General features: G+C 33.4%; 42 protein-coding genes, 1 non-coding gene and 2 pseudogenes across 84 annotated transcripts; 25 read left to right on the top strand and 20 right to left on the bottom strand.

The window, feature by feature from the left end:
* The first annotated feature begins 856 nt into the window (after positions 1-856).
* Positions 857-6,471, top strand: LOC8273072 (potassium transporter 4). Of its 2 annotated transcripts, XM_002512761.4 has the most exons (9): positions 860-1,102; positions 2,278-2,518; positions 2,604-2,849; positions 3,381-3,431; positions 3,573-3,833; positions 4,085-4,137; positions 4,231-4,345; positions 4,426-4,680; positions 5,077-6,471. In XM_002512761.4, the coding sequence occupies exons 1-9, from the start codon at positions 1,058-1,060 to the stop codon at positions 6,159-6,161; spliced, it is 2,352 nt and encodes a 783-aa protein (XP_002512807.1). In that variant the 5' UTR covers positions 860-1,057; the 3' UTR covers positions 6,162-6,471. The 2 variants fall into 2 exon arrangements, with proteins under 2 accessions (XP_048233876.1, XP_002512807.1); XM_048377919.1 differs by lacking the exons at positions 4,085-4,137; positions 4,231-4,345; positions 4,426-4,680 and having other exon boundaries at positions 857-1,102.
* Positions 6,472-7,249: 778 nt separating this feature from the next.
* Positions 7,250-10,886, bottom strand: LOC8273071 (retinoblastoma-related protein-like). The gene is made up of 11 exons (XM_015715319.3): positions 10,549-10,886; positions 10,224-10,315; positions 9,307-10,126; positions 8,995-9,169; positions 8,854-8,896; positions 8,400-8,576; positions 8,217-8,318; positions 8,008-8,137; positions 7,823-7,911; positions 7,626-7,738; positions 7,250-7,497 (listed from the first exon to the last, which is right to left on the bottom strand). Exons 2-11 carry the CDS (start codon positions 10,281-10,283, stop codon positions 7,383-7,385), a joined length of 1,824 nt encoding a protein of 607 aa, XP_015570805.2. The 5' UTR covers positions 10,284-10,315; positions 10,549-10,886; the 3' UTR covers positions 7,250-7,382.
* Positions 10,887-12,046: 1,160 nt separating this feature from the next.
* On the top strand, positions 12,047-16,063 carry LOC8273070 (non-specific lipid transfer protein GPI-anchored 30). Of its 4 annotated transcripts, XM_048377547.1 has the most exons (5): positions 12,065-12,280; positions 13,791-13,990; positions 14,172-14,229; positions 14,328-15,644; positions 15,764-16,063. In XM_048377547.1, exons 4-5 carry the CDS (start codon positions 15,320-15,322, stop codon positions 15,883-15,885), a joined length of 447 nt encoding a protein of 148 aa, XP_048233504.1. In that variant the 5' UTR covers positions 12,065-12,280; positions 13,791-13,990; positions 14,172-14,229; positions 14,328-15,319; the 3' UTR covers positions 15,886-16,063. The 4 variants fall into 4 exon arrangements, with proteins under 4 accessions (XP_025011979.2, XP_048233504.1, XP_015570921.2 ...); XM_025156211.2 differs by lacking the exon at positions 15,764-16,063 and having other exon boundaries at positions 12,047-12,186; positions 14,328-14,895; XM_015715435.3 differs by lacking the exon at positions 15,764-16,063 and having other exon boundaries at positions 12,085-12,261; positions 14,328-14,895.
* Positions 16,064-16,743: 680 nt separating this feature from the next.
* Positions 16,744-25,524, top strand: LOC8273068 (ATP-dependent DNA helicase At3g02060, chloroplastic). Of its 3 annotated transcripts, XM_015715433.3 has the most exons (15): positions 16,744-17,544; positions 18,035-18,260; positions 18,587-18,832; positions 19,339-19,473; positions 19,981-20,105; positions 20,633-20,772; positions 21,096-21,166; positions 21,643-21,804; positions 22,278-22,364; positions 22,458-22,631; positions 22,923-22,967; positions 23,502-23,858; positions 24,315-24,660; positions 24,733-24,965; positions 25,320-25,524. In XM_015715433.3, exons 1-13 carry the CDS (start codon positions 16,937-16,939, stop codon positions 24,414-24,416), a joined length of 2,478 nt encoding a protein of 825 aa, XP_015570919.1. In that variant the 5' UTR covers positions 16,744-16,936; the 3' UTR covers positions 24,417-24,660; positions 24,733-24,965; positions 25,320-25,524. The 3 variants fall into 3 exon arrangements, with proteins under 3 accessions (XP_015570919.1, XP_015570918.1, XP_048233873.1); XM_015715432.3 differs by lacking the exon at positions 25,320-25,524 and having other exon boundaries at positions 24,733-25,164; XM_048377916.1 differs by lacking the exon at positions 25,320-25,524 and having other exon boundaries at positions 24,725-25,164.
* Positions 25,525-25,667: 143 nt separating this feature from the next.
* Positions 25,668-29,426, top strand: LOC8273067 (syntaxin-22). 4 transcript variants are annotated; one of them, XR_007216969.1, is made up of 8 exons: positions 25,668-26,140; positions 26,243-26,336; positions 26,518-26,657; positions 26,764-26,835; positions 27,213-27,370; positions 27,485-27,585; positions 27,702-27,820; positions 29,068-29,426. XR_007216969.1 is itself a non-coding variant. In XM_048377917.1 (7 exons), the coding sequence occupies exons 1-7, from the start codon at positions 25,953-25,955 to the stop codon at positions 28,418-28,420; spliced, it is 762 nt and encodes a 253-aa protein (XP_048233874.1). In that variant the 5' UTR covers positions 25,674-25,952; the 3' UTR covers positions 28,421-28,666. The 4 variants fall into 4 exon arrangements, 2 of the variants coding, with proteins under 2 accessions (XP_048233874.1, XP_015570993.1); XR_007216970.1 differs by having other exon boundaries at positions 25,672-26,140; positions 27,694-27,820; XM_048377917.1 differs by lacking the exons at positions 27,702-27,820; positions 29,068-29,426 and adding an exon at positions 28,412-28,666 and having other exon boundaries at positions 25,674-26,140.
* A 1,513-nt stretch (positions 29,427-30,939) lies between these two features.
* On the top strand, positions 30,940-33,516 carry LOC8273066. Its single transcript, XM_002512755.4, is given in 3 exon segments — positions 30,940-31,723; positions 31,726-32,021; positions 33,174-33,516. Coding segments are annotated over 2 exon segments (909 nt in total). The 5' UTR covers positions 30,940-31,107; the 3' UTR covers positions 32,019-32,021; positions 33,174-33,516.
* A 2,195-nt stretch (positions 33,517-35,711) lies between these two features.
* LOC8273065 (DNA cross-link repair protein SNM1) lies at positions 35,712-38,915 on the bottom strand. The gene is made up of 9 exons (XM_002512754.4): positions 38,301-38,915; positions 38,014-38,194; positions 37,699-37,938; positions 37,448-37,592; positions 36,886-37,020; positions 36,723-36,789; positions 36,532-36,609; positions 36,284-36,336; positions 35,712-36,137 (listed from the first exon to the last, which is right to left on the bottom strand). Exons 1-9 carry the CDS (start codon positions 38,782-38,784, stop codon positions 36,039-36,041), a joined length of 1,482 nt encoding a protein of 493 aa, XP_002512800.1. The 5' UTR covers positions 38,785-38,915; the 3' UTR covers positions 35,712-36,038.
* A 1,791-nt stretch (positions 38,916-40,706) lies between these two features.
* On the top strand, positions 40,707-46,245 carry LOC8273064 (probable magnesium transporter NIPA8). Its single transcript, XM_015715380.3, has 14 exons — positions 40,707-41,097; positions 41,450-41,729; positions 42,022-42,109; positions 42,218-42,279; positions 42,473-42,558; positions 42,674-42,747; positions 43,359-43,461; positions 43,608-43,736; positions 43,829-43,928; positions 44,051-44,170; positions 44,750-44,840; positions 44,911-44,980; positions 45,636-45,732; positions 45,829-46,245. The coding sequence occupies exons 2-14, from the start codon at positions 41,637-41,639 to the stop codon at positions 46,048-46,050; spliced, it is 1,335 nt and encodes a 444-aa protein (XP_015570866.2). The 5' UTR covers positions 40,707-41,097; positions 41,450-41,636; the 3' UTR covers positions 46,051-46,245.
* Positions 46,246-46,380: 135 nt separating this feature from the next.
* LOC107260793 (pentatricopeptide repeat-containing protein At3g26782, mitochondrial-like) lies at positions 46,381-48,761 on the top strand. The gene has a single exon (XM_015715379.3). It carries the CDS (start codon positions 46,398-46,400, stop codon positions 48,540-48,542), a length of 2,145 nt encoding a protein of 714 aa, XP_015570865.2. The 5' UTR covers positions 46,381-46,397; the 3' UTR covers positions 48,543-48,761.
* Positions 48,762-48,962: 201 nt separating this feature from the next.
* On the top strand, positions 48,963-50,370 carry LOC107260794 (protein SRC2 homolog). The gene has a single exon (XM_015715381.3). It carries the CDS (start codon positions 49,114-49,116, stop codon positions 50,038-50,040), a length of 927 nt encoding a protein of 308 aa, XP_015570867.1. The 5' UTR covers positions 48,963-49,113; the 3' UTR covers positions 50,041-50,370.
* A 1,264-nt stretch (positions 50,371-51,634) lies between these two features.
* Positions 51,635-54,220, top strand: LOC8273063 (receptor-like protein EIX2). Its single transcript, XM_048378364.1, has 5 exons — positions 51,635-52,007; positions 52,396-53,114; positions 53,410-53,477; positions 53,561-53,685; positions 53,769-54,220. Exons 1-5 carry the CDS (start codon positions 51,635-51,637, stop codon positions 54,218-54,220), a joined length of 1,737 nt encoding a protein of 578 aa, XP_048234321.1.
* Positions 54,221-56,593: 2,373 nt separating this feature from the next.
* LOC8273062 lies at positions 56,594-57,714 on the bottom strand. The gene has a single exon (XM_002512751.4). The coding sequence runs from the start codon at positions 57,524-57,526 to the stop codon at positions 56,918-56,920; it is 609 nt and encodes a 202-aa protein (XP_002512797.2). The 5' UTR covers positions 57,527-57,714; the 3' UTR covers positions 56,594-56,917.
* Positions 57,715-66,052: 8,338 nt separating this feature from the next.
* On the top strand, positions 66,053-67,399 carry LOC8273061. The gene has a single exon (XM_002512750.4). The coding sequence runs from the start codon at positions 66,268-66,270 to the stop codon at positions 66,901-66,903; it is 636 nt and encodes a 211-aa protein (XP_002512796.1). The 5' UTR covers positions 66,053-66,267; the 3' UTR covers positions 66,904-67,399.
* Positions 67,400-67,796: 397 nt separating this feature from the next.
* Positions 67,797-68,683, bottom strand: LOC8273060 (histone H2A-beta, sperm). Its single transcript, XM_002512749.4, has one exon. The coding sequence runs from the start codon at positions 68,398-68,400 to the stop codon at positions 67,933-67,935; it is 468 nt and encodes a 155-aa protein (XP_002512795.2). The 5' UTR covers positions 68,401-68,683; the 3' UTR covers positions 67,797-67,932.
* A 953-nt stretch (positions 68,684-69,636) lies between these two features.
* On the top strand, positions 69,637-72,573 carry LOC8273059 (DEAD-box ATP-dependent RNA helicase 41). Its single transcript, XM_048377558.1, has 2 exons — positions 69,637-69,888; positions 70,190-72,573. The coding sequence occupies exons 1-2, from the start codon at positions 69,870-69,872 to the stop codon at positions 71,713-71,715; spliced, it is 1,545 nt and encodes a 514-aa protein (XP_048233515.1). The 5' UTR covers positions 69,637-69,869; the 3' UTR covers positions 71,716-72,573.
* A 1,368-nt stretch (positions 72,574-73,941) lies between these two features.
* LOC8273058 (OVARIAN TUMOR DOMAIN-containing deubiquitinating enzyme 12) lies at positions 73,942-80,234 on the top strand. 2 transcript variants are annotated; one of them, XM_048377561.1, is made up of 10 exons: positions 73,942-74,542; positions 75,303-75,482; positions 75,738-75,811; positions 76,210-76,264; positions 76,338-76,412; positions 77,493-77,566; positions 77,697-77,745; positions 79,236-79,320; positions 79,773-79,829; positions 79,931-80,234. In XM_048377561.1, the coding sequence occupies exons 2-10, from the start codon at positions 75,399-75,401 to the stop codon at positions 79,975-79,977; spliced, it is 600 nt and encodes a 199-aa protein (XP_048233518.1). In that variant the 5' UTR covers positions 73,942-74,542; positions 75,303-75,398; the 3' UTR covers positions 79,978-80,234. The 2 variants fall into 2 exon arrangements, with proteins under 2 accessions (XP_048233518.1, XP_015570857.1); XM_015715371.3 differs by having other exon boundaries at positions 73,944-74,542; positions 75,235-75,482.
* A 1,707-nt stretch (positions 80,235-81,941) lies between these two features.
* On the top strand, positions 81,942-84,054 carry LOC8273057 (xyloglucan endotransglucosylase protein 2). Of its 3 annotated transcripts, none has more exons than XM_048377559.1 (5): positions 81,942-82,040; positions 82,618-82,864; positions 82,956-83,056; positions 83,169-83,362; positions 83,487-84,054. In XM_048377559.1, the coding sequence occupies exons 1-5, from the start codon at positions 81,957-81,959 to the stop codon at positions 83,884-83,886; spliced, it is 1,026 nt and encodes a 341-aa protein (XP_048233516.1). In that variant the 5' UTR covers positions 81,942-81,956; the 3' UTR covers positions 83,887-84,054. The 3 variants fall into 3 exon arrangements, with proteins under 3 accessions (XP_048233516.1, XP_002512792.3, XP_048233517.1); XM_002512746.4 differs by having other exon boundaries at positions 81,942-82,058; XM_048377560.1 differs by lacking the exon at positions 81,942-82,040 and adding an exon at positions 82,238-82,273.
* Positions 84,055-86,828: 2,774 nt separating this feature from the next.
* Positions 86,829-89,241, bottom strand: LOC8273056 (tyrosine--tRNA ligase, chloroplastic/mitochondrial). Of its 2 annotated transcripts, XM_048378585.1 has the most exons (3): positions 89,131-89,241; positions 88,176-88,510; positions 86,829-88,064 (listed from the first exon to the last, which is right to left on the bottom strand). In XM_048378585.1, the coding sequence occupies exons 1-3, from the start codon at positions 89,152-89,154 to the stop codon at positions 86,954-86,956; spliced, it is 1,470 nt and encodes a 489-aa protein (XP_048234542.1). In that variant the 5' UTR covers positions 89,155-89,241; the 3' UTR covers positions 86,829-86,953. The 2 variants fall into 2 exon arrangements, with proteins under 2 accessions (XP_048234542.1, XP_048234541.1); XM_048378584.1 differs by having other exon boundaries at positions 86,829-88,510; positions 89,131-89,239.
* Positions 89,242-90,301: 1,060 nt separating this feature from the next.
* Positions 90,302-92,768, bottom strand: LOC8273055 (glyceraldehyde-3-phosphate dehydrogenase A, chloroplastic). Its single transcript, XM_002512744.3, has 5 exons — positions 92,515-92,768; positions 92,302-92,418; positions 91,544-91,851; positions 91,184-91,428; positions 90,302-90,999 (listed from the first exon to the last, which is right to left on the bottom strand). Exons 1-5 carry the CDS (start codon positions 92,554-92,556, stop codon positions 90,497-90,499), a joined length of 1,215 nt encoding a protein of 404 aa, XP_002512790.1. The 5' UTR covers positions 92,557-92,768; the 3' UTR covers positions 90,302-90,496.
* Positions 92,769-97,005: 4,237 nt separating this feature from the next.
* Positions 97,006-98,465, top strand: LOC8273054 (heavy metal-associated isoprenylated plant protein 35). The gene is made up of 3 exons (XM_002512743.4): positions 97,006-97,263; positions 97,378-97,456; positions 97,548-98,465. Exons 1-3 carry the CDS (start codon positions 97,240-97,242, stop codon positions 98,207-98,209), a joined length of 765 nt encoding a protein of 254 aa, XP_002512789.1. The 5' UTR covers positions 97,006-97,239; the 3' UTR covers positions 98,210-98,465.
* Positions 98,466-100,902: 2,437 nt separating this feature from the next.
* On the bottom strand, positions 100,903-102,202 carry LOC8273053 (WD repeat-containing protein LWD1). The gene has a single exon (XM_002512742.4). The coding sequence runs from the start codon at positions 102,044-102,046 to the stop codon at positions 101,006-101,008; it is 1,041 nt and encodes a 346-aa protein (XP_002512788.1). The 5' UTR covers positions 102,047-102,202; the 3' UTR covers positions 100,903-101,005.
* Positions 102,203-106,348: 4,146 nt separating this feature from the next.
* LOC8273052 (pentatricopeptide repeat-containing protein At3g26630, chloroplastic) lies at positions 106,349-110,651 on the top strand. Of its 7 annotated transcripts, none has more exons than XM_048378609.1 (3): positions 106,349-107,764; positions 109,142-109,306; positions 109,548-110,651. In XM_048378609.1, the coding sequence occupies exons 1-2, from the start codon at positions 106,614-106,616 to the stop codon at positions 109,254-109,256; spliced, it is 1,266 nt and encodes a 421-aa protein (XP_048234566.1). In that variant the 5' UTR covers positions 106,349-106,613; the 3' UTR covers positions 109,257-109,306; positions 109,548-110,651. The 7 variants fall into 7 exon arrangements, with proteins under 7 accessions (XP_048234566.1, XP_048234565.1, XP_048234568.1 ...); XM_048378611.1 differs by lacking the exon at positions 109,142-109,306 and adding an exon at positions 108,771-108,917 and having other exon boundaries at positions 106,352-107,764; XM_048378610.1 differs by adding an exon at positions 108,771-108,917 and having other exon boundaries at positions 106,352-107,764; positions 109,142-110,651.
* A 514-nt stretch (positions 110,652-111,165) lies between these two features.
* LOC8273050 (acetyl-coenzyme A synthetase, chloroplastic/glyoxysomal) lies at positions 111,166-117,743 on the top strand. 2 transcript variants are annotated; one of them, XM_048378605.1, is made up of 19 exons: positions 111,166-111,385; positions 111,791-112,074; positions 112,177-112,326; positions 112,431-112,586; positions 112,671-112,793; positions 112,876-113,044; positions 113,130-113,212; positions 113,647-113,748; positions 113,886-113,974; positions 114,076-114,166; positions 114,516-114,629; positions 115,167-115,243; positions 115,328-115,406; positions 115,587-115,655; positions 115,759-115,934; positions 116,106-116,162; positions 116,339-116,429; positions 116,516-116,614; positions 117,042-117,743. In XM_048378605.1, exons 1-19 carry the CDS (start codon positions 111,352-111,354, stop codon positions 117,225-117,227), a joined length of 2,229 nt encoding a protein of 742 aa, XP_048234562.1. In that variant the 5' UTR covers positions 111,166-111,351; the 3' UTR covers positions 117,228-117,743. The 2 variants fall into 2 exon arrangements, with proteins under 2 accessions (XP_048234562.1, XP_025012023.2); XM_025156255.2 differs by lacking the exon at positions 111,166-111,385 and having other exon boundaries at positions 111,604-112,074.
* A 1,441-nt stretch (positions 117,744-119,184) lies between these two features.
* Positions 119,185-121,954, bottom strand: LOC8273049 (eukaryotic peptide chain release factor subunit 1-3). Its single transcript, XM_048378135.1, has 2 exons — positions 121,712-121,954; positions 119,185-120,840 (listed from the first exon to the last, which is right to left on the bottom strand). Exon 2 carries the CDS (start codon positions 120,800-120,802, stop codon positions 119,492-119,494), a length of 1,311 nt encoding a protein of 436 aa, XP_048234092.1. The 5' UTR covers positions 120,803-120,840; positions 121,712-121,954; the 3' UTR covers positions 119,185-119,491.
* Positions 121,955-122,614: 660 nt separating this feature from the next.
* Positions 122,615-141,333, bottom strand: LOC8285354 (transportin MOS14). 3 transcript variants are annotated; one of them, XM_025156229.2, is made up of 24 exons: positions 140,794-141,333; positions 139,308-139,406; positions 138,902-139,126; positions 138,667-138,786; positions 138,356-138,439; positions 138,212-138,271; positions 136,212-136,340; positions 136,043-136,104; positions 135,785-135,841; positions 133,835-133,958; positions 133,121-133,255; positions 131,523-131,603; positions 128,595-128,708; positions 128,361-128,440; positions 127,998-128,133; positions 127,754-127,903; positions 126,625-126,710; positions 126,079-126,266; positions 125,881-125,973; positions 125,174-125,361; positions 124,915-125,026; positions 124,373-124,530; positions 123,378-123,494; positions 122,615-123,184 (listed from the first exon to the last, which is right to left on the bottom strand). In XM_025156229.2, the coding sequence occupies exons 1-24, from the start codon at positions 141,019-141,021 to the stop codon at positions 122,966-122,968; spliced, it is 3,045 nt and encodes a 1,014-aa protein (XP_025011997.2). In that variant the 5' UTR covers positions 141,022-141,333; the 3' UTR covers positions 122,615-122,965. The 3 variants fall into 3 exon arrangements, with proteins under 3 accessions (XP_025011997.2, XP_025011998.2, XP_015570915.2); XM_025156230.2 differs by having other exon boundaries at positions 122,615-123,190; positions 136,212-136,328; positions 140,794-141,331; XM_015715429.3 differs by having other exon boundaries at positions 122,615-123,190; positions 140,794-141,330.
* Positions 141,334-148,691: 7,358 nt separating this feature from the next.
* On the top strand, positions 148,692-155,586 carry LOC8280302 (uncharacterized monothiol glutaredoxin ycf64-like). Its single transcript, XM_015715479.3, has 3 exons — positions 148,692-148,982; positions 149,067-149,336; positions 155,157-155,586. Exons 1-3 carry the CDS (start codon positions 148,805-148,807, stop codon positions 155,210-155,212), a joined length of 504 nt encoding a protein of 167 aa, XP_015570965.2. The 5' UTR covers positions 148,692-148,804; the 3' UTR covers positions 155,213-155,586.
* Positions 155,587-156,557: 971 nt separating this feature from the next.
* LOC8280301 (4-coumarate--CoA ligase 1) lies at positions 156,558-160,057 on the bottom strand. The gene is made up of 5 exons (XM_002512735.4): positions 158,953-160,057; positions 157,992-158,190; positions 157,277-157,490; positions 157,067-157,169; positions 156,558-156,922 (listed from the first exon to the last, which is right to left on the bottom strand). The coding sequence occupies exons 1-5, from the start codon at positions 159,949-159,951 to the stop codon at positions 156,803-156,805; spliced, it is 1,635 nt and encodes a 544-aa protein (XP_002512781.2). The 5' UTR covers positions 159,952-160,057; the 3' UTR covers positions 156,558-156,802.
* Positions 160,058-163,753: 3,696 nt separating this feature from the next.
* LOC8280300 (protein SUPPRESSOR OF GENE SILENCING 3 homolog) lies at positions 163,754-167,473 on the bottom strand. 2 transcript variants are annotated; one of them, XR_007217164.1, is made up of 7 exons: positions 166,801-167,473; positions 165,744-166,593; positions 165,232-165,526; positions 164,892-165,136; positions 164,523-164,671; positions 164,173-164,438; positions 163,754-164,094 (listed from the first exon to the last, which is right to left on the bottom strand). XR_007217164.1 is itself a non-coding variant. In XM_015715395.3 (7 exons), exons 1-7 carry the CDS (start codon positions 167,295-167,297, stop codon positions 163,995-163,997), a joined length of 2,385 nt encoding a protein of 794 aa, XP_015570881.2. In that variant the 5' UTR covers positions 167,298-167,458; the 3' UTR covers positions 163,754-163,994. The 2 variants fall into 2 exon arrangements, 1 of the variants encoding a protein (XP_015570881.2); XM_015715395.3 differs by having other exon boundaries at positions 164,173-164,421; positions 166,801-167,458.
* A 1,134-nt stretch (positions 167,474-168,607) lies between these two features.
* Positions 168,608-170,138, top strand: LOC8280299 (E3 ubiquitin-protein ligase RSL1). The gene is made up of 2 exons (XM_002512733.4): positions 168,608-169,548; positions 169,942-170,138. Exons 1-2 carry the CDS (start codon positions 168,695-168,697, stop codon positions 170,012-170,014), a joined length of 927 nt encoding a protein of 308 aa, XP_002512779.1. The 5' UTR covers positions 168,608-168,694; the 3' UTR covers positions 170,015-170,138.
* A 2,246-nt stretch (positions 170,139-172,384) lies between these two features.
* Positions 172,385-181,818, top strand: LOC8280298 (ribulose bisphosphate carboxylase/oxygenase activase, chloroplastic). 5 transcript variants are annotated; one of them, XR_001534806.2, is made up of 13 exons: positions 172,385-172,807; positions 172,891-172,976; positions 173,298-173,307; positions 173,821-173,883; positions 174,184-174,297; positions 174,406-174,467; positions 175,300-175,354; positions 175,548-175,749; positions 176,505-176,611; positions 176,759-177,535; positions 177,723-177,778; positions 178,098-178,190; positions 178,718-178,845. XR_001534806.2 is itself a non-coding variant. In XM_025156270.2 (13 exons), the coding sequence occupies exons 1-12, from the start codon at positions 172,474-172,476 to the stop codon at positions 178,823-178,825; spliced, it is 1,290 nt and encodes a 429-aa protein (XP_025012038.1). In that variant the 5' UTR covers positions 172,388-172,473; the 3' UTR covers positions 178,826-178,844; positions 181,476-181,818. The 5 variants fall into 5 exon arrangements, 4 of the variants coding, with proteins under 4 accessions (XP_025012038.1, XP_015570972.1, XP_025012037.1 ...); XM_025156270.2 differs by lacking the exon at positions 176,759-177,535 and adding an exon at positions 181,476-181,818 and having other exon boundaries at positions 172,388-172,807; positions 178,718-178,844; XM_015715486.3 differs by lacking the exon at positions 176,759-177,535 and adding an exon at positions 179,412-179,691 and having other exon boundaries at positions 172,389-172,807; positions 178,718-178,844.
* A 4,138-nt stretch (positions 181,819-185,956) lies between these two features.
* LOC8280297 lies at positions 185,957-188,859 on the top strand. The gene is made up of 2 exons (XM_002512731.4): positions 185,957-186,459; positions 188,382-188,859. The coding sequence occupies exons 1-2, from the start codon at positions 186,378-186,380 to the stop codon at positions 188,576-188,578; spliced, it is 279 nt and encodes a 92-aa protein (XP_002512777.1). The 5' UTR covers positions 185,957-186,377; the 3' UTR covers positions 188,579-188,859.
* A 4,069-nt stretch (positions 188,860-192,928) lies between these two features.
* Positions 192,929-195,647, bottom strand: LOC8280296. The gene has a single exon (XM_002512730.4). It carries the CDS (start codon positions 194,501-194,503, stop codon positions 193,430-193,432), a length of 1,074 nt encoding a protein of 357 aa, XP_002512776.2. The 5' UTR covers positions 194,504-195,647; the 3' UTR covers positions 192,929-193,429.
* Positions 195,648-196,554: 907 nt separating this feature from the next.
* LOC8280295 (putative glucose-6-phosphate 1-epimerase) lies at positions 196,555-202,440 on the bottom strand. 4 transcript variants are annotated; one of them, XM_015715488.3, is made up of 9 exons: positions 202,028-202,432; positions 201,063-201,137; positions 200,575-200,631; positions 200,337-200,494; positions 199,947-200,087; positions 198,685-198,787; positions 198,489-198,588; positions 197,232-197,477; positions 196,555-196,956 (listed from the first exon to the last, which is right to left on the bottom strand). In XM_015715488.3, the coding sequence occupies exons 1-8, from the start codon at positions 202,133-202,135 to the stop codon at positions 197,266-197,268; spliced, it is 954 nt and encodes a 317-aa protein (XP_015570974.1). In that variant the 5' UTR covers positions 202,136-202,432; the 3' UTR covers positions 196,555-196,956; positions 197,232-197,265. The 4 variants fall into 4 exon arrangements, with proteins under 4 accessions (XP_015570974.1, XP_048233714.1, XP_048233715.1 ...); XM_048377757.1 differs by having other exon boundaries at positions 200,598-200,631; XM_048377758.1 differs by lacking the exon at positions 196,555-196,956 and having other exon boundaries at positions 197,260-197,493; positions 202,028-202,438.
* Positions 202,441-205,227: 2,787 nt separating this feature from the next.
* LOC8280294 (fasciclin-like arabinogalactan protein 14) lies at positions 205,228-206,556 on the bottom strand. Its single transcript, XM_002512728.4, has one exon. The coding sequence runs from the start codon at positions 206,470-206,472 to the stop codon at positions 205,453-205,455; it is 1,020 nt and encodes a 339-aa protein (XP_002512774.1). The 5' UTR covers positions 206,473-206,556; the 3' UTR covers positions 205,228-205,452.
* A 2,127-nt stretch (positions 206,557-208,683) lies between these two features.
* On the top strand, positions 208,684-213,285 carry LOC8280293 (DEAD-box ATP-dependent RNA helicase 20). 6 transcript variants are annotated; one of them, XR_001534801.3, is made up of 10 exons: positions 208,684-208,955; positions 209,079-209,722; positions 209,815-209,994; positions 210,101-210,262; positions 210,360-210,514; positions 211,088-211,180; positions 211,290-211,375; positions 211,455-212,072; positions 212,160-212,311; positions 212,703-212,907. XR_001534801.3 is itself a non-coding variant. In XM_015715463.2 (10 exons), exons 1-10 carry the CDS (start codon positions 208,900-208,902, stop codon positions 213,110-213,112), a joined length of 1,938 nt encoding a protein of 645 aa, XP_015570949.1. In that variant the 5' UTR covers positions 208,688-208,899; the 3' UTR covers positions 213,113-213,285. The 6 variants fall into 6 exon arrangements, 1 of the variants encoding a protein (XP_015570949.1); XR_001534802.3 differs by having other exon boundaries at positions 211,455-212,084; XM_015715463.2 differs by lacking the exon at positions 212,160-212,311 and adding an exon at positions 213,009-213,285 and having other exon boundaries at positions 208,688-208,955; positions 211,455-211,681; positions 212,703-212,933.
* A 1,228-nt stretch (positions 213,286-214,513) lies between these two features.
* Positions 214,514-224,563, bottom strand: LOC8280292 (serine/threonine-protein kinase OSR1). Of its 5 annotated transcripts, none has more exons than XM_048378716.1 (21): positions 223,548-224,562; positions 222,280-222,534; positions 221,673-221,797; positions 221,070-221,114; positions 220,898-220,979; positions 220,731-220,799; positions 220,473-220,643; positions 220,317-220,382; positions 219,514-219,582; positions 219,296-219,421; positions 219,115-219,185; positions 218,716-218,955; positions 217,868-217,959; positions 217,627-217,724; positions 217,496-217,552; positions 216,274-216,396; positions 216,109-216,157; positions 215,958-216,019; positions 215,102-215,163; positions 214,958-215,009; positions 214,514-214,877 (listed from the first exon to the last, which is right to left on the bottom strand). In XM_048378716.1, exons 1-21 carry the CDS (start codon positions 223,704-223,706, stop codon positions 214,872-214,874), a joined length of 2,079 nt encoding a protein of 692 aa, XP_048234673.1. In that variant the 5' UTR covers positions 223,707-224,562; the 3' UTR covers positions 214,514-214,871. The 5 variants fall into 5 exon arrangements, 4 of the variants coding, with proteins under 4 accessions (XP_048234673.1, XP_048234672.1, XP_048234674.1 ...); XM_048378715.1 differs by having other exon boundaries at positions 214,514-214,865; positions 223,548-224,560; XM_048378717.1 differs by having other exon boundaries at positions 214,514-214,865; positions 222,280-222,390; positions 223,548-224,560.
* A 9,554-nt stretch (positions 224,564-234,117) lies between these two features.
* Positions 234,118-239,209, top strand: LOC8280290 (ubiquitin receptor RAD23b). Its single transcript, XM_002512724.4, has 12 exons — positions 234,118-234,348; positions 234,596-234,757; positions 235,274-235,312; positions 235,398-235,468; positions 235,549-235,593; positions 237,047-237,224; positions 237,298-237,432; positions 237,513-237,587; positions 238,009-238,056; positions 238,142-238,251; positions 238,659-238,737; positions 238,910-239,209. Exons 1-12 carry the CDS (start codon positions 234,283-234,285, stop codon positions 239,024-239,026), a joined length of 1,125 nt encoding a protein of 374 aa, XP_002512770.2. The 5' UTR covers positions 234,118-234,282; the 3' UTR covers positions 239,027-239,209.
* Positions 239,210-240,089: 880 nt separating this feature from the next.
* Positions 240,090-242,759, top strand: LOC8280289 (pentatricopeptide repeat-containing protein At1g20230). The gene has a single exon (XM_002512723.4). It carries the CDS (start codon positions 240,602-240,604, stop codon positions 242,654-242,656), a length of 2,055 nt encoding a protein of 684 aa, XP_002512769.1. The 5' UTR covers positions 240,090-240,601; the 3' UTR covers positions 242,657-242,759.
* Positions 242,760-242,919: 160 nt separating this feature from the next.
* LOC8280288 (probable serine incorporator) lies at positions 242,920-246,369 on the bottom strand. Of its 2 annotated transcripts, none has more exons than XM_015715408.3 (7): positions 246,189-246,369; positions 245,606-245,811; positions 245,263-245,502; positions 245,025-245,136; positions 244,745-244,919; positions 243,639-243,879; positions 242,920-243,407 (listed from the first exon to the last, which is right to left on the bottom strand). In XM_015715408.3, exons 2-7 carry the CDS (start codon positions 245,787-245,789, stop codon positions 243,112-243,114), a joined length of 1,248 nt encoding a protein of 415 aa, XP_015570894.1. In that variant the 5' UTR covers positions 245,790-245,811; positions 246,189-246,369; the 3' UTR covers positions 242,920-243,111. The 2 variants fall into 2 exon arrangements, with proteins under 2 accessions (XP_015570894.1, XP_015570895.1); XM_015715409.3 differs by having other exon boundaries at positions 243,645-243,879.
* Positions 246,370-248,099: 1,730 nt separating this feature from the next.
* Positions 248,100-250,135, top strand: LOC8280287. Of its 2 annotated transcripts, XM_025156283.2 has the most exons (3): positions 248,100-248,414; positions 249,025-249,347; positions 249,587-250,135. In XM_025156283.2, the coding sequence occupies exons 2-3, from the start codon at positions 249,295-249,297 to the stop codon at positions 249,894-249,896; spliced, it is 363 nt and encodes a 120-aa protein (XP_025012051.1). In that variant the 5' UTR covers positions 248,100-248,414; positions 249,025-249,294; the 3' UTR covers positions 249,897-250,135. The 2 variants fall into 2 exon arrangements, with proteins under 2 accessions (XP_025012051.1, XP_015570687.1); XM_015715201.3 differs by lacking the exon at positions 249,025-249,347 and having other exon boundaries at positions 248,102-248,414.
* Positions 250,136-250,658: 523 nt separating this feature from the next.
* On the bottom strand, positions 250,659-251,417 carry LOC125370913 (annotated as a pseudogene).
* A 6,901-nt stretch (positions 251,418-258,318) lies between these two features.
* On the bottom strand, positions 258,319-258,425 carry LOC112533810. Its single transcript, XR_003078169.2, has one exon. It is a non-coding gene; the product is annotated as a small nucleolar RNA R71 (small nucleolar RNA).
* Positions 258,426-260,652: 2,227 nt separating this feature from the next.
* Positions 260,653-265,263, top strand: LOC8280284 (annotated as a pseudogene).
* A 5,682-nt stretch (positions 265,264-270,945) lies between these two features.
* On the bottom strand, positions 270,946-272,677 carry LOC112533795 (putative wall-associated receptor kinase-like 11). The gene has a single exon (XM_025156235.2). The coding sequence runs from the start codon at positions 272,248-272,250 to the stop codon at positions 271,147-271,149; it is 1,104 nt and encodes a 367-aa protein (XP_025012003.1). The 5' UTR covers positions 272,251-272,677; the 3' UTR covers positions 270,946-271,146.
* Positions 272,678-272,786: 109 nt separating this feature from the next.
* On the bottom strand, positions 272,787-274,664 carry LOC8280282 (wall-associated receptor kinase-like 2). Its single transcript, XM_025156271.2, has 2 exons — positions 273,705-274,664; positions 272,787-273,061 (listed from the first exon to the last, which is right to left on the bottom strand). The coding sequence occupies exons 1-2, from the start codon at positions 274,549-274,551 to the stop codon at positions 272,946-272,948; spliced, it is 963 nt and encodes a 320-aa protein (XP_025012039.1). The 5' UTR covers positions 274,552-274,664; the 3' UTR covers positions 272,787-272,945.
* Between the last annotated feature and the right edge of the window lie 2,618 nt (positions 274,665-277,282).

Genomic DNA, 277,282 nt, shown 5'->3' with positions numbered 1-277,282 from the left:
CATATGCCTCCTTTCCTTTATTTGCAGAAAAAAAAAATAATAATAATAATAAAGAAAAATTGACTCTTCACTTAGAATAGCAAAAATGATCTCTTGCACTTAGTTGGAATAACAAAATAATCTAAATATCATAATGCAGGGGCCACTGTATCTATGTGAATTTAATTCTTTATAATTGTTTTATCAATTCTTGCACTATTTATTTTTCACTAAATTTCTTTTGAGTATTCTTTATTTAATTAATATAATTTTATGTTATTTTAGTATCAAATTCTATTTCATAAAATTTCTTTTTTTTTTCCAATTTCTTTTAGTCAAGCTAATAAAAAGAGATAAATAATTTTTGTAGCTTCATTCATGAATTACATTACTTGTAATTAATAAAAGTATTGCTTCAAATTTTAATTCATAAATTTTATCTTAAAAATGTTATAATAATTAAAATTTACTTATAACGCTTTCTTGGTAAATTATTTAGTTTGATAAAATTCTGATGTTCGATTTTATTTATATAATTATTAAATTTTACAAAAAATAATATTTGGTGTCATTAAAAAGAAAAATGTCATATGAACATTAGGACAATTACACCTTAAATACTAATTATAGCTAATATGAATATTGCATAGAAGGAAAAAAAAAAAAGTGAAGACCAGGTTGAAACTCACTGAGTTGAAACAAAAAAAAAAAAAAAACACAATCGTGAGACAAACGCGTCTCTCTCGCGTGAGCCCCTATAGATTCATTTTGATGTAATTACAAAATACAATGCAAAAGAAAACTGTATATATAAAAAGTAATTAGAATGGTGTCTGTCTGTAGTCTGTAGGAGATAACTCTATAATTGAAGGTTAAATTAAATGATCTCAGATTATTAGTATTATTATTATTATTTCTGTAATTAAGTATGTTTATCGTTTATATTATTCTTTTTTTCTCCTTAAAATTTAAAAAATAAGGTTGATTTGATTGTTTTATTAGAGAGAGCTCTTATTAAGAGCTCGAAAACAAGAGAAACGCAGAGACAGAGAGAGCGAGCTTGGCTTTTGCCATAATAATGGAGCCCGAATCTGGACTTCGCTCTCCTTCTAATCCTTCTCAGGTTCTTTTATCTTTTTCCTTTTTTCTTTGTTCAATTCCTTTCTCTTCTTTCTTTTTTGTTTCATTCAATTCGTTTCTTTCTCCTATTTGTCTTTCTTTCTCATTCTTGGTTTTTGTTTCTCTCTTCTCCATCAATAGAAATTGTTTCAAATCTTTTTGGGGTTGTTATAAGTGAGTTGGGTTATGGAAAAGTCATTGCTTTTGCTTTCGTTGTCTGAGTTACTGATTTATGATTTTGAGATCTTAAGTTGGTTTCATTTTGTTAATTTTTGATGCTTTTCACTCTGGTGAATCCATTTTGAGATGGGTTTTAATATTTTTGTTGGTAGGTGGCCTGTTAGTCAACTTCCTGTGAGCGTATCTTGCCTTTTTTTTTTCTTTGGAGTTATTTTGTTGTTTAGAATAAATGTGTATATATGTTCTAGAAATGATAAGTGTATATGTTATGATAGAAAAGTGATGGCTTTTAATGTTTCTGGAATACTGAGGTTGCTAAGCTACGTGAGGGGTTTGAATTTTGGCTTTTATTCTGAACCAGAATCTCAATAGTTTCATAGGACTCAATTTGTTTTTTGTTGCAATCTCAAAACCAAAGCTTTACGTTTGCTGGGTTTGTAGTTCATCTGAAGAACAGTTCTTAGTGTATCTTGTTATTATCATATAGCTATTGCAGAACAGATTACTTTTGAGTTTTGACCAAGGCTAGATATTAAGGTTACATCCATGGTCATGACTTGGTCAGAATATGGAAAAATTAGGTGCCTACATGCTATAAGTTGGAATACGAAAGTGAAGAATTCCTCACCAGAAAGATAAGGTTCCAGTGGAATTTTTGTGTATTTTCTGCCTGATCATTAGCATGTCACTGAAGCTGTACATCAAGGGCTAAGATATACTGATAGCTATGGTATCTCATCTCTTTTTTGTGTGTATAGATTTCCTTGTCAAAGTTCTTTAGTGCTTTTCAGGTTAATATTTGTTCTTAAGAAAAGATGCGGTACTTACTGGCTTAAACTAGGGTGTGATGACTGATGTGTTTTGGTTTACCCATATTTTCATTTCATTCTTAAATTATTAAGGGGATCTGCAACGAACTTGATAGGAATAATGTTTTTTGTGGAACTAAGTTTAGTTGATGCCTTCTGTGAACCTAAATTAATTTGTGTGGCTATGCAGCTTTCATGGGTTAATCTTTCCAGGAATCTAATATTAGCATACCAAAGCTTCGGTGTAGTATATGGAGATCTTAGTACTTCACCTCTCTACGTTTTTACAAGCACATTTGCTGGGAAGTTACGTAATCATCACAATGAAGAAGTAATATTCGGTGCATTTTCTTTGATTTTCTGGACTCTTACTCTGATACCCTTGACTAAGTATGTCTTTATCCTACTCAGCGCAGATGATAACGGTGAAGGTAAGACAGCTTACTTAAATAGGATTTTCCCTTCTGTGAAGGCCAGTTTTATACACTTTTTACCAATACCTTTGATTCTTGTCAGGTGGCACATTTGCTCTTTATTCATTGCTTTGTAGGCATGCAAAGTTTAGCTTACTTCCCAATCAACAAGCAGCTGATGAAGAACTCTCAACTTACAAGTATGGCCCCTCAGGACAGAGTTCTGGCTCTCATGCACTGAAAAGATTTTTGGAAAAGCACAAAAGGCTACGGATTGCCCTGCTTGTTGTGGTATTATTTGGTGCTTGCATGGTTATAGGAGATGGTGTGCTTACTCCAGCAATATCAGGTATTGGATTCTATGGGGTTGCCGATAACATTGTGGTACTCAATCGTTATGAATACATCATGCCCAAATCTTTTTGTCAAAAGGTCACTTTTGATCAATGGGAGTACTGTAAGAAAAATGCTCTACTCCACTTTAGGTTTGAGTTTATTCTGTATGAGTCACGATATGAACACGGGCATTGCAATTTCAAAATTTAGAAGTTAATGTAGCTTGTTAAGCTCTCTGCTTCACAATATGGTGTAAGATGATTTTGATCATCTTATTATGAGAACTGGTGACTTGCATAATTTTATTATCAGAACCTTAGTGATGATATCTACAGCTGCTGATGCCATATGAATTTTCAGTTTCTGCGGTGATTAGTTCCATGGATTGCTTTATCATATTTATGCTGATAAATTATTCTTCAGCAGCCTCTTCTGCTTGGTTTGTTGCAGAAATTGGCAATGTCAATGGTTTTTTTCCCTCTGTTCAATAAATGTTGTTCATGGACTAATATGTTATCTTAGAGAAATTTCTTTTCCATTGCAGTTTTATCATCAGTGTCGGGATTAGAAGTTACTGAAACTAAATTAACAAAAGGTAACCTTTTGTTCTTTTAACTGATTTCTCCATTTCAAGTTGGTGACTTATAACCCATATTGATTCTTACATGTTTTCTTAGGATACCATGATACTTTGTTTGTTTTCTTTTTTCACTTATTGTTGTTACTCTTGCTTTAGGTGAACTTGTGTTGCTTGCCTGTGTCATTCTGGTGGGCTTGTTCGCACTCCAGCATTGTGGCACTCACAGGGTAGCTTTTATGTTTGCACCTATTGTAATCATCTGGTTGTTGTCCATATTTTCCATTGGGTTGTACAACATTTTATACTGGAACCCAAAGATTATTCGTGCAATTTCTCCCTATTACATTATCAAGTTCTTTGGTGTGACTGGTAAAGATGGTTGGATCTCTCTCGGAGGAATCCTCCTTTCAATAACTGGTACGTAAAGCAGGGTATTGTTGTAATTTGACTAGACTTGCATCAGTTACTGCACTGAATTTGTTTTTTATATAGCTGGAATTTTACCATGTGCACTAATTTGTTGCATGTGATTGTGTGGCCACTTAATGAATTTGCTTTTGTTAAAGTTGTAATTTGGCTCATTAAGAGTTGCATGAAGTTATTGATTCAGTTTTACGTGTTGACAACCTTAAGACATTGACTGCTAAGAACTTTCTGGATATCAACAGGGACTGAAGCTATGTTTGCTGACCTTGGTCATTTTACGGCTTTATCTATTAGGGTGAGAACAAAACTAGGCCTACCTTTTCTGTAACGCATTATTTCTTAAAAAATTTCCTTCAAATGATAATTTGAATAATTCTTACATGTGCAGCTGGCATTTGCATTTGTTATATACCCTTGTCTGGTGGTACAGTATATGGGTCAAGCTGCATTTCTATCTAGAAACCCCACCTCCATCAAAAACAGTTTCTATGACTCAATTCCTGGTATGCATTTAGATTATGTTGCTTCTAGATCTGTTTCTACATCAGATTTGGTTTAATTAACATTCATTTGGATGTTGCAGAACCTGTATTTTGGCCTGTCTTTATTATTGCAACGCTTGCGGCTATTGTTGGGAGTCAGGCTGTCATTACTGCCACTTTCTCTATTGTTAAACAATGCCATGCCCTTGGTTGTTTTCCGCGAGTTAAAGTTGTCCATACCTCAAAACATATATATGGGCAAATCTACATCCCTGAAATAAATTGGATCCTCATGATCCTTACTCTAGCAATAACTCTTGGATTTCAAGACACAACTCTCATTGGAAATGCTTACGGTAATTCATCCCTCTGGGCATGTATATATACAATTGTAAGGCATTTGTGTGCATCAGTTGTGCAATCATGACATGCGTGGATATCTGTATAGCATGTGAGAGAAGTTTATGGTTAATATCTCCGGACAAAGGTTTTTGCTCATCTCTGCATTTTCTGCCTCTCAACTTGGTAGTGTGGTCTTTTAGACTCTAAACTCTTACTTATATGTATGTTCCATAGCAAGGCCAATCAAGTTGCTGCAGAAGTCTCACTGCAGCTGCTTCCCTGCCTTTCAAAAGGGAGAGAAAATGGGGTGGGGTGTTGTGGGGGGTTGGTGGGGTTACATTTCATATTCTTTCTCTGTATTTCTATTGTTCTCATAGGCAAGTTACTTGACCATGGGTCTTTGTTTTCAGGACTTGCGTGTATGACAGTTATGTTCATCACAACATTTCTCACGTCGCTTGTCATAATCTTCGTTTGGCAGAAAACTATCCTACTGTCTGCTTCCTTCTTGCTATTTTTCTGGTTCATTGAGGGTGTCTACCTTTCAGCAGCTCTCATGAAAGTGCCTCAAGGAGGGTGGGCACCACTCGTGCTCTCAGTCATTTTTATGCTCATCATGTACATCTGGCATTATGGGACTCGTAAGAAGTACAACTTTGATCTGCACAACAAAGTATCATTGAAATGGCTTCTGGGCTTGGGACCCAGCCTTGGCATTGTCCGTGTGCCTGGTATAGGCCTCATATACTCAGAATTGGCGACTGGAGTACCTGCAATCTTCTCCCATTTTGTAACAAACCTTCCTGCATTTCACAAGGTTCTAGTGTTTGTTTGTGTAAAATCAGTCCCTGTTCCATATGTTTCTCCTGAAGAACGCTTTCTCATTGGTCGAGTATGCCCAAGACCATATCGCATGTATAGGTGCATAGTGAGATATGGGTACAAGGACATCCAGAAGGATGATGGAGATTTTGAGAACAAGCTCATACAAAGCATAGCTGAGTTCATCCAGATGGAAGCAGTAGAACCACAATTTTCTAGTTCTGAGAGTCCGTCACTCGATGGCAGGATGGCTGTTATGAGTACCAGATCTGTTCAATCAAGCTTGAGTTTAATAGTAACTGAAGCAGACATTATTAGCATCGACTCTATTCAAAGCAGCAAATCTTTAACCCTCCAGAGTCTGCGATCTGCTTATGATGATGATAATCCGCAAATTAGGAGGCGCCAAGTGAGATTTCAGTTGCCGCCAAATCCTGCTATGGATCCTTCAGTTAGAGAAGAGCTGATGGATTTGATCGAGGCAAAGGAAGCAGGTGTTGCTTATATAATGGGACACTCATATGTGAAGGCTAGGAGAACGTCCTCATTTTTGAAGAAGCTTGCTATTGATATGGGATATTCATTTCTTCGGAAGAACTGCAGGGGCCCTGCTGTGGCACTCAACATTCCTCACATCAGCCTTATTGAAGTTGGCATGATTTACTATGTCTAGTCTTTTGGAGGACTCCATCATCCATTGACCTTACGCATTTGCCATTTTGAGCAGGCAGGGAATACTGAGGCAGCTCATGACATTGGAGTGTCTATGGAAGGATAACAGTTATGGGTTGGTTATGTTTTGCGAAGTAGATTCCCTCTTTTTGTTGCTCTATTTTCCCATCTGTAGATAACATTCTGCAATCTGCAGCCATTACATGAATTATTTATTTAGGCTTTTCACATGAATAGTTATCAAAAGGTAAAGAAGAATAAAGAGAAGGATAGCATATGAAATTGCAGTCCTGAATTAGTCATTCTTTACACATTTCCATTTCCTTTACCTCTTCCCTGCCCAACTTACAATTTCCCCTAAAATGATAATTTTTATGAAAATTGGCAGCATTTTTTATGAATAAATTTTTAATCAACAGTCTCTATTCATATGAATACTTGTTAAAACTGAATTGTCTATCTAATGTATCATTGGATTTAGATAGCAATAGTTGCTTTCTTGGGGGCTTATATTGGCTTTATTGGGATAATAATTGTATGGCTAGGCGTGAAGAAGAGATTAGCAAGAGAAAAGAAAAAGTAATTTAATTTGTGTGGCTAAAACATGACAAGCTAGAGCAAGTTGGATTAGATACACATCAGAATATGATGTTATTCCATCAAGGTACTGAAAGGATATGGAAGTGCTTAGTGACACAATAATACAACACTTTGCATCAGACAAACAGGTATCCATGAAATCGACAGAAACCGAGAAACAGGCATGTCAACGTCTATATTCACAGGATTTGCAAAGGGGTAAGTGGGGCTTTACAATTCCCATCTCTGACTCTCATTCAGTAAGAATTGTTGGAGATGGAGCAGGCAGAAGATATTCTGTGTGGGTCTTCCTCTTTCTTTCTTTTTCTTCTTTTCCTAATGCTAATTATTATTATTATTATTATTATTATTTGAAAACTTTATTTTACTTGTCATCATAATATATTGTAAGCACTTAATTTCAATTTTATATGTTATTAGTCAAAATCAGTTGGAATAGTAGAACCACAACTGCTCGGAAATTCAAGCTAAGAAATGTATGTAGCTTGCTTGACCATAATCAATACTTCATTATTTTAATATAATTATTATTTACACATATAATTAAGCTTATTTGAACAGAGTAAAAGTTAAATAGATAGAGGAGCTAGTACCAACAAATATAAGGCAAAACACCCTATAATTAGGAGGTACCACATTTATTGTTCTGTGGAAATAAACTGTTGAGGACAACATCATCACTAATCACAGCTACACCTTCATTGTCAAAGTTGAGCCTGCGCTTAACCTTCTTGGTCCTGAGAGAAAGCCACAACATGTACATAAGCATTAGCCTCATCAACTTGTACAAGGGAGTCCAAAGGTGTCTTGGGATGTCAAAGTGAACAGTGGACTATCGCTTGGTGCATTAGTATACTATACATACCTATTCAAGCGCTCGTTGATATCTGAAAGTTGTTTTGAAGGAGTTTCATAAGGGTAAATGCTCTCTCCAACAAATGCGTAATAGCTCTTGGTCATATTTGAGTTCAAATCATCCTGCTATATCTACCAGTACATTAATCAGAAAATAGCAAGAATGGGATATAAAGTGGTTTTGAGTGGAGACGGAGAAGTGCTTGCCTTTGACAGTCGTACTGGAGAGAGATAGACATTATGTGATGGGGAGACTTTCTTTGGAGAAATGTCAGGAAGGCTTGGAAATGCAGAATCTATTAGGCAGCAAAAGCAAAATAAGTTTTTTCTTGACATGATCAAAACATGGACAATTGAAGAGGAAAAGAATTAGGGGGAAAATTCAGGTGTACCTATATTTTTAATGTCAGGAACTTGTGTTGGTGGTTCTCTATGGTGAATCTCCTCCAAGAAAGATTTGACACTAGGAAGGAAAATTCTATTGTAAAATGTAATCATTTCAGCATATTGTCCCCCATTTCTCTGTTTCAACAGAGCTGAATGCTTAGAATTCCTGAATGTGATGGTTGAGACAAAATGTGGATAAGGAATTGATATCTACCTCATGATTGCCTGATACGGACCAAAAAATTTGAGATCTGCATTGTGGTTGCTTCATATAGTTGTCATAAATTTGTTTAAAAGTCAGATTTACTCCAGACATCTGCAAGCCAAAACAAGAGCACAGTATCATTAGAGAATGAACAAAGAACATATGGATGATTTGAGTAAGATTAACGCAAACCTTTGCAAGGCCATAAAAGCAACAGAGGACAATTTGATCCATATGTCGATTAAAGAAAAGGGTAGTCCTCTGATTGAGGATCTGCTGGAAAAGAAAATAGACTTTCTCCCTGAACTGTTTAGAGAGTTTTAACCTTTCAGCTATACTTTGAGTTCTGATAGCACCTAACTTTGCCATCTGTGAAGCAAAAAATGCTGTAAGTAAAAAGAATGAAGCCATAAAATATGGAGCGAATTAACGAATTCGAAGCATTATTATTTAGTCTGGATAATTTCACTTTATGATCATCCTCCTTGTCTGTTTACTATCAGCCGTCAGGTTACCCTTAGAGAAAAGATGTGAATAATTTCTTGATAATTGGTTGAAACTCAATGCAATTTATGTCATGTATACGATAAATTTGTAACTGTGAGAAGGATTATTAAACTGAATGATGTGATTAATGATATCATACCTTACTGAAAAGAACATTGATTGCTGTATCCGAGCATGTTGGGCTGCAGAGAGATACATAACCAAGATTTAGTTCAGATAATGGATGGCAATCACATAATCAACCGTAATGAAAGTATTATGGTTTCGGAAAGGCACATGCCTTGTAAACATATTTTGCAAAGATGATGATGGGGATGCTGATGTTTGCTTGGTCTGGGGAGTGCTAAAAGCTGTCGGACAATCTGTTTTTGGACAATAAGTGGAATTGTGCTTTAGCACCACATCAGCATGTTCTGTACAAGGTCTCTTTGGTGAGATAGTGCCTCTATCCTGGGCTTCAAAACAATAAAAACAAAATAAAAAGAGGTTGGAATCAAACAAGATTGGACACATGATAACAATTCAAGCAGAGCATTCAGAAAAGGTATATAATACAGTGTTTTTGAGCTGACAAGCAAATTATCAAAATTACCTTGTGAAAGTTTGTGCTTTTGCAGGATAGTTGAGCAAAGTAAGCCTCCAAAATAAGTAGGGCTGACAGTTTCAAGTGACGGCATAGGTTGGGCCAATAGCTGAAGTGAGTTTATTTCATCAGAAAGAGCTGGTCTTGCAACAACTAAAGAATTATACAAAGATGAACCTTTTTCCCACACTCTCCTCTCTAACAGCTGCTCTTCCATTGAATTAAGATGCCGTCTCAATTCCCTGGGAAGCGTTGGCTCATGGATGATAAAACTCTCGATCACTTTACTCAGGTCAAAAGCTGTTACTCCTGTTCTCTCAAAAATCACAGACAGCAGCATCCCGGTCCCTGTCTGCGCTGCTGAAACTAGTTCAGCAGAACAAGCAAGCAGGCATCTATGAAACCTCTCATTGCTCAGTAAACCACTCAAATGATCGCTAGTGTTCGACTTTCCAGCCTCTGATTGACACACAGATTCCAGAACTCTATAATATAGTTTGAGAGCTTCGCTGCGCCTCTGCTCTGACCACATGCTTTCCATCAAGTTGACGTCTTGCAGACTCGACACAGTTTGCCGCTTTGGAAATAAGGCCGACAACACAACATTGGCTCTTGTCATCACTTCATCAAGTATACTCTTATCATCATGAATACCTAGCATTCGCTCCAGCTCTGCAGATGGTTTTGAAGGAAGCGGAGAAATAACAGTTTCAAGCCATTTTCTTGTAACCTGAGCACCAACAAGAACGCTTCTACCAGTTGCATGCGATGCAGGAGAGTGTAACACAGGGAATGCAGCTTCTGTAAATTCAGTTTCACCGATCTTTCTCTGTTCAATTCCATAGTATAAAGCAGAAAGTTAAAAATTTCCTACTAATGAAAAAGGTTAATTATCTTGGTATATGACTAATAATTGGATGTATTACCTTCACTGCCTTGATATCTGTGGTGCCTTGAGATGAACTACTGTCCTTGCTTTTCAACATTCTTGACTGATACCAATATAAAAGGGATTGTTCTGTGGAGTTAATTTGTTAAACATATGAATCAACAAAAGAATGAAAATAAAACCAATGAAGCATCAGGATAAAGACTGCTAAAAACCCAATACAGAAAACCAATGAGTTGAATATAACAAATACTATCATCTTTAACAAGATAACTTATACGATGATCGTCAACATAATCTAGAAATTATGGAACCCATGATTAAAACAAACAAAACAGAACACAAGAAGAGAAGTTATATACCTGGGAAAGTAAGTTCCACTCTAAAAGAAGAAACTTTAATATTGTTTGTATAACAGAAGAAGGGAAGAATTAAGAAGAAGAAGAAGAAGAAGAAGAAGAGGTGTTCAGAGGAATGAGTTATCGATGCGATAAATTTGGCAGGGAAAATTGTAAAGAGGTTATTGGGCGCGTCTCCTGCAAGCTATGGGCTACTAAAATTCGGTAATATCACGACTGTTCTGCTATCATTCCCGCCAAATTCTTCCTTCCGTAACTTACTATTCCTTGATATATTCTTTTTGGCAAGATTTTAAGGGAAAAAAGAATTGGACCTTCGAATTTCATAAAAGATTACAGATTCTGCAAAGCCTAGTACAAGTTCATGGGAAAAGTTATGTACCTAACCTTCCTGAAGCCCATTTACAAGCTTATATGCATTTCCCCTTTGTCTTCGCAATAACATTTTAAGTCCTTTGTTAAAATATATATTATTAGTTTAATCCCAAAGTTTTCTCTTTAATTAGCATTTGCATTTCTGAATTTCATAAATATGATATGAGAATTAAATTATATTTTTTTTTGTTAATTATCTAAACTATTTTAAAACAAAGGATGTCAATACAAGTTTTGTTAAAGTTGGTGGAATTATAATAATTTATTATGCATCAAATGAATTTTTACTTACTACTGTAGTTTACTGTATTTTGATTTTTTATTCTCGGGGTATTGCCTTTCTTGATATCAAATAAAATAAGAATAACTTATCTTAAGCAAACCGTTTATACATATTTAAATTAGCTATCTGTTCTTTTTTTATAATTATGTATTTAAGAATATAAATCGCATCCAATTTATTTTTAAGAAATCAATCACGTCCAATTTGATACATATTGTAGGTTTTATGTATAGAATGTTGTTTTTACAATAAAATAATTTAAATATCTTTAATTACGTAGCTCACCTTTTCTTTTTATATATTTTCTTTCATCTTTTCTTATCTTTTATTTTGTGATTTCTTTTATTTATTTTCGAAGATAGTGAAAATAAAAAAAAAAGAAAAAAGAAAAGAATTAAACATTTTCTTTATTCATCAAACCAAACTACAAGTGGGAAAAAAAGGATTTTTTTTTAATTCCCTTTTCCTCAAACTCCAAAAGCTAAAATAAAAATTGGACCATTATAATTAACTCATCCAGTATTCACATTTGATCAATTTCTTCATTTATAGTAAAACACAAAATCCAAGTATTTTGCATTGTTATTTGCCACTAATGGGAATTAAAAAAAGAGTAGAAAAGAAAAAAAAAAAAACAAAGAGCAGGTGTAGGCGGAAAGGAAGAAGGAGGAAGTTAAAAAGAGAAGATGGATATTTAAATATTTTTATTATTTTTTATTCATAAATATTTTTACTATTTAAAATAAATTAAATAATCGAAAGAAATTAGTAAAATATATTAAATTGAAGGGATGGTGATTTATAGATTTAAATACCTAATTGTAAGAAAAAAATATTAAGACACCAGAATGTAAGATTTTAAAAATTACAGATGCCAAAGATGTAATTATCCTTTTCATGCTAATTAAAAAGCCGCGCAACGCAAAGCCTCTTTTGGCGGATAGACCGAAGAGGCTACGACGACGACGACGACAGTGCAGAATGTAAGAAACGGCAGCGTTCAGCGACGTCCTTACTCTTCTCCGCCTTGCGCAATTTTGAATCTACATATCTTCAAAGTGATTTCTCATTATTACAGTTAATGATTCATAATCCATATCTGTCCCTCCCCACCCCGCCCCCCCGCGCGCGCCAAATGCCATATCATAATGCTATAAGATTTTTTCGTTTGATCTGTTCTTTTATGGTTTTTTGGTTTCGATGATTTGTTGATTCAATCAATTAAATAATGTGAAGATGATTTCTTTTGCAGCATCTGAGAAAATAGATAGTAATAGTGTTTGCCTGGAATGTGCAAGAAGTTTGCAAACTCATGTCACTTTTTGATATGATTTTATTTCATTCCTTTTTTCTTTATTTTTCTTATAAAAAAATTTAGAGTTTAGAAAAGTGAAAGAATTGAATTGACTACATAGAATTCAGTTAAATTTAAGTCTAGCATTTTTTTTTTGAATTGAATTGTGGCCAAATTATGGATTTATGGCATGATTTTCATTTCTTTCAAAATGCCTTCAAATATGATCTTTCCAAACATGAGAATTGACAAAATTGGATTGAAATTTAGTATTTTCAATTTCCAAACGGCACTTGATAGGATTTTGGAATTTAAGAAATGTCTTTGGATGAGTCACTGCTTGTTAGATAGATGAAATAAGTAGTTATAGGGTTTATCAGAAATTGATACTTACAATTAAATACTAGCAGGGTTTGTTGCAAATTATATATTATTGGGAAAATTTTTGGTGTGGTCTTAGGCAATTTGCAGGAGTGAAAGTGAAGACATGAATGACTCACTAGTCATTTTGATAAAATAAAGTGCGTTGTAGGATTCCTTTTTTCTTTTGCCATTTATTCCGTATGCAAAAATTACTCTTCAGTTTTGAGCTAGTTGCTTTAGCTGTGCAGGTGTCTTTAAGGTAAAGATAATTCATTTGTCTGCAGTAACTGGCTAGCAACTGCATGTATTGCTAGTTACTCAGAAGTGTTCTATGTTTGATAATGTGGGCCTGTAGGATCACCATTATGGTGTTGAAACTGCACCATAATAGTCCATGTCCTCCTTTAAAATCATGTTGCATAAATGGTTTCAGGAGTTTCTATCATGGAGTTTGATTATCATGTCATAACGGCTGACAAAATCTTGGCTATTTACACTGAATGTGCTTTCCTTTCAACAAATTATCAGATGACATTAATAAATCATTCAATGTCAGCATGAGAGGAAGATTTGTCATCCAAGAAGGGTCAGTCTTATAGCTGGTCTTTTACTTGGGTCTAAAAGTAAATTGAAGTTTATCAGTTGCTCACTCTGAAGTCTGCATATAATTTGTTTCAATGTTCAGCTTGGGCTGCCAATTTATTTACTGATTCAGTGACTTGAGTTCTAAATGTCAAATTTGGTTTTGAGAATTTGCTGCATTAATGCTAAATTTGCAATCTGGTTCTTCTTTCTTCCTTTGTTTTATGTTGATCTGTTGCTGAACAATTTTAGAATATTTTTTTATGCCATGTTACTTTCGTTCACGACAATTGCGTCTTATTTCTTATTGCTTGTCTACTCATACACAGTTGCTCCTTTTATTTTCAGCTGTCAGTTGCAATGAAAGCTAACTCAGGAATCTTTCAATTAGAGCAAATTTCATTGGAAAAAGTCTTGAGTGGTGCCTCCAGTTATAAATGTAACGAGCAGGAGCCTGCACATCTACCGGAAGTTAGGGTAAAGGAATTCACTTGCCTAGAACCTCATCTTGTAGATGTCTGCAACAGATCTTGCTGTAGGCCTATAAGGTTGATTTTCTTTACTTGAGTCCTTTTTTTTCTCTCTTTTTCTGGATATTTGTGTATGTTAACAAATATTATTCCGGCTCATAATAATGTATATGCCGGTTTGGTTCCGAGCTCAATACGGAATTTGTATTTGCTTCAAAATTGGGCTTTGATTAACTTACTCTAACACTCTCAACAACAGGAACTTGCCTCCCCCTAAAGACAACCTGCATAACATTTTAAACTCATTTTTGATGAAGGTAGACCTTTTCCTTGATTCTTCTAAAGTTGTAGTTCTGTCAATGTCTCTGTTCTGTCATGTGTGTTATCATTTTTCTTTTCTCTTGTACAATTTCAGGATGATTTGGAATACCGATTGGATGATAACAGCAGCTACATGGGTTTACTCAGCTGTTCGCCCCCAGTGCGTACAAGTAATCCACTAGTCTATGATGTAAAGTTTATTCACCAAAACCTAGTTAAAAAGCCCACATTTGGAAACTCCATGACTGATCATCATTCGGGGGTGAAAGTTTCTTGTCATGGGACTTCTGAAGAGAAACAAACCATAAGGATTGAAGATTTTGATTCTGGCGGTTCCAAGTCTTGGTGTGGGTGCCAAATTGGGACTTCTCAATAATGCTAGCACCTGCAAATTCTTGGTAGTTTAGGTGTTCTCAAATTCTGTCCCCAATTCAATTCTATTTCATGATGTGGGTGCCAAATTGCAGTCTTGTAGATCTTATTTTTGGACTTCCTGGTTTCTGTAGACAGAAGTAGGATTTGGTATGAGAGCAAAAATTAGGAAATGTACATACAGAGGGTTGACATTTGTATATAAAAATTGTGAGTAGACTTTCTTGGTCTAGATCAGTGCTGATCGTTTGCAATCAAATTTTCATGATTCTCACCAATTTGGAGGGGCAGATTTCTAGATTGAATCTGTTTATTTATGCAAAATTCATGGAAACTTGGACACTGTTCAGTTGGTAGCCTAGCCACAACCAGAATCCACCCAATCTACAGGCCGTATCAGCAATAGACGGTGCAGCGTAAGTTTGCATAATCTCCAACATGGAATATGGTCATAGGGTTTGGGTATTTCTCATTTCTTAATACAGTCATCACATAATAAGCATCAATTTTCTTAAAGAAGTAGCTTCACCTATCCAACAGCCATTACTGCCCTCAAAACATATTGGTCAACCAAGAAGTTAGCAGGTGGATTACCAACTCCCAGAAAGCAACATTTCATATTCAAACATCCCTCTCCTTTTCACTTACAGTATATATATACATACATATATGCATACATAAATGTATCTCTAGTAACATAAACAAAACAAAGATATGGCAAAGTTTTCCGCAAGCAGATGTGGGATTGTTGCATTAGTACTAGTGGTGGCCATTTTGGTGCAGAAGGGAAATGGTCAGGACACTTCATGCATAAACCAGCTTGTTCCTTGCCTGAATTACCTAAATGGAACAAAAGATGTGCCTGATACTTGCTGTGAGCCTCTAGAAAATGTGATAAAATCAGACCCAGAATGCCTGTGTTCTATGATAAGCAATGAAGGCAGTGATCAAGCTGAGCAGGCTGGTATTAACGTTACTGAAGCTCAACAATTGCCTGGTAGATGTGGACTCCATGTTAATCCTATCTCTTGCATTACTGGTAAGAAATTGTCTCCTTAATTGCTCATTTTTGTTTTTATTTTTTATTTTATTTTTTATTTTTAAATTAAAGATTTAAATTAACCCCTTGTAAATATACTTATTGGTGATTTGTAACAGGTTCTCCTAATACCAAGACCTCTGTTGATAATTCTTCAGGATTGTTGCTGTTCCCTTCTTGGAGCATGATGATGGTGGCTGCTGCAGCTTTTTCCATTGTTGTTCAGATTTTTTGTGTGTAAAACAGCATGATAATGGACAGATAGTTTTGATTTTGTGATGGAGATCTTGCTTACTCTTTCATTTATTAATTTCCCAAGTATTCTGATAATATACAAACATTTTTCTTCAATCGAATCAAAGATGTGCATCTGTAGTTGTTTGATCATAAATAAAAAGTACTGTCTGATTTTTGTTGCCTATAGGTTTAACAGTAAATACGAATTCCAAAGTTGCATGTTATTTTGGACAAATATATATTTATGTTTTTAAATTTATATGATTAATTTTAATTTAATTTAATACATATTTGAATTTTATTTTTTTAATATTTAAATATTTAACTTTTAATTTAATTTAATATATAATTTAAATTTTTTATTATATACATATTAAATAAAAGTATATATATCAAAAAATATTAAAATATAAAAAATTTTAGATATTAATAAATTATGTAAAAAAATTAGAGTGTTGAACTAATTAAATAATTAAAATTAAAGAATATAAAGATGCATTTGAGAATATAAATATGTATTTGTCCATTTCATAGGATACTGTATAAGAGATGCATATTCTTCTATATAAATCTCTAATGATTAAACTAGTAGTTTAACAATGGATTATTTATTGGCAACAACGAAGCGATCTGGTTGTAAAAATTGAAAGGTTTATTGTATATTATTATCAGTGAAAGTTTATCATTCTTTCTTTCTTTCTTTCTTTTTGTTGTTAATGAGAGAGATGAAAGAAAGAAAACATTTTAGTAGTGAGAAAAGTGAAATTGTAATTTGTAAACAAATTGAGAATGAAAAAAGACTGGTATGTCTCATATCTGTGTGACGTATATCTTCATTCTTCCACACGTTTTATTGCCCTTTTCCGCGAAATATCAAACTTTCCTCTCTCTCTCTCTAAAACCCTTCTAAAACCTTCAGTTATTACAGATTATCCATTTCTCCACCACCACCACCGCCACGGCCACGGCCACGGCCACCGTAGCAAAATGTCTTGAATTCAGCTGAAAACTCAGTCCTCCATCATATTATCTCCTCTTTGTCTTGTTGAAAATTAATGGCATCTCTCGACATTTCTACCCCTCTTATCTTCAAACTCAACTCCACCACTCCTGACCTCTCTAATCTCTTCAACATCAAACGACGCTCTTTTCTTTACAAGCACAAATACATTCACAATCACAGTCTCTCAATCTTCGCGCGAGCCACTTCAGTTTCTACTCCTATTACCACCACCACCACCCGATTCAGGCCTCGAAAAGACAATGTCGACACTGAACAAGACTCCATTTCAGTCCTCAACGAGAGGATTTTTCGCGATTACAGCAAAAGAGAAGCCTCCTCTACGCCTATACTTGACTCAAAAGAGGCTGATAAGTATATAAAAATGGTCAAAGAGCAGCAGCAGAGAGGATTGCAGAAGTTGAAAGGAGAGAAACAAGGGAAAGGAAAGGGTGGTTTTAGTTATAGGGTTGACCCGTATTTGCTTAATTCTGGGGACTATGTTGTGCATAAGAAAGTTGGAGTTGGGAGGTTTGTTGGGATTAAGTTTGATGTTTCTAAGAGTTCTACTGAGCCAATTGAGTATGTTTTTATTGAGTATGCTGATGGTATGGCTAAACTTCCTGTTAAGCAGGCTTCAAAAATGCTTTATCGATATAGTTTGTAAGTTTTCTTGCTTATTGGTTATCGAATTTCAACGTTAGCTTCCTTTTTGATATCAAAGCTTATCGCTTTGCCACTCCTTCTATGCCTTTGTTGGTTCTCAATTGATTAAAAGTGGGGGCTTTAACTAGGGAGGAGGAAGATGAAAAAATGTTCTGCTTGTACATATTCTTGTTTGTTAGTTATGATAGTAGCGTGTTAACTTCTTGTTCATGTCAAAGTTTAAAGCTTTAGCTTTCCTTCTCAAGCACATCCATTTGACTGTATGTACGTCTTCTTTGAATATTTAGCTATGGAGGAGGAGGAAGGAAAATCATCAATGCATTTTCTAGTAAAAAAAACGGGAAGGTTATTGATTGGACAATCACAGGAATTCTAAAAAAAAAAAAAAATTATTGTTTTGCGTCTTTATATAATGCTGCAACCCTACAAAATTCTTGTGATAATTTTGAAATATGGTTCATTATTTCATAATTCATTGTTGTTCCAGGCCAAATGAAAAGAAAAGGCCTCGGACATTGAACAAATTGAATGATACTAGTACATGGGAGAAAAGAAAGACGAAAGGAAAGATTGCAATTCAGAAAATGGTTGTCGACTTAATGGAGTTGTATTTACATAGGCTAAAACAAAGAAGACCTCCCTACCCAAAAAGTCCTGTCATGGCTGAATTTACTGCTCAATTTCCTTATGAGCCCACACCAGACCAATTTCAGGTATCAATAGAGTTTTGGAATTTTTATTCTATTTATAGTTAAAATTACCAATGGATTCTACTGTCTTTTTCTTGTTTAAGTTATCTAGGTGCTTATGGTTGGATTGTTGAAATATTTACTTTTATGTTTATTCTGTATTTGTTAAAGGGATGGGAGGCCTTAGCTGTAGCTTTAACAAAATTCAGGGAATTTTTTCTTTTTCAGATGACATTAGGGGACATAATTCAATAATAAGATGCTGGAGTTATTGATGTTTGTTTTCAATTTCATTTCCTTTGTCTTTTTTCGTATTTAATCTCCTCTCCTAAATTAGTCATTTGTTCCAGGCTTTCAATGATGTTGAGAAGGATTTGACTGAGAGAGAAACTCCAATGGATCGATTAATCTGTGGGGATGTTGGATTTGGTAAAACAGAAGTTGCTTTACGTGCCATCTTTTGTGTGGTCTCAGCAGGAAAGCAAGCTATGGTTTTAGCACCAACAATTGTTTTAGCCAAACAACATTTTGAAGTTATCTCAGAGAGGTTTTCCAAGTATTCCAATATCAAGGTTGGACTTCTGAGTCGGTTTCAGGTATCTTTTCTTTATTTCTTGTTCTATTTTAATGTAGTGCCTATTAGGAGTTCTTTTCTATGCATATTTGTAATTAAGAAAAATGAATGGTAAAATTTGCCATTACATAAATAATGCTGTAATGACTAATTAAATATTCATAAAATAGAAACATAAGTGATTGAAGTGATGGCAAATCCCGCAAAAAAAAAATAAAAATTTATTAATCACTTCATAACTATTCATCCAGTGAGTCATTAATTCTATCATTACCCTTGTAATTATATACTGATGGCAAACAGTTAGCTTGAAGGTGAATTCAAAAAAAAAAAAAATTATCTTCATATTCTATTGATTAGTTCATTGAAGAGGTCGGCCCTGCGGCATAGTCTTAATATGAAAGAAGTGATAGAATAACTTATGAGTTTGAAAAACAGTGATAGAATATCTTATGAGTTTAAAAAACAGTGATAGAAGAACTTATGAGTTTTGTGGTTTTAACATTTTAAACCTGTTACTATATGCAGACCCAATCAGTAAAAGAGATGTACTACGAGATGATTAAGCAGGGCGATTTGAACATTGTTGTGGGGACACACTCACTTCTTGGAAGTCGTGTTGTTTATAATAATCTTGGCCTTCTTGTCGTTGATGAAGAACAGGTTAGCCACCAATCTGATATTTCTGTTATCTGCAATAAACATTCACCTCATGGTCTGCATGTTCTTCATTTAAACTGTTTGCACTGTGCACGGAAATATAAAATTAATGTTTATTCTGAAATTGATGGATATCTTTCTTTCTTTTTTCTCTTGATAAAACTAAAAGAGAAATTATATTAAAAGGTACGGACGGGTAGTATCCTGTATGCAATAGGACAAGAAATCCGTGAGAGCTTGTGCATATACAAATTGGTGCCTTCTATGTATAAATTCATCTGATTTGGCCACGTATCTTTAGGGAAGCAATAATACTCTTAGAACTGAAAAAATGTTATGCAGCTTTGATATTTTGAGAAGGCTGAAGGGAATTACTGTAAAGAAAGCGCGATTTTAAAAGCTCTCTAAAAATCTCTTCTCCTTATTCTTAAACCATACTGAAATAGCTATTGGGTATCATGCCTGCCACTATGCTCTGACTTGCTTGTGTTATGTTTCTTTCTTTTATAGAGGTTTGGTGTTAAACAAAAGGAGAAGATTGCTTCTTTCAAGACTTCAGTTGATGTCCTTACTCTTTCTGCAACACCTATACCTCGGACACTTTATTTAGCATTGACCGGATTTCGTGATGCGAGGTAAGATGCATGGGATAAATGTGTATATGAATGGTAATTTACTTGGCCTTACTACTGCAGTGGATCCTGGATCCAGATGCCGATGTTATGATTAGTGAGTATGCATCGTAAAATTCAAGGCCAGTATTCGAAAGACAGTTTTCTTTCATATGCAAAGCATATTCTTCGAAAAATATGACCAATTTTCTTTAGTTTTGGATGATGAGTGTGGTTTTCTTTTGGCAATTCACAAGGAATCGTGGAAATTGTGAAATATAATGGACTGTAAAAAATTAGTACATATATTGAATTGCATGTGCGTGATTATTCTTTAATTAATACCTTGACTCTTGAGTTAGAAATGTACATTGTTGAAAGGTTGATCATATAGATGACATAAAATCAACAGTATGCTGGGTTATATTGTGAAAGGCATTATCATGTTGATTTCCTATGAAGAGATTGTCAGCATGTGATTAAGGAGTGTATTCAAACCAATGATGCATCAATCCTATTTTGTAACATAAAAATGAACTTATTCTTTTCAGTTTAATTTCAACTGCACCTCCAGAAAGAGTTCCTGTAAAGACCTTTCTTTCTGCATACAGCAAAGAAAAAGTAATATCAGCAATTAAATATGAGCTCGACCGTGATGGCCAAGTATTTTATGTCTTGCCTCTCATAAAAGGTACCATATGCCATTTTTTATTTGTAACACTTAAGCATGGGCAATATCCATAGCATTCTAGTTTTTTTCCGCCTCCCTTTTGATGCATAAATGATTTAATATCAGGCTGTAGAAGTCTTCTTTTTTCCTGAATATTCACAAATTAAATTCAGCTAATTTATCTGGTAAACTAGAGAAAGAGATTTTATTGAAGTTACAAACGAACCTCATATGACAACCAATTAAGTGGTTTATTTTATGTTATTTTGTCCTATTAGACATCTAAAAAGTTGGTTTATTCTCATTTATATGATATGAGTTTTACTTTCTTTCTTGGCTGTCAGGGCTTGAAGAAGTTATGGATTTTCTTGAACAGTCATTTCCAAAGGTTGAAAAAGCTATTGCGCATGGAAAGGTATAATTACCCAAATGCTGTGCTGGTAACAGGCTACTGTTTGCATGTGGACTTCTAAAGTATGCCCTCTGACATAAAAGTTTCCATTTCAACGTTTAGTTTCAAGACTGATGTAACTGGAAGTTTTGTGAAATTAAGTTTAAGTATTCATGTAATTTTTCTTCATTGGGTTTGCATTGGTTTTAATTTGTCTTCAATCATATGTTTTTCACTTGATTTTTCCTCTTTTATATGTTTACATTCGTTAGAAAATATTAACTTCATGAATTCGAGGAATCATTTTCATATAAGCCAGCAACAAAACATTTAAGAATCATGCCTTAGGACCTCTACAATTCTACATCTATATCTATATTAATGCTATTTTATGAACTTTCATTTGTTCTCAGCTTCTCATATTGCTTATCTAGTGTAGTTACTTTTCATTGTACTTCCTTTTTTGGTTTCTGACATTCTGCATGCTTTTCTTTGTGCAGCAATATTCAAAGCAGCTTGAGGAGACCATGGAGAAATTTGTACAAGGTGAAATTAAGATTCTCATATGCACAAACATAGTGGAAAGTGGACTTGACATCCAAAATGCAAACACCATTATAATTCAGGATATTCAACACTTTGGCCTAGCACAGTTGTATCAGGTTATACTATCTCCATTTTCTTCCTTTTTTTTCTTCAACTTTCCTGTGAATACATGATAAAAGAATACTATTGGAAACTTCTCTGAAATTTTTTTCTTCACATCTCAAATATGTTTATGCAACTCATCTTACATGAGGTATTCTTTTGGTGTTTTGCTGCTTCTATTTACCTTTTGAAGATTTCCCTGAAGTTTATTTTGACAAGTCTTCTGCTTTTCTATGGAAGAAAAACTTGGTTATTGGATTTTTATGTTGCATGTCTCAGACCCTTCACTTTCACTCTTCTCTCTGTTAGCCATTTATCTTTGTATCTATGCAAGGAAGACACATATATGTGAAATTAAATAATTTTCTGCATTACCTACTGTATCTATTTGATTATGTGATTTGCGTGATTTTGATTGAGGAGACAAGAAACTGGATGCTTTGCAGTATTCTTATCTTATTTTCTCTCTTCAATGTTGTCACAATAGTTACGCGGAAGAGTAGGCCGGGCAGATAAGGAAGCTTATGCACACTTATTTTACCCTGATAAGTCACTGCTGTCTGATCAAGCATTGGTATGTTGTACATTTGAGAACCTTTTACAAAGTTGGTCTTCCGACCATACTGTTCAATTTATAAAATAAAGCTCGTATCTTTCAACTCTTCAGGAGAGGCTCAAAGCTCTTGAGGAGTGCAAAGAACTTGGCCAAGGTTTCCAACTTGCAGAGAGAGACATGGGTATAAGAGGCTTTGGAACCATCTTTGGCGAGCAACAGACTGGGGATGTTGGGAATGTAGGCATTGATCTCTTCTTTGAAATGCTTTTTGAGAGTTTATCTAAGGTAATACTTATGATCAACTTTATTACATTTTGACAAGTTCATGAGCAAGAAGCTTGTGGAATTTTATATTTTGGATTTCTTTTACTCATTGAATCCTTAGTTGTTTCCAGTCTTTGTTATGTGCTAATAGTAAATGGACAGATAAGGCAGGTTAATATTGGATACTTTTTCTGAACCTAGAAAGATGGCTAGCGAAATCAGCGACCGAGCTTCTAGTCTCATCAGTTTCAGTTATCATGCTTCTATGTTTTGACTGTTACTTCCCATAATCATCTTATATTTTGGTTTCAGGTTGAAGAACATCGTGTAGTCGCTGTTTCTTATCAGTCTGTACAGGTTTGTTACTTGTGGGAATATGTACAATCAGAATTCTCTCCGTTTCAAAAGATAGTTTACTTTTAATTTACACACGAATTAAGAAATTCAGATTCTTTTAGTTAATGTCATTAAATTTTATCACTCTAAAATACCCTTATTAAACTTTCTATAAAAACTACAATTTCAAAATATAAAGTGTGAAAATTAATTGCATGTAATAATATCTATGTTAATTAATGAAGGTATATTTGTCAATTACTTACTAAACTAACAATTAAAGAAAAGGAAAGTGGACTATAATTTGGGACGGACCAAAAAGGAAAACATGACTAACCTTTTTAGACGTAGGGAGTATATTTTATAAATATTATATGATTTACATCATACATCTATATTAGTGTTAGGATCTTTGATTGGGAACTACCAAAAGATTATCTTGATTTCACATGAACCATCAACTTCCATTGTTGATGAATGTGCAAAATCCAACCTAGTAGTTATGATAAGTTTGGCATTGATTTTTTAGTAATCATGGTTTCCTCTCAATGTCAGATTGATTTAAATGTGAACCCTCATCTTCCTTCTGATTACATAAATTACCTAGAGAACCCTATGGAAATTATTAGTCAAGCTGAGAAGGCTGCGGAGAAAGATATTTGGAGCTTGATGCAATTTACAGAGAGTCTGCGCCGCCAATATGGAAAGGAGCCATACTCCATGGAAATTCTGTTGAAGAAGCTTTATGTAAGGAGAATGGCAGCAGATCTTGGGATAAGAAGAATTTATGCTTCAGGAAAGATGGTTGGCATGAAAACAAATTTAAGTAAAAAGGTTTTTAAGCTGATGATAGATTCAATGACATCAGATGTTCATCGAAACTCTCTGGAATTTGATGGAGACCAAATAAAGGTAATTCTGTATGATTTCTTTGCATGACTGATAGGCAATGCTAATTTTTTTGATTGATTTCTCCTTCATGTAAGGAGGTGATAATTACTAATGGACTTGGATCCATTGCATTGCATAAGACATGCCATGAGAAGTTGAGAAATGGAAACTGCAACCTCAAAGTTACAATTCAGGACAATGGTTCCAAGAAGTATACAAGTTAAATTATCAAGCCCAAAGCCCCACATTCAAACCACCAATATCAATAGAGCTTCTTTTTTTTTTTTTTTTTTTCTTGTGCTTTGGATCATATGTTTGTTACGGTGAAATGGAGGGATCATTTCTCTGATTGGCTTTCTTGACATCTACTGATTGAAGATCACTGATGTCAACACACCTGACCTTATTGATGTTCTTTGGCGTGTAAAGGTTGTTTTCTAATATCTTATACTTCTCTTTTGTTAATTATCTAAACAGGCCGAACTTCTTCTAGAGCTACCAAGAGAACAACTACTAAACTGGATCTTTCAGTGCTTGGCGGAACTTCATGCTAGCCTCCCTGCCCTAATAAAATATTAGTTTACTGTACAGAATCAGCTGTTTGTTTCTGATATTCCATTTCTAAGCTAATCAAAGACTGCACAGAGTGATCATAAAGAAGGAAACTATGCATCTCCAATTGCAATGCTTTGCATTCATTCACCTTCCTGGTCTCAAGTGCCCTTTTAAAGTCCATGCAATGTCATCGACGATCAAAACCAAGCTCCAAACAAACACGTATCGGTGGTAGCTGATTAGGACTATGCAGGTGTAATATTTGAAGGTAAGAAACAGAAGTTGTTTGTTTTATCCCAGTCATCAGCACTTACTGACCAAGGGAGCTCTAGCTTTGCAGGTTACATAAGACTGCAATGGTGCAAAGGTGGCGGCTGTTTAAGTCGTATTTCTACTTCGGAGAGGAAGTATCCTCTCGTAGAAGACTGCATAGATGAATGACAAGTCATGCACATTTTCACAGTATAACCAAGATCAAATCTAATAATATTTTTCTTTTTGTACCATCATTATCGATAACAAGCTTAGCGACGATGATTTGCAGAATCCAGCTGGAATATACTTGCTTTACATGTATGTAGATTACAGAAATGCCAAAAAATTAAATAGTGAAAAAGAATGTACTGTATGCTGCAAATAGTTGATGCTGATTACTGATTAGAATGTCTTTATTTTCCTTCACAAATGGAAATGTTGAGGAGGAAAGAACTACTGACTGTAATCATTACCACTTTAGCATCTGTTTGATATGTATGTCATTTTTTTTTTCTTCCTTTTGGTGTTTGGAGAATTTTCTTGTGCATTAGACATTTTAGACAATTTCCAAGAAGTTGGCTGATTGGTGTGGGCATGATAAGGGATGCAGTAGAGTTATGATGGCCACCACCTTCTACTTTTTTTAAGGTATTGTTTTGTTTGCTGGCTCAGGTATGAATGGGAGACACGACTGATGCGAAGGCCATGTTTTTTCTATAGCCGGCTTGTTTGGAAGTTTCTTTTCTTTTTCACTTGTATTATAATTATTTATTTATTTATTTGTATCGAGATTATTAAATATGTAAAAAATTGTACCAACGGGCCATGGTTTGCTCTTGATTTTCCATTTAAATTAAATTTTAAAATCACCAGTAGACATTGGACATTTTGAAAGAAATAATTTGCTTTATATATATTAAAAAGAGAATTAAAAAGTTATGTATGCGGCTGCTGATTAATATTATTATTAGAAGTCCCTTTCCCTTGGTTTCCCGCCGCGTCCTCGCCTCTCTCATTAGTCTTGAAAGGGTCCCGCAACCAACTTTATATAATTCCTTTACAACCGTTGCACCCCGTACGAATACAATATGTTGGTAATTAATTACTTCTTAAATCAATTACTTTAAACTGAGATCAATTCCTTAATCAATCAACAGAAAAAAAAAAAAAAAAAAGCTTTTTCTTGTTTTAATGAGTGATAGCTTCAACTACCACTCTTACTTTCTCTCTGATCCTTAGGTTTTTAGTTTTATTCCTCTTGTCATCGGTATCTTTTCCCGGCGGATCAAGATCAGCGGCTGAAAAATGAGCTTCCAGGATCTTCAAAGCGGGAAGAGACCCTCCTCCTCTTCCTCTGCTTCTGCAATGTCCAGAAGCCCATCGCAAGCGGTTGCTGCCGGTATTTTCCAAATCAACACCGCTGTCGCCGGCTTCCGCCGTCTCGTCGACAGCATCGGCACCGCTAAAGACACTCCCGAGCATCGCCAGAAGCTGTTCGTCTTTTTTTTAAGAAAAAAAAATTATTTTGAACTTGTATTAGTCGCTTAATTAGAGTGAAGTTAATTGAGAGGTGTTCATTATTCAATTAATATCAGGCATAATACGAGACAGAGAATTTTGCAGTTAGTTAAGGACACGTCAGCTAAGCTTAAAGCTGTTAGTGAATCTGATCATCAAGCTAACGTTAATGTAAGTAAACTTTATTTTTTGCTGTGAAATTAGAAATGTAATTTTAACGCTGTTAGTGATTATGATCATCAAGCTAATGTTGATGTAAGTAAGCTTAATTGATTAATTAATTTACTTATTTTTTGTTGTTGTGAATAGAAATGCTGTTTTTGAGAAATTGTAATTCTCTTTGTTGTGATAGGCAAGTAAGAAAATCGAAGATGCAAAGTTAGCTAGGGACTTCCAAACTACATTACAAGAATTTCAGAAAGTTCAACAGCTTGCCTCTGAGCGTGAATCCACTTATTCACCTTCTCTTCCTTCTTTGCCTCCTGCTGCTGCGTATTTTCCTGATTTACGCTTTTATTTATATATCCTCTTCTTCTCCTTGAAGCATTTGGCTGTTTTGTTGATTGTAAATTCCTTATTTTGTTGTTTCTGGATACAGGTCTGGCTCTGGTGAATATGACGCACCTAGCTTGGTTCAGGATGCACATCCTTTTCTTATGGAACAGAAAAGGCATGTGTATTATTTATTTTGATTACTTGACTCGATGTCTACAATGTCAATTAAGTTATGGGATGAGTTAAGTTGTGCATGGTTTGTGTTGTCAACAACCGTCCATTTCTGTTATTTGTGGTTCTATGTTTTCTTTGATGTTTCCCTCTTCGCAGCAAGGCAATGCTGTCTTGTACCTCTTTCAATTGTTTTGTGAATCTTATATTCTTAAACACATTCTGGTCCCCTGAATCCCCCCAAAAAAAAAGAGAAACAAATTTCATATGATAACAGTCTGATCATCGCTTTTGTTGGAAGCTTGTGGTCATGTGGTATATCACCTTAGTCACATCCATTTCTGTTCATTTATGATTGGTTTCATTGTCCGAAACATACAGGCAGGAGGTATTGCTGTTGGATAATGAAATTGCATTCAATGAGGCTGTAATTGATGAAAGGGATCAGGGTATTAGAGAAATACAAGAACAAATTGGACAAGTAAATGACATATTTAAGGATCTTGCTGTTCTAGTTCATGAGCAGGGGGTTGTTATTGGTAAGTTGTTCAATACCTTCAAGATAAATTGTTTTCTTTTATAAGCAAAACTATGCTTGAGACTTATGTGGACCTTTTCATATCTCTCATGCATTTGTGATGAATATGTTGCAGATGATATCCAATCCAACATCGATTCTTCTGCTGCTGCAACATCCCAAGCAAAAGTTCAGCTAGCTAAGGCTTCGAAAAGTGTGAAATCCAGAACCTCGTGGGTACGTAGCCAATCTTTAAAAACAAATATTTGTCTTAAAGGATACTAGACAAGCTGATTTTTCACATAAATGATCAGTGCTTATAGTTGTCTCTTGCTATATTTTAAGGAGTTCAGAGCAATCATCTAAGATTGTGTGCAGTTTACCATGCCCTTAATTTCCGCAAGCAACCATGATGATCTCTTGATGCTTTTAAATAGCTTTATCGGGGATAAAAGAATTGCGATAAATCAAGGTATTGCAAAGAAAACATATTATCTACCATCTTGGTCAAGATGCATAGGCTATCCCTTTTGTGCAATAGTACTTGTGCAAAAATATAAAGTGGAAAATACTTACGAAGGCAGGGTAAAAATTTGAACATTTTAGAGAAACCATCACAAAATAAATCTTCTTGTTAATAACTTATTTCAGAGGAGCTTCAAAACGATATGAATGATGGCAGTTCATCATACTTCGTTAGATTTTGTTGAATCTTGATCTTTTGTTTGAAGTGGGATTGGTTAAACTGTGCAAGTGGATAAGATTGAACTGAAGGAAAGCTATAGACTACACTAACTTTGAGATCAAAGAGGAATAATCTTCTTACGTTGTTAGCTGGGAGACAGTCTGCAAGGACTCAATCACTTGCCAATAGTTGTATGCATTGTTGATGATGAATGGCATATCAATAAGGGTAGCAATATGGTTATAGATTGTATCATTACAATACCTTATGGTTACTAGGATCGTGGTCATCTAGTTTCAATTAGTAGCTCAGTGACTACAATGTTTTAATTATATGTTTCGCATCAGAATGTTATTTAATCTGTTTGTTTTTATGTAGCTGCATTGATGCCCATAAAAGGAGTGCCCTGTGTTGTCATTCATCAAAGTCCAATGAAATTGAACAATAATCTATCTATTAAATATTTCCCTTCTCAGATTTTTCTTCAATACCCTTGTTTCCATTTGATATTGCCTTATTTAGATTGGTCTATCCCTATCTTCTTCAAATTCTCTCTTCTTCCTTTTTGCCTTGTAACATTTATAAGGTTTCTAAGATGAATATCAAATTATAAACTTCATGGTTTTGTGCCTCTTTTATGATTGATTCTCGTGTGGCTTCACCACACTGGGGCAACTAGCACGGATGCAATAATACCATTCAAAGAAGGAAAACTGAATTAGCATTTCAAGATGAACATGGCAAATGATGAATGAAGCAACGTAGCAAGGCTTCCCATACACTTAAACAACCTTCTTTCATTAAGAGAGGAAAAAAGAGGGAAAAAATGGAATGGAGTTTAAAAGAAAGGAGGTAGAAAGGAAAATTAATGGATGAGAGATGAGGAGAAAGGTTGACAATTTTAGAAAATAAGCATACTTGAATTTTATACATCATGAAAGCCATATGGATACTATCTGTGGCTTTGTTGTAATGCTATTTCCTTTCTGTTAAGAATTGAAACTTGCCTTAGTAATGCTGTCTATTCTTTGCAGTGTTGGTGGCTACTAGGAATTTTTGTATTGGCGGTGGTTATCTTTCTTCTCATCCTCATTATATAGCGAGCAAGTATATATACGGAGCTCTGGTGTGCTTTTCCAGTACAATTTTTTTGTCTGTCCTGTGATCTCTATCTTATTGTAATTCTGATAGTCCTTATTCTTTTAGTTTTAATTTATTTCATCTAATTCACAAGTAGCAGAGTGGATTGCTGGTCTCTTTTTTCTTATTCCTTTTTTCTCCATTTTTGGCCTTTTTTGGTTTGGTTCTATGAGTAACTGTCCCTCTATACATGTATTTGATTGTTTGTATTTTATCTTTGGAGAGAAAATAAATCTGATTGGACCAGAATGCATTTTCTTGTGTGCTAACGATGTCTTTATTAAGAGAAGGCAACATCAACTTCTTCACTCTTTTGGGGACAATTTTAGGTCTTGAGACTGTATTGACCGTTTGGGTTGTTTGAATCTCCAATTTTAGTGCAACACAAATATGTTGCGTCTTGCCATCAGAGGCTCTCAGTTGGGCAGTTGTGGTTAGGGGTGTAAATTAGTCAAGCCTACACACGGGAGCTAGTTGAGTTCAGCTCACAAGTCAAGGTAGAACTCGAGTACTCATTACTGAGTTGCATCGAGTTCAAGTATTATACTCGATTATAGCAGCTTGCTAGCCCATTAAGCTTAGTGGAATATTGAATACACTATTATATTTATATGAAAGAAAAAAAGTTTGACTAAGTTGAGCATTTGAATATGGTATTGACTTGGTTTGGCTCGATTAAACTTGCAGTTTCGATCATTAAAATGAAGAAGTCACAATTGGCCTTGATTAGATCTGTCCATATACTAGGTAATTCATCCAAAATTTGTAGGTTTGGACACCTAATTTGTACTTTAACACCATCTGAATTTGAATTAAAAAAAAATTAATTATTTTTTGACATATTTGAAAATATTATTCCTTTGAAGCCTGCTTAATAAATGCGGTTTGTATTTTAATTAGATCTACTGCTAACAATAATTGTATTACTATATATGCATTTTTTTTCTTTAAGAATTTCTCTTTTTTAAGATTAATGAGATTTGATAATCTCATTCTTAAGTTTATTCTTGAAACTTATCATTTTTGGTATGTACATATATCAATATACCCGATTGAAAGATATTCTTGCTTTTTATATTTTGAATCCCAAGCTAGTTACATTATCAGTGAAGCTACCGGGTCGATTATAATAAATTATCATATTTACTTTTTCTATTATAATAAATTATAAATATTTTAAATCTCATTTAAAATAAATATTTTTAATATAGTATTTATATATATAATTTTAAAAAATATATATATTATCTTATTATAATATCATTTTATCTCATTAATTTTATTTGTATAGTATAAATAAAATATTTACATATATTATTTCTAATTTTTATTGTTTGATCAGTAAAATTAAAAATTAAATTATAATTTTTATAATGATAGATTTTATTTAATTTCAAATATATAACTGCAAATAAATTTTTTAGTGCAGCTCAATTTGTAAACTGTTGCAGTGCAACTTTCTCATCATCAAATATAAAAGAATGATGCCATATCGACATTTTAACATAATCAATCAATTTGATTGGAGACTCACCTAATTCAATTAGCCATGTTTGGTACATGGATTTGATATTTTTCTTTTCTTTTCTTTTAAAAAAAAAGAAAAAAACTAGAGGGATCATTTTCCGTGTCACCCCTATGTCTTTCCACGTTAAAATTTCAATTTGGATACTATTAAGAAAAAAGAATAAATAAATAATAGTGAGGACAAAATGGTAAAAATGAATTAGAGTAAATAAAATAATAGCAGGGGTTATTTTTGGGTGAGAAGCGGATATCGTATGATTCGTATCCATCATGGAAGTAAAAGTCCACGGATCAAACTTGTCATAATCGTCGTCACTTCTGCTTACTGGAAAAAACTACCTCTCTCTGACTCAAATGAAATGTCCCCAAAAAACTCATAACGACCGCCGCAGCCACCGCCATAAAAGATGACATCCTTAACTTACCAACTATTCTCATCAGCATCCCTAATCTCACTGGGACTTTACCGTCTAATCTTCGCAACTCGTAACTACCTCAAATCTCCCCAATCTTACATCGCCAAACCCTACCATCCTCTCCCTTTTTCCTCCTCCTCTCGCTTCAAACACCTCCAGCTCTACCTCCTAATCCTTTGCCTCCTCATTTCCTTCACTCACCAAACCATTATCTCCTCCGACTCTGACCCTCTCTTAAAAGGCCGCACGCCCGTGCACCGCTTCACTTCTCTCCAATCGGCGTCACTCATCTTCCTCTTTCTCATTCTCTCGCTCGCTCTTCTTTTATCGGAAACTACCTCTCTCCTCCCTCTGCCGCCGGATCTCTTCTTCGCTATTGGCTCCGCTCTTCTCTTTTTACAGTACTCTGTAGCTTCTTCCGCCTCTGCAGTCCAGACTTCTGATATAGAAGCAAAATGCGATACGATTTTCGCGCGAATTTCGTTTGTTCTCGGTTTCTTATGTTTGATTTTGGCGTTTAAACCTAGGGTTTTTATTGCTGATGTTGGATTAGGCGGTGCGTTTTGTTTGTTAGGTCTTTGGGCTCTTCAGACCGGGCTTTCGCTTTATGTTTTATTCCGGAAGGTTGTCATAGGTTATTGGATGTGGTGAATGGTATTGAGGGGTCTACTAAGTGTGATCTAGAAGAGTCTAAGTTACGCGCCGTCGCGATTTTGGATCTGATGTTTGTGATTCATGTTATGTTTGTCATTGTTATTGTTATGGTTATTTATGGTGTTGTAGCTAAGAGTGTTGGTGGGGTTAGAAGATTGGGGTCTTATGAAGCTCTACCTACTACTACTAGTACTGCTGCTGATTCTAATCATATTCAGATGAAGGCTTTGACCGGCACTCAGGCTTGATCGGTGTGCTTTTCTTTGCTTTCCCGTTGTTCTCTTTTTTTTTTTTTAATTCTTTTTTGTTATGATTAATCATATGAGGAGTTAATGTATCACTTGGTTTTTTAGAGATTTATATTATCACTGAAATCTTGTTTAACTTAATCGATTAGGATTTTTTTTCATGTTGATCTTTTAGCATCACTTGTGCCTTTTTTCTTTTTTAGCTTAAAAATGACAGAAAATATGCCGGAAGGGCACATCTTGTTTGAGTTTTGATTTGTATTTGTTAAATGCAATTTTTGCTCTGTGTTCCGCGATGATGATGAATGGGCGTATTGCTTCACTTGCTTCACCGTACAACCATCCAATTTGTGTATAATGACATTGCCTGGTCTACCCTTGATACACTTTTGTATATGACTTAAATTTAGTGGAATTTATATCTCAATGTACTTTGAATGCCTCTGTTCTATGCCATTTGTATGGAATCTCAACCTGATGGTGTATCACAAATGAATAAATGAGCAGCTTTTCTTTTTGGTTCTCAAACAGACTGCTCATCTTTTTAGTCATTGGTCATTGCAAAGGGAAATATTTTGCTTTTTCGTGTTGCTAATTACTTGAGGCAATTGAAACCACATCAAATTGGGGTTCCATTGGTAATCTGCCATTTATGATATCCAAATGCCTTCACACCAACACAGGCGATGGAGGGTGCATACATTATTTATTTATCTGCTCTACGTTATGTAGTTCACTCTGTTAAAGTCCAGGTGTGCAAGTTTGTTTTTCTTTGTTTCACAATTATCTATGGGTCTGTTAAAGGCATTGTGAAGGTCCTGTTGCCCTATGTCCGACTTCCTTTGTGTCTCACATATCTATGGCCACACGATTTGTTAACATTTTACTACCTTATCTAATGCATTGTACGGTGTTGTGTTGTGCTGTGCTGTGCTGCTCTTTTCTTTTATTATTCCTTTATATATTCTGAGGGTTCGGGATGGAGTATGTGTTCTTTCTTATGATATTTGGTTGATTCTCCCTCTTACTTCAAACTTTTTGATGTGATGCATTTCTTCTGCTCGTGTTTTAAGCAATTATTAACTTTGATTGCGAGATTGCTATTCTCCATTACTTCAAACTTTTTCTTTTAGCAATTTATTTTTTATTTTTCAGTTTTAACTGTCCATAACCAGAAGAAATCCAGAATTACTTGTTAATCAGGTCTTTGGGTCATGAGTCCATTTGAGCGTGTGGGAGATTGGGAGACTGTATGATCTTTGTGGTTGTAGCAGCAACTGATGAGGGAAGAAAGAATATAGTATGGCATTTTGTAGATGAATATATCTATCCACCTAGGCATTCGAATCATATTTTTTTGCATGAACACCCCTGTATGTAAACTTTGAAGTCAGTGTTGCTTGGGTGATGTAATACGAACATTAACAATAAGAGGCCGGTGGAGGATATTTAATCAAATATGATGTAGTATCCAGAGTATGTCATCATTATTTTTATTTGTTGCTGTAGCAGTTTACTTAATGATCATTACCTGCTCCCCACATTGTATAGAGTTGTCAAATGGGTAGTTATAGTTGTTTGGGAAGAAATGATTTATTCTTGCTGATTTTGACCGATTCCAAAGACGAAGCCTCCAGCAGAATAGTACCAAGGCTGTTCTTGTCATTTGGGGGTAAGAAGAAGAGGCTGTTCTTGCTATATTTTCCTATTTTCTTTATTGCGAACATTTGTGAAACAGCAGGCAGGCAGGCAGGATTTCCGTACTAAAAAATCTCTCTGATTCAGGCCTACTACTACCAAACAGGAAGTTTTTTTTGCATCGAATGCAGGGATTTTGAAGCAGAAGATAATACAATAGTTAGCAAGTTATTTAAGATTTTGTTTTGTTTCATTTGGAACTATTAAATTAGCCAAGGGGCATGATTATAGCAAGGCTAAAGGACTGACTTTACCACCGGTCTCCCGCGTCACATAGACGAATGGCCCTTCCTAGTTCTCGTGGGTTTAACCCCCACCCAACCAGCTGGCTTTTGGATTTTCTAAGGATAATGATCAAACAATGGTTATGCAATTTCACTGATTTTAACTGCTGCTGAGACCTCAACTTCGCATAAAACTCCAATTTTCATACTATTATCTATCAATCAATCATTTCAGTATGTATTTATAGTTGTAGCTGAATCATCTAATTTTAAGAATCTTGTATCTACTACCTCTTGGATTTATAATTTGATTTAATTACGTTTGAATTGAAATTATTTAATTAAACAACCAAATATATTGCTAAATTATTTTATTTTTTGCTCGGTTTATATTTGGTTAGTTATTTTAGTTCTAATAACAAGGGAAGTGCATGATCATGTTACGGTACGTTAAACCTAGTTATGCATAACATTGAAATGTGCTTTGAAGTTCAAATTTCTCTTCTTAAACAAGAAAAGGTCACAAAATTTCGTTTTCACATTGAAATTAGTTAATGGGAATCTAACTTCACCTGCAGGCAGGCTTTACACCCTGATAATTCGATGCAATTGCAGGGACTTTTCTCTTCTACTTCTACTCTATTTCAAGAAATGATGCGAAATTTGATGGAGTTTTTGTACTATACTTTTTTGTTTTTGGCTTCATTACCACCTCCAATATTTATCGACTTATTTTAGGTAATATCCCCCTTTTGACTGCTGTGGAAATTTCTACTTTTGGCTTCATTTCAACCACAACACTATATCAACTCGTTCACCTGTATTCCCTCATCTTCTCTCTATTCAAAACCTTGCAAAATGAGAAGAAATACAGCAGACACACAATTTTATAAAGACAAACATACACATTCTCTAGCAATACAAAATGGTAAGAGTTGCTTCTGGAGACAGCTATTTTTGAACTCTCTCCCTCATAGGCTTCTCCATAAATACCTTAATTGAACCCAATATAGATGTATAAGATGGAGAGAAGCCTATAGGGATAGAGTCCAAGAAAAGCTTGGTCCTCTGTAATCAACTGAAGTTGAGCAATGGTCTTACTGATTCTGCCCGAATTCAACATTTTAACTTCTTCTGTTTCTTTAAGAGCACATGCCACATGCAGCCATGCTGACTGGATTCGAACTAGACAGAACAAGAAAATTCAGTCTATTATTCCGTCAGGACCAACCCAGGAAAAAGAGCTTTACAGTATCATGAAGCTTCATTATAAACAGGATTTGCTTTTCTAACCTCTTTCTGTCGTTTTTGCTAGGTGATACATAAACATTCATATTCAGTCAGAGTGCTCAGAACCTTCCTTCGATGCAAAAGCTTCCCTGCCCAACAGGACAAGTCAGCCACAACTCCCCTGCCCAGCAGGACAAGTCAGGTACAGCAGTCTAAGATAACCACACACTCTGGTGCTCTTAAATCTTTGCTAATTAACAGCTGCAGATCCTAAGGTAAGCAATTGATGACATCTAACTGAACAATGTTGAGTTTTCACCAGGGTTTTGGTTATTTTTAATGAAAAGCTATTTACATGTACTGTTGTCTAACCACTCTGCTCTTGCTCCAAAAATGGTTTGTAAATTACCAAGTGGCTAGAGCTGGTTCAGTTATACATCAATGGCAAATCTTCTCTCGTTCTCTTGTCTGCTATGAGAGTTGTTCAGCAGGGGGAGAAATATTTTTTTGGAACAAAGGCACACAACTGTATCTGTTATACTTCAATAAAATAAGTGTGGACTATATGTGGAATAATACGTTTCTACAATGCCCGGAAGGTAAAAACAAATGAACCCTTTTGTCACCGGTGGACTAAATCCAAGTTGCTTGGTAAAATTCCCACTGAACAATATTAGTGATTTTGATGGCCATACAGTTCTGGGCCTAGTAGCCTGTTTAGAGTATAGAAAACGCCAGAATGCGTATATAATTGGATGTTTGCAGTGACAGCAAAGGACAAATTTCTTCCTTACTCTGTCAGATAATTTTGTTTTTCTGTTCCAATCTGAGAGAGAGGTCTACAGATGCAAATGTGAATTTTTGATCGTCACCCTTCTAGCCATTCCCGGAAATGGGATTGCATCTTCTCTCGATTTGTAGGATTCCCAACATTGACGGTAGGTATTATTTTGTCAGGCTTCAAAAACTGCAAATGGGAGATTAAGATGACAGAATAAATTTCTTGTGCACAAGTCAAGAATCATTTATGAGCGAACAATATGTATATGGATGATAAAATGGATGTTTTCTGAATACACTAAGATGGATATACAATCAGGTTTTGAAATGGACCTCCACGAACTCCTTTAGTTCTGTGAAGCTGGAGTGCTCACTGTATGGAACCCCTGTGAAAAAAGGCAACTTCAGAATCATCCCTTGCCAACAGACTTTTTGAAAAGAAATCATCAAGTTGTTTTTCTCAAGTTATTAAGACATTCCAGCTACCAAAATTCCAATCCCAAACAAGCGCATGTAAGGTTTAGTCATAAAATCCCACTACTATAATGCCGTTTAAGAAACTGCAAAACAAGCTATCTCACCATAAATTGTGACGTTGCCTTTGGAAATAGGTCTAATTAGATCAAGCTTTTTGCCTACATTCTCAGAGTAAGTCCAACCTGTAGAAATTAAGATAAAAGAATGTAACACTTCCAGAAATGTATAGTTTCTTTAAAAGAAGGAATAAAGAGAAGTACAAACATAAAAATGAGACAAAACTTGTATGATTCACCTGTTGGTCGAAATGCTAAAACTGCTCTGTATTGATTTATATACTTCTTCAAGTAATCCTTTAAGGTCTAAAAGGAATTTAAAAAAAAAATAAGAATTTGATAGATAGACACAATAAAAATTTAACTTTTAGAGATGAGAAAATTGAAGGTTCAGACTCAGACCTCAACTCGCAATGAAGATATGGGCAGCACATGAAGAGGTGTATCCTTTGGTTGTGTACAGAGACTCCTTGAAAGATCAGACCAACCAAAAGATTCCAGAATCTGTCTCCTTGAAGCGCTTGCATAGATTTTAACCTAGTGAATATAAAAAAAATTGATATTAAGCTGATTTCATCAAATTTTCTTGCTTAGTTCCTGTGCCTTTAAAATGTTGAGAGCAGAATCAAAAGTTATTTTGTCACATTTATTTCATAGCTTTTCAGCCTAGTGCTTATGAATTATATTCTATTATGCTATATTCTTACATAGGTTTGAGCATTTAATCTGAAATCAAAATGACCTACCAAACAATAAAACATGTCAAGCCAACTACATTTCAGGTGCAAAAGAAAGAGAATACACAGATAAAATCATTCATGATCTGTCAACTATCATATATTGGAATAATAGGTGCAGCACATTGTGAAGCAGTAAGCTTTGGGGTTGAATCATTCTCAAAATGTCCACCAAATTGAAAAAAGAAGCTCTGACAGCTACTTCAGATTAAAAGCAAAAAACAAACCCCTAATGCTTTGGAAATGGAAAGATAAACACATTCTTTTCCAATGCTGTAAGCCCCAACAACAATAAGGGTTTCCGGCTGCTGTTTGAGAAAGTCCTTAGTAACTCTAACAACATAATTTAACACATCTTCTTTGGAAGGGAACCTGAAATCAAAATGGTTTTGCAAATAACAATGAATTAAACAACATAAACTGCTAGATTAGACAGAGGATGCTTTATGAATAGGTTGAGATAGAACAAATTTCATACTTGTACTTTGGGTTGCAATACGTTGTGTCCAGGTAAAGCGCATTAACTTTCTGGTTTACAAGGAGGTGATAGGATTGCATAACCTTGGACGCCCTGAAATCTCCAGTGTGCAAGTAGCAAAGTCCATTTGACAGACGAAAATGAAGCAAAGCAGCACCTGGGCAGTGATTAGCTTCTAATAAAGTTACTCTAACTCCTTCAATGGCATACTCAGTATTCAAATCCAAAGGGTGAATAAATCTGAAAACAAAAATCCTCAATCACCAACTACCCAAATGCACAAAAAATGTAAACAACAAAATTGACCATCCTCACGATGAATTGACATAGAGGCAGAGCTTGAGAAGACGAGCAGTGAGCTGGGTGCAATAGATAGGACCATGTGACCATCCCTTGGTAAGACCACCATAGTGATCAGCATGGAAATGGGTCAGGAAATACGCAGAGCAATTCTGAATTGGACCATAACGAAACGCATCAACAGTGAAAGGAGTTCCTATATATTTACACGGCAAGCAACAACATTTAACATTAATAAATAACAACAAATCAAGAACTAATCAAAAAACAAGAATTAAACAAAGAGGACAGAAGAAAATTACCAGGGATTTTTTTATAGAAAGGGCAAACACGAGGCTTTATCGATTTGGGAATTAAATTTTTATAATTAGGTTTAATAGAAGACGAAGAAGAAGACCCAATCTTTAATTTCTTGAATGGAGACGGAGATGATGATGTTAAAGGTAAAGCCTTTGGTTTTGGATTATTATTCTTTAATCCCCAAACGTCTAAGAGATTGGCTTGTTTGAGCTTCTTTTCGATATTATTATTATTAGTATCTCCACGGTCCAATAACAAGCTTGACCAATCGCTTCCACATCGATAGAAATCGGCGGCGAAACTTTCTTCTTCTTCTTCTTCATCATCCGTTTCTTTATCTTTGGTTTCAATTTCATAATTTTCTTTCTCGTCGTCGTCTTCTATAAGCTGTTCGTCGTCAAACATAAACAACGACCATTCGTTGTCATTGCTATCGCCATTTCCATAATTAGCTTCATCATCTTCTCCTGTAACTACGTTGTGCATAATCCTTCCCCGACGTCGTCTGGATTAAAAACAATTTCTTCTGATTTCGACGGTCGCCTTATCCACTTGTTCTTCTTCTGGTTTCTTGGTCTTGTTTATTTTAATTTTGGTTGAGATTTTGAAATTTTCCCGGTCTTTTTTTTATGATTAAAAATAAAATATAATTTCACAAATATTTTTTAACAATTAATTTCATAAATATTTACTTGCATGAAGCAAGTTATAATTAATATGTAAAATTTGTACATCCATTGTGAATAAAATGAATTGTATCAGATTTTATGAAAAACACAATTTTAGTTACATCTTAATTTATAAATCTAATGTTGTACGAACTCTTTAGTATGTCATAATTATAATTATTTATAAATTCAAAAATATGTTCATAAACTAAAGTGTCTAATTCAAATATAAATACTTACTATACATCACTTATTAATTCAAATTAAATATATAAATTAGTTAAAATTAAATACTTATAAAAAAAACTCAAAATTAATTCTTTTTTTTATTAACATAATTCGAATATAAATACATATTTTAATTTGAATAAAATTTTATTTTTGTCATTTTAACAATAACAGGCTATAAATGTGCTAATATTGAAACAAAAGGGGAGAACGGCTTGATTTCAATATAAGGTAGGAGGGCTTGCCAAAGATTGAGCGCATGTGATTACAAGTGGAAAAGTAATAATTAATTGAAAAATAAAGGCATGGTCAATCAAAATGGAAAAGGAAAAACAAAGCCACCATTGGCGCCATGCTATCTGAATGTGATGGTGACCCACAAATAATATAAAAGTGTGAAAAAGGATAATGGTTTTTACAGAATTATTACAACACATGCACTATAGAAAAATAGTCCCAAGCCCTAAATCGTCTCCTATAATTTGGGAGGAAAAGAAAAAAAGGAAGCACCCAAACCCAAAGCTGCAAATTGCTATGATGAAGCAGAATGAGTGGCTGCCTGCTACCAGTTCAAGCACAAGCAGCAGCAGCAACACATCCAAATATGAACATGCCAATGAGATTCCTACTTGCAATTTTCATAAAACCATTCACAACCATACAAACCCTTCTTTTTTTTTTTTTTTTGTTTCTTGTGCATTGTTTCAACTTTGAATATCACAACCATACAAACCCATTATTCTCCTTTCTAGTAACTAATGGAAAAGTCTTTGAAGCAAAGTCCTACTTTGCCTTCAGAAAATTCTCCACAAGTAACATATTCTAGATACTTATATCCATTTCTATTTATGTTCATTACTTATTTATTTATTCATTTATTATTCATTACAAGCTTAATATCTTACTACATGCTACATATGTAATAAGAAGATATATGTTATTTCTTTTAATACCAAAGATAAAAGATGTTTTCAACTACTAAAGGCATCAACCAATAGATTCTAGTCAACCCAACACCCATAATGGAAAAGATTCACTACACTCCTTCTCACAAACTTTTTTTATGGGATCCATCCTTACCACGTACTTAAAACATCAACTAATTCTAATCCAAGTATTCACATTATATATCACAAAAGCCCTTATGAAGATTTCTGATTTTTCAGTTTTAACATAGACGTAATTATTATATTCAATATAATATATAAATAGAGTAGATAGCAAATTCAGCTACCACCGAAACCAACTCTATGGCATCATCATATGGTTAACAATGTTGAATCAACCGTTACTTTACTGAGTATTAAGTAACAAAAGAAGTACAGTACTACAATTTGTGTGGAGAATAATTGAAGGCTTAAAAGCAGGCTTTAATAGCATTTATGATAGTACATACTGTAAGAAAAATGGAGTGAGGCGTAGAAGATTGGAGCGCCGACAGTTGATGAGTACGGACGCAATAGTGGTCCATAAGCAGAAGGTAAAGCATCGACATTTATAAGTTTTTGCCAATTGACCCAACACCTTCTCCTTCTCCTTCTCCGCACGCCTAAGACCCGTCAAAAATTCTCTCTTTCTTCCCTCTTTCTTTCTCTTCTTTATTTCCCTTTTCCTTGCCAAAATGGCAATGCACTTGCAAATTCTATAAAACCTGATTGACTATTTTATTTTTTTGGATTATTTTTTCCTTTTATCTTGCCTAACAAACACGTCCTACTCGAATTTATTTTATTTTTGTAAGCATAAGAAATTAAGAAATAATTCAACAAATAAAAAAAAAAAAATAACTGACCTTGTTCCCCTTTGGATCCGCTGCATTCATATCCATTGTTATAGAGATAATAGAGAGGAAACAAAGTTGTGGTTTGCAGCATTATCCTTCTTCTTTGTAGATCATTTCCAGGTAAAATACAAAATATTTTTAAAAAACTTCTCCTTTGTTTCTTGTCTGTTGCTCTTGATATTTCCAACTTTCTTTTTTCTTTTCGTAATCTTCTTTTCATCATCTGGGTACCCTTTGATTGATCTGCATTCTACTTTATCGGATCAGGAATTAAGTTTTTCAGTTTTTCTCCATCCAATTTTTATTTTTCTTTGGGTGGTGGTTTAATTTCTAGCCTTTTTTTTTTTTTTTTTATGATCTCAATCTCAAATACCCTTTTAACTTAATTTTGCTGCTTCTTGAGATCTATTCATTGAAATCTGATAGCAGTTAAGGTAGAATTGAATCTCACATAATCAATAAACTATTGCAGGTAAAGTCCAGAAATTTGAATTCAATTTCTATCAGGGAGTTGTAATTTCCTGGAAGCTGTTCGTGTTTCTGTGCATCATCTGTGTTGGTTGTTAGAATCAATAAAACAAACCCCATATATAGCTTTTTGGATTTCCACTGCTGCATGTGGGCTGTGAGCTCTTTTCGAGCTTCACAAGCTGTAATCTATGGGGGAGTGGGTCATTGGAGCTTTTATCAATCTCTTTGGCAGCATTGCCATCAATTTTGGGACTAACCTTCTTAAATTGGGTCATACTGAGGTATGCTTTTTTTTTTTTTTTCTTTCCTTTCTTGGTGGATATATTTATCTAAATTGAAGTATTAGTTTAGTCATGCTAAACATTCTTAACATGTTCTCAAATTATATAGTTCTGACGTTGTTTATGAAAATTTGTGCTCGAGTTGATGATGTGGCACTTTCATGCTATGAGTATACTGGATAAGACCTGTATGAGTTTCAGTGCTAGCGAGTCATTAACTTTTGAATTTAGTATGGATATGAACAGACCTCACCTTTAATTGCTTTAAGGAACCTGGCTAAACTATTTGCAGAGAGAAAGGCATTCTACATTAGACAATGATGGAGCAAGTGGGAAGAGTCATTTGAAGCCCATTATACACTTCCAAACTTGGAGAATTGGTAAGTTCTTTTCTCATTGGGGCTTAATTATTCTCAATGTTCTTATATTATAATACAAGTGATATATCTTGTAATCTTCATCCTTTAGTATGTGCTATTTTTTTGCAGGTATTATATTTTTCTTTCTTGGAAATTGTCTTAATTTCATTTCCTTTGGATATGCTGCGCAGGTCAGTACGGATATTACATTGCTACTTTGATAGGCTTTGTCATCTTCTAAAATTGGAGTTCTAGTAGGGGCTGCATATGCATATAATTTTTTTATTTTATTTTCCTTTCTTGATGACCACTACTCGTCCTGCAGTATTGGACACCATTTTTTTCCTTTTTCCCTTACTGATTCTTTTTAAATTTTGTGTGCAGTCACTTCTTGCAGCCTTGGGATCGGTTCAGTTTGTATCCAACATTGCGTTTGCTTACTTCGTCTTGCACAAAATGGTGACTGTTAAGTATGTTAAATCCTGAAGTGAGCTAATTCTGAGAATTGCAACAGTGTGAAATTTCAGTTTGCACATTGTAATTACCAAGGTGTCTCAAGTAATTAGTTTCTTTTCTTTTTGACAGAGTCCTTGTTGCTACGGCCTTTATTGTGCTGGGGAATGTTTTTCTTGTTGCCTTTGGCAACCATCAGTCTCCTGGTACATGACTTGCTCTTGAAAAAGCATTGTGTGATTTATTTCTGTCATGCTCACATATATATAATCTGACATTCAGAACTATAATTGCTGGTTTTTAAACAAACACTATATCCTAAACTTAGTTTTGTGAAGTATGTCATGCCTAAGATACAGTATTTCTGGTAAGGCGACCTATCTTTCTAAAATGTAGAGTTACGAAATCAATGTGAAACTTTAGTGTGAAAATTGCATTAACCATTTTAACTAGAATTACAAACTTTACTACCAAATTTTACCTGTTTACCATAAAAGAATTACAATTGATTACTGTATTTATAAGAATGGATGACTAGGTCGCAGTTCTTCCCATTGTTTAATAGTATGATACTGAAAATGTAAAGCATGACGGTCCATCTGCTTCTAGATGTTGTAGAGTGTGCAGATATGCATACATTGAAATTTTTGGTCTTGCCTTTCTGTAGGTTTTTGTGAGAGGAATTTCATCCAAAATTGAATTTTTATTTCTGAATGAGTTTTGACATTGTAATTCCTACCTGTTGTGACAATAAAATGCTTTGTCTATTTTTGTGTATGATTAGAAAAGCTTACTAATTTTTATTTTCATCTATCAGTATATACACCAGAGCAATTGGCGGAGAAATACAGCAACATGACATTCCTTCTTTACTGTATGATTTTGATCTTAGTTGTTGCCTTGCATCATTATCTTTACAGGTAAGGTTTGGTAATTGGCTTTTTCATTATGTCTACATTCCTTCTCTTTTTTTTTTTTCTTTTTAACTCTCCATTTATTCTTCCTTTGTCTAGGAATAAATTTCATAATCTCTATCTCTCTCTTATACATCATTTGTTATATGCAGGAGAGGAGAAATTTTGGCTGCTATTTCTGGACAAGACCTTAGACCTTATTGGCAGATGCTTCTTCCTTTTTCATATGCTGTAGTTTCTGGTGCTGTAGGATCATGTTCAGTGCTCTTCGCAAAATCTTTGTATGTTAGTCGCCTTGGATATTGCTGTGCTTCTAAACATGAAGAAAAATGTGAATTCATGTTTATTCTAATGCCAAGTCTCTTCATTCCAGATCTAATCTGTTAAGGTTGGCCATGTCTAATGGCTATCAGTTGCACAGCTGGTTCACATACTCCATGCTTCTTTTATTTCTTAGTACAGCTGGATTTTGGGTAAGATTGTAGCAGAAGTGACATTTGATGTTAGTGTCTTTCAACATATCAATATGGCCCTTAATCATGGAGATAATTATTTACCAAACTTTTAACCAAATTCGCACTATACACTTGTGCAGATGACGAGGTTGAACGAAGGATTATCGCTGTTTGATGCAATTGTTATTGTTCCTATGTTTCAGATAGTTTGGACTTTCTTCTCCATTTGTACAGGATTTGTATACTTTCAGGAATATCAGGTTCGCCCTCTCTCCAGTTTGTTGTGTTGCTTATTGTTTTTCTGTTGTTGGGCCTACAAGTTTTATCAAGTTTGAAAAACTTTGAGAAACAACTTTGATCAGTGATGTTTTGCTCTGGGATGGACTGCAAAAAGTTATAAGTACAAAATTTTATTCTTTATGTGCTGAAAAGTTTAGCTGTTGATGCTGTGAATTCTAGCAGTGAGCTGTATCTATGAATTCTGCTCACTTTTGCTCTCTCGATTAGAAAAGTGTAAAGCACAACGACACAAATCCCATAGTTATTTCCTTTTGTTTTTTTTACAGTACTTGTAGTGAAATTGGGAAATTGAATGACATAATTCTCATCTATTACCTTACAGTATATGGCACTAAGCTGATGCAGACACTGGCTCGCTATGCTTTAGTCTAGACTCTAGAAGTGATGATATACAAGCTGATGAAATTATTGGCATGTTTGCCCATGTTGGATGGATTCAGGATCTAGACAACTCAGTCTTGTATTATTTAAGTGGATTGATGTATCATCTGAAGTAGGGATTTAGAGAATTTGTTAAGCTAAGTGTTTCTCTGTGACAGGTATTTGATGCACTTAGGACTACAATGTTCATACTAGGAATGATGTGTGTCTTCATTGGCATTTCTTTGCTGGCACCTGATGAACCAAGAGGTATTTTTGATAGGGTTTGTACAAAATGTTATTGTAAGGATGAAACTAAAATCTATTTTTACATTTTCAGGTGGCGAGGGCAAAGATAATGCATCTTTAGTCTCAGTTGTCTCTTCAAGTGTTTCAAGCGAATCAGACAGGTACTATTCTATTCATTTGTAGAAATAAATTATTTTACAAAATTAGTGGAAACTTTGAAGTGTCAGACCACCTATTTTTTGTTCAGCTTTGTGATAGATCCTCTTAGGCAAGGTTCTTGTGAACATGATATGTATTTTCACTTAGCCGTTGATCTGAAATTGGTCAGAATTGTCATAGTCACTCCTTTGAGGTCGGGCAATAAATTACCCTTGTAAAACTACCTTCTTGAGATTAAATTTAAATCCTTCATTTTCAAATCAAGGCATAAGATTAAATGAATATAACACCAGCTCATGTTTATGATGAATAGTTGAATCTGTAAAGAATTGGAGAGGAATTGTCTTGGGTATTTAAAAGGGGGAAGAAAAGAAAGGAAGCCAGGGAAATTTTAGCCTTATATCTATGCTTCATATTTCAACAAACAAAAGCTACGTAATAATGATATAATAGTTAATATGAATTTTAAGAATCCGTTTAGTTTCTTCCCTTGTTGATGAGACATCCAAAAAATACAAGGGAATTCTGTTTCTTTATACTCCGTGGGAGATGCCATTTTATAATTTATATGGAACCAGTTCTGTTGTGTAAGGTGCGTTTCATGCTTATGACATAGTAGACTGGTATTTATCTGTGGATCTCATGCAAATGGTATAGGCTAATTAAACCTGCTGAAGATGCACAAAATAAAGACCCAAGAACACTTGTGCAAGGAACAATGGCGAAAGTCATGGAGTTGATAGCCAAAGCAAAGGTTAATACCAATTGAATTAAATCTTTCAATTTTCTTATTGCCAAATATGAGTTCGGAGTTGACAAAAACTAATTCTCTGTTCTTGTTTTTTGGCAGGCTGCTTGTTCTATATCACTAGGTTTCGGAGAGGACTCTATCAATGCATCTGCAGTTCTTGTGATGCCAATGGTTTCGTCAAAGATGACAGGCTTCAGAGGAAGTGTGTTCGACCGGCCTAAGATTTTCTCCCTTAAAAATTCTGGTTGGAGCAAGATCTCAATGGATGAAGATGGTGTAAAAGTGCTAGACTCAAACCCAGTGCTTCCTCAAAGCCTTTGATAGTAGTAGTAGCCAGCAATGAATGTCACAAAATGTTCCCTTATTCAAATTGGCTTTTGTTTATAGCATTAAAATTGATTAGGATTTGACTGATTTGTTATGCTACCATTCTTGTAGTTTTTTGAAACACCACCCACCATATTGTATATTCTTAGCTCACTTGATTGATTCAAAGGAATGGAAATACTTATTTTACTCTCTTCTTCAGTAATAAAAGACAGGTTGAATTGCCATTTTATTTTCCCAAACCACTTCTGGTCCTCTCCAGAAGTAGAAAATACCATGGAATCTTAAAACAACCTCAGGTTTTATTTTAATATGCACGTGTATCCTGAATTGTGAATATCATGCTGAAGCTGAAGCCAAAGCTAAAGCACTACTTCCCTCGCATATGCTCTTACTCGTGTGGTTCGTTATCTGCAGAAGCACAGATACTAGAAGCAGAAACACAATCTCCACAACAAGTTGTCCTTTCACCAGACACATGCATTTCACTCATCAAGAACACCTCTGGCCTCCATTCTCTAAAGGCCCTCCACGCTTCAATGCTAAGATCATACCTTCACTTGAACCTCTACTTCTTCACCAATCTTGTCGCTCAATACACCTCTCTTGGCTTCATTTCTCACGCCTATTCCCTCTTCTCTACCTCCAACCCCACTGATGCTTTTCTCTGGAATGTAATGATTCGCGGCTTTGTCGATCATGCCCAGTACTATGACGCCATTCTTTTATATCGACAAATGGTGCAACTGAGTATTAAACCCACTAATTTCACACTCACTTTTGTTTTCAAGGCTTGTGGATGTCTTCGTGACATTGAATTTGGTAAACAGGTTCATGATGATGCTGTGAAAGATGGGTATAAGTTGGATTTGTTTGTTTTGAATTCGCTTATTACTATGTATGCAAGATGTGGAAGCTATGAACTTTCTAGACAAGTGTTTGATAAAATGTCTGATAGAAATGGTATTTGTTGGAATTCAATGATTGGTGCTTGTTTGATTACTGAACGTTATGATGAAGGGGTCAAATTGTTTTGGCAGATGTCGGGTGAGGGAATTAGACTTGATAGGGCTGCACTTTTGAACGTGATGCGTTGTGTTCGTACAGAGAATGATGGTAACGGGGTTTCTAGAGTTGCTAGGGATGCTGGATTTAATTTAGATCAATATGTTCAGAATGCAGCAATAGGAATGTATGCCAAATGTGGAAGACTGGATTTGGCGAGAAGTATATTTGATGGGATTTTGAATAAGGATATAGTGACTTGGGCAAACATGATTGAAGCATATACACAGGTTGATTTGCCTCTTCAATCTCTCGTCCTTTTTAAACAGATGATGTTGCAAAATGCATGTCCTGATTCTGTTACCCTTCTTAGCGTGGTCCGAGCTTGTACCATTCTAGCATCTTTGCAACATGCACATGCAGTTCATGGGATTGTTATTGTAACTGGTGGGTTCTTCAATAGTGAACTAGCCGTGGAAACTGCTGTAACTGATCTATACGCGAAATGTGGAAGCTTAACTTATGCTAGAAAAGTTTTTGATAGGATGCAGAACAGAAATATAATCTCATGGAGCGCCATCATTTCAGGATATGGCATGCACGGCCATGGAAGAGAAGCACTTGACCTCTTTAATGAAATGAAAGCTTCAATAAAGCCAGATCATATAGCATTTGTATCAGTATTGTCAGCTTGCAGTCATGCAGGATTAATTGCTGAAGGATGGGAGTGTTTCAATTCTATGACTAAAATATATGGGATCATACCAAGAACCGAACACTATGCATGTATGGTTGATCTATTAGGCAGAGGTGGCAAGCTAGATGAAGCTATTAATTTTATTGAGAGCATGCCGATAAAGCCAGATGCAGGTGTTTGGGGGGCACTGCTTGGAGCTTGTAGAATACATTCAAACGTCGACATGGCTGAGATGGTGGCAAAAGAATTATTAGAATTGGACAAAAAGAACCCCGGAAGATATGTTCTCTTGTCTAACGTTTATGCATCATGTGGCAATACAAAAGATGCTGATAGGATCAGAACTCTAATGAAGAATAGGGGGTTGAGAAAAATTTCTGGCCACACAACTATAGAGATAAGAAACAAGGTTTATACATTTGTGGCTGGGGATAGATCACACCCACAAACAGATCTAATTTATTCAGAGTTGGAGAGAGTAATGGACAGGATTCGACAAGAGGGGTACACCCCAGATATAAACTTTGTACTGCATGATATTGAGGAAGAGACAAAGGAGAAAATGCTGTATGCACACAGTGAGAAGTTGGCCATTGTTTTTGGGCTCCTGAATTCAGAGCCGAAGAGTGTGATCAGAATAAGAAAAAATCTCAGAGTTTGTGGGGATTGCCACACTGCTACTAAGTTCATCTCTAAGGTTACAAGAAGGGAAATTGTAGTGAGCGATGCACGCAGATTCCACCATTTCAAAGATGGTACATGCTCTTGCGGAGATTATTGGTGAAAGGCGTCCTTAGTGCCATTGGGTCATAATATAATATGTGGCCATGTTGCGGACCCAAGATTAGATGGTCTTTTGAGATAAGGCAAGATTGTCAAATTTGATACTTTCTTGGGCAAAATGTTGGAAGCTAAATTTATTTTTTGAACGTTAGCTAAATTGCTGGTTGGTATTTGTCCATATCCAGGATGTAATGCACACGATTCATTAGTGCTATTACTTGCCAATCAAGATCTGGTCCGTGTGGGGGCCAATTAAAAGTATTTTGTTTTACTCGTTTATTCTGGCATCAAAGCCAAGAGATGCAACCTTGGGATCTGCAGGAAATTACATCCACAATAAATTACGTACCGTGTTCAAACATGTAGGCCCTCTAGCTACCATTATAATTTGAAAGCTTTTACCAAAATGGGTTAAATCAGCTCAATTTCAAAGTCTTACGAGTCTCTGCTGTATGTGGCATATTAGAGGTGGGAACTCACAGTTTGGCTGGCTGGTTTCTTAGCTACATCAATTTCTTTATCTACAGACTAACGAGTATATTTTGGGGGTTGGGTATCAAAATCAATTACCAATGGAATCAAAATTTATGGAACTGAAAGTCATGTACTGCAATGATCTAAAGGCATTTAATTTCTTCCAGAAACTCCTGGTCTATGTCCTTGTTTCCCTTGTAAGCGAAGATCCTGACAAGAAATTGAAGCGGAATCAGCAACAGAGAACACCCACAGACACAGAAGATGATGGGAATCCTGCGTGGAATCATGAGATGCGGTTTGATCTGAGCGAGGTTTCTTTTGTAGATTGTGATCATCTATTTCTTCATTTTGATCTGCTGCACGAAGGGCTTTATTTTGGAAATAAAACTATTGGGGATGTTCGTGTTCCCTTGAAGGATTTGATCCAAGAGAGTAGTGGGATCACCAGGTTTGTGAATTATCAGGTCAGGTCTCCAGAAGGGAAGCCTAATGGAATTTTGAATTTTTCTTACAAGGTGAATGCACAGGGTAAAGATATGGGGATTCATTTCCCGACAAGTGAGATTACTGGATATTCAGTGGTTGTTCATCATCATCATGAGTCATCTGATATTCAAAATCCAGCTGAGAGCTCATCGCCTGTAGTTCACTATCCACCACCGAAACCAGAAGATAGTTCCCAGGAAACTTATCCCCCTGCAGCTGAGGTTAGCTACCCAATTCAGGGAACACAGCAACAAAGTCCTTATCCTCCCACACCTTATGCCTATTACCCACCACCGCCACCTCCATTCTCGCACGGACCACCACCACCACCTCCATTCTTGCACGGACCGCCACCACCATCCGGTGGGGCACACCACCACCCTTCGCATCCATCAGGGTTCCGTCCGTGGGCGCATTATGAGGTCTATGACTATAGTGCTCATGGGAGTTGGAGCCCAAACGCTGGACATTCACAGAGTTTCGGTCACGGAGAGATACGGAGACATGATTACCGAGCTTATTGGAATGGTAGGTAAGGGCTTCGAGGGCTAACAGAGGCATAATGTTGCAGGATTGAACGGTTGTTACGCGATTGTCGTGGTTCATCTATAGAGCATTAACTGTACCCTGTCAATGACACGACTTCTCTATGAAGGAGAGGTTTTCCTAACGCAATTACTGTGGGTACCAATTATTTGTTAAGCTCAATTAATGCAGTAGGATAAATTTGCTATGCCATTGACCATTATTGTCAGTGAATGGCTTCTCTATGAATTCTTTTCCGCATCACTTTTGTACCAAATTTCATGGTTTGTACCACTCAAATTCACATATGGATGCAAGTAATGAGAACAAGAAATTACTTATATTTGGCAGAATTCTGGGGGAAGCCTCCCATTCTATAGCCTAACTCACAGGGACGAAGAAATGTAGGGAACTACAGAAAACTGACAGTTTTGATAATAAAATGACGTGCTTAATTTTCATACTGGTTGCAATGGGAGCTAAGGAACTTAATGCATACAGTTGCATCTAAATTATGCTTTAAAATAACAACTCTATTTTAAGTTATTTTATATTTAAAATTATATATATTTTTGGAGAAGATATATGGATATTTTAATAATAATTGATAAATACATCTTGATATAAAAAATAAAAATAAATATCAAACGTCAAGAAATATATATAAAAAAATTTAATCTTAAAAATTATTAATTATATTGATAAAATAGTATATTGCAATTCTGCAGAAAGAATGCACCATTCGGTAGCACTAAACCATATATCGACTTTATAAATATTTGTTAACGAGTCTGATTATTTAAATATCAAATTTCTTTTTGTTCTTTACCACTTCTATAGAGAAAAAACTCCCGTAATAGAAGACTGTAAAACTCCTATAAAAAGATAATACAACATTCTTATAATGAGGAGCATAAAATTTTAAAAAAATATATTAATATTTATTTATAAAATTAATTAATAATAATAAAAAAAAGAGATCACTTTATCTAAAAGTAATCAGTAAAAGACTAAAATATGAAATTTTGATAAAAAATAAGAAAAAATAAGAAAAAAAGGGGTAGAGTGTTTTTTAAGATGAAAGAGAATAATTTTATCTTATTTAACAGTTAAAAAATATATATATAAAATTTATTTAATTATATAAATTAATAAACGTGTAATAAGGAATTTTATTTTATTTTTTATCTGAAAAATCTGAACTAAAGAATTTGAGTTTAACTTGATTATTATTTATGAAATTTACGGAATTTACGGAAGGACTAGATTTGAAACAATTCTTTAAATGGAATGGGCTGTATTCAAATTAATTATTTTTATATTATATACATGTATATCAACACGATACGATTAAATAACACTCCATTCGAATTGCCAGCCAAGAACACTTTGATCTCTCTATTTGTCCTAAAAAATCAATCATATTACTTAATCATCATACCAGTTATTAATGGAAGGAACTTGTCTCCAGTGATTGCATGTCCTTCTTCTTTTTTGGTTTCTATGCATGAGAATTGCTACTACTTCAAGCAGTAGTAACGTGACAAAATTCGGAGTCACCAAGATCATAAAGAAGGAGAAAGAAGCTCTTCTCAAGATCAAAAAATGGCATTGTGGATGGAGCTAATCAGCTTTCTTCCTGGGGAAAGCAAGAAGATCGCTGTAATTGGAGAGGAGCTATTTGCAACAAAAAAATCCGGCCATGTTTATGGGCTCAACCTCCGCCCAAGAATCCTTAATCCCAGCCCTGCTGGATTTAGTTTCATGCCTTTCCGAGGGGAGATAAGCTCTTCAATAACTAAGCTACGATATTTGATACCCTTGGACCTGAGTTTGTTCTCAGGAAGTGGAAACTCCATACAGCAGTTCATTGGTTCTTTGAAAAACTTGAGATACCTGAACTTCTCCGGTTGTTTCTTTTCCTGGAAGAATCCTGTCCAATTTGTTACCAGGTTGGTTTCTCTTGATCTTAGCGAAAGTTCATTTCACAAAGTTAAAAGTCTTATATTTCTTTCTCACTTTCCTGCATTAAAGCATCTTGACATGAGTTATAACAATCCTAGTCTGGCAACAGACTGGTTTCAAGCAATCAATATGCTCCTTCTCCACTCCACTTACATTTGAGGGATTGCGATCTCTCTTTGGCGATTCCTCCATCTCTATCTCTAGCCAATTCTTCTAAGTTTCTTCCAGACATTGATCTTAATTACAATCGATTAACATCTTGAATCTTTCCTTGGCTTCTTAACTTCAACAATAGCCTTGTATTCGTAGACCTTAGTTAAACCTGTTACAAGACCCACCAGATGCTTTTGGAGCCGTGATTGCTCTTAGACATCTTGATCTTTCTTATAATGGTATTGAAGGTGAAATTCCAAGATCGTTTGGAAATCTTTACACTTTGAAGACTTTAGATTTGTCTCGCACCTATCTGTCAGGAAACTTTCCTGATATGATAAATGTTTCCTTCATCAGAGAGTTGCATCTTTCCATGAATAAAGTACATTGGAGTCTGTCTGAAAGTATAGGCCAACTTTCCAATCTTGAAGTTTTGGATCTCTCATCAAATTCAATGGGTGGAGTCATCTCAGATATCCACTTTTCAAACCTCTCCAAGTTATGGAAATTGGACATTTCTGATCATTCTTACACTTTGGCTTTTAGCTCTAACTGGAATCCCCTTTTTCAGCTTATCATCTTAAAAATGAGATCGTGCATTTTGGGTCCTCGTTTTCCGCAATGGCTGCATAGACAAAAGAGGATCATTCACCTTGATATCTCTAATACCAGTATCTCAGATCGCATCAGTGATTGGTTTTGGGAACTTCCTCCCACATTGAGGTACCTGAATCTCTCCTACAACCTAATCAGCGGTGAAGTTCAGAAGTTGCCATTAATACTTGGTAACTTTTCTGTTATTGACATGAGTTCGAACAATTTTCATGGCTCAATACCTTTACTTCGACCTGATATAACACTATTGAATCTCGCCAAAAATAGGTTGTCTGGAACTATATCCAACTTGTGCTCAATATCAGGTACAACGTTGACCTTTCTGATAACTTCTTCTCGGGAGAACTTCCTGGTTGTTGGATGCATTGGAAAAACTTGGTTGTCGTTTAATTTTGGCGAATAATAATAACTTTTCTGGTGGCATCCCTGCCTCATTTGAGCTATATTTAGTTACTGCATTGCAGTTAAGAAACAACAGTTTTTACTGGAGAGTAGCCCCCTGCCCTTAGTAATTGCAAAGTTCTAAGACTGTTAGACCTTGGGGATAATAGATTTACTAGCAAAATACCGCATGGTTAGGGAATCTTCCACAACTGAAGGTTCTTCGACTAAGATCAAACCGCTTTTATGGAACTATATTTTTGCAGCTATGCCATCCAGCTCATATTCAAATACTGGATTTCTCCCGTAACAACATATCAGGAAGCATTCCCCAGTGCGTAAGTAATTTCACTACCATGGTACAAGAGGGCGGTAAAGCTGAAATCTATCCCTACGCTTATTATTCTTATCCTTCAGAGTACTGGATCAATATGCAGGGACTTCCATAGTTGCATACACACAGAATATAATACTTGCTTGGAAAGGAATAGAGCTTGAGTATGGGCAAACTCTTCGCTTTGTCAAGTGCATTGATATTTCAAGTAATAACTTGAGTGGAAATATTCCTGATGAGATAGTAACCCTTCCAGGATTAATTCCCTAAATTTGTTACATAATCAATTAGCTGGAACCATTCCTCGCAGAATTGGTTACTTGAATTCATTAGAATCTCTTGATCTGTCGGCAAGTCATCTTTCTGGTGGCCATCCGGATAGTCTTAGTGACTTGAATTTTCTGAGTTACATAAACCTGTCGGATAACAAACTTCAAGGCAAAATTCCAATGCGCACTCAAATGCAGAGCTTTAATGGTACATCATTCGAGGGGAATGCAAGACTTTGTGGCAAACCACTTCCAAACAGGTGCCCTAGAGAACAATCAGATAATCCCTCTGTTGATGGAGACAGCAAAGTTGTCATGGAAGACGGCAAGGATGAGATTATAACCTCAGGATTCTACATAAGCATGGGGGTGGGGTTTGGAACAGCATTCTGGGCAGTTTGTGGAACTTTATTGCTTTATAGGCCAGGTAGACATGCTACTTTCGGTTCTTGGACATGGTGGGACGTTGGCTAATGTAAAAGCTGTAATCAGTGTAGCCAAACTGCGAAGGGCACTTTAAAAGATGGAAGTAAGTAATTAAATTTTATTTTATTTATCAACTTTCTTTTGGTTCTTGTTTCTTTCTTTTATTTAAATTGCATAGTACTCATTGCTGTTGCTTTACCTTTTGTATTTACAGTATGAGGTGCGGCATCTCTGGCTGAGCACACTCTTGATCAGGTAACTTTGACGTGAGACGAGCATTTTAAGTAATGAAGTCTCATTTTCTTTCTTCTTATTTCTTCTTTCCTTGACGAGGATTGAGATCCTTATATTGTAAGAATAATTAACATATGCTCCTTTTCTTCTCTTCTGGTTGTCTGTGCTAGTTATTTGGTATTTGCTTGTAATGGTATGAAATATGCATGGCTTACATTTCACAAGGTAGCCAAGTCTAGAACGTATGCCTTTACTGAATCTGAAATGATTTTCCTCCCCTTTGGAATATGTTTGGATGGATGGGAAGGGAAAGAAAAAAAAAATATGTTATTTTATTTATTTTCAAATTATTTAAATTAATTGACGACAATAGAAAAGTAAACAGGAAAAAAGAAATAAAGAAAAATAGAATCGACTAATTTATATATTTTTTCATATTTCATATCATATATATATATAAAAAAAAAATATAAATGTAGCTTTTATATAATATTTTAAAATAATTTTACAAAATTTAATTTTTTTAATGTTTTTAAAATGTAATATTTTAAAAATATTTATTGAATTTTTACTATTTTACCTAATTGACCGATTTTTCTATTAATCAAATATGTTTTATTCAGCATATCAACTATCAGTTCGTCCGCACAGCTGAACCATATACAATTTGTAGATACTAACAAAAGGAACATTTTCTAATTGTGGGTAAGATGGTATATATTACAAAAGGATTATAAACAAAAGAAAGTGCAGCTAAGTTATGGTATTTGGCTTGGGCAACTCCAAAACTCTTAGATATAAATATCAAAATGGGCAGTGGCTGCATCACCCACATGTTGATGCCTTGTTAGGAGACATGTCACCTAACTACTCTTTTCTTTCTTTCTCTCTTTCTTCAGTTGTCTTGTCTCAAGTGAAAACTACTTCAAAATTGGGGTCTAATAGAAGATAATATAAGACTTTACCTTGTATATGATATGAATATGAGTAGAACCAGTAATGTCGTTCATGGAAGAAAGGGCTGAATGATTTCACTCGTCTGCCAGCTGCAAAATAGATGAGTAATCACCCCTAAAATAACTATAGAAATTACCTTTAATAATAAATTATGAAATTTTTTAAATTTTAAGCCATCAATTAACTAAACTATGATGATGATCAAATAGTATATTTTGAGAATTTGTCTTTTCTTTTTGAAAGTTGAAAAAATATTAAATGCTAAGGAGATTGGATTAAAAAATCATATTCAGAACTAATCTTGAATCCTGTTGTCTTGCAACGACAAGTTAAAGATTTGTGACACGAGGGTTTTATATATATATTGATCTGTCTTTGCTCTTAATTCAATTATTCCTTACTTCCTTCCAATTAAAGCACAAATCAGGAGCCTTTGCTTCAAGAAATCCATTGTACCACCCAAATCCAACAAATATATGTGCTGTTCATCATTTTTTTAAATTTTTTTTCCCAATTGAGTCCCTCTCTCTCTCTTTTCTTCTTCTTGTTTGCTTTTCTTTCTTTTTTCCCTTTAACATCCATGATTCAATCAGTCTTCAGGCACCCTTTTCTTGGTTTAAATAATTTTATCAGCATTTCTCCTTGAAGACAAAATTTGGTAAAGAAAATTTGGCAAAAAGCACCATAAGCAATTTTTTGTTTTCATCACACCCATCCAAATGGCCACTGTCCAAATATTATATGACATATAATATTTTACTAAATTATCGATTAATTTTAAAATATTATCCAAAAGCGTACATATGAAATGTTAATGTTAATTAAGTTTTTGAGTTGGACCACTAGCAAATTATTGTAATAAGATAAATCTGAGAAGGGGATATGTAATTATGGTAATGTAATGGAGTAAAAAGGTAGGGCAACATTAATAACAAATTTTGGAAATGGGGTTGCTAAGAAAAGAATGATGATCTCAACAAATACGTGGGCCTAAAAAACCCTAATCCACTCTAAAAATAAAATAGAACGCAAAAGAAAAGCAAGCAAGCAAACATTATTTCAAAAGTCCCACAAACACCTAAAAAAGGATTTCATGTACCAAACGCTTACAATGATGGCTCACCACTCATAATATTATAGGAAACGACAACCCAACGTTCTTATTGCCAGTAGATAATTCATCACATCATTTCTTTATTTGTTTATTTATTTTCCATTAAAAGAATTGCATTTCCATACACCAACCATTAGATTATAACATATATTAAAAATGTTTATTAGTACAAAACCAGAAAGAATTCGAAATTTAAGCTCACAACAAAATATGCAGCATAATAATGAAAGAGACATTATATATGGACCATTAAAACCAATCCCATCTTCCCATGTATATAGAAAAGGGAGGAAGAACATTAATTCCTGAAGATGGAATTTTACCAAGAATGATAATGGATTTGCAGTGTTCATCTGGGAAGTATGTCCTTAAGATCGTCCGAGATGGGGATTCGGACCGGACAGTGTTACCATGAATTAGAATTCATGTAAATGAGAACTTCACTGATATTGCAGCAACTGCATTCGACTTTGTACCCTTAGCTGCTCATAGAACCTTCGGATGAACTCCTCAGCTTCATCATCAACCTGTCCATTTCCAGCATCACAATTCTCTTCTTCTGATGAATAATCGGATACCCTTACGGAGAATGGTGAAGGGCTACGCTTCTCGCCCGGAGCGAAATCATAAGCTGCAGAGTTGTCGAGATGAATGTTGAATGTGTATTCAGGAGTCTTTGGCAGCATTACCAAAGCCTTGCCATTCTCCTCTTCTTCAATGACTTCAGGTTGATTGATGCAAGGAAAGTAATGGTGTTTTCTCTTTGGCACGTGGAAAAAAACAGGATTTGGGCTGTTACTGCATGAAAATTCATACTCCTGTAAGCCGTAGCTACCACGTGTCATGTTTCTCGAGTGGTGGTGATGAGATAAAAGATTGCTCAAAGATTTCCTCAACAGCTTGCCTCTCTTCATCATGAGATTCATGTCCATGATCAACTTTCTTTTTGTTACCAGTCCCTTCCTTATCATAAAGAAGGTGACCCTTAACACATTCCAAAGCCGCTTGGCCAGCACTGAGTTCACTCTGGGATGTACCTCCATTTTCATAAATTATAAGGAAGGCTTGTATGGAAAGACTAGAGAATTTAATGTTTGAACAGAAGAATTCAGGATGTGGGGTTTTCTTTGATTCTGCGAGGTTTGCTAGACCTCGCAGAAGAAAGAAAAAACCCTATGATGAGAAGAACAGGACGGTGAAGACGTTCTAAATTTATAAGAAGGGTTGATGCCCTCTATTTCTTTGAAAAAATCATAAATAAACTAAGATCGGTATTTTCTTCTTCTTTATTACAGTAAAATTAAATTAAAGAAGAAATGATGGGCTGAATAAATAAATAAATAAATAAATATAAAGAAAAGAGGAAGAATTAATGGGGAAGGGTAATGGAAAGTGTAGTGGGAGCTATTTAGAAAATAAATAAATAAAATGATTTTGTATTCAAATGGACCCAACAACCGCTCCTCCCCGCGTTGCCTTTCCTTTTCAAGTTTATTTGACTAAATAAACTATGAATTGGAAAATAAGTGTTCTTATAATTTTTATTTTTATTTAATTTGAAGGTTCGACCGACCAATAAATAGATTTTTTGTTTATTTATTTTTATACCATTCATGAGAAAGATGATAAATTCTCGTAATGTAATGTTACTGAATGTTAATGTATTCTTAATTTTAATAGCGGAATATACTTATCAAACTCTTTCTTGATAGGCTGTTTTGGTATATGATTTAATTAATTTAGTAGGGATGCATACAGCTAACACATTGTGAATAAATAAATAGAGAGAGATGTTGGGTTGTGGACACTTTTGGTCGGAGATGAGAAAGAGATGTAATTGCCTTTTTTCAACGGTTTAATTCTTATTTCCAAAATTTAATTTTTTGAATTTTTTTTTTGTGTGAATTTTCAGAGGAAAAATACGTAAATGATATTTTTCTAAAAATAGATTTGACAAAAATAATTCATAAAAAAATAAAAATAAAACAATTAAACCTATTTTTTAACATCCAACAGTTTTCCCAAAAACAGGTTACTATTTTGTGTACAACATCTGGGTCTCTCTCTCCCTTTAAGATTAATGTTGATTTGAAAGGAGAAATTGGATTGGTATATAGCTGTTGTTCATGGACACTGGACCACAATAAAGCTAGACGTTTTTCCATACAACTTTTTTCCCCTTGAATCCAACTCCAAGATGAAGTGTTTAAAAGTTGTATTTAATTGAAGATCCTAAATGGGCATTCTATTTTCAATCTTATGCAATTAAATAAATTTTATTTTGTGTCGATCAGAGGAATATAAATACTGCTTAGGAGAGGCTAAAACAAGTAATGCATATGCCACAGCAGCCTCTTATTACTGTAATTTATTTGCCAACTTCATTGCTGATAAAAGAATTTTAACATATGGATTGAAATTTGAGCTGTGTAATCGACAAAGCAATGGCAATGGGAGTGGAGATCTAGAGCTGTGAGCAGACTGTAAATGCATATGCATGAGTGCTACTGCTAGCTATATATATGTATATATGTATATGTATCACCTGCCATTTCCTCGCCATCCAAACATATACTATTAGTAACTAGAAAGAAAGTTTGGTGGGAAAGGAAAGGAAACGAAACCTATGATTCAAAGTGCATGAAGTACGGGACAAGTCCCTCCCTTGTTCTTATTTTCACATATTTCTTTATGGATGAACAAAGACGAAGAAGTAATGGAAAAGTTTACTTTCTTTTTATTTTATTGCTTTTCTTTTTGTGCTATAAATTGCAAGCATTAGCAGAAACCCTTACCCACACACATATATGAAATATATATATTTATGTCTTTCTCTCTTTTAATGTCTTCCACTTATTTTTCCTTTTTCGTCACTTCAAAGTGATTCAATTGTTTACTTTCCGCATTTTGGGCCAATTGCACAGAAAAGGAAACATATAACACAGAAAACAACAAGATCGCCATATTAATGCTTTGACTCAACCTTCTTTTTATTTTATTTTATTTTATTCTCTCTCTTTCATATCATAATTTGATTTGATTTCAACATTTTATGCTATCTCCTTTTTTTTTTTTTTTAATGTTCTTTTTAATACATTGGAAAAAAAATACTTTATGTTATGTCTTGTATAAATTGTCAACTATCCCAACCCATCATGACCTAAGTTATTTAGCTACATTGCTTTAATTGTAAATGATTAATATGTTGAGGATTTGAATTCAAGATCTCTTTTATAAAATTATTAATTTAATTATGAAAAATTAATTAGTTTATATTATTTTTAAATTTTTATATACATTATTTCTATTAAATTTGAATCTTTTTCAGAATTTTAATTTAAAAAAAAAAGAAAAATTTCATTCAAAAGAGATTAATACATTCAAAACACCAAACAAATAAGTTTGTCTCATTAAAAGACCTTCTCAACAAAAGAAATCTAAAGGGACAATTTCAAAAGGAAAAAGAAAAAAACAATAATAAGTGAATGTAAGTTTACAATAAAGAAACTCAATTTTAACCCTTTACAAAATACAAACACCAATAATAAAGATCCTGAAGCCAAGCATAGCACTCGTCCTCCATCTAAATACAATCTCCATTAAGAAAAGAATAAAATATATATATATATATATATATATACTATTCAAAATTTGAATACCACAGGTATGACCCTGATTTATACATGAGATAAAATGGAAGATGATCCAACACAAAGAATAAGAATATAGAAATGTACTTCAAAACTTTTAAGAGATAATAGGTTTTGAAAACTTCCTTAACATAATCATAGAACTCCTGCACATATTAGGGCTAAAAAGAGATGGTTGATTTATCATAATTAGTAACTTGCCCCAGAATCAATTCGTACATAAATAGATATGCTTTCAGATTAGCACAATTCAGAAAGGGAGCCTTATAAAAAATCAGATTGTCATCCAGTAGAAGAAAAGTGAGAGATAATAGGATTCTCTCTTGACATGTTAGTACCATATATACCACAGGGATCTACCACATGAGATAAAATAAAATAAAAAATAACTCCTGAACATAAAGATTGGAAAGATAAAAAGATAATAGAATGCTCTAAATTTGTTAGACAAATTCTGTATACTAGATTGAAGAAAGGTAAAAAGAGAATGGGTTGTTAAAACTTCCTCAATTATGGAGTAGCTATTGGACCATTAGATTACTATTCAACTGCTGTTCTTCTGTGTGTGTGTGTTCAAATTCAAACTACTGTTCCAATAACAAACTAATTTAGCATTAAACTATGGTAATTAAGTAACGGGTATCAGTAATGACTGATCTCGTATGCATCATTTTGAGGCCTCTATAAAGGGGCATTCGTTCTTGAAGTAGACATTTGCTATTAAATTAGCAAGAATAAGTAATTCTATGTGCAGCTCATGTGCGTCTGGAATGCCGCAGTCTTGAAGAACCAGCTGCTGGTTTATCTAGTAATTGTGGTAAATGTGGAGTGTCCTACTCTCCTAATGTCTGCTACCTCTAGCTTCTTTGCTTAGCTCCTTTTTCTTGCCAACGGGGAAATTAATCGTTAAGAAGTGGGATCCTTTACCTTGCCAAAATATGTGGTTCAAACTTGAGGGCAAAAATTAAAAAAAGTCGACTTTATAGAATACATATATAGTTAAGGGATCGATCCACTTCAACATATATCAAACCACATGAACGTGTCACGTAACTCGTTTATACTGCTTACCGTGAACTCGTAGTTAATGCTATATATATTAATTTTTTAGTAATAATTATCTATGCTAAATGTGTTTGTTATAAAAAATAGAGGAGTAAAATATAGTTGAAAATGTCTAACAATTAGACCTCAAATAACTGTCGTGATAACTCTTGATTGAGATTTTTTTAGCTTACTCATGTAAGACAACAACTGATAAGATGGGAGCACTGGTGGATCCATTCTGACGACCAAATCAGATAAAGGGAGAGAAAGAAACACAATAAGATTAGATTTAGATTGAGCAATTCAGGGTTTTATCTTATTCATCTTGTTCTTTATATGTGAGAGCAAATAGGATTTCTTAAAAATCTACCATCCTAGACTGATTCTTCTTTATTTTTTTATTAACTCCTTTGTTGTATTGGAAATCTCTCATTGACTGGATTACATGATCTTTTTCTTCTTTATTAACTTGGGTCGTGAGTGATCTGATAAGTCTTTTAGATTTAGATAGTTCCAATTGTTACTCTTATGATGGTAATAATAGTGACACATGTACCGTAGTGGACCCATTAGTTCTCATGGCCTACTATCCTATCGTGTATGTTACCAATTTTGATCTTCTCGAAAGATCGATCGATTTTTTTATGGACCGATATCTATTTTTTTCAATTTAAGAAAAATAAATTTGTTATCATATTGCATTCTCAAATTAATTAATATTAATAAATTTTACATATTATTTATTTACTAATTTGGTATATAGGTAAAAATATATAGAGTAAATAAATATTACTAAGTATTTTACCTTTTAGTGCATGAAAATCAAAGGTAAAATATGACACTCTAGTCTAAGGGGCCCTATCCACCAGGCCACATCTGTTGTTTAGGAGTTATAATTGTTATTATGGTTTACGTATTTATGTTGGCAAACTAGAAACATTGATTGATGGAATAAATTTATACAATCATAAGGTGGGCTTGTTAGAGGACATTTTTTTCTCAGGGGGGGTTATCAGGCCAGTTACTGGCTACTGTGAAGCACAGCTTTATCAAGCTCAACAAGAGAAAACGACCAATAATTACAAACTATATAATAACATGACTAAAAACCATGGAGTCTTAAACATGGCCCATTCAGCACAAAAGGAACCTCAAGCATAGCAGGAAACAGAAATCTGCTATCATGGATAAGGCAGTACATAGTTTGCTAAACACAAGGATAAGAACAACTTTCATAACGGAGCTTCAAATTCAAAGCAAGTAACCAACAGACAGACCAACCTCAAACCTCATCTGAGTGTAAGAAAACCCAAAAAAAGAAAAAAGAAAAGAAGGAATATTAAAAATTACAAGATTTTATATCAGCAGCGATTAGGATTGCTAAAAAACTTAGTATAAAAGTAGGCTAATAGAAGCGCTAGCAGTAGAAGCTAGTCTTCGGAAGCGAACTTCCGGGCCGGAAAGGAGCCAAAAAACATAAACGTCTAAGTGAAAATCTTGACTTTGATAAAGAATGATTTTATATTCTAATATTAGTAATGGCGCGTTAGCCTATTTAAAATATATAATTTAAATTGAAATAATATATAATTTTAGTAGAAGTTTCTGTTTTTTTGGTGTTCTTTCGCTTCATCTATTTAAATGTTCAAAATAAGCACATACTAATTAAAATTAAAATTAAAAAAGATTAATAAGAACCGTTTACGGGTAGTCTGCTATTCTTATATCCATTATGTTATTGGGTTTTCTTTATAATCACATTGTTTAATTTTGAAGTAAATAATGAAACTTACATTGGTTGTTAAAAATAAAAAAATATTAAAAATATTGTACCCACACACGTTTTTTTTAATCTAAACATATTTATGGGATGAAAATCATTAGAGTTATTAGGAAAAACAAAAGTACATTTAAACCATATGAATTAATCGTGCAAAATAGGCCACATCAACTCCTCCAATTATGAAGCTTGCCAAGATTTCCCACATTGGCATGTGTTTATACTTTTTATTTATTTTTTATTTTAATTTAATTCCCTCTTATCTTTTCCTACTTTTGAAACAATGACAGCTTGTTATATATATATATTGTAAATTAATATAAAAATACAAAGTAAAAAAAAGAATTAAAAAAAGAAAGAGAGTGATGACAACTATAAAGTGGGGAAGTAAAAATATCTAGCCGTCCAAACTTTGGCTTCATAAGGAAAATATGTAATAAACTTGTAAATCTTGGGATGTGCATATGGCATGTCTGTTGCTATAATTGTTTGTACTAAAAAAGTAGATGTTTTTGGATCCATTAAATTGATTATCAGATTGGTGCATACGGAGTACGGAGGATTGCTTTGAGAATTTCTTCTTCTTCTTCTTCTTCTTCTTCTTCTTTTCTTTTTATTATTTGTTAAAGCAAAACCAGGTGCAGCCCCCTGTCCTGCTCTGCTCCAAAGTGATGGATTAAATGGATATTTTCTTCTTTTTATAGTTTTCTTTTTTCTATTGAATGTTGTATTAGGGTTGCTAATCACTTTCACACCCACCATGCAACTTGGGTTAGCTTTTAGTGCCCTTTTGGTTCATTAAGTTAATTTGCACTATATTTGGCACAAGATAAAGGTAAGATCGAAGTAAGATTTTAAATGTAAGGTAGAGCTTTTCTTATTTTATTTTGTTTTATTTGAAAAAATAATGAATAATAATTGATTGAAGGTTTTAAATTGTACTATAAAAAATTTTAAATTTTAGCTTCTTTAACTACGTACCGTTTTAGTGGGCGAAGATTTAAAAAAAATTTAAAAGATTTACCTCAAGATTGAGGAATTTAAAGATTTTAAAACTTTACGAAACTCTTAAAAAGTTTCTATCCAAATAGATTGTTAATTATTATGTTTTCAATTAACAAAAATGTAACATATCTAATTATATTCATAATTTATACGACATATATTGTGCATAATTGATAAATTTGGGCAAAAGAAAAAGCACAATCACCAGGGTTTTGATTTTTTATTTTTTTTATTTCTGATTCAAGCTTTTTCTTTATTCTTTTAAAGCATAAAGGTATTATATAAAGAGATTAATATGATAAATTAATTAATTAACCTATTTTCTTATTTAATACATTCAAGGCTAAATATGTTCCAGTTAAAAATAATTACTTTTTTTAATTTTTTATTATTATAAATAAAGAAATAGACTTGAAATTTTATTCAAATCAAGATATGCATCTATTATCGGATTAAGTCTACATATACAATAATTATTTTTTATAATCACAATAGAAATAATAACACGCATGATCTTACTAAGATAAATATTAATTCATCAACTTTTGGTCACGAGGCAAAGAAAGAATATGAATTTGGTAAAGTGTATATAAAATTAAGAAAAATAAAACTTTTCTTCCATTAATAAAATTTGAAGAGCTCAACGAATACAAATTCCTTTTGGTATAGTCAAAGATAAATGAATTAAATTAAGTGTACTTTTGAAAGGAGAGATGAGAGGGGCTAAAATTGATTAAGAAGATAATGAAAGAAAATCAGGATTTAGTGTGTGTATGTGGATTAGGAGGCAAATAAGTAAAGAAAGTAATGAGGTGAAAAGAAACATAAGTAAACGACAGAAACCTTACTGGCTAAGGACTACAAAGCAGCTTCCTGGTAAAAATAGAATAGAATAAAGGGGCTGCAAATTCATTCAAAAAATGAAGCTTCAAAGAGGCTCGTGTCTCTGTAGCCTCGTGCATTGGAACACAATCCGGTTAAGCAAACCATTCTGGGTGTGGGTGCCCAATAATTATGTTCTTACAGCTTGGCTTGGACCACCTCTCATGTCTCTCTCTTATTATCTCATGCACAGACAAGTAACAAGAATTAAACATGTGGCATATATATTATATAGATTTTTCACAAATTAACTAATCATTCACGTAATGTGGTGTTATTATCACCACTCTTTCTTTCTTTCTTTTCTTCCTTGGTCTAAAAGGTATCAGAGGCTTAACAGTAGTTCCTGGTTTTTAAATATCAGTTACAGATTAAGAAAAAGATCAACTTTTAAATTGAAACATAAAATGATATTTGTTTTGAGATTTTTTTTTTAAAATTTTTTATTTAGTTTTTGATGGTCTGATGGTTGATAAGATTGATGAGAAAAAATACTTAAGACCAATGGATGAGAACCAATCATTTAAACTTGCAATAAAAAGAAAAGAATTTCTGTAAAGTTAAAGGTGTGTAGAGCAACAGCAGCAGTAGATGCAATTAGAGGGCGTGAGGAAGAGTTTTTCCTCAACGGCTTTCTCAAATCTCAATCAAACTTAATAATTGAAAATGGTCTCGAAAAGATGTCCTTAGGACCAAAGAAAGCTCTCGAAATGTTGGGTCCATCACCTACTTTTGTGGGTTTCTGGTGAAAAAATATCCAACAATTTAACTTAAAACCAACAAAAAAGAACAAAGAGGAAAAGTTGAAGCCACCTCTTCCCCACTAGTATACCCTTCTTGCTAATAAAATTAGGAAAATAGCCATGCAAAATCAGCCAAAGGTTCTCTAGCTTCGTAACCCACTAACCCATTGTCATAACCAATCCCATTTAGCCAAGTGTCTTAAACCCTTTATCACTTTTTCTCAACTTTCACTTTCACCTTTTTTTTTTGGTTTGGTTTGGTTACAACTTTCACTTTCACTTTCGAGTCCCCACTTTCTTTTCTTTAGTCCCACTCTTTCTCTCTCTCTCTCTCTCTCTCTCTCTCTCTCTCTCTCTCTCTCTCTCTCTCTCCAGTGAAGAAGTGAACAAAAATCGGATCAAATAATTAAAGGCAATTTTACCCACTATCCATTTCCCATTATATATACCCCTTCTCCCTAGTGTAATCCTTCATGCCAAAACATTGCTTTCTTCTTGTATTATACATTGAGCCACTCTCTCTCCCATTTCATTACATAAATCTTCTTTCCAAGATTAAGCACATAATTTGAATTGTGCTGCCTAGCTATAGATATATCTTGTTTCTTGCATTGTTCTTTTGGTTGTTTTTCCTATTTAGTTCTAGTACTTGTCTTGGTGGTATATAAAGAGAAAACAAGAAGATGTTGAAGAGCAAAGCAAGTAAATTCTTGAAGAAAATAACATTGGTGTTGGCATCAATGGCCAAGGCTAAAACGTTAGCTCTCAAGAACAAAACTAATGCTTTGAGAACTCGGTTGATGATATTCTCTTTGTTAAGAGACAAGAAGATTCTGATGAGCACCATATCACAGAAGCTCCATGCTTTGGCGGGTCAGCAAGAGCATGACAAGCAACAACAAGAAGAAGGAGAAGATAGCATTGAAGATCAGAGCAAGGCTATAGTACTTTACAATCACAGCACCATGTCCGTCCCTAATCCTAGCCAAACTGAGCTGCTAGAGAATGCGGACGATGGACAGGGTAATGGCTATTTTTACGGCTACGGCTATGGATATGAAGAAGTGGATGGTGATGAAGAGAAGTTTCCCGACCTGACACATTCTTTATTTGACTCTGAAGATCTTGACTTTGAAGATCCAGGAGGATCAGTGATAGAATTGGTAAAGAATTCAAAGAAAGAAGGTGAGGAATTCAGTTTGGAAGATGAGATTGATCATGTGGCAGACTTGTTTATAAAGAGATTCCATCGCCAGATGAGGATGCAGAAGCAACTTTCGATAAAGAGGTATCAGGAGATGCTTGAAAGGAGTGCTTGAATGATATAACTAATTAACTTTGAGACCATAAAATTTAAAGGATTCTTCTTTATCAAGAAAAGAATTCAGATTCCACAGCTAGACAAAGCCAAGGCTTTTTTTTTCTTTGCTGGATAAAGGCATGCTAGGCTGGAGGGGATACATGATATGGTTGCAGCTTAACTAAATTTCTTCTGTTGAAGGGTATATGGTTTTCAGCTGTACATTTTATACTACTGATATAATATGTTGGATCAATCAGAATGATATTAGAAGCTGTTTTTCTTCTTGATTTAACTCAGAGAATAAAAACATAGCAAAGCCCAGTTTTATAAGGCCATTTATGTGTGGTCACCCTTGGATAGATTTGTTGTCTTCTAATCAAGCCAGTTCTTCCTTTTTGTCTTAGATAATAGTGAAAGCTTGGACAGAGAGACCCTGATTAACCCCACCAGGCTTAACTTTGTGCAATTTAAGAATATCAAATAAAGAGTTCATGGGTTCTACTTTTTCTTCAGTGCGATACATGGGTTTTCTTGTTGCATCAAAAGCAAAGCACTGCTGTATACTACTGTTCCATTAAGCAAAAGAAAATGATTTAGGCAACTGTTTCAATTAGTCCAAGTTGCGCAGCCTCCCACTATTGTTCAATGAGAATATTAATTAACTAAAGAATTTCTCATCCAATAGTTATGTTAATGTATTCATTTTCAACAATAGAATTTCCTCTCAAAAAATTGGGTGATTCTATTAATGCCTCAATCTAAATTGCTCGAGTTGAAATCAAGTTTAGAAATTTAAGTTTCTGAAGGCTCGTGAGAATTGCTACCCTTGCCACACACCCACCTTCAATTAATCATCATATTAAGAATTCACAGAGAGACAGCTCATGTAGCTAAAAAGAAAATCAAACATTTCCAACATAAAAACTGGTTGCAATAATAACAAAAGGTAACCCATGGGAACAGAAGAAAAAACAAGAAATAAGGAAAAGCAACAGAAGACATTTAGTTACCAATTGGCAATGGCCAATGATAAGGTGAACATGGTTCAGGGCTGGTTAAAAGAATTGGATTGATTGCTCTTCTTAGGAAAAAGAGGCAGAGGTATGTGAGGCACCACACCACAACTAGGAAAAGTGACATCACTCATCAAGTTCTGAAGTTCTTCATCACTCTGCACAGCAAGCATGAGATGTCTTGGGGTAATTCGTCTCTTCTTGTTATCCGCAGCAGCATTACCAGCCAACTCCAACACCTCCGCAGCTAAGTACTCGAGTACAGCGGCCATGTAAACAGCAGCACCAACTCCGATTCTTGAACCATACCGACCTTTCTTTAAATACCTCGATATCCTGCCAACAGGAAACTGTAATCCCGCCCTGCTGGATTTCGTTTCAGCTGCTTTCCTTTCCTTTTCTCCCTTCTCCGCTGCTTCTTCTTTTTCAACCTCTTTGCCTTTGCCTTTGCCTTTGCTTTTGCCTTTACCTTTGGCCTTGATTTGCTGTTCTGCTTCCATTTCTTGATCTCTTTGTGGAGATATAATTCTTGATTTTCCATATATAGAGAAGGGATTTGAAAATGGTAGAAATGGGGATTAGTGTAATGATTTACTTTGTTAATTGTTGATTTGAGCATGGGAACTTGATCCTCGACTCCCACAATTAATTCACTCAAATCGTCAAAGTAACCTTCCTTCTCCCGCGAGTTCTTTGTGTTCGTATAATTATCTTTTCAATTTCGAAATTCTTTTTAACTCATCAGCCGGAAATTATATGTTGGATTTTCTTCTTCTTGCCAATTATTTGTTCAATCTTTTTACTTTTTCCTAGACAATTATATGTTAGATTTTAATTATATGCAAGCACTACAGATACTCTGAAGAAATGAAACTGATTTTATTATCTACAGTATTATTTTAACGGTCAAATAAAGAAAAATTAGTAAATATTAATCACATTTCATAATTTTCCCTGTAATGTAACTTGAAATGATAATGATGCTTGTTGTGATTAAATCTGATCCAACTGGGAGTCATACTCCATTACTAACCAAAACAAATTAAAACAAAACAGAAAATTATATGTTAAATTGCACATAGTTATCTAAATATACTATGTGTTAATTGCTAAAGTTAATTATTTAGTAATGAAAGATATAGCCTATTTTATAATATAATGGCGCATAGAAAAATGTTAATACACGAATCCTTCCCCCAATTAAAATACAATATTCAAAATCTTATCGTTTATAATATCGCAATCTGAAACATTCATAATTTCTTTTTTTTCTTTCTCTTAGACTTTGACAATTGAATAGAAATCATTTTATTTAACAATATATTTTGTATTTTACATAAAATAATGTCATGTTAAGGTTTGGATTGTTTTGTACCATAAAAAAAAAAAAAAAGACTCAGCATTGTTTTGTCGTCGTTATTATTAAATTGAATTTTAAAATTGAAATATGAAAATTATACGAAAAATAATCTAAACATTTTAAATTTATTAACTGTCTTTCAAAACTTTCAATTTAAATTTTTGAATTAACTATAATCAATTGAATTGTTTGTTTTGCATGATTTTTGTTATAATTGATTGAATTTTTTTTATTGTAATATATTCTCAAAGATATAATACATTAAGCTTTAATTTCGTGAAAGTTTAACTTAAAAATAAAGTAACAAAAAAATATATACTTTAAGAGTAATAGAAAAATATATGAATACACTTTATTAGGTCCAAATCCAACGATACGGAGATTTGGACCGCCAAACCATATGAAAGACGTCATGTCGTTGCTAATTTTATTATTCTCACATTTTCTTTTGAAAGCAACACGCGACGATCACAGTCGCATAGCATACACAAATTTTTTCTTTTAGGGGTTAATTCTGGGTGTTTTATATTGTATTGCTTTATGGGTTCGCCTAATCCAAGATGATTCTAATGGGCAGTTGACAGGAGATATCTTACTAAGTTCGGGTTCATGGAAGTTGCATGCGCTGGTAATCAATTTACAGTTTTTTTTTTTAAAACCCTAGATGCTGCAATTCACTGCTTTTTTGTTTGTTCCTATTGCTATTATACTGTTATTGTTGCTCGTTTAAATTTTGCTCTTGTTTGATTAGAATTGGCAATTTGATTCTACTGTCAGAGTTCCTGAGTTTGAACATGTCTGCATTTTTTTTTTTTTTTGAATAATGTCTGCATTTGAAATAATACAATTTTATTTTTATTTTTATTTTATTTTCGATGAACTGAATTTTATGATCTACCTGCCGAACTCGTTGCATTATTGTTGAATAGGTTCTGATGGGGCAAGTGATGTGAAAAAGACATATAGAGAGCAGAGAGAAGCTCTGCAAGGGGAGCCTAAATGTGTTTTATGTGGTCGTTATGGGGAGTATATATGCGATGAGACTGATGATGATATTTGTAGCTTGGAATGCAAACAAATTCTTCTAGGCGGGGTTGGTAAATCTGATATTTCAGTTGGTATTCCACCTCCTAGAAGATTAGCTGCAACTGATGAGTGCTTCTATGTTAGAGAAAATGGAACATCCTCTTTAACTAATGATCAGACTGAATTACTGAGAAGGACACTTGAAATCCATGTTAAGGGCGAGCTGGTTCCAGATCCCATTTTGTCATTCTCTTCTTGTAATCTTCCTCAGAAGCTTCTGCTGAACTTAGAAGCTGCAGGATATGACCTGCCTACACCTGTCCAGATGCAAGCAATACCAACTGCTTTAAGCGGCAAAAGCCTGCTTGCTTCGGCTGACACGGGTTCTGGGAAAACTGCTTCCTATCTAGTCCCTATTATTTCTTCTTGTGCTAGTTATCGCCTTCAGCATTCTTCTGACCGCAAGCCACTAGCAATGGTCTTAACTCCTACTAGAGAGCTTTGTATACAGGTTGAGGATCAAGCTAAGTTGTTTGGTAAGGGCTTGCCTTTCAAGACAGCACTTGTGGTTGGTGGCGATGCTATGGCTGGACAGCTCTATCGTATTCAGCAAGGAGTTGAGCTGATTGTAGGGACTCCAGGCAGGCTCATTGATCTTTTAACAAAGCATGATATTGAGCTAGATAATGTGATAATATTTGTCATAGATGAGGTGGACTGCATGCTCCAAAGGGGCTTCCGAGATCAGGTTATGCAGATATTTTGGGCTCTCTCTCAACCCCAGGTTTTGCTGTACTCTGCAACAGTCACACAAGAGGTAGAGAAGATGGCAAGCTCTATGGCAAAAGATATGGCTCTTGTATCCATTGGCCAACCTAACAGGCCCAGTAAAGCTGTAAAGCAGCTGGCCATCTGGGTTGAGCCGAAGCAAAAGAAGCAAAAGCTTTTTGATATATTGATGAGTAAGCAGCACTTTATGCCACCAGCAGTTGTTTATGTGGGTTCAAGGCTTGGGGCAGATCTACTATCTAATGCAATCACAGTCACCACAGGGTGGAAATCTCTATCCATCCATGGGGAGAAGTCCATGAAGGAGAGAAGAGAGATCATGAAATCTTTTTTGGTGGGGGAGGTTACTGTGATTGTGGCCACTGGGGTTTTGGGTCGGGGAGTTGATCTCTTTGGAGTGAGACAGGTAATAATATTTGACATGCCCAATTCCATTAAGGAGTACATCCATCAAATTGGGAGGGCATCTCGAATGGGAGAGGGGGGTATAGCAATTGTCTTTGTTAATGAGGAGAACAAAAATTTATTTCCGGAGTTCATTGAAGTCTTAAAATCTTCTGCAGCTGTGATACCTCGCGAGCTTGCAAATTCAAGGTATTCTGTTGGCAAGGGCCAGAAAAAGCGAAAATATGGTTCTTGAATCATCAGAACCATTTTTTGTTTCTTGGCTTCATTTGATAATTGAAGAGGTGAAAAATCCATTCTGTTGCTACGTTGCTGACTTGTTCAACTGCTGGATTGATGTAGCAGGGAAACTTGCCATGTTGATGGGTGTTTCATAATTCCTTACTTGAGCAAGAAACCTTTACCATTGGCTGCACGATGAAGATGATTGCTAGAGGAATAAGTAGCCTGTTTAGATAGCATGTAGCTACACAGCATGAAGGTTAAATATTCTGCAATTGTTTTCATGTTTTTGAACTGATTTTTTCCCTGCTGGTTAGTTCTGGTGGCTGTTATTGATACAAGTCAAGGACAATCCAGAGTTCACAGAGAAGACTTTGCTAGTGCACCATAAATCTCGGTGAGGCTTAAGGTCATGCATGCTTGTCGGGGGAGGGTTTCAGACCCACTGTCCAGTTAAATATGGAATTCTGGTTCTATAGATGATAATAATTGGTACAAGAGCAAAGATTCTTTGAATGGCAGTCATTGAATTGAAACACTGGAATCTTTTCATTTTATCAGCAGGGAGTTATTTAAAGAAAAATGATGGGGCAGAGTGTATAGGAACACTAGCACTTGAGGACCTCGAGTCTGTGCAGCAATGGCGAACAATATTTCAGTTGAAAGAGCCTTTGGTAGTGACTTGAAATGATGTCTCTGACAATTAAAGCAATGACAGGGTCTATGTAAAAATCTGTATACAAGCTTACTAAGAGAGCACTTGCAGGTAATACTGGAAAATGATTGTCCAAATTAGAGTAATTTGTAAGTCCTAAAGCTAGATAAATAAAAGCATACTTGTCAAGAGTATGCAAGATCCGACTTTTTAGAACTTTTCTCCCTGTAATAAGCAGGTGCGTGCACAAAATCCGACTCTGTCTTGCTGATGGGGCGGAGCACTAACACTGGCGTATCCAAGCTTTGTCGTACTTGTAGGACCTGGCAATCTGATGGCTATCCAATGAAATAATAAAGGTAATTAGATTGATTCATACGCCAAAACCTGGATGTAGTTGTGGCCCTATTTGCATTATTATCCCATTACATTATTATAATTGCAACTAAAAGCGGAAAGAAGAGTTGACAGCTAGGACCCTGTACTATTTAGTTTTACTTTCACAAATTTAACATTTATTATTATTTCATATATATAATGTTTTTAATGACCGATAATTTATATTAGGATAGGAAGGTTTCAGATCTCACTGTGCTTCCTTATCAATATTATTACTCATAATTTGGCTGGTTGTAATGTGCAATTCGATTTTATTTTATTTTATTAATCGTAAAAAAAAAAAAAAAAAAACAGGGGAAGAAAGCACAGATTAGATTACCTAATTCCTAATACATTAATCTAATAAAAGCCTGTTGGAGAATGAAAAACATAAAAAATAAAAATGATAGTAAGAAGTGAAAGAAAGAAGATACATAAGAATCACACATGGAAGAAGCAACAAAAAGTAGCTTATAAACTGGTGGCCTATATCACAAGACAGCAGCATCAGCTGAAGCCCATTTTGCACATGTGAAAAGTCGTAGGCCCACCAGATTCTAATTAGAAACACATCAATAATCTGCGAAAATAGATTTGGAACCATTTTAACACCTGAAAACACACATCAAATGATTCAAACTTCTCAATAGGAAAGTGGAAATAATTGTCAATAATATGCAAAAATAGAATTGAAACCATTTTAACACCTGAAAAGGAAGTGAAGAATAGGTAGGCAATATTTAAAATTAAATCTAATATTCTTCTTTTCTTGACCATTTCATAGCTGATTCTTAAAACTTTTTATAGATTCATTTTGAATTTTTGCATTTAAAGTTGATAACTAATTAAACAATGTGATAATTAAAAATGCAGGTTAATTAAAAAAAAAAAAAAAAGTGGAGGTGAGAGCTGAGAATTTGCAGCCTTCTTCCCTTTGAATGGAGATTTCTATATATACCTTATTAGGCTGTGTAATCCATTTATTTTTTCCATCTTTCCTAATTGATTTATTTAGTTTGAGTTATATATGTTGTTAACTTTGTAATTCAATAAAATAATGCATCTTGAGAATAAACTTTATTTGACCAGAAATGTACTCTCTTAGGTAATTATTGTTTCTTATTGAACATTAAATCTTTTGACATAAATTATGTTTTTACTCCAATTGAATACCAAATACTGACCATTATTAAATCAAACATAATAAATAAATATAAAAAAAAAACAAATAAATTAAAGTTAAGAGGAAAATAGAAGATTTGACTTGTGACTTGAATGATAAATTAAAATGTAATACAATTAGTTCTTTAGAAGCAATTATATTTTATGAATTTAATCATTAAAATTATGAAGATATATTGGATGGGTCCAAGCAACAAAATCACATAAAAAAAAAAGAAAAAAAGTGAGCAGACGTGAAAGGAAGACAGGAAGACAGAGTAAGAGTAATAGGCGTGTGGGTCCAGGGCCCACAAAAAAAACCGAGAGAAAAATCCAAAAATTTCAGTTGGGAGAAGGGAAGCGAAGTGAAGGGCGTCGGCCATTAATTAAGGCTCTCCAAAGAAATCGTCTCCCTCCCCAATCCCATCTTCACCTTTCTAACTTTCTTTTCTTTTCTTTTATCAATCTGATATTGGTAATATTTAAACAACAGGAGAAAATAAAATTATAAAAAACATCCTTTTCTTATTCTTCTTCTACGTTTCGACTTCATACCAAAACACCATCAACCAACCTTCCATTTCTTTCTTTCTTTTCACTTCTAATTCTTTTTTCACTTTGCCTTTTACTTAGCACCTTTTTCCAGGTAATTAATCTGCACTTCTAATATATCTCTTATTCATTTTCATTTCTTTTTTTCTTTTTTTTTTTGTCTTTTAATGATTCGGGTTCTTGAAAGTTTATGGTTTCGTTCGTTTTACTTAGCTGAATGCAATATTATATGATTACTTGGTATGGTTTCTTGATGTTTTTCCTTAAACCTCTTTCTACAATTATATTGCTCATGATCATCCGATCTCTTTCTTGACTTTTCTTTTCCTTTATTTTCTACCTATTAATTCAGGCCTTCTTTTCTTGAAATTTGAACTGGTTTGTTTCCTTATCGATTTTACACAAAGATCATCCTTAAGTTTATTATAATCTTGATTTCCCGCCATAATGGGCCCACCACCGTGAAAATTAGATTTACATTCACAAGCTTGATCCGAATTTCTTATTTTTCTTTTATTTCTTGTAAATTGAATGTAGACCCTTTACTGTCAAGTTTTTTTTTTTTATTATTGAATTGTTGTTTTTGTTGTTAATGATGATGATGATTATTTTCGCGTGCTATGATTTGCTTTATGTGATTTAGATTAGACTGAGATGGGCCATACCATGCTCATCATATATGTATGCTTGTGTGCGTGTGTGTTACTGTTAAGGATTGTTTTGAAGGCTACTTTATTTTTCACATTCTAAAATGAAAATAACTTGAGTTGCCTTTGTTTCTGGCAGTTGTTCAGCAGCAGAGAGTCATTCTTGGTATTGTGCCTTAAGGTTTACCTTATCGTCAATAAATGCAGGGATACGCTTACAGTGGGGGACATGGAACACGCAGTGTGGGTGAAAGCTCTAGCTCAACATCGTGGAGCAGTCAACAGGATACTGAGGATGACCGAATGATTGCTCTTGTACTATCAGAAGAGTATGCTAAACATGATGGTGCTGTTGCTAGACGCCTTTCTAATCTCGCACCTGTTCCTGTAAATCTTACTATCCTAAATTTTTTTATTTATATTAATGTTTAATTTGTTCATCTTTATACATGGTTTAATATCCTATATGTAGGCTTAATTTTGCAGTATCTAGTTAGTACATGTTCCAGCGCTGGTTTTATTACCTCTGACGTTTTCATTGCATATTTTGTGATCTATCATATGTATTTTGTATTTGCTCCCTTCCGTTATAAAACCCTTTGGTTCTGAATATCTTATATATATATTTTCTTAATTATTCAGCATGTTCCGCGGATTAATACATACATACCCAACCTAAATGATGCCAGTATGGATCACCAAAGGCTTATTCAAAGGTATTTCTTACACTCTGTACTTGAAAATGTGATCTAGAGATTTAATTGTGATGGAAAATCATTCAGCATATGATATCATCCATATTCTCTCCTTTTCACAGTGAGAGCAAAAATATATTGCCAGCAGAAAGAAGTGAAAGCACATGCATCTGTGCGCGTGCACAAACACACACATGAGCACTTATACGGCTGTGCATAAAATGTTTGATGTTCGTTTCAAAGGCTTAAGGACTTTCTCCAGTTTGTTGGAGATCTCAAAGCTTGTGCCTGTATTCAACTTGTTGGTGTTATTGAGGAACTTGGAAATGACATGCTTCTGTTTTCTCTTACGGCCATGTTAGGAATAGAGTTATTAATTAAGCGAGCTTTTGATTGTTTGTTTTGCCATCTTTTCTCAGGCTAAATGTTTATGGTTTATTTGAGGTGAAGGTTTCTGGGGATGGAAATTGTCAGGTATGCAAAATGTTACTCCCTCTTTCTGTTGCTGGCAACTGAAATATAACCTCCTGTGACTCTCTACTTGCAGTTTCGTGCACTTTCTGATCAGATGTTCAAGTCACCAGAACATCACAAGCATATTCGAAAAGAAATTGTAAAACAGGTGAGGTTTTTTGAAATGCCATTGAGTATTTCTCGATGGTGATTTTGGTTAAGCAAACTCTGGGATTCATGTTGATTTTGGGCTCTTAGTTCCAAACCTTAAGCTCAGATTACTATCTTTGAGTGATTGATTACACCAATCTCATCAACCATTGTCCATTGCGCAACAAGTAAATCCTTTCCAATGACTTTGAAGGAAGTGGAAAAGGTCATAAGAAACATATAATGTCACCATTATTGACATAAGTGCAGCATTTTTCAATTTTAACATCTCTCTGCAGCCACCTTTGCTGTCAACATATATTGCTGCCATGTCTAGGGCAATGACCATGCCAGCAACTTGTAAGGGCAGTAATCAAAATCATCATAGTGAGTTGCAGTAGCTTAGGTGTAATACCATGACCAATACCTTATCGTCACTATTTTACAACTATTGATTAGAACAACACTAAATTACACCGCGCCTGAAATGCTCAAAATCATCTCCTTGTCATGTCCATTATTTCCCAGCTGACTGCTTGGCATCCTTAACAGTATTTTCAGCAACCCTCACAGCCATCACTATTTTATAACTATTGATTAGAGTAACACTACACTACAGCACGCCCGAAATGCTTAAGATTATCTCCTTGTCATGTCCATTATTTCCGCAACTGACTGCTTCGCATCCTTAACACAGTATTTTCAGCAACCCTTGCAGCCATCACTATTTCCATAGGTCTTCTCTATCTTTTGTGCATCTTTGTGAAAGCCTGTTGCAGTTGAAAAGCTTCAAGCATTCCATTATCATGTAGCTGCTACTATCTCCACCTCAAATTTGGTTTTCATTCTCAAGTTTTTGAAGATTATAGCATTTTCTCCATTAAAGAAAATGTTATATAACCATTTCTAGATTCAAGGTCTGGAACTCATTTAGAATGCTGTAGTTTGAAATAGTAAGTGGCTAATCTGCTATGCATTATAGGCTTATAAATTTCTGTTAGCTGAAGAAGATTTGAAAAGAGATGCCTATCTTTTGACCAACAAAAGTGAATGGTTAGTGCTATTATGTTAACTTTGTTCTACTATTTTCTTGTTCCAGCTGAAAGAATATCGTTCATTATATGAAGGCTATGTCCCAATGAAGTACAAACGTTACTATAAGAAAATGAGAAAGTATGTCACTCCCTTGAGGATTAAAATATTACTTCAGTTTTTTTTTTGGGTATGTTATGGTTGAATTTTGTGTTTCGACATGATGGAAGTGATTTCAATTTTTAACATAAAAAAGAACTGCTTGATGCAGATCTGGTGAATGGGGGGATCATATTACCTTACAAGCAGCGGCTGATAAGGTTGGTAATTTTTATTTGATGAGTATTTGTTGTCTGCCCTATTTGTATCTAATGTGATCATCATCGTGTTTTTAGACTGTTACTTTAGATTTCATATTCTTCTTTTATGAAGTTATAATAGTTGATGTGCAATTAGAAACACAGATGGATATCCATTAATTTGGTTTTAGTTCTGGCAGCCTACCAGTTTCATTTTTAACTCAGGATATTGATGTTTTGAGTGCCTATTCTAAATTCATGAAGATGGTTAATGAGACTGAAAATTTAAATGCTACCCTTTAGCTTAAATATTTTCTTGCAAATGGCACTCAGATTCAGATTTTGATTAATGATAAGCAACAGAAACTGTCTGTGATTATGAGAGGACAGATGAATTAATTAATTAATACAATAGAAGATTTTTGGATTCAGATAATCGCATTTTGTAACTTATTTTTCTTGTTACATAATAAAACTATTTTTATAATATGACAGAAGATTAGTGATTTTGAATGAAGTCTTAACTAAAGATATCAGTCCGAATGATCTATCCTATCTTGTACTTCTAAATGTTTGGTACAAAATGTGCATGTTTTTCAAATGCACCTTTTTATACAAGTTGTTGTAACTTGGAAGCTAACAAAATTGTGCATGTTTTAAGATGATTTCTGACATTATAGTTAGTTATGTTTCTAGGTGCACTTTATGAAGGGAAAAGAAAACATAAAGGGCCGTGCTTTTTTTTTTTTTTCTTGAAAAAGAAATACCTTGAATTTTATTTTTCTTACACTTTAATGCCCTGCTAACTGATATTATTACTTTATAATGGAATATTAATAAGATGTTCTTTCCTTAGTAAAATTATTTTGTTTGGGATTTACCATCAAACCAACTATTGAAATGCTCCTAAAAATATTATGAATTTATTTTAAAAAGTATCTCTATATTATAATTATATTTATCGTGAGTTCAATATAGTTAGTTGGATGCTAAATAACTTAATAAATGATTTTATTATTGAAAATCAGTATTATATTGGTATTAAGTCATAGAATCCTAATGATTTTAATTGGTAGGTTATTAAAAATATAAGAAAAATATATCACAGGGTACATATTTATCAAGAAAAAAACCACTGTACTTCAAGTACAAAAGCGCCAAACCAAGAGATTTTTTAATACATTTCCTCTTTATATTTCCTCTTTATAAATTATTGATGGTGGTAAATGAAAAATATTTGGTTGCATATCGGGTGGAAGTGCTGTAAGTACTTGACAAGATTTTTGATCCTGCTGAGGATGAAATCATGAAATAAGGCTCAGATAATAGAACAACAATTATTAGATTTTTTGTGGAAGTAATGCATACCAGTACCCCAATACCTTAGAACAAATATCCACACTCTCAATCAAGTGAAATTCTTCAATATGCCTTTGAACTCCACTTTATAATATGCCTTTGGTCAGACTTCGGAAATAGCATGTATTACATTTCTGATCTTTTGTATGCAGTTTGCGGCGAAGATCTGCCTACTGACATCTTTTAGAGATACTTGTTTCATTGAAATTATGCCACAATACCAGCCGCCTAAACGTGGTATTCATATTGCTCTCTTCTATTTATGTGATGTAGTTTTCAACTATAAGGCCCCCAGGCAGCAACTAAGACTTTGATACTGTGAAGTTTCTTCGTTGCCTTATTCTTCTGTTGCATCTGAAAAATCATGCTATGCACAATTGAATAGATTCTGTTGTTCAAGGACACCTCTGTAATTTTATCAAATCACTCTGCTGAAAATTTTGCTTATCACATAAAAATCTGTTTTAGAGCATATCAACTCAAAAAAGTTAACTGAAATGACCATTTCATGAAGTTATTAGGTAGCTTGGTTTCAGTAAAATTTAAGCATCACCAGATGCAAAAAAGAAAAAGAGAAAAGAGAAAAGATTTGAGGAGTAAATGGAAAGTTCTCTTGATGCATTTCAAGTTTCCAACTGTCTTTATGGACTTCATATTCTTACAGTTCCTTTATCTTCTGAATGATACAGAGCTGTGGTTAAGCTTCTGGTCTGAGGTACACTACAATTCGCTATACGAAATCCGAGGTTTGTTTCGATTCTTTTTATCAAAAATAGAAAGCTTTGTTTGTGAGCTTCAAAGGGTATTATGGAATAGAAGCTTTAAAGTTGCTTGGTCTCCTTTTCAGATGCTCCAATCCCACAAAAACCAAGGAAGAAACACTGGTTATTTTAGAGGAAGCAGATTAAATCATCTGGGTATAAGATATTGGATTCAGAAAGGGAACTTTGGTAGTGTATATATATTCTTACTTATATTGACATGTTTCTTATAATTCTTTTAATTATTTTTTTATTTATTATCATTCATATAATTAGTCCTTTTTTTTTTTTTTTCTTTGAGAAAAATTCATATAATTATTGTTGTACAATTATTGATAAAGTCTTGGCAGTGAAGAGCATGAGATTGTCTAACTCATGATTATTAGAATATTTTCTTATTTCATTTATTTATTTAGATATAAATGATTTATGAATATTTTAATTTTAATTTTATTAACTAGTATTTATATATAAATTAAAAGGTTGTGTCATTGATATATTAAAAGTATTAATTTTATAAAAAAAATTATTAAAAAGAAATATTCAATATTTTTGTTAATATGGAGAGGTATATGTAATTATTTATTAAATTGCACAAGATCCAATGTCATTTATGCTTGATCTCCACAGATCAAGGGGAAGCCAACAGGGCATTATCTTATCTGTATTGGGATTTGCATTTCCCAGTGTAGAATTCTGTTTGATTAATTCCTTTGTAGATACTTCTTGCAGAGATTAAAAGACAAATTTCAAAAAAATTATATGAAAACAGATTTTTCTTTTTACAATAATCCCTTTTATTTCTTTTTCATATAAAACCAATTTCTTTTATTTTTTTTTTTCAGTTGAGGATCTGTAAGGTGGGCATAGGGAACCTCATTAAATAATAAATAATTCATACAGTGGCAGCATTAATTATTTCCAATAATTCAATAATTATTAATGTTTTGTTGGTCTGATTACAATCTTGTATTGTATTATTATTGAAACAAAATCATATATTTATTTATGATTCTGAGACACATAATATTCGGTACCTTTACAGTTATCTCACGATACCAAAATGAATGGGAGTTATGGGTGTAAGTATAGCTGGGTTGCACCAGATTCCAGCTTCTACCTGCAGACATATTATGTAGACCATGCACATGCAGATGCACTATTGGTTGGTAAACTGCAACTTCCTTAGGTATTGTTTGTTTATTGGACCAAATCTCCATCAACTCATCTTCCTTATCTGCTCAAGCATTTAACCACGCTTTTTCTACTCTGAAATAAAATAAAAAAAATTTTAATATTAAATATAATACTAATATTTTGAAATTAGAAATAATTTTTATAAAAAATATTATATATCACGTTAAATATATAAAAACTTAAATAAATATTAATGGAATGAAATCAAAGAGGGTAAATTTGATTGTAGTTTGAGGCGGCAGTGACCCACGCTTTGATAACAGAGTTGGTGACCTTTTCTTTGCTAAAAAACAACTAATGTATTTAATGTTGTGGGTTACCTCAACCCAATTATCAATGCAATATCACAGCCAGCTCACATGCAATCCTTCTGTCTTTGCTCACTTCTTTTTTTTATTATTATTAGAAATTTTATTTATCTATTTATAATTGGACTATTTATTAAATATATTATGTATGATTAATTTTTATATTTATATTTTAAATCACAGTTTTTATAAAATAAAATTAATAATATTAACTAAAACATTTTATATTTTTTAATGTGTCTGTAAATAAAAAGTTGGATTATTTTTTAATCGAAGAAGTTATTTTTATTTTTTAATAGAAAAGATGATTTAATGGTTGTTTACTATATCCTCAAAAATTCTGATTTAAATATGATGTGCTTATGAGACATATATATATATATATATATTAAAAATTACAAAATCTGAAAATATATAATAAAATTATGAAATCAATTAATTAAAGTTCCTACAATAATATTATTTTAAGAAATGGGTCTGGGGGACCTCTTTTTAAGTTTAAAATTAAAATAAAATTTATAAAAACAAAAGGCAAATCATTAAGAGAACCCGAAGCTGATGGCAGTCCGCCGCCGGCCGGGCCGACTGATAAGGTGTTTCTACGTAGATGGGCAAACTGTCCATCACCCTAAAGCTTTGCAGTTACAATGCATGTGCCTCTGCTGCCTCCAATGGATATATGTTACATATGGTTTGTTCTTGCAATGAGGTCACAGTAATGACAATTCCTAACTTTATATCTAAATTTACACTCTGGCCAACTCCCTTTTTTCCATTGCATTTGCACATCAAAAATATTGCTTCCATCATGTCCTTCTGATTATATTAAATAAGCCTTCATCGTCTTCTTCTGATTATCTTAAATTACAAAACTGGGATAAAATCTAAAATTAATATTCTTTCATGTTCGAGTTGAACAGACAGGTGATGTTTCCAGTCAAATTTAAAGAAATTTAACTGAGATTTTTAAAAAAATTATAAAAATAAAATTAAAATCTCAGAAAAATCAATAATCTTGTATATATTAGTTCAGCTTGACATGATATCCTATTTGTTTAAATTTCTTGAAAAAAATCAATCATGTTGGACCCTTTTGCATGTGTAGCTACTCAACAATGCTAATGTTGGCTAAAACTATCGACCAAACCAGTTGTGTCATCTTTTCTTTTTCTCAATTATTTAAAGGTTAAATAATATTAAACTGTCTTTTATGTCTTTCTTGGGAGTCTATAAATATGCACAAACTGAATGACTCTTCAACGTCTCAGGCTTCTTCTCCCACAGAGAGAGAGAGAGAGAGAGAGAGAGAGAGAGACATAGAGAGGAGAATGGGTTCGTTTCTATGGACAGTGTGCCTAAGTTTCTTGATTTTGGTATGTGGAACAATGGCTGGTACTCCAAGAAGGTCAGTGGATGTGCCTTTTGGTCGCAACTATGTACCTACATGGGCTTTCGATCACATAAGCTACTTCAATGGAGGTACCGAGATTCAGCTCAAACTAGACAAATACACAGGTATATGCAATAAACAATGATTTTCATTTACATTATAGATTCCACCCATTTTCCAGGAATATCTTATTCTTTTTCTGATGTGTCTAAAAAGGTACTGGTTTTCAATCCAAGGGATCCTACTTGTTTGGTCACTTTAGCATGCACATAAAGATGGTTCCAGGCGACTCAGCTGGAACTGTAACTGCTTTCTATGTAAGTTCTTTTTTTGGTTGTTCTGTTGAAGTCACTTCATAAATTTTGACAAGCTAGGAAGATTGTTTAGATAAAATGACTAGAAGCTTGGATTATTAATTTGTTGGTGCAGTTATCTTCTCAAAACTCTGAGCATGATGAGATAGACTTTGAGTTCTTGGGGAACAGAACTGGGCAGCCATACATTTTACAGACAAATGTCTTCACAGGAGGAAAGGGAAACAGAGAGCAGAGGATTTATTTATGGTTTGATCCTACCAAGGAATACCACACATACTCTGTACTATGGAACTTGTATCAGATTGTGTAAGTGCCATCCCAAACACATATTCTCAAAGTTCTATAGACAACTCAAGTACGACAGTTCACTAAGCCAAACCTCATGGGTTCCCACTTACCATTTTTCCACATCTTTTCTTTCAATTTTCAGGTTCTTTGTGGATGATGTGCCAATCAGGGTGTTCAAGAACAGCAAGGATTTGGGAGTGAGATTCCCATTCAACCAACCAATGAAGCTATACTCAAGCTTGTGGAATGCAGATGACTGGGCAACAAGGGGTGGCTTGGAGAAGACAGACTGGTCTAAGGCTCCATTTATAGCCTCCTACAAGGGCTTCCATATTGATGGGTGTGAGGCATCAGTTAATGCCAAGTTCTGTGACACCCAAGGCAAGCGTTGGTGGGATCAGAAGGAGTTCCAAGATCTTGATGCTGCTCAATACAGGAGACTCGCGTGGGTTCGCCAGAAATATACCATTTACAACTACTGTACTGATCGCTCCCGCTTTCCTACCATGGCTCCTGAATGCAAGCGTGATCGCGATGTCTAATCCCCTTGAAATAATACCCTTGTAGGTATTGCTATTACTGCCAATTATTCTGATGAATTTGTCTTTAAAGGAAAGGAAGGTGGAGTGAGTGTGTATTTGTATTGTATGTCTTCTATTTGTTACCATCATTCATATTATTATAACATGATTTCTGTTAATTTATTTAAATTGATCTTATTATCTTTTTTCTTGGAGGGATGAGTGAAATGATGGCTGACATGATTTAGTTCACTTTCTTGTTTCTTGCCTGGTCTTGCCATATGAACAGGACAGCAACTGAAACACAAGTATCCATTGCACCTACCAATTTTATTCAATTAATTTGCTAAACTCGAGTATAAGGGGTATATGAAAATGGCATAGTTTGTTTGCTTTACAACTGCTTCCATGTGTTTACATTTACTTCATTTAGTGTCTGTTTTAGCATGTAGATGCTAATTAATGCCTCTGTTTCTGGATAACATAGAGGTCTCCAAGGAGTGCCTTAATTTCGAGACAGTAACAGTAACCCATATGAGCTTAAGCATGTGCTGTGATGCTAATTGCACTAGAAAACAATAAACAAATTTCAAGGGTTGTCAATAATGGTCAAATAGAATAGTGAAAGGTCTTATTTTAACGATAAGATCATGTGAGGTTTGTTTAGTGACCTGAGCCAGGGTCACTCTCAGTCTCAGAAGCTATAATTAAATAACAAGGCAGTTTAGCAGAAGGAAACTGAGAAATTATCAATGGGATTTATTTCTTGGGCATTAAAGCAAAGATAATGATAATGGTGAACCTTTTATAAAGACAGAGACAATGAAATTGGTCAATAAAAGTGGAAAAAGGAAAAAGGAAATAGTTGGTTGTCTGGATAATGGGAGGCAGAGTTAGCAGATCTAAGAATTATTTGAATGGAAATCTTCAGTGAAAGAGAATCTAGGGATCATGTACCATCTACTGGCATCATGATAATGAAAGAACACAAGCATGTGAACTATAACTGACCCTCATCTTGTGTCAGCCGAAAGAGGGAGAAAACAACATAATTTAATCAATAGCCTCCTTGATATTTTTTTTTTCTTTTTTAACTTCATATGGCGTGCGACCAGGGAAGACCTTGTGCTTTGGCCAATATGAACTTCAAGAAATGGCATGGAACAATATTATAAAAGATCTGGCGAGCATATCAAGAAAACTTTACAAGATCATTGATGTTCCTCAAAACAAAATTATAATATATATATATATATATATATATATATATATATATATAGACCAGATAAAAAAGAATTCAAAAAAAAAAATCCCAACAGCCTAATGGTGACTATATCTGTCATTATAATTGAAGGTAAGTGGAGGGCGCTCAGGTTACTCTACTTACAAGTCGCCCTTGAACCTCAAGCGCAATCGAGAGGGCGTTTAGGGAAATTGTTTCAAGCACCGACAAAACCGGAAGCACCCCTTGTTTCAAAGAGAGGCCGACGGGTTATTCACATTTCATCTTGTGAATTGAAAACTAAGCAGTGGTAATTCTAAAGATTTTTCGGGAAAAAAATAGAAATGTCTCCTACGTTACCCCCGCTTTTATAACAGACAAATACAGTAACAGAGGCTTTCCTAGTCGCATCGGGACCAAAACTGGCGGGTTCATCAAACATTCTTTGATCTGAAGAAGATACAGTTTCCGAAGAATCTGATTCGGATTCAAGTCCTAGTTCTTATAGTAAGGATTGAAGCCTGTTGAGTTGAATATGATCCAAATTTTCCTTAAAAGCGCCACCTATATATATACTTTAATGATATTTAAAGTTGCAATAAGTGTTCAAAAAAAAATACTGAAAAACTTGCTCTCTATAACAATTACTTCAGCCATTCAGCCAAAATCCTGGGACTATATACATCAGAGAAAAGGTTCAACACAGGCTTCTTGGCATGCAAAAGAGAGAGACCTCCAAGTCCTGTCTCAGTAACATAACATTCATTGCTTATTAAATATATGTATCATGTCTCGGATGTCATCTCAGTGCAATGAGGCCATTGAATTACAACTAGCTTACTGAGTAAATCTCAATGTATAACAAAAGGTTGGAAATATATGGTAAAATCAGTTCTCCCAGTCCCTACTGAGTAACTCTTTTTTTTTTCTTTTGAACTTTGACAATATTGTCAAGGCATACAGTGCAACTTTCAGATTTCTCGTCTACTGATCAATGGATTTTAAAACCTATTCCTGAACTGTTGGTTAAACTACACAATTGAGAAGTTACAGCATTTATTTCACTATTTTACGTTCAAGGCAACATTATGCATAATTGGTCTCTGCATCTATTTTCAATTCTCAATGGAGGAGTTCTTCTGTCCTTTCTCCTTTTACTATGAGGCTAGTCCTTCACAAGAATACTGTCCTCTACAAAAGCTCAAGTGCTGAACAAACAATATCTTTCCACCTCATCTCTTTGTACCCTCCATCAAATTTAAGTCAAAACATCAAAAATAAAATAAGAAAAAGGAGAGAAACAGCAACTGCAAATCTAAAGAACATATTTCCCTCTGGACTCAATCAAAGAGGGATAAATAACTGGGAACCAGATGAAGACTGAAATTATTATAAGATAAAATAAAATCAGTTCTTATATGTATCGAATAAAAGGGCACCCAGAGATTATTGGGTAAAATGTATAAACAAAATGCTATCTACATCCTTGTAGTCATCCAAAGCTGATAAAATACAAATACATACACCCAAGAATCCAGTTAGAATCTAATCTAATTGACATGCATAAACCCAACTACCTAGGAGACCAAATGGACCTCTCATATTTTCTACAGGTATAAGTTATACGTAAGAAAAAGAAATGGTAAATCAGAACTATGCAGCAGCCGCAAGATCATTGCTCAAGTGTTCAACATGTTCTCATGAAGGATGTAACACAGTGGTGCAGACCTTTATAATCAAGTTTCAAAATAATCTCTTCCAGCCATTTCTATTAGATAAAATTTGCTAGTTTCTAATGCAGTAAGGAATTCACAAGATAGAAAAATAATAATTTGTAGCAAATTACAAACTGTCTAACAAGAGCAATCAAGATATTCTTACAATAACCTTGTTCTTCTTGCCTGCGGATAGAAGGAGAACCTTCCCCTCCACAATATCTTGGGACTCAACTCTCTTACTTTCACTATCGACTCTGCTGTTGTTCAAGTAGAGGCCCCCTTGTTTCAATAGACGGCGAGCAGCTGATTTACTATCAATCAAACCAGCAGTAACCGACAGATCAACAAGCGAAAGATTGAGGACCTGATCATATGCCAAAGAGCAGGAGGGGACATCCTCAGCAATACCCTCAATGGTTTTCCAGTCCAATTTAGTCTCAGCTCCAGGTCTCAATGCCTCAGTGGCCTTAATAGCCTCAAGTAGCCCATCTTGACCATGAACAAAACGAGTTACTTCTTCGGCAAGCCTACGCTGAGCTGTGTTAGGCACATAGCCAGGTCTCTTCATTTCCCTCTCCAGCTCAGCAATCTCATCCAACTCCAAGAATGTAAGTATCTTAAGAAACCTAATAACATCATCATCAGCAATAGAGAAAAAGTATTGATAAAACTTGTACGGAGATAAAAATGACGGGGAGAGCCAGATGGCACCATCCTCTGACTTGCCAAATTTCGTGCCATCACTCTTCAACAAAAGAGGGAATGTCAAGCCATAGGCCTCAGCTCCATCTTCTGGCTGCAGAATTTTTCGGATAAGTTCAGTGCCAGCAGTGATATTACCCCACTGGTCACTGCCACCAATCTCAACATTAACACCCTTATTTTTAAAAAGGTGAAGAAAATCAAACCCCTGCAAGAGCTGATAACTGAACTCAGTATAACTCATCCCTTGTTCAGATTCAAGCCTCTTTTTCACACTCTCTTTCCCTATCATAGTACCAACCCTAGCGTATCTTCCAACTTGTTTCAAGAAATCAAGTAACTTTACATCTTTCCACCAATCATAATTATTCAAAACTACAATTGGGTTACTCAAATTCACATCAGCATTAAATATTCTAGTAAGAGTATTACTAATCCCAAGTATATTCTTTTCCAAACTATCGAGATCAAGTTCTGGCCTTTCTGAGCTTTTCCCAGATGGGTCACCAATTCTTCCAGTAGCACCACCAATCAAGGCGAACGCTTTGTGACCACATCTTTGAAACCAAGAAAGCACGATTATACCAATAAGATTACCCAAGTGTAAGCTTTCAGCAGTGGGGTCAAAACCACAATAGACTTTGAGAGTAGAAATTGAACAAGCTGACCTGAGATTATCACTAGTAACTGATTCAAGCAAGCCTCTTTCTTCCAAGATATCAACAACGTTTTGGCGGCGAATTGATTCTTGAGTTTGCGTGGTGGTGACCTGATGGGTGGCTGATTGCAAGGACCTGATAAAAATGTGATTCTTTTTGAGAGTTGGTAACTTAGTGGAGAGTGGATTAGAGAAGGGAAAGGATAAGTGTTTGAGATGGGATTGCGTGGAGAAGAGGAGAGTTCTTGCAGCAGCAGTGGCTGCCATTGTAGTTGGATTGTTGCTTAATCTGTTAAATGAGTTATTTTGCGTTACTGATATGGTTTTTTGGGCAGCAGATGTTGCCCACAAGTAGACCTGTTCAAGGGGCTGGGTACCCGACCGGCCCGCACTTTTCGGACCAGGCTTGGACAACGATTTTTATGTACAAGCCCGACTCAGACCTATAAAAAGCTCGCACTCCTAGAGCTGGGCTTGAGATTTATATAAAAACTCAACTCCGGCCCGGCGCGATGTATAATTTAGTTAGAAACAAAAATGTCATACCTAAGATTCAAACTCGTGACCTTCACTTATAATTAAGTGTTATATAACACTTGACTATCTATTATTTCTATTTATAATTTTATTATTATTAATAATATATTGGGTTTAAAATTTGAATATTTGTGTTGAAATTAGGTTTAAATTTTGAATATTTGTATTGAATTGTCGGTTTGGTCAAGCCAAGCCCGACCCGAGCCCGCCCAGGCCCGATCCGAGCCGCCCAGATCCGACCTCTGTTTAATGCCTAGTCGGGCCGACTGGGCCGAGCCGGGCTTTTCATAAAATTTCGGGCTCAGGCTCGGGCTCTAAGATATTAAAAATTTCTTGGGCCTGGGCGGGCTCGGGCTTCTCCAAAATTAAGTCAGGCCCGATCAAGCCCGGCCCGAGCCCGCCTAGGCCCGACCCATGAACAGGTCTACCCACAAGTGACCCACCACCACCATATCCAAATATTGGGTTTCGGCTTAAACCCATGGTGAGTTGGTTTTGGGTCAAAATCTATCTACTGCTCCGACCCAGTCGCCTTAATTCAAATTGGTTTAATTGCTAAAAGGAAAATCATAAACTTCATATTTGTTACTAAATCCAGCACATCATCTGTAAATATTTTAATTTTAATTAATTTTAACATTCAATAAAATTATCCATTAAATTTGTTAATATAGTATAAACCTCACTGAAAACAAAAAAGAAAAAATCAATATTAAAATTATTAACTTATTCTATTATTATTTAATTACATAAAATTTATATTTTTTTAATTTTAAAATTTTAGTAATATGATATATTTGAACGATAATATTTTAATAATTAGAGTACTGAATCAATGCTTCTTTTTTTTATTTTTATTTGTTGCCATAGTTCATGTCATACCAACAATCTTAGATTCAATAGGTGGCGATGGAGACGATACATCGGTGGAGGAGCAGCGAGAGATTATTAAGTGCAATCTTTTTAATTATAAAAAGTAATATTTTGAGTTTTAATTATTTTTATATTATTTATAGTTAATTAATTATATCCATATGTGAGCATAGGCTATTGGCTTTGAATTTTACTCCAACGGAGGAGTTAATAGTGTTAATAAATTGGGTTAATCCTTTTTGGAAAAAGAAAAAGAATCAAAGGGGGAAATTAAGTAATTAAAAGAATAGAGGCTTAATTATCGATCCCCAATTAGTTCAAGGACTTGCCTAAATGATTTTACAAAATCTCTGACTTTACAACAAATATAACTCATAAATTTTAAAACTTTTAATATCCTAAAATTATTCTTAAACTATTGGTTGTTTGATTTTATAGTGAAATAAGCCTAAGAATTTTAAAATTTATGGATTTTAACTAAATTGATAGATTAGGGTTTTTTTTTAATAAAAAATCACTAAGTATTTTGAAGTATTATAGACAAATTCAATTTGTGGTTGAACCATTCAAATTATGGCTAACAGTATAAAATTAGGATCTGCTGATTGCCTTGTAAAAGCCAGAGTATATATTGAATTTTAAATAATAAAAAAAAAAAAAAGAAACACCTGTCTTGATGTATATTTAGAGATGAACGTAACTGAGCAATTCATACAATCACAAATGTTGATAAAAAGGTGAGTTTCTTATTGCAATAACTGAAAGAGGAAACTCTGTTCCAGATTATAATTATACATTCTTGACAAAAATAGGAAATCCAAGAAAGAAAGAAAGAAAGAAAGAAAGAAAAAACCAGCTAGGAAATGAAATGAGGTACACAAAAATCAGAAATTACATTGTCCGAGATTAGATTTGAGATAACTATTTCCAGTTGTTGGCAACAATGTCAGCCAAATCAACGACCCTTTGAGAGTAACCCCATTCGTTATCATACCAGGCAATAACCTTAACCATGTCATCTCCCATCACCATGGTCAGTGATGAGTCAACTGTTGATGAAACATCTGTGCACCTGAAATCAACTGAAACAAGCGGCTCATCACAGACTGAGAGGATACCCTTGAGTTCCTTGTCAGCACTTTCCCTGAATGCTGCATTTACTTCTTCCGCGAAGGTTTTTTTCTCCACCTGGACGACGAGATCAACAACTGAGACATTTGGGGTTGGAACACGCAGGGCAATTCCGTTAAGTTTGCCCTTGAGGGTTGGAAGAACAAGGGCAACTGCCTTAGCTGCACCAGTTGATGTTGGAACGATGTTAAGGGCAGCAGCTCTTGCTCTTCTTAGGTCGCGGTGACTGGCGTCAAGCAGCCTCTGGTCACCAGTGTATGAGTGAGTTGTTGTCATGGTACCCTTGATGATGCCTGCAGTGCATTCACATGTTGTCATTCAATGAATTACCAAAATACTCTGTCAGGTTTGAAACAAATATTTATTGATAAGTGCCTCAGGAGAACTCGCTCTGGTTTAATCTGATTTTATATATAAGTTCTTCATGCGAGACATTGAGATTGGAAGAAATTGTTTAGGAACAGGAGAATTACTTACCAAATTTCTGGTCAAGGACCTTGACAAAGGGAGCAAGGCAGTTGGTAGTGCAAGAAGCATTGCTGATGATAGGCTCGTCAGCGCTGTAGCCATCGGCATTGACTCCCACAACATAGGTTGGGATGTCACCCTTTCCGGGGGCTGTAATGAGCACCTTCTTGGCTCCTGCCTGAATGTGCTTGCCAGCACCTTCCCTGTCGACGAAAACTCCAGTCCCTTCAATTACCAAGTCGATCCCCAAGTCCCTGTATATTATCATAGTTATACGCCATTAAAATCTCATTCATAAATTCACATATACACAATCTTAATTAGATTAAGCAAGGAAAAGGGAAAGAAGAAACTAGAGACTTGTCTTACTTCCATGGAAGGTTGGCAGGGTTGCGGTCAGAAACAACCTGGATGACCTTGCCATCGACAGAGATTCCATCAGTACCAACAGGCTTGACATCAGCATCAAAGATGCCGAGAGTAGAGTCGTACTTGAGGAGGTGGGAAGCTTGCTTGACACCACCAGTGTCATTGATGGCAATGACATCAAGAGGGGAATCCTTGCGCCCGTGCCAGCACCTCAAGAAGTTCCTACCAATCCTACCGAATCCATTTATGGCCACTTTAAGCTTTGCCTCAGCTACGGTTTTCCTGTATCCTCCATTGCTGCTTCCAACCTTCAGTCACATACATTCCAAATTAACTAACAGAAGTCTTCTGATACTCGCTACTGAACTACTCAGCCTAAATAACATCTTAGAGAAAAAAGATCAATATTTTTGTATCATGTTTCACAAATAGTATTGTCATTAGACTAATATGGAAAATGAAAGATTCACAAGTAATATGTTGAAAGTAAAATGCATACAACAGCTAATGTAATGTTATATGATGAGAACTGAATAGGCAATAATCACTTGACTGATTACTTCAAAATTCCAAACTGGAAATCTTTTCAATGTACTTGGTTTTAAACGCAATTGTTTATAAATCTTTAGGGAATCAACTGCTATATGAACTCCAATGCTTGGATTGCTACTAATAGATAGTAGTAACATCTGATAGCATATATGATTATAGTGCTTAATGATTTAAAAAGGGTCAGCGAAATATGAAACGAAACTCACAGCAGAAGTCTGGAAAGCAACGACAGAGAGGAAGTCATCAGAAGTCTTCTTGGAAAAGGGAAGAAAAGCTGATGAGTTACGGAGGCCCGAGAATTCCTGGAACCCTTTTCCATTTCCCTGAAATCAAGCAAAAAAATGTATGAGCATACACTTAAAAGCTACCAAGTTAAGTGCAAAAACAGAAGGAAGAGTATTAGCAAGCAGCTACAAAACCTGAAGGGATGGTTTGGCTACAGAAAAAGTAGCCGAGGCCATAATTTGTTATGGAAGGAACACAAAGCAAGGAAAAAAAAAAAAAGAAAAAGAAAGAAATTTCTTTGGACTTAATAATAGAGTAGTATAAGAAGTGAGTAGTGCAGTAGTAGTAGAAGAAGAAGAAGAAGAAGAAGAAGAGAAGAGGCAAGTTTAAGTGGTGGATGGTTTTTGGGAGATGACAGGAGGGAAATAGGAGAGGATGAGATTATGGATAGCCTCTTATTCAATGTATGGCTGTGGTTCTGTTTTGTGTTTTTGTGTCTCCCATTCTTCCTTCCCTTTCCATTTCTCATTTTCCATCATAGAATTTTAGTTTTAGGAATACATTATATACTCTTAACTTGCAAACAGTAACTACCTCCAGCAACTGCTTTTCTTTTTTAATCTTCAAATTAATTAAACTCGTACTAGGATTGGAACTCGAATTTAATACATTTATCTTTAATATTTCGGTCTGCACTAACTAAAAAGCCAAAAAATAAATATTTCCTTTATTATCAATTCTTTGGAGTTTTATAATCTTGATCTTTTGATGTGAGCCCAAGTGCTTAATTTTTATTTTTGCAATTTCAGGTTTGTGGTTATGAATTGAGCAGTAGTGTAACTACATTTCCAAGGTCTTTCAATTGAAACCGTCCAAACGGGATCGTATTGTTGTTGTTAGCTAGTGATCACATGTTCATTTCTAAGGAAGAAATGTAGATAACACTATCAGAGTATGAATGGCCTATCTTTATTTGGCTTCTCTTCATATCCCTCCAGCCCTTCCACATCTGCCCATTTCCTGTAAAATTATAACCATGTTCTCCCACTCAGTAATGTCTTCCCAAATTGTACAATTTGTAAGAGACTTTACATTCTAATAATTGAAATATATTATTCCCATAAATTTTAAAAAGGATTGTCTTATTTATATGTTTCGTGTACTTGTGTTATTAATAAAAAATGATAATTTAAATGTCGTTATTTTTCACCTTTATATATTGGGTTTATAGAATTTACATATTGTAATAAATATGGAGTACAAAAATAAATAATTAGAGTTAAAAAAATTTAATTTTTTTTCAATATTGCCTCCACTAGTAGAAATATCAAGATTTTGTTCATTAAGGGTCAACCTATAATATTCAATAATAATTAATCTCGTTTCTTTTGTACTTCACCCATTACTATTATTGCATCGATCTACTATGCTGAAAAATAAATTACAAATTTTGTAGTTTAAATTTTTTTTTTGTCTAAATTGTTTTTTATTTAATTAAGTGTATGAACATGCTAAAAATATTTAATATGGTGTCTCTAGCCTGTTTTTATTTAATTTATTTTGACTAGTAAATTAACTTAAATACATTTTTTAAAAAATAAGTTTATTTTTTCTTTTATTTTTATTTTTCTATCCATTTGCAATGGTTTTTTAAAAGATTTATTTATTTATCAAGAAATTAAAAAATAATAAAGTTTTTTTCTCATGCATTCGAACAAAAAATCAAAGAGAAAATTAAATATAATTTTCTTATTCCTTTTATTTTCTTGCATTTACTTTAAAAAGAAATAAAAATAAAATATGTTCTTTAATCTCAAAATAATAAGAAGCAAGAGAAGACAATATTAAGTTTTCTTAAAATAAAAAAATTGTAAGTATCTATGGCTAAGGATATTTGGATCATTTTATGTGTAAAATAAATTGAATTATTACTTTAATATATAAAAATAATATATAAATTAATAAGTTCAGACATTTGATTGAATAAAAAAATATAATTCAAACATTAAAATAGAAAAAATTAAAAGATTAAAGTTATAATCATCTCAAACAAAACAAAAAAAAAAAAAGAAAAAAGATGGCAAATCCAAAAAAATCCTTAATAGTAATATCAGCCAGCTAAAATATTCAATCTTTTGGGTCGTTAGTAACAAATAAATTTTTGACCAGACAACACACCTAATTTTCACCTCTTCTGGCAGACTTTCGGCTTGTAATCATTAGCCCTTTGCCACACAAGTAATCAAGTGTTGCAAGCAACTGTGATGTTTATATATGCTTTTGGTTCTACAAATGAAAATACAGAAGAAGCTGGAATCAGAACTATGAAAGGGTAGCCTGTAAAGCCTTCACTTTCTGACACTTTAGTCTCAATTTTAACATGCATGCAAAAGTAGTACCATACTCTCCCACTCTTAACCAACTCTATATATATATATGTCTAATTACATGAAAAATATGCTCAAGTTGATTTATATATAATCATACTCGAGCTATTTAAGTAAATTAAATATTGTCAGTTTTTAAATGATACGACATAAAATTAATTTATAAAAAAGAATTATGCATATTTTATTATTCAGAGAAACTTGAAATGGGCAGAATTTTAAATTAAGCAGCAGAATATTCCAAAGACAACCTAATTGAAAACCAATATTATTTTTTTTCAAATAAGCAACAAAAAAATGAATCTTTATTAAAAAAAGAAAAAAAGAAAAAAGGGAGTGCCCTAAACAATACATGATGACCAGGACATATCGCACAAAATATCCATCCCCTTTTCTGTTTTTTGAGCTGGTGGGCTAATCTTTTCATATTAGGCAAATTAAGCCTTATTTTGATTGGTTTGCTTTCTTCATTACAAATTTAATATTAATGTAGATATTGATTATTAAATACAATAAAGTATTTGTGTTGTTATTCGATATTACTTCAATAGGAATAATCATATAGTATTAAGTGTTCTTTTATAATTAATTTTACTAAATAAAATTAGTTAATCGGATCAAAAAGTAAAAGAAAAAAAAATTAGTATACTAAAAACAGAGGATAAAAATAATATCCATCTGCGTATACATAATTGGAAGTAAATTATCTGGCAGCATTAAATATCAGAACTATCAGGGAGTATTTTTAAAAAAAACAGACATAAATAATTTATGAAATAAACTTTAGAGATTTAACTATTGCTTTTTCTATATATAATTATATATATATATATATATATATATATATATTATTAAGGCGAGCGCAGTTCGGTTGCGCTCGTAAACAATCGATTATTTAGTTTTGAATATTTTTTTTTTAAAATTAAAAAATCAAACTATATATTCTTTGAATTTTTAATTTTAATCTTTAAGATTAATAAAAAATATATAAAAAAGACAAAATTTTCTAGAACAAAAGCCAACCAGTAAACTGAATTTCTCTGAAAATTAAAATTTAAAGCGAACCGACTAATTTAATTATTTCAATTCAATTTTGATCGGTATTTCAATTGATTCGACTTGGTTTTTGGTCTACCCTAATATAAGGAAGAAAGAAAGAGACATATATAATAGATGCAATGATGTGATTAAGTTTGAGTGAATAATAAAGGAGAGGCATGTTCAATGCCTATTAAGCTGTGCAATCAGCAAATGCCCTCTCAGTTCATGGAATCTGGAGTCTCTGCCTATTTCAACTTGGACTGCATCTGTTCTCTTTCATCTTTCCACTATATTGTAGCTCAATATTTCCACGTGTACGGCTCATGTTCTTGCACTCGTCTTTTTTTCTCTTTTTTGATCATGTATATAGCTTCCTTAATAAGTACAAAATAAAGTGATTAATTGATTATCATTGGTTTAATTAATAATGGTTGGACCGAATATTGGATCCTTGTTGTCATTACTAAGCGAATCAGGGAAAAATGAAATAACAGAACTAAAGAAGGTATCTGCTCAAAGATCATTTTTTAATTTATTTGATCAAGGAATTTCCAGTGTTATTTGTACCTTAGCTATAATTTAAGAAAAAAAAAATATCTGGATACTTTATTCAAATAGTAAATAAAGTGAAATTATTTTAGCAGGAGTGTCAGAATTTAATATTTTAAAAAATAGGTGTCAGAGTTCAAATCTCGCCGGAGTAAAGAGGAAAAATAAATATATATGCCCTATTCAAACTTCTTGAAATCTATCTGGGTGGAAGTAATTTCTACATTCAAATTCTGAACATGGACACACTCTTGAACTCGTTCAAAGAGTTTGGATCAACCTAGTTGCAAGTCATGCTATCCTGAAAAACATAATTATTTTAAGCTAAAAGATGAATCATGAATTTGACCCACAATGAATTGCATGATATTTTTAAAAATTAGGTTATATTTAGATCAAAGCAAAGACAAAAAGATCTGTATGGAGCTATGGCCATTTCACAGAATCTCAAGAAGTATATATAATATCCGGCAATGTCAAACTGTTAAAGAGCAAGCAAGGGCATTGCTCAATGGGTCGAGGACCGTAGTATCTAAAGGCATACCAGTGTTGTTTCAAGACACTACACTGTGAAAGTGGAATGTTAAAGGGAGGACAACTAGGGCATTCCTCAAACTTCATACAAGGGTAAGACAAGTACTGAAGTTGCATTTTGCATATATTTGCTTGCAGAGAAAGCTGTCTACTATATTGCTTTTGCGTTGGAACTACATAGAGCAGAAACATATATAATATACAAAAGAAAAGGCTAGGTTATTAATTAAAAAGGACCCAAAATTATTCCAATATGGACCCCCTCTTTTACATGGTATAAATGGAGCCTGGCCATCCAACAATTCATTGCAGAAAAAAGCTCCTTTCCCTCTCTCTTTTCCTGCTCCCTCCGGGCTTCAAGTTCCAGCAGCTTCCTGCTATTCCTGTTACATCACTCTGTCAGGAAATATGTCTAAGGAAGCAGACCTAAAGGTGCCAATTCCTGATAACATCTTTATGTAGCTTCTTTCTTCTTTTTTCATAGTTTCAGGACACTCTTTTCTTTTACTTGATTGTAACTCAGTTACATTTTTTACTTGATTCCAGAAGATTGAACTGAAGGTTTCTGTTATCTGCTGCGATGGCTGCAAGAGGAAAGTTAAGAAGATTTTACAGGGTATTGAAGGTAATGAAGGAAAGCTGAAGAAATCTGTTGTTGATTGGTTGTTTTGCATGCGTCTTTTTCTTCTCTAATTTATGTGAAACTCATGTTTCAGGTGTTTTAAAGACTGAAATTGATCCTATACAACCCAGAGTAACAGTCTTAGGAAATGTGGATCCACAAATCCTGATAAGAAAATTACAGAAAGCTGGAAAACAAGCAGAACTATGTAGCTTGGGGAGTCAGAATGCTGGAAAAGAAAAGAAAGAAGCAGATATTGCACCAGTGTCAATAAAAGAGAAAGAAACACCAAAATCTGAGTCTGTTCAAGCAAAATCCTCGGAAACATTAGGCAATGCTACTGATAAAACTAAAGAAGCTAAAAGTACTGGGAAAGAAGGTGAGAACAAAGCTCCAAAGAATGATCAGAAGGAGGCAGGAAGCAATGTAAACTCTTTAATTCCTGAAGTTGTTAAAAAGGAAAATCCTGCCCCACCTCAACCGCAAGCGAGCGAGACCAAGTATCCGAACATGTTTCAGGATTTGAGTAATGTCTGCACCTGGAATCAGTACTGCTACAAGGTTGAACCTTATGCAGTTGCAATGCCCTATTATGCAATTCCATCATATACAGTTGCTCCTCTACCTCCAACATGCTATGGCCAGGAATACTTAAATCAAGAAAGGCCAGTGTTTCAACCACAGTTCCAGACACCTGCAGCACGAGTTGGGGATTACTTTAGCGACGAAAATACAGTGGGATGCCATGTGATGTGAGGCCTGAAAAACTATGCACCGAAGATAAGGAAGAGGCAGTTAGTCCTTGGTTGGATGATTCATTCAATCATACTTTTTTAAGGACAGAATTAGCCAGCCTTTTCTTCTGTAGTCTACATGGCTATTTCTCATTTTTTCTCCTTCTTCTTCCTCTTTGATGACAATTAGGACTGTCACTATGCAAGCTTTTGTAATACTTAATTCTTAGCAATCTAATTCCTTGGAATTCATGACTTCATCGAAGAAGAAATATATAGTTCAGCTTTTCTGCACATAAGGAATGAAGGTTTTGGCAGTACAGACAATGTGATAGAGTGGGGAAAAGATTTTGATAGAAAATTTTTTATTTTGAAGAGATGGGAAAGGTAAATCAACCATGCAAAGGAAGCAAAGAGAACCCAAACATGTCAATACAGATTCTAAGTTGGCCAATTCAATTCGTTGCTAGATGATTAATCTCTATCACAGCCATCTCTGTCTCAACTGTGGGACTAAGCTACATGGGTCTCATTATTTAGGCCAACTGGTTGCTTCAAGTTGGAAGAAAGGTTTTCCAATAGATTGATCTTTTATTTTATTTTTCTGTTGGGAGACCTTTTGCTGCAAAATGCTGCCTTCAGACATTCAAAAATACAATTTTTCTCTTGTTCATCTCACTCTCAAGAAACATTGTTCGTAATTCATACCCGTAGTTATCACAGATCAAATCTCGTGCATCAGATACCAAAAGAGAATACCTGTGATTTTGACCTGTATTAGAATCCCAACAAATACTTTAAACAGTGGAAGAAGAAAAAGGAAAAGGAAAGCTTGCTTTTCACTAATCGCCACATCTGTACTACAGGATTCTTCGCTACTATGATCGTCCCTTTATTACTTGAATTCACTTGGCTTCGTTATGGTTGTACATTATTTTGGTCCCCAGTTGTCATCCTCAACATATAACCCGCCATGATCTTACTTCCTTCTTTCTTGAGCTTTGGAAGAGAACTGATTTTCAACCTTGTTTCTTTGCTAAGTAAATGATTTTTCTTCATACTTCTATTTCATCGGCGGCTGTAGATTAATTATATAGGATTTTGCCAAATCAATACAGTGATCAGTAGTCAAAACACCGAAGGATAATTATGGAGGTATAGAGTCACATTCACTTGAGACCGTTCTTTTTCTTTTAGCATTGCTTGTCAAGGATTCTGGATCCTTTATGAATTAATTAACTTCGTCAAATGGCTCTAAGCATCTCATTTTCTGCTAAATAGTGGAAGTAATTCGGTTGCAGAAGACCTTAAAAACTATTATTTAAAGAGTTGGACATAGACATTCCATCTTAGCAGAACTACCCTGTTCGGTGCTTTACCACAAAAGCAAATGCCTACTTGTAATTAATGGAGTTGGTCATTCCTCCAATAGGAACAAATTCTAAACCTAGGGCTACGGCACTTGCTGTGACTGGAACACAAATGAGATGAAGTTGCACCACAATCTTTTGCTTTCAAATTTTGCTTAATTATACCATAAAGCCAATATTCTGGCTTCAGACAATGATTATCAGAGGTGGCAACCGCATCAAGTCGATGTGGAATAGTAACTTGTCTTAGGCATTGAGGTTTCCCAAGGGATCAACTTTGAAAAGCTCATCCTCTGCAGATGTCAAACCATCAGGGATAACAATCAGGTTTAATGATATTAGCAGCAAATATTTCTGACAATTCCATCATGGCAGCTAAAGCACTGTTAGGAATATAAAGCTAATAACTAATCAAAGTTATATTTCATTCATCCCCACAATCTCCTTTTAACCTAAAACCAATTGCTCTCACCAAAACAAGCATGATCAGTGTAATCTGTTTTCATGAATAGTGGTGCTCTTGGTGTGAAATCGCAACAGGCATGTACAATATGGAACTTTAAAAGTATATCATGGTGATACAAAATGCATGAAAGATGAGACTTGTCTCTACAAAATAATGAAGCACCTCCAATTCATTCCCAATTTGTCGTCAGCTGGTCACAGAAAGCAATCAATACCCATCATACATCAACATATTGAACTCTGAAATTCTGGACTCCTAGATATTTCAATATAGCAGCAGTTACAGTTTTTTCTTTCCATGTGTGAATTAATATTTGAAAGGAAATGCTCAAGACTAGGAATTAAGATTTATGCATGGAAGAAAGAAAGGAGACAAAAAAGACAACATGTTACCATCATAATGCATGCCAGGATGGGCGAGACCTAAGAATATAGCAACAACAATCCACTAATTATCACTCATGATACAAAGACAGAAATTAGAAATTAATTTTTCTCCAATAGATAATTCAAGAAACCAAATATGCTTTCATATATTAACATATCAATCTCTAGAATACTCGACCTAAAGAAACTTATACCATGTCCCCAATAGAAATGACAAGATGAGCCTGCGAACCATTTGTGCGCTTTCATAAACCTGCAACTGATGCGAACATGTGCAAATTGCAATACAACTATAAAACATATTCCAATTGTCTGCCTAACTTAGGTAAAAGAAAAGAAAAAAGAAAAGGAGTTGATCCATCAACTACTCAGATAGTATTTTCATAAAAAATTTTGCTATTGAAATATATTTGAGGACTGAAGAATCATAAATTTAAATGCACTTACTTATACTGTAACAGAACATGCAAAACTTAAGCAAGGGCAATAACTATTAAACAGAGTAAGATAGACTTATCATAGGCATTTGGATATCAGAAATTCGAACAACAGTCAGCAGGAGGACTACATTAAGTAGATTCACATAATAAAACTAATTAAACCCTAAGAATCTGCAACTTAGTAGAGAAAGCAATCGCAACCCAATCAGGCTGAGAAGAAGACCATTGCAACTGTTCAATTTCAGCACCAGCAGTGTAAGCCAAAATAGGATCCAAACCACCTTCAACAGGCTGTCCCATAGAAGACAAATCCCAAATCAATGCCTGAGAATCATCACCAGCAGTACATATATGACAAGAACTGTGCGGAGCCCAGGCAATGGCGTTCACACTCGCATGATGTCTTTGCAGCTCAACTACCGGTAATGTCGGAAAACGTATATCCAGCACTACAACCTTCGCAGTGTCCATTATAATCGTCGCCATATACCTCGGATCCTGCTTATTCCACCCTAACCGCACCAACGGCGTGTCTGGCTCCGAACTTTCATAAATAATCGTCGAATGTTCCTTGTCGCGAAGATCAAAAACCCTAACCGAACCGTCAGCAGAAACCGAGGCAAAAACACCAACACCGCCCCAGGCGATGTCGTAAACCTCTTTATCGTGCGCGATAAGCTGGGTGTCAACTGTCTCTCTCTCGATGTCCCAAATAGTGCATGTGGTGTCTATGCTTGAAGTACCAATTCGTTTGGGTTCAGCTTCATTCCAGTCAAACGAAGTTAATGGCCCGCAGAACTCGCTGCTCTTGTTTCCGTTCAGCACGGATTTGAGCTCCACGCGGGAGTGGTCGTTGTCGATACGCCACACTCGGAGGAAGTCACTGGAAGTGGCTAATAGGTCTGCTTTCTGGCATTCTTTGTCGGGTATGAACATGGTTTTCGTGGGTGGGTATGGGTGTTCGAATGAGAGATTCGGATCAGAGCGAATCTCGCCGTTTGAATCGTCTAGTTGAACGATTTCGACTCGGTTTGGGTATTGCTCGAGGAGGCTGGCGATAGCGAGGCGGTATTTTTTGTCGCGGCGGACGCTCCAATTCATGGCGTAGATGTGCCATGGTGCTTCGTAGGTGTAGATCTCTGAGCGTTTCTGCTGCTCGTCTGACCCGTCTTGATTCGGATCGCTGCTCGCGCCCATGGTTCCTTCTTTGTTTCGGGTAATTTGGAAATGTGGATAAAATGAAAAAGAGAACAGGATGCCAGTGGCAGAGAAGAAATGGTTTTGCAGAATAGAAAAAGTGTGCTGTTACAAAATAAAATGGGCCCTGCGTTCATGGTTTTCAATTTTCATTCTGACACATTGGTTTCTTCTTTTCTTTTTCTTTATCTATTTCTTTTCAGTAAGGTTATATATAATAATTAAAGAAAAAGAAAAAATTTTGTGTTTTAGAGTTTTTTTTTTTAATTTTTTAATTTTTAAGAAGAGTAAAAAAAAAATTATAAATAATATGTAAAATTTATAAATATATTTATTTTATAAAAAATATTTTATTTTCTTTTTAAGTAACATGTTATGTATAAATAATAGACTTGAAATAATAAAAATCTTATTTTAAAATAAAAAAATTTATATAAAAAAACATAAAAGACATGCTAAACTTCTTTTCAATATTTTTTTAGAATTTGAGTTATAATTTTAAAGACATAAAAGATTATTTATCTTTTTTAAACAATATAAATAAATTTAAAATCCTATTTTTTATTTTTATTTAAATTTTTCTTTAAGAAATTGATATAATTTTTTATAATTTTTTATAAGTAAGTATATATTTAATTTTCACTGCTATTAATATTTATTTTTTAAAAAAGATACTTAAACATGCCAATTGTAATGTTATTGTAGCTCATTCAGGAATAGCATTAGAAAGTAAAAAAGTATATAATTTGAATTATGTGAGATTGTTAACTGTTAAAAATAATAAAATATAAAAAGAATATTTAATTATGAACCAATTATGTTTCTAATTCTTAATGGTTCAGTTTTGATTTTTAAAAGAAGATGTATAATTATGTGTTTGATTTTCTATTTAATATAATAAATATTGAGATTTTGTTTCTTTTAAATTTGAATACTTTTAGTTTTTTAATTTAATCTAACATGTATATTATTTTATTTTTTAATAAAATTTAAATATTTTTGTGTAATAGAAATTGACATATAAAATAAGATATATGATAAAATTATTTAAATAAATAAATTCATATGTATATTAAATTATATTAAAAATTATAAAATTAATAATAAAATTGAAAATTATAAATATATATATTTAGCTAAAAAAATAATCATTTATATATACTTTTTTGTTACAGTTTTAAATTAAAATTGAATTGCAATTTTTTTAATTCTATTTAATTTAGATATTTAAATCCAACAAATGAAATTATAATCTTTAAAACCATAAAGATTTAGCAACAGATTGTGTCTAACACCTATTATTAGAGCATATTACATTGCTTTAATCGTATCTCTAACAATATTTTGCTTATAATCATATTCAGAATTTCCTGATATGAGAATCATATTCAAGATTTATAATTGAAGAACTGAAAGAAACTCATTGATTTTGGAATAGTTAAAAAAAAAAAAAAAAAGGAATTAAGTCACGTAATGCCCAACAATGCGTTGCAACTTGCGTCTGGTCGGCTGGATTTATTCAAGAAAGACTGCGAAGAAAAGTATTTTGTGCTATCGGGATGGTATGGTGGGTAGGGAGTTTCCGGGATGGGGCTTCAGAACAAGCCAAAATCCCACTGAAAGTGACTTCTCATAATATTACCACCAACCCAAATGCATATGCTTTGATTCATTAGGGTTCTAACACAAATCCAACTGCAAATGAGAGTATAAACTTGAACTTGTTTCAAACAAATAACTGTTCAATTAAAAGAGTTATAATAAAATTTGATGCCTGTAAAATGACAAGTTTTAACTTTAGTAATTCTACTTTGCAAAGCGGAATTTATAAAATTTATATTTGAAATTTTTTACTTTAATTTTTATTCGCATAAACCTAACGTTTTACTAAACTTTTTATAAGTCGATAAAAGAATTATAAACCATATTTCTTTTTAAGGATGTAATATAATGAATTTTTTAAAATATTATATATATATAATTTCTTTTTCTTTCAGAGCGAAAAGATGAATGTATTTGAGATGAGCTTATTTCATGTTACAATTACAAACGGTTCAATTCATCTATCTATTAAGATAAATTAAAATTTTATTTTTTCCATCAAATCTTATTGAAAATTTGCATTTACAAGACTTGAGCTAATAATGAATCAATAGAATATGAAATTCAAAAGAAAACTAGATTGAGCTTTTATTAAACTTAAGTCCAATCACAAACTAAATAAAATAAAGAAACTATAATAAGTTATTTAGAGGGATACGAAAATCAACTTGAAATGAAAAAGAGCCAAATCTACTATGGTATCATAATGAAAGAATTGATAAGAAAACAATTTCTTTGAAATATTTATAATTCCAATACTAATTTAACTCTAATAAGTTTAAATAATATTCTAAACATAATATAAAGATTATAGATATATAAAATCAAATATACGATTAAGCTTATAGACTATTTGATTTGAGTATTTTAATACTTGAATTTAGCTCAATTTATTTTTTGAACTACTTTAGCTTGAATATATATATATATATTAATTTTTAAAATTTAATTTTTTTTGATAGGTGTGCTTAATTTTTGACACATAAGATTTTATTTTAATATGTGTGCTTAACTTTTGACACATAAGATTTTTATTTTGACACGTGTACTTATTTTTGACATATATGATTCAAGTTTATGTGTAATTTTATAGTTTTCTTTTATCAATTTATTGATTGATAAATTACATTCCTGGCTAAATACTGACTCTAATTCTAAAAAATAATAATATTAATATATTTTAATATTATATTAACTAATAAATAGTTTTCTAATCGGATAATGATCCTAATTCTATCTTAAAAATAACATATTAATTATATTTTAATATTATATTAACTAATAAATTAGTTTTCTAATTAGATAATACTTTTAATTCTAGAAAATAATATCTTAACTTATAATTTTAATATTATATCCAATCATAAATTAATTTTTAATTATACAATAAAGTTTTACTTTTAAAAAATAGTAATATCAATTAGTTTGATAGTATTAATCTATATAATATTAAAACTAATTAATAAATATTTTAAAATAATTTTAATATTATTTTACTAATAAAATTTTAAAATCTTAAAAAATTAAAAAATATATATAAAAATAATTAGTTTACTATTTTTTAAAAATATTATAAATTAATATTAACTATTAAGAATTTTGTTAGATTATATTTATCAATTTAATTTTATAATTGAAATAATAATAGCAGTCGTACAACGCACGAGTAAGCAATTAATTTTACTTAAATAGTCAAATAGAATTCAAACATTTTACAAGTCAAATATCTCATCAAATAGAAAGATTTATCTATTAGTTTGAAGATGCATTCTATAGTCATATGCAACCAAAATATTGAAGCCGTTATTTTGAAAAAATAAATATACTATAGTTGTCGATTATAATTATTATCCTTACAATACTGGTAAAAAAATTAAAATTAAAAATATCTAGTAATTACTTGTTGAGTTATTTTTTCTATTATAAGATAGTTTACTTTTAAGTTACATTTATATTTTATTTAATTTAACTAAATTTTTTTGTTATTTTTTAAAATATTTTCTTTATTAAAATAATAATTTTAACATTTAAAAATAAAATTAATTATTATATAATGATATTTATTAATCTATAAAAAGTATTAATTTATTTATTAAACTAATAATATCAAAAATAAATTATAAATTAAGGTACATAAAATATAAGAGATAAATTATATCTTGAAGTGAATGTAGTATTTTTTTATTAAAGTTTTATTTCTTGGCAAATTGGTGATCACTTTTAGATCGGCATCGATTTTTTTTATTAATTAATATTAATTAATAAATATTAATATTTTTATGGTTTTTCCATTATGAAAGTTTTGAGTCATTTTATTGGAAATTTATGGTTCTTTATTACAAGAATGTTGAATTTTTCCCGTATAAAATCGGTGAAGAGAAAAAAAAATTAAATTCGACATTCAAATAATCAAATTTATCAAAAAATATTTATAAAGTCGATATGTGATTTAGTGCCACCGATGAAGTATTATTTATATAGATTGTAATTTAATGACCAATCAATATAAGTTATGATTGTTAAGAGTATTTTCTTACATATATTTTTTAATATTTTTATTTATTTTTATTTTTTGTATTAAAATATATTTATTAATTCTCTTTGATAGATATCTATATTTATTCTTTAAGAAAAAAACCTGTGAAAGAAAACAAATCTTTTCATTAAGTTCGACGAAATGACAACCTCACATACCTTATAGACGATGATTGGCCACTTTTTTTTTTTTTGATTGAATGAGGGTTGGCCACTTGGCTGACCCAATTTCTGAATCCCAGCACAAGAATTTCTCAAATCCTGCTTATTAGAGAATCTTAACGTTCAAAAATATCGAAAAGCAAAAAAAGAAAAGAGAATGCTAGGCTTCCAATACTTATTCTGTACGAGGCCGAAGAAGGATTATCGTTGAACATCCTTCATTACAAGTAAATTCGATTACTACAAACCCAGAGTCGAAGAAACTATAATGGTTGCATGTCTTTCATCTGCTCCGGTTAAGAATGCTCGGTTTCTCAACTCTCACACTCATAATCACTCCAATAATAAACCCAAGTTTGGTTCTCAAGAAGCTCTAAATTTGCTTCAGAAATGCTCTAATTTCACTCATGTCAAGCTCGTTCAAGCTAAAATCATTAGAAACAACCTCTCTGATGATCAATTACTTGTTAGAAAATTACTTCGTTTATGCTTCTCTTACCAAAAAGTTGATTATGCCACTCTTATTTTCGATCAAATTCAAAACCCACATACCTTTACTTGGAATTTCATGATTAGAGCTTATAATTACAACGGTAACTCTCAACAAGCTCTTCTTCTTTACAATCTCATGATTTGCGAGGGTTTTTCACCTGATAAATTCACTTTTCCTTTTGTTATTAAAGCTTGTTTGGATCATTCTGCTCTTGATAAAGGAAAAGAGGTTCACGGGTTTGCTATAAAAACTGGGTTTTGGAAAGATACTTTTTTGTCCAACACTTTGATGGATCTTTATTTCAAATGTGGAGATTTGGATTATGCGCGTAAGTTATTTGATAAAATGGCTGTTAGAAGTGTTGTCTCGTGGACTACTTTTGTTGCTGGACTTGTTGCTTGTGGAGAATTAGATACTGCCCGTGCGGCTTTTGATGAAATGCCAATGAGAAATGTTGTTTCTTGGACGGCTATGATTAATGGGTATGTGAAGAATCAACGGCCTCAAGAGGCTTTTGAATTATTTCAAAGAATGCAGCTTGCTAATGTGAGGCCTAATGGGTTTACATTGGTTGGTTTATTAAGAGCTTGTACTGAATTGGGTAGTCTTGAATTGGGCAGACGGATTCATGAATATGCTTTAGAAAATGGATTTAAAGTTGGAGTTTTCTTGGGGACTGCTCTTATTGACATGTATAGTAAATGTGGTAGTATAGAGGATGCCAAGAAAGTGTTTGAGGAGATGCAAAAGAAGAGCTTGGCTACTTGGAATTCAATGATTACTAGCTTAGGAGTGCATGGGTTTGGCAAGGAGGCCCTTGCTCTTTTTGCACAGATGGAGGAGGCAAATGTCAGGCCGGATGCAATTACATTTGTTGGTGTTTTATTTGCTTGTGTGAACACGAATAATGTAGAAGCGGGTTATAGGTACTTCAAATATATGACTGAGCACTACGGAATTACACCCATGTTAGAACATTATACATGTATGATTGAACTTTATACTCGTGCTGCTATGTTGAATGAAGTTAGTGAATTAGTGAACTCCATGCCGATGAAGCTGAATAGCAATCCAGCAGCAGCACTGGTTTGGCCAAGTATCATTGATAGTAATGCTGAAAATGAGAATTTTTTTGAGCATCATGAGGATTTGCACTGCATTGGGACACCTTTTTCTTCCCAAAATCAGTTTTGGTGCTTCAAATGGGATGTTGGCTGAGTTTAATGGATCACTTCTGGCCACATTATGGTTATTAAATGAGACACAAAACAAGAATGTTATACAAATATGTTCAACATTATATTCTATAGGAGCCAGACAACCAAGCTTTAGTCTCCACACATATACACCCGCATTAACTAGTGAGGTTGGGCTTTCTTCCCCCTCTTGATTTTTAGAGGAAGGTGGGCAGGGTTGGCAGGGAAGGGTGCTTTCCACAGCTAGATCTCATTGCTTTTGTAGCCATATAACTCTTTTGCTTTGGCTTTTTATGTCCATTATTTGTACCTTGTTCATAGTTAAGAACATGAAATTCTATAGATGTACAAGTGGCATGGATTTAAATAAGTCAAATTGATGTGCAAAGTCAATTATTTAATTATTTGATTTTCGAGGGTAGACATCAGTTAGTTCCACTGTTGAGATGTCTCTAGCTTTATCATTTTGAAAGAAATTACTCCTTGCTTCCTCAAACTTGTGATCCTATTGAATCTTCTAGTGTGTTACAATTGGATCCAGTTTTGTTTTCCTTTTCTGCAAATAGCTTCCATGATCTAAATTATTAATTGATGAAAATCCCCAATGAATGAAGACCCTTTATAGAGTACATTGGCCTTAATTGTTATTCCTTTTATGCTATTGAAGTTATAACTATAATAATGATAATGCTGTGCTTGATCTTGTTCCTGACTTCTACTGATGGTTTGTCTGTAGTGTTTGCATGTTTGTATCATCTGCTGTCACGTATAACATCTCCATTATGAAAGGGACATAGAAAAGGCTATTTAATATTTCCCAATGCAGAAGTGCTAAACAAGTCCTTCTCGGTGGAAAAATCAATGAAACCTGCTCACTTAACTTGTAAGCATCGAAGTCGTGTTTGTATCTTTGTGTCTAGTAATTACTTCTGAACTATGTAACCATTATTGCTTGCTTGATTGACTGGTAGTGGGCCATTTCTTGCTCATGAAGTTTACTAGATTTTCACCTTTCTATTTCATATTAAAAGAAAAGCTTTACTTGAGGTTTGAATTGCTATGAAACCTGTTGACAGTAAGTATCAAATTGTGTATTATTTCTTGTAGGCTTAGTGGCTATTTTTGTGGGCTCATGTCAACAAATTTGCTGGATTGGTTGATTGGCAGTGACCCATCTTCCTTATTTAGTCTACTAGATTGTTATCATTCTGCTGCATGTTAAAAAAGAAGCTTTACCACATCAGAAAGTATGGAGATCTCCTCCTTTTCCAAGTTGAGTATTAATAGAGATTATACCGTTGGACTTATGTGCCACTATTTGTTCAGTAATGGCTCTGCTCAGTATGTTTTCCTTGATCTGAATGATGAACGATCTGCCGTTGTGAATCAAGCCTTGAGTTTTTGTACTGAAACAAGTTACAACATTTGTGCTTCATGCAATGGCTTGCTTTTGTTTTCAAGTGTTAGAGACAACTCCATTTCTTATAATGTCTTGAATCTCTTTTCTAAGCAGCTTGTAGTTCTTCCGCAACCTCAGATTGCCAGAAGATGTATCAGGACTGGCTTGGCTTTGAATGGTCACCACTATCAAGTTGTACGTATTTTCAGTATTAAAGATGTGGAAGTATGTATTGCAGGATCATCATCAGCTGGTGCTGCTGGAGGCAGTGATATTCTGGAGATGGAGATCTTCTCCTCACAAACTGGCATGTGGAGGCAATACTATTCCATGATCCGTCTACCTCCCGAGCTTCCCACTCTCAGCACAAATCCTCTCTTCTCAAATGGAGCTTTGCATTGGGAATTGGGTGGAAACTTGCTCATATATTATATCAACCATGGGAAATGTATGCTCATTAAATTGCCAAATTATTCTGAAGATTGGTCCTGGTATTCCATGAGTTATGGGCAGTGCTTATGGGAGTCCAGGGGGCATGTACACTATTGCTACTCAGATTTTAGAGGAATTCACACCTGGATTCTCATCAATGATCATTCCTTCAACAGCCGTCCTGATCCTAACAACTTCAAGTGGAAATTAAGTCACAGCATTCTGCACAAAACACTGATGTCACTGAACCCAGCAATCTTTTCCCATATTCGACAGAGACAAAGCTGGAAGCCATACTTTGTGTCTCCATGTGCTTACGATGAACATTTGGATACATTATATCTTCGAATACCTGGAATTATTGTTTCTTATGATTTAAGGGCTCAGACGCTGAAGGAGCTTTGCACTTTCACCTTCCCAGACACAAATTTCCACTGCTGTATGCTGTTTCTTATAGTAAAGGGAGACTCTTTAGTGGGAAATGGTAAAGCAACTTCAGGAGATGGAGCTGTGGTCAGCTTGCCAATAGCCAGTGCATTTTTGAGGAGGTGCAACAGTAATTGAGTAAGACGCCAAGAAAACACTTTTATTCAGGACACCCGAAATGGGATATGGATATTTGAATTCTTAAGCTCCCTGTATCATTAGTTTCGCATTCTACTGTTGAAAATTACTGGCCTAATGAGCAAATTAGGTAATTTGTAATTGTGTGCGCTACGAATGTAATTTGGATGATACTCATAGATGGTTTTTGATATTAAACTTCATATCCATATTGGCTGCTGATTATAAATCTCTTTTATCATGAAACCGCACTGTCTTTATGAGCAATTTTTGTACGTGTCAAAACTGAGTTGGTCACAAGGAGGTGATTTGCTGCAAGAACAAGAAAGGCAAAGCGCCCATGCATCAAGAGTGGGACAGTTTGTATGTATATACCATCAAACTGGTGGAGAGTTTCAAGAAAAGAAGAAGCAGTCAAAAAAGAAGTCAGCAAGAAACATGGGAGGTAGTTTTGGTTACCCAAATTGTATTAGAGATAAGACTGCAAGCAAAACAAGCAAAACAAAGATAAGGACAAAAAAAGAGAAACAATGGGTTAAACCTTTTTTCAAGAAAAATATCAAAAAGAACCAATATAACTTCAAGTTGTTAACTTAGGAATCATCTCCAAAAAAAAAAAAAAAAAACACTCCTTCCCTCAATTTTCACACATTCACCATCTCTCTCTCTCAGCAAATTTTCTTGAATTCTAAATTTCTCACCATCTCTCTCTCTCTCTCTCTCTCTCTCTCTCTCTCTCACTTAGCAAATTTCTTGAATTCTAATCAAGAATTTGGTAGCACCATACTTGGTCAATAGAGTGAGTAAGTTTTGTTATCAAAGTAATACCTTAATTTTGCATGTTGCTTTCACTTTAAATATAATTTAATTTCTCTTCACTTTAAAAAGAAAAAGAAAAAGAAAAAACTTCTTTGGAGTGATTATGAAGCCGGCAACAAGCTCACTATCACCACCAGGTTAGCCTTTGACATTTCTATTATTCTAGATATATACATACCTTAAACAATAAGATAAGAGATAATGATAATGATGATATATATTTTTGTGACAATATGATGATGATAATATTTAGAATTTTAGTTATTGTCACTTGTATGAAAAACGTAAGCTATTGACTTTGGAATTTTAATTATCTACAGTCTGTTTGATGATTCTAAACCAAATAATTAATTATTAATATTGTTTAATTATTAATAATAGCGTATAAAAAATTAGTTAAAAGGTAATATCAGAAAATGAAATGGTGCACACGTTCTCTTATAGTGGTTTTAATGGATATGGAGTCGTAGGAGCAGTAGTAGGGGCACCTGAAGCTGTTGTATCTGCTAAAATATCTTTTGCGATTCTTGATATTTCTTTAGTCAAAGTCAAACCTTCAATTTCGGTGACTCGGCGTTTCTCCTCCTCCTCCACCGCCGCCTTTGTTTGCCGCCGCAGTGAGATCTGGATGGCGAATCATAATCTGAAAACGACGGAGAATCACCTGAGACATGTGGAGTCAATGGCGACATTGCCGAATGGTGCTGGTAAAATTCCTCGTCTTAACGCCGTTATATTAGGAGAATCTTTAGCTTCTGAAGAGGACGATCTTGTTTTTCCTAACGATGACTTCTCACGACGAGCTCTTCTGTCGTCTCCTCAACAGGTAAATCACGTGTCGGCTAGTGATTGTAATCGATTTCTTTTTCCAGTTTTTTCAGTAGCAATGCAAATGGTTATTATTGTTCAAAATGTTTTTTGTGATCAGTATTTGGAGATGTACAAGAAGTCCATTGAAGATCCGGCAGGATTTTGGTCGGAGATTGCTTCTCAGTTTTACTGGAAACAGAGGTGGGGCCAAGGTCAACCGGTTTGCTCCGAGAATTTTGATGTTCGCCAAGGGAGTATCAAGATCGAGGTCATTTTTGTTTCTATACTGTAAATTTATATTTGAATAAGCAGCTGCATTTAACTGATGATTATGGTCAATGACAATAGTAGTATTTCATAAAATATGTGCAGTGGTTCAAGGGAGGTGTCACCAACATTTGTTATAACTGTTTGGATAGAAATGTTGAATCTGGAAATGCTAATAAGATTGCTCTTTATTGGGAGCCTAATGAGCCTGGCTCTGAGGATTCTTTAACCTATTCTCAGCTTCTTCAAAGAGTTTGCCAGGTTCTCTCCCTTTCTCTTGCTTTTTCTCTATTGTAATTTATTTATAAGTAAACATGAGAAATGATGATAAATGCTCTTTTTTAGCTAGCCAATTACTTGAAAGATAAAGGTGTTAAGAAGGGTGATGCTGTTGTGATTTATTTACCTATGCTCATGGAACTTCCTATTGCAATGCTCGCTTGTGCCCGCATTGGTGCTGTTCACTCGGTACTGAAGCATAGCTTTAAATGTGTCTTTCAAAGTTCTTGCTTAACAGATGCCTATGTCTCAGACCTTTTCATTCCCTCAGGTTGTGTTTGCTGGATTTTCTTCTGAATCTCTTGCTCAAAGAATTGTGGATTGCAAACCAAAAGTTGTAATTACTTGCAATGCTGTTAAAAGAGGTTCTAAAGTTATTCCCCTTAAGGACATAGTTGATGCTGCCCTTGTCGAATCTGCTAAAAATGGTGTTTCTGTCGGTATGTAAAAGTAAGATATATTCTTTGTGGTTTAAGCACGATCATCTCCATCACATTTTGTATGATTCTTTTCTTAATTCACCAGGTGTATGTTTGACCTATGAAAACCTATCTGCTATGAAGAGGGAAAGCACTAAATGGCAGGATGGAAGAGATGTATGGTGGCAGGTTAGTATTCTAGCACCTTCATTTAACATATAACTTAAAAGAGGCATATATTTGTGTACAGCAGATGTCTTGTGCATTCCGCGACCTTGCCTAAAATATTATTTAAGGTCTTCAATGTCAATTTCAGATTTAGGGACATATCAGTATATCAAAGAAATAAGAATGGAAAAATGTAGAAAGATCTGAAGACGCTCAGAAATTTTATAGTTATAAATTGCTACCCTTGTAATATTCATATTATTAGACAGAAATTTTGAAGTGAATTGCCAATCAGTTACTATAAGATAGTTGCATGGCTATGAGTCCTAGAGTGTGGTTCAATTTTAATCCCCTCATTCTCATATTACTGAATATTTAATACGTACATTTTCAATGATTTGAATAACTGAGGTAACTATCTTTTGAGTTTTGATGAATGATAATTTATCTTTCAGGATTTTGTGCCTAATTATCCAACTACTTGTGAAGTGGAGTGGGTTGATGCAGAAGATCCACTTTTTCTGCTATATACTAGTGGGAGCACAGGAAAGCCAAAGGTGCCCACAAACCTTGGATCAATAAAAATTCGTATTTTCTTTCCTCTTTGCTGATATCCATTATTTTCCTTTTTCGGTACTTTAATATTTTTCTTGTCCTTTTATTCTTATTATTCCTTTTATTTTCTTTTTCTAAGGGTGTTCTCCATACAACTGGAGGATATATGGTTTACACTGCCACAACATTCAAGTATGCATTTGATTATAAGCCATCTGACGTCTACTGGTATGAAAAAACTCCAACTAATTGGTATTGTTTGCTTAAAGTTTCAATTCAAAGTAGCTTAATAGCATCTTGAAATTGACCGAGAATTTGCCGTACATCAGGTGCACAGCCGACTGTGGTTGGATCACCGGGCACAGCTATGTAACGTATGGACCGATGCTCAATGGAGCAACTAATGTCATTTTTGAAGGGGTAACTTAGTTTGAACTTACAAACTGGTTTGTCCATTAACATTTTAGGTTTGCCAGCTGATGTAATGTCCCAGAAAAGAAATGTCATAGGTACAATTTTTTATGATCCAATTATTCTAGTTCTGGCATTTTGATTTGGCATGGGAGAAAAGTTAGCCTAACAAATGGGAAAGTACAGGCTATGTAGAAAGGATGAAGAATATTTTAACAAAACTTGGCATGCAAATTTGAGTTTATTTTTCATACAATGTAATTTATGAAGTTTGCTTGACAATCTATTTTACTTTGTTTTATGGAGCAAATTATATTAGAAATCAACAAAAGAATAATTAGTAGCATATTGCTTGCAGGCTCCCAATTATCCTGATTCTGGACGCTGTTGGGATATTGTTGACAAATTCAGAGTGACAATATTTTACACTGCCCCCACATTGGTGCGGTCCCTCATGCGTGATGGTGATGAGGCAAGATGTTTCTCTTTTCTTACATGAAAATCTATGAGACTTTTATGATAATTGTTCTGTGGCCAAGTAAACTTTAGTTTAACAATGCCTTTGCCAAGCTGTATGGAGTGGTTCGATATTTTTTTTTTTTTTTTTGTGAATTTTCACAATCTGTAGTCATAGTTTCTCCTAAGCTGAAATCTATATGTATTTTGATCCTTGAATACATGTGCTTTTTGGCTTTTATTTATCCTTGCAGTTTTGTTAACTTAAATTAAATGTGGAATGAGGATTTGTAGGAAGTCAACTTGGAAGTAATTTGTGAATGAAATCTACTTCTATATGTTTTTATTCTATGAAAGAGCTCTGTTTGAAATTTTTAGCCGTGTGTTTTCTAAGTCTACTTTTCTTAATATTATTTATAGTGTGTCCCATTTTAGGGACTGTAGAACCTGTATTTATATCATCAATTGTTATCATATACACGTGTGTGCATACGTGCACATAGAAGCTCTTATACATGAATGAATCTTAATAGCATCTATTCTGATTGTGCAGTATGTTACTCGCTATTCACGTAAATCCTTAAGGATCCTTGGAAGTGTAGGCGAGCCTATTAATCCAAGTGCTTGGAGGTTATTACCTCTATCGTAGTTTGCTTGATACAAAAACTTCATCTTTATTTCGTACAGATTGTGATATGTTCCTGTTTCTTATAGGTGGTTTTTCAATGTAGTTGGAGATTCACGATGCCCTATATCGGACACTTGGTGGCAAACTGAAACTGGTGGTTTTATGGTATTTGATTTATCTTCTTTTAATTGCTATTCATACTCTGCCATCAATATGCTACTTCAATTTTATTTTGTTGATGGCTTCATTGTACTTTGATTTTATATTATATAGGAAATGTGCATATATTTTGTTCACAATCTCCATTATCAGTATCTTAATAATAATTGTACGGTTCCCTGTCAGATTACTCCACTACCAGGTGCTTGGCCACAGAAGCCTGGTTCTGCAACCTTTCCTTTCTTTGGAGTTCAGGTTCTTAACAAAATCAAACTTATATTTTCGTCTTTTTAACCTTTTATTTTTCCTTTCTATATTCATTTCTTGTGCTTGATCAGTCCTCTTGATGCAACTGTAGCCTGTGATAGTGGACGAAAAGGGTGTTGAGATTGAAGGAGAGTGTAGTGGATATCTCTGTGTGAAAAGCTCATGGCCTGGGGCATTCCGAACTCTTTATGGCGATCACGAAAGATATGAAACCACTTACTTCAAGCCATTTCCTGGCTATTATTTCAGTGGTGATGGCTGTAGCAGGCATGTTATTTCTATAACTGTGATCATAATTCTTCTGTCCAAACATTAATATGTTATTGTAGATCTTAACAATGACTCTGGTCTGGACTCCATAACCTTTGTTTTCCTTGGTGTGGTCTGGCCATGACACTGGTTCTGCCAAAGGACTTATGATTGATGTCAATGTTTCAGGGACAAGGATGGATACTACTGGCTTACTGGAAGAGTCGATGATGTTATCAATGTTAGGTAGCTGTTGGATATCGTAAATGTTCTCTTTTGTTGTCCCTTTTATATCTTGACAAGTGTATTATTGGACTTAAATGCAGAGTTGGTAACTGTTGTGGTTCCCCTCCCTCTCTCTAGTTGGAATTTGCAATTATCAACTGTAATGAACTTTTGTGATGTCTTGGTAATATGTGCAGTGGTCATCGTATTGGCACAGCAGAAGTGGAATCTGCTCTTGTATCTCATCCCCAGTGTGCAGAAGCTGCTGTAGTTGGCGTTGAGCATGAGGTACCACTGTGTGTTTGAGAGAGAGTCGGAGAGACTAAAAGCATCGGTAATAGTTGGCTCAAACTTTTATATTTTTTTGCTGTTAGGTTAAAGGACAGGGCATTTATGCATTTGTCACACTTGTGGAGGGCGTTTCTTACAGTGAAGAACTCCGAAAAAGTCTTATCCTCACAGTCCGAAATCAAGTATGTACTTGATCCAACATTTTTCTTTAGTCTGATGACTTGTTTCCGAGATGCATAATGCATGACCCATGTTGCAATTAGTGTATCCGGTACTTCATATTGAACAGTCAAACCTTTCCAATGTGTATTTACGTAACTTAAAAATTCGTGCATGCATGTTGCACGTACTTGATGCAAAAGTGGACTACCGGGCTCATCTTTATTGTTTTTATAATGATGTATCATTTGTCCAAACCAAAAACAAGAGTCTACACAGATCAGGTCCTTCCTGAGTGGAGTAAGGCGACTCCAGACTTTATGACTTAGCAACTTTCTCTCACCTCTCCTTTTTCCCTACCAAGGAAATCCTGGAATTTTAAGGAGTTTGCATCTAAATACATGTATTTATCAATTACATTCTATGAAACCTATTTGTTCTGCATTTCAGATAGGAGCATTTGCAGCACCAGACAAAATTCACTGGGCTCCTGGCCTTCCGAAGACAAGAAGTGGAAAGATAATGAGGAGGATTCTGAGAAAAATTGCTTCCAGGCAGTTAGATGAACTTGGGGACACAAGCACTCTGGCAGATCCAAATGTGGTTGACCAGCTTATAGCACTTGCTGATAGCTGAAGCTCCTAACTTATTTCTAAGATGTTTCTCAGTTCTATTGGCAGCTTTCACCAGAACTGGTCCGCTATAGAGGAATTTTTTAAAATTTGATTGTCCTTCACTGTTACATGCTGCACTGGGTTACCTGGAATTGAGTATAAGTATTTTGAATTTGGCCCAAATGTACTGTTTGTGCGTACTAAGAAACATTTGCTTTGAATTTGTGAAACTTATAGGTATACTCAACACAACAGATTTGGGCTGGATCCAGATGCTTATAGTCCTTCCGAGGGTAGTATTTACTTGCGCACATTGTTACATTTTGTATTTTCAACTCAGTAATGCAGGCTCAGTGCAAGGGAAAGAATAATAATAAAGACAATAATGCAGGCAAGTCGTGGAGTCTCTAAACGATTTACATGCTTAACAAAGTGTGTCCAGCTCTGTCTTATTCAATGTAATTTACCTGTTATAGGATAGTCGAAAGTAATGAATATGAACTACAGCCAGAGCCATGGCTCGTTTTCATTTTGTTTATCTTATCTTCTTCTTTTTCTTCAGGCCCAATCCATATTTAGGCATGAATAATGTAGTGTTTTAACACCGTTAAGTTTTGATATAATCTAATAGATATATTAATTTATTTTTTTATAATATTTAAATATTTTTTGACATATAACTTCGTTCAATATATTTATGTGTATTATTTACAAGTGCTTAAATATTATTAAAAAATAAAATTTAGATGTCTTTTAGATTAAATTAAAAATTAAAGGTGTTTATAAGATTATAAAAATAGAATTCAGATGTTTGATAAGATATATTAAAAGTTAAGGATCTTCTACCTTTTCTTCAGCTGTTTTTATAGAAAATGAGTACAAAAGACTGTCGGAATTACTTGAAAAGAATAATAACATGAAGCAACTTTTCTTAGCCTGAAAATGATGCAGGTTGTATTCTTACTTGTGCAGAACTGTTTTAAATGAAGTAGCTACCAGGGTTTTCGCCTTTTCGGCTCCAACAACAGTCCTTTCCTAAAAAAGAAATAATTACTTAAAACACAAGGCAAACAGAAACAATTTCTTAGTCCTATGATACGAACATTTTTCACTCTGAACGGCTAGATTCCCTGACCATGGAGAAGAGACAAAGACAAAGGAAACACATGAACTGGGAGTAACTTTTAAGCAGGCCGCTTTCCGATCTGGAAATATTGGCGAGGTAGTATGCATTGTAAGGGAAAGAAAAGAGATACTTCCCATTTGATTTAGGTCGGAACAACAATTTTGCAAAAATGTGCATCAGAGTAGACATAAGTTTGTGACTGTTGGACGAGCATCTCAAAGATCGGCTGTAATCAAATCGAAAATCAAAGTGAGTTGTCTCTCTAGCTAGTTTAAATTGGGCTCATTTATTATTTAGTTAAATTTAAACTAAACATTAATAATTAGTTCATATTTCATTAGTCTAATCGAGTTCAATTGAAATTGAAATGTAAATTATAAATTAATTATTCATCAACTTTTATAAAAAAAAAAACAATATTTTTGTTAAATTCTATTATTTCGTTATAGTAATTAAGTTTAAATCAGCTCAAATGAACTTTTTATAGAGTTTGAACTTCGTTAAATGAGCGGGCATGATTTCAATACAATGTCCCAACAACCATGCTCCTATATCAAGAGATGCTAGCATTCTACAGCTCCTGAAACAGCCTTATGTTTAAACACGTGGAAGTAATTGTGGGATCTTGAGACACAGAAAAGTAAACACCACAAAGCAATGACCTTTTTCGAAGGGGCAGAAACAAGCTTTTAGAAAGAACTCGTTTAATAAGAACAAAGCAGAATCTAATCGAAAAATTCTTATGAAATAGCAAAAAATGCTCATTACCGCATAGAGCGTCCAAGCATTTGCAAGATTACCATCAAATCTACATTCTGTATCGAAGATCAAATTCGGCACTAGATTTTTCATCTTTCCAAAGCAAAAACAATTATTCTACTCTATTGTATCAAGTCCGCACAGAAAATAACCATAAATAGTTCATCATCTTGCACAAAATCTCAATCACTCGAGGGGGTGAAAAAGATCCAGAGATACGAAAATAAAATTGGGGGAAGAACTGAAACATTTCAATGTCCAAATGATGGGAAGTAAAAGTAAGAACATGTTAAAGCAGCAAAATCTAAAATTACTTTTGTGAATTTTAAGCCACACAGTCACATTGATCCATCACACTGCTACACGCTTTCACATAGTCCCGCAACATGGAGAATGCATTTCTAATCTGAATCCTCATAGACTTCCCCATCATCAGACAACTCATCAAAAGATCTTATGTCAAGCTGGTAGCGAAGAATACCCCCAATTCCACCAAATCCTCTGCAAAACTGTGATCCCTCTTGAGATTTGTTTGTAACAAATTCAAGTGAGCAACCAAAACGCTTGTACTCATTGGCAAACCATTCAAGCAAGGGCATCTTCTCCTGAACCTCCAACTCCGCAGAGTTGGCTGCATCCCTGAAGTTATTTTGATCAGTTTCTTGCTCCTTGTTCAAGTGCTTTATAACTATTTCACCTGTAACACTGTTTTTCAGCACATATCGGGTAATATCCAGATTTTCCCACACAATAAGGGTTTCAACAGCACCCATTTCTAAAGCCTTCAATGTATCATCTACACCAAAGACATACTTTCCAGTATCCTGGCTGATCTCCTCAAAGTATTTCCCAATCAAGCGTTTTTCCTGTATGAACTTTACATTTGATAGAATTTCAGCTGACAGTTCAATGGCTTGGTTGAAACCATTCTCTCCTCCATAAGAAACATCAACAACATTCAATATCTTTGCTTGTAAACGAGGATCAAACATATCTGATTGGCTCAACTCAGTCTTGAAGTCTGCTGAACCAGCCAGTATCAGACCAGAAACATTTGGCTGACTGGTAGCAGGATTGATGAAGAACTGTGTGGCAAGCTCTGCAGTTTTTCTAACATAGTTGTGCCGTTTCTCCATACGAAGTCGAGCAAAACGCAGAGCAGACTGCCCTCCTCTTCCATGCTTCTTTGGTAAATCAACAGTAAATTTATGAAGCACTTCTCGAGTGTTACCACTTAATGTCCCAAACAAAGTGCCATTTCCGTCCATGACAATAAAACCAAATTTATCGTCAGATTCTAAGAGTTCATTCAATGCTTCTGTATGAAACTTGTTGTCACAAAGGTAAAGTGATGCATTAATAGGCTTAAAAGGCTCAAAATCTATTGTCACCTTCTTTTCCTTGCCGTCCTCGGTAACAACAGTTCCAGTATAAAGCACCAGCCCATTGGGAGGAACCTTGTTATAAAGCTTCAGCCTCTGTTGAGCAGATGTAATGGCAGCCAAGACAGACTGACGGTTGACCCTACTTTTAATGTTGGAAGCAGTTCCAAATTCATCGCCTAACATCTTAGTGACACGAGATATTTGATCACGAGGAGGCATTATAAGAGAAATCATGCTTGTACCATTACCCCTCGCAGACTCCAATGCCTTAATCAACTTTTTGATTTTCCATATTTCAATATTCTTATCAGATTCCTGATCAGCCATTTTGAGAGAAGATGAACCCCAAACAACTATATACTCGCCTACACAGGTACGTTACAATAAAAATTAGTCAGACAGGTAACAAATCCAACAGAATAAAAGGGGCCATTAAAATGAGTAGTTTTGAACAATCGAAAGAGTAACAAGTGAAAAAGCACATAGCAGCATTTTTATACTATTATCCCTGGAATTCATATTACGAACTAGTTTTATAATTTCCAAAAACTGAAAGCTCAAATAAACCATATAATATGCACGCTTGCGTTTAGGTAAAAAAAGAAAGAAAAGAAAAGCAGTACAGAGAACAAAACACTCTTACATATCAATCTACATACAAGGTTACTCAAATTGTAAGGTTTTAGCAATATAGACTCCATACATCGAAATTAAGAAGAACTATTGTGTAAAAACACTTTGATCATACAAAATGTTCAGCTAATGCATAGTTTTGATACTAAAAAGAAGGGACAGAATTAGGCTATAAAAATTACAAACAGGAATAAATCTCAAAAATGAAGATCAGAGTGAACAAAATCTAGTATAGATATCTAGAAAAGGCCTAATATTATAATAATTTTTCCAGGTGCAGAAAAATACTTTATTATTATAATTATTATAACTCTCTGATTGGATCTCAAGAGCTGCCCTACATGGATCCTTGTAAATAAGAATACTCTTCATCACTAAGATTTGAATTAGGATAACAGACACAACATTTAGATTGAAAGCTAACAATTTAAACAAACTAAAACAATTTGACAAGCATTAGCAGAGCAGGAAACCTACAAAAGAACGCAAGATATGTAGATCCTAACAGAGACAATCAAAAAAATTATCTTTTCTGAAAAAGAAGAGCCACAGAATCAAACGAATCGTTGCAAGAATCAAAACAATAGTTGAAGATAAAATTACCTGCAAGAGATTGGATTGGACTGATAACAAAGAGCGTTAGTTAGGTGTCTTGCTTTTCTTTTCCTTGTTTTTTTCCTTTTTTGTGTTTGTGTTCTTACAAAAGAAAAAAAAAAGTCAGATAAAGTCAAATGCACTAAGTTAGGGTTTGTAATGTCCAGAGTTCTGCTTATCACTGTTCCTTTTTCTTTAATATTTTATATATTATCCTGTTATTCCCGCACTTGCCCCTGACTTAACTCTTTCTCTCTTTTTCAATCTTTTCACCGTTCAACATCTTTGTTTGTTATTCAGCACTTAATGTTAATAATTCGAGGGATAATTTTGCCCTATTTATTCACTGTCGGGATTCGGTCACCGTTCTCTGAAATTCGAAAAAGAATTATGGAAAGAAAGCTGTTTGTTGATTGTGGTATTATTTTTAAAAATAAAGAAAATTTATATTTTAATAATAAATATTGATAAATGACATTAAAAACATTTAAACTCGATCCTTTTCAATTTTTAAAAATAAAATATTGCTTAGATTACTTTCCAATTGACATTAGCCATATATTATGAAGAAGAGTATAAGTTAATAAATTTATTTTTTCTTTATCTGGAAATTTTAATTGAATCATGTACAAATGAAAAGAATTATGATTTTTATGTTACTACTATATATTGAATTTTAAAATAACTTATAATGTAATATATATATATTCTCTTCATTTAACAAGATTCAAACTGACTAATGATTATCCTGTGCCCCTTCCATATTTACAATGATTTCTACACTTTATCCGCTGTTCTTTAGCTTTCTCAGAAAATTCAAGTTATTAGAGAAGATTAAAAGTAATTCTAATATCTTTACCACACACAAAGACTAGTTGCCAACATAGGATTAGGGATCATAGATGGCTGAAATGATAAATGATATTGGATTTATTTCCATGTATACTCTTATATATATCATCATCTCTAGCCGCTGTTGTTGCAGATCAATACTCTCAAGTATCAATGAGGTTATTAATGTGTCTCTCCCACTTGTTTTGGGAGGTTTAACAAAATTGGGATTGGGAGATACCTGTACAAGAAAAATTAAAATAAATAGGGACTGCTAAGAGGTAATTACAATGTGGGGACATCGCCTCAAAAGATTGACCCCAGGATTTTCTAAGCTTGAAGGCAAGCCAACCATTTACAACTGCGGCAGCACCAACAGCAGCAGCTCTTGAATCTATAGACTGAATTTGCTATTTTTGATGGTAAGTTTTGTTATATTTGCGATGGAACGTTGCGATGACTATCAGCAAATTCGCGAATTAAACGCTTCAAAACTCTTCCCCCTTTCCCTTGCATATGCCCATAATTGCTTTTTCCTCCATTGCAACTCTTACTATCGAGGTAATCTGAGGCAGCACCAACAAGGGCATCAAACCAAAGTGGTACAAGAGTTTCAGCTTCCCCCTGCTTCAGATACTCAACTGGAAGAGCCTGCACCTGGCGTAAGTTCTATAGTTAGATTACATGAAGACTGAAGAATAATAACAAAAATTCATATTGACAAGCATGTATGACACAATCTTATTGAGATTTGAGGGAGACTAGACACTGATGAATTTTAAGGCGTTCAGATCACATTGATCCCAACAAAGAGTGAGTGAGTGAGATAGAGAGAGAGATAGACCGCAGCATGCAGCCAGCCACGCAAAGATTCCCAGCAGAGAATAGCCTTCCAAGTTGTCCTCTCACTGAAACTGCAAATGGCAGCCAATTGTTGCAAGATTGTTGCACACCTGTGAACCTATCAGGAAGAGGGGACAAACAAAAATTATTAGCTGGCACTCTTTAAGAAGCAATCTGTAAACATGAGAGCCAATCATAAATGGGCTCCTCAGATATACCTTAGAGAAACAGTGAATCACTACATCTCAATATTAGGTTAGATGATTCCATGGTTTATCAGGCCATAAAAATTTCCATTATTTACTGTATATGCTTTATTTCTCTTAGCAAAAGACAGAGAAACGGCCAACTCGAGATCAACTTGAAATTTCACAACAATACACTTGAGCATGCCAATGAGAAATCGTGGCCCGTTTTTTCTCTTTTGGTGATTATGATGGTATTTGCAAGGGTCACAATAACTGACTTCATTTATTGGTGCAACTAAATACCCTTATACATTTGATTGTGGCAATGAAGTAGTGAATTAGAAAAGTTTGCCAATATCAAACCAAAGCAAAATATATACTGACCCAGAGGATAAGATGTTAACAAGTGTTCATGCTGGGGCTGATAAAAGATATTCTATAACAAAACTTTACAGACTTCATTACTGAAACATGATATGTAAAATTAGATATATTTCTGGAAAGGGAAATAAACAAGCTACAAGACTACAAGAGTGTAACTCTGGTCCTGTCCCACCATGTTTTCAAGATTCAAATTTAATTGTACTGCTATTTGAACTGCAGTCTCTACAATACAATATGACGATGCAAATATCAAAGAGACAGACTCTGAGTTTGCCTTTTCTTGCTCTCAACAAGTAAGCATATCCTACAGGTGAAGGATGGTTAATGTTGAACTGATCGTCAAGATAACATCATATGACGTCTTAATCAAGAACAACATAGAATATAAGAGCATTGTGACACAATCAATTGTAGTAAAGCATACCCGTGACATTGCAGAAACACCAAGCAAAGCATACACCACACTTGATACTAGTCCCTCGCCACTATGAGATATAACCTGAATTGTTATGGCCCCATATGATCCTTCAGAAATGGAATTCATAGATTCCAACAAAGAGACCAGGCTCAGCTCCAAAAAACCTAGAAGGGTAAAAACAATAAAAGAGTCAAGTACAAATGGAATTCATGTCTCGCCTGCTTATAAATGAAAACAACTTAAAACTGCAAGAATTATGCTGTCTAAGAATATTTATTGCAAAACACCATATATTGCATCACAGAATAAAATGTATTCTCCACCATACAGAGTATGTCTCAGTTCAATTTTCATCTCTCACAAATAATGTATCACGGGTTTGCTTTCTTTCATAGTTTTTAAATTTAGCCTCACTGCAGTGCAAATACAATACAAGTCAAAAAAACTTTATTCATTTTAGTGCCAAAATCAGCTTATCTTGACCAATTCTTATCCCTAAATAATGTGAAGTTACAAGACAGCTTCTTTTACAGGAACTGCTCGCTTACATGACAAATACGACATTGCTGCCAGTGCTGCTCCACGATGCATAGCTGTACAGCATATAGCTGCCTTTTGGAAGGAAACTTCAAGAAGGGAAGCAGATGCAGCTAGCACTTCCTGAGATATCAGATACCTCAACAAGTCAGTCAAATCAGTTGCCTTGAGAACCAATAAAACTCATTTATTCATTCCATCTACTGAAGTTCTATTAAAAAGCAAGAGAAGAAAGACAACTATTGATAGTGAGGAATGGAAGCATTAAACCTTATGAGCGCTACGAATGAATGTAGATGCAAAATTCGTATAGGCCTCCACTAAATCAGGCTCTTGGTCACATACATATGAAGAATTAAGACCCATAATCGATGCTGCTTGTGTAAATCTTTCAAAAGTTGTCACAAACAAGGGTCCGTACTCCTCTCTATTACTGAATTCTTCAACGACAACAGAAGCTGATGATGCCGCATCCCCCAGTCCCACAAAATAAAGAAATAAGGACCAAAGCAAATAAATATATGTTAAACTTTATTTTCATAAATATGGTAAGCAAAATTATAAGAAAAACATGCATGATGAATAACAGAGATCATATCTCATAACTTGTAGGCCTTTATAAATCAGTTGATTATCAACTAGTTCCAGCATGACCTTAATTATATGGACCTGCCAATTTGGCTCCTCTTATGTTTATAGAAACATGACTTATCATGTCTCGACAATCTCCATCATTCCATTCAAAATCAGTGGTAACTATTCAACTTCAGAATTTTAGGCAGTATAGTTTTTATTGCATAATGACATCTCAATCATTGACTTGAATTCAATGGTCAAGTGCAAGCTTGATGGTTGATAGATAATTTTCATCCAAACATGAGAAGATCTTGAAGTCAATTATACATAGTATATGCATGTGTATGTGCATGTGCATGCATAAAACTGAAAAACTGTACCACCAAATCCAAACACCTTACCTGTTTTGATATAACAGTCATGATTTTGAAATGACAGATAATTAGTAGACAAACAATCTAGTACACTGGGTAATAGCGTGACAAAGTGCTGCCCTGCAATAACAGAGATCAGTTATCATAAAACAGCAATAGGAAATATGTGGACAGCGTACTATTTTAAGACTCAAGGAAATCACAGAAAGTACACCCTCCATTTACCAGAGGACTGAATTGCAAGGGAAAGAGCTCGGCAAGCTGCAGTAGATAAATTGCTACTCTCCATGTGTTCAGACCTAAATAATTTTTCTAGCATGGGCCAAAAAGCCCTCAGTAGTCCAAATATAGGATCATCTGCACCAGGCAGACTAGGAAGAGGTGTAGCAAGATGACCAAATACAGTCCCTATCCTGTAAACGGTAAGAGATAAGGAATTAGAGAAAAAAAAAAGTTACCAAAATTGGAACACACATTAATGGGAAGTATTCATATCCCTTCCAAAAAAGAAAAATGATCCCTTAAAATGATATATTGTGCTTTTAGTGCATCTTATTTCCTGAGGCCTTGTACTTATCATTTTATGGAGAATGTGATACCAAAAGAGTCCAATTATTTCTACTCAAATTTTAATAAGAAACAACATTCGGTTTCTAATGTTTTCCCACAAAGAATACAATCAGATGCCGCAAGTTCTGTCATCCCTGAAAAAGAACATGCTGAGGCAGGTGGTATATTAGCATGATGCATAAGTTAGTATTGATCAGATACCTGTACAACCCTCTTGCTGCCGAGTTTAGAATTTGCGTATAGGTAGCTGGGTTTTGTCGAACAGAACGATTGCTATCTTGTTCAATCTGAAAGAACTATGAGCTGTTAAATGTGGCATGAAAAGATCATCGGTGATATTCGAATTACACACAAATATTGAGTTTCAATAATGGAAATCAGCAACAAAAAGATCTCCATAAAAAAGGAAAAGAGGGTGGGAGAAACTCCACAATTATTATACCCGGTAACAATGAGAAACTTTCCACAAACTAAATTCAAGTGGACATTTACTCTAATACAACATGCTTCCTACACAATTTACCATCCTTCTCCAGTTTGCTAACACCTCTACCAACACTCAGGCATCAGCCATTCAATAACAAGCAGGTACAATATCAACTAGATTCCAGCGGCAACTACACAACGCAACAGGTGATCAAATTTTCTCCATCAAGTTGACAAAGGTAAGTGGTAACAAGATCTTTTTATTCTTCTTTCCTAGTATAGGTGCAATTAGAAGGTACCAATAATTCACACACCAGGAAAAGTGAACTAAGCTCAGCCCACTTCAACTTAACCACACGAATTGCCATTATTCAGCTTGGTTTAGGGCCATGTATTAGACTTAAGGACATATGTAAGTTTATGCTAGATAATTGAAACCAGGCAAAAATTCACATCTAGAGACGGCACACTTATGTATCATCCATAATATATCTTGTCAAGCTACTTACATTCCTTTCCATTTTTAACAACAATTTGACTGCTTGACAAAAAAAGCCAAATATTAGGTCTAATATAGATGCACCTTATGATTGAATAAAGAGACAAAAATCTAAGAATTTACTTGCATGACTTTACGAAAGTCATGCTACATAACCAAGAGGAAAAGGAGGTATTTCATATTCACTTCCACCTGTTTCAAGAGCCTATAATTGTATAAAGAAACAGGGAAATGCTTTCCTTGCCTCTTTGAAATGCTTTGTTTTACAAAAAATAAGAACATGGGAACAAACAAACAGGCAAAATTTTTGCGAGGTACTGCAGTTGGTAAAGCCAAGAACTCAACCTGAAGACGAGTACAACCGCATGAAATAACAAAAGAACAATACAAAAAGTTTTTCCTTACAAGTTTTCCAATAGCATCATAGCTAGGAGATAGCAATCTAGCCAACAAGTTATTCCTTAGCTCTTGGTTTGGAACAGAGCCAAGAATCATGCTAATCGCACTAACTACTTCTTCCTCATCTTCTAAAGGTAATGGTCGTTTTTCTAGAGCCTGAGAAATCAAAGACGTGGAGCATTCACTATTTTCCTCCAAAAAGTATAAAGAGAAAATAGGAAAATGAAATATCAAAAGGAAAATCCATTACCTCCCCAATCCACATTAGAATTTCCAGATTTGAGGGTTCATAAATTACAACAGAAGCATCTTCACAAAATTTACGCAGGGCAGTTGCACAAGCATTTGAGGACTGAGGCTCTGAAATCCCTGCAGCAAGAAATAATCTGAAAGTAGCAAGTCAGCACAAGAAAAACATGCATGTGCTTTATGATACACAGGAGGACGTCTTTTTGAGAAGGTAAACAAGAATAAAAATGATGTAAGAATGCCACCAGGGGGCACACTAAGCAGGTGGTGCTGAAAATTATGGATAGGGAGAAAATAAACAGGAAGTCACACTTGTGGTAATATAAACATACATCATAGACCAAAAGCGAAGGACTGTCCTTACAATAAGGGCCTAGCATTAGTTTGACAAGTAGATATCCACTTCGAATAGGAGCCAACAACATCTGCAAGTGATTTGTATACCTAAAATCAAAATAAGTATCTTAGAAATAAGAATAAACCAGAAAAATGGATCTCCTAGAGTACAAATTTTCTCTAACTAAAGTTAGTAATGGAAAACTAAGTTTCTTTTCAATTTGAGAAGCATAAAAGTTCATAAGGGACATATGTGACATACAATGCACATTAACTCCTTGTGCTTTTCAGAAGGGCTACTAGACAACAAAGTCGCCAACTGCATGATCATTGAAAAGTCAAAGGTCCGGCCCTCCTGGAGAACTACTTCAGAAACCTGGAATGTAGAACTCACACACTATTACAATAAGAATAGCTGTAAATTGGCAAGATGCAGTGACCAGCTTCCAATTGATTAGCTCATAGAAAAATATAATTGAATTACTATCAGAGCTCTTATAAGTGGTTTAACAAAACTCAATTGAAAGTTAATCACATTAATAGAGAATAAAAAGTATGCTACAAGTCTCTACTCGAATAGAGCTATTTATTTATTAGGTTTCCCATTCCCACTCAATATGGGATTCCCATTCCTATTTGATGTGGGAGTCCTTTTCAAAATTGGCTTGGAATTTTGAGAAATAGAGTACAAGTCAACAATAATCACATAGGGCATATATTTTTGCACAAGGGATTTACCAAAACTTGCGAAGAGCTAGTTGCAGAGGATCATGTTGAACATTTCCAATATAACTATATTAGCTGATACGGAAAACAAACTACAAATGAACACATGCTTCTTTATGAAACGATCACGCAAATATAAATAAAGGTAAACACAGGTCAACAAAATAGTTTGGAACTTGTTTTAATTAATCTTTAATCATGAAAATTTGAGTTTCTTCTTGTGAATTTTCATGTCTAGTGACTAGTATAGACTGTTGGCTAAATGGGGCTGTTGTTATCGAGGTTCAAACGCCCTGTACCAGTCAAATTCTCATTTAACTTCTTATTTCTGTCTCTAAACTCTTTTTGCTTCTGCTGCTGCTGCAGTACCTCAGCACAGTCTACAACACTTGATCAGTTCATTGAAATCATATGGCTCCATTTGGTTAGCTTATCATTCTTTTATATTTGATTGGGAATATTGCTGTTTTAGATGCAAACAAATTTGATCAGACAATATGAAACAGTATTTGAAAAGTCAAGAAGTTATATGGTATGGAAAGATAAAGAATGTTGTAATAATTGCAATTTTCTCATATCATGCAAAAATGAAATTCAATTATGCATTTAGATATATCTTTTATTATTACATTTCATTTCTAGCAAAACACAATTTATATAAAGCAATTTTAGGAAGTAAAAATAATAATAAAAATTTAAAAGAGGAAGAGGAGGAAGAATAAGGAGGAGAAAGGGAAAGAGGAGGAGCAGGAGAAGAAGAAGAAGAAGAAGAAGCGGAACCTAATGTATATCTATAGAGAAATCACTAAAAACCCTAAGTTTCCAGATAATTCCCAATCTTTGAACATCAAAATAGTTTTGAAACTTTTTTCAACCCTAGCTTTCCTTACTGTCCAGATTTTTAATCTAATATTTCTGATTTCTTTCAGGACTTGGTATTCTTTTCTTTTCCCACCAGTGCGCAAGTAAGAAAGGTCATTCTAATTATTAGTGGGCTGCAGTATTTCTCCTTCAGAAGCAGAACCATGGAGATAGATTTTGCGGATCAGTTAACTCCATATCTTAAGTTACTACTTACATTTCACTTTTTATTTGGCTTCTAAAAGGGAACTATTTTAGACAGCATACACTTAGAAAATTGGATTGCTAATTTGAAATGTGAAACAAGTTTGCAATAGGAGAGTCGACAAAGGCATCAATAGTCTTCCTTTAGGAAAGGTTCCTTTTTGACTGATTGTGGGGTTGCTGCATGATTAGCTCTTCTCTTTTTCTTCTTTTTCCTTTTTTATTTTTGGACAAGGGCATTTTATTAACTGAGCATAGAATTGGGTATGAGAAAAATAAGATGTCATCCTAGAAAACATAAATGGAAGAAACAAAAACAGAAATTCCATTATCTATCAAAACCAAAGGGATTCACAAGTATGCTGTACACTAGCTGGAAAATCTCCATCTGCAAATACTTAACACTGTTAAGCAGACAATAAAGTAACTGCATAAGAACATATGGACCCTTCAAGATCTTTACATTGATCTTTATCCAGATATGACAAACCATTAAAACATGGAACATATTCTGTTTGTTCATTCCGAAACCCCACAAACAATCAGTATCAAATTCTTAAAGATTAATGTGTAAACTCAATATTCACCCAAAAAAAGGGCAAAAAGCATATTCCAACTACCCCTTGAAATAGAATGATGAAAGAAAATAATATAAAAAAAGAAGAAGAAAAAACAGAAGAGAGTAGAGAAGTGATTCTCACATAACTCGTGATACACAAAATAGGAGACAATGCCTAGCTTATCCCCCTGCCCAAATTAACAAAAGCCTGAAAACTCGAGAAAACCCTGGCCTCATAGATATAATTTGCTAGAGTATAGTTGGAGATGAAACTGGACCAAGACGGGTTGTTAGATAATTATATTGGTACTTAAAAGACATTCTTCCTTACAATCCTCCAGGAAACATGGACTTTAATGAAAATCTATATACTCCCAGCTCTATCGTGCTGATTATTGACATGACCTCAAAGGGAGCAAAAAGCAGGAAGAGATTTATATAGTTGGTAGTTTAGTATTAGGATTCCTTTCACCTAAGTTGAAAGTCAAAATATGTGAAGCTTGTGTCTTAAGAATGTTTGGAAGGTTTACCTAAAGTTTCATTGAAGATTTTTACTAGACTTAAAGTTCCTTGGACATCACTATATAACGAAAATTTCTTTAATGTTTCAATGTAAATTTTAATATAGAAAACAGAGCATGCACATGATAGGATAAAAGTAAAGTAGTCCACTGGAATTAATAACCTAATTTATGGAAAAGAATAAAAACCCAAATCGAAATTATCAAAGGTAGGCTATATGAACCCACTCATACAAACTTATGGAACACTGGGACCAATATGAATCAAAGCAAAACAATAGCAGAGCAAGACGATATTAAAACCAGTAAATTTGCTCACCACATTAAGAACAAACAGTTTGGCTTCCACCTCCTTCCAGGGTACTGGTACACTTCCAGATGCCCAGCCACCGAACAAAAGCTGCACCAGAATTAGAAGAATAAAATAAGATCATAATCTATTATAATAGAGAAACTATATACTAAAAATTGTGAATATCAAAAAGGATGGGCAGGAAAAAAGTAGGAAAGATGCACTCTCGGGTTTTAGATTCAATAAATTGATATTCTGAATTTCATGACAACTACTTTGGGTTCAGTAGGAATAGATGAATGATAAAACAGTTATCCTGTTAAATGACCAATAAAGATTAGCTTTCTGGACTGCTTGCATACCCACACAGGAAAAGAGTTGAGCACTTCATCAAGGTCCAAGAAACTACCCTCTCGTTATCCTTGTAAACCAAATATTACAGCGCAAAGTCTGTAGTGAAAATACCAGTTTAAAAACATAAAATGGCACCTTGAGATCAGTCGGTTCCAGGTGATAATACTAGATTTCAGTAAATTTCTTTTTCATTTATCTATTGTACAGATAAAACTGAAATTTGAAACTGGAAAGACCAAAAGAAGCGACATATGTACCTAATAATTAAATCCTAAATATCCAAGTATCAAGAAAATTTATGAGAAAAAAGAATGCCATGCTTTAGAAAATGTCATTTATCAAAACAAAATGCTGGGTTAAGATGAGGGTTGTATCATGGCCAGCATTAACATATACATTATGTTGTAGTGATCAATCCACCACACTACTTTTCTCATTTTACAAGCAAAATTAAATTGGAACTTGGTAAGGCATAAGACAAAATAAAAGGGGGGAGAGACATTATCCCAAGAACATAATAATTATCCAACAGAATAAAATTAAGGAGAGAGTGAGAGACAATCTCTTTCTCTCTTGATCTAATTGCCATGGCCCAAGTTATGTGCAAAAAGAGAAATAAGAAAAGAAACTGAAAGCAATAAAATTCAATAAAGAGGAAAAGAGATGCACAATATAGAAAAAGGATTGGCATAATTCATCTTCTTTCTTTCTTGTATTAAAATATACCAGATCCAAAAAAATTGTGTTTAACTATTAAAGTTTCCATTTACATCTGATGCCTATCCAATTATATCCTCATCTTCCCCTCCCCTTCATGAGTAAATGACAAACTACATAAACAAAGGCACCATATGGATGCCATGTTTATTTATGAAGTCACAGAAAACTAAGAATTTAGGCAGATAACAAAATTCACAAAAGCAAAATGGTGCAAACAAAAATTTCAAGTCTCCAAAAGTAAAATAACGGACTAGGCATGTTTCACACCAGATCATTATCTGATGAGTACAAGTTACAAATATCAGTCGGTGAAAAGAAAATGTATTGTTTTTATGTTCTAAGAATAATGAACCTTCTAAGTAAAGACATAGCAAAAAACATTCAACCAGCTGTTACCAGCCAGTCTTGTAACACAAAATTATCCATGACCACAAAAATGCAACAATTATATGTTGTCCATAGCAAAGGAGTACTAATTCATGACTACGTGTGTACAATTTATAGATTCAACTTCTATGTGATTGTGTAGGCATGCTCTCTAGAACAAGCACCTTTTGCACAAATGTGACAGGTCTTAATAGCTGACAAATATCCACCAATAGCTCCGCAAGATTCGTCCTGAACTGTACAAGGCCATCTGGCAGGTCAAGCATTCCATTTGCATCATTAAATATAGATTCGTCAACCTGCCAAAGAAAAAGCTTCAATATAGTTAATTGTGGACACGAATATCATACTTTCACCTTAGTCAAATTCAACTAGTTCAACATAGTGGCCTTCACTTAACCTATACATGCTTGTGCTTATTGTTATATCATCAAGATCAAAAGTGAATCATCTTCAGGACCTCTCTATATGCCTCAATAACCCTGACTGAAATTAATGCCATCTATCTGAACAAAAAATGGATTAAGCAAAAAGCTTGCTTTAAAGTAGAATAATTGAACTGTGAAACTTGACATAGCTTCTCTCTCCCTCTCCACATTCACATACCTACTGTCGCACTAAAGTAGACATCTTATCCTAAGTTTTACATGTTCAGAACTAACAACCATGATTCCACTAATCAAACTCAACACCCCAAAGATGTCTTGAATCTCAATTGAACCAAGAGATACAACATCCTATACCTTCCAAGTCCCAACCCCAAAAAGACTCTACATACACACACACATAAAGCCATCACATAGGTGACATGAACTCTCCATCCAGATCCCAAGAGAAAAGATAAAAAGAAACAGAAAAGAGGGATAGATGGACAAAACCTGAACACGCATTAAAAGAGCATCAAGTAATGCTGAAAATACAGAAAAAAACACATCTTGCACATGTTTCCCATTCTTCACACTCTCCGCATCAAGGCCAAGTATATAGCTTGCAAGTGTAGACCTGGAAGAGATAAAAATTAAAGAAGCTACTATTATCAGGCTTTCATCAAGAGCCAGATGCACTATTGCTAATACACATATAGAAAACTCTGCAAGTCTAAATCACATTAGTAATAATCAAAACATAAAAATGAGATAATGATAGAACTTTTAAAGACCATCATTGGCCAGTATACTTAGGTAACACAATATCCATATCTTCTCTACTTCTAGAAGAGATAGAAATTAAAGAAGCTATTATTATCATGCTTTCATCAAGAGCCAGATGCACTATTGTTAATACGCATTTAGAAAACTCTGAAGTCTAAATCACATCAGTAATAACCAAAACATAACAATGAGATAATGGTAGACTTTTTAAAGACCATTATTGGCCAGTATACTTAGATAACACAGTATCCATATCTTCTCTACTTCTGGAAGAGATAGAAATTAAAGAAGCTCATATAATCATGCTTTCATCAAGAGCCAGATGCGCTATTGTTAATACGCATATTGAAAACTCTGAAGTCTAAATCACATCAATAATCACCAAAACATAACAATGAGATACTGATAGAATTTTTAAAGACCATCATCGGCCAGTATACTTAGGTAACACAGTGTCCATATCTTCTCTACTTATTCACATAAACACAGTATAGATTTATGTCAAAGTTTCTACTTCTGTTGATTTTTCTTCTAATCAAGATGGTCTCAACAACATTTAAAATTATCGAAAATAAGCTATCTATTACTACATTTGCACTAAACAGGTGCTATACTTCCTCATGTGTGAGATATCATTAACATTATTCTTCATTTTCCTTCTCATATTTTAATTATTGCACTAACTTGTGGACTTTCATTTGACATGGCCAATCTTTAGGATCAATCTTTAGAATATGTGGTTGTCCCACATCGTGTAGTTACAAGAAGATTTATAATTTGAAAGGCAAACACATTAACTTCACTTAAATCATGCTAATAGTTAGGTCCAAACTTAATCTAATTGGTACAAGCCCATTAGGACTCCTCCCATGTTATCTTGGGAGCACTAGAAATCTAATAAAACCTACGACCTAATGATGTAGCAAAGAGGAAAAAACACCTTCGTGTGCTCATCTAATTCATAATTTTGATTATTATTGACAAATGGGCTTGGGTAGAACTCATTCCCAAAAGCTAGCTCAAAGAAAGAGGGTGTCCAATCCATATATATACACCATAACAGCCTAGTAACTAGGCGATTTGGGATAAATACAACTTCTAACAATTATAAAGCGAGGTCCATAATTAATGTTTGATATAAACAAGCTTTAAGCCATTACAAGAATTATCCATACCCTTGGCCAATCTATGATCAGAATGTTTAAATTCCTTATGAATAATTTGCACCCAAGGGTGCAAGCCTATTGCAATTCATTACAAATCAGATCAGAATCGCAGATTGATTAATAATTTAATGCATGTACAATTGAAGAATAACTAAATTATCAGTCAGTGATGGGCACAATTAAAATTGGATCAAGTTAAATAAAACTGGTCTTTTGATTCATGAACAACCACATCGCGAAACAGGCCCCCCAACACACAAACACGCATGCCACCCCAAAAACAAAGTATGAAGATCACTTGCTGTCTGAGAAAAACAACTCAACTGATTCTGCAGTTATGAATTTATGATGCAACCTGATAACCTCATTTTCACAAATTTTTATTAATTGACTGAAAAAGCAGCAACCCACGTCGAGAACAAATGTAATACAAGTAATATGTGTATGGATCCATATTGTTTGCATGTCATATTGACAAAACTTAAAAGAGAAATGAAAAAGAAAGCAATACCAAAATTGCAATGTTGAGTCTGCAATTTCCCAATCTTCACTTGGAAATGCCACACAGCTGAAAATTTGGGGGAACTAATTAGCCATAACAAATAATAGACTGAATGCAGAGGCAACATACTGATATAATCTAAGAAAAATTGTAATCCCGGAGATGCAACCAACAATATTTGTGGGGCAAAGTCCAAAGCAAGCCATGCATGCTTCCAATCCCAGAAGCTTAAATGAGAATTTTAAAAATTATAAGAATGAAAATTACCTCAATAGCGCATCCGTCAGAGCAAGTGCCTCAACACTTGCCTCCACAATCAGAGACGGTGCCTAATGTACAGCAATGATGCCATAAAGCTAATAAGGAAAAGGGTAGGGTACAGAAATTGGGAAATACAATTTATGATAAAAGATAAAGAGATAAAAGAAAGACTTACAGCCTGCCCAATTTCTGACATCAAGCACGCAAGACCATTGATTACTTTCTCATCTCTATTACTGAGAGCTGGAAGAAGGAGTACCTCTTTAAGGAAATGGACTCGACATAACAAAACCTGAGGTAGCCCCTAAAACAGTATCCATATATTAAAATTATATAAATTATCAATGAAGCAGTGGCAAAGTTCCTAGATAACCAAAACCTTAACCATACGAGCCCAGATCTGTCCTTTCCTTTATGACAACAAGCATACATGCATATATGCAAAACCCCTTGCGTATGCATGTATGTGCGCACACACACGTCAAAGTATTGAGCATATACAATTTATTGAGCCGTAACTGCTAAATAAATCATGATTCTTCAGAAACTAAAGTAAATAATCAACATATCTGGGGCTTGTTTTTATGGTCCAAAGCATAGCTACAAAATGAGGGTTTTGATACTTCCCCAACCCTAAGAGAGATACAATAAAGCCTTCAGCATTGACATTGAACATTACCATATATCAGACAAAAACTGCATTAAAGGATGTGTGTTTGCATTGAGTATCTAAAATAAACTCAACCTTAAACCTAAGCAAGTCTGGTCTGCTTTCATAGATCACATAAAGCAGAGTGCAGATCTGTTTATTCAGGTCAAATTTTGAGCTTGCCTGAGAGCTAGAATAAACACATAATCAGGTGGGCAATTAAAGTTAACAGCAAAATAGAAGGTTTAGGTTTCACGCTCACACTTAATTAGGCATCATATCCAAGGTTCCCATTGGTATTACACAATCCATTGAAGATTAATTGCTAGAATTGTAGCAATTGAAAACTGATAATAAGCATTACAAGTATGGGCCCTTTACAAAACATTGGACTTTTAGTCCTAATCCTCTAAGATTTTAGACTCCCATAAAAAGAATAAATACGACTCGACTTATTTTCCAAAACAAATTTTTCAAGAACAGTTTACGCATTTTTTGGGGTTTGGAATGCTTCGCAAAAGTAGTCAACACAAATGTTGACTGCTTTAGAAGGAAAACTAGGTCAGTGAAGTTTCCTGATTAGTATATCAATAAAAGATAAGGAACTTATAAGAGAACCACATAGGGCATGCTAATTAGCATATCAAGCACTGCCAATCATCACTTGTCATCATCAATCACAGCAGCTGCCTCTCATCACCCATGATATAGCCATTCACTCTTTTTCATGAATAGTCTCTTACATTCAACTATAAATACACAACTATGTGGATCTTATAAATGAAAACTTTTAATTGTCTTTACAGAAAGAAAAATTTGTTTTTTACTAATGTAAAATGCTAGAAAAGTCTTTCGAACAAGTTTCCTGTACTGCCACCAAATAATAGAATAATTGATATTCTTAGAAAATGTTCTCCAAAAATGTTTTCCATGAACAAGCTAAGTTTTCATGAAACAAATGGAGCCTAAAAAGGATCAAGACTTTTCTAGAACAAAGACTAAAATTAAGACTAAAATTAAGACAAAATTACTCTAAAAACATCTATTTAGCTGGCATATTCCAGCAAAAAGCTTGAAGTTGTAAAATATTGGAAAGAAGTGAATTTGTTGAAAAATGCATGTCTGACTCCACGAAGACTAACTGGTACCCGTTAATGTCCCAATGGATGAATAATATTTAATCTATAGTTTGAAGTACCTTGAGATCTCACTACTACTTTCCCTCCTATTCTAATTATGTAGACAAGATCATCCTAGATTTATTTTCCCTATTGATAATGGATACTAAGTATCATGACGACCAGACTCGAGTATTTCTTGGGCATTGACTTTCACTATACCATCATCCACTTCTTCGATTTTACTGATATCGCATTGGAAAAGATAGTCCTACCTAACCTAAATATTTGAGATCTAAAGTCCTCTTCAAGTGGCAACTATTCATAATATTCAGTACATGAACAATGCCGGATAGTTATAAAGTATGAGTGTACAAATGATAATCCTACTAATAGGCAGGTGCATACCTCATATCGACTTGCAAGTTCAACAAGCACTTCAATTGCCAAATCAAAAGAAGAGGAAACCTATAACAACCAGGGAAAAGAATTCTGCATTAATTATGTTAATCTTAACGCTCTTAAGTTAGCTCTTCAGATATTTATGTATACCTGCAAAGAGTTGAATACAAAGTTAAGAAGTGGATGTGTTGGTAGTGAGCCTTGGGGAATTTCTGAAAAGCACCCCGCTCGAACCTGCATGAAAAAACAAGACAATCAGACTTAATACCACCATGATGCAACTACTTTAGCAGAATGACAAATTCTTAGGAAATCCCTGCTTTCAGACAAATTAATATTAGTTTAGCACAAACTCAAGAAATAAAGGACAGTTTTGACAACTATTTGAAGAAATTAAGAAAAGCATCTATGACACAATCATAACAGTATGTGACCAATACAATCTTCAATCATGATCTTACCCAACTGAGTAAGCAACGAAGAACTTTTCTATTCCTTTCATGCAATTGAATACCACCATCATATGTTTTCTGAGATTGTCCCAGCAGGAACTCGAGCACCGTAGGAGTATGTGAGAGAAGCTGAATTTAATTATGTTAGCAAAGAATAGATAAGCAGGGAAATTCAAAGCTTAAAAGGAAAGGACGGAAGATAGAGTGGGAAAGACGCATGAATGCGTAAAGAAGGAACATAAACCTCTTTGCCATACTGGCTTCTATGGGCTTGACTGATACTACTATCAGAATTTTGAGTGTCAACAACTTCTTCTGGAAGAACAGTGAGCATCTCTAAAACAGCAACATTACCATCTTCCTGGTTCTGCAGAGTCTGAAGGCTGTAGAAAAGCTGTTCAATAGGTTTTCCATGCTCAACAGCACGAAGTACAAGGGCAGAAAGTGCAAGGCAGATTTGTGTCAATAGCTGTCATTAAGATAGCACAAGAACCCATCAAAACATACACTCATATGCGCAGCACTAATGATAAAAACACATCATCAAATTCTAACATCCAGTCCAGTTATTAAAATAGCTGTATACAGCACTTGTTCCAAGTTGTGAAGCACCAGTTGTGCCCTATGTGGAAAGGAAACGACTGAAGCACCTGGAGAGGACCAGAACTAAATCTTTTGGCAGCCACAAGAAGAGCATTTAATAAAGCATCCTTAGCTCCTATATGCAAATGATATCCTTCGCTCTGGATCTGCAGCGTGAAACAGTAAGTAAATAAACTTTCAAATTATGAAGTAGATCATATTAAATGAACAGGAAAAAATGCTTGGCTAGAGTCGAAAATGAAACTCTGGTTCAATTATCAAATAAATAGTCATGTCCATTCATCCAAATGCAAATAAAAACCCAAGGAAAGCATTTATCGTCTTGCTGCTAGTTCCCTCCCGTGCATGCCCAATACCAAAGTTCAGGCAAGTCATCTAAAAGATCAAAGAATTCATCTTCACTTGTGTTGGTTGAGTTGGCCATGTAACATCTATTGGTTACCAACTAAATACATTCCACATCAGCACACAGGTAGAAACAAATCTCTCGTGTGATACAATTTTGAGTAGAAAATACAAAAGCAGAGGAGTCCTAGCCAAGATTTAGCTGATAACCATCCACTCATTTTTAATTTATTAATAATCTAAACTTGACACATATTTGATAAAGTGCAAACGCACAGCCATTTATATTTTAACCATCTAAGATTAAGCTAATTTGTAACCAATTTAAGCATCCATATCTCATCGCTTAACAGCATTGGACTATAAATAACCATGAAAGTACACAGCCATCTTATGTACTTCCTTTTCCATGCTTCAATCAAAAATTGAAAGGTGCTGATTCATCTTGCTATTGCTAGAAAAATATTTAAAGTTTCCTTAATAGAATCTAAGTTTTGCTTGCACCACAATCTGGTAATTCTCTCTCCTTTATTACTTATGACACTAGAAAGCAGTGGCGTAATTGGTGCTAACCTTTTACCTAGGTTCAACCAGTAATTTGGGATAAACAGTAGCATTGCTCCGTCCTTCTCTATTCTCTGAGATTATCCATTCGAAAAGAATAAAATATTAATTTAAAAAGGAGAACATATTGATTGATTCCTTTAAAAGGTTTAGCCACATTCAGACACTTCAGAATTGGAAATGTAATCCTGTTCTTGAAATGAAAATAACATTCTTTCCTTCTTTTTTTACATACAATTTCTTCGAATACTGCAAACTCTTATTGGCTATCCCAAATATAATTTTGGAACAAAATTCCTTGAACTTAGACATCCATTTTATTCTCATTCCATTCCAAAGCATATAGTAAGCATGCTCTAAAATAGTGTCAGACCAAGATTTTAGATATCCCATTACCGACCAGACTGCAGCCAATTTAAAACAATTCTATAGAAATCAACATTCACCTCCTAGTACACTGATAAAGGACCAGAAAGCAATTACAATAAATAAATTGTGCAAATTGCAATGAACCCTAAAACCTTCTTTTTTCATTAGTAAGAAACAAGAAAAAAAAAAAAAGCAAAACTAATTAAAGGAATAATATATTTAACATTGCAAAGCAAATGAAAGGAATAGAAAAACCTTTCGTCTGAGAATCTGAGCAGCAAAGAATTCAACTTCAAAATCAGAAAAGAAAGGCTGATGATGTAACTGTAAGTGATCGGAAGTGAGAATAGAAGTAGCCACTTGCCAAGCAGCATCAGTTTGCTGGAACTGAACTAGCCATTGATTAGCAGCCACGCGATTACATGATTCAGTGTCGTGATTCAGTACATGAACTGCTTGTGCTACTTTCGTTTGCAACTCCATTTCTTTTCTTTCTTTTTTTTCAATTTAAAATTTAATTTGAAATCTTTTTTTGTTTAAACAAAAACAATTTAATCAATCATCCAGAGAAGGACGACTGTGATTTGATGTTGGAGTAGCAGAGCAGCACAGCACAGCACACAGAGAGGAAAAGCTTGGGCTTGACGCTGATGGATTCTCTTTTATTTATTTATTTATTTTCTTTATCTAATTGTGTTTAAATCTTTTTGAAAAAAAAGAAAGAAAAAAGAGAAAATTTAAGACACGCTGTATTTTAGAAGCAGTAGACGGATGGCTGATTGGGTGTAGTGCGAGTAGCAGTGTGGCGTTTTGCTGGAATTGGATCATGCGATTGTTCTTTTTAGGATTTTTCTATCTACAGCGCTGTTTGGTTATTAGGTTTAAGTTAGCTTTTCCCTATATTAACGTTTAGTGGTCTCGGGTGGAGTTGTTGTTTTTACCTATGGATTCCTTCCTCTTTTTTGGCCTTTTTACATTTTAAATTAATAGGTTTTACTTTTTATCTACTCGGAACCGAATTTTTTTAATAAATATTAAAAAATAACAAAAGAAAATGCTCCAACACAATAATTCTTCATTCCAGCAAGCATTAACTTCAAAATCGGACCGGACCTCTCTCTTCTTCATCCATTCACTTGACAAATTGATACCCAATCGGGTATAATAATTGAATTTTATGGTTGAATAAGATTGAACTAGGCTAATTCAGTAAAATCAGTTTGTTTCTATATATTTATAAAATAAATAATTATAAAAAGAATATTAAATATTTATATTTATTAAGATTTAATAATTAAATTTTTAAATTTTTAAAAATTATAATTTAGTGTATCAACTTAGCAGATTAGTATGAATTCAAAGAATTATGTGGATTGGTATGAATTTGTAACAAATGCAATTTTTTCAGTCAGTATAGCTTTTTTCGGAATATTTATAGCATCCTCTTTATATAAGCCTGTTTATTCATCGTTACAAAATTTGAATTTCTTTAATTCGCTCGCTAAAAAAGATTCTAAGAGAATTCTTTGAGACAAAATAATAAACGTCATATATAACTGGTCCTATAATCGAGGTTATATAGATGCTTTTTATGAAATATCTTTTATTTGAGGTATAAGAAAATTAGCTGAATTAATTCATTTTTTTGATAAACGAATAATTGATGGAATTACCAATGGAGTTGGTGTTACCAGTTTCTTTGTAGGAGAGGGTATAAAATATGTAGGAAGAGGTCGCATCTCTTCTTATCTCTTATTATATTTATTTTATGCATTAATTTTTTTATTAATTTATTCTTTTTACAATTTGTAAAACTTTATTTTAAATTTTATTAATTTTAATATTGCATTTTTTTATTGAAGAACTTTAGAAGAAAGAAGAAAATTATTTCTAAATTTATCAAAAGAAAAAGCAACTGGTCATCCAAAACTCTTTTTTTCGAAAAGACATAATAAACAAAATAAACAAATTTGAAAAATAAAAAAGAAACCGAATTCTATTATCTGGAGTTAAAGAAGTATATGAATTGAATGCAACTAAAAAAGAAAAAGATTCGCTAATCAATAAGAATAATCGGGCGAGTCAGAAAATGTCCACCTCAATGCGATCTATGGTTTGGACAAATTTTTCACTGACAGAAAAAAAAATGAAAGATCTTTCTGCTAGACGAAAGATAATCTTAAATCAAATAGAAAAAATTTCAAAAGAAAAGGAAAAAAAAAATTATAACCTCGGAGATAAATATTAGTCCTAGCAAAATAAGTTATAATACTAAAACATTAAAATTAAAATCATCAAAAAATATTTCACAGATATTAAAAAGAAGAAATGCGCAATTAGCGCATAAATTCCATTTTTTTATAAAAATTTTGATTGAAAGGATATACATAAATATCTTTTTAGGTATCATTAATATTCCGAGGATCAATGCACAGTTTTTTCTTATTACAGATTATTTCTATGAAATTCTTATAAAACAGTGTGACAATTTATTAAAATTTTAATAATTAATTTTTAGATTTTTAATAAATTATAATTTAATATTTAAAATTAAAAATTATTAATTTTTAAACATATAAAATGCTTGTTAAATTAATTTTTTTTCCTCTTGGGAAGATACCACGATGGCATTTAAATTGTGGGTGAATGTAGTTGTTAAAAACAGTCTTCCCAGGTGAATGCGTCGTGGTGGGTGTCCAACGTGCTGGAATCAAAACAATGATAGGGCACCTACCAAAGAGGAGTTGTCATTAAGGATTTCTCTCTCTCTCTCTCTCTCTCTCTCATTCTCTTCTACATTTGTATTTATATTTGGTCTGGACCCTGTAATAAATTTACCATGGTTATTAAATCCGGACCGAAGAAACCGGGAACCAAACCCGTAACTAATTTACTCTTTAGATTAAACCTGCATTTGAATAAAAGGCAAAAACTTTTAGCATGAATCGGTTTGTTAAATCATGACCCGATGAACCCGGTTCAAGTTCGACCGATAGACTGAGTCAATTGTTTACCGACACCAATTTAATATTTTTGATTTTTGTGTAAATAGAAAATGATTTATTAAAATAAAATATAAAAGATATTATTTTTACATGTAGTCGTGCTTAATTAAGATTTTAAATTTAAATAATTAAATAGAAATAAATTTAAATTTAAAATAAAATCACAAATCAATCAAGTTCGATGATTGATCAATCCAATAATACAGTAAGATATTGTAATACCCGGGATTTTTCTTTAATAATGATAATGTTAATAATAATTAATAAATGAGTTTTTATTTAAAATAATTTTACTTTATTTTTATTTGATTTGATTTAAATGAAAATTTTAATACTAGACAAATAAGGGAGTTTTCTATATCCAATTAGTTTGATTTTTAAGAAATTAATTAAGTAAATTTTTTGACAAATAAACCATATTTTTGGTTAGTCAAATTTTTTCTCTCAAATGAATATATATAAATTAAATCCTATATTTGAGAGTTGTGGAAGAATTTGTAAAGGATATTTTATAAAATAATTTTTGAGAAAAAAAGTATTTTAATTAGCTAATGGTATTAAATTTTAATTGAAAAGTATTTAGCAAATTGATTAATTAAATTAATTGTGTGTTAGGATTAAATTGGAAAATTAATTTGAAATAAGGATTAAAAGTATAATTTTATTAATATGGGATTTTAAAGAAAATTTGTATGTTTGGTATTTTTGTAATTAAATATGTCGGCAAGGACTTTTTGTTAACTTTACATTTAAAAGCAAGAGTAAATATGTAATTGTGTATTTTCAATAATTCTAATTTGGCCCAAATTAAATAGTTAGGAGCTTAATTGAAAAGCTAAAGAAAAGTTTGAGGGTTAATTAAAATTTCTACAGGACAAAATTGTTAGTAATTAAAAAGTTGAGGGACTAAATGGTAAAGAAGAAAAGTTCAGGGACTAAATACTGATAAGGAAAGAAAGGAAAATAAAGAAGAAAAGAAAGGAAGAGGGAGTCAGCGTCGGGGGGAAAAGAAGAGGAAGGAGGGAGAGGCGAAGTCCGTCACCGGGGGCGTGGTGGCGGCGGTGGCCGGAAGAAGCGGCGGCCAGCTAGCGTGGCAAAAGAGAAAAAAAGGGAGAGAGATGATGCAACATCGGTAGCCACTGTTTTTTATGGCGATCGACTCCCCTCGATCTTGGCTTTGTTTTGGCAGCCGCGTTTTCTGGCTTTTCCAGCAAGCTTTGATGAGGGATGGATGATCGGAGAGCATATCCAGACTCTCCTTAGCTCAAGCTTCGCAATGGCACCGGTTTCGTGGCGATCGGACCCCGTTTGAAAATCGACGGCCGAGATTGTATGTAAATCTCTCCGAATGATCGGAGGTCGGATCGAAAAATCAGAAGCAGAGATTGTCATCAGCGCGTCATTTCGAGTCTGTTGGTGTGTTTAGATCGTCGATTAGACTCCGGCGGCTGGAGGCGAGTCCACCGAGCGATCAAGCGTTTCGGTAATTTTCTCTGGCCCGTTGATTTTAGAATTCTTTGGTAATTTTTATGTTTATTGATTTGTGTTGAGCATTAGAGATATTGTGTGTTAAAATATTTGTTTGTCAGACTGTCTGCCTTAGGTCGTGTTTTGTGATGTGTGGCGGAGTCGAGAAAATAGTAATGTTTTGGAGAATCGACTCCCGTTAAAATGAATTGTTGAATATTTAAAGTGTTTTCTGGTAGGTCCTGAACCCGTTTTATAGGGGGTAAATGTCTGTATTGTAGGGGAGGTTTTGCCGAATTTTTGGTAGAATTTACCCGAGTTGTGATTTTTAGACAGTCAGTCCTAGGAATCTAGACCTAAGGTTAATTGTCAACTATTTCAGCATTATTGATAAATTATTTTTCGTGATTAGATAAATCCGTCAGTTCGGCTCGCTCCACCCGAGGCATCGGAGTAGAGCAAAGAGGTCGTCAAAGCTGTGAGTTAAAGTCATATATTTGTTATGCACGTGTCATGCACAAATTTTAAATAGCTATTGTGATTAATAGATTGCAAGTTTAAGTTATTCATTTAATTACTATTCATATGTATCATGCTCTTTAATTACTATTCATATTTTGATTACTATTCATATATATCATGTTCTTCATCACTGAATTTATTATTGTCTGATGACTCGGGATGGGACGGCAGTAGAATACATTATTTTGATGAGTGCACCGGTATAAATCTGAGAGTGATAGAAAAAGGATAAAATGGTAAATTTAAAAAGGTAAGTTCAGGACTTGCCCTAGTCGAGCATCGCTCTCTGGGCTTAGTAGAGTGTGTTTGCCGGAGTAAAGGTCCCTGATCGAGCATTGCTCTCTGAGCGCCGGCTTACTTGGAAACCTAAGTGACCATACCGGAGTTAAGGACCCTGGTCGAGCTTCGCTCTCTGGGCGCCAGTCTTATTGGAGTAAGAGAGTCGAAAGGCTAAAAATGTTAGTGATAATTAAGTGTCTGAACTGGATTTAAGGACCCTGGTCGAGCCTCGCTCTCTGGGCGCCAGTTCTGTTAGAATGAGAAAGTCGAGTTGTTTAGTGTTGGGATTAAGATTATGCTGAGGTACTCCGTCCCATAGTGTGTGAAAATTATTTTAATTAAGCATGGTATGACACGTTTGTTTTTGTATAACTTAGTATTTATCTCAAATTAAATAAATGTGTTATTGAAGTATTTGTAACTGTTTTTCCTTGGATATATGATTTTAACTCACTCTCGAGACTGACAGTCTCAATTTTACTGTTTTTCAGATCTGTGATTGTTAGTCTTCCTGCGGCTCTTATCTAGTAACCCGACTCCTCCATTATCAGGTGATGAATTTGGTTTGGTATGTTAACTTGTAAAATTTTAGATTCTCCGTAATAGAAATAATAGACTTGTCAGTTGTAAATTATTATAGTTTTAGGCCTTACCTAATTCTTCGGACAGACCTAATTAAATATGTATAATTTAATGGTTAAGATATATTGTGACATCACTATTATCAGATAAAATCTAATGAAGGTAATGAGTGTCAGGCTTACTGCGGGATTTGATGGCCTTACGCCTACTCATTTCTTAGTGCCGGTCACGGGCCCATAGATCAGGTCGTGACAGATATGTTCCTTGAATTAGCATAAAATTCTAATCTTTTATTTCAAAACCTACATATGAAAAAAAATTAATTGAAATAAAAAAATTATCTCAAAATAGATAAAAATATAAAAATCTAATTTTTTTTTTCATTTTCTTCTCATTCTCAATAAAAAAGGTCATTTTAAAAAATTACTTTGTTTCCTCTTTTATTTGAAACAAAACATAAATTTGTACTCATCTCTAATTCTCGTAAGCTTAACAAAAGAAAAATAAATTTTTTATCTATACTAAAGCGTAATCCTAACTGTTTTTGTCAGTCTTACCAATTCGAATGACATATAATCTGAAAGTAATTAAAGTTTGGAAATCACCAAATCAAATCGGTCCACTACTTTAATTATGAATGGTAACAACATAAATCTCTTCTTAGCTTAGCTCTACTAATAAGCTTATATCACCTTCAACAATTTCAAGACCTCGAGAAATACTTGGAAGCTGCAAGCCCCTAATAAATTCAAATTTTTTGTGTGAAGTTTTTCATGAATTGCCTCCACACTAATAATGTGCTCATAATAGATTCAAGAGACATCTTTAAATATAATTATCTCCTCGGAAAAGAAATTAAGTGTCGCATGCATATAATTATATATTTTAATACACAAAACTCATTATTAAATTTTTAAATTTTTCTAATTTATTTTATTGAGTCTTTCAAATTTTAATGTGTTTATTGAATCATCGCACTTTTATATTTAGTTTTATTGAAACTTTTTATATATATATTTTATGAGACTTTTGTTTATTCTATTGAACTATTGTACTTCTATTTTTTATTTTGATTAAGGACTATCAAGTTTTTAATACAAGTAAAAAGAAAAATACAAGAGCTAAATGAAATAAAAATAAAATTAAAGAACTCAATAAAATATAATTAAAATGTTTAAGGGCTTAAAAATATATTTTCTCATTGAATAATTGTCCCTTAGTTCATTATTTAAAATTAATGAATATATGATAATCCTCTATCTATATTCAAATTTTTCCTTTAAAAAGTTTATCTATGTCTTCATTTTTTCTAAAAAGAAAAATCTATATGAGTCCCCATTTGTACAATAAACCGGTAAATAATTATTTTGTTCAATCTATACTAACTATTTATTTTAAAATTGGAAAAATTTTAATTATTGGTTACTTTCATATATCTAATGTAATATTAATTTATTTCTTACTATTTTATTTTGTATTGAAATATATAATAAATTTTGTAATATCTATAAAAAGGTAATTTACATAATTTATAGTAAATTTTTTCTTATAATTATGTTTATTAAATATTTTTTGATCAAAGTGAACTAGTAAAAAAAGCATAGAATTAATAGAGTAATAAATATTTATTAGTTTTAAATAACTGTATTTGTTTTTGTTATTCATTAATGCTATATATAATTAGTATAAATGAGAATTAATTATTTTTTTTTAAAAAGAGAAAAGTACGAATTTTGACTATATAATTTAATTTTTGATATAAAAAATTATATGATTGATTTTTTAGTATTTTGAGAATTATATTATTAACAATTCATATTCAAATTTACTAAATCAGTTAATAATTTTAGCTGCGATTTTCAAATAAGGTCTGTTTGTTATAAAATCAGTCTTGTCAAATAGATAATGAAGCTCAGAGTTCTCTAGTCTTCTTAGATCATTCAAAATTTATTGAAAATATTAAAATTAAAGAAAAATTAAATTTTAAAATTATTTTATTTTTTTATCTTTTTTTATAAATTTTATAAAAATTGACATGACTAATATTAAATGAAAATTAAGTTGATAAAAGATAAAATAGTAATAAAATTATAAGCAATTAACACCAATTAATAAGTTACAATTATTAAATTAATGCTATTAGTTAATTTGAATGTAAAAATTTACTCTTAAAACATAAAAAAAAAAAAAAGAAATCATATGACCTATATGTTGTCAAAAGGACAGGTCAAATTTTGCACTATCAAAAAATACAAGGGGCGAAATTTTAGGGTTATTCTTGTCATTTCCAAGACAGTCAATCCCGGCTGCATCCTCTGGCGACCATACACATACACGTGGTCATTCTGGAATCTCTATACCGTCTTCTCCAAACGCAGAGACAGAGTGTGTGTGGACTGGTGAGAGCTACGATGGCTGAACATGCAGTTTTCTCTCTGTCGGCGACAATGAAAGCATCCTCACCGACGTTCAAAATCGCATCACCTCCTCTTCCGTTTTTGCCCTCCCGCTCCCGCTCCCTCTCCCTCTCCTTCCCTCGTCTCTCTACTAAAATCGCTTTTAAACTCAAATCCAATCCTATCCGCTGCGGTATTTGTCTCGATTTTTTACTGTTGAACCGTGATCTTATCATTCAATATTAACCGGATCTATCCGAATGTATATATTTTGCAGTTTTATCACCGGAGCTGAAAACGACGCTGGATAAAGTAGTGACATCGCAGAAAGTGATATTATTCATGAAAGGGACAAAGGAATTTCCACAGTGTGGATTTTCAAACACAGTAGTCCAAATATTGAATTCGTTGAATGTGAAATATGAAACAATAAATATACTGGAGAATGAAGTGCTTCGTCAAGGATTGAAAGAGTATTCTAGTTGGCCTACTTTTCCTCAACTTTATATTGATGGTGAATTCTTCGGTGGTTGTGATATTACTGTTGGTAAGTTTCAGTTAGGTTTTTCTTTTTTCTGATTTTAATTATATGTTAGCGCCGAATTGCATTTTTTGCTAAGTAGTGTGTTTGTATAGTCTAAAGAGTGAAAGAATTTAATTCAATTGAATTCTATTTAGTCAAATCAATTTAAAATTTTTTAACAGGCATTTTCAATGAAGTCATATTAAATATGGCATGATTTTGCAAGAAGTGAATTCTTGCAAATTATTTATTTCAAACAAGTTTAATTCTTCTAACTTTTTTTATTTAAAGAAAAGAATGCTATATAAATAAAATCATATAAAAATGAGATGATTTTGCAACAATTCAACTCAATTGGACTCTTGCACATGATTTATTCCAAACATTAAGCCATTGTAAGTTTTACACTAATATATAGTTTGTTTTCCTTGTGCTAAGCTAATGTGTTGAAGGTTTTAGGAGAGTAGATGTTAATTGCTGTTAATTTTATGATCTAAAGCATATGTTTTTATCTTTGGCTATTGCACTGAATATATGTGGTCAGATTGTTGCGATGGCTAGCTCTGCACATAGGAATGTTGCGTTTTTATATATTCTCCTGAAATCAGAATGCCACATTAGGATATTTTAAGTGGCATGATGGTTTAGATGACTATAAGTCTTTATTTGCATATTAGTGATAGTTTTTTGATGCTAATAACAAGGAGCTCTTTGCAGACTAATAACAAGGAGTCCTTTAAAGGACTTTAATGTTCTAACAAAAAAGAATGGACTTTAATGTACTTCAGGAAGAGAGAGAGAGAGTCTTTATCTGCATGGGACTGTAGTGTGTTAACTAGGCTTGTCATAAGATTCTATGAAACTGGAATTCTTTTGAAGTTTAGTAGGTAATGGGAAATCTTTATTTTTCTTTTTCACTCATGATTTTTTATTTGTCGAGTGAAAGCCAATTGTTTCATTTGGACAATTTGGCAAAGTGTTGCCCAACCGTTTCATTTCCTTAGAGATCAAAAGATTTGCCTCTTAGTGAGAATGTTACTTTTGATTCTTAACCGAGGAGCTCCTCAGGTTTGAAGCATGTAATCACCTTCGGCTTTGCAAAGGCACACTTCTCCTTCTTGACATACAACTCATTCTCCCTTAACACTTGGAAAACTTGTCGTAGATGTTGGATGTGTTCCTTTAAGGTTTTGCTATATACCACGATGTCATCCAAGTACACTACGACAAACTTATTTAAGAAGGGTTAAAATACTCGATTCACCAAAGTACAAAATATGGCAGGAGCATTCGTTAGTCCGAAAGGCATAACTAAGAATTCGAAAGACCATACCTCGTAATACAAGTTGTTTTGGGCTCATCTCCTTCCGCTATCCTCATTTTATAATATCTCGATTGCAAATCAAGCTTGGTGAACCATTTTGCATCACCAAGTTGATCAAACAAGTCTGCAATCAAATGAATGTGATACTTGTTCTTCACCGTGATCTTGTTGAGCGCCTGGTAGTCAATACAATTCGAAGTGATCCATCATGCTTCTTTTGAAAAAATACAGGTGCTTCATAGGGTGCCTTGGATGGCTTAATGTAGCAAGCATCCAACAACTCTTTTAGTTGTCTCCACAACTCCTCTAATTGAGAAGGCGCCATACGAAAAGGGACTGCCGCAGGTAGGCTTGCACCTTCTACCAACTCAATCTTATGGTTCACCTTTCCTTTTGGTGGGAGCTTCTTTGGTAACTCCGCAAGCATTACGTCCCTGAACCCTCCTAGGACAGCTGTGATCCCCACGGTTTCCATTTCTTCCTTTAGTGCCGCAAGGAATGTGGGTTGAGCCTTTTTTACTCTCTTGGATAGTTGCATAGCCAAGATTTGCCTGGCTTCTAGCTTGGCTTCTCGTGTCAATGGTACCATGTAAGTATTTTCTTGCTCCAAGATACATATGGTGTTGGCAAATGGAAGTGAGAATGCATTTACTTTGTTTAGGAACTCTATGCCAAACACTATTTTATAATCATTCATCGTAACAATGGAGAAGTCCAAGAGGCCAGGCCACTCACCTAGGCTTACTTTGACGTTTCATGCAACTCTATATGTCGCACTTGGTGCCGAAATGACAGCCTTGAGCTACCCTTGCTCCTTTATGTACTTGATCCAAGTCTTTCTGCTTCTTTTGCCTCGAGAAAGTTGTTGTCAAACCCGGTATCCAACAATGCTTTTATTGTGAGGCCTTCAACCTTTGTCTCGATGAATAATCGACCCTTCTTTTTGGACTCAGGCATCCCGAATTTGGCTTTGATGACACTAAGGAGTTGCAGCGATCCCATCTTGGATCTCTCTTGTTCTCGTTGGTGCTCTTCCCTTTCTTCGTCCAATGCAGAGAACTTGCTCTTCGTAGGGCACTCCCTTGCCTTATACGGTCCATCATCGAAGAAACACTTAAGACGTGGCTTGTCTCCACTTTTGTCATCCTTGTTACTATGGCTGCCTCCCTCTTTGGGCTTGCCAAACTTGTAGGAGTCTTTCTTCTTGTGGTAGCGGTCTCCCCCACTCTTTCCCTTGCCGTTCTTATCTTGGTCGGGCTTGTGTTTTTCTTGCCTCTTAATCTCTATTACTGATTCGGCCACGGCAATGGCAATGTTGAGGTCTTGGACACCACGACGCTCCAACTTTAACCTTGCTCAAATCTGCAACCCATCTGTGAATACAAACAAGGCTTCTTCATCTGTATAGTTAGGAATTTCAATGAGTGTGTCTCTGAATTCTTTAACATACTCCTTGATGCTTCAATTATGTGAGAGTTGCCGTGACTTGGCCCTTGCTTCTCTAATAGCATTGTCAGGGTAGAATTGTTTCTTGAAATCTTTCTTGAACTCTTATCATGAGTTGATGGTGCATGTCCCTTTCTCTATATCGCCACTCCTCCTCCACCATAGCATTGCGGTATTTTTAAGGAGGTTGACACTGCCACACGCTTTTTTGAAGATACCGTAATGCTATGGTGGAGAAGGAGAAGTGTCGATATAGAGAAAGGGACATGCACTATCAACTCATAGGAAGAGTTCAAAGAAAATCTCAAGAAACAGTTCTACCCCGACAATGCTATTAGAGAAGCAAGGGCCAAGTCGCGGCGACTCGCATAATGAAATCATTAAGGAGTATGCTAAAGAATTTACAGACACTCATTGAGATTCCTAACTATATAGATGAAGAAGTCTTGTTTGTATTGATAGATGGGTTGTAGATTTGAGCAAGGTTAGAGTTGGAGTGTCGTGGTGTCTAAGACCTCAACACGTCATTACCGTGGCCGAATCCCTAATAGAGATTAAAAGGCAAGACAAAGCACAAGCCCGGCCAAGATAGGAACGGCAAAAAAAAAGAGTGGGGAGACTGCCACCACAAGAAAGAAGGCTCCTACAAGTTTGGCAAGCCCAAAGAGGGAAACAACCATAGTAACAAGGATGACAAAGGTGGAGACAAGCCATGTCTTACGTGTTTCTTCTGTTATGGACCGCATAAGGCAAGAGAGTGCCCTACGAAGAGCAAGCTTTCTGCATTGGTCGAAGGAAGGAAAGAGCACCAACAAGAACAAGAGGGGTCTAAGATGGGATCGCTAAAACTCCTTAGTGCCATCAAAGCCAAATTCCGGATGCCTAAGTCCGAAAAGAAAGATCGAGTCGAAGGTTGGAGGTCACACAGTAGAAGCATTGTTGAATACCGGGGCTGACAACAACTTCCTTGAGGCAAAAGAAGCAGAAAGACTTGGCATCAAGTGCAACATATAGAGTTGCACGAAACGTTAAAGTAAGACTAGATGAGTGGTCTGGCCTCTTGGACTTCTTCATTGTTACGATGGATGATTATAAAATGGTGCTTGGCATAGAGTTTCTAGACAAAGTAAATGCATTCTCACTTCCATTTGCTAACACCATGTGCATCTCGGAGCAAGGAAATACTTGTATGGTACCGTTGACACGAGAAGCCAGGAAAATCTCAACTATCCAAGGGGGTAAAGAAGGCTCAACCCATATTCCTTGCGGTACTAAAGGAAGAAGTAGAAACTGTGCTACAAGATGAAGTGCCTAGGAGATCACGGGTGTTCTAGGAGAGTTCAGGGACATAATGCCTGCGGAGTTATCAAAGAAGCTCCCACCGAAGAGAGAGGTGGACCATAAAATTGAGTTGGTAGAAGGTGCAAGCCCGCCAGCGGCAGTCCCTTATCACATGGCGCCTCCTGAGTTAGAGGAGTTGCGGAGGCAACTAAAAAGTTGTTGGATGCTGGCTAAATTAGGCCATCCAAGACACCTTATGGAGCACCTGTACTTTTTCAAAAAAAGTATAATGGATCACTTCGAATGTGCGTTGACTACTAGGCGTTGAACAAAATCACAGTGAAGAACAAGTATCTCATTTCTTTGATTGCAGACTTGTTTGATCAACCTGGTGATGCAAAATAGTTCACCAAGCTTGATTTGCGATCGGGATATTATCAAGTGAGGATAGCGGAAATGAGCCTAAAATAACGTGTGTTACGAGGTATGACTCTTTCGAAATCTTAGTTATGTCTTTCGGACTAACAAATGCTCCTACCACATTTTGTACTTTGATGAATCGAGTATTCCAATCCTTCTTGGACAAGTTTGTCGTAGTGTACTTGGATGACATCGGGGTATATAGCAAAACCTTGAAGGAATACATCTACGATAAGTTTTTCAAGTGTTAAGAGAGAATGAGTTGTATGTCAAGAAGGAGAAGTGTGCCTTTGCGAAGCCGGAGGTAATGTTCTTAGGGCACATTGTGGGAGGTGGCAAGCTTAGGATGGACAAGGTAAAGGTGCAAGCCATGTGAGCTTATTGAAGCCCTACCATGAAGACAAGGAAGATCCAAGTAGGGGCGAGTCGAAGAGAGCTCCAACAGCAATCACAACCGTATCCGAGAAGGAAGCTGAAGAGATAATTGCACATCAGGTCAATACCGAGAAGGGGTTCCCATCCAAGCTATGTCGAGTATTTTGTGAAGTGGAAGGGATTGGCTGAAAGTGAAGCTAGTTGGGAGCACGAGCTCACTTTGTGGAACTTCAAGGACTTAATCGAGGCATATAAAGAGGACGCAACGAGGGCTTTGACAGAATAAGTGGGGGAGAATGTCACAACCCGCAAGTTTTCCCTATTAAAATGAGGTTCAAAGGCTCAAAGTAGTCTCCAGAATTCTTTGGAAGACAACGGAGAATTCTAGAAACATTCTAGAATAATATAGAAATATGTAGAATATGTAGATAAATATAGAATTGTATAGAGAATTTTAGACACTTAATCTTAGCCATTAGATCAAATCAATTCTCACCATTCATTGAGGAGGTGGAGTCTTATAAATAGCTTAGGAACTTTATTTGTAATCATTAAGAAAAGATCAAGCAAGTTCTTTTTGTAATAAAAGCTTTCCAAGTTACCTTAAGCTGGCTATTGTTTTTCTTGCTATCTTAGCTAGCATTTTGCCTAGCATTCGAGGAGTAAGGCTGACTAGCTTACTTGTTTGAGTATAGAAAGTAGATAGTGCCGTGCAGTTCGTTGGTAGCAAGACCAAGTCCGTGAAAATAGCTAGTGTCGCGCGGTTTGTCTTGCTATCGCTACATAATGTTTGGAAGCTTCTTACTAGAGTATAAAAGTTGTTGCTCTACCACAGTCTTGGTATTTTTCTTCTCTTTAATTTTTTCAAAATTCACACTGAAAATTTTGCAAGGATACTTTATGCCCAATCAATCCAAGTATGTAAAGTGTCATATAGTTACATATGTGTCTATTATTAAAGCTATTCATGTTCTAAGTTGAATTTGTTTGGTTTGCAGAAGCATATAAGAGCGGCGAATTGCAGGAGTTATTGGAGAGAGCAATGTGCTCCTGAATCTAATTACTAATAGTTATGGAAGGTTGTGCTGCTTGTTCACCTGCTTGATGAAGTCTATTGTGCGTCAACTGAAGTCTGTTCATAATGACACTGTCAACTAAACTTTTCACCATATTGTTACATTATCGGGATTTGCATCTGAGAGAGGAGAAACTCTAGCAGTAGTCTAGCTGCAGAGTTTCCCCCTCTGAAACGCCAAAAAATTCCCTCAATTTATTAGATGGAACTGTGATCTAAGGTTCTCAAAATTGCCTTCCAAATTACAAAAATGAAACAAATAATGATGGGTGGAATCTCTTTGAAGTCATATCTGTATATTGATGAGAGTTGAACCTCACTTTTATATTTTCTATTTATCCTTTTTAGCTGCATTGCATTGGAGTTATATTTTCTACAGGAGTTCTTTCTCTTTCTGGCTCGACTATATGTAGAAATTGAGATACTGCACTGTTGTTTCTCTATGCAGTGTCTATCTCTCCATGATTGGAATTAACTATAAAGAGTATATGCACAGTGAACATAGTTCTTCAACCTGTTGGATGAGCCAAGAAAATAGAATTGTGTCCATGGAATCAAGTTATCCAGTCGGGCGATTACAGCTGAGAGTGCAGCAAGAATGCAAGCCTTTGTCAGGAAACAGCATTACTCAGTCGCTGGAGGCATTCTGCTGTGCACAAGAGTGGTTGCTTGAGTTTTCCATTAAAAGATGTTTCCTATCCCATTAGCTTAGTCTTTAATGAGGACAGATTTGTAGCCTAACCAACGTAGATATTGGCAAGATCCAATAAAACATCATATGAAGGTGTGTACAATTTTGAAAATTGATCAAGTTCATTAATTATAGGTGGAACTGGCAAGCCTTAGCTTTGCCATCACTAATGAAATATCTCATAGAAGATGATACACCTTCAAGTTTGTAATCCTTGCAGTCCTTGTTTATGGTTAATTAAACTCAAGCTATCCTTCTTTCTCTTTTTTTCTTCCCCCTTATTAGCGGGGGGGACAACAATAACATATGTTTGTTAGTATTCAGAGATAAGAGACACTGCTTGTCAGAGCTGAGCCTGATAATTGAAGAATAATGCCATATTTGGTTTCAGGATTCAGGAAACTCAAACTTGAGCAGGTGTGAGGAGTAAAATTAAGCAGATCATTAGCATAACATACTATCAGCAAATCCATATAAAACCAGAGAGAATCCAAGAACTACACTTTCTTCATATTATACAATTAGTGCCTTATTCAGCAAAAGCATATTATACTCAGGTTTTTTTTTTCTTTCCTTTTTTTAGTTTAACATTTTTTAACCAAGAAAAAGAAATGAAACCAGCTGAAAGCAAAATTTATAACGAGGCGAGAAGAGAAATTGCATTTCTTTTTTTCAGATATAAATGAACAAACATGGAAGAGCTTGCAGCTCATATTTTGCTTACACCAGCATTTATGTTTAGTACATATCTATCTATCTATTTATATATATATTTATACGTCAACCTCCTGCATTATAGTCCCAGCATCAGCTGTAGCCATTAGCTTCCAAGTTTGAAATAATTAAGGTGAGGGATGTCTGTCCTCTATCTTGCATGTTTAATTTTGAAAACCAGCTGCTAATTTTTCTCTCAAGTTTTTCCTCAAGATTTTTCCAGATGGTGCCTTTGGAATGGCTTCTACGAAGAATACACGACTTATTCTTTTGTAAAACACCACCTGCATCATCATATACCAAATTAAGCAAGCAACTAAAGGAATATATGAACCCAGAAAAAATAGTAAAACATAAAATTCTAGGAAGAGAAGTAAATTGCTATTGGACTAGTAGGTCAGTGATCGAGTTGTCTGTTAATATTTTACCTGTTTGTAAATATACTGCTTAATTTCATCCTCAGTGATGTTAGACTTGTCTGATCTGACTACAAATGCAACTGGGACTTCCCCAGCACCTTCATCTTTCATTCTGCAAGTTTAAAGAAAAATTAATAATGTCAAGTTCTCTTTCTTGAAATGTACATAGCTAGCTAGAGAAAAAGATATGTAATTTCACGATACAAGTTTTGCACTTACGCAACAACAGCAGCATCAAGAATGTCAGGATGAGCAAGCAACATAGCTTCAAGTTCGGCAGGAGCAACTTGATACCCTTTGTACTTGATCAGTTCCTTCAATCTATCGACAATAAAGAGTTCATCGTCATCGTCAATGTAGCCAATATCGCCTGTGTGTAACCATCCTTGTTTGTCTATGGTGTTTGCTGTGGCTTCAGGATCGTTAAGATAACCTGAAACATATCAAAAACCTTCCAGTTTAGTTCATTTCACTCTTCTAACTTTTTTGGTGGGTGTCTCTTTCTTCAGATGTTTGACCATTCTAGGTAAGAAAGAGGCAGATTAGTTTTGAAGCAAGTTTAAAGGGAAATCTGTTTTGCCTGTTTTAATCACTTTCCTTGTTAGGTGAGACTAAATTTGACACTCCATGTTGTTGTTGTTGTTGTATTACCTTCAGCTTTTCTTTTTCAGAAAAACCAAAGCTTCCCCTGTTTTCGGAAAAGGTTGATATCTTTCTAAAAAAGGAAAATGCCATATTTTAAATAGGAATAATGCTTATACTTATGTAGACCTCTTTATAATCTACATGACTATAACATAAAAATTGCAAGACTCGCACATTACCCAAATCAATAGAGTGACAGGAATGTGACATATCAAGTGAGAAATACAAAGGTAACAAGCAAAACGTTTGTTGAGAAATAAATGCATTGCTGGAGTTGAGAGATATATACCTTTCATGATCTGATCTCCTCTGATGCAAATCTCTCCAGGCTGGTTTCTTGGCAAACTGTCACCTGTTTCAGGATCAACAATCTTCATCTCCGCGTTCCTCACCACAGTGCCACATGCCCCTGCTTTTATATCAAACGGCTCCTTTGCAAAGGCCAAGCACATGGCTAGCACAGGTCCTGCCTCTGTCATGCCATATCCCTGTAAATACAAACTAATTATTAAGATCAAGTAAATAAGAAACATGTCATTTCCGATCAGTCACTGCAGCATGCTCAAGTGGGGAGAAAAAGACAGAAAGAAGAAGTGGTTGGGCCACCAAACAAAACCCAGGTGTGCTTGCCGAAGCAAACTATAATCAATCTGTTCAAAAGATACTCATTGTCCATGATTAAAAAACTCTCTCTTATACATAATTAATTATTAGATGGATGCCTTCAGATTTGGGCTATTATAGCAACACTATATAAAATATAAATGCTTATTTTGGGGGATCTCTAAAAAAATTTTAGCATCTAAATGTTTGATGTAAATCTTCATAAGCTGTACTTAATTTTACACTAACAGTAGCCCCTTCATTAAGAGGTTTTACTTTGCCAGACTGGACAAGTGGCTGGTTTTGGTTCATAAATGGTTTGTAATAACTGTAAGTAACTAATTTATTATTAATATGATAGAAAAATAAAATGATGCTATAAATGTTAGTACTTTCTTTTTATTTTATTTTTCAATTAGGAAGGTGGTCGGATTGGTAATTTTAGCTCTGAAAATTTTAAAAAGTTTAAATTCAAGTGTTTTAGCCGCCATTCAACAATATGGGTGAATACCCAATTTGGATTTTCTGAGTAAAAAGAATTATACAGTTTGGTTATAAATTTTCCTAATTTCCTATTGTCCATTTAGTAAACCATTTTGGCAAATTTATATACTAATGGAAATAACTGGAATTTAATTAAGACATACCTGACCAAGAATAGCTGTAGGAAACTTGGCTCTTACAGTATCTTCAAGCTCCTTACCAAGAGGTGCTGCTCCAGACTTCAACATTCTTATCGACGACAAATCATACTTATCGGTTTCCGGGGACTTGGCAATGGCCAAAACAATTGGAGGAACAATCGGAGCAACAGTCACCTTATGTTTTTCAATCAATTGCAGTAGCAGATTTATATCAAACTTAGGCATGATCAAAATGGCAGCCCCAACTCTCAACCCACAAAGCATTATTGAATTCAACGCATAGATATGGAACATTGGCAACACACATAGGATCACATCTTCACTGTGAAAATACAAGTTTGGATTCTCTCCATCAACTTGTTGAGCAACGCTAGTCACCAATCCTTTGTGTGTTAGCATAACTCCTTTTGGCAACCCTGTTGTACCTGACGAATATGGCAGCGCCACCACATCTTCAGGGACAATATCGACCTCCGGCAAATCTTTCTCGTCAGCCTCCGAGAGCTCAGAGAAATGCAAGCAACCGTCAGGAGCTGAGTCTATGCACACAATCTTGATATCATGATCGCTGGCTAACTCTTTCACTTTGTCTGCATAGGCAGCTTGTGTGATTATAAGTTTAGTATTGGATGCCTTAGCTTGCTTAGCTATCTCTGCCGAGGTGAACAAAGGGTTGGCAGCTGTAGCAATGGCACCGCGATAAGATGCTCCAAGAAAGGAAAGAACAAACTCAGGAGAGTTATGCAGTAGAAGCATAATAACTTCGCCTTGTTTAACACCAAGCTTGTTAAGTCCAGAGGCAACTCTTCGCGAAGTGATCTCAACTTCTGCATATGTGTAAACTCTGCCAGTGGCGCCATTGATCAAACAAGGCTTTGATGAATAATCTGAAATGTTCTGAAAGATGTAAGAATGCAATGAAAGATTCTTGGGGATGTAGATGTCAGGGAGCTTGGAGCGAAAGACGATATCTTCTTGTTGCTTTACTTGGCTGTTCTCCATTATTACTTCTTGGAAAGTATTGCAGAGAAAGAGAGATAGAAATGAGGGACTCTGTATGGAAAGAAAAAATGAGCTCCCCCTGAGAGAGGAAGAGGCAGAATTGGTGATGCTGATATAGAAATGTTGAAAACTGAAGATGGTTGGTGAAAGGAGAAAATGGGAATAATGGAAATGCAGTGAGGGTAAAATGGGGAAAATGGAGGGGGGAATTATAAGATAAAATAAAATAAAAGGTGGGTTTGGTGAGGTGAGAAGAGGAATAGTGGAGTTGGGTTGGTGAGAATGGATTATAATTAATTATTATTGGTAGGGGTGGGAAGATGGGGTCCATGAAGGGTTTGGTTGTGAAAGATTGAGAAGTTGACTCGCAGAAAAAAGGACAAAAAGGAAAGGGTATTGAGATGATAAGTATTATTTTTATATTTCTTGGAGGAAATGAATATATCACCTACCACCAATCCATTTTTTGTTGGCCAAATTTTGTCAGCTGTTGGACCGCTGCCCTTCACCTACTACACCCACATGACCCATGGTACACAGGGTGGGGGTGGGGGGTTCGTCTTGTCAATAACTTTTTTTAAGCCCATTTTCTAGGCAGGTAAAAGTTTTCCAAGCTTCCCCTTAATTCTTCCTGTTTATTAACGTAACCCAGCCCAAGTAATTGGGAATACAACAATTGTTTTTTGACAGTAATTGGGAATACACCATTGTTGGTACAAGTGAAAGTAATTGTCAAAATGTATAAGTATTCACTAATCAACTAATGATGTCAATAAAGGAAAAAGACAGACTTTTTGAGTTAGTGTCTTTTTTACCACTATCTAATTTATTTATTTTTTCTGGATAAAAGATTGGACTTCTTTGTAAATTTCTCATTATGATTGAACCTTGCTACTTGGTAATAATAATAATAATCAGTAGTAGTAGTAGTAGGTGGATACCCTTTCAAAGACACCACAAATTGAAATGAAAAAGCAAACAGAAGATTCAACCGGAACTGGTCCAAAGTTCTATGAATTATCCACTTCCTGTTAAAATGGTATACACTTTTCAGAAAATATTATTAGTTAATAATATTCTATTTCTGTCAAGAACTTGCTCAACCCATTTGGCGCTTATGAAAATAGTGCAAATTCTATTTATATTTATAAATTATTTTTATCCATATGTATCGTTTGCCTTTATAATTAAAAAGTGTATTATATTCACACATATATATTTTATTATATAGTTCAAAATTTGTTAAATTTCCAACAAATAAGAGAAAGAATAATCACTTATATATAAATAAAATCTATCTCAATCAAAAGATAATGTCTTGATGCTTCTTTCTTTGTATATATAGTACATATAATCTTCATATATTTATATTTATTTCATTGATTCAGTTAAAAGATAAATCATTAATTAGTGTTATACTTTAATCTAAAGATTAAATTCTAATCAACAATATGCGAAGCACGTTCATGGAACAACCAACCAGTTGAGTCCTTCATCCTTAAAAAACAAACAAAAAAGAACTTAGTCAGTCCTTTGAATTATTTGGAACATATATATATATATATATATATATATATATATGTATGTATATATAATACGCGCACGTGTTAGTTAATCTTATAGTTATTCTGTAAGGTTGTTCTCTAATTCTTTATTATCAATTTTCACAAAGTTTGTGCTTTCCTCGTGTGTTCATGGCTACAATGAACCAATAAATGCGCAGTTCAATTCCGGCTACGGCCGTCCACTTTGACCGTGAACTTCCTTTTTCGGCTTTATTTAACAGGAACGAGCTTTTTGGCTTTGAAAATGTTGACTGTAACATCCAAATGCAAATGGGTTTACTAAGGATGTCATTTCAAGACCAGTGAAGGACTCACTAGGCCCATTAGTAAGTAATTAAACGATTACAAGTATTTAATTCTTAGTTTTAAAGATTAAGATGTAATGAAAGAGCAGTCTCATTTGTATTTATACTTATAAAAAAAAATAAAAAAAATTGAATTCGAATCTTCGTATTATCCGTCCACACAAAATATTGATGCGAGTTACATCAAAAATATTGTAATGCTTTTCAACCATCTCAATATCTGAGAACTGAAATGCCAATTTATTGTGTGTGAATTCTATGTGTGGATTGCACTAATTGAAGAAGCCTTCTATCGGAACTAAGTGAGAAATAACAAAAGGTTGTCAATAAAAATGGATGGCTAAAAAATTTGGGTCACTTTCTTCAACCTCAAACACACATCAATCATACAAAAGCATTCAATAGCAGAGTATCTAATTAAATCATAAGAGCATCTTCGAAGATCAAATAACTTAACAAGAGACCATTCATTAGATCAAGACATTAAATGACACTAATAAGTAAAAACAGCATGAAGCATAAAGAGGACTTGGTTACTAATTCTGCGTTATCTTAACCATCTAGCAGTTTAATGAAGAAGGGTATTTATTCAGTAAGGACGTGCTTGATCAAGCCTTTTCACTTCAAAAACTGAGATAATTATGAAAAGGGTTTTTTGATTCAGAGAACAAGGATCTACATATGATCATGGGGTAGCGTTTTGTTGACCTCGACACTTTATTTCTCCAAGTTGTTGGGGAGTTGACATCCACATCTGGTAGCTGGCATTGCTTCGAGTTTCCTAACTATCACCTTCATATCTGCTGCTATTTGGTTGTCTTCTTCTATATCTTGATTCTTCATGCGTTTTGTGATTTTTTCTCTGCAATCCAAAACTAATGATCAAGAAGCACTCAAAACAGAATATAATAAAATTCCTTGTAGTCAACAATTAATCCAATCAAATACCTTTATTTGTGTTTCTTTTTGCTTGGAGGATCTGTTACATGCTTGTTGGTACAATGAAAAGTTGACTTCTCCAAGAACTCTGGGAGTTCCCCACCTCCAGGAGCTGGCTTAGTTTGCAGTAGTCTTCTTCTTATCGCTGTCTTGAGCATTTTCTAATTCCTCAGAACTGGGGTTACATTGTCCTTGAATTATTAGCTTATTACTGCTTTCAGGCACTCCTTCCTTTTCTATGATTTGTAGGCTTTTTAATTACCTCTTTCCTCCATGCATAACAGAAGTAAAGGAAATAAAAGGATCCAGAAGAAAGCAGTAGACTAATCGTGCCATCTGCAAAACAATGAAAATCATCTACATGTACTTGCAGTCGTTTCTGTTTGAGGATTTTGTAATCATCTAGCTCAGTTTCGAGTATCCTTAAGGCCATCCGCTACGCTTTGGTTTTCTATACTTGATTCTTCATGAATTTTGTGGTTTCCCCTTCTCTGCAATAAGAACTAATGATCAAGGAGTCGAGTTTTATCTAACTCGTACTTGGTACATGTATTAAATAAGGCTCGTTAATAGAACCCAAGCGAGCTTTTATTAAGCTAGATTCCGAATAACTTACACCAGTTTAATTCATTTGCCGTATGGATTTGATTTGAGAATTCAAATGCCAATGTATGTGATTTTTATCTGAAAAAGCTTCTCTCTACTGAATAAGGAAAGTTAAACCTATCTCTTGGAACAAGAATTGGACGAAAATTTAAAAGAGAATCGCTTCTGATTATGATCTTCAACTAAAGGGAATTGGTTAAGGTCCCAATTTCACTCTTAGGACCTGAATTATAACCATATCAGAACTGCTTGGATGGAAACAGAACAAAAACTGTGAAGAAAACCGAAACTGAAATTGGAACCGAAATCGAAATCTGATCCGAAACTGACTAGGTTCGGCTGGTTTTGGTAAGTAACAACCAACAAAATATTGTCAATGAGAATGGATGGCTACAAGATTCGAACACTTTATTCAAATTCATATACATATCAATAACTTGAACAGAATTTCACTAAATAAACAAATCTTCAGCTGAACACCCAATCAGGGAAAAGAACATGTTATAAACACATATATAGGAATTAATTACCACATTTTATACTATCTTAGCAATCTAGCAGTTTAAAAGTGGGGTTTTTCAGTGAGGATGTGCTTCCTCATCTGCCTGATCACTTTCTAGTTTCTAGCTTAGCTTTGAGTCTCCTCCTCATCACCATGCTTTCCACACTCTCTGCTCTTCGTTTTTTCCATTTCTTGATTCTTCATGGGTTTTGTAATTTGCTCCTCTCTGCAATTCAGAATTAATGAACAAAGAAGTCGCCAAAAGAGAGCACGAAAGGAAGGATACTTCATCTATTATATATACCTTCCATTGTAATCATTTATGTGTAGAGGATAGAAACTTGACTGCTCCAAAATGTCAGGAAGTTCTGCACCTCCAGGAACTGGCTTAGTTTGGAGTAGTCTCCTTCTCATCACTGTGTCGAACATTTTTACTTTCCTCAGAGTTCGATTTCCCTTATCCTCTTCTTGAATTATTAGCTTATTACTGCTTTCAGACACTCCTTCCTTTTCTATGGCTTGATTCTCTGTAGGTTTTCTAATTTCCTCCTTCCTGCAAACAGAACAGAGCTAATGGAATTAAATTAAAAGAAAGGACCCAGAAGAAAGCAATAGACTGATAGTATTTTCTGCAATGAAAATCCAATTATTTACATGTATTTGTTATCGTTTCTGTCTGAAGATTTTGCATTTGACTGCTGCATATTTTCTTGATCTGTATTCTCCAAATCTTCTTCTTTCCCTTTTCTTGCTTCAAGAATACTTCTGATTTGCTCCTTGTAGAATTGCTCTTGGAATTCCAACTAAGTAAAATTATTTCTATGATCAGTTAAACAAATTAAGAGATATGGTAGAAGAAACAGAAGACAAATAATAGTTAAAAGAAACATTAACATCTTTGGTAGACTGCAAAGGAGTACAAAAGAGCTAATGGATATCCAGCACTACAAGACAGACACTTGACCACTAGGCATTACAGTCTATAAGATATTCTCTCAGGTCTTGGAATGATGAAAGAGTTACCTCCTCCATACTCTGCTCATACTGCTGGTTGGATTTCAGTCTCAAAATGTCCATTTCCTTTGCTGCCTTACACAGCTTCTCCTTTAACCCATAATTGGATTCTTCAAGAACATTTGTCTGTCTTTGTAGCTCAGCAACTCTGTTCTTCAACCACAAAAGCTGATGGTTGTCTTCAGTCATTTGCCTGATTCTGTTCACAACCATTTCTTGATATGATCTCATCTCATATTTCAGCTTAGTCCTACCTGATTAGTTACGTAGGAGATCAAATAATGTTACTAACTAAGCATAAAAGTATGTCTTTAAGCATTGATTGACAAGATTGAGATAAGCATCTTACCTGCATTCCTGTTGAAGAGATCCACGTCTTGTTTCACTGCCATGTAACCATAAAGTTGTCGCTCTCCGCCAGGAAGGAAGTAGACTGGCCGACTGTGCCAAGCATTTCTATCTGTTCCTTCCTCTGCAAAATGATTGTGCAATCGTTCTGCCTCTAAATAACCCTTTGCTGAGCTCTCAAAAATCAAGATGCTCATTCCGCAATGCCCCTTCCAATTGTAAGCGTGCTGAGCCTTGACAATGGCATCATATGATCTGAACATGTCTAGCAGCTCTTCGGTTGTCATGCCAATCCACTGAAATCCACATTAGCATACAATCATTAGCTGACTAAGTAGGAAAAGAACATTGCATTTTTATATTTGTTAACTGGAATCTGAGCAGGATTAGAATAGACTCCAATAGCACTAAACAAAACTCGTGGAACATCTGGACTCCATTAATTGTAGCATTGAAAACTGACTAGCATTCTATTTTTATATCTCTTCCTGAATGAGAAAATTGCAATCTCACCTTGTTGTTCTCATCCTTTTTGTGGATTGTATTGGTAATGAAAACCATAGGAGGCCAAACTATCTCATGATCCTTCTGCTCTTCTTTCAGACCTTTCCATTTAGCACATGCAATCCTGTATGGAGTAACAGAAGTTGCCTGATCACCACGCAATTTCTCTTCCAACAGTTGTGCAAGCTCTCGATGGAGCCTCATCCTCGTTGACCCTTTGGCTTTTGCATGCTGGATCAGGGTCTGCACGCCTAGGTACCGTTTGATGGCACCAGCACCTCCTTGGCATGCTGGACAGTGCCATTGTCTGACTAGGTCTTTGGTCTCCTCAATGCTTAGATCATCCAATCCGTTAACAAATTTCTTGAACCATTTGCTCTTCTTGCAAGTCTCAGAGCTCCTTGGACTTGCTTCTGAATCGTAGCTATCGGTATCAGGGAACACATCAGAGTCACTGTCACCCATATCATCATCATTAGCGGCAGCAGCAGTAGCATCAAAAGCAGGTATGTACTTTACATCATCTGCAACTTTTTCTGGGCTACTCCTGCATGGAGTAGAACCGGTGGTTAGTGAAGCCATGTTCTTCAAATGCTTGTAAACTGATTTAGGCCCTTCATTTCGTTCCCAGAGAGAGAATCTAGACTGAGAATTGCAGCTGTAATTCATGGCTGATTGGAACTTCTTAGGCTGCAAAATAAAATCCTCCATAGTATTTCTCTCAGCTGGCTCCTGGCGTTTCTTTCCGAGAACTATCTGCTTGCTATCAGCTGGTACCCAATTAGCGTGGCTGATCCTTCTAGCGGTGAAACACTTTCTATTACTTTGTTCTAAATTTGTCTTCACTTGCAATTCCTTGCTGTTTCATTGTTTTGAATGAAAAGTCTATTAAATTTAGATTTAGTAGCTTATGTAACAGAACAAAACGAATGCAGATCTTTTGTTTAAGATTTGATTGAAGGACCAGCTAAGTTGATAATAATTAATAGAATTATTAATTTCTTGAATGTTAAGCATAAAAGGCAGACTGTATTTAATCTATCTTTTTAACTCTAAATGAACTTACCTGCTGCAAGTAACATCTGGAATCAGCTCCGTAGACGGCGATGCTATTTCCAACAGATTGGTTACGTCCTTGGAGAGCAAATGCTTAAAGTTGTCCAACATTAGGACACACTCACAGTTTATTCCAGGACAGGTAACAATTGTGATGCCCTTTCTGATCTTTACCTCCAAATACTTGCTCATACAGTCCGGACAAAATGAATGAGAACACGCCCCATTCTTGATCAGCTGCTCATCTTCTTTCCTCTCCCAGCAAATTTCACAGGAACTTAAAGATGATTCACCTTTTTCTGCAACATGAAGTGATGGCATTTGACAACTGGACAGAGAGGCCTTCAGAACCTCTTGGAACTGTAGTTCTTCTGCAAATGCAGCATCCAGCAGCAGCTGAACCTGAGACTCATCTCCATCATCAGTTATATTGAAGAAAGATGGGATATGGGTTTGATCATTTACAGAGAAAAGATTGAAGGGTGAGGATGGTGGTGCTATTGCCATGTTTCAAAAATCTTTAGTAATTTCTCAATGGAATGGATGAAAAATAGGATGATCTAACTTGTATTTAAGCGAGTACTCGTAAAAGAACTTCACTTGGAAGTTGGATTATCCCTCTCTGCTGGGCAACTTCTTGAGGAGGTTAGTGCTCCGGACTAATGATTGACTTGCTTTCTTTTGGCTTTTCCACAGTCAAGTAGTCAAAAGTTAGAATCTCTCCATGTTCATGCCATTTATTAGATTCTAAGTCATTTCCTCGTATTTTATATCTATCCTGAAATTTTAATATAAATCTTTATAACTCAGTGAAAGAATTCAACCACTAAACTATGACCCGGTGGTACTTCACTAGCAATTTGTGCTGTATTGTGTCTTCGGTTTTGACCACTTGAATGAACTTGCACTAAATTATTGCTTTTACTTTGGCCTCTGTTTTCCAACCGATGTCTCTCTCTTAGAATTTTCTAGATTCTATGTTACTTTGCCCTACATTCAACTTCCTTCTCAAGAAAAATTGCTCCAACATCAAGGATTAACTTACTTTAATAAGTGAATCATTTTTCAATTTTTATTGTCTTTACTTCTTATTGTAAGTGTAATCGAATAAAGTCAAGATGAAATAATCTATTTAAAAAAGATTAAATTCTATTGATTTCTATTTTTTAAGCTCGAACTCGAACTCTAGATCGATATACTTAACATGTTCAAACTCAATTTAACTATACCGTAAAAAAAAAAAATACCATCACAAAATAATAAAATTAAACTATCCAATTAATACATAAATCATAAAATTAGTAAAAGAAATTAAATTATATTAACACTATGCACAAACATTGAAGTTTTCTTGGAAGCATTTGAATCAATCTCGATTAATTCTTTTCATTCATCATGTTGTGCGCTTGCCGATGCATCTTTTATACTAGGAGTAGTAGTTTGGTATAATTAAAACCTAGGAAAGATAAATTATTTTGGCACATTTGAGTTTTAAATTATTGGAAAAATAAAAAAGGGTAAATTATTTAGGCAATGTTTATCCAGCTCCTCTCCTCCTTGTTAAAGGTCTGTTAACTTGTCCCTTATCTCTATATGGACTTATTTTTATATATATATATAAAGAGAATTTATTTATAAAAGATACAGTTATGGTAGATTCTTTTCTTATTTAAGAAGAAAAAAGATAAATCGAGCCTTAAAAAAGAAGAAGTGAAAGACCTACAGTGCTTCCGCGTGCCCATGAAGTTAATGTCCAATGAGAATAGACCCCTTCTAGTCGAAGTCGCTTCTCCTGGAAGCTCTTTCATTTATATTAAACACTGACTGCCCATTACACACTGCCTTCGTATTTCAAGACTGAATAACTTCTCATTTTCCAAATCCTCAATTAGTTCTCCACCACAATGGCAGTAGAACAAATCTCTGATCTTGATTTTGTCGATGCTTTCTACGTCTCTGCCATCATAGATGAATCGGATGAAGAAGCACAACACGATGAAACCTTTCCAATTTCAGATGCCAAATATGCAGAGGCACTGCAATTCCAGGAAGCTCTAATGGGCTCCGTAATGATATCTCAAATGAAGAACTCGATCACCACTGCCACCATCATCAACACTTGCAAAATCAGTAACCCATCATCACTTTTGATGATAGAACCACCTCCAGTAGTCCCAAATTCTCCAACGGAAACAGGTCAATCATCTCAGATTTTCTGTGAAATATGCGTGGAAAAGAAAGAAACTGATCAAATGTTCGCGACAGACAGCTGCATCCATTCTTTCTGTTTAGATTGTGTTGGCAAATATGTAGGTACAAAAATTCAAGAAAGCCAAACTATTGTCACTTGCCCCGGAATGAACTGTAGGGCAGTTCTTGAACTTGACATTTGCAGGACTAAGCTTGCCAAAGGAGTGATTGATTCTTGGGAGGAAGCACTATGCAAAGAGATGATAAGCACGCTGCAGAGTTTTTACTGCCCATTCAGGGATTGTTCTGCACTGTTGGTGAATGATAATGAAGGAGAAGTTATCAGGGAATCTGAATGCCCTTTTTGCCACAGATTGTTTTGTGCACAATGTTATGTTCCTTGGCATTCTGGTATCGAGTGCGAAGCCTTTCAGAGGTTGAATGAGGACGAGAGAGGAAGGGAAGATTTGATGGTCATAGAACTAGCAAAAGAGAAGAAATGGAGTCGATGTCCGAAGTGCAGATTTTATGTGGAAAGAACACAAGGGTGTCCTCACATGGTTTGCAGGTTAGCATAATCTAAACACTTTTTTCCTCTTGGGTATAACGAAGCTAAAGCTCATTTGGCCTAGTGGCTCTAAACACTGTTGTTGATACTAAGCATACCTGGTTTTCAATACGATTCTGTAGTGTTATAGAATTAGTAATTGTGTGTCGTCTTTGCTCTTTGTTTTTCTTTCATTTACAAAAGAGATATATGGATCATTGAGTTGTGGGTGCTCTTCAATAAAGTTTATATATAGTGTATAAAATAGTTATGAAGAAGGAAAATGATTTTCTTGATAATAAAATTGAATCATATTATTTACTCAATCTAACACTTGGGATATATAGTACTAATGAATAAGGAAATACTTTCTTACCTGGTTTTATTTACTTTTTTTCTTAATTACAATTGCAGGTGTGGTTTCCAGTTTTGTTATGGATGCGAATTGGAGTGGACTGGGAATCATGGTGGTTGCCATAAAAATTAGATGCATGAGATGAGAACAATGGCATGCATGCTATTGCAGTACAATTAGAAACCTGTACGGAAGGCATCTTTTATGTGATCTAAGGAATGAATATTGTCTGAAACTAAGGCTTGGTTGTTCTTCATTAGTGCTGTTTTTATCTTTTGTTGTTTTGATTTCTCTCTTGGAAACCTGAACAGGTTGCCTAACAAAGTACTTGAAGCAAAGAGATTTTTGCACATATATATCGTAATTTGAGTGTCAATATGATGGGATTCAAACTTAAAATCTTAACCTAAATTGAAAAATATGCTTATATCATGAGATTAAATTTTCAAATAATAATAACTAAAGAGACTCGTCTAAATATTTGATTGATAAGTATAATATTTCTTTGAATCCATAGTCTCACTGGCCATTGCTTTACATTCATCGTAAAAGATTGAATCTTCCTTGGTGCAGAACTAGAGATTTAAACTCAAAATATCTACCTCCCAAGAGCAATCACTCTCGACACTTGAATTAGGTCTCAAGCATATCAAATGATAAATTTTTTTACATTTATTCTTATTTTTAAAAAAGTCTTAGATTAAGTGCAATTATTTTAAAAACTATAAAAGCACTTTTTTACTAATAAATCGTTTATTTTCTCTCATTTAAATTCTAATGTTTCTAAATCCTAATAGTCATTTTTAGAATTAAGCTTAATCCTTAGCTTAGTTAACTCATAGAATTATTTATATTAAATATTGTTTGGTACAAGTTTGTTAATCCATAAGATTAATTAATATATTTTTTAAAATTCTATGCTTGGTAGGATTATTTAACTAAATAAATAAATTGTTATAGTAATCAAAACACCTTTTGTCCTGTATATAAAACTTATATCTCCTAATTTTCTTTTTTCTTTTTTCTCTCGAAGTATCTTCTAAATTTATTCATTTAGTCTACATTAACTTTTGGTTTGAACTGCTATTTTTAATTCTAGAGTATACTGATATAAGTATAGGGAATTGTGAAATAAATAAAAAAATCATTATAAATAAAAAAAATAAAAACTCAATACTATTTTAGGGATTAAGATTTTATTAATTATGGATTAGTTCTACTAGATATGACTTACTAAAAACATGGAGGGTTTGGTTTTAGATAAAACTTATCTCGTAGATTAGCTAAACCATTGAAATTGATAAGCTCAACCTTTAACATATGCCATGAACCGGACTAATAAATGCTTACATAATGGATTAATTAAACTCAACACTCAACTTGTTTAAACTATTAATTAATCATTTTACTTTAGTCTTTTTAGAAAATTATTTGTGGCTTATCTTGATTGAGATAAATGATTAAATTTTGAACTAATATACTGAATATATGTTGGGGAAGAACATCAAAACTTTTACCTTCACCTTAAATCCATAGATCTTTTAAAGGATTTTTTTTTTTTTTTTTTTAGAAAAAGAGAGCTTTTAATGGAGTTGGTAACTTATCTATTTCAGTCATTTACTTTGTTTGGTCGATATATATATATATATATATATATATATATAAATTAATTAAATTTTAAAATTTAAAATTTATTTGACACATGTCTTTTTTTCTGACATATAACTTTTTTTAGATATGTAATTTTTTTTAATATCTATATTTATTTTTTATATATGAGATTCAAAATTATATATAATTTTATAATTTTCATAATTAATTTATTAATTAATAAGTTAGATTCTAAATTAAATATTTATTTTAATCATAAAAATAATAAATTAATTTTTTAATTAGATAATAATTATTCTAAAAAATAACATTAATTATATTTCAATATTATATTAACTAATAAATTAATTTTATAACTAAATAATAATTTTAATTCTCTAAAATAATATTTTAAATATTATATTTAATTTATAATATTAAAATTAATTAATAAATATTTTTAAAATAAATTTTATATTAGTACACTAATAAAATCTAAAAATATTAAAAAAATTAATTTATTATTGTTTTAAAAAATATAATAAATAAATATCAAAATTAAAATTTTATTAAATTTTATTTATAAATTTAATTTTATAATTATATAATAATAACGGTCGTCCAAAATACAATTAAATAACTAGTTAATATATATTTTTAGTGTTTTAAAATTATCGTAGAGCCATTTATTTTGCTTATAATATTATATTTTTAAAAATATTTAAATCATTGGCAATGATAATTATAAATTTAGGATTGAGTTCTTGGATGTAATTAATTTTTTTTAAAAAAGTTCAGCTCTTCTGAGGCATAAACTCAATAATTTTTATGCACTTATGCCTGATTCAAAATTATGTACTCTGCAGAATTTAATTCTTTTTATTTTCTTTAGAATAAAAAAAAATAAAAGAACAAAAACAAAGGGGGTCTATCCTAACCGTGAGTTGGTTATAGTACAGAGCAGACCACAGACTTCACTGAGTGGCGCCAAATACTCATCAATGGCACTATTCACAATCCCTTCATCATCTCTATTCAAACCTCAAGCTCTCTTCCCTAATAAATTTCCTTCAATTCCCTCACAACAAAAGATCTTCACTATTTCTTGCTCAAATTCATCCTCAAATGACGGCAACAACCACACCTTTAGCGACGAACAACAGAAGACAGCAAAAAGACAATTATCAGAACAATCATCTTGGGAAACTAAAGACTCCGAAGGAAATGATTATCTTTACAGATTAGGAAAAGAAGCTGACAACATGAACATTGCCGTCGGAGCTAGACCTGGCGTCATCGATCCTCTTTTCGCCGGAAATTTTCTCGGCAGAGACTGTAATTATAAGATCAATATTAATAAATGCTTTCATTTTTCTTTTTCTTAGAATTGACTTCTAATTCTTGTTAATAATTTGCAGCGGATATTGTGTTTGATTATCGACAGAAAGTGACAAGATCATTTGAGTATCTTAAAGGAGATTACTATATCGCTCCAGTTTTCTTGGTAATGAGTTTTCTTAATTAGTTGCTGCTGAAAATTTTAGCAATTCTGCTTATTCTTCTTTATTTAGCTGAGGCTTTGTTTGGAAATTTCTCAAATTGAATTCAGCTCTTGAATTTTGTAACTTTCCGAACAAGGTGTTAATGTTTGTGCATTTCCTGTGAATAAATAGTTTTTATCTAATTATAAACTAGTTTATGAGCTTACACTTTTTTAAAAATAAAATTGCAATTTTATTTTCTTTCCTTGTGTTGATTTGTTTATGGATTATTAAGACTTGGATATTCATTGAATTCAATTTTTTTTGCTTTGTCTTTTGAACAGGATAAAGTTGGTAAGTTGTAGGTTTTGCTTGCACAACGGTGAAGAAACTGTGATGAAATTATGTTGGAGTAAGATAAATTGGTAGCACTATTTTTCCAACTAGTTACCTTAATATTTTTAAGTAGTTTTTGTCAAATTTTTATTCCCATTTCTTTAATGCTCAAATTGACTTAAATATTATATGATATCTAGATACTTTTGCAGGCTTTCTTTAAATGAAATTTGTTTTTGATGTATATATGAGATATAGAATTAATCAACAGTTTCTCATGCATGTTAACTATCTTGTTTGATATGCTATTGGGCAGGATGATACTCATCAGACTTAGCTGTATTTGTTTCACTACCCGTTCACTTTATTTCTTCATATTGGTGTGTTTCTTACATATTTATTTCATCTTAGATTGTTTAATTCTTATGTTTAACACTTGCACAGTAAAATCCTCTATCTTGGCCTTAGGGAAAAATTTGATTGTCTGGTTTAACAAGAGCAGTTATCTATACACATTTGCTCTTAATGCAGTATGCCATATTGTGAAGAACTACATAGCTCATCTTCTCAATGTCAAAGTTCCTCTGATCCTAGGTATTGGTTTGCAATCTATTTTATATGTCGAAGTTATGTTAATTAGAGTGGTCGACAGATGCCAGTCATCTTTCTTCACCATTTACTCTGTGTAAAACCTATCTCCTACATTTTATCCTTAGGACACATAGGGTATTTTCATAAATAAGTTTCCAACTAATAACTCCGAGTATCTTTTGCATATTTTCATTAGTATGCTAATAAAGCAATTATACTCTCTAAGACATGTGCTCTGCATTCATCCACTTGAGTAGGATGGGAATTTAGTTGTTATGTGCTTGTAATTTTTTCCTCTTACAGGTATTTGGGGTGGAAAGGGGCAAGGAAAATCATTTCAGACTGAACTTGTTTTTCAAGCCATGGGAATTGAACCTGTAATTATGTCTGCAGGAGAATTAGAATCAGAAAGAGCTGGTCAGATGGGTTCCTAACTTGTTTTTTACAGAGAAAATTTACAGCCATGGTTTTCTTTCTATTCAATTTAAGTTTATACCTATTACAAACTTTTTCTTTGCTTTACAGGAGAACCAGGAAAACTGATTCGTGAACGCTATAGAACAGCTTCTCAAGTGGTCCAGAACCAAGTTAGAAGCTTTACCACTCTCATTGTTAACATATGTATGTCTAGGGTCATGAATTTAATAGTGTTGTTGTTCAATGGTTATTATTCTCTTTCATTTTTACACCTTAATTTGCTCTGCACATGAATCTGCTAATCAAATCGATATGATATTGAAAAAACTTGTAATTTCCACTGCAGTTCATGTTTTTATTTGGGTCGACATGCAAGTACAAACATGTGAGGGCCTTTGTGTGCTTGCGTGTCTGTGTGTGTGCACACGCATGCATGCTTGTGTGTTTGTGTGTGTGTGTGTGTGTGTGTGTGTGTGTGTGTGTGTGAAAGAGAGAGAGAGAGAGAATAGCTGCAACAAAAAACTACTGTTTCTGCACTTCATCTCAAAAAGAAGCTCTATTCAATCCAGAAACTTCTGATAGACAACAGCAACAAATAAGATCCAAAAGAAATCTGATCATAAACCCTGTATTAAGTTCAGACCATAATTCCAATTTTTATGTCTTTAATCCTTTCCATTCTTCCTGGAGCTCCTTGTCTGCATTTCTGAAGCAAAGCCAACTTTCTTCTATGTTTATCAAATGTTATTTGCATAATTAAATGAGCCATCTTCAGTTCATATCATGTAAAAGAGGGGACATGTGGCTTGGATCTGAAAGTTCTCTTGCTAACGACATTTCACTTGTTTCTATTTGGTTGAAGATGAGAGTATGGGTTTTCATCATTATTCATTCTGGTGGATTAACTAGGCATTAAGTATGATAAACTCTAAGTTTTGATTAACTGAGTTATTTTTTCTTTTGTATCACTGAACTTCTTAAGTCGTACCTTAACTAATGCAGGGCAAGATGAGCTGTTTGATGATCAATGACATTGATGCCGGCCTTGGTAGATTTGGTGAGTTATAGCAACTTAAGATTTGGATTTAGGTATTTGGGTATAATGATAAAGTGGGAGTGTTATTTTTTTTTTTTAAGCATAATGCCATTTGACTTGTGTCTATGTGCTATTCTATTTTTAGCGTGCAAGTTCCGATCTTGCAGTAGCATGGTCCTAAAATATATCCGTTTTTGCTGTTTGAGTTATTTAGGGAACACACAGATGACAGTGAACAATCAAATCGTTGTTGGTACACTAATGAATTTGGTGGATAATCCTACAAGAGTCAGTACTGGACAAGACTGGCGAGAATCAGATATCACAAACAGAATTCCTATCATTGTGACAGGAAATGACTTTTCAACAATCTATGCCCCCTTGATTCGTGATGGAAGAATGGAAAAATTTTTCTGGTACATGATTTATTGAAGAATCAGTGTGGCTTGAAATCTGGAATTTCCTTCTTTCCTTAAGAACCAATTAAGCATTTGCAATTTAGTTAGTTCTGATTATGAAGTTGCCGAAAACAATGGCATGACACACATGACCTCATAATTTACTACTAATGTCTCAATGGTCAGATTCTGTCACACACATGGCTTCTTAATAATAAAAAATGGAAAAATTGGCTGTGTACACTCCATTCCATGAATATTTTAGGTTATATATTTGAACTCGAGCATCAAGTAATGTTCTATAGAATGTTATGAATGCCCACCTACATGTTCACCCTGAATCCAGTTTTCATTTTTTGTTTTAATTTATTGCTACCACAATACTATTTTCCACTCCATATTCAGACCATAAACACAAAACCCTTTCTAGCTAAATTCTCTGATTTCTCAAGTCCCTAATCCACCACAAGGAAATGGCTGACAGACATTCAGAATCCGTCCTATGCCAACTGGTGCTTGTTCTTTTGACTTTATATGGTTATAAATTTTTAATCATCAGCATATGAATACAACCTTTACTAAACTAAGATTAATTTTTCTACTATCTAGATACGGTTCTCTGTATGATTGAGCATTATTACATTCAGCATTATGCTTGGCCATAGTGTAGGACGTAGTATTTTTATTTTGTGTTGACCCTACTACTTTCCAGAATGTGTTGATTTTGTTTGTAAACATTGTTGAGCTATATTAACATCCAAAAATTGTCACAGGCAGCCTAATCAGGAAGATATTGTGAACATTGTTCACAGAATGTATGAGAAGGACGGGATATCTAGAGATGAGGTTGTAAGCATTGTAAAGACATTTCCTAATCAAGGTATGTATGTCTTCATCAGGCCCCTTTCAACTATTCCAAATATTATGTTTCATTGACTTTAAAACTTATAGTGGTAATTTTCCTGTTTATGACATGTTCTCGATGTTCAAGTGTTTGATGTTCCCTTCTTGTCATTTGAGAATGCAGAGTTATATCAAGTAAACAGGGGACAAAAGACACTTTTGACTATTATGCTTGACTTCAGACAGAATGATACAGATTGAAAGTATTATAGGACACTGCTTATAGTTATGCTTTGCATATTTTATGTAAAGGCAACATAGTAGTGTCATTTCCGTTCATCGATGAAGAATTACATAAACTGAAATGACCGTAACACTTACCAAAATCAACTGTGTGTATCTCATTGCCCTATGCATACTAGCTGAACTTTCTTCTGATATTAAGCTGTTACAAAGAACCTTGAGAACCCATCCTAGGTGGTATAGTCATCTATCATTGCTGCAAAAGTTCCCTCCTCTTCCAGCATTTGTTTTGTCGGGTGAGTAGGAGGGAAGAGACAGTGGAGGGTTTGAAACCAATGGTACCCATGCCATGCAATGCTGGTGTAGTATTAACTGGCTCCAAGCCTTAAGATTGCTCTACCTGGCTTTAACTTCTTGCAATCAATCAAACCCGAGCACTGAATCAGGAAGACCAAGTGTGCTGCAAAACTTCTTAGCTTCACAAGGTCATAGTTGATTGTAAAGGGATGATAAGATGCCAAGCTTGGAAGGAAGAACTCTTCAATAATAGGCTTTATGGTGGCGGTGTCAGAAGTGTGAAACCTTTTTTTTTGTCTTTTTCTGGTCAAGGCCAAAGAGCAATTTTTTAAGACCAAAACTTTCCAGAATTGCAGAGCATAAGCTCCGATCAAGGAGGAAAATTAGAACTTCATAAAGGAGATTTCAGCCATTTATAGAGGTGCAGCTCTGCAGGATACTATTTCAATCAGTAGTAGTTTTTTAATGAAATAATGTTTTCAATATTTGTGGAGTCCATTGATTTTTCTTTATGTATCTATTTTTTTATCCACATTTACTTCTTTGTGATCTAGCAATCTTCTTTGAACAAAATAATCATCATTTTTCTCTGTGAGGTATTTGAGCAGCTTTGGATTTCTATGGAGCTCTTCGATCCCGAACATATGACATGTCGATTTCTAAGGTATTTGACTCTTGAATTTGAAGTGTAGAGGTTTTGCACATGTTTAGAGCCAGTAGTTCTTGCATTTTACCTACTAGATGCCTTTGAATTTAGTAAAAGAGAACTGTATGAGTGTATGATAATAATTTTGGCAATGGGAAGTGCAAAGTGTCTGCTTAAGATTTTGTTAAGCTCATGCATGATGGGCTTAAGCTAGCAGGTTTCCTGGCCTATGCTTTCATAGTGATCCAGCTTTCCTTAAACCTTGAGAAGAATATTTTATCTCATGTCAAAGCCAAATTTATACTCAGGTCTATAGCCTAATTCTTTTCTGTTGCAGTGGATTGATGACATTGGAGGTGTGGAAAATCTTGGTAACAAACTCCTCAAACGAAGAAAGAACGAGACACTTCCTGTGTATACTCCCCCAGAGGTAGTGGGATGACCCTCAAGTACCTTTTATACTCTCTCTTTTCTCCTTTCTCTCTTCTTTTATTCCTTGTTAGATCTGTCTGTAAATACAAAGCAGTGAAAAATTTAAACTAATTATCCTCCCATGCACAAAAACTAGTGTTAATTATTATTGTTTATGTATTATAATTAACTGTTGCTAGTAACAGAATCATTTTGTGCTGACAGGAAGATTTACATTTGATAATATTGATGTTAACAAAAGATTTTTGCCATAGATGGAATATTTCTATGGGGTTTAGTGATAATACCCAAAATAAATTTCAGTTACTTTGTATTATCTTTCCTTTCTGTTCCTCGATTTCTTGGTTTCGCGAATCTTACTCTTTGAGCAAAGTAGCTACTTCACTACTAACTGGATAATTGAATTTGATTTTACTTTATGTTAATAGAATTCACTGCAATGTTCCAAATACTCCAGAAAATGTCTACCTTTCTTTAACTTCTTACACTGTTTCGTATTAATTGGTTTTTCATCTGTTTGAGCAGCAAACGGTGGAGGCTTTATTTGAATCAGGCTATTCTCTCATCAGAGAACAGCAGCTGATAATGGAAACTAAACTTTCAAAGGAATACATGAAGAACATTGATGACTAGGAAAGAGTTCGGCATTGCAGTGAGTGGCTCAATTTTGCACTCTGATTCTTTATTGTTTGTTGTCCAGGGAGCAAAATGAAATACTAACTGATGATTTTGTTCAAGAAAGATTATATACACATTATTTAACAAACTGTTAGCATGTAATTAAAGAAATTATTTAGTAGTTTTTAATGACTAAAATTACATCTTTGGAAAAGAAAAATGGATTTAGATCTAAAGTCATCTCTAGATAAACAGGGTGCCAATTTGTCACAGCCATTTGAAATAACTCATGCTATTAATAAATATTTTAAAATATTCACAAGCATTATAATAAGGGACACACTAATTGATAATTTGAACTATTTTACATTAATAGAAATCTATTATCTAGATTTGGTGTATGTTTGTATGTATTAAATTGATAGTTTTAAATAATGAAATAGGTATTAATCACCTAATATACAAAGTATAAAATATTTATACATACGTGTTACTTTCTTATCAGTTGTGATGTATATACTAGATTTAGGTAAGAATTTCTATTAATGGTTTATAATCACGAACATTATATTAACTTAATTACTATGTATCCTTCATGTAGAGACGGAGGAGGTGATTGATGATTAAGGGCGTTTACTGAAAGAAATTATTCTTCAAGGTTTACGTTTTTTTCCATGAAAAATAACACTTCCTGGAAAAACTTGAAAAATCAAAACTGCCCACAAAAGTTAAATCACCTGCTTTTCTAATTACCAATTTGCAATAGTGATTTTTGGTCCAAGATTAGCTTTTACTCTTGGTAAAAACTGTGCCAAAACGGGCACTAAGATATAGAGGAGTAAATAGATTCTTAAATATAATAGTCAAATCTCTTTCTAGCAGTAAGCTTTCTCAATTTTCATAAATGGCTACAAGCCAGCTGATGATACACATACTGAGACACCAAAGCAATTTAACTGACATGATCTTATAAAGTAAAATCATATTATCATAGTAATCTTTAAGAGCAAATTGCATGATAATGAGTGAAATTTACCTGTTCATAAGGTCCTTAATAACTAAAAAAAACAAGGAGAGAATGTCCAAATAAATTGGACCTCAAAAGTCAACTATGATATTCCAAGAATGGACTGAGATTCTGTTACTCCACAGAAAAAGACATTGCATTATTCATGGTTACTAAAAGAAGAAAGAGAGTGGCTAATTATTAGAAAGAAGGTTTTTCAGATATTACCAATTTATGAACACCATTGAAGTTGTTTGAAGCACAGACTCTTTGTCCAGAGAATCTTATATGTTGCTACATGACACTATTACAAACATTACATTTTATGTTTCTTTTCTATTTTTCACTTCTAACCAAATTTATTTTGAAAAAGAAAATATATATAAAATCTTTTTTCCCTAATTTTGATCATTAAGGGAATTTAAGAATCTTTACTGCTTTATGTTCATCATCTATCAAATTAGGATATAGGAAGGTAATAACAACAGGCCTAATCATATTCCCTTTCACCTCCAGAAAAGATAAAAAGAAAAGAAAGAGGCCAAATCATATTCCTTCCTATCCACCCTCTCTGTTTGTTTTTTTGTTTGGACAGTTACTAATTTATAAAATTTCTAGACTCAGAAAGCATCCTCTTTTGCTTCATAGAAAGCACAATTTTTCTAAAAGGCACAATATTCTGAATTAGAAGAAGGATGTAAGTTGGTTAAAGACAGTAAACTTCCTAAGTATTTACTTTATTTTGATAAAATGATATTTTAGGGTAGTTTCTTATTTATTGAAATAGTCCTTTTCTTACTTGTGAAATTACGATTGAAGCCTAATTAATTAAAAATACTTAGACTAATAAATAATAAAAAAATAATGTTCCTCTTCTGGTTTGATGCTATAAACATTTTAATCTTTTAATGTTAGTTTCTCTTAACCTCTTCAATATATGGAAGTTCTGTGCTTGTGTCAACCATGATGTAAAGCATATTTATTATTCAAGTCATCTCATGCAGTCAATTGTGTTTAGAATTAAGCAATAATCTTAAAAAGAATGATAAGTGTGTTCCATAATATTCTGTTCCACAGTGTTAGTGGTAAGGACAATCCAGATTATCCACAAATAATGGAATCCAATGCTTAAGTTGGAATACCTTTAAAACAAAAAATATAAGATTTCTGCTCTCCTCCACTCAATAGATTGCATCTCAAAGTTTTTTAATCCATTGTTAAGCTTTTAAAAGTTTGAAGCAAAGGTTATCATTAACTTAGTTACTTATACCTTTTAATATCTTTTTTTTCTTTCTATTTATTAAGTGTTATCTGTGAATAATATATTAAAAATATATATTTTTATTAATTATTTAACATATTATAAACCGTGAATTACATAAATAGTCTATTTTATAAGAATATCTAATTTTTTATACCTCATAAAAAATTATCACAAAAATAGTTAATCTTTACCAATATTAATGATCCGGTTAGGACTCGCTCTCTATCAAATATTAGTAAACAAAAAGAATCGAATTTAATAATTCTCTCTTTTGGTTTTCAAATTAGCAAACCAATCATACAAAAAAGAATAAAAATCAAAATGCTTATTGAAGAAGAGAGACAATCACTAATGGTGTTTTTCTTATCCACTCTTATTGGGTTTGAAATTGAAAGGAAAAAAGAAAAGGGGCAAGTTGAGTGATACAGAATCATGGGTGGTGATGATATGGTAAAGGAAACTTGTGAGAATCAGTGTTGACTGCATAGGCCTCCCAACAATAGTAGGTTCTTCAACAAAGAAAGCATATATGTTCTAGTGCCAGGACCCACATGGTTCAGCTTGATCATCTTATTTATTTATTTATTTATTATTATGTATAATAATAAAACAGTTTGGTTGGTTGGGATTGATTCTCTTTAATTTTTGGATGATGCTTAATTTCTTTGTATTTTTTCCTTTAAAAGTGTGATTTTGCACTTTCAATTGTGCTCCAAATTATATGCCTATTATTTTATGTCAGGCGCCCCTTCCATTTTGGTTCACAATTAGTTTATTCTATACAAGATTTTCCACATTGGTGAAAAAGCTAATGATGATGTTGTATTGTTCCAATTCCACATCATATATTTTTATAATTATACAATAACAAATTTATATTATGTTCTTAGTTTCATTAGAAGTTTGAGTTGATATATCTTTAGTACCCATTTAGCACAGATTTTAAAAATTGATCTTGAACCAAAAATTACTACTGCAAGTATAAGTTGCTTACTCCTAAAAGCATTTTAAAATATCTTAGATATGTGTATTTTTAGACTATAATAATAATAATTAATAGATTGTGTATTTTTTTTTTTGTATACATATATTTAGAATTAATTTAGAGTGTGTCGGACAGAATCTCTTCGATAGTAAAATACTATTTTAAGAGTTCTAACGAAATTATATATCTAAGATTTGAATTCAAAATCTTAATTAAAAATAGAAAAGATTCTTACCATTTTATACACATTTTTAGATATTTTGTATATACATATATATATTTTTTTATGAAATATGTAATGAGTGGATAATTATTGAAATTTAGATTAGAATGGATGAATGGTGTTGATTGCACAAGAGAATTCGAACAAAAGGAAAGAGTTCAAGAGAAATAAGAAAACTACCTTTGAAGTTTGATGACCTCTGAATCCATACTTGCTAACGTCAACAAGGGTTATCCTCCAATCACTTAGAATTACCTAAAAAACTTAATCATTAAGAACAACTTTGGAGGATTAGCTTTAATTTCTTTTTCTTTTTTCTTATTTAAAAGAAAAAACAAACATGATTAGGAGATATACAAATATAAATCTTATTTACAAGTGATAATTATTTTTAAATTTTTTCAATCACAATAATAGAGTATTATAACTTACTTATATATATTGGTGGTAAGCACATATCATTTAATCATTATTTTATATGATATAAATCAACCTCAAGTTCTTGCATGATTGAAATTAATTTTAAAATTAAAGAATTGCAAGATCCTAAAAAGAACTAACATTTCCTAATAATAGAAAAAGAATCAATCAAGTATTTTAATAAAAGAATAATAAACTAATAGATTTAACAGATTCATATTGAATAGAAAATAGATTAAGAGAAAAAAAAGAATTAAGTACCATTAATATCTTGTATTTTTTCATATAATATTTATATTTTGACATTTAAAATTAATTCTTTTCAACATTTTATTTTCTATAATTTTATACTAAAAAATTCTTTTATTAGAATTTCTACTAAACAACTATTGATTATATTTGGTTAAATGCTATTTATCCATTGATTTTTAGTTTAATATATAAATATCTTATGTTTTATTTATTATATTAAAATTTTGTTGTACTTAGATAAAACTAACCGTTATTTCTTTTTTCGCTCAAAATCTAAGCGACTAAAGAACTAAATAAATAGTAAAAGCTCTATAAATTTTCGTTCATGATTGTAATAGAAATAAGAATAAATAAATAAATACTAATTTATTATTTTTAGTAAAATTGATAAAGGGCAATTTATACTGAATTGCAGCCAACTCTGAACTTGGATATTCAAGCATTCACAAGGTACTGAGTTTCCATTTGTATTATTTGAAACGAGCCAACATTATTTTATACAAAAAATCTCCCTTATAAGTGTAACTTTTTCTAATGAAAAACACATATATGACCTTGGCAAAAATGACCCAATCTTTTGAATTCAGCCTTAGAAACCATTATTATGCTGAAAAGTTTGATCTTTTGTTGTTTCTTCAAATTCTTGAATTTGCATATCTTCCTTCTCATAATGATTTGATCTTTTCATTACATTTAGATTTCAAAATTCAAATAAATAAAATGTATGATAAAACAATAAGTTCACCTTCGAATTCCAACAATCATATTGCACCGCTGGTTTCCCTCTCAATTCGAACCCTTTTCTTTATGAGGAATTATTGACAACATTGATTTCAAATGGACAAAAGTGGGAAAACTTTCGAGTTAATGTATTAACCAATTTATTAAGTCGGATATTACTCTTGCCATTCAAATACTAATAAACTCGTATAAAATATTATTTTTTTTCTGTCAAATTTGATATATTCTTTTTTATTTATATAATTAATAAATTTAGTTTTCAATTATTATTATTATTATTTTTTGTCATTTTATTACTAAAATATTAGTGACTTCTTATATAGTAATATATAATTTTAAATTTAAAAGAATTAAAGTTATTAAAACAGGAGTTATAATTGCAAATTGTGAGAATATGTGAAGTAATAATTAGAGATAGAGTCCAAATAGAACATTTTTATTTATTGTATATAAAAACATTAGCCAATAGACACCAGCACCCATTATCCTTTGATTTGACGAAACAAACACCAAATTTGGAGCTCCCCTTTTACTTCTTCACCGTTCCAACATTTTCTTTCTTTTTATTCTAAAAGATATTCTAGACATTATCTTTATAATTAAATTTTACAAAACTTAAATTCTAAGATTGAATTCTAAAATGATTTTTATTTTACTACTAAGCTAAACTATCATGTAATTCAGTTTTTTTATTTAAATGTAATCGCTCAATATATTTTTTAATTATAATAAAGAATTAAAAAAGTTCGATTGGGTCGATCGATTACCTGATGGACAGTTCAATAGAAAAATTATAACTTAATTAAATTTTAAAAAATTTAAAAATTATAAGAAAAATAAATAGAAAAATTATATTATGATATTTGAAGCAGAGTTGTTTGTCTCTTTTTTATGGTAATAAAAGAATTATTATTATATTATACAATTTCCATTGTAAGTGATTCATGCTCAATTAATTGATCAGTTTTAATTAATTTTTCTTTTCTTTTTTTCCTTTTCTTTACTAAAGCATATTAATAACTGAGAATTCTAATGAAATTAAATTTATGAATTTTATAATTAGAAGAATACCACTCCAATAAATCAAATAAAAATATTCAAAACCATAGTTTGTTTTATGTACATTCCTCCTAAAATCCAAGAGTCCAATTCCATGCATAAATAAAAACACTTCCAATTTCCAATTTCCAATTTCCATTAAAGAGATCAGAAACTTTTTTTATATAATAATATTTTAGAGAAAGATAGAAAGAGATGTGGTCAAGATATATGTGGCATTAAAAAGAGGATCCTGAGGAAATAATTACGTGTCAATAACTGATTGGCCGTGGGATCATTTCCACCTTAAGCAAGAGGTAAACAATCATTTTTCACGCCAAATCCATTTCTTTATTAACCACGTGGACAGGAACGTTGCCGACACTGTAGGCCATCGTTTTACTTTTCTTCTTTTTCTTTTTTCTTTTCTTAATTAACAAAAAACTGATTCTTTTATTTTAATTAATAAATCATTTTTTATACATTCTACTATTATTTTAATCAAATTAAAATTCAAATCATTAAACATCGCCATTAATAGCATCTAAAGAACTTTTTTAGTCAAATGCTTAATAAAAAATCTAAAGCAAATTTAAAACCTAAAAAAAGAAAATAAAACAAAAGATTTCATATAATCTGAATTAAATTTTAATATTTTTTCAATTTATTAAACATTTTTATATGCTCATTCGTTTATAATATTTTTTTTATATTAATGAGATTCGAATTCTGACATTGTTGATATATATATATAATTGTAATTTACTATATTTTATGTAGAATCATAATAGACAATGATATATATGGGCTGAGAATATGGAAATGGGACAAATCATGTAATTACATATGTAAAATAAAATTATAAAAGAAATTAAAATAGAAACACATTAATTAAAGAATGACTTTATTGATATTTTCATGTGGGAGAATTAATAATGTTTTATAATTCGAGTCTCCCACTTATGAGAATTTTCATTAATGTATTTATGAAAATTTATCATTTTTTTACAATAAAATGTAATTCTTGTTAGTAGATGGGAATTGAACACATTTGGTCATTATATATATGTATATAATAATAGTCAAAATTCTTCATTAAAGTGGGTGGCTAAAATATATATTTATATAATATTAATATAAAATGAAATATTATTCTTTTTATAATAAGGGAAAGAAAATGAAAGGTGATTAAAAAGAGAAGTAAATAAAAAAGGAGTCACGTGTCGGTGGGCTGATAATTAGTATAACAAGGCGAAGAATTAAGCTGGTTTGATGGGAAGACATAGGGAGAGAAGCTGCAGCTGCCTTCTCTGCTGATCTCTAAACTAAGAGCTTAAACGGATTCAAAACAAAACCCTTTCTCTCTCACACATACACACACTAACCAGAAAAAGAAAAAGAAAAGAGAAAAGGAAAGGAAAAGAAAAGAAAAGGGTTGGGGTCTGTGCTGTGGTTGAAAGTAGAAAAAGCTGCAGAAAGAAGTGGATATATAGATATAGCGGGAGGGGAGAGTGAAAGGGAAATTAAGGAGTGGCACTGGCAGGGTTAAAGAGTGTGGCTGTGAGGATAGTAGGAGGGGGTGGCGGTGGATACAGAAGAAAGAAAGGTAGAAGGAAAATAATAGTGAAAGATAAAATAATGGACTGGTGGGATAAGATGATCTTTCCTGTTCGAAAAGTTTGGTTTGCTGTCTCTTCTCGTCTCAAGCCTCGCAATCATGGTAATTACTTCTTCTTCTTCTTCTTCTGTCATGATTCTCTTTCTTTCTTTCTTTCTTTCTTTCTTTCTTTCAGCCATCAATTCTTTAATCACCAGTTTCACTCTTTCTTTCTTCACTCCTGTTTCTTTCAGTATCATTTCTTGCTGCACCTGTTAATTCTTTCTTTCTTTTAGCCATTAAAACTACAAAGACTCTTCCTTTCTTTCATGTTTCTTTCAATACCATTTCTTGCTGCACCTGTTAATTCTTTCTTTCTTTTAGCCATTAAAACTACAAAGACTCTTCCTTTCTTTCATGTTTCTTTCAATACCATTTCTTGCTATACCACTAATTCTTTTTTCTTTAAAACAAAAAGTAAACAGAGAGAAATACAATTGTTAGCTTCAGGTACTGAGTTTTTCAGATTCAAGAATTTCTGTCCGCCACAACTGTTTCTTATTTTATTTTAGTTTTTTTTCTTCTAACAAAAAACATTTGGTAGACACCCTTGTGTCTCATGCTGTTCTTCCTTTGATCCCTTCAGTATCTGTCCAATTTTCCAGTATCTAAACAATTCCTTGAGATTCTACACTTGGTTATTTTTAATATCAAAATTATTATTAAATAGTTAATTATAAATCAGCAAATTAGTCTTATTTGAGACTAAATTTTATTTGTGTGGTTTATGTTTTATTTGACTTTTAATCAAATCACATAACAAAATATTCACATATTTCTTTTTCTTTCAACAAGTTATGAAGAAAGCATTGTTGAATTCTTCTTTTTAAGTTTTTCTTTTTCAAAAAGAAAATTATAACATTAGTGGAAGAGTCCAATGGTGATGCTGATGGATGCATCCACTAGGCAAAATCCACTTAAAGACAGGTTGAAAGTGTTTTAAATTACCGATTTGTCAAATTAAATATCTGATCTTTATAAATTAAATCAGAATTAATAGCACTAAGTTTTCATTTTGGCCGTCATGAAAAATTTTAATTTAATCTTTTTAAATTTCATCTTAGCTTCATAATTGATTGTAATATATTAACTACTCTATGATGTATAAGATAATCTGATGTTTTCTTTATAATTAAGAATTCAATTCTTTCAATATATATACATATACCCAGTAGCAGGTTTAGGTATTACAAAAACTTTCCATCTTATTCATCCCAAGGATTAACTTTTCATAGGAAAAAGTTATGTGAAATAATTATATATTATTGATGAAATAAAAATAGTCATTAAAGTTAGAAATATCTTGATTAATTAAATATCTATTAATTATGGACACAGTTCTTGTACTGTCACAATGCATTTAAGCTTCTTTAACTATATAAATTTGGTTATACATATTTAAATGAAAGACATTAAGTTCATAAAAGATTTTAGTGGTAAGTGGGCTACATCCACTAAGACTAAATCCATTAAAGAGAAACAAGACAAAAGGCTTAATTAATGCCTTAAAAGTATTAATAATAGGGTAAAATGAAATAATATGACGGCCTTGTTTCTTATATTTGCCAAAAAAAAAAAAAAAAAACCTTATGGATCCAATGGTCAGTTAAAGGAACAATTCCCCGAAAGATCAGGCCATAAAATAGGATCAACATATGTGTCAGTGCAACTTTATGCCTAGGTTATTATTTGTCTAATTACAACTATTTGTAACACATGTGCTTTCTCTAAGTGGTCCAGGTTTATCTGGGGCCTTTTATTAAATGCTGATGAATACAACAAAGTAGAATATAACAAAATAAACTTTGTATCCCAACCACTTGGGGCATCACATGATTAATGTCATTTCATTTTTAGGTTCTGGGATTTATAGATCAAGAACTGGAGCCCTACTCATCTAATATTTCATTCAAGAATTAAAAAAGATAGGTAAACAGATAAAAAGAAAGTCAAGACTTACAAGTTTCAGAATGTTTTCTGAGCAGGTGCTGGACTTTTGAAGCTTCGCAATGATGTACAAACCTGTGGATATGAGGATGTTCAAGTGATGTGGGAAATGTTGAGGAGATCAGAATCAGAGCAGATAGCTAACTATTCCAAACGCAAGCAACGATCGTTCTGGAGAGCTTTAGTATGGTCTAACCAGAATGCAGCATCCTCCTTGTCAGCAAATCATGCATAATGCAAGACCACAGTTTGATACTCGCTCTGTTTAATAATAATGTCCTGCTTGTGTCGCAACTTGACATGAGCAATAATCATAATTTTACTATCCAACGGCCGGCATTGCAGTAGCATGGTACAGAGCTGTTGCTGAGTGTATCCAAATCAATGCAATATGAAATATATATGTCAAAAATTTTTACTTTACCTTCTTATGAGAAGACAAGTTCCTCTCAAATGACAAGTCATTTGTAAATACATAATGTTTTGTCATACCCACAATGAAAAACTTTACATGAATGGCTTTTCCCATGAACTTAGTTAGCTGATATCTACCTGCTAACAACCACATGCAATGTTTAGAATACAAAATTGTCATTAGACAATCAACAAGCTGATGTAGGAAGGCATGCAACTGAATCTGCCACAACTTTTCTTGATTACTTTCATTCAATGGAGCTCAATCCACATTAACGATTTGAACAAAGAGATTAGGGTCGAGGAAAACTGAAATTATTTTGATTATGATAGAATATATCCAAATATCATCTCATCAATGAATCAAGTCCGTTATCTTTTACTAAGTTCCAACAAAGTGGTAGAAGATGGTCTCACATGGCATTGTCCTAAAGCAGGTGCTCTCTATTTAACAAATGAGGATGGAATTATACAGAAAGAATAACATTTTTGGCTCGTAAAATTATAGACATAGTAGCTACATTACTTTTGTTTGACACAACTCATACATGAATTGTGAGAGGCAGGATTAAAGCAAGAATCACATAATTAAGACAAGTAAAACTCTCAGCATGTAAGATGTCATTACCAATATATAGGTTGATGCAACAAATTAGTATCAGTTATAGGCACTTCACATGTAACTGTCACCCCCTTTTCGCTTAACTAAGAGTCTAGAAAGAGCACATGCCCCTTCCTCTCCAAAAATCCTACCCCCTTACACTCTCATTAAGCACTTGTATGAGCATCAACATAAATAGGTATAGATCAACATCCAACATGCAGCAAAGCAGCAGTTGAAGCAGTACTGAAGCACACACTAAATGACTTTCCTCATTCAGTAGCTATTTAATGTTGGCTCACATCTTGATAATACATCATATTTAAACATGAAGTCCATAGCCATATCCTTCCTTCTGCTGGCCAGATTCTCAAGCAAGTATGATTATGCACACCCTGATTTCTAACAGAGTAGCCTACTCAAAGCTAACAAAACAGTCAAGTAGACATATAAACCGGAAAATAAAAGAGCTGTCGAAGGCCTCTCAGAATCCCAATTGAATCTGTTTGTTTGAACTTTAAAAGACTTTAGGATTAAAAGGGCTTTTGTAAGAAATAGATAAAATGGCCTTAATTATTGTGACACCACAACAAACAATTGCACCGAACACAAACCCAAACATACTAACTGATCCAAAAAACCAATACAATCTAAATAATTATTCTATAATGCTTATATAGTTGTGGCGTGCTGCATACAATTTAAGAATAATGGATTAAATTCTCCCAGGTTTGGATGTATATTAATAGCAAAAACTTAAAGATTACCCAGAGAACATCTTAACTGACATTTTCAGAAAAATAAGATAAAAGGAGAGTAAGGCAATTAAAAGAAGATAAAGGTGCATTCTATAGCAAATCTTTTTGTCATTAGTTCCCTTCACCATCAGATAAAGCCCATCCCTTAATTGACAAATAAAATTTATTTTATGAAAGTCAATTACACGATCAGAATATTCTCCTTAAAAGAGAGAGAATATTATAATTGTTTGAAAAAGAAGAAGAAACGGAGAGGAGAGACGAAAAGAAGACATAAAATTGATGGTTGCTACATTTAAATCTGGAAAAAGAAATGAACAGAAATAAGCATGAATTTCAACCACCTAAATCATACCAACGATGCAAAAAAAGTCTACATTGCAATGAACAAATTAATCTCTACCATACAGATTACTATAATGCCAAGTACTTAATAATCTCGATGGTGGGCTTTATCATGTGTGTCTCTTGCCTATACAACTTAAACTCAGCTGAGCTTTAATCCCAGTCTAGTTAGGATTGGATCCTTTTCCTCCATTCCAACTCACTTTTGGAGTACTTCTATAAGACGATCTAAATAAGGCTGTAGATGAGTTAGTTCAGACTTCAGACAGGTTCATATAATGAACTGACCTGATATAGTTGGAATATTTCAAAAAACCTAAATCAATCAAAGATCAGGGGAAACTGGATCTTTTTTGTACAATAGTTTTTCAAGTTATGTGTTAGTCAAGAAAAGGAAGGATCAGTTCAAACATTGCACTATACAGCCACTTTTACTATATGCATCAACAGAATGGAGTGATTGACATTAGATAAATATATTATGATAGATCAGCTTTTCCCCTTCAAAAGTTTGAAGAGCAAGTGCCTTAGACACATGCCTAGTTGTCTTAAACAATGCTTCAACAGTAATGGCCCAAGAGCTCAAGAAGTAACATTATGGGGTAGCAAGAGACAAAGAATACAAAAGAGACTAAGGGCTTGCCAGTATCATTAATTTCTTAGGATATTTACATCCCTAGGTCTAGAGATACTAGACCTTTTTACTGCTTTACCCTACATTATCTTAGGTCCACTCTCATCTTCTCCTCTCATTCAACTTCGATATACTCAAAGTTCTGAAGTACATTTGCTAGTCTAAATTTATAATGGACATGCCAAACCATCTCAATTGCCCATCTTTCTTCATCTTGCATTCTTTCTATAAGTGGAAACAAACAAAATAATCCCAGTCAATAAGGTTTTAAATTTTCTCACATGTAGGAGGTAATTCCATGTCTTACATAGGTTAAAGGTAAATTAGTTTGCACCAGCTAATACGAAAGAAATAATTGAAATACCTTTACAGTTTATATACCTCAGGCATGGGGCACACTTACAAGAGTAAAATAGACATCATCCAATTATCTGTCAAAAATATATACATAGAAACATGTTTACAACACGTTTAACAAATTATTGTGTCCATAATGATACAACCCCAGGTCATCAGGACATTAGACCTCCATTTAAACACATGTATTGATGGGATGATATTAAAGTAAACACGACTCCAACATTATTTGGTTCAAAGAATGTACCGGACTATTTAGATATTTTTCATTAACAGAGACTGGCTTTTCATATTTGCTAATGAATATTCTATCATGTAATGGAAAAATACCCATAATTACAGGGTTTTTAATGATCCTTGCCCGAGTGTCAAGGTTGATGCCCCGTTTTGGTATTGGGTTCAAATCCTACCACCCTCAAGGATTTCCTTGGGGTGTTAGGTAGGTATGGGTACCTTATAGTGCGTGGTCCACTAACAGTTGCAGCTCCTATGGGCAAGCTAACTATGCGATACCCTCAAAAAAGAAAAAGAAAATAATGAAATCAGCCATGCAGAGTATTATCTGATGATCAACACTAACAATACTTATTTTTATTGCTAAAAGAGGATCAACTTATAATTCAAGAAACCTTTCTAGGCGGTTTTATGCATGCAGCTATAAAACTTGAATAGGAGGACATACCTGATCAAGCTTGAAATACATGAAATGAAGGACAATCCAGAACCCTTCCACAGCATCATCCGCTTAAAAAGGAGGGACAGCATCTGCTCTTCTATAAGCAAAATCTATGCATCCTTGGATGTTAGTATATGCAACAAAGCAGAATTTTTAATGTTTAATTAGAAAGGTAAAAAGAGATGGGTATACTAGCTGCAATTAATAACCTTGAAGAATTTATTTTTCCCATTTTAATATCAATAAACTCTCTGTTTAGGCCACCCAATAAATCTTGTTCATTTAAATCCTAGAATTAAAGAGAGAAAATACAAAGTATGACCGCTTTTCTTTATGAAGTAAAGCTTATTAGGGTAATGACAGCCAAATAATGCCGAGTATTTTCTAGTGTCAGTCCAGGAAAGCAGGTCCTCCGAGGAGTTATTGAATTGTACACTTCAGCATTTCTCCATGGTTGCTTCAAGACAACTCTGTTCTCATAGATAAATGTAAAGAACCTTACAATTGTATAAATGAAAATCCTTATAGATATCTTCCCCATGAAATAATGCAATGTTTAGATCTATAGCCATACTACAGCCAAAAATAGAGAAACTTCAACCAAGTTATAAACGGAGAGCGACCATTGAAAGGTTATATATATATCTAATAAACATGCATGCTCGCAACCATGTGCAAATTCTAGCAAAAATGCAAAAAGATGAAAGAAATACACACACACACACACACACATATATATATACATATTACATGTAGAGGAGTTTAAACCAAGAAATTAATTTCATAAATCAAACTAAATCAGCATGAATAATCAGCATTTGATAACTTGTTAACACTAAGATCCCAATAATTCCAAGTGTAGAAAATAAATATACAGGAACTTTTACAACGTGCAGTCTTTAACCTTCCTAACAAGCTAGACAAATTATTCCTGCAAAACTGTTTCTAAATATTTCTCCTCCTCAACTATAAATTACAGAAAATGCTAAAAGCTAGCTAAAAATACAACAGGGCAACCAAACATGGGCATATTTTTCTTTGTGTACCTTTTGATTGGTTGCTATGAAACGTGGTACACTAGATCAATCACAAGCTCAAAGCCAGGAGAATCCCCTGCTCTGATTCACTCATCTTGCAAGGGATAGAGTTTAATCTGAGAGCAGCAAACTGATTCCCCCAGGCTGTGAAAAGTTGTTGACTAAGTGATCAGCAACCAAACACAAAAGTGCATCTTCTTAGGTCACTCTAACCAGAAATAACCAAATGAATCACATACAAAGGACATAACTTTCTGGCAAGCTTTATTCTTCAAATGCATGCATAATTTTCTCAAGCAGCAGTGGCCAGTCTTCCCCTAGCTGCTGTGGGTTAAGCTCCATTGCAATTTTGAAATCCTGCAAAGATATTGAGAAGTGGGGCTTTTGTTCTTGCATTCCATCTATATGTCTACTACTATTTTGCAACGGCATATGATGACCTGAAAAGAATCCATTGACAAGCTTCCCATTAGAATTGTGCTTGCAGCTATTTTTTGTAATCAAATCACATCTGCGCCTTGTACCCACAAGCTCAATGCAAGACTTGATCAACCCTTTTAAGTGACCATCCAAGCCACTGCTCAGCAAATTGACAGAGTCCACAGACACCCCCTCAAGGCCTTGTGAAGTAGCAATCTGCTGCATTCGTTCTCTCAATGAAGGCAAATCCAACAAGCCACCAGTATCATATGAGCTAGCACATCTACTGTTGCTTGCTAAAGGCAAAGGCTTGCGTGCACCACCCACACTTGGGCTGCAAAATGGAATTCCAAGAGGAGCCACAAGTGAACTTTTAGTGAATACCTCCTTTCCGTCTTCAACTAAAGATACTTCACTCTCTTCTTTACTCTGTATAGATACTGAACCATCTGTTGACTGTTTTCCTTGCGGTAATTTGGTAAAAATGCTGCCTTCTCTCTCTGCATCCAAGAGTATTTGATGATGCTGCACCAACTTCTGTATGCCATCTTCCAAAGCTACATTATCACCTTCAGTGGTTGATTGAGGAGAAGCAAAATCCGCCTTCCCATTTGGAAAAGTGTGGGACCCATCACTTGTACATATTGGAACCTCCTTATCAATGCTCGATGGAGGTGCAGTTTTGGCATTACAAGCATTTTTCAAAATTGAACATATAAATTGGTTGTGTAGTGGAATATTCTCTCTACCAAGAACCCGAAAGCAAAGTTTATTAAGCTCAACCTTGCTCAGCTTCAAATTCAGGAATTTATTTAGATGATAGAAGTACAATTTCGTCTTCTCTGCCCCAATTCTTTTAACTATCTGAGTTTTCAACTCCGCGAGATTTACCCGCGAATGCTGATTCCAACGTTGCATTTCTCACAACATAGTCAACAAACAACAGTGCAGTAAACTACCAAAATTCACTTCCTTATACTCAAAAAACCCCCACTAAATTAGGGTTATTTCACTCTGTTTCATAAATCCCATTTTCCAAAATCCTAAAAAGAACATGCCCATAAATTTAAGAAAGCACATCAATGCCAATACAGAACGCATCTTTTAAACCCAACTTAGTATTCAACAAGTTTAACCACCTCTAACGACTACAACTTTCCCACCCCAAACATGTTCATAACTAAAGCTTATTACTTCACTCTCCCCCCCCACCCCCCCCCCCAAAAAAAAAAAACTTTATTCCTCGAACTATAATTAGCAAAATCTTCAAATACAAAAACACAATGCAACTGCACCCGAAAAAAGAAGAAGGAAAAAGAACCTCCTTTTATTCAAACTTGTAAAGAAACTGAAGGAGAAGAGTACATATTACCCTTAAATTGTTAGAGATCAGGCCATAAAGTTCAGTTGGTTTTGAAATTGAACTTAAGGGGTATTCAAATTGAACTTAAAATTGATGCAATAGAGAAGGATTGTTGAGAAATAGCAAGAGAGAGAAAGGAGAAAGTTGGTTAATCTGACCTGTTTGGAAGTAGAGAAAGTAAAGGAAAATTGTCTTTCAGATTCAGAGAGAAAAAGAAATAGCAATACGACGTAGCTTTAGCTTCCTTTTCTTCTTTCTCTTTCTCTCTTGCATTCAAACTTAGCTTTCTCTTTTCTCTTCTCTTCTCTACTCTCTATCAATAGAAAAGATTTTCTCTTTTCTGCAATTTCAATTCATCTTTTTGCTCCTTCTCTCTAATGGGTTTTTGGGTTTTGACATTTTTTTTCTGTTTTTCTAATTTTCCAACAAAAGAAAGTTTCATAAATAAATAAATAAAACCTTTTCTTCGATTGATCTCTCTCTGGAGCTAATTTTATGTTTTTTCCCTTCATTTCTTATAATTTTTTTTTTTTTGGAAGCTTCGAAATTTTTACTCTTGTAATAATCACGCGACTAGAGGAGCGTGGTTATGTTTATCTACATGTGTACTATAATCATTGGGTGGTGTTTCACACGATCTTTTGGTGATGTAGGAAAAGTTCGCACTTGAATTATAAATTAAGATTCAATTACGTTTTATTTATGTAATTGCTAAAGGATATTATTTAGTAATAATATGTAAAAAAATAATCAAGTTGTACATTTAAAATTATATTAAAGCAATTAAGTCTTTAAATCAAGGAGATAATAAATTAATCATTCATACACTAATTAATAATAAAATTTAATTCACAAACTTGATCTAGCAGCAGAACATATCTCATTTGGGTAAAATTTATAGTTTAAATTCCTCTTCTTTCATTTATAACTAATTGATCTTATAATATTATTTTACATTATATAAATATTCATCAAATTTATAATTTATAATTTTACAGAAATCATCATCGGTATTCAAATTTGAAAACTCACATTAAAAATTATCAGATATGCTACTCCAAATAAAAACAATACTAATTTGTATTTAGTTTTTGTTTATGTAAGACATAACGCCCATAATACAATACCCTATTATTTCTTAAATTATATACTATCAAATATATATTCCATTATTAATTAGATAAAAGAATTCAATACATAGTTTTATTCTTAATACATTTTTATTTGCACAAACCTTATAGGTGTATGTATAACTCTTCAAAATTTTCTATCCTAAAATCCGTTTTAATTTTTAATAATTCAAATAGAATAGAACACCACTCAACAGAAAACATGGGAACCTTTTTTTTCTTTTCTTAAAGGTATAATTTTAAATAAATTTAAAACATTTATGCTTACAGCGGCCTAGACCATATCTAAACTTGCAACTCTTATAGGCTCCTAACATGGATCCACAATAAATTGAAATTTTGTAAAATAAATCATGGGTATTTCTAAACAACAGACATCATTTTGTCATCTCAAATATCAAGAAAAATAAGAAAGAAAAAGTGAAAATTAGAGGGAAAAATAAAATAAAATTAAGAACCCATTAGATAGCTGGGAATTTCTTCAATAGACCAGGTCCATGACCGCATTCCATCTGTATTGTATTACTATTACCTTCTGAAGAGTGAAGAGCAGGACAGAAGGTTCAAACCCTTCTCCTCGTCTCCAAGAGAAAAGAATTGAGAACAGTACAAAGAAAAAGAAAAAGAAAAGGAAAGAAACACTATGAAGTAAGAATAAAAGAGGAACAAATGAAAACAGAATTCTTTTTTTAAAAAAATATATATATGAATGTTTCCTTTGGTTCCTCTCCTTAATTTTGATAATCCTACAAAACAAAAAGCCAAATCAATCTCTTTACACCTGGCATCATCCCTTACTTTTCCTCTTGAGCCTCGCTACCAAAAAAATCCCAGCAAGAATCGTCTCCAGCACCAAATACACAATGCCAAAAGAGCACCTGCAACAATTTGTTTTGAAGCCATTACACTTGAATTTCTCATACAAAAACATAGACCAATTGTCATTCACAATTATAGGAATTGGTATGGTGACGCTGATATACAATCTATCAAGCTTGGCCAAGATTAATTTGTTGTATACCTGCTTGTATTCTCAGGAGTTCATGCATTTAAACTTGCATATTCAAATCAATTTCATCATCATTACTTGCTCAAGCGACATTGCAATAACTGTTGCAAATCTCAATGCAAACGTTTTGTTTAATTGGATTACCTGTAAAAGAGATGCACCAGAATAAACCAATCTACTAAACACTTAGTGCTCTTTGTGGATCAAGTTGTCCACTGCAGTAACTGGAGGGAACAACAGACAGCTCCTGTCTTCCTTTCCACTCTTCACCAGGTTTCAAAGTTATGGGCTTTTCTACACAAGCAGCATCTACACACAGCATATGCTTGTAGTCGTCATCACCAAAATCAGGCATTGCCTTTGCTTTCTTATCCCATGGATTCCAAACCACTGCAGAAGAAAGTAACTGCACTAATTATCATCCAGTGTATTCAAGTTTTGCACACAACTTGTTTCCCATATTCACATAATTTGTGTTCAGCAACAGGTGACCAACCTGATAATTGTGGTGAAAGTGACAAACCAATAAAAACAAAGGCATGCTGAAACAATGTAAAGAAAAAACTGCTTTCATTTTAATGAAAACAATATTGTATTCCACAAAGTGCAGGGACCTTAACAATAGAATTCATAATGATAAACAATGGAGCACTTCTTTGCACCCAGACTAGGATGATACTATCTAACTAAAACAAGAAACTGCATACTCCAGTGACAGCTGTCAGAACCTTTCCAGGTGTCAACCAACAAGAACAAAATTTTGATACATGATAAATTGTGGCATTTTAAAGTATGGACAAGGAACAATAGCTCATACATATTGCAAGGACAAAACCATTCAAAGATCACCCATATGTTTCACAACTATGAGCACAAATGTAAAAGCAATTATTTTCTGACATTTCCTTGTGCAATTAAAACTAATACCATAGCACACAAATTGAACCCTTTCACATCAGAGCAAGCTAGCTATTAACAAGACGACAATTTTTAGGGAACCCAAAGGATTCAAGGGATTTCACTAATAGAAGTCTCTTTAATAGGACACATTCAGAAACTGTTATAACATTTGAATATAGAGTTGAAGCATGGGTGAAGTTTTTGTTAAGACAGAAAGGAATCTTTCATTTTATACTCTTAGTAACTCATTAGAAGTATCATTATAAGCAAACATTAACATGATTGCCCATAAGCTGTAATGTCAACTGATGGGTTATCACATAATGTCCAGCTAAAGATTGCTTGTCAAATTGCTCAATGGCATGAGCAGAGCAGAGCAGAGAGCTCATCAGTTATTGCTTAGCTTCCCTCTCATTCTAAGCATGAAATATAATGAAGATGCCAGCATGAAGAAATTAATGTCGAATACAAAATTAAGTGATAAGAGCATGGTTCACTCACCCGCATCAGGAAGTCCATCTTTCCGCAATACAAATGTTCTTTTTCTTTCATGGTCCAGAATAGCAATTTTAGTAGGTGTGCTGACATATATTTTATCTACCTTTACCATTAACAAAGAATTAAGGAGAAAATTAGAGCAGATACCAAGAGGGTAGTGAGAAAAAAATATTAGCAGCTCTGTGAAACATATACTAACTTCTGATTCAAATGTTATTGCATCCCCTTGTTCGGTGAATCGTTCTCGATCCCTTAAGCTATCCAAATAATCCAGTGTTTCCAGTCCTTCAACACGCACTTCACTAGACAAAAGGAAAATGGGTAATGATGAAGAAGCAGAAGTTCAACAAAGAAGAGAAACATTGTGATCCAAGTATTGCATAATATCATGTTGTCTAATTTATCATTTACTCAAAAGCTATTTGAACTTCCCCTTTAAATATTGATACATACTATGCAGCTATGTGATGTTCACAGATATATGACTTAAAGCGAAAGATAATGGAACCACCGAATGCATAGTAAAGCAAAAGGAAATCGTGTTCATTGTGTCTACATATTAAGCTTCCTTTCATTCTAAGCATCTATTCATTATATTGAATTCGCCTGTCAGTTTACTTTCTTTATCTCCTGAAGACACTGTTAACTATAATTACTACCAACACTCCTACTCATTGAGAAGCATTAGTAAATTTGCAGAAAATAATAAGTCCATTATCATCGAGGAACTTTCCCAAATAATTCACCACATAGATTTTCTACTTAATTTCCTGGATTAGACTAGAATGCAATGTGCCACTGAAACATCTACTAAATATAAATACTTTCCGCCAAAAATATTCCTAAGAAAGGAAGGGAATAAATTTCCTTCAGAAGTGCTATTACTTGTCACCATGAAGTTTCTACTTCAGCTTTATTCTGCTTGTTACTAAATGCATTTCCTCATAATCACCCACCTCCGCTACAGTGGACTAACGGGCACGTGTTATGTCCAGTGCTAAGTTGAATAGACTGATCTCATCCATTCAACCATTCATAGAAAACTACATCATGAAAATTGCAGTAGCTAACACTTGTACACACAACTCAAGAATGATAAGTTTCTGATATTTCTTCAAATATATAACAGTGTTCATATCCCGTATATAGGACCCAATTAAACCATTGATTTTCGAACCCTATCAATGAATAGATTCTGTGTTGCTGGAACTAATTAAACAGCTAGGTCAGTCATCAGTTTCGCATCTGATGGAGCTCAACCTCCATTATCTTTAAGAATTTGCATTCTTATCAATAAAATCGTGCACACATAACCAGCCATGTGCTTCCTGTATATATAAAAACACCCATCCAGCACAACCCCACAAAACAAAGGTGATGCTTTCAAACAACGCCAAGAAAATAATACACACAAAAAAAACTATATAAGATTACAGTAATGAAATGATCTTGTAAAAGAACCTGATATCAGTAACATAAAGATAGGTGTGGTATGCAAATGTAAATGTGAATGCCTTCCCATCAGTGTTCGTGTTACGGATGCGAGAGGTTAACATTAAATCTCCTCCGGGCCCCAGAGTTATCCTTAAACGAAACTCATACCTGCGAGTAAGAGTTGTAATATCACTTAATTAGTTAACTAAAATAAAATAACTGGCAACGGAACATAGTAACTAGCACCCTTGTGTGTTTTTGAGTGCATAGATAATAGATAGATATTGAAAAAGGAGGAAAAGAAAAGTTAGAACTAGGATTGTTTGTTCAGTTGTTTGCATAATGAAATATTATTTCAGGAATGCATGTGATGAGTTGAAAAGTATTGAATTTCATTATCAAATTTTAGTCATGCACCTGTGAGGCCAGATCTTTACTTCTTCTTCAGAGTGCTTAAGTATCAAGTCCACAAAAGCCTTGTTGGCAGTAATGGTTGGGAAAGGAGGGGGATCGCTATCAATTGTCCAAAACATGTTCCTTGCAAATCCATGTTGTTCAAGAGCTCCACTTCCAAACTGCATATCCCAAACAATTCACATTGAAAGGGTAATTCAAAAGCCAAAGCATAATTACTTTAAAAAGGAAAACCACATACTTGAGGAAAGCAGATTTGAATACCTCCGCGGATAGCCTTTGGAGGCTTAAAAATAGCCTGCACAAGGCACTGACCTAAGTTAGTTCAGAAGAGTGAAAGTTCACGCATAATCAGGCAAGAAAAGATGTCAGATATATTTTGCATATTATAGCAGTATAGCAATTTTATACCATAACAAATAATACTGTGCTACATCACAAAGAGAAGCAATTGGCATCATAAAAATGATCCAGGAAGAAGAAAATATATAACATTTTTGGGACTACAACAATCTCTATACAGATTCTACATATGAAAAAAAAAAAGGGCAAATTCCAACTTGTTTTTTGACAAAGAAATATATGTGCCTAGCCAACATAAAGTGTGCTGCACTGACTTCTATGCCCTAAAACTATGGTTAAAGTTTCACCTTTGCTCACATCAAGATAAACATATGTGGACAACAGTTTAAACTCATTTTCTAAATAATTACAAATATACATACATACCTTGCTACTAACAAAAAGCAATTCTTCACCATGTTCATTCTTCCAAGAAGTGACTTGACCTCCATACAAGTAGACCTGTTTACGAGCAAAAAGTACAAAGAGTAATAACTCATAATAAGCCCTCTATAACCAATATGCTTTTGTGATCATATTTCCACTTTCATTTCTTAACTACTAGGAAAGAGGAAAATATAGGAATATACTTAGTCAAAAAAACAAAAGAGGCTATTACAATCCTTTTAGCACCATATTGGCCTTGTTTGGAATAAAATAAATCAAGTGCAAAAAATCAATTCAATTGAATTCTTGCAAAATCGCATTCAGTTTTGAATGATTTCAGTTCTTACAAAATGCAACTATTCTTTCTTCAAGTCAGCAACTACGTGAACTATCCAGACATGATGATTGACTAAAAGAGCTCAATTGAACTGAATTCTTGCATTTTAAGAGTTTGAAAACAGTATGCAACTATTAGAAACTTATTAATACACAAACAAAAAGTTTTTCAGGGAAACAAAAACTTGGAAAAGGTTTTCTTCTCCTTGTAATAATCAAATTACCAGCCGATGGAACCTTAACTAGAGCAGTAAGCGAGTCAGACAAAAGATTGAAAGACAAGTAAAAATGAAAAGCCGGAATAAAAAGGTTCACTAATAAGTAAATAAGCACTCAGAAAGAGGAATTATGCAAATCTAAAAATCTGGTAAAGCAAGAAACAAGAAAGAAAAAGGATCCACTAATCATCCAAGACAATAAAATGGAAATGGAATTTGCTGACACGCCAAACAGAAATATGAAACCCTAATCAAATAGGCACAGATCTAAAGGGAGTCAATTAAGAATCAAACAGCATTGGCTTAAGAAAAAATAATAATAATAATAATAATAACAATAAATTAACTCGGAAAATATTTAGAAATTTGAATAGAATGTTTATCTGAAGAAATCAAGCAACAGAAGAAAACCTCAGCAGAAAAACCGCGAACTTCACGCAAAATGACCTTATCGAGGCCGTTTGGGTCCTTACAATGCTTAACGTACTTAATTTCCTCTGCCATTTCTTCTCTCTTCATGAAAAGGCTACTTTTGAAACTATAACTAAGAAAGCTTCTGAATGAATCTGAAGGAATTGGAGAGAGCAGAGAAAGTGTGTCTGTGTTTGAATTAGAAACAATACTTTTGGGATGTGGAAGAAAGAAAGAAAGGAAGAGTGAGGTTAGATTGGTGAAGAGGCGGATGCTAAAATCTCATCTTCTTCTTCTGTAACCGCAACATTACATTACTTGTTTTAACCCCCTCCAAACATTACATTTAATTACTATAATAAATTAATAATTTAGAGATATTAGACCATACTCTTCACATAACTATACTAATTTTCTAGAAAAGAGCTACCCTGTATAATATATAATCCATTCATGCATATTCTTCGCGATTAAGAGGATCTTCTCAGTGATTATTTAACTTAACTTAATATTAATTAAATGAACAAATTTTTTTTTTATATTTTTAACATTGTCACCATTTTATTATAATTTATAATTATAAAATCAAATAAGCAAAAATTAATTATAAATGATAATATTTGCATTAACTAATATTTTAGATATTTAATTTTAAATTAACAATTAAAAAAGAGAAAATGATCTATATTCAATGATTTATAGAAGTAATTTTTTTATCAAATATAATCTTCATTTTAAACTCAATATTCAAATATATTGACAATAATTTTGTTACAGTGCATATTTAATAATTTTTAACTTCTCTTTCAATTATAATAAATAAGTACCTTTGACCGGGCTTATGAAGTAACTCTCATATTTATGATTATTAGTTTAGTTTTCACTGGCCACTATCTATCACAGTCCTTTGTTCTTGTTCTATTTATGGAACTCCTAACGCAAGCTTATTTGATTTTGTCCCAATATATATAAATAAAGAAAAGGGAAAGAAAATAATTGAATGGACTCACATTTATCACTTAGCTTCATATTATTGATTTTAATTCGTGTAAATTGCGTAATTTTCTTTATATATTTTTATTTCATATTAAACTATGTTTATTGAGTTGCAGCTTACCAAATCGTTTAAATTTTTATTGATTTTTAAGTTAATTATAAAAGCCTTGATTTTATTGTACTGCAAATGAATCGTATTTCAATAGTAAAATCTCTTTAAGACTCTTCTTTTGTGTACAATTAAACACGTGAAAGTAATTTGAGGCAATTTATATATATATAAAAAAAAAAGAATTTAAGGTACATTTATAATTAATTGGTACTGAATAGGATGTTTTATTTTCCCACAGCTCAAAAAGTCACATATTTTTTTAAAAGAGTTTGAAGATGTTATTTCTTTGTAAAGTACTCAATAAACCTGATTCATATAAACAAATATATAAAAGTGATTATATGTTTTTAATTTGGGGTCGAGTTTTGTGAAAGTTTTAAGCTATTTGAGTTAGACCAGAGTTAGACTACATTCAAATTAAAAATTAAAAAATTTAAGCCAGATTAAATTCTTAGCTATATTGATTAATAAAATTAAAAAAAATTAAACATTCAAACCGATTAATTTGTAGATAATTATATCAATCGTCACTTAACTTTAGATTAAGTTTCAATTGGTTATAATTTTTTTTTATTTCATTACAATTATTTAACTTAACTTTAACTAATATCTAATATTAACATTTCACTAGAAAATTAACATTTCTAAAATATCTAATATTAGATTAACACGTATTTTAAGAAATTAATAAGTATTAAACCATTTAACTAAACTATTAACTTAATTCAAAATCAAACACAACTTTAGATTTCAAAAATACTCTAGGCTTTGATAATAAATCTTGGCTATAAATTATTTATTTAATAAGATATTATTTTCAAAATAAAAAAATAGAATAATAATAATTAATAAATAAGAAAGAAAGTGAAAAATAAAAAATGGAAGAGTGTCCAATTAGTAAAATAGTAATATTTTTGCACTTATTTGTATTTAAGCTATCATTTCTTTATGTTTCTTATATGGCTAATGCCTATTGAGGATGTATGATTAGTTACTATTTGGTGCAAAAAATTTAATATTAAATGAGTGTCTAACCGTCAAATTAATTAAATTTGAATGTTAATTGTAGAATAATGAGTATATAGAATTTATAATATATGCGAACATTTTTTCCTAGTTGTCTACGATACTAGTCTATTGAAATTGATTTTTAAAAATTAGAAGTCAATGCTTTGCTTCAAAGTTTCAGAATTAGAGATTTCATTCAATAGCATTAGAGATTCTATGTTATAGATTTAGAAGATTTAGACACTTTATTTTTTTTTTTGATAAATAAACCACCAGATTTTAGACAAGTTACTAATCCGTTATCCAACTTAAAGTTAAATGACTTTAATGGAACAAAAAAAAATTATGTGACCAAAATAAAACTTAGTGTAAGTTAAGTGATCATTAGTATAATTATTCCAATTAATTTGTATGGATTATCTCAATCTAATTTTAAGTAAAAAAATTGAGATTTCACTAGAGCAAATAGAAATTAGAGTATTTGATTGCTAATTTTTTTTTTAACGTACCATGGAAATTAATATTAAATAACAACTAATTAATTTATAAGAGAAATAAATTATCTTTATTATTATTGTGTGTGTGAAATATGAATATTTTTTAAATAAATATATAAATAATTTTATATATAACAATTATTTAATTTAAAAACTTAGAAAAAGGAAAAACCAAACCTAACTAATCAAACGGAATTGATTTAGTTCAATTCAGTTTTAGTTTAAGAGAGTTTGTTAGTTCAATTTGCTCAAGCCTAATTATATTCATGCATAGCTTAAACAACCAAATACCTTTTAAGTGATAGAAAATGGGTAAGGATTTGTGCAAAATTTCATATCAGTTCTCAAACATTGAAAAGCTATACTGATGTTTCCTTTTCATATTGGTTATATAGGAATGAAGAGAGCAAAATTAGTTGCAATTGTTTCACTGAAAGGCAACATTTTGTATTTAGGATTGTAATGCAAAATTAAGGAGAGATTCACCACGATTACTAGAAAAATAACATGGATACACGTTTAATATTAAATAATATTAATTTCATAATTTAAAACTCATAAATCGGTATTTTAAGTAGGAGTGCACATGCATATATATATTTAGTGTTTCTTCAAAGATTGACAGTTTTTCAAATGAACAGGAGAATTTCATATCTAACGGAAGGTTTTACAAATTGATTGAATTGAATAACTCAACGCCAAAAGAAAAAAAAAAAAAAAAAGATACAGATTTGCCATCAGTACTTTAAAAGGTGCACCTGGCTAGTGCAAACAAACTAATCTTTCTATACTCTTTATTTCTCCTATTTGCATCAGATCATCTTGGCTAGAGCCAAAAGTGGGTACAAAACCATCACAACCATGGCAGCCCTAGGACCTGTTCCAACAATGGTAGTTGCACCAGAAGGAGCAGGCGTATCCGCAGCAGGACCATCTGCGGTTGGAGCATCCGCTGTTGGACCCATGGCAGGAGGAGACGAGACGGGAGTATCTGCTGTGGGTACTGCAGCATCCGCTGGTGTAGATGCTTGAGGAGATCCTGATGGTGCGTTTGATGATGCTTGAGGAGACCCTGCTGGTGTCTCGGCCTCAGAGGACGGTGAACTTGCGTCGGATGGTGCCTTAGGAGCTGCAGCTGGTGCCTTTCCTGTGGTTGGTGCAGGTGCCTTGCTGCCTGCTGGTGAAGGAGAACTTTTCGGTGCAGCCGGAGAGTTTCCAGGGCTACTTGCAGGAGAAGAAGATGTACTTGACGATGGAGGTGCCGATGTCGAATTCGAGCTTGAATTACTACTGCTGCTACCACCTGATGAAGGCATTATAATACTGCTAACCTGCAATATTGAAACATTGTAGGGTTGGGTTACAACAGCCTTAACCAACTTGGCATTGAGACCTGATCCAGGAACAGCTGAACCAAGAGTAACTTGATTATTCACTAATGTTGCATTCAAGAAACCTTCTTGCCCTTTAGCTTGACCACTTGATTGATAAAGAGTTGTAAGAAGTTCAGTTTTGTTTGGTAGTTTTTGTAGCTTTGCATCATCATAGTAATCCAAGATCACATGCATGCTCAGGATCTTCTTTTGCATATCTACTGATTGACCAGAAATAGGTGATATGTTACCGTTATCAACAGCTAAGATTGTAATTGTTTGTCGACTATTAATGGTGGCTGCAAGTTGGGTTTTCGTCAACAAATCATTGAAGTTGCTGAAATCTGAGTGATCGCTCAAGATTTTGGTGATATTAAAGGCAGAAACAGTAGAGAAAAGAATGAAGAATGAGAAACATAGAGCAGGAACTGAATTAGAGGAGAGTGTAAGAAGAGACATTTTAAACACAAGATCTTAAATGGGTTGATGATGATGATGACGACGACGATGATTATGACTGTTGATTGATGAGGTTTAAAAGAAGTGAAGTGAAATTGGAATTTTTATATGAAAATGAGTGGACAAGAAAACAGGTCTATATTTGTGAAGAGGAGCTGGTCTACTCCGCCCGAGTTTGATGGTTTCGGTCAGAAATGAGGCAGGATCATGGCGAGGATTTTCTTTCAAATTTTGCTTTGCCAGGTGCTAGGTTTATGATGGAGTTAAGGAAATTCTTGTCCTAAAAATAGAAATATTCTTAAGATTAGATGCTCCATATGTTTAAGTTGATCAAAGGTTTGTCATGTAGGGAATGCTTCATTAGCTCAGACGGGTTTATCTCTGTTTCTGAAAATTGATGTCCACATCTTCTCCTCGTAACAATTCGATTCAAGTATTAATACCTAAAGAAAAATAAATAAAATCTATTAAAAACCCAATCGAGTATTTCTTTTCTTTTTAAATCGGAATATTTTGATGTTTTGGGTCGAATCCCACTAGATAAATTGAATATAAATTACAAAGTGTTACTCAATATTCGAATATTACGTACGGAAAAAGTTTAAATATTTAGAACAAAATAAATAAAAATGAAACCTTCCCGTATAACATCCATAATTAAATCATTGGGATAATTACACCAACATATTACCGGACGGACTTCGATGTCATTTCCCCATTAATTTTTTGACCGGATTAGCCCATAGTTGTGACAATTTAGCCAATTATAACCCCAGTTTCTCACAAATACACACTTGGAAAGGCAAAAATATAAAATTAGAATGTGTGTAAGTCTTTAGAATAGTTCATAATGACATAATTTAACTAATAACACAGGTTTATTCTTTCAAAAAAAAAAAAACTAATAACACAGGTGTATTAGTAATTAGTTTAGAAAAATTCTAAATTTGGTATATTGTCTTAACATATACACCAAATACATAAATAAATTTTAAATGATGAAATATGTGTCAACTATCCAATACCGAAAGCGTAAGACACTCAATATGCATCACTCTCATATTAATTTTGGTATATACACCAAGCCTAGATAATAATAATTTATTTATTATTAACTAATAAATTATAGAATTCTAGCTAAACCTATTAGAACTAATATAGTTCCTTTACTTTGCTCAATAATCGTAAAAACACAATTGTGCATTTTGTTCGACTTTTTATTTTTATAATTGTGTTGCTTGACTAATAATAATTAGTTATGTTATTTTATATTTCATAATTTCCAAATAACGACTATAATTTACATGCAATGCTATGTAAAAGAAATAGTTAGTCTAGTTTCTAATCCACCTTCTAGCAACCAGAAGTTGTATTATCTTTTTGGACATACATAAATTGGCCTAGGACGGTTGTGCACTATGTAATATATTTTATTTTTTGAATTTTGAATTTTTTTTTAAAAAAATAAGTAATTTGATGTTTTCTCTAAAAGCAAATTGAGAAAAATAATTTATAAATATTTGAAATATCATATTAAAGAAATCCTAAATTTACTTTTCAACACCAACATCAATTTCAAAAATCAAAACTTTTAATTCATATTTACAAATTAAAATAATAAATAAAAATGAGAAGTGTACTTTCTCAATCAATTATACGGTGTCGTCAAAAGCTAATTATGGATAAACCACTTCAATGAAATATCATTTTCTCCTCATCCATATAAATAAATATGGACATGTGATATTTATTAAATTATAGAGTTGTTTGAAGTTGTATTATCTCTTTGTAGTTTTATATTACATTTTTGTTGTGATAAATTTGATTATTTTTTATGTATAAACTATAATAAATGAATATGGACGTACAAGAGTTTTATTTTTTATATTAAATAATTAATATAAATTTTATTATTTAAAATTAATTAATATATACAGATTATTTATTAATTTCTGTGTATAAATAAAAATATATATTAAAATTAATTATTTTTCTTAAAATAAATATTTATATATTGCAGAAACTCGCTCAAATAAACATAGCAAATTGAAAAAGAAAATAAAAGTTGTCTTTAGAAAGAAAAATTAATAAGATGATAAGTCACAAAAATCAAAACTAGTGGAGATATTATGGTGCAAGACGACATCTCGTTTGGTTACATTATGTTTAAACGGGTTGAAAGGGGCCCGAAACCCAATTGGTCCCACCCGTCAACTGCAACTCTTAAAAATGTTCATAAATCGCTGCAATTTTAGAACAAAGAAAGAGATTTTTCTTTTTCTTGTTGCTTTTTCCCTCTCAATAATCATCGAGGTCACGAATTTTAATAGACGAGTTGTAGCATATCGCTTTGGATTAGTGTATTTTACTGAAACAGAATTTTATACTAGGAACATAGTCTAGCTAAACCCTAGCTCGCTCTCCATCATGAACCCATACGATCACAGGTATTCCGACCCTGACTCCTACCGTCACCGTCGCAGGTACTCGTCTTTACTATTGATTTCACCTTTTTCCCTTTTCTTTTTCTTTTTTTTTCTTCTTAATTTTTTTAATATCATAATTGGATTTCAATTGGGTGATTTTGTGGTTGTTTTGTGTTTCAGTGACTTGACGGGCGCATCTCCTCCGGCGGGACCGCCACCAATGTTAGGAAGATCTTATGGTCGCAGTGGACATCCGCCTGTGCCGTATGGTGGTCCTCCACCTTTGAATTTTGCAGGAAGAGGTGGTGGTCCTGCTCCAGTAGGTGGTTATCCGCCTTTCGAGCCCCCTGTTGGTAGATTTGACATTGGCTATGGAGGCGGCGATGCTGGCAGTGTAGGTAGGGGGTTTAGTGGTCGACGTGTGCCTAATGGTCATTTTGGAGATAGCAGACCTGATGCATCAATTCGTGGAAGGGGCAGCCGGGGTGATGGTGGACGAGGAGGACGCAGTGGTGGTGGTAGAGGTTTTGGAGGTGGTGGACGCAGTGGAGGTAGGGGGTTTGACGGGGGGCGTGGTGGTAGAGGAAGAGGAGGTAGGCATGGTAGTGGAGGAGGTTCTAGAGGTGATTTGGATAATATTGCTCTTCCAAAGCAGGATTTTGGAAATTTAGTACCTTTTGAGAAGAATTTCTACATTGAGAATCCTTCTGTGCAGGCTATGTCTGAACATGAAGTTATAATGTATCGGGCACGAAGGGATATTACTGTTGAAGGGCATGACGTGCCTAAGCCTATTCGGATATTTCAAGAGGCTAATTTCCCTGGTATTGCTAATGTTGTGGATATTTCTTTCATAACTGGATTTGAATTCGGCGACAATGATGTGCTAAACTCATTTTTTTATGCTATATCATAGGTTATTGCTTAGAGGTGATTGCTAAGTTGGGTTTTGTTGAGCCTACACCAATCCAAGCTCAAGGCTGGCCAATGGCCCTCAAGGGTAGAGACGTAATTGGCATTGCTGAGACTGGTTCTGGTAAGACTTTAGCATATGTACTACCGGCTTTGGTACATGTCAGCGCACAGCCTCGATTGGGTTAGTACCATTTGCTTCTTGGTTTAGCTGAGTTCGTTGTCTTATTTGAGGTGTGCATCAACTGATTTTGTTTTTTTTTTTTTCTTTATTTAATATCATTATCCAGTACAGGGTGAGGGGCCAGTTGTGTTAATATTGGCTCCCACAAGAGAATTGGCTGTTCAAATCCAAGAAGAAGCTTTGAAATTTGGTTCGCGTGCTAATATTAGGACTACTTGTATATATGGTGGTGCTCCCAAGGGACCTCAAATTCGTGATCTTCACAGAGGTATTTGTAGTCCTTTTCATAATTGCTGTATCATGAGATCATCCATATAGATCCAGAATGGAGGTGTGTACTAATGATAATGGATTTGCCATGCCAGGTGTTGAGATTGTTATTGCTACTCCTGGTCGACTAATAGACATGTTAGAGGCTCAACACACCAATTTGCGAAGAGTTACTTACCTTGTCTTGGATGAGGCTGATAGGATGTTGGATATGGGATTTGAACCACAGATTAGAAAACTTGTATCTCAAGTATGTTTTTATGCCATCTCTTCCTCTTTGAATACCTTATATCGGAAGGAACTTCCTGTCCAGATTTTCAGTTCACAGTACATTATCTTCTTAATATATGCAAATAAGTACCAAGGAGTTTTCAAATTCTTCCACATGGTTTCTAGCTTTTAAGCAGCTATGTTAATAACTTTTTAGTCCTTCTATTTTATTTCTTAACTTAAGGACATCAATTTTCAGCTCATAATTTTTGTCATATGGAAATTACTGACAGATTTAATGCATAACAACATTTGGTTGGTCTAGTCCTTTGGATGAATATTTAGTTTTACCTTGAAATTACTTCACTTATCACTTATGGCGCTATACTTTTACCTGCATTGTCTCTTTAGTCGAACTATTGATTTGAAAGGATTTTTGTTGTATGTTATATTATGCTAGGAAATGTGATGTGGGATTTCTGGTCTGACATTCTTCTCCAAATAATTTGTTTGCATCTGATAATTGTTATGCTTGTGGTAACTTGTTTTCAATCATATTAGAACTCCATTAAATAGGAGGAGATTTTCTCATAAATTTGGAGTTATTTTTCAGATCCGACCAGATAGACAGACGTTGTATTGGAGTGCCACATGGCCAAGAGAGGTTGAAACTTTAGCAAGGCAGTTTCTGCGCAATCCATACAAGGTCTCTTTAGTAGCTGTTCCTCAATTTGTTGAGACATTTTATTTAGGTTAATTGACTTTTGCTTAGAAATTGCAGTGGCAGTAATTTTTGAAATTGTTATGATCTATAGGTAGTCATTGGATCAACTGATTTGAAAGCAAATCAGTCAATAAACCAAGTTGTTGAAATTGTCTCAGAGATGGAGAAGTACAACAGGTTTGTCTTTGAGATCTTCCTGCAGAGGAGAAGTTTTAGCATGTTGATAATAATGTATTATTGTGCTTTCTCTATGCAGGCTAATTAAACTGCTAAAAGAAGTGATGGATGGGAGTCGGATTCTGATATTTATGGAGACAAAAAAAGGCTGTGACCAAGTTACGAGGCAGTTGAGGATGGATGGTTGGCCAGTTCTATCCATCCATGGTGATAAAAATCAGACTGAAAGGGATTGGGTCTTATCTGAGTTCAAAAGTGGCAGAAGTCCTATTATGACTGCCACTGATGTTGCTGCTCGGGGTCTTGGTAGGATCATTATGTGTTAGGAGTCTTAGTTCTTTCACTTAGATCTTGAAATTTGAAGATGGGAGTCAGCCGGGTGCTATCCAGTTTCATGACAAAATAATTTGTGGTATGGGAGCAAGGGGAGGTGCCATGACGCAGTATGGCTGGCTGGTTATCATATATTAACTTGTAAGCATGGTTCTTGCTTTAAGGGATTTGCAAGCTGGAGTGAGAGGCATATCAGTTTCTCATATTCACTAGATATTCCCATAAAATAGCCTGCTTGGGTACTAACTTACTCCTACAGCTCATGTTACACGGACATAAGGAGCACTGCCAGTCGATATTACTGGAACAGCAATTTAAGATTTTCGGAATATCCCATATGTCACTAATATGGGTGCTTCTCTAGGTTGGAAAAAGGGTAATATAGAAATTTGGTTTCATATGGTGCTTTAATTTGCTTCAATTGATTAATATGGCATGGCTCCAATATCAGGTGTCTAAGTAACATGGTTGAAGTCAGTTGTCCCCATCCACGGTTATGGAGCTGGTTTATCTCAGCAGCCCGGTTGACTCGCAGATAATTATAAATTGTTTGGATACAGATGTGGTGATGGTGAAGCTGCTCCTTATCCCTGCAAGGTTAAGGTGGGCATACTTATGTGATGAATCTGTTGTCTTCAGTTGACTCAGATGCGGGGATAAGGAGATGTTTTATAGATCTCTATGCCTGTAAACAAGGCTAGTCATATTAACTACTTCGTTACCCTACTATGGCTTGCTCTTCAACTAGGATACTGAGTGAGACTTTTATTTAGTTGATCTCATGTTGAACGATTGAGTAGGTTAATTCATTGCGAAATGAAAGACCTGACAGCTGAGAAATCTTTTGTTGGCTGTTTTATTAATGAGCTGAAGGCTAATGAATCAATCATGAGACTTCACTGGTTTTGCTACCTTAAATTCCTACAGTTACTGTAGTTATTGTACCTCATGCATGATGGGCTGTTGACTTAACTAATATCTCTATTGCGTGCAGATGTGAAGGACATAAAGTGCGTGGTCAACTATGATTTTCCTTCCTGTCTTGAGGATTATGTCCACAGGATCGGTCGAACTGGTCGTGCAGGGGCTAGGGGTACTGCATTTACCTTTTTCACGCATGCAAATGCTAAGTTTGCTAGGGATCTTATCAAAATCCTACAGGAAGCAGGGCAGATTGTGCCCGCAGGATTGTCTGCTTTGGGTCGGTCTGCTGGTTCTCTAGGAGGTAATGCTTGGTGTTTTTAACTGTATCTGGATGCAGTATTAATATAATGTACATAATGTTTTCTCGGGTATATAGGTTCTGGTGGTAATTTTCGCACTAGAGGGCGAGGAGGCTTTGGCAATCGGTTATTGATTTCAGGATCAAATACTATTCCTCTTGGAGCAAAGAGGCCTTGGTAGTGGAAATGTAGCTGCCACTGTATTCTTCAGTAATCAGCTTAGGGTAGCGTGTGTACAGCATGTATGCTAGACCATTTCTTGTTGAGTTTTTATTTTCAAATGGATGACTTGTTGGTGGAGCTGTGGTAAACAGTATAATATCATTATAATTGGAAACTTTCATTTTAATTTAACATGTCCATGTGCATATCATTCGTACCTTTTGAAAAGCATGTGTTAATCATATACTTGAATAACCTGCAAGGCCAGTGCTTTGTTCCTATCTTATCCCACAATTTTGTGCAACTCAGGGTAGCAAAAGCCTCTCAATATATATATGAGAGTTTGCGTGCGTTGTAATAATTTAACTTATCATTTAAAACTGAATTTTTCTGTAATTATACTTTTAAAATGGTTTAATAACATAATAAATATTCAGCTTAAATTTTTTTAATTAAGTTAGAAAATACTAAAAATGATAAATCAAAATAGTTATCTTCAAATGTTTAAGTATTGGTTTTGTAAATTGTTTAGTAGAGTAACTTGTATGCTATTAATACATCTTTATGTTATTGCTGGTATAAAAAATAATAATTTCTTTTAACTTTATGGTCTTACAATATTCTTAAATTATTATTGACTTGCATTTGTTGTTTTTATGTATTTATAAGAAAATTATTTTCATGTTTCTAATTCTTTAAAAAGAAAAGAAAAATAAATTTCATTAAATTTGAATAATATCATATTCTTAGTGTTGTCTGAGAGTGGCTATATATTTAAATTTTGTAGCAAAACTAATTTAATTTAATTAATTAATGGTAAAGTATATTATTTTTAGTAAATATTTTTAAAATATGAATATAGCAATTTGTAATTGGAATATCAAGTTTTTTTCTTCATATGTTTATGCAGCTATTAGAACTCTTTATGCAGAATGCTAAGCAATAAGATTGTGTAGAAAATAGGGACAACTCTGTGGGTGCCTTGGTTGCTCCTACAAATTATTTAAAGTGCAATAGTGAAACAATATTGTTGAAATAGCAAAGGAAGATTGCCTTAGGTATGATGATAAGAGATGAGGTGGGTAGTTTTGTTTGTGTGGTTCAAAAACGTTGGAGGGTCTATTTGAGGTGCGGCGAAGCCGAATACGAAGCCATGGTGTTAAAAGAGGCCTTATGTTGGATCACAAATCTTGGGTATGACAAAGTTATCATGGAGCTCGACTCTTAGACTGTGATAAAGGTTGTATTTCCATTTGAAAACATTCACAAAATTCAGAAGGAACTGCACAGAAAAATACTCTAAAGTGATGCAAAAAATGAAACCAACCTAACTTGAGTAGAAAAAAAAAGAGTAAAAGAAAGCAAGATTATTGCACGAACACAGATAATTTGCATTAACCATTTAACTAAAGTCAAATTCTTGTTGAGAAATTGAATTAATTTAGACTTACATTGCTAAGTAGAGAATAAATGCATAATGTATTAAGCTCAAGGTGTATCTACTACTCCCAAGTTGACTTGGAAGATAAAATACTAATCATGTACACTTATGGTATCATTGGTGAATCTGCACAAGTTCAACAATACGTCTCTCCTGCCTACAACTTTACCAAAACAAGCCTATATACTCTAAAAATGAAAAATAGCCTACCAATATTTGATCACTTGTCTTATGATCATCCTGTATTTTGTTTCGTCTCTCTTTATAATATCCTTTTGTGTAGTGCGGTTTGTGAGATTTTTTCTTTATTCATCATGCTGCGGATTCAAAACTGAAATCATACCTAAAAATCTGGTGTTAGATAATAATGATGGAACAAACAACATATAAGTGAGCATATAGGTAAAGGATAAATGAACTGACCTGGGCATTTTCTGTTCTATATTTTTTGAGTTCTTCTTGAGCACATAAAAGCCTGTATTTTTCAAGACATAGTTAGATTTTATAGTGTAAGCGTGCACATGCTTATGTTTAGATGCATATAAGTCTGCATTATATTCTAGATACCTCCACTGCAACTCCGTTATTTCATGTAGCAAATCTTTCTCCCTATCATGAGCTGCTTCTAGCTGGAAATGTCACACAAAAAGTATTAGCTTAGAAGTTAAATAGTCAGTTAAGTTTCCATGTGAGCTCAGAGTCATAGAATCTAGCTCTGATAGGGATCAAGAACATAAAAATCAGAAGTAAACATATAATACCCTATCAAGAAAACCACTAGTACTCTCATTAATCATCTGAAGAAGTAAGTAAAAACAATAGTGAAAATCAGAATGCATATAGCATGCAACACTTATAATTTATAAATATTATAATCCTAAACAACTAATGAACTTTCCACATTAAATCACTTGAATGAAATTAAAAGTTCTTCTTTTCATAAAGAACTCTTTGAACTTGATGGCTAAAAGTTTTAACAAACAACAAAACCTGAACATTCTTTCTCTAGAAATATGCACAATCTAGGTCTTCAATTCTGGTGAACATATTCAAGAGTTAATAAGATCGCCAAGGTAGTTATTTTCTAATATGACCAGCACATAAAAGTAAATATCAAAGTTATTGATCCAAGAAAGAAACTGTAATGGAGGAATCTAGGTTTCGATTTACCTGGAGGTAATGACAACAAAGGCATTTCATATGGCTCTTACTAATAAAAATTCTCTATATTTATTTATTTTTCTGAAAAAAATTAAAATCCTCCTACACAAAAAGACATAATGCAGTATTTCACATGTCATTTGTGGGAAGTATAATCTGGTACTTACAGGAGCAACTTATATAACGGAGGCAACATCTAGAGTCACATAATAATTTGGTTGGAGACTCCCCAAAGAATAATGAAAAAGCTATTATTACATACCAAAGAATTCTCTGTGGAACCTGCTATTGATAATATGGATCCTCCATCAATAGCACGGCTGGCTAGAGTGAGAGAAAAACATCAAAGTAAGAACCTTCAGTTTTAACCCCAAGAAAATAAAAGAAGAAAAAAACAAGTGGATTAGTATAACCTGGAGTATCACAACCACAAACTTGTTTCATCAGATTAAGGATGTTATCCTGTGGAGAGGGTTGAAAATCGAAAAGCAGCAGCAGGAACATTGACAGAAGATGAAAAAAATAAAAATTACATTTAAGAAAGCAAAAGGTAAGAAATACTCTGGATGATAACGCACCCTTTGAACAATGTTATTCTGCAAAACAGAATTCAAAAGAGGAAACAAAGAATGGCCTGAAGGAGTTGATGATGTGGAATCAGGTGTTGCTGGCAAAGAAAGCCCAGAATGTTGGTGTAGCACCTAAATAAACCAAATTAGTGTTGTAAGACAAGAAAAATTATAATCTAGAAGGAATTCTTGTTTCAAGCATGTTTATGCATGTATATGAGTTATGGGCGAAGGAAAGTATAGTGTAATCTTTCATAATTGCTCAATCTAAGACAATGTTCTTTGGTAGAGATAATTGTAAAAAATATAATTAACATGAAAATTTCCACACCATTAATAATAGATATGTAAGACATCTTACATTCTCTATAAGAATTTAATAAAAAAAAAATTCTTAAAAGAGTTGAACATCATTTGACAAAAATTGAGTTATGGACAGAAAATATAGAAATGAACTTATTGCCCCTATTGGAAGTTATATAAATATAAACATATGCTATCACATTCCAGCCCAACTTATTTTCTTCCTCTTTATAAATCCTTTGGGTTGTGTTTGGTTTTGCCTGCATTTGGGCAAGGAAACAAAATGCATGATAATTTCATGCAAAGTTTTGCAAAAGTTTTAATCGATTATAGAAAATTTTAAAAATCTTTGTGGTACATACAAACATGAGAAACAACTTAGAGATTTAATTGACTACGCAACTTTATAAAATTTTTGTGGTACACATCTCATAATTTAATGTAGAAAAAATTAAGCCACACTAGAGGATTTATTATATACTATAGAAACACAAGAAACAACTTGAAACCAAACAAACTTAGATTATTAAGTAAATTTTGACATTAAAAAGGATGGATTAGTTTGATTGTGTATACAATGGTTTTCACTAAATCCAAAGTATACTGAAGGAAGGAGAGACATAATACTGGGTCATAGGCTGTTTGTTCATCAAATAGAATGTTATGCATAGAATTTCATTGGTATAAGTAGTGGTACTTCAAGGACTTTAGGATTGCTTTAACTTACAAGACAAATGTTAAGAGTATGCAATTGTTTATTATTGGTTTTGAGAAATGAGAACTAGAAAGCTCTCAATATATTTTCTCAAAAAAAGATTGTTTTTCATTTTGAAGCTTATCAAATTATAATTTCTTGGAAAATAGAAAGTGTCGTTTAGAAAAGCAGCAATCTAACAAACAACTTGGCAGTTGGCACAAATGTGCTAACCTCAGAACTACGAACCTGCATGCTATGACTCTTTTGCAATATAGGCGATGGAACAACCTGAAAAAGAAAATGGAGTTATATCCTGTCTAGGCAAAAGAATGGATATGAAGGTTAGTATCCTCCCAAATCACCTTTTCAATACCAACATTCTCAGAAGTAACTTTGAAGCGTCCTCTTTGCTGAATAACTGGTGGTTTTGCTTTCTCGTCAAGTTCATCATTGTTTCGTGCTGTAAGAATGCTTTGATTAAATAGGGAAGTAGAAACTTTTCTTGTGAGTATAAAAATTTTACTAGTTTCAATGAATAACTAAGAATGTTAGCGCAAAAAAGAACCAAACATAAGAGGACTGAAAGGAGTTTTAAGAACTTGCCTAATATCTTAGATGCTTTAGAAGGCATTTCAGAAACTACATCATCATCTTCTGAGCTTGAATTATTTTGTGATTGATTTTGTAACTTATCACTATAAAATTAAGCTTGGTCAAAATAAAGAAACACGTTTACATAAGATAGAATATGACAATAAAATTCACCCACATAATAGTAACAAACCCACATCCCCCCACCCAACAACACCTAAGTTTCACTCTCGAATTATCAACATGAAGTTATCATTTTAATTTTACCTTAATTTTGCCTATGGTCATCTTTACTCATAATACCAAAACCAACATGCCAGTCTCCTTTTATTCACCATTTCTACAAAGAGTGTTTTCTAGTTCTTGAATGATTAATTTCCACCAATAATATATGATAAACATTTAAACTCCTAGTCAACGAGTCCAGACTTATTTATTTTTCAAGGTCCCTAAATTCAACAATAGGATTAAATGTAAGAGCCAAACAAGCTAATATTCTTTCAGAATATAGTAACTCATCCATTTAGTGATGGTTGCCAACATTACATGTTAGTTATCCATCCATTCCTGTACTTTAGTTGATTTCCCTACCAAGTACCAACTAAGCTCAAACATTCAATGCTTTGATGCAATAACAACTTGTTGAAGATCCAATAGTGCAGTTCACCATAAAATATACAAAAGATTCTGAAATTTAATCATTGGAAGAAAGATTGGACTGAATGCATGACTACTTTTTAAAAGCAATACTTGCTGCTTTCAACAGTTAAATGTAAGAAGTGGTGACTACAAGGAGAGCACTACAAGAACCATATCATTCATGAAAAAAGTTACTATTTATGTAAAATTTAGTGTCAAACCTTTCTTCTTTATCAGAAGGAACTATATTTTCTAGTGTATTAGAGCCATTTGATGGATCTCTTGTTTTCTGTTGTAAAGCTATGTCCTCTACTGGTTTTCCATTGATCTCAAACATAGATTTCTCTGTCACATTGTTCTCCACATTATCATCAAGATAATGTGAAGAACTATGTAAAACATGTTGATCACTGGATGGGCTTGTAGTGTTGGAGTCATCATCAGATTTTTCGTATCCAGCTCTGCAAAATAAATTATTCCCATCAATAATTGAATACAAACAATAATGATGCAGCTTTAATATAAACCTTTGAGCATTTTCATATCCAACCTTTATTGTTCATACTTCTATGAATGAAGCAACAGTGAATTAAACAAAGAAAGATTAGCTAGGAGCATACTTTGAAATATTCACAGAGGAGTTGCCTAATTGAAGATGAGTGGGTTGATATTGCATCAGATCATTCTCATCCTGTGAAATTATTATTATCACAAGGAACCAAGGAAACTCGTTGAAAATAAAAATATTGATTAAAAATTCAAGTAAACTTATGAGCATAAAAAATTGGAATATTATTATACCATTTCTGGAACTTGCCCCAAAGAAGAGTGTTGAGACTCCAATTGCTTTTCAAGTGAATCAATTGTGGACAGTGAACTTGAGCTTCCTCCCAGGTTATTATTAGCTATTAGGTCCTCATCATGTATCTGATAGGATAGATATAGTATGATCCAGAAAATTCTACCCATTATTTCAGCTTGATGTTCATAATAGATAACAACATAGACTATTGGAATACCAGGGAAGCTTGGGCCTTCATATCTTCAAGATTGAAGTTCCAACCACTAATTCCTCTTTTATATTCATTCTGCATATGTACATAAGGTAATATTGTGAACTAGTTAAAAGAAGATACCAAGAAAAACTAAGCAATAGCTATGATGTACAGAACAGATTATTGACATAAATTAGGTTACCAACAACAAGATACTAATAGTCTTGCAGAAATAAACTTACAACCAAGTGCACAAACTATGAAGAGAATAAAAGATAGCAGTGACCAACACATATCTTATACAGCTACTGATCCAAGCACGAAAATACCAACAACATGATAGAAATATTATTTACATGGTGAAATACCTTTTCCTAAATATAGTCATATATCTCGAAATCTCAAGATGTTCAGAATATCGTTGCATATAGGTCAAAATAGTAGCAAAAAACTTAGAGTGCATTTCGTTTTTCTTTTTTCTGTTGGCAATATTTACAGATTAATGATCTTCCATGAAAAGTTTCATTTTACATTTTACTTTTACAAGACCGAAAAGACTGTTAATGACACAGCACAAGCACTTTTAAAGAGAGAGATATAACTTTTAGGGTTGTTATTTAGTATATGAACAAGACAAGGTTAAAGGTAAATCACAAACCAAATCAAGACAACATATAGACAAAAAAGATTGAAAATAAAATTTTATTTTTTCATAGAATCGACTCGGAGAAAAAAAATTTAAGATGAAACAATAAATCCTTTTAAGATGAAACAATCTTTTTTTTCTTTGGTTCAATATTTAATCTTCTTAAAGAATGAAAAACAACCTGTGATATTTCCTCCTTCTCCCCATCCGGCATCTTCTTTTGCGCAAGCATATCCTCTTCCTTTCTCTACATTTCAAATGACATAAAATTCTAAGCATATGATATAAGTGACAATAACATGTGTTAGAAGCTATATACCAAGATTAGCTCACTAACCTTCAATGCCTTAATACGATCACCAAGAGCAGGCAATCCTTCTAAAAGTTTTCTTGCTATGTAATCATTTGACCTTGCTTGCTTGAAAAATGAATGCTTTAGTAACTTTCTTGCAGAAGGTCTTTTTGAAGGATCTTTTACTAAGCAACTCGCTATCATTTGCTTAAAAGACTAGGGAAGAAAAAAAAAAAAGATATGCATCATACAACATAATTACGGCAAAAGAATATTATCTTTATTAGTTTATCTTAAGCAAACCTTAGAGAATTTCTTGTCTCTTTCATAATCCAAACCAGGGGGTGCATTTTGCAAAGTCATCAGCAACACCTTTCAAGGTAAACTTTGCTTTAGGTAGAGCTAAGACAAATATAATTATAGAAAAAATGATGCTAACGACATGCATATTCAAAAACTTATATATGCACCTTCATTGGTGGATATTTCGAGAATGGCGCATGCCCATGTGCAAGCTCCAAAGCAGTTATGCCAAAGGACCAAATATCAGCTCTGCAGGAAAATTTTGATAGAGAACATCAAGATCATGCTATCCAATCAAAATGAAATTGAGAAACTCTTGAGAGAAAATAATAAACTAACTTGAAATCATAACCATGCAACTGCTCCATGACCTCAGGTGCCATCCTGCAAAAAAGAATATAACAAAAAACAGTAGAGGCTATATAATTTTACAGTAGTTATGGATGAAACTTTACAACAACTGAAAGTTTAATATCATTAATTCCAAACAGAAGCTTTAAGAACAGTATCAATTTGTTACAACATTTTAGATGGATGTGAATGCAAAATTTCTACATCTCTTATAAACTGCCTATCTTGTAAGATTTATAAATTTTAATAAAGTCCCTTCCCTCCTTTACATTTTTCTAAATTTGGCTGTAAATATTCAAGTTAGCCAAACTGCAAGTTTTTTTTACTAATAGCATGAAGTTCATTTCTACTCTTGTTGCTTTATGTGTAAAGATTGCTAGCTTCACTAACAATATTTGCTTCATCGTGTGCCTACGTCTAATATTTTAAAATATTTTACAAAACAGCAAGAGTAAATATTTGAAATTTTAAGCTTTACTAATAATACACAAAAGCAGTAGTCTGTCCGTAATTAACATACAAGTTTTATTGAATGAGATTAAGAATTTATATTTATTAAAATATTTGGGAGTTCTTTAAGAAGAAGCATACCAACAAGGTGTCCCCACAAATGTATTCCTCATGCGTTGCCTATCACCTGAATCAAAAAGGCAAGCAGAAACACCAAAATCTCCCAACTTGATCGTACCATGTGAATCAATGAGAATGTTTCCCGCCTTTAAAAATTAAAAGATAATCATTATAAAACAAATAAAATAAATTACTCAAATTTCTATAAAGACTCTTAACTTTTAGCAATCCCCAAATTCAATTAGTTAAGTTGACAAATAATTTTTGCAACATATTTCAAGGCACGTAAAACTTTGACATAGTAATATGGTTAAAATAATTTATACCCTACCTTACGAGAAACTCTTATATATTAGTTTTATACAAACTAAAGCACCATTTCAAGCCTTTAAACATGGTTGAAACTAATGCCAACTCCTTGTTAAAGTTTCCTTCACCTATTCCTACTCATTCTATTACATAGCCAATAAATGTGAAGTTGAAAAAATTAAAATGAAACATTCAACAATTGCATACCTTGAGTTACTTGAGAGAAAACATAGTTAATCAGAAACTTAGTATGATGTTAATAAATATTAAGATGTGATTATTAAAGTAACTTGGGCTTAAGAGGGGATCAATTACTCACTTTAACATCTCGATGTATATGCCCATGATGATGAAGATACTCTAAACCTCTTAATACCTCACGAAGTATTGTCGCTATCACTACCTCCTCAAAACCATCTGGATAAACAGCCTTCAATATGTGTAGACAAGAGCCCCCAGACATGAATGGCATAACAACCCACAAATTATGATCGCTAACAAAGGAGCAGTGTGATTTGAGAATATTTGGATGGTCAACCAAGATCATTGTTTGTACTTCACGAGAAATGTTACTCTATGAAACAACACATAATTATAGGAGGTCAAACATGAGCATCAAAAGATCTATCTTCAAAAAAACATGATAGAGAAGGCGAAAGAAATCACTGTAATTTTAAAAATATAAGAATTAATATAAAACCACTCCACTATTATGGATATAAATTCGAATTATTTTAAAAATTCTCAATGACATTGACAATATGTCGGTAATTCGAGTACAAAAGGAAATGGAACATATATGCAAATATTTTCTGAAAGATAAATCGCTAATTCTCTCTTAACTTTTGTATCATACAACTTCAATCTAGTAAAAATTAGCAATACTTATTCAAAAGTTACCCGAAATATAAAAGATCCTAAAATGGAAGGGAAACACTACAAGTATACTTCCACAACAATGTCAAAATAAAAAAGCCTATATCTCTGTTAGCAATAGTTTATACAAAGTAAATTTTTGTTATTGTTCATACTACTATTGCGTACTTAGAAAGCACAATTTCTTTTTCTTTTTTATAGATCCATAAGTTTAGTTTTTATCATAGCTCCAATTTTTCTTAATGATCCATTCAAGATGATAAGTACCCATCTTCAACCAACAAAATAAAGGCTAATGTTTTATCCTAACAAACAAATGCTTTTCCTTTCCCCATTTTGGGGCCAATACTGTTGAGATATCCAAAAATTGCATCATCCATACCATATTACAACAAATACCATCACATTTTCATAAAGTTTACTATAATGTACATGTATTGTTGGAAGCTAAAGCAAGCTCATCCCGTATAATCATGAGAACTACTGCTAAACAAGCTTTCATCTTTCTACAATCACAACTCTTCCTGCAAAATCCATCTTTTCTCAATATTCTTAATTTTAGTAGAAACTCATCCCCTGCATGCATTCGCTAACAAATTTTTTTTATCCCTTGCCTATATAAAAACTGAAACTTCTAACAATTTTAATGCATGAAGCTATTAAAAAAATCCAAAAAATATATATATTTTTTTAAAACAAAATTGAGCATACCAGATCAGAATTATTGCGTTCAAAGTCAAGAATCTTGATAGCAACAATCTCATCAAAAGGAATACATAAGGCTCGATATACAGATGCACTGACACCTTGGCCAACCTCTTCATACAGCATGTAAAACTCGGCTCCAATCGGATACTTCTTCTTCTCCATTAAATTTTCCTTTTCTTTGTTTCCAAATCAACAAACCAAATAGAAAGAAATATATAAATATATATATATCACAATCCTAAATAAACAAACAATAGATTAAATCTTCAGAGTTTTGTTTCGTGTTGACAGGGAATGAAACGATGATCGTTGATGGTGGTGTTAGTGTTATTGTTATTAAATTACTATTACTATAATTATTATGATCCATTTATTATGAAATAAAACAATAAAAATAATAGAAAAGAAATGATCACATGAAAAAGTGTAAAAGAAAAGAAAAGGAAAAGAGAGAGAGAGAGAGAGAGAGAGCATTGATGATGGCAACGGGAGACGATGTTGGTGTTGTTCCCTATCAATTTTAGACAATGCGGGACTCTCGGATAGCCGCTCAAACTTGGTGCAATGTTTGTATTTCTTTTTATTATTATTATTATATATATACACTGCTATTTGATTTTTTCTATTTTTTGATAATTACAAGTAGCTCTTTATTATTTTATCTTATTATGCACTTTCGTCCTTATTCTTTAAGAGTTAACACTTTCCATCCCTCGTATGTATTTGTCATTTCATTATTTATTAGTTTTTTTTTTTTTTGCTATAGGTAGGACCCTTCTAATAAAATTTTATCTCAAGAGTTTAACGCAACTGCATATCTATACTCGTACTTAAAATTTTAATTAAATTTATAAATAATTACCTTAAGATTTTAACAGAGTATATCTAAAATTCAAACTCAAACTTTATTTAAATAAAAAGAACTTTTATCATTACATCTAGACACCCTTAAATAATGTGTTAATTCATTAAAATATATTTAGTTAGTTAAAATTTTTATAATTAGATAAATTATAGAATAATTACTATAACTTTTTATTCTATAATAATAGAAACACTGAAAGTTTAATATATTTTTAGTTTTTTAATTATCATATAATTCTTTTTTATATATAAACATTTTTGTAATTATTTTTTATTATTTTTATTCAATATTTATATGTTTCCACGAATCCCGCCACCTTTGAGTTTGTTTATGAAAGAGTCATTGAATCTTGGGATGTGTCTTTTTGTGGGACTTGACAATCACGTGCATAGGATGGTCTATTTTGGATTGATAGTTCAGTTCTATTTCTTTCTTTTTTTTTTCTTTTTTTTTGTTTCTTCCATACATAGCCATTTAAGCTATATATATTTAAATAATAATATAGTTTTACATAATATTATCAATTTCTATTTCAGGACATTTTTATTCCCACGTGGCAATCAAGAATTTGACAGAATTTAATGTGATTCTTCTCAACTAAAGTAAATTTCTCATTTTCCCTTTTTCATCTCGTTTAGTTTTTGTGCATTATCGGATGTCAAACGTCTTTATTCAAATTGAAACTCAAATTTCAATTTAAATATTAGACTTTAGATTTAAGGATTTTGAATGAGTAATTATTAATTATTTCAAATTATCAAATGACTATACTTTTAAATTTTATACAAATGGTATATGGATTTGAATTTAAATACATTGTATTTTCTTTAAAAGATATAATAAGTTTAATCTTAAATTTAGAATTTGTTGGTTGGATGACTAATTAAGAGAAAAAAAGTTATTATTTTCAATAAAGGAGGCTTTAAAAATCATTATTAAGTGGTTGGATGACTAATTTTGCTTATTATTAAGTGGGTTTCTCTTATCAGGTATACTTTGTTCAATATGAATAGATCACCCTAGTCAAGCCAGAGCTCGCCATTTCCATAATCAGAAATGCTCACCAGGCTCAAGTTATCCGATTTTCCATTGCTTAATATCGCTCATAGACAATATGACCACTCTACCTGCCATAATACAGTTAAACCTATGTCCACCACTTTCTAAAATGTAGGAAGCCACTATCCCATTAATTATTCACATAAAGCCTATTTTCAACAAACTTAATCCTCAAAACAGTCACTACAAATACTTCAAGAGACCACAAGCCTTAGGTAATATAACCTTTTAAACACTTATACTTTTAACATTCACCAAATACTAATTTAAGCATCGGAGTGATTCTCATTGTACATTGTCTGGACACTCTAACTTGTTGTTTCTTGCAAATTTACTAAAAATGGTTCATCCTATAGAGATTAAGAAAGTTCGGTTCACATCACTTATCAATTGAAAATCAAATCATCCTTGATAAATAATAAGTATTTTCTTTCGTATCTAAGGGAATGAGGAAGCTTATGAACTAAAATACAATGAGCAATACCTTTATTATATACATAAGAACCAAGTAGTCTTACTTTTCATGTTTCTTATATATCAAGCCATAAATAATTTCATAAAATAATTGATCTATTTTTTCATGTGAGAAGGCTCATCATCCTTAAAAACATGAGTAACTTTGAAAGAGAGAGATTATAAGCATCTTCAATTTTGTTACTCAAAACAATTTGGAAAATCTTTTTCAATTCCAGAAATTCTACTCATCAGTGGAGAGACTGTAAATTTATCCTTGAAGCCCTGTGACAAATTATTTGCTGGCAATCCAATTAGGTCAGCAGCCAAATGACCAAAGTATATCACCACTTTTCAGATTATTTAATTCATAACCAATATACTTATACACACACATAAATACTATTATTTAAATTTTACTAATAAATTGGAGGTTCTTTTAGCACTCCGCAATTGTTGCACCAAATTTGTTCGTTATAATTCTGCACACCACTTTTGCATTGAGGACATGTTCTGTACCACCAACCGGTTGAAATATCAACATTTTTAATTATTGCTTTACATGTAAATTTTATGACCTATAAAAATGATTGAAATCAAATTAATTATAAGATTTAGGTAGATTGGAAACTTATAATTGTAAAAATAAAATAAGAAACTTAAAGAAACATACCTTTGTTAGTGTGAATATCAAGCAATAGCAATTCTCCAATTATTTTTCTATTGATATTTTTTTCAGATTCAATATAATAAATTTTCCAACTCAGCTAGTATAGGGCGGAAATGATCTATAGAATGTCTTGGAATCATGCCCTGCATAGTATTAGCCTTAACTCAAAAGAAAAAGAATAATAGAAATAATAATAAGCAAAGGTTTAAATAAATCAAATAAATTGAGTATTTTACTTTAATACCTTCTCATTGAGTATTAGAAATTCAATGCTGTAAATTTCATCAAAATTGTTGATATTCGTGATTCGAATGTTTTTGTTTTCATTATTAACTTATGAAAGTAAATTATATGTCATTATTCAATTAACCTGATACGTTAAAAAATCAAAATGATCATCAACACTTGTAAATATATTGTTAATTTTTCTATAGCCAGTTCTCTATGATATATTAGAAATTCAAATAACTTCCATGCTGCCTCACACGAAGAAATATAATAACAATCTAAAGATGTTTTTATTTCATCAATTATTATGTTTTTATTATTCTCAATCTCGTTGACCTCATTTCCATAATTTTGAATAACTGCGTGAATTCTATCGGTCTCTTTGCTATTGCAGCAATACTTTACACAAATATGAGCCTCATATTTATAAACTAAATCTTTATTATAAGGAACTACAAATCAATTATCGATATTTTCATAATTTCTTATAATAAAATCTCCACTATTCCTACATTTATATATAGCATAACTATTTGAATCAATAATAGTTTCATCCTGATATTTTTCAGGAAAAGACTTTAAGCATTTATTATTTTTTATATACGGAGATGACGGCTTAATAGAGCCACATGGGCCATGTATCATACATTTTGAAACTATTTGATATGCTTCAGGATCTGTTTCTATTGATGGTAACTTAGCTGAAATCATTGAATCAATATCTAATGGTGTTACTGGTTTATCATTCATGTCTAACCATACTAAGGAATGAATATGTGGTAATCCTCTTTTTTGAAACTCAACTGTATATGAAAATCCCATAATTCTATCAAAGTATCTATTTTCTTGTAATATTGTCAATCAAAAGGTTAATTTTAACTTTATAAAAATTACTTATAATATCAGGTCGATCTTCAAGTCTTAAACTAAGAATTGAACCTAACATTCGCTTAAATTCACACCATAATGGATTACGGGTAAATGTTATAAATAAATTTAGATATCCGTAAAATTTACATATTAGCCATAGCATTGCGATAATGTTTTATTATATATGTAGGACTACCTGTATAGCTAGAAGGTAATATGATAATTGCAATATTATTAGGATTTATAATGCTTTACCAAACGACATTTTTTATTCCCATATAAAGCTCAGATTTTAATTTTTTTGGTTTCATCTAATAAAATCTAATATTTCTTCTTCAATACATGAAAATGCATCTATTATATATTGTTGGAATAAAAATCCTCCTCTTAACAATTTAGTTCCTTCATTAGGTCATTGTTGTATTATGTATGCATAATACTCGCACATTGTTATATATTTTCTAGAATTAGAAGTGCGCTGATCAATAATTACATACTCAATATCTATTCTATACCCATCTTCACGAAAAAGAAATAAAATTGGATATTGCATCAACATAAGACTTGGGTGTAAAGTATTAATTCGTTTTAATTGTCCACATTTATATTCAACAACAATATATCTTTCTCTATCAAATAAACCAAAATCTCCAACAATCAAACCTGCTATTTCTGACGACGACAAACTATTGTATTGCAAACTATCATGAGGTCTTCTCTATACTAATTTTAATTTTACGGGTAGAAAGTCATTTTGTTTAAATCTATCTCTGGCCATTCTAAATTATTTTGCAATTTGATTATTTTCATCAAAATATTTTAATTAGACCACTAATAATTATTTCATTCATAAACTCACAGGATTCATCATGAAGAAAAGTAGAAATTCTATTTTGAACCTCATTTTCTATCATAAATATATAATTATATAAATTTTGGTTCTTTTATCAAGTGGGAGTAAGGATCCAATTAAATGGTGATAGAAAACTAGAAATTCTATTTTGAACCTCATTTTTTGTATCATATAAATATATAATTATGCAAATTTTGATTTTTTTTATCAAGTGGGAGTAAGGATCCAATTAAACGGTGATTTTGACCACAAATTCTAAATACATAAGGTCCTAGCTTTTGGTTAATTTCATAATCTATCTTCCAACCCATAGAAGTAAAAGCAAACATGGAATTATAGAGCCTTATAATGGGTCCTCCGTCGTGCCTTAAAAGAGGTAATGTAATTCTACCTCTTCTGCAACAACAGGCATACGTTCTTTGATTAGTTCTTGAAGAGTGCCAATATAAAGCTCCACAATGGGTGCCTTCATTGGTAGGAAACTCAAGTTCTGATTTCCGAAGATAACAATCTAAACAAGAAAAAGAATATATATAAAAATAAATAAAAAATAAAAAAGAAATTTTCAAAAGAAATATATCTTGTGTAAAAAGAAAAGAGTAGATTATATACTTCTTTTACTTGAGGCCATCAGATGCAATTCTGTTTGTGATGATTCAGTTTCGAATACAGGGGTGAAACTGACGGATATAACACGCCTCCTTTTATTAGATAACTGTAAGGATGATACAGACGAATGGCGCTCTGATTTTTATTTTTATTTTTTTATAACTAAATTAGAATAAATATTTTATTTAATATACCATGAACAACTTGTAAATTTTCGAATTGATTACTCTGAAACAAAAAAAAAAAAAATACATGTATATATTAGACTCAATAAGAAAGCAACAACTAAATTTAAACTTTATTATTAAGTGATACAATTCAAATGTTGCATACCTAACAGCAACATTATCCTCAAAAGAATAAAATATTGTTATTGTTCCAGAATGCATAAATAGAAATAAAAGCAAAATGAATTAATAAAATCTATAAGAACCTAGGAAATGACATTTTTTTGCAATGATTATCTGCTGCAGACAAATCCGTCAGGCAGATTTTCCAGGGCTAAATCTGTCATGTATTAAATTTAATCAGATTATGCACTTAATTCCCAAAATAACCCCTGTTCACACTGAAAATTAACGAAATATGTATGGGCAAAAAGGATAATTACCTCACTTGACAAATTTTAAAAGTTCTAGCAAATATGACAGATGGCAAGCCTATCAGGTCACTCAAGTAATTTCCAAAAAAGAATCTCATTCACACTAAGAATCAAAGAGCATATCAAAGCTAAAAAAAACAGTTACATTATAAAAAAAATAATTTATAATATTATTTAATTATAAATTTTTAATTAATATATATTTTTAATGAAAAACAGTTACATTATAAAAAAAATAAATTATTTAATTATATTCAATTTTAATAGCATTCAAGATTATCATTTTCCTTATAAAATTTTAAATTTTTAATAATTATAGAAAATAATTAAAAAATTCATAATAAATATATAATAAATTAGCGTCATTATGTATCACCAATTTTATTATATTTACTATCTATTTTATTTTAATAAGTATTTAATAATATTTTTTATTTACTTGTGCTAATATATAATTATGGATAATGTTATGATTTATATTTTTAGTTTAAAATATTTTATTTTAATTATAAATATTTTATTATAAAAAATAATTATTTAAGTATTATTTTACTTTAATAAGTATTTAATGTTACCAGTTTACTTTAATAACTTTAAAATTTAATAATAAAAAAAATAATAAAAGATAAATATATATTAAATTAGTAGTATTATATAATCACTAATTTTTTATTTTATTTAGTTGCCGTTTTATTTTAATAAGCACTTGAATTTATATAAATGATCGATTTATAAGTAGTTTTCTCCTTGGAAATTAGGATATATATTCATGCATATAATACAAATAGAATGTCTAATTCTATAATAATTAAAAGAAAGAAAACAATTTATATAAATATAAAAATAAGGTTTTTAACAATTTATATTATTTTTTGAAACAATTTATTAGATTGTTGACAAAATTGATAATAAATATAAAAATAAAAAAGTATCTTGAACCATAAATGTCACGACCTCACCCGTGGACCCGTGACCGGCATTAGGGAATGGGTAGGCTTAAGGCCACCGAATCCCGTAGTAAGCCTGAAACTTACTAACTCAATCAAATCTCATCTCAAATTAATATTATTAAAGCCATAAATTATCTTAATAGTTACATTCTACATAAATACTTCGGTCTGCCAAAAAAATTAGGCGAGACCCGAAACTCATAAAATTTACAACTGATACATCTACTATTACTACTGCGGAGAATCTAAGATTTTTACAATTTGACATACCAAATCAAACACCACCCGATGATGAAGAAGTCGGGTTACTGAGTAAGAGTCGCGGGAAGACTAACAGTCACGAATCTGAAAAACAGTAAATGGAGACTGTCAATCTCGAGAGTGAGCTAAAATCATATATCTAAAACAGTTTCAAACATCTCAATATCACATTCATTTAATTTTAAAATAATTAATAAATCACGTGAACTATACATGTTATGTTAAAACATATGTGTCATGCCATGCTTAAACAAAATTTATTCCACATGCAACGGAACGGAGTACTTCACTAGAATCCTAATCCCAACTCTAACATCTCAATTTATTTCAACACTTATGGCTCAACTAACTTCAACTCTAACATCTCAAAACTCTCATTCCAACAGGACTGGCGCCCAGAGAGCAAAGCTCGACCAGGGACCTTACCTCTAGTCCGGTCACTTAACTCTCAGCCTTAGCCTTTCGGCTCTCTTATCCAATAAGACTGGCGCGCAGAGAGCAAAGCTCGACCAGGGACTTTACCTCCAGTCTGGTCACTTAAATTTCCAAATAAGCCGGCGCCCAGAGAGCAATGCTCGACCAGGGACCTTTACTCCGGCAACCACACTCTACTAAGCTCAGAGAGCGATGCTCGACCAAGGCAGGTCCTAATCTTTCTTTCTAATTTTTTTTTTACCTCTTTACCCTTTTCCTATCTCTCAGATTATATTGGAACACTCATCCAACTCCTATGTTCTACTGCCGTCCCATCCTAAGTCATCATGCAATATTAAAATTGGTAATAAAGTAAAAACGTATTTAAATAGTAATTAAAAGCATCATGCAAATAATAATAATAATTAAATAAAAAATTAAAATTTGCAAATGAATAATCATAGTAGCAAATCAAATTTTATGCATGACACGTGCATAAGCGATATATGACTCCGGTGCCTCGGTTGGAGCGAGCCGAACAAACAGACTATCTAGTCACGGAAAACAATTTATCAAAACGCTGAAACAATCGATCATTAATCCTAGGTCTAGACTCCTAGGACTGACTGTCTAAGAATCTCGACTCGGGAGAATTCTACCGAAAATCCGGCAAAACTTCCCCTACAACACGGACATTACCCCCCGTAAAAACGGGTCCAAGACCTGCCAGAAAAACACTTCAAATAACCAACAATTCAAACAGCCGAAGTCGGGTCCCCAAACTTCACTATTTTCCCTACTCCACCATACAATACAAAACACGAGGCAGGCAAACTGACAGACAATTATTTTTGACTCACAAAAATCATCAAATACTCAATATAAACCATTAGACACACAATTAAACTAAGAATTTCCAAAATTACAAGCCAGAGAAAAAATTACCGAGACGCTCGATCGCTCGGTCGACTCGCCTCCGGCTGCTGGAGTCCGATCGACGATCCGAACACACCATCGGACTCACAACGACGCGCTGATAACGATCCCCGCTTTCGATTTTCCGATCTGACACCCGATCATCCAGAGAGATTTGCGGACGATCTCGACCGTCGATTTGCAAACGAAGTCCGATCGCCACGAAACTAGTGCCATTGCGAAGTTTGAGCTGAGGAGAGTCGGGATACGACCTCCGATCATCCGGAGCTCGCCGGAAAAGCCCAAAAATGCGGTTGCCCCCTACTTTCTCTCTCCACCGGATCTTCCGTCTCCGGCCACCACAGGCGACACCGCCGCCGCCAAAACAAAGCCAAGGCCGAGAGGAGTCGATCGGCACCAAGATCGAAGCCGCAAGGAAGCTTGACCATCTTCCTCCCCGCTGCCGCCCATTGCATTGGCGCCGACGCACTGGCTCCACACCCCTCGGCCACTGCGGCCTTCTGGCTCCTCTCCCCCGACCTCTCTCTCTCCTTTTTTCTTCTTCTTCCCCGATTCATTTCCTTTCAATATCGACATCTGACCCCTGAACTTTTTCTTATTACAGTTTGGTCCCTCAACTTTCTTAATTACTTACAATTTCATCCTACATAATTCCAATTTAACCCCCAAACTTCTTTTTAACCTTTCAATGTAACCCCTAACTATTCACTTTGGGCCAAATTAAAATTATTGAAAATACACAATTACAAAACTACCCCTGATCAACATATTTATTTACAACAATACCAAACTCACAAATTTCCATTAAAACCCCATAAAAATAAAATTATACTTTCAATCCTTATTCCAAAATAAGTTTCCAATTTAGTCCTAACACAAAATTAAATTAAATAACCAATTTAATTATTTTCCAACTTAAATTTTAATACCACTAGTTAATTAAAATACCAATTTCCCCAAAATTCTTTTATAAAAACATCCTTTACAATTTCTTCCTAAATTTTCCAATATATATAATTTTATTTATACATATACCTATACATATACATTAGGGAAAAATTAGAATAACCAAAAATATATTCTACCCTTCAAATAATTTACTTAATTAATTCTTAAAATTTATAACTAATTGGATATAGAAAAATAATTCATTTAATTGACTAATATTAAATTTTCATTAAATCATTTCAAATTAAATCAAATAAAAATAAAATTTAAATTAATTTAAATAAAAACTCATTTATTAAATATATAAAAATTTCGGGTATTACAATAAATAAATTAAAATATAATACACTACAAAAACATAGTGGTATATATATTCTCTAAAATACTCAAACCTTTTAGTCCATCGAGATATAATTTTTTAATTAAAAATTAAACTTATACTTTCTTTAATATAAAAAGTTAAATTTTTTATCGAATTGATGATACTTGATAAGTCTTAAATACTAAATTAGAAACATTTTTATTAATTATATCTTTTGGTTGTATTAATTAATACTAAAAGCATTAAAAAAACTAATAAAAACCAACTTAAAATATATGGACTAGCTGATTTCATCGTCAAATAAAAAGGATGCAGTTGTAATTATAATCTAATCTTAGGAAATTGGTATTAATTTACCCTTTATTAAATTATTGACAAAAATAAAATATAAAAATAAATTGTAGAAAGAAAATATAATAAGGTAGACAATACAGAACATAGAAGAAGCAGATGTTTCCACAACAGAGAAAAATAAATAAATAAAGTAAACAAAATAGTGGTTTAAGAGTGACGTGTCACACACTGCAAAGAGCCAGCATATAAAACTGAAATTTCTGTACCGAATTTCTCGCAGCAGCGAAGCACCGTTTCACTCCTTTCCTCTTTTCGATCCCTACATTAATACACGCACGCTCATTAGGGTTTTTTCTCCTTCAAACCACAGCGATTGCTGTCGTTTTCCTCCCCAAATTGGCCGAGATGAAGCTCACTGTTAAGACTCTCAAAGGCAGCCATTTTGAAATTAGGGTTCAGCCTAACGATACTGTGAGTACCCTTAAGCTTCTCTACTTTACCAGTGATTCACTTATGTTTCATCTCTTTTTAGTATAAATTTTTTAAATTCGGAATAAAACAATTGAATAAGCGTAATGCTGACACTTCTCTTTAATTACTGATGACAAAATTTTGAGTCTTTATCGAGTAATGTTGACTAATGATGATTTATGATGAGGTTAAGTTAGAAATTTGTTTTTTTGTTGATTAATTTTAATTACGTATTGTGTTATAAAAGGTTATGGCAGTGAAGAAGAATATTGAAGATGTGCAAGGAAAGGATAATTATCCATGTGGACAGCAACTATTGATTCATAATGGGAAAGTATTGAAAGATGAGACTACATTAGCTGATAATAAGGTCACTGAAGATGGTTTTTTAGTTGTAATGCTTAGCAAGGTATATTCTGTTTCTTTTGTGCTATTGAGACTTTTCGTCATCCGTTCTACTACCTTTTTTTTTTTTTTTTTCAATATTTTGGTGGCAGAAGAAATTTTGGACTGGCATCTTTGAATGCTTTTACCATTCAATTGAATGGTGAAATTGATTTTCAGAGTGTTTAAGTTGGTTAGAAGGGTTTCTATTTTTATGATAGAAATGGTTATTAAAGATTTTTACTCAGTTGGCTTTTGTTTGGATATATATAATATCTCCACTGATCGTGCATTATGGTGGTGATACTTTGGTATTTGATATGTGTGGGTGTTTCACTTTGGTATGATGTAATTATGCAAAGAGTTTAAGTTATTTTGTTTTGAATGACCAGTTCTTTTTTTCTTTTTTTAATGAATGTCTGCATTCTCTTTTGTGGGTCATTTAGGTTTGTCTTCGAGAGTGCATTGATTATTAGTACCTCTTCCTATGGCTGTATCCTTATCTTGTTCTTCCGCTCAATTTCTTCTTTTTTTTTTTCAGAGTAAAACTTCAGGTTCATCTGGGACTTCATCCACCCAGGTAGTCTTCTTGTTTTATTTTGTTTTGACTGTTGGACAATCTCTCTCTCACTCAGAGTAATCTATGCTCCATTTGTCTATAACAGCCTGCTGCCGCAACTCCGCCTACAACTGCACCATCTTCAAATTCAACTCCTGCAGTTGAAGTTCAACCACCGTGAGTCCAAACACTGCTTTTCATAGCTATCTAGGTATCAACTCAACTCATTTCATGTATTGCTAAATCTGTTTTTGCAGGATCCCGAAGAGCACAACATCTGCTTCTGACACAGCAACAGCTACGTATGAACTCTGTCTCTAGCATTACACTTCTTTTCGCTGTGCTATTTTAATATGACCTCAGATTATTGGCTAATTATAATCTTGATCAAGCATTGATAATCTAGTCCCTGAACTTGGAATGCTTTTCTGTTTTGCTTTTTGAGGCTCCGTTATGATGGGAAATATAGATAGTTCGAAGAAGGAATTTATATGTTTGACTTCTATAAAAGAAGGAATTTAGCTTCAAATATATTTCAATCATATTAATTCAATTCCCAAATCATTAACTTTAGCTATGCCATACCCACATGGATTTTTTTCTTAACTAGTATTTAATTGTAGTTGTTTGTTAAGGACTTGTGTAGAATAAGCTCTTTAGAATCCATTAATGGAATGTAAGACCTAAATTTTGTAAATTTTCAATTCTGGATTTATTTGTGCGCTCTTGTTTGATATGCGTATCAAATCAATAGGATTTTTAAATTTAGAACAATCCCTCATTCATTAAACTGAGGGATTTCACAAAAACCCAACTCCTGTGGTGGGTTTTCTCAGAATTGGTTTTGGGTGGATGAAGGATTTTTAATTAAAAGAATTTGACAAAATCTATGGGTTTTGCAAAATCCCTCATCAAAGATCTTCAAAACAAACATTGCTCAAGTTTCTTGATACTGGATACAGGTCCCTAATAATTATTGTTTATCATAGTTTTGTTAAGAGATTTTCTGGTCTAACTTTTAAATGATATCTGGAAAGTGTTCCTTTCTTCTATGATTTCATGAGGTGTCGATGATCTTTCTTTTTTAGGGATACCATTAACCAGTTAGCATCTGATGGAGTATCATACATTGTTTTAGAGCTATAGTGATCCCACTTTTATGGGATAGTTGCTCCATTGTGAGACTTCATTTTGATGATTCAACCTTAAATATAGAGAGCAATTAGTTATAGCACCAAGTTCTGTGCGTATGCATGTGAATTCTAGACTAGTTCTTGTAGCATGTGTGATTTCCTCATGCTGAGTAAAATATAGATCATTTGTTTAGACTTCTTTGCTTGTCTGAGTTTTGGTTACTTTAAAGCTTTTCTAGATGCTTCTCGAGAGAGGACAGGCCACTTCATCTCAATGCTGTGCTGCTTTGAGCTTCTAGACCACCCCATACCAAAAAAAAGGAAAAGGTGGAACAACAAAATTGGAATGTTATCTATGACGTTTACAGTTTTAAGAAAATTTAACGGAATATTGCTTCTTTCTTTCGTTCTCTTAATGTAATAAGTATGCTGCTAGGATATCTGCTCGACTTTTACACATGAAGCCTAAATTCCACTCTCACCCTTTGTTTCATGGAAATGCGTGATCCATACTGTAGTGTATTATTCTTTTATCCATTTTCAGTTGTGGAATGCATACATCCCGCTTTAATTTATTATGATAATGTAATGAAATCATGAGAGCACTGTATTTTTGTTGCAGTACACAAACTGACACCTATGGTGAAGCTGCTTCGAATTTAGTTGCTGGCGATAATCTTGAGCAGACTATTCAACAAATAATGGATATGGGAGGTGGCACCTGGGATAAAGAAACAGTTACTCGTGCACTTCGAGCTGCCTATAATAACCCAGAAAGAGCAGTGGATTACTTGTACTCAGTATGGCCAAACTCGATGTATATTCTGCTATAATTTTCGTTTATATTAGCTTCTAATGCTGCTTGGTTTTCAGGGTATTCCAGAAACAGCAGAAGTTGCTGTCCCGGTTGCTCATTTACCTGCAGGTCAGGCAACTGAAACAGGTGCAGCTCCTGCTGCACCTTTATCTGGAGTACCAAATTCATCTCCTTTGAATATGTTTCCTCAGGTATTACTTCAGATTTTTTGAGGAATTTCATCATGTATTGCACTTCCACATCTTATTTCACTAATGTGTAACTTTCCCAGGAGGCACTTTCTGCTGCTGGTGGTGGTAGTGCTGGTGGACTTGGGTCCCTTGATTTTCTTAGAAACAACGCTCAGGTGTCTTTCTTATCATCATTGTGCTGCATTTCCACATATTTGATCTTAATGAACACATAAAAGGAAGAACAAAGAAGAAGAAGAATTCAATAAGTTTATTTCTTCTTTATTTTGGCTCACATTATTATTTGCCCAATAGGTCAATCATGTCAATGGCCTGTATTATTTTTTTACAATGTCATGGCTATCCACCTTAGGCGATGCTTAAAGTAACATTATGGTGAATGTTGTACTGTCATATGAATAGAGGTAGGAAGTAGATGTGAGTTCTGATTGGGTATATAATGTGCTGGAGATACTTACACAAGGTTTGATTTGCATGCTAGATTAGATTTAGTGCCAAATGCTCCATATCTAATATTACATAATATATACAAATTTGCTTGGTGTTACTAAGTCTATTCTTTTTTTTACATTTCAGTTCCAAACTTTGCGATCAATGGTTCAGGCAAATCCTCAAATTTTACAGGTTTGTGTTGTTATTATTTTGGTTCATTTGATTTTTCTCTTGTTGAATTTGCTATCTTAGAGTTCAACCACTTGTTTTGCTACAGCCCATGCTTCAGGAGCTTGGAAAGCAGAACCCACAGCTTTTGAGAATGATCCAAGAACATCATGCAGAATTTCTTCAGTTATTAAATGAACCTCTTGAAGGTTCTGAAGGGTGAGTATTATATTAGTGAATTAGGTAAACTGTGAAATGCCTGCTACACATACTGCTTCGTTAAATATATGGAAATGGGTTCCTAGCAGGTGGTGTTTCTCCATCATCAACATTGCAATTGCCATGTGTTTCTAGTGGAAAGTTATTAAAGGGTTGCTTTTATTAGTCTGTGAAATGCCTGCTACACATACTGCTTCGTTAAATATATGGAAATGGGTTCCTAGCAGGTGGTGTTTCTCCATCATCAACATTGCAATTGCCATGTGTTTCTAGTGGAAAGTTATTAAAGGGTTGCTTTTATTAGTCTAAACATAGCAAACATTGAGACCCGCCAAATACATTTAGCTTTGCATGAAGAATTTTGACTAATGACATTGCGACATTTATAAATCTGTTTATGCTGTCAGGGATATATTTGATCAGGGCGAACAAGATATGCCCCATGCTATTAATGTGACTCCAGCTGAACAGGCGGCTATTGAACGGGTATATGTACATTCTCTCGGCATAATTGGCTTTTCGACTTTGTATCATCCTCATAATAATATTATTGTTGACTATTGTTGTCCTCAGTTATTATTTCAATTGTTAAAAAGAAAAGGTTATTATTTCAGTTGTTATTTGAAATAACTAATTAGTTTTATTTTACTGTTCATAGCTAGTGGCAATGGGATTTGATAGAGCCCTTGTCATTGAGGCATTTTTGGCTTGTGATCGCAATGAAGTATTGGCAGCTAATTACCTATTGGAAAATGGGGGAGATTTTGAAGATTGAGATTACACCTTTAAACCAGTTGGATTCATAGTTTTGTTTTCTTCTTCTTCTTCTTTAGATTACTTTATAAGATGGATTTGTGTCTTTGTTAGCAGCTTTGGTAGTGTTCGGAATTGCATTGTAAAACCTGACCACGAATCCTTAAAAATTTGAGATTACACCCTTAAACCAGTTGGATTCTTAGTTTTGTTTTTACTTTTTTTTTTTCTTTAGATTATTTTATCATTATAAGATGGATTTGCGTCTTCGTCAGTAGCTTGTGCAGTGTTCGGAATACAAGCATTGTAAAACCTGACCCCGAATCCTTAAAAGGTAATTTTGATAATGTGTTATTGAATGTCATTTGATATAAGGTGACAACACTTTTCATCTTCTTACTCGGGGGGCATTCATGCGGATGGCAATCCAATAGAAATGGTCTGTCTGCATCAATGTACCCATGAATTTGATCATCAAACAAATGCAATGTTCAATGTCTTAACGTGCGTTGTAGGTCTGCTGCTGTTGGCATTACAATTCATTGATCTGGACCAGCAAATTTGACTCCTCAACTTGCATTGAAAATTGGGAAATTGTGATTAGGCCCTTTTGAATTCAGAGGAATGAAGTTTTTTGTTGTGATTTAGTTTTTATATTTTTACTATTTTACGATTTAATATTTTTTAGATTTTTATAATTTAATATATATATATATATATATATATATATTAATTATTTATTTTAATAATTAAATTATTTTATTTATTTTAATAAAATTTAAAAATTAACAATTAATTTTATTAAATATAAATTTGACGTAGTTAGTTATATGTTAAATTATTTAATAAGTGATTTTATTATTAAAAATATTAATTTATAAAGTAATAAAAATATAAAAATTAAATTACATGGTATTTTTTATTATTAAAAATAAGTTTCTAAATATAAAAATGTTAAAACCATAAAATACTTTTCTATATATATATATATATATATATTTAAATATTTAATAATGAATTTTATAAATTTTTAATAAGATATGAACTGAACGTAAATACAATTACTTTTTATTTTTAGCTCAGCTGAATGTTTATGATTGATATATAAAATAAATAAATAAATAAATTTTTTGACAAATTTTGAAAAAGTAATATACTACCAACAGTGGGAGAGAAATTCCTTTTATGTTTTATTCTATAACAAAAATAATGACTTATTAGTAACTATTTATAGATAAAAAAAATTAATTATGAATCTTGCAACTCATAAGTTATCGATCGTTAACTGAATTGGATTCACTCATATTTTTGTTTGAGAATTAGAAAAATATATAAATTTGTATTTTCGTATTTATCATTACTAAAAATGCTTTTTATAGTGAAAAACATGATCAATTGGACTTCAATTAAAAAAAAAAAAACAAATTAGTCATCCTTTTTTTAAAAAAAAAAATTATCGTCCCAGCAGTTAGTTAGCAGCTAGCTATATTTTGCTAACTGTATATTAACGGAAAAGATAAAAACAAGAAAAAAAGAAAAGAAAAAGTAAAGGAAGGTTCTTAAAGCGCATTTTATACCAAATACACTCAAAAATCAGATGGTATCAAAGCTACCCGCGAATCTCCAACCTTGCCAGAGCATCAAACTGATAAAGACTTGTCTAAACTCCGGTGACTTAAAACGCGCACTCTACTTGTTCGATAAAATTCCTGAACCAGACTTGCGTACATGGACCATTTTAATTTCAGGCCATACTCAACACGGATTCCCTAAGAAAGCCATAGATATCTACAGTACATTATTATCACGCAATGTAAGGCCTGATAAATTTGTGTTACTATCTGTAGCAAAGGCATGTGCTGCTTCTGGTGATCTTGTCGTGGCTAAGAAGATACATGATGATGCAATTCAGTTTGGGTTTAATAAAGATCTCGTTTTGGGTAATGCATTGATTGATATGTTCGGGAAATGTAAGTTTGTTAACGGAGCTAGGTGTGTTTTTGATGATATGGTGGTTAAAGATGTTGTTTCTTGGACTTCAATGACTTATTGTTATGTTAATTGTGGGATGTGTAGACAGGGAATATTGCTCTTTAGGGAGATGGGGTTGAATGGGATTAGAGCTAATTCATTGACAGTGTCATCAATTTTACCTGCTTGTGCAGATTATATTAAGTTGGGAAGAGAAGTTCATGGGTTTATTTTAAGGAATGAAATGGAAGGGAATGTTTATGTGAGTAGTGCACTTGTGAACATGTATGCTAGTTCCTTAGGTCTTAAGCAAGCTAGGTTGGTATTCGATAGCATGTATCATCGCGATATTGTATCATGGAATGTAATGTTAACTGCATACTTCTTGAATAAAGAATATGAAAGGGGTCTTGGTTTGTTCCATCAAATGAGAAAGGAAGGTATCAAGTTAAATCAAGCTTCATGGAATGCTGCAATTAGTGGTTGTATGCAGAATGGCCAGCATGAATTGGCACTGGGAATACTTTGTAAGATGCAAGATTCAGGGATTAAACCTAACAGAATCACGATTGTTAGCGCCTTACCTGGATGTACAAATTTGGAAAGCTTAAGGGGTGGGAAAGAGATTCATGGTTATGTCTTCAGGCATTGGTTTATTGAGGATGTAACAATAACAACAGCTCTAGTTTTGTTGTACGCCAAGTGTGGTGACTTGGAACTTTCAAGACATGTCTTCAATACGATGCCAAGGAAAGACGTTGTTGCTTGGAACACGATGATCATGGCTAACTCTATGCATGGGAAGGGAGGAGAATCCTTGATACTATTCAACAAAATGTTAGACTCAGGGGTCGAACCTAATTCTGTTACGTTTATAGGTGTCCTATCTGGTTGTAGCCATTCCCAGCTAGCTGATGAAGGTCTTTTGGTTTTTAATTCAATGAGTTCTGAACATTCAATAACACCTGATGCAGATCATTATTCATGCATGGTTGATGTACTAAGCCGAGCTGGTCGGCTGGAAGAGGCATATGATTTCATCCGAAAAATGCCCATAGAACCAACTGCTGCTGCCTGGGGAGCATTGCTTGGGGCTTGTAGAGTGTACAAGAATGTGGAGTTGGGGACACTAGCAGCAAGTCAGCTGTTTGAGATCGAACCAGATAACGCGGGAAATTATGTGTTATTATCTAACATTTTGGTTACAGCAAAAAAGTGGGTTGAAGCTTCAGAAATTAGAAAAATGATGCGAGACAAAGGACTTGCAAAAACGCCAGGTCGTAGTTGGGTTCAGGTGAAAAATAAAGTGTATTCTTTTGTTACTGGAGATAAGAGTAATGAACAGAAGGATATGATCTATAGATTTTTGGACGAGATAGATGAAAAGATGAGATTAGATGGATATCAGCCCAACACTGATTTTGTTCTACAGAATGTAGACCAAGAGCAAAGAGAAGAAACTCTTTGCAGCCATAGTGAAAGGCTGGCAGTTGCTTTTGGGATACTAAATTCAAGTGGAAAAACGACAGTTCGGGTGTTTAAGAACTTGAGGATATGTGGGGACTGCCATAATGCCATAAAGTTAATAGCCAAAATTGTTGGCATGCAGATCATTGTAAGAGATTCCTTAAGATTTCACCATTTCAGAGATGGATATTGCACTTGCAATGATTTTTGGTGATTTTTCCATGTTCATATGATATGAGGAAGTAATCTGAGAAGGAATTGAATGGAATGAAACGTGAGATTTCATAATACATGATTTATAATTTGTGAAAGGCAAAGGCATGAAGGACTAGGGTCAGTTATGTGCTCCAATATGAGTGTATTAAGCGACCATGTGCGCCAAAATGATGACAAAACGTAACAGAAATATTCTACTATTTGTGCGCATGGGGGCAGGGCAACATTTGTGTGTTTGTTTGGTGAGAGAGGGAGAAGAGATATACGAATGCAACACAAATTTTCACCAGTCCAATTCATGCGTGGAGTAAGACATGTTTTACCATGTCATAGACGATACTAGTAGAGACTCCACTTTTGACAATGCAAGTTAGAGAAAGTTGTCATTACATCACATATACACACTGACTTGAACATCCATTCATATCTGTCTCAGTATCACCCAAAGGAAACTCAGAACTCCCTGTCAGGGAAGAGAATTGGTGCTAGCAGAGACCAAACATAGAGACCCGCGGTTGCCCAGCCAGTAATAATCCGGACCCACACAGAGGGCCACCCCACATCAACTAACTTCCCACTCTCCCCAACTGAGGTTGACCACCCAGTCAAAAGCATTGCAGAATACATACTAGCAAGCGAAAAGATGATGTGGAAGAACGCATAAGAATAAGTGACTGGCTTAGCTTTCTCCTTCTCTTCATGTTCTTCCGCTATCTTGTTTTCCAATGGCAGCAATGGCTTCCCTGCACCTCCACAAGGAAATTGAAGTGTCAGATATCAACAAAAGAAATGTCCTATACATTTTTATTGCATAAAATAGCTGAGATCATAAGCTACGGAGAGAACATCCACTCATGACATAATAAAAGGCTTATGTTTGAAAAAATTTCAGGGAAAAGGAGACCCTTCAAAAGATACATATTTCTTAGCATCTCATCCAAAATTGGATAAACATTTGCACATCTTTTCCCAAGATTTACCTGCACGGGGTGAACTTGGTGGGGAGAGAAGAGTTGTAGAGGATCCAGCACGGACAGCAGAATAGACTACTGACAGAACAGTTGTAAGCAGGCCAATAGAGAGGGTGCCTGTGGAAACAGCTTTTGAGTGTTTGTGGAGACCATTGCACTCATATTCCCTTGGTTCACTGGCAAGTCCACTGTAGCATAGGTACATGCAGTATGCAGATATAACTGAAGCTGGCAGAATGCTACCACTTACCTGTTTACCACCAATAAAGAATAAAAAGGATTCCATTATACACTTCTTTTGGGGTATAAGTGGAGAATACTGCTGTTTAAACCTAGAAAACATAAAATTGTTCATAACAAGAATGAACAAAGGTGCAGCTAACCCTTTAGTTATCCTTGCAACATCAGAATGACAATTTACTATTTATAACAGGTCATTCAAATTTTGAAGTGAGCGAGTTTGGAGGCACCTCCTCACTGAGAACACAAGATCTTGGAAGTAGATTAAGATTATTAAATGCAATCCATGTTGCCTGTTGGCGAGGACAAATTCCAATCCTTTAGATCAACATCAGTTCTAGGATTATATTATTTAATTATTATTTCAACTATTTTAAAGGAACTTTGCTCTGCATATCCTTTCTTCGCAACATTTTGCACCTACTTTTCAGACCATGTTGTAGAAGCGTGCCTTTGAATGAAATAAAATGTATCAATGCTATGAAGAATCCCAAATTGAAGATGTCTCCAAAGACTAGTTAAAAACTAATAGAAACACTAATCTAACGGGTTCTAACCGTATTCAGCTATTGGATATAATCGTTTTGACTCTAATTTTGCCGACATTTCTCAATCAGTTGTATATTTTTCATAAGGTAAATGCTACTTCCACAATATAAATTGCTAGGGTCACAACTTCTTCTTCATGTGAATAATTTTTTGTATAAGAAAAGGTTGTGATCTTAGCACTTCTACGATATGGAAATAGGCTCACCCTTGTCAAAATGAATTTCTAATAATACAGTATAATTGTTTCATGCATGTGTGAGTTAAATGTAAAATGATCAGCAATTATAATAAGCAAATAAATTAGAATTAGAAAAACATAGACTTACAGCAGGATGCAGTGCGACAATAGCAAAAACAATCACGAGAATGAGGGTCATAGTAATAAAGAAAGTATTTAACCCACAGTCCTGTCCAGATGGTGTGAACCAATGGAAAAGAAATCCCGAGAAGACAAATGTTGCCAAATAGCAAACAAGTGAAACGACAAACAGAGCAATATACCTGTAGAATTTAAGTTGCAAAATAAGTATGAATTAATGTCATCGCAAAATGCAAGGAAAAAACAGAAATCAAAAGTAATACAGAAGGTTATTAAGGTAAACTAACCAGAACTGCTCATTATATCCAACCCATTTATCATTCCATCCGTGAACAAAATCCAACAAAAGGACAACTTGAACCAGAAGAAACAATCCTGAGCCAAACTTTGACATCGACTCTGCGTATATACAATTTAACTGTTAACTTAAGTCAAACAATTGGAAATAACATTAAAAGAAGAAACAGATAGGATAATAATCAGAATCACAAAACACAAAATCTAGTAGAAAATGAAACTGATTACCATAGAAGCTGACAATCTCATTTGGAAGGAAAAACATAAAAATCACCAAAACACACCAACAAATGATTTTCATCATCCATCCACCATGATGCAAACCATCACGAGGATCCTTCTGACTTTTTACACCAACCATTAGAGTTGCAAGAATAGTAAAGAACAAAAAATTCCCCAAGCTAACCCGCAGCACAGCATCTGTTTCAAACCACTCTCTATCAGGTGTCTTATGGAAGTGATTGATCCCTGCATGCACATCCAATATCAGATTAAGATCAATTGCTAAGAGTTCATACTATCTAATAATGTACAGCACAGATAGAAAATAATTAATAATGAGAACGCTTACAAGGGAGCTTCTCCATCAGAGGAGCAGCAACTTCACGGAGAATCCATGAAACAATTAAAGACAAAGCAAAGAGACCACAGTACGCAATCCTAGCGGATCGCCTGCTTATCCCGGAAACCACAGTTCGGCACGCATCACAGGCGCACGCCGCACAGCAAGACGCAAGGCAAGAAGCCGCCCACATCTTATCAACCAACAAAGTTAATCTGGACAAAAAAAGATCATCATCATCGTCATCATCATCATCATCGTCATGATCATCATCATCATCATAATTTAAAAAAGAATCAAAAGCTAATTGAATTTCCAGCTTAATTTATATAAAAATTTTAAGATTATTATCATCAACATCATAGTTAATCAATTAACATCATCATAATCAACGCGATGCAATTAAAATCAAATCCTAACTAAATTTGTAGCTTAAGTTAAAAGAAAAATTAAAACTAAAACCTAAAGTTTCGAGATTATCGCCTTTACTAAAAAAAACCAAGATAAATATATATATATATATATATATATATATATATATATATATATATGTGATAATAATAATTATTTTAATTGTGGAAAATAAATATACCTGTAAGAATAATAAAATGCTTTGATTGCACAGATGGAACGAAACTAAATTGAAGAAGAAGAGATGAACTTTGCTTTTAATCTAATGCTTTGTCTGGTTAGAGGGAAGTGAGGTAAAAAACGAAAAGAAAAGACCACAGTGCAAGCCAGGAAAGACTTTTTCTACTTTTGTACTCTCTATGATCAGGTTCATGCTTTGCCTTGTCTTTCGTTTAATGCCTGCCGTTGATTTTTCTAGGTGGGCCTTTCTTACGTACGATTAGGATTTTTTCTTTATGTTTTTATTTTTGTCCTTTTATCACATGCTGATTTTACATAATAATAGTTGGCAAGTAAAGCCTCTTGATAAATGTATATATTAATTCAAATAAAATTCTAAATTTAAATTTCTCTTACTTTTATTTGTAATAAAAAGAAAATGCATCAAGACTTAAGAGGGCTTTTTAAAAAAATAATATTATAATTATATATTTGATATCAAATAAAATTTATGATTATAGAGAAATTATAATTTATAAATTTATAAATATAGAGAGATTATAATTTAATGGAGGTTTGATACTAATAATATTTTTAAATTTAATACTTAATTTTGTTAATCAAATAATAAAAATAAATGATAAAATACATAAATATTTTATCAATTATCATATAAATAAAACTGATAAGACAAAATAATACTACACTGAGACAAATTATAACATAATATATAATTTTTAAAATAATATATATAAATATTACTATATTGAACAATATTTTTTTAAAACATAATTAAAATATTTATAATTTATTACAGTAAAAAAATTATTTTTATTTATAACTAGTTTATATTAAAATTTTAATAATTTATTACTATACAAAAATTATTTTTATATAAAAAATCACTTTTACTATATTTACATTAAGCTTCATGGGAATTTATGGAATTGGTCTTCTATTTGAAATGGTCTTTCTTCTCTTTTGTAGCTAAATTAATTAAATCATCTGGATATTTCGATAGATTATTTACTCCAAGCCTTTCTAATGCAGGGCTTAAAAAGCAAAAAGAATAAGAGGTTCATTAAAATCAACAAAATTGAATGGGTATTAAAGTCAAAATATATGAGTTAGAGAATTTCTTTTGAGCTTAATGAGGTTAGACTAGTAATAATTGTGAAAATAATTTCATTTTATGATGAAACTAAGATAAGAATTTGTTCTTCTGATTCAAATATTAAATATTAGAATTGAAATTATAATTTTAATATAAAAAATTAAAAATTAAATAAAAGGTTATAAAATATTTAATATTTAATTTTATTAATACAACTCAACACTTATTCTTTACTCATTATAATTTAATTATTTTATAACAAAGGTACATTTTTCTTTAATTTTATTTTGTCACACTTCTTATTATGGTGGTATTTCATTTAGTTTGTTCGTTTAAGGAAATAAACAAGTAATATATATAAGAATAAAATTATAATGATTTAATGCAATATGATCAAAGTTAATAAGTTTTTAAAAATAAAATATAAAAATTTAACGTCTTAATAAAGGATTCGCAACTCAAAAACATGTAAATGTGATAGTAGAAATTTCTTATAATATAATTAAAATATATATTATTTTATTATTTATAAAAAAATTTATTCGATATATTTTAAATTAATTATAGATAATATATACAAATAAAAAGATAACAAAAAGGGGGTTTGCATTACACATGTTCAATGGTCGATTTATATGCCTTCGATGGTGGAGGGAGGCCAACCGAGCCCAAGGCCTAAGGGTGAGAACGTGAAGTGCACTCTTTGTTGTCCCAACAATTTGACGGCCTTTGACAGTGGGAAGGGTCAATTAAATACAAGGTTCTTCAAACAAGTAGTCCAACAAATCACGTATAAAACTATAAACTTTGTTTGTGCAACTCTCATTCTCCCTCATTTCCAACCCTCCACTCGCTGCTCCTTTCGTTTTCCTTTCCTTTCCTTTTCTGTAATAGTAATAATAATGATATTAATACATTTTAGTGTTCTCTAATCATCTCTATCTACACCTCATTTTCCGCTGGTGGTAAAATCGCGTGAGCCTTCACACCGAAGCCGAGACACACGGAGAAGACACCCATTTCTACTTACTCAATTATTTATTTATTTTTATTATTTCCCGAGCAAACCACAATTACACACAAAAGCTAACAGAGAGAAAGGGTCTAAAAGTTTCTTCATCCCTTCCTCTTACCGTAAGTCTCTCTCTCTCCCCTTTTCTCTCTTTTTTCATTTCATTAGATCTGTGCGAAATTCTCTCCGATTTTTATTGTTTCTTGTTCAATCTTATTTTTGCTGATCTGGGTTTTGATTACTAAAGTGTTTTTTTTTGGTTCTTGCGATGAGACTAATTCATTCTCTGTACTTGCAAGGGAGAGATCTAAAATCTGAAACTTTTTCCAAAAAAATTAAATAAAATCAAGAAATGAGTCAAAAGCTTTAACCTGTTTTGTTTTAGTTCTTAAGCATATGGTGTACTTAACTGCCTTTATGGTTTTTATCAAGTACCCAAAATGTTGAAATATAATGCTTCTTAGGATGGTCGACTTTTTTATTCTATGTGATGGATTGATTGGTCGGGCAAAGTGTTTGGGGCTGTCTGTAACGTAATTTGTCAGATATTTCATAGGAAACGAAAATGGATCCATCTGTATTTGTTTTCCTGGTTTAACAATCGATCCACAACCTTTTTTTTTTTCTTTTCGATTTCTAGGATAAACTGTTTAACTATTTAACATTTCTTTTGAAAATCTAGAAGTTATTTTTGTACCATCTGTAATAATCATGGTGCCACTGTCCTGTCAGGTTATTGTGGTTTTGAACATTAGTGATCCTTTTTCTGGTCAATTTCGTTTACTGGGCCGTAAATCTCTGGATATGCACTTTGATTAGTCTAAGGCGGTCCCAACTTGACCCTATTGTTTCAACAGAAGCAATTAGCACTGCGGATCATGCTAATTCTCTATGTTTCATTGCTTAAAAGATGGGAGATCATTCCATTTCTTTAATGGCACCCTTAGCTTTTAGCATGTTGAGGACAGATATCTTTCAGTCAATGCAAATATGTAGCTGCTCATGGCTTTCAAGGATGTGATTTCATTTAGTCATATGGATGATGCTTTCATGAGGTGTCTGTCTTCAATTCTCTGTCTTTATTCCCCTGCTTTTCCAACCAATTGCATTTATTATGGTAGCTTTTGAAAACCTGCATCGCTTTCCATCAACTAAGACCTGTTACATTGTCTTCTGACTGTAAAAATTAAACTAACAATGATCTTTCACTTGATCTTGTGCATTTTTCTGTGTAATATCCGCACTCATGCCCTTTTACTTGTCCTTGTCATTACAATTTCGTATGACATATCAGGTTGGTTGAGGGGGTTCGTTTAAAGGACATGGTTCTTGACAACATTTTATCTTCTCCTCATCGGAGGTCACCGTCTTTTCGGAAACAATTCCCCCGGGATGAGTTGGGTAGCTGGTCAACACTCGTTCAGAGGCACCGTTTCCTATTAACAGCATTGGTTCTTCTGGCTTTCCTATGCACCATCTATCTTTACTTTGCTGTTACTTTAGGGGCGACTGGATCTTGTTCTGGCTTGACAGGGAAACAGAAAGCATTATGTAACTTAGAGCTGGCAAAGTCGTCAGTCAAGGGCAAAATGAAATTTTTCTAGCACATTGACAACAATTTTAATTGATAGTTTTTTTTTTTTTAACCCCTTTAATCATTCTGAGGGGGTGCCCGAGCTTCTTGTTGGTTACTTTATACATGATTGCCACCGGAATTTGTCATGGAAAAGTTATAATCACATCAGAACATTATCCTTAGCTTGAATTTGATTTTCTAGGTGATATTTTCTTGTGGTTAAAATATTTTATATCAAATTGATAATTTGAGATACATATTCCATTATCTCTTTTGCCTACTTTTATTTTGCTTCCAACTTTGACCTGAAAACTTAGCCTAGTGCCATGAATAATGTTCTGATAATATAACCACAAGGCAAGTTAAATGGTGCAGCGGGACAGGAGAAGTTACGTAGCCGACCCTGTTTTGCATTACAGGTTCATTTCGTAAACCAGCAATTGGTAGTTCTTATCTGGTGAGGGAAGAAATCGAAATCCTTTAGCAGTTAAAAGCTTTTGTATTCTAATTCCTGGATTTCCGAATTCTGCAAACTGCTTAAATATATGTTGCTCCAGTCCCCAAATTTATCAAATACTCCAAACTAGCTGTGTTAGTCGCAAATACCGGCTTTGATTACACATTAAAGACACTTGTTCGCTGGTATTGAGAGTAAGAAATTTGTACAATGATTCAGCTTTATATGGATGTGTGTTTCATCTTATATGAAGTTCTCTTGGCAAGCTAAGATTGTCGACCTGCTTCACAATGGGAAACGAATACGAGGGTTACATACATTGTTAAATCTTAATTACCAGGTTTTGCTTTTGCAAGAAGCCAATGGACCCATAGGAGTGTCGATAATTCTACTACCACTGTCACAACCTGAGCAAGTTGAAGTAGAGGAAACATCGGAAGGGTTAGATTTAATTTCATAATTATTTTGTTGAATGCTCAAGTATTTTTGTGGCAGTTGAAGCCCCTCCAATTGTACGGTCACCTCTTTCATTGTCTCTCGGTCGTAGCTTGCCTGTTAGGTTCAAGCATCTTTTTGCCAAGGTTAGCAAGTACTGCTACTTGTTCTTATCAAATTCGTCAGTAATTCAAGGATCAATAATGCCAAAGAGCTTGTCGTTTTCCATTGAAAGAATGAAATGTGCTGCTAAACCAATACCTTCTTTTTAACCCTGCTGAAGAAACTGGCTTTTGTCCGGTTAAGCGCTCGACGAGGGCTACTCCAAATCTACAAGTGCTGCTCTTTTCAGTAAATTGGGTAGACTAAAAGTACCCTGGATCCACATATCCAAAGGTTCCCTGCAATTCAGACGAGTAGTCAAATGAGTTTGATCAATAAAAATGGATCTTGAAGTTCCATACTTCTGCTCTATATTTTTCATCTAACAGAACCTTTTTCGACTTGATATCGCGATGATAAATTGGTACGGTTGCTGCAGAATGCAAGTTGGAAAGTGCTCCAGAAACTTCAATGACAAATCCGTAAGCGCATTTCCCGTGATAATGAGAAATCCTGTAGATATTGACGAAGAGTTCCGTTAGGGATGAATTCATAGAAAATACAAATTAAGGAATACAACAAATCAAATATATTTTTATTAGATATATACGCCGATGTATTAGAGATATTAATTAGGTATTATTTCCGAACAAAAGTGCACAATAAATATAAATTATTAATAGACACTCAATTAGTAACTTAAACATTTAGACAAAATGAAAGTATATAAAAAAAATTGAAAAGAACGCTTTGATATTAAAATAAGGGTTAATTGCATTAGAATTCTCAACCTTTGGCGGTTTTCTCAATTTAATCATGTGTTTTTAATTGTAACAATGTCATGCGTAACATTATCAATTTTGTCAAATCGATACATAAATGAAATTTCCGGTGAAATTTATTCCACGTGGGTGCCGACGCTCTAGTAACTTAAACACGTAGATACGGTGCGTTTTAAAGCAAAAGCAGAAATGTTGCGTTTTGCCCTATAGAAACAGTGCGTTTTTTCACATATTAAATAGAACAAAAAAAGAAGAAGATCAGAACGATGGCGTATATGGTGTAAGAAAACCCTAAATCCCCAAAATTGAAATAGCCGTTATTTCTTACCGTTTGTGATTACTGAAACCATTTGAAGAATAGAGTGAAAGTAAAAGAGAGTGAAAGTGAAGCCGCTTTGAAGAATCAAACACGTTGTGGTCCCTTCAACCAACAAAGACAGCAGCATGCATCGAACATTGTGGTCCCTTGAAGTACCGACCACTGGAAAAAGACAAGTAAGTTATTACAGTGTTAATTACTTTTCTAAAAAACTTTTACATTAACGAGATGAGTGCGATATGTGTGGGGTAGGGTATCAATCAATTTTTTATTACCACACTTTCGAGTTTCTGAAAATGTATTTGAGTTTACTGTGATTTTTGTATTTATTTATTTGAGTTTGTCATGGTCTGTAGGGTCTTATTCATGTATGTATTGTGTTTGTCTTGTTGAAATATTAACTCATGCACTCTTTCAATAGAATGTCTGATAGCTTTTCTGTATATATAAACTATGGTGGGTGTTTTGCATCTGTTTGAGGGAAATGTGGTTTATGTAGGTGGAGATATTTTGCCTAAACATGGATTAGACCCATATAGGATAGGATATTTGGACATACTTGATGAAACAGAAAAACTAGGGTATTATGGGCCAAAGATTTCTTATAAGATTCCAGGAATGAGTTTGAAGGATGGGTTAAGGGAAATGGTGGATGATAGAGGGTTAATGGAAATGATTAAGTATATAGATGAAGGCAATGGAGTATTACAAGTCTATGTCGAAGGAGAGAAAGGACAAATACCATTGCCTGGTGGTGTTAGCTGTATTAGTGAAAATCCAGAAGGTGTACATGAAACTGAGGAACATAGTGAGCAATTACAGCAGGAAGTAGAATCAGAAGAGGATTCTGACTACTTACCAGTTGATGAGAGTGAGAGTGAGACTGATGATTTAGATGAAACTGAGGATGAGAGTGAGAATTTAGCACCTTTAGATGAAACTGTGTTTGATGTCAGTGTTGAACATAGTGAGCAATTGCAGGAGCAAGTAGAATTAGAAAGGATCCTGAGTACTTACCAGTTGATGAGAGAGACACAGATGATGGACTAAATGATAATGAACTATCAGATGATGATGAGTATGTGGAAGCAAGGAAAAGGACAGCAAAGTATAAGAATTATGTGCCTGTTGATGAGCTTGCTGACATATTACATGGCAACACTGGTTTGCAGTACAAAAGAACATCTACTGATAGCATTACTAGGGCAGAAAATGCTGGACATGAAGCATCTGGCTTTGTAAGTGAATACGAGGACTCTGATGGGGATGTGAATTCAGACAGTACTGATGAGGATGGCATTGAAAAGGCTTCAAGAAAGAGGATTAAGAGGGTTGTATATGATCCCATATGTGATCATAAGTATTTACAGTTGGTTCTTGGAATGCGATTTGAAGATGCACATTAGTGCAAAGCTGCAGTTTGTAAATGGGCAATTATTAATGGTCACAATGTGCAGGTGATGAGAAGCAACAAGTACCAACTTCGAATGAGATGTGACAAGGAATGACCATAGAGACTATATGGAAGCATGATTAAAAGAGATCATACCTTTGCTATTAAGACATATGTTGGTGAGCATAGGTGTCCTAGGGAGATGAAAAATAGGCAAGCTACCTCTGAATGGATAGCTAAGAAATATATACATAGATTTAGAAGAAATGGCAATTAGAGTGTGAAGGACTTGGAGGAAGACTTACTTGAGAAGTTCTGTGTTCAAGTGTCAAGAACAAAGTGCTATATGGCAAAATGGAAAGCACTTAATATGCTAAGAGGGTCTGTACAAGAACATTATGCTAAGTTAAGAGGCTATAAAGCTGAATTGCTTAGGGTGGATAAGGAAGGCATATTTGATTTCCTCCTTGATGAAGACTGCACTTTTAAAGGGTTCTTCATAGGCTTTAATTCCTTGAGGAAATGGTTTTTGAAGGGTTGCAGACCCATTATTGGATTTGATGGGTGTTTTTTGAAAACTTTTTTAGGTGGGGCACTATTATGTGCAGTTGCTAAAGATGGGAACAATCAAATGTTCTCCATCTTTTGGGCTGTAGTTGAATGTGAGAATGAGTACTTTTGAACTTAGTTTTTAACCATTATTTTAGAGGAGCTGCAAATTACAGATGGTTTAGGGTGGACCTTTATATCAGACCAACAAAAAGTGATTTTTCTTGACTGTTTTAATTATTATTTACTTTATATTTGTATTTGCTTAATAATTATATTTGCTCTATTGCACAAGGTCTTACTAATGCTATAAAGAACCTAGCACCTTTTGCTAAACATAGAAATTGTGCTAGGCATGTTTATTGTAATTGGAAGAAGGAGTTTAAGGGGCAAGTTTTAAAAAACATGTTTTGAAGTGCAGCTAGAAGTACTTATGAAGCTACTTATAAGGAAGCCATTGATCAAATTAAAGTAGAGAATGAAGCTGCCTATAACAATTTTTTATAGAGGCATCCATCCAAATTTTGTAAGTCATTTATTTCTGAGCTTCCTAAGTGTGATATGATTGATAACAATGTCAGTGAAATCTTCAATGGTTACATTGTGAAATTTAGGAGTATGACCATTATAGACATGCTAGAAGAGATTAAATGTGCATTAATGGAGAGAATGCACAGTAAGTTAATGCATGCTACTAGTTTAACTGACTTCATCACACCTAGAATTAGAACTAAGCTTGAAGAAATCAAGTACAATAGCAGATTATGTACTTTCAAACCTGCTGTTGGTGGCAAGTTCCAAGTGAACATAGGAGATGATCAGTTTGTGGTTGATATCAATGCGCACACTTGTACTTGTAGAACATGGCAGATAACAGGCATTCCTTGTATCCATGCATGTTCTAGCATTCATTGGATGAACTAGGATAGTGCAACATTTGTGGACAAGTACTATAGTGTAGAAACTTATATTGAAACCTACAAAAATGCTTTTGAGCCACTGAATGGTAGAAAAATGTGGCCACAAGCTGATGGCCTTCCAATCAAGACACTCAAATTTAAGAAAATGCCTGGCAGACCTAAGAAGAACATGAAGAGAGATATCACTGAAGATCCAAAGAATCCTAATAAGTTGTCTAGACAAGGAATTCAAATGACTTGTGCAGTTTGTGGAGGAGTTGGGCACAATAAGAGGAGTTGTAAGATGAAAAATGATCCATCTTTCAAGAGGCCTCCTAAACTGCTAGTCAAGCGTGACAGGCCACGAAAAGCAACTTCTGCACTTCGATCTACTGCAACTTCCCCAACAACTCAGTCTGATATCTCTAGTACAAGTGGACCAAGTCAATTTGCTGGCACACCTTCAAGTGGACCTCAAAAGAGGAAAAAAGAAACTGCATTAGTAAGTTATTTGAACACTTGTATTTGGTTTACATTTGAACAGTGGGAAGAAATTTGTATTCATTTTGGTTGTACAAACAGGTTAACCAAGGTTATGGAGTTAGAATCTTTGAAGATTCTAGCAACATGTATTTGAGGGTAATTTCAGTATAACATTTTATTTGTTATTATTTTATACCTAGGCTAATGGAGCAATTGTGTTCGGTTTCTAGATGCCTGAATCAAGGAGAGTGAAATTCATTTATGGTACAAAGTGAGCAGCAAAGGCAGCAGCAAGTAAGGGCAAATCAATTCCCTCTTATGCCAGACCAACAATTGCAAGTTCAACAAATAATAGACCTGGCAGAGGTCGTGGCAGAGGAGCTAAAAATGATGGGAGAGGTGCTGCACCTGTTGGAACCCAAGAGAGTCAAGCAAATTGACTACTACAATGCAATTGTGATTAAATGTAGAGCATGACATTTCCTTTTTTAGGCAAATATTGTGTCTGTTATCTTGTTTGCAGACTTGTGCCTTTCTTTGTAGCAGCCTTTGCACTAATTATTTATAGGCAAATACTGCCTTTGTACCCACACATATTAACAGAATGTTTTGAAGGCAGATAATGCCTTTATTTTCATCAATTCATACTCTTCTTAAACACTTGTATTCTCCATTTATGATTAATACTAGTACCATACATGCAAAAGGCATCCAACTTTAAGTTATATGGCCTATGTCAAAATGCTCAATAATCATAAGTTAACATTGTCATTTATTCAATATTTCTGTTCAAATTACAAAACAAACATTTATCCAACAGTTAAGCTAAACTCATAGGCATTACAATACCAATACCAATGAGTAGTACAATACAAAACTTTCTAAAACCACATCAGGACACTCTCTTTGTAGCATTTTCTTCTCAAAATTAAGCTTTCTGCAGTAATCAAGTTTTCTGCAGTCATCAAGCTTTTTGCAGTCATCAAGTTTTCTGCAATAGTTGACTCCATTACCATCTTCACTTTCATTATCTCTTCTAATGCGTCCTTTCAGCCTTCAAATGATTCATTACCTCTTTCATATAAGGAAGACATTCATATGTCAGGGTGAAGCCATCGAACTGCTGATCTAGCTCGCAATTTAAGCATTACAGGATCAGAAGTTCCAAATAAATCTTTCAATCAACCTAATACAACACCATTACCTCTTCCATGCGCGACCTACAAACTAGCAGACAAATGTCAACTACGAGAATAAGAAAAACTAGGGTTACAGATTGTAAATAAATTTGGAAATTAGAGATTTGGGGCATATGAAGCACGATGCATTTGGGAACAAGGATCTTCAATTTAATATGTGAAAAACGCACTGTTTCTATAGGGCAAAACGCAACATTTCTATTTTTGCTTTAAAACGCACCGTATCTACGTAAACGCACCGTATCTACGTGTTTAGGTTACTAGAGCGCCGGCATCCACGTGGAATAAACTTCACCGAAAATTTCATTTATGTATCGATTTGACAAAATTGTTTCTAACTTACATGGTATTCCAGGTTATCAAAATAAGATTCATATTCTTATTCTTCTTCTACTCTCTACAATTCTTGTGAATTCTTACTCCACCATGAGTGGCTAAGTTTTTAGTTTCTAATTCAAGAGTGAATAAATTCCAATTGTGATTTTGTGAGGCTTTGTGCTTAACATAATTCTTCTTTAATTCAAGTATTCTTTATTTCTTGTTCTTATTATTTATGAATTATTGATATTGATTGAACTGACGACTCAACTTTGATATTGATTTTTCTATTGCTAAACTTTGAGTTTGTGATCCGTAATTGTCATGAACGATTGACACAAGTAGCAAGGAGCTAGCTCATGTGTGTGTGATTGCAGCTTATTCGAATTACATAGCTTGCATGATAGGCTCTAAGGAAATAAAGGAACAAGGTTATTTCAATTGCAGTTATCTCAATTAAATTAATGTTGGTTTAGTCATTCTCATTATTCTTAATGCTATCATTAAGTTGATATGGAACGCTATCGTGCCCAGTTGACTAATGATAAGTTTTGATTTGGATGTTGGGTTCAAGTCAACTATATTAGGAGAATTACACTTGCTGCGGCTTTTTCGAATAAGTAGACTAAGTACTTGAATAGAAGAATTGATATTTTAGCCTATGATCATGATTACAATTGGATGGAATCAACACCCTTGAATTGAAAATTTGTTAAGATTGATTTTTATTTACTTTAAATATTCAGCCTTTATTATTTTCTGCCTATTTATAATTTTGATTCAACATTCAAAAACCCCCCTTTTATTTTACTTTGAGAAGCTATTCACATTGGTTCTCTTGGGATTCGACCTGGTTTCACTTTTTCTATAAATTAGTTTAAGAAAATCAGTAATTTATTTTGAAGGGCTTCGACAACCCGTTCAAATTTGGCGCCGTTGCCGGGGAGCCTATTTTAGTTTTTCATTGTTTAAATTATTTTTTTATGACTCGTTCTTCTCAAGATATTGATTTGCAGTTTAATCCTGAAATTGAGAAGACAGCGCGCCGATTAAGAAATGAGACTAAGCAAAGAAAAAGTTGTCTCATAGAGGAGTTGGAGATAGATTTGGCTATTGGTGACACGTCTATCTTTCAAGAAGTTATGAGAAAACATGGCGAATGAACTCTTAAAGAGCTAGGCTGCACGGATTTAAATCAACAACCTTTATGCATTACATTTCCTAATATTGCAGTTGATTTTGAATTAAAATCTGGTTTAATTCACTTACTCCCTTCTTTTCGTGGATGTGCAGGTGAAGATCCTCATAAACACTTGAAAGAATTCCATATTGTATGCTCCGGAATGAAACCACATGGTGTGACCGAAGAGCAAATAAATCTTAGAGCTTTTCCCTTTTCTTTGAAGGATAAAGCAAATGATTGGCTCTATTATCTACCTTCCGGTTCAATAACAACATGGAACGAGATGAAAAGATTGTTCCTAGACAAGTTTTTCCCTGCAACAAGAGCTGCCAACATCAGAAAAGAAATTTATGGCATAACACAGTTCACTGGAGAAACATTGTATGAATATTGGGAAAGGTTCAAGCAACTATGTGCTAAATGCCCACATCATCAAATCTCTCTGCAACTCCTAATCCAATATTTCTATGAAGGATTATTGCCAATGGATAGGAGCATGATTGATGCAGCAAGTGGATAGGAGCATGATTGATGCAGCAAGTGGTGGAGCTTTGGTAGATAAAACGCCTGAAGAAGCCAAACAATTAATTTCAAACATGGCCGAAAATTCTCAGCAATTTGGTACAAGGGCTGATGGAGCTACAAGGCGAGTTAATGAGGTAAGTACTAAAAATCTTGAAAATCAAATTTCTGATTTAAGTGCTTTGGTTCGTCAAATGGCTGTAGGGCTTGCAAATGGCAAAAGTCTGTGGAATATGTTCACTGCAAAGACATCCCACCGATATGTGTCCAACATTGCAACAAGACTCCATGCAAGAAGCTAATGCTCTAGGCGGATTTGCTGGTCAACCTCAAAGGAAGTATGACCCCTTTTCCAATCATTACAATCCTGGATGGAGAGATCACCCGAATTTGAGCTATGGGAACCAAGGAGGACAACATAAATATCCTCCACAAAATTTCAATAGACAACCTCAAGCTCCAAATTCAGGTATGTCTATGGAAGATATTGTTAAAAATCTTGCTAACAATAATCTTCAATTTCAACAGGAAACAAGGTCAAGCATTCAAAATTTGGGCTTCCAATTTACTAACTAGGATAAGATTAAATAGGAAGCTTATTTCTTTTTTATAAGGATTCTATTAGGGTTTAGGGTTTTACTTTCTATATAAGGACGGCTGGAAGTACCTTATATTCATATTCAGATTCATATTCATATTCTTCTTCCACTCTCTACAATTCTTGTGAATTCTTACTCCACCATGAGTGGCTAAGTTTTTAGTTTCTAATTCAAGAGTGAATAAATTCTAATTGTGATTTTATGAGGCTTTGTGCTTAATAGAATTCTTCTTTAATTCAAGTATTCTTTATTTCTTGTTCTTATTATTTATGAATTATTGATATTGATTGAACTGACGACTCAACTTTGATATTGATTTTTCTATTGCTAAACTTTAAGTTTGTGATCCGTAATTGTCATGAACGATTGACACAAGTAGCAAGGAGCTGGCTCATGTATGTGTGATTACGGCTTATTCGAATTACATAGCTTGCATGATAGGCTCTAAGGAAATAAAGGAACAAGGTTATTTCAATTGCAGTTATCTCAATTAAATTAATGTTGGTTTAGTCATTCTCATTATTCTTAATGCTATCATTAAGTTGATATGGAACGCTATCGTGCCCAGTTGACTAATGGTAAGTTTTGATTTGGATGTTGGGTTCAAGTCAACTATATTAGGAGAATTACACTTGTTGCGGCTTTTTCGAATAAGTAGACTAAGTACTTGAATAGAAGAATTGATATTTTAGCCTATGATCATGATTACAATTGGATGAAATCAGCACTCTTGAATTGGAAATTTGTTAAGATTGATTTTTATTTACTTTAAATATTCAGCCTTCATTATTTTCTGCCTATTTATAATTTTGATTCAAACATTCAAAACCCCCCCTTTTATTTTACTTTGAGAAGCTATTCACATTGGTTCTCTTGGGATTCGACCTGGTTTCACTTTTTCTACAAATTAGTTTAAGAAAATCAGTAATTTATTTTGAAGGGCTTCGACAACCCGTTCAATAATGTCACGCATGACATTGTTACAATTAAAAATACATGATTAAATTGAGAAAACCGTCGAGGGTCGAGAATTCTTTTGCAATTAACCCTTAAATAATCACTCATTGAAAAGACAGTATAAAATTATTGTAGGATTCATTGAGTGGGACATATTCTTTACTGAGTTACGATAGATATTGATAATTAGACCATTATATATATCTTTTAATACTTAATATTTATTTTTATTTTTTCTATTAAGACACATGTTTGTTCTTAATAGTGAAATATTTATATTTTTTTATGATATTTTTTAAAGTGATATGAAATTTAAATTTTGAAATCTATTAAAAGAAATTATTTTATCAATGTCATTAGACTAATCGCTAACTTTTTTTAATCCTTTGTGCCTAGATAAAAAGAAATAATATCAAAGATTAAAAATAAGTATATTTTAAAGTCTAGTTTAAATAGTAGTAGCATTTGCTTCTGTAAGTAGAGGTTTCAGCTTTTTTTTAAAAATAAATTTTTATTTTTTATAGTGAGGATAAAAAGACGCTAATTTCTATTGCGGGTAGTCCATGACGTGAATTAACGGAAAAAGATTGAAAATGAGTCGTATGTTGTTTCAAATGGACATCAATGATGTGCGGAAAGTGGAGTCGACGAGTGTATGTCCAAGAGTTAAACTAGTAACTTTAGGAACGTGCTTAAAAAAGGATCAAAGAAGTCAAATACTAACTGCTGACTCCAACGACCACCCACACTCTTTTCATTTTTTTGCCGCTCATCTCTCTCAGGATTATCTCATATTCAGAACTCCAGAAATTAACGGCTCTCTAAAAACTATTAGCTTCTTTGCATTCTTGCTCCAAGTAAGTACCAACTTCACCTTCTCTCTTTCTAGTTATAAAATAAGAATAAAGAAAAGGATTACACGAATCTTGTTTTAACACTTTTTTTGCTGCTACATTTCTTGATTCTTACTGTTTCTGCTTTGAACTCTAATGGGTTGGCTTTATTATCACTCATGAGGCGCTGGACATCTGTGCCTCCTTCTATAACCTCAAGCTGGAATGGTTCTGATTCAACCCCCTGTTCATGGGTAGGAATAATATGTAGCAGTAGTACCCATAATGTTATTTATTTAAATCTTACTGGCTACGCTATTTCTGATCGATTAGGACCTGAAATTGCACATCTGGAAAACTTACAGATTCTTGATTTAAGTGATAATAGTTTCTCTGGCGTGATTCCGTCACAACTTAGTAATTGTACTCTTCTTGAAAGTTTAGATCTTTCTCAAAATTTCTTTGCTGGAGAAATACCGTACAGCTTAAAGAACCTGCAGAGTTTAAAGAAGTTGAGTCTTTATAATAATATTCTGAGTGGAGAAATACCTCAATGGCTGTTTCAAATTTCACATTTGGAGACAATATTCTTAGACCATAACGGTTTTAATGGTTTGATCCCCTGGAACGTCGGGAATTTGAGTGAGGTTTTGAGTTTATGGCTGGATTCCAATCAGTTATCAGGTACAATTCCTGATTCTATAGGGAATTGTAGTAAATTGGAACAACTTGGTCTCAGTGAGAACCAATTTGTAGGGGTTTTTCCTAAGAGTCTAAATGTTCTTGATAATCTTGTCATCTTAGATATCAGCAATAACAGTCTTGTGGGCAATATTCATTTTGGTTTGGGAAATTGCAAGAATTTAGAAAGTCTAGCTTTGTCATACAATGGCTTTATTGGGGAGCTTCCACAAGGTCTGGGAAATTGTAGTAGCTTAAATGAGTTGGCCATTGTGGGTAACCAGTTAACAGGCAATATACCTTCTTCCTATGGCCTGCTAGATAATCTTTCACTTCTTTACCTTACTGAAAATCAATTGTCTGGGAGAATTCCTGCTGAACTTGGGAAATGCAAGTCATTAACAGAGTTGAATTTATATAGAAACCAACCTGAGGGTGAAATTCCAAGCGAATTGGGAATGCTTAGTGAACTGCAAAACCTTGAATTGTTTGAGAACCACTTGTCTGGTGAGGTTCCAATTAGCATTTGGAAAATCCCAAGCCTTTGATATGTTTTGTTATATAGAAATAATCTTTCTGGTGAACTACCTCTCGGAATGACACAGCTCAAGAATTTGGAAAGCATCATATTGTATGACAACCAGTTCTTTGGAGTCATATCTCAAGGTTTAGGAGTTAACAGCAGCTTGCAGATACTTGATCTAATGAATAATCAATTTACTGGTCAAGCTCCCCCAAACCTTTGCTATCGGAAGCATTTAGGAGTACTGAATTTGGGTCAAAACCATTTGCAAGGTAGCATACCATCTGATGTAGGAAACTGCCCAACACTCTGGAGACTGATCCTAAGCCACAATAATCTCTCTGGGGTTCTTCCAGAATTTCCAGAAAGTCCAAACCTTTCATTCATGTTCATCCGTGACAATAACATCACTGGGAAAATCCATCAAGCTTGGGGAACTGCACCAATCTCACTTACATCAATTTGTCCATGAACAAGCTTACGGGTTTTATTCCTCCAGAGCTTGGTAATCTTGTAAATCTCACAGAAGTGATCCTAGCCCATAACCATTTGCAAGGTTATTTGCCACCTCAAATATCAATCTGGAAGAAGTTAGACAAGTTTGATGTTGGATTCAATTCATTACATTGTTCGGTTCCATCAAGTTTGAGGAATTGAACTAGTGTGTCTACTCTTATTTTTGAAGAAAATCATTTTACTGGAGGCATTCTGTAATTTCTGTCAGAACTTGAAAAGCTTAGCCTTTTGCGAATGGGTGGAAACATGCTGGCAGGAGAGATACCCTCTTCGATTGGAAAATTGAGGAATCTGCGATATGGTTTGAATATCAGTAATATTGGGTTGGTTGGTCATATTCCTTTGGAACTTCGTGGTTTGGCCAGCCTAATCAGTCTAGATATTTCTAGCAACAATTTAACAGGAAGTTTAGAAGTTCTTGATAGAATGCAGTCACTATTGAAAGTTAATGTTTCACACAACCTCTTCACTGGTCCAATACCTGAAACACTGATGAAAATGTTGAATGCATCTCCATCATCATTCTTTGGCAATCCTGGCCTTTGTGTCAATTGTCTTATGTCAGGTGGCTTGAATTGCTTTGGAAACATTTTTTTTAGAGAATGTGACAATGATTCCAACAATGGGAAGGCACTTAGTAGAGTGCAAACTGCAATGATTGCCCTTGGAACCTCGTCAGGACTCTGCCTGCTTCTGGGATTAGCTTATTTCTTTCTACTTTGCCGAAAAGGACAGCACCAGGAAGTGCAAGACAAGGATGAACCCCTACTCAAACAAATAATGAAGGCTACTGAGAATCTAAATGAGAGATACATTATTGGGAAGGGAGCCCAAGGAGCTGTTTTTAAAGCTGTTTTGGGTCCAGGCAATATCTTTGCAGCAAAGAAGCTTGAATTTGCAGAGCAAATAGATGGAAATCGAAGCATGGTTAGAGAAATTCAAACCTTTGAGAAGATTAGGCATCGAAATTTGGTCAAAGTGGAAGAATTTTGGTTTAAAAAGGATTATGGATTAATTTTATACAAGTACATGGAAAATGGGAGTCTTCATGACGTATTATATAAAGTGAATCCACCACTAAAGCTGGAATGGAGTGTTCGCTATAACATAGCACTTGGAACTGCTCATGGATTGGCGTATCTCCATTAGGATTGTGATCCCCCCCATATTGCACCGAGACATCAAGCCACAAAATATACTTCTAGACTCTGAAATGGAGCCTCGCATCTCAGACTTTGGTATTGCGAAGCATCTTGATCAGTCATCCACTTCAGCACCATCCACTGCGATATCTGGTACAATTGGATATATAGCACCAGGTGATTATCTCACAAACTTTAGTCTTACATATATTATATGCACACCCATGTTCATTTTTCTAAGATCAAGACTATTTTGGCCTTGCAGAAAATGCATTCACGACAACCAAGGGGAAGGAATCTGACGTATATAGTTATGGGGTCGTTTTGCTTGAATTAATAACCAGAAAGACGCCTTCAGATCCATCCTTTACGGAGAAAATGGATATTGTTGGATGGGTTAGGTCTGTCTGGAGTGAAACCCAACAAATCACTATGATTGTTGATTTATTCCTTTTAGACGAAACTGTGGATTCACATATTGCAAAACAAGTTATTGGCATGCTTCTAATTGCATTAAAATGTAGTGATAAGGAGCCAAACAACAGACCTACAATGAGAGATGTTATCAATCAATTGCTGGACTTGAAGTCATGAATCCTCCTCACAGAAGCAGATACAACAAGGTTTAACTTTGTAATTTGATGTATCCAACTGTCAATTCATCTTAATTCTTTTGCCCATTTTCTGCGTAATGTTTCTTCTGCATACATAGCCATGTAGTTCTGTTATATATTATGGTGTATATGTAAAGTGGCTGAATTCTCACTGTCTTGGGTTTTTCTTGGTCCATCTTTTAATTGCAGCTTACTGAAAAAGAAGGGTAAAAGGATATCTCATCTGTCGTTGTATATGTTACAGAAGAAGAAAAGAATACTAGAAGCATGTATGGTCTTTGAGTGAATTGCAGAATACTGAGATTCAAGTATAGACTCGGCTATAACTGCAAGTGTTTCACCTTCCAGTTGATAAGCCTGCAACATCAGTTTCTTCAAAGCTCTAAAATAGCTTCTCCTAATTTTGCCATCAAATGCTGAAAATTTAATTATTTTACTAACAACAATATCAGAATATTGAAGAAAAAGAAAAAAAAAAAAAAAGAATCCGCCAAATGCTCTGATCTATCAAGTTTTAAATACACGACTGATTATTGCCATCTTCTCAAGTTGATAGTGCAGGTTCTAGCAGTTGAGGAGAAGCAAAAAAGCTCCTCATGTTGGTCTCCCAAAAAATAAAATGAAATACATGGGTTTAATATATCGTCGGAACTCCAGCAAGTTGTAAGAGAGGCAGGATCCTGGAGGTTGGATTCAATTTCTTCACTATTTGTGAAATATACAACTCCTTCTGAGAAACTTGAATCCCCTCAAATCCAACTCAAGTGTCACTTTCTTCATTGTAGGCCGTTCCTTTCCGTTCAGGTTCAAGTATCTATCTCTCAAGATTAGCAACTACCATAACTTCTCACCATATCCTGACATGAACAAAGTTCTTGCTTTAAAAGTAGTCCACCATTTCTTTCGTAGAATTTTTCTTTGTGCTTTATGTTTTTTTCTTCTTCTTTTCATACATTTGTATAACCATCTTACACTAATAACCATCTTCAAGTTGCAGCTTATGTTTCCTATGAAGTTTGTGAAATGGATCATACTTTGTATTAGAATTTCAAAGTTTTCAATCATGATAACTGGCAGCCTCGAAGGGTTTTTTGCAGTAGCAGAGGAGTGAGAAAAGGGGACTCCACGTCCCCTATTTTCTTTGTAATTGCCATGGAATACCTATCTAGACTTGTCAAATGTAAAAAGGGCTTAAGCTTCCATCCAAAATGTAGCTTGTTGAAGCTAAATAATCTGTGTTTGCTGATGATTTTCATTTTTGGCCATGGGGATGTGCAATTAAAAACTTAATTAAAGAGAGAAGATGAGGAGAAAAGTGTTTTAAGTTTGACAAATTTTTTGTCCTAGCCTTTTCTTTTCCTAACTTTTTACTCTGAGATTGCATACTATACATCAATATTATATTTATAGTTTCTAACTGACGAGACACGTTTAATAAATATGAATTATATTAATTAATAATGTTATATGTGATTTTATAATATAAATAAATAAGTAAATATAAAAATATATTATATATAATAAATAAAATATCTAAAATCAATTAATTCTAGATGATGCTAATTTGTTTTCTTTAGATGTATTTAAATATAAGATGATAAATTAAGTCTATTTAAGAAATTCTCTATTAATAAATATCTATCTAATCTAATATTTATAATATAACTATAACTATATTATTTTTAAAAGAAAAAAAATGAAAGAAGAAAAAGGTACTCGTAAAATCGAATATATTGTGTATTATTCTACTAAAATCATATTAAAATTAAATTAAACATAAAAGGCAAAAGGGCTTAGTTCCAAAGTTCATGAAAATATCAATTATTTTTGTTGTTAGATAGGCTAGCTAAGAAATAATGACAGATTTTGATTAATGAATATATAACTTTTAACTTTATTAATTAATATTAAATTGATATCTTTTTTTTTTGGGTGAATAAAGCGAGGTTAAATTTGAAAAATAAGATACTAAAATTAACAACACTCATTTCCAAGTAGGGATAGCCATGGCTCAGGCTCAAGAATCGCACGTCGAGATTTGGAACCAGCGATTCATAGTTCAATGGAAACTTAAATCGAACTAAAACCATCCCTTGAATGGTCCAGGGCCGGTTAATTATATATATTTCAAAAAAAATATAATTATAATGATTATCTTAAAAAAGTGACATATTAATTATATTTCAATATTATATTAACTGATTTATTAGTTTTCTAATTAGATAATGATTCTAATTCTAAAAAATAATAATTTTAAATATTATATATATTAATAAATTAATTTTTAATTATATAATAATTTTTAATTCTAAAAATAGTAATGTCAATAATATTGATAATATTAATTTATATAATATCAAAATTAATTAAAGAATATTTTAGAATAATCTTTATATTAATACACTAATAAAATCTTAAAACACTAAAAAAGTTGAAAAAAATTTAAAAATATCTAATTTACTGTTACTTTTAAAATATGATTAGAAACTCTATTAAATTTTATTTATAAATTTAATTTTATATTCATATAATAATAATAAATATATTACGATAAACATCATGGTAGTATTTATATACTTTCAAATAAAAAAGAAATTATGATTATTGAAAATCAATTCAAGGGGTTTTCATTGCCTTAATCATGGTTTATTGGACCGTGTGAAATATAATAAGGATCAATTCACCCTATTTCAGGAGGTTCATTAGACAAACCGCCAGCACAGGCAAGTATTTCTGCAATTCCAAAGTAGTTCTCCTGCATCGATCCTCTAATGCTGACGAGGCATTCTCAATTACGGAGTGTTGCCAGAAGAAACCAACAGTTCAATGCAATTGGACGAATTAGTCCCGGTGCTAGCTAGAAAAACTTGAGCATCTCAAACTAGAAACAACATCCTTGAGTTCGATTTCTTTACTGTTTTGCAAACTCTTCCGAGAAAGTTGAATCTCCTACAATCTGATTGAAACTTATAGTTTTTGCTTATTTCATATGTAATATTAATAGTCATTTTCTGATGGTTATTTCAAAAACTTACAGTTTTTTAAAGTTATTTTGTGATGGTAAGGTTAACATAACAAATTAGTCACTGAACATGTTACCTGGAGTCTGTCATGACCTCTCCTGCTATATTGGCAGCAGTACTCAAGACAATTCTCCACTTTTTGGACCTTGTCAAATGTTATTCTCGAAATCTTCCTCATGCTTAGCTAATGCTCGTCCAAAATTTCCTGTTCAGTTTGTGTACAGCTATGCCGAAATGAGGCAGGTCGGAAGGGTGAGAAAGAAGTCCTGCTCTGCTGCCCTGTATTAAGCAAGGTGCGTTGACTTCGTCATGTAGCTGACTGAAGGTCTATCCATGAGAGTGAGCCGAATGGGATATCCCAAAAGAGGAACACCGGAGCTCATTCACAAGGGAACTACCCTCGGGATGCTTCCACAAAGTCTTCATGAGTTAAGTGTTCCCTACTTGGGAGCTAGTAAGATAGTAAAGCCTGCTTTAAAACTTGAGATATATATATATATATGGTCTTACCACTGTAACCTTTAGGAAAATAGGGGTTGCCATTGCAGCCCGGCTTGCACTTGCATTTCCTTCGTTCGTTGTAATGTACATACTTTTTACGATGGTCACAATCTAAAATTTCTTTGTCTTTTGCATAATAATCATCCTCAAAGAACCAATCCACAAGCACTCCAACAAGATTTATATTTTCTATCTCCACATTTGAATTTTTTATATGCCTTCCGAACCACGATTCGTCTACAAGAAAAGGTAACCTGCATCGTCGACCATCATTTTCAACAGTATAGTCATCATATTTGTCTATACTTATATTCCATACTTGGAGACCTGAAACAACCAAACCCTGGCAGTAATCTCTACCACTGCGACGATTATCTACTTCTCATTATATTTAAGTCACATTTTCACAAATTACTCACTTAATCATCGAAATAAGTGGCGGAACAATCCTGTTTGGTATTTTCTAACCATTCTTGTAGGTACTTTAAAGATCGAATCAGTCTTTGAAAGATCTTATTGATACCGAGTTATTAGTTGCTAAAGAAAAAAATTACCTTTAATTCTTTTATCTTTATTTATAGAAGAAGAGAATACAATGCATCTTTTCATAAGTGTTTTTTAGAATTTTTTTTATCTAAATAATAAACACGATTTTTTTTTTAAAAATTTGAAATTTTGTTCAAGTTAGAATATCTATTTATTGTAAAACATATGAATAATTTGTTAAAGTTATTTTATTTTTGAATTAATTTTGAGTTTAATAGCGTTACTTGAACTTTTGGCTTTATTTTAGGATTAAATGCTATTTACCTTCTCTGATTTGGTCTGATATATTAGTTGGTCTCTGCATTTTTTATATACATTAAAATTTTTTTGAGTTTTAATAAAACTAACTACTATTCCTTTTGTATTAGTCAAATGACTAAACTGGTAATTTAGTATTATAATTTAATCATTGAACTTATTATCAAGTATCAAATAAGAATTACTTTCTGCACTTCATGTCCCTATATTAAAAAATTGTCGCCAGTTCCTCCAAGCATTATGGCTAAGACGTGTAGTTTTTCAACAATACAATCACTTAAATATATGACTCAAATAGCTTTTCAGATTGCTCGCTCAATCTCTTCTCCTCTTTTGAGTATGTTGTCTATGAAATAACAATTTCTTGTCTATATAGAGCAACATAGAGATGGCTAGTGAAATTACTACGAGTATCCACACCTGTAAAACTTGGAAATACTTGATGCGCTATTGGCTTGACATATTAAGGAGAAGAAGACATGCGAAACCTTGAGTATTTGGGAAACTACGTAGAGGATGTTGTAAGTGGAATAAGCAACAAAGTGAAACTTCCTCCAGTACGTGTAACTATACTTCTTCTACGTTGTGAAGATAGCGATTTTCAATAATTTTTTATAGAAAAGATTAGTACCACATGCATAGAGAGCCTAAAAGAGTGTCATCTTTTTCTAGCTAATGGTAGGATTATAAATCTACCAAACATCTCGCGAGCTATTCGGAGCTCGGATTGATAAAAAGCTCGTTCAAGATTATTCGTTAATTTAAATAAGTTGAGTTCGAGTTCAATTTCGAGCTTGATAATATTATTGAGCCGAGCTCGAACTTGACAGAGTTTGGTTTGTTAGCTCACAAACTTACTCGTTTACTGGCTCGAGCTTGAGCTTGGTTCGTTTATTTTTTATTTTATTTATGAATTATTGTATATTATAAAATTTAATTACATTTTTACGACGGTAAAAGTATTCGTCTAATTATATTAATTTAATAAAAGAATATTTATTATTAAAATCTTAATTAGTATATAATAGGTCATATGATTAACTATGCACTAGTGTAGAAAGAAAAAATTAAATATTGTGTCTAAATGAATATAGTCAGTGGTATTACCATTATTGTGAAACTTTATATATCTTAACCTTAATACAAAGTATTTTCTTTTTAATCTCATGCTCTTTGCTTTTTAGATATCTTATAATTGTCTAACTCAAATTTTAGAGTCAATAGAGTGGAGTATCGATGTTGAATCATACGGTTTTTTTTTTTAATTTTAATTTTATTAAAACTTTGGATTGAATTTACGTTTATATTTATAAATGGTAATCAAATTGTAAACTAAGTTAAAATAAATCAAAACTGTAATTTATATAAGTTAATAAAATTTAGCTACTTTATTATATCACATTTCGGCTATTAATTTTATATTTTAAAATTTATTTTAAATTTCATAAATATTATCCATTAAAAGGTGAGTGCCACTAGAAAATGAAATAGTGAGTCTGGTTTATATTCTCTTTTAAGTTAATACACACTTGTAATATAATTAGTATGGTCTTTTTACAATTTGTAAACATCAATGGTCTTTACTTTTATTATTCACGTTGTTTTAGTAATATTTTTTACATGTTTTACTATATTTTTAGAAACTACTTTTAATTATTTTTATTGCAAATTTAATTTTTTTTTATTTTTTTGCTAAATTTGATACTCTTATCATTTTTTGCTATATTTTTTAGATGTTGTAATTAATTAATTTAATTATTAAAAAATATTTAACGAGCTCGAGTTCGAACTCGAATTTTTCTCATTATGCAACCATTTAATGAATCAAATTCGAGCCGAGCTCGAGCTATTCGTCGAACCGAACTAGTTGCAAACCGAACTCGAATTATTCGCGAGCCTAATTATTTTTAAAAGAGCCGAACTCGAACTCCATTATAAATGCTCGAACCGAGCTCGAGCTTTTGCTGAAATTAAACAAACTAAGCTTGAACTTATTGATATTTGGCTCGGCTCGGTTCGATTACAATCCTACTGAATGATGTATACCATCGCTTTACATATCTATCGTCAATGCCAACTATATAAATATAAATAAATAAAACATGATACATTAATTTATTGCTTCATCACCTGTCAAGAAGTTAACACGAAATTGCCGCTAAAACATATTAATTTATATAAGATTTTATTTTATATGGATTAAAATCCTGTCATGTATTAGCAAATATCACAAGTCACAACGGAAAAAAAAAACAATATTTTTATTTAAAATATTAGAGTTTCTATAATATCATTACACACATACCAACATAGCTTATTTCCATCAAGTAGACACGTCCATCCACTAGCTATCTAAGCTTAAAACTAAGAGCAAAAGCAAAACAGATCTGGATAGGAAAAAGAAAAAAAAATATTGTTACCACGTTCTGCTAGAAACCATTGGTTCAAGCACTAACCCTAAAACTTGTGTAAGTTGAAGCATTAATACCATCCTCCAAGTTGGAATCAATTTCTTCACTTTGTTCTTTGTCTTCTTTTGAAAACCGAATTCCTTCTAACTCCATTGCCACTTCTGTCATTGTAGGTCGTCTATCTCTAATCAAGTTCAGGCATTTTTTCGCAACATTAGCAACAGTTATGACTTCTTCTTTAACATAATGCTCCATAATTTGAGGGTCAATTATATCAAAGAGTTCGTCATGTCTCATTGATTGATTGAACAGCTCGGCTAAACTAATACTCTCTTCTGACTCCGATGAAAATGTTGGTTTTCTCCCAGTCAAGAGCTCAACGAGTACTACCCCGAAGCTATACACATCACTCCTCTCTGTAAACTCACCTGTTCTGAAATACTCAGGATCCATGTACCCAGGAGTTCCCCGTGCACCAGTGGTACGGTGAGTTTGATCACTGGCAATGGATCTTGAAATTCCAAAATCTGATAGCTTTGCACCATACTTTTCATCCAGGAGTATATTTGTAGACTTAATATCTCGATGATAAATTGGTGTACGTGCTGCAAATTGCAAATAGGAAAGTGCTCTTGAAATTTGTACGGCAATCTGTAAGCGCATTTTCCATGACAGGTGAAAATCCGTCCTTTTGTTATGAAGATTCTCGGAAAGGGTACCATGTGACATGTATTCATAAACAAGCAGAGGCACTTCAGTCTCTAAGCAACATCCAAGTAGCTTCACCACGTTCCTGTGATTAATTTGTAAAAGAATGACAACCTCATTAATGAACTCTTCAAATCTCAGTTCATCAACTGCATTGGATATTTTAATTGCAACGTTTTTTCCATCTGTCAACATTCCTTTGTAAACTTTACCTTGACCTCCTTGACCAATAATTCTACTATTATTAAAATGATCAGTTGCCTTTTCCATATCTTGCAAACTGAACATAGAAGTCTTCTTTAAGTCGTCTTGATTTAGATGCAACTTTGACACTCGTTTGAAGAATTCTTTTCTTCTCTTGATTTTCTTGCTTTTCTTCAACGCTACATGTGACCACCACCCACCAATTATCAGCAGAATTAATGCCATAAAGACCACTACGCTGCCTGCAAAACAAATTCAGCATTGAAAGCATTTCCTTTTTTCTTTGATTTTTTTTTTTTTTTTTAACAACGTTTATGTAACAAGTGCATAGAGGAGAAAACATTTTATTAGTAGGAAACTCTTACTATTCATAGTCAAAATCACTTGAGCTGTGTGATATACATTACTTATTAAGTATTGCATTTGCCTGTATAATATAGAGGTTTTTCATTAAAGGGAGGAAATAACATTACTAATTGAGCTTGATTTTGGCTCAATTTCAAGTCAAACAATTTAATGTTTGAGCTTAAGATCAACTCCTTGAAATAAATTTTATGTGAGTTAGCTTATTTATATATGTACGAATGAATCTTTACAAGATAAATAAATAAAATATATAAGCTTGGCTCATTTAAAAATATATTAGTCAAGCTTGCAACCACGACTCAATAAAGATAAATAAGCTAAGTTCAATAAAGTTTAACTAATTATATTGTTAAAAAGAAAAATAAGCTAAAAAAAGTCAAGAATTATTGTTGCCACTTTAGGTCTAAACAAAAAGTTTTAGGTTAATTAAGTGTTGATGGTATTTTTGTTTCACAGAGGGAGCAGTTGCTTATAATGAACATTTGAGCACCATGGGCCTATCAAAATAAATATTAATCTTAATATGTTTTTGCAAGATTTTGAAAATGAAGTCATTAGCAAGTGATAATCAAAGATCTACGAACACGGCACTCATATCCTCCGGGTTTATTCGCACAAGTAGTCGGCCAATGGCATCCATGTTGCTCGGAAATTTTGCATTCGTCAATATCTGAAATAAGAAATGCCAAATTCAGTAAGTTTGGTTTCAAATAAAGCTTATTCTTTTGTAATTAATATATTTAATAAATTTAAATTTTAAAAATACTAGTATAACATAAAATTTATAAAGAAAATATAATAAAAATATATACCAAGACTAGACAAAATTGTTTTTAATACTAATTAGTTTTCTGTATTTGGGTTGGATAGTTATTGCTATCTTTGATTATATATTAGAAAAGTATTTATAAATATTAAATTTGATTAACACTGAATTGTTCATATAACTATATGTTATATAAGACGATAAGATTATGCTTATGTGTAAAATATACATTACATTCAAAACAAACTATATATATATATATAATTTAAAACTAATAAATTATTAGATTAAAAAGATTTTATTACATAAAAAGCTGGCTAACAAGTGATTGCTAGAGAAAGCACTCTAAAACAACTTTTTATAGTGGGTTACACTTTTACTTTATAGATAGTAGGACCTTTCATGTCTTCTTATGGTGGCACTGTTAAAAGATAACTAAGTTTGTATTTAACAATTTCTAAGATTTTAAACTATTTATTAATATTTCTACTACTACTAATAATAATACTAATAATGATTAGAATCTTAATGATATAATTCTACGTACCACTGCACCCACTGGGAAGATAGGGGTTGCCATTGTAGCCCGGCTTGCACTTGCATTTCCTTCTTTCGTTATAATGTACAGACTTTTCACGATGGTCACAATATACGGTTTCTTTGTTCGTTTCATCATCACCCTCAAAGAACCAATCCACAAGCACTGCAACAGATTTTATCTTCTCTAGCTCCACACTTGATTTTTTTATATGCTCTCCAAACCACGATTCTTCTGCAAGAAAAGCTAACCTGCATCGTCGACCATCACTTTCAACAGCATAGTCGTATCTTTCTATACTTATATTCCATACTTGGAGACCTGAAACAACCATACCCTGGCAGTAATCTCTATCATTGTGACGATTCTCTACTTCTCCAGAAGTTCTTTTATGGTCGCAATTTAACCAGCACCCCATAAAAGTAGGCATAGGGTCAGCGATATAAGTAAAGCTGTTGCACCCCATGGCAGTGAAGGCATTTTCGGTGGAGAAGTAAAAAGGACTTCCTTTCAAATTAAGGCCTTCACCGGTTTCTCCAACAACACCAGAACAGTTAGAGGAAATAACTGGACTTTTGAGTAGAAGAGTGCTCTCCTCTAGCGAAATTTTAAGTATCTCAGACTTCACCTTCCTTAAGAAAGGCGTGTGAGACTTTTTGGTTTTCTTGCAACCAACTGCATACCATTCATTCCAGTAACAATCGCTGGCTCCCATTCCAAACGGGTACGGGATTATAAGATTTCCGCAGCGATCGACGCATTTAGGCTTGGCAACTGATTCTGATACTGCCATGGGTAAGATTTTGGAAACTAGCAATAGCAAGAGAATTATTTGGGACACACTTTGAACCATCATATGGCTTTGCTATCGCCTCCTATTTTGAAACTCAGAGATTTAGAAAAGACGAACAAAAGATCTTGAGTGATCTAAGTTGTACAAAAAAGAACTTGCGATTTAGAAGAGATTCAGCTGAAAGATGTTCAGATAGGTGACGCTTTTATAGCAAATCAATTGCTTGTGATTTAGAATGTTACTGAGCATAACTAAAACAAATTCCAAATTAAAAAGAGAAGAATACCCATTTGTCTCCGTCAAAAAGCACTCATCCAGAATACCATTGGTCATTTTTACATGCTCGCCGCATAATTCTACCTAATCCAATAGAATAATATAACATGAGGGGAAATTTTATGTTGTTCACATAATTTCTTTTTCATTTTATTATAATTATTTAACTTTAACTTAATAGCAGATTAGTCACATATTCAAAATTTAATAATTAATTCACCAGAATAATACGTATTATCTTCTAATCCAGACTCAATCCTATTCAATTTTCTCTCTCTCTCTCTCTCTCTCAACATTGCCTTCTTGTTGTTAAGAGGTAGAGCATAGGATCCCTAATACTGTAACTCTCAAACATGTTATAGATAATCAGGAGAATATGCATCCATGTCTTGTAAATTCTGTAAATTCTTTCCTATTTAGAAAATGCAGTATTATAGTTAGAAATTGAATGTATATTTTAAAGAGTAATGCTACATTATTCACCTTTATTTGTTTCAGCTTTTGCCCACATGATATGATATATAAAAATTTTATAAAATTACTTGTTAATCTCAAAACATCAAGGGACAGTTTAGTAAACATATTATATGTCACATTGGATAGACAAGAGTTGAAATAAATAAAGAAAGAATGTTTAATTCTATTTTAAAATGGTAAGCTTGGATCGTGAGGCTTTATTTAATACTATAATGGATTAAAGATTTCTTGTTGGTATTGTAATACATTCTAATAGTTATATTCTTTTTGGAGGTATTATTATAATAAATATATGAATGTGCATTTTTTATAATAAATATTTTTTATTTTTTTGTATTTGCAGTATCAAACTCAGGGTATTTTTTTATCCATCTTCATCATTTTGGTTTACATAGAGTGGCTATAAATGGGTGTATTGATTATTCTGATACTTGTGCTATAGATTTTTCTAAGATTGAGTTTGATTGCAATGTTGAAGAAGTGCAACCTAAGTATTATGAATTTATAATTGTTTTGGATGTTACCAAAACTTCAGTTTTGTGAGGACCTTTGCAATTTAAATTCTGATTTTGATGTGCTTGAGAGAGGAAGGAAGGAATATTGGTGAGACTAAGATTACCTTTGCAATTTAAATATCATCATCGCTTAACCTAAAAGATTTTGTTTAAACCTAATAATAACTGATCGGAGTGAAAATAGTTAAATCCTTATAAATTAAGATTTTTTTAATAGTCTCACAGTTCGTAACTACATATCTCTCTATGTCTGAGAAAAAATCACATTATTAAAAATTGTAAAACAATGAAACATTTTCTAAAATATATTTTAATTTAAACTGTAATGATTTTATATATAAACTTTGTGGGTTGTAATTATTCTAGTTAACATAGGTAGGTAATTGTTTTCATGTTTTCTTTTCTAACTTATAAACCAAAACCTCATCTACTCACAAAGGAAAAAAAGAAAAAAAAAAAAGAGAAATCTAGTAGAATTATTTAATAAGAAAAATGGAAAGATTATGATTCTCTTTCTATTAATTTTGTTGTACAGGTGAAAAATATACTCTTTTTTATACATTATACTGATAGAAAAAGTAAAAGAAATATCATTACAGTCTCGTTATGAACCTAAGGAATTCGCCTTAAATAATTCAGATGCAATTACCAATTGACCTTTTATTTCGATTTTCTTTTCTTGCTTTCTTTTGGAATAGAGCGCAATTGCCTGTAAATGACTGGGGTAGTTGTTGAAGACAAGGCAATGCGGGGGATAATAAAAGAAGTGCAAGAGATGAGAAGCTAATGGCAGACAACATTTTAGGGTTTATACGAAGAAAATGAAAATGGAACATTACAATATTTATGCAAATTACAAGGTAAGTAACCGACTTTTCAACTTCTAGGTTGATTAGTCATTCGATTTTTCCAATTTAGTGGAAGAGTTCCATGAACTTCATAATCTCGGGTGTTATCTGAGTTTATAATTCATCATTTTTCTTCTTTGTCTTAATTAATTAACTAGCTCTGATAAAAGTTCAAAGTGGAAAACTTTACAGCGTTGAAGATGACTTTCATTAAAGGGATTCCCTGATCGAGTATGTACTTAAATATGCAGCCAACTAATTACAGAATGCTGAAACTACAAACTTCCATCTATTAGTCCATTGTCAAGCAGATTTAATTGGACATCCTAATTAAAGTTTCTTTTTAGGTAACAATCCACTGTTTTGAGGGACTGTTTCAATGCCAAAGTTATTTGACTTTATATCCACAAACCCAAACTGCAGATTAGGGTTTGTGTGTTTCTGTTGACTTTTCTTAACAGTTTGCATGGGTAAGAACTGAGAAGAGCAGATGGTGACTGAATCTCACGCGAGATTAATTTGTAGTATTAAAATTATTTTCCCTTTACGATATTCAACTTTAATTTGTGTTGACACCTTATATTTTCATTAACAAAATTATATTGATGGAAAAATATAAATATGGAAACACCAGAATCAGTTGTAAACAATAAATTACAATACTCCCAGTAATAATAT

This window comes from Ricinus communis, chromosome 8 (assembly GCF_019578655.1).
Source record: "Ricinus communis isolate WT05 ecotype wild-type chromosome 8, ASM1957865v1, whole genome shotgun sequence".
Classification (NCBI taxonomy): domain Eukaryota; kingdom Viridiplantae; phylum Streptophyta; class Magnoliopsida; order Malpighiales; family Euphorbiaceae; genus Ricinus; species Ricinus communis.
The sequence above is the reverse complement of the archived record's forward strand: the minus strand, read 5'-3'. Positions and strand labels throughout refer to the sequence as shown.

Coding starts and splice junctions, on each gene's coding strand:
- LOC8273072 (XM_002512761.4), top strand. CDS start 1,058: ATGGAGCCCGAATCTGGACTTCGCTCTCCTTCTAATCCTTCTCAG. Junction 3,432..3,572: donor TGAAACTAAATTAACAAAAG/GTAACCTTTTGT, acceptor CTCTTGCTTTAG/GTGAACTTGTGTTGCTTGCC. Junction 4,346..4,425: donor TTTCTATGACTCAATTCCTG/GTATGCATTTAG, acceptor TGGATGTTGCAG/AACCTGTATTTTGGCCTGTC.
- LOC8273071 (XM_015715319.3), bottom strand. CDS start 10,283: ATGTTGAAAAGCAAGGACAGTAGTTCATCTCAAGGCACCACAGATATC. Junction 8,138..8,216: donor CCGTATCAGGCAATCATGAG/GTAGATATCAAT, acceptor CTGTTGAAACAG/AGAAATGGGGGACAATATGC. Junction 7,912..8,007: donor TCCTGACATTAAAAATATAG/GTACACCTGAAT, acceptor GCTGCCTAATAG/ATTCTGCATTTCCAAGCCTT.
- LOC8273070 (XM_025156211.2), top strand. CDS start 13,803: ATGAAAGCTAACTCAGGAATCTTTCAATTAGAGCAAATTTCATTGGAA. Junction 13,991..14,171: donor TCTTGCTGTAGGCCTATAAG/GTTGATTTTCTT, acceptor TCTCAACAACAG/GAACTTGCCTCCCCCTAAAG. Junction 14,230..14,327: donor TAAACTCATTTTTGATGAAG/GTAGACCTTTTC, acceptor GTACAATTTCAG/GATGATTTGGAATACCGATT.
- LOC8273068 (XM_015715433.3), top strand. CDS start 16,937: ATGGCATCTCTCGACATTTCTACCCCTCTTATCTTCAAACTCAACTCC. Junction 19,474..19,980: donor TTGTCGTTGATGAAGAACAG/GTTAGCCACCAA, acceptor TTTCTTTTATAG/AGGTTTGGTGTTAAACAAAA. Junction 22,365..22,457: donor TGCTGTCTGATCAAGCATTG/GTATGTTGTACA, acceptor TCAACTCTTCAG/GAGAGGCTCAAAGCTCTTGA.
- LOC8273067 (XM_015715507.3), top strand. CDS start 25,953: ATGAGCTTCCAGGATCTTCAAAGCGGGAAGAGACCCTCCTCCTCTTCC. Junction 26,658..26,763: donor TCTTTGCCTCCTGCTGCTGC/GTATTTTCCTGA, acceptor TTCTGGATACAG/GTCTGGCTCTGGTGAATATG. Junction 27,371..27,484: donor TGAGCAGGGGGTTGTTATTG/GTAAGTTGTTCA, acceptor AATATGTTGCAG/ATGATATCCAATCCAACATC.
- LOC8273065 (XM_002512754.4), bottom strand. CDS start 38,784: ATGCACAACGTAGTTACAGGAGAAGATGATGAAGCTAATTATGGAAAT. Junction 37,021..37,447: donor CCATTTCCAAAGCATTAGGG/GTTTGTTTTTTG, acceptor TATATTCACTAG/GTTAAAATCTATGCAAGCGC. Junction 36,138..36,283: donor AACTAAAGGAGTTCGTGGAG/GTCCATTTCAAA, acceptor TCCCATTTGCAG/TTTTTGAAGCCTGACAAAAT.
- LOC8273064 (XM_015715380.3), top strand. CDS start 41,637: ATGGGGGAGTGGGTCATTGGAGCTTTTATCAATCTCTTTGGCAGCATT. Junction 42,110..42,217: donor CTTCCAAACTTGGAGAATTG/GTAAGTTCTTTT, acceptor ATTTTTTTGCAG/GTATTATATTTTTCTTTCTT. Junction 42,280..42,472: donor CCTTTGGATATGCTGCGCAG/GTCAGTACGGAT, acceptor TTTTGTGTGCAG/TCACTTCTTGCAGCCTTGGG.
- LOC107260793 (XM_015715379.3), top strand. CDS start 46,398: ATGCTGAAGCTGAAGCCAAAGCTAAAGCACTACTTCCCTCGCATATGC.
- LOC107260794 (XM_015715381.3), top strand. CDS start 49,114: ATGGAATCAAAATTTATGGAACTGAAAGTCATGTACTGCAATGATCTA.
- LOC8273063 (XM_048378364.1), top strand. CDS start 51,635: ATGGCATTGTGGATGGAGCTAATCAGCTTTCTTCCTGGGGAAAGCAAG. Junction 53,115..53,409: donor CTTCTCGGGAGAACTTCCTG/GTTGTTGGATGC, acceptor ATATTTTTGCAG/CTATGCCATCCAGCTCATAT. Junction 53,478..53,560: donor ATATCAGGAAGCATTCCCCA/GTGCGTAAGTAA, acceptor CTTATCCTTCAG/AGTACTGGATCAATATGCAG.
- LOC8273062 (XM_002512751.4), bottom strand. CDS start 57,526: ATGAAAATGGAGGTACATCCCAGAGTGAACTCAGTGCTGGCCAAGCGG.
- LOC8273061 (XM_002512750.4), top strand. CDS start 66,268: ATGTTGAAGAGCAAAGCAAGTAAATTCTTGAAGAAAATAACATTGGTG.
- LOC8273060 (XM_002512749.4), bottom strand. CDS start 68,400: ATGGAAGCAGAACAGCAAATCAAGGCCAAAGGTAAAGGCAAAAGCAAA.
- LOC8273058 (XM_015715371.3), top strand. CDS start 75,297: ATGCAGGGATACGCTTACAGTGGGGGACATGGAACACGCAGTGTGGGT. Junction 75,483..75,737: donor CTAATCTCGCACCTGTTCCT/GTAAATCTTACT, acceptor TTAATTATTCAG/CATGTTCCGCGGATTAATAC. Junction 76,413..77,492: donor GAAAAGAAATTGTAAAACAG/GTGAGGTTTTTT, acceptor TTCTTGTTCCAG/CTGAAAGAATATCGTTCATT.
- LOC8273057 (XM_002512746.4), top strand. CDS start 81,957: ATGGGCAAACTGTCCATCACCCTAAAGCTTTGCAGTTACAATGCATGT. Junction 82,059..82,617: donor TGGTTTGTTCTTGCAATGAG/GTCACAGTAATG, acceptor TCAACGTCTCAG/GCTTCTTCTCCCACAGAGAG. Junction 83,057..83,168: donor GAACTGTAACTGCTTTCTAT/GTAAGTTCTTTT, acceptor TTGTTGGTGCAG/TTATCTTCTCAAAACTCTGA.
- LOC8273056 (XM_048378584.1), bottom strand. CDS start 89,154: ATGGTGGTGGTGGGTCACTTGTGG. Junction 88,511..89,130: donor TGGTGGTGGGTCACTTGTGG/GTAGACCTGTTC, acceptor GTCTACTTGTGG/GCAACATCTGCTGCCCAAAA.
- LOC8273055 (XM_002512744.3), bottom strand. CDS start 92,556: ATGGCCTCGGCTACTTTTTCTGTAGCCAAACCATCCCTTCAG. Junction 91,429..91,543: donor CCTGCCAACCTTCCATGGAA/GTAAGACAAGTC, acceptor GATAATATACAG/GGACTTGGGGATCGACTTGG. Junction 91,000..91,183: donor GGTCCTTGACCAGAAATTTG/GTAAGTAATTCT, acceptor AATGCACTGCAG/GCATCATCAAGGGTACCATG.
- LOC8273054 (XM_002512743.4), top strand. CDS start 97,240: ATGTCTAAGGAAGCAGACCTAAAG. Junction 97,264..97,377: donor CTAAGGAAGCAGACCTAAAG/GTGCCAATTCCT, acceptor ACTTGATTCCAG/AAGATTGAACTGAAGGTTTC. Junction 97,457..97,547: donor GATTTTACAGGGTATTGAAG/GTAATGAAGGAA, acceptor CTCATGTTTCAG/GTGTTTTAAAGACTGAAATT.
- LOC8273053 (XM_002512742.4), bottom strand. CDS start 102,046: ATGGGCGCGAGCAGCGATCCGAATCAAGACGGGTCAGACGAGCAGCAG.
- LOC8273052 (XM_048378606.1), top strand. CDS start 106,614: ATGGTTGCATGTCTTTCATCTGCTCCGGTTAAGAATGCTCGGTTTCTC.
- LOC8273050 (XM_025156255.2), top strand. CDS start 111,670: ATGGTGCACACGTTCTCTTATAGTGGTTTTAATGGATATGGAGTCGTA. Junction 112,075..112,176: donor TTCTGTCGTCTCCTCAACAG/GTAAATCACGTG, acceptor TTTTGTGATCAG/TATTTGGAGATGTACAAGAA. Junction 113,045..113,129: donor TAAAAATGGTGTTTCTGTCG/GTATGTAAAAGT, acceptor TTAATTCACCAG/GTGTATGTTTGACCTATGAA.
- LOC8273049 (XM_048378135.1), bottom strand. CDS start 120,802: ATGGCTGATCAGGAATCTGATAAGAATATTGAAATATGGAAAATCAAA.
- LOC8285354 (XM_015715429.3), bottom strand. CDS start 141,021: ATGGAGTTGCAAACGAAAGTAGCACAAGCAGTTCATGTACTGAATCAC. Junction 133,256..133,834: donor CTCTTTTAATGCGTGTTCAG/GTTTTGTCCATC, acceptor TTTCTTTGGCAG/GTTGACGAATCTATATTTAA. Junction 127,904..127,997: donor TTCTAATGTGGATTGGGGAG/GTAATGGATTTT, acceptor TTGATTTCTCAG/GCTCTAGAAAAACGACCATT.
- LOC8280302 (XM_015715479.3), top strand. CDS start 148,805: ATGGCTGAACATGCAGTTTTCTCTCTGTCGGCGACAATGAAAGCATCC. Junction 148,983..149,066: donor ATCCAATCCTATCCGCTGCG/GTATTTGTCTCG, acceptor TATATTTTGCAG/TTTTATCACCGGAGCTGAAA. Junction 149,337..155,156: donor TGGTTGTGATATTACTGTTG/GTAAGTTTCAGT, acceptor TTTGGTTTGCAG/AAGCATATAAGAGCGGCGAA.
- LOC8280301 (XM_002512735.4), bottom strand. CDS start 159,951: ATGGAGAACAGCCAAGTAAAGCAACAAGAAGATATCGTCTTTCGCTCC. Junction 157,491..157,991: donor AGGAGATCAGATCATGAAAG/GTATATATCTCT, acceptor GATATGTTTCAG/GTTATCTTAACGATCCTGAA. Junction 156,923..157,066: donor AGCAGTATATTTACAAACAG/GTAAAATATTAA, acceptor ATGATGATGCAG/GTGGTGTTTTACAAAAGAAT.
- LOC8280300 (XM_015715395.3), bottom strand. CDS start 167,297: ATGGCAATAGCACCACCATCCTCACCCTTCAATCTTTTCTCTGTAAAT. Junction 165,527..165,743: donor AAAAGGATGAGAACAACAAG/GTGAGATTGCAA, acceptor TGTGGATTTCAG/TGGATTGGCATGACAACCGA. Junction 165,137..165,231: donor TCTCTTCAACAGGAATGCAG/GTAAGATGCTTA, acceptor GTAACTAATCAG/GTAGGACTAAGCTGAAATAT.
- LOC8280299 (XM_002512733.4), top strand. CDS start 168,695: ATGGCAGTAGAACAAATCTCTGATCTTGATTTTGTCGATGCTTTCTAC. Junction 169,549..169,941: donor TGTCCTCACATGGTTTGCAG/GTTAGCATAATC, acceptor TTACAATTGCAG/GTGTGGTTTCCAGTTTTGTT.
- LOC8280298 (XM_025156270.2), top strand. CDS start 172,474: ATGGCACTATTCACAATCCCTTCATCATCTCTATTCAAACCTCAAGCT. Junction 176,612..177,722: donor AAAGACATTTCCTAATCAAG/GTATGTATGTCT, acceptor GTATTTGAGCAG/CTTTGGATTTCTATGGAGCT. Junction 177,779..178,097: donor ATGACATGTCGATTTCTAAG/GTATTTGACTCT, acceptor TTTCTGTTGCAG/TGGATTGATGACATTGGAGG.
- LOC8280297 (XM_002512731.4), top strand. CDS start 186,378: ATGGACTGGTGGGATAAGATGATCTTTCCTGTTCGAAAAGTTTGGTTT. Junction 186,460..188,381: donor TCTCAAGCCTCGCAATCATG/GTAATTACTTCT, acceptor TTTTCTGAGCAG/GTGCTGGACTTTTGAAGCTT.
- LOC8280296 (XM_002512730.4), bottom strand. CDS start 194,503: ATGCAACGTTGGAATCAGCATTCGCGGGTAAATCTCGCGGAGTTGAAA.
- LOC8280295 (XM_015715488.3), bottom strand. CDS start 202,135: ATGAAGAGAGAAGAAATGGCAGAGGAAATTAAGTACGTTAAGCATTGT. Junction 198,589..198,684: donor CAATAACATTTGAATCAGAA/GTTAGTATATGT, acceptor TTAATGGTAAAG/GTAGATAAAATATATGTCAG. Junction 197,478..198,488: donor AGATGGACTTCCTGATGCGG/GTGAGTGAACCA, acceptor TTTCTTCTGCAG/TGGTTTGGAATCCATGGGAT.
- LOC8280294 (XM_002512728.4), bottom strand. CDS start 206,472: ATGTCTCTTCTTACACTCTCCTCTAATTCAGTTCCTGCTCTATGTTTC.
- LOC8280293 (XM_015715463.2), top strand. CDS start 208,900: ATGAACCCATACGATCACAGGTATTCCGACCCTGACTCCTACCGTCAC. Junction 211,181..211,289: donor TTCTGCGCAATCCATACAAG/GTCTCTTTAGTA, acceptor TATGATCTATAG/GTAGTCATTGGATCAACTGA. Junction 211,376..211,454: donor GAGATGGAGAAGTACAACAG/GTTTGTCTTTGA, acceptor TTCTCTATGCAG/GCTAATTAAACTGCTAAAAG.
- LOC8280292 (XM_048378716.1), bottom strand. CDS start 223,706: ATGGAGAAGAAGAAGTATCCGATTGGAGCCGAGTTTTACATGCTGTAT. Junction 219,422..219,513: donor TGAAGGCCCAAGCTTCCCTG/GTATTCCAATAG, acceptor CTATCCTATCAG/ATACATGATGAGGACCTAAT. Junction 215,010..215,101: donor ATAACGGAGTTGCAGTGGAG/GTATCTAGAATA, acceptor TGAAAAATACAG/GCTTTTATGTGCTCAAGAAG.
- LOC8280290 (XM_002512724.4), top strand. CDS start 234,283: ATGAAGCTCACTGTTAAGACTCTCAAAGGCAGCCATTTTGAAATTAGG. Junction 235,469..235,548: donor GCAGTTGAAGTTCAACCACC/GTGAGTCCAAAC, acceptor CTGTTTTTGCAG/GATCCCGAAGAGCACAACAT. Junction 238,057..238,141: donor CAAATCCTCAAATTTTACAG/GTTTGTGTTGTT, acceptor GTTTTGCTACAG/CCCATGCTTCAGGAGCTTGG.
- LOC8280289 (XM_002512723.4), top strand. CDS start 240,602: ATGGTATCAAAGCTACCCGCGAATCTCCAACCTTGCCAGAGCATCAAA.
- LOC8280288 (XM_015715408.3), bottom strand. CDS start 245,789: ATGTGGGCGGCTTCTTGCCTTGCGTCTTGCTGTGCGGCGTGCGCCTGT. Junction 245,503..245,605: donor TCTGATGGAGAAGCTCCCTT/GTAAGCGTTCTC, acceptor ATGTGCATGCAG/GGATCAATCACTTCCATAAG. Junction 243,408..243,638: donor ACCAAGTTCACCCCGTGCAG/GTAAATCTTGGG, acceptor TTCCTTGTGGAG/GTGCAGGGAAGCCATTGCTG.
- LOC8280287 (XM_025156283.2), top strand. CDS start 249,295: ATGGCTTTCAAGGATGTGATTTCATTTAGTCATATGGATGATGCTTTC. Junction 249,348..249,586: donor ATGGATGATGCTTTCATGAG/GTGTCTGTCTTC, acceptor ATGACATATCAG/GTTGGTTGAGGGGGTTCGTT.
- LOC112533795 (XM_025156235.2), bottom strand. CDS start 272,250: ATGGCATTAATTCTGCTGATAATTGGTGGGTGGTGGTCACATGTAGCG.
- LOC8280282 (XM_025156271.2), bottom strand. CDS start 274,551: ATGATGGTTCAAAGTGTGTCCCAAATAATTCTCTTGCTATTGCTAGTT. Junction 273,062..273,704: donor TCTTCCCAGTGGGTGCAGTG/GTACGTAGAATT, acceptor TTCTTATTTCAG/ATATTGACGAATGCAAAATT.